This window comes from Felis catus, chromosome C1 (genome assembly GCF_018350175.1).
Source record: "Felis catus isolate Fca126 chromosome C1, F.catus_Fca126_mat1.0, whole genome shotgun sequence".
Classification (NCBI taxonomy): domain Eukaryota; kingdom Metazoa; phylum Chordata; class Mammalia; order Carnivora; family Felidae; genus Felis; species Felis catus.
This window is the reverse complement of record NC_058375.1, coordinates 154057682-154293310: the sequence shown is the minus strand read 5'-3', so window position 1 is coordinate 154293310 and position 235629 is coordinate 154057682. Positions and strand designations below refer to the sequence as shown.

The 235629-nt window shown below is 36.3% G+C and overlaps 2 protein-coding genes, 1 non-coding gene and 1 pseudogene across 6 annotated transcripts; 3 read left to right on the top strand and 1 right to left on the bottom strand.

Annotated features, from left to right (window-relative positions):
• The first annotated feature begins 4453 nt into the window (after positions 1–4453).
• Positions 4454–119158, top strand: SCN3A (sodium voltage-gated channel alpha subunit 3). Of its 4 annotated transcripts, none has more exons than XM_019838191.3 (28): positions 4454–4683; positions 24294–24470; positions 35046–35359; positions 40870–40988; positions 43583–43672; positions 47805–47933; positions 48581–48672; positions 49732–50004; positions 50212–50275; positions 57753–57894; positions 58929–59135; positions 66097–66387; positions 72278–72625; positions 73640–73772; positions 75278–75516; positions 83131–83304; positions 84483–84839; positions 86508–86978; positions 97631–97751; positions 99134–99288; positions 100033–100206; positions 106678–106800; positions 109304–109576; positions 110992–111045; positions 111856–111993; positions 113229–113333; positions 115120–115390; positions 115906–119158. In XM_019838191.3, the coding sequence occupies exons 3-28, from the start codon at positions 35096–35098 to the stop codon at positions 117099–117101; spliced, it is 6003 nt and encodes a 2000-aa protein (XP_019693750.1). In that variant the 5' UTR covers positions 4454–4683; positions 24294–24470; positions 35046–35095; the 3' UTR covers positions 117102–119158. The 4 variants fall into 4 exon arrangements, with proteins under 4 accessions (XP_019693750.1, XP_019693753.1, XP_019693751.1 ...); XM_019838194.3 differs by having other exon boundaries at positions 24294–24488; positions 72278–72478; XM_019838192.3 differs by having other exon boundaries at positions 24294–24488; positions 72278–72574.
• On the top strand, positions 74806–74931 carry LOC111562159. The gene has a single exon (XR_002745203.1).
• A 67963-nt stretch (positions 119159–187121) lies between the features above and the next one.
• Positions 187122–187973, bottom strand: LOC101101656 (small integral membrane protein 15-like). Its single transcript, XM_019838196.3, has one exon. The coding sequence runs from the start codon at positions 187792–187794 to the stop codon at positions 187570–187572; it is 225 nt and encodes a 74-aa protein (XP_019693755.2). The 5' UTR covers positions 187795–187973; the 3' UTR covers positions 187122–187569.
• Positions 187974–191157: 3184 nt separating this feature from the next.
• On the top strand, positions 191158–191458 carry LOC101082333 (annotated as a pseudogene).
• Positions 191459–235629: the final 44171 nt, after the last annotated feature.

Here is a 235629-nt window from a genome sequence, read left to right as displayed (position 1 = left end):
TTCCTTCCTTCCTTCCTTCCTTCCTTCCTTCCTTCCTTCTCCCTTTCCTTTTTTTGGGAGGGAGGGCTGGAGGATATTCTCAAATGACTTTTCGAAAAAGGATATAGAGAAGCTAAAATTTTATTGGTTAGATTATGTGAAATACCTTTATTTGGTTCTCATGCAAGATTTGATATGCCATCTTGGTTGGGAACAAAACTATAAAACAGTGTTCTCTGCAACTTTTGATATCCTTCCTTGTTTCCTACTATCAGTTATTGTTATTGGTAAGTCTGATTGTGATCTTATTCTTGTTTTCTTATTTTTGATATTTTGAAATTTTATACTGCATCTCAATGTGTGTTCCTTTTGATCAAGTGAATGCTTGGTGATCCTTTTCATTTCTGGAAAATTTCCCTATAATGCATCTATTTTTTTTCTTTTTTATTGTGGGAATTGATGCTCTCTCTCTTTTTTTCCTATCATATTTTCATATCCTTGTGTTTAGCTCAACTTTCTAAAAGATGTGTTTGATATTTTTCTTTCAAACTACTGATTTTTTCTTGCTTTATCTATGGTATATACAATTTATGGAAGCTCTTTATTAACCTTTATTATCCCTCCAAGATATCCCATTCCCACTTCATAGATAATATATATTTTTATTTCTCCAGGATATGAATTATAGTATGTATATACTTATCTTAGTTTCATACATTGTCTTGATTCTTCATATTTACATTTATACTATTTTTACATTTGGACTACACCTAGGGAACTAGAAAACCTTTAAAGGGAATTCTAAATTGGGTTTGGATACTCAGAATAATTGTTAATCATTGGCAGATCTAGTGAAGCAATTAAAAATATTAGCAATGAATATATAAATCAGATGAGAGTAATATTACCATAATAACATGTGAATACTATTAAATTATATTTTTAATTTGTATTGGTGTTTATTATAGTTACACAATTCTATTACATTTGTAACAGTTCTATTAAATTTGTTATAATTCTATTAAATTTGTTATAGAGCTGCATTTTCTTTTTCTTCCTCAAAATTCCATCCTATGGTAATTCCATCTCATTGTCCCTGGAATAATTCAATAGATTATGCATGCACACACACACACACACACACACACACACACACACACACACGCATATGCCTACAAGAACCACCAGAAAACACTATCAGGAAAGTCTTGAGTATATGGATATGCTCTTTTGGGTATATGCCCAAAATTGGGCATCAGAATGAACATGCTTTTAAGTATTATAACTAGTAGAGAAATTAGTATAGGGTGCTAGGTACTAGCAGAGTTAATGAGCATTTAGTAAAGTAGTGGTGAACAAGGATAATCTGGCTGTGACTAGAGAAAAAAAGGTACAAGTTCCTAGAATAGAAATATTTCATGACAGAAAACTTATACAACGAAATAGTAAAATATCATGAGTTTCCATTAAATGTGTGAGTAGTAGTGGTCTAAATTAATAAAACTCATTTCCTTTATGCTTCTTCAGGACTTGGTACATATTGGTGTCATATGTGTAGTAATATGATATATGAAGTACTAATTGATGTAGTTTTACTTCCCTCCATATTTGTTTCATCTGTTAAATGTGTATAATATTTCCTATGGGTGAGAGTTAAGTGAATATACTCAAAGTACTTAGAACATATCTGACACATAACACTCAATAAACGTTGGTTTTTGTTTTTGTTGCTATTACTAATGAATTGCTACACAATTACCTGAAGTTCTCCCCCACCCCCTACTACTCCCCCTAAATTCTGGCCAGATATCAAAGCCATTATTTCCTAAGTGGAATTGTCATGGGAAACAGATAAAAGATCATCAAGTTCTTATATTTTAAATTTAAAAGGTTTCAGTCTTAAGTGTTATAAGTTGAATTGTGTCTCTCCATTCTCAAAAAAAAAAAAAGGTATATTGAAATCCTAATCCCCGTACCTTAGCATATACCCTTTTGGAAATGGGATTTAACAGAGATAATCAAGTCAACGTAAAATCATTAGGGTGGACTCTAATCCAAAATGACTGGTGTCCTTATAAAAAGGTGAAATTTGGACACAGAGACAAGCATGCACAGAGGAAAGATTATGGCAAGAGATGCAAGGAGAATGCCATGGAAAGATGGAAATAGAGACTGCAGTTATGCTGCCACAAGCCCAGAAATGTCTGGACTACCAGCAGCTGGAGAGATAACAAAGCATCCTTCCCCTACGGGTTTCAGAAGGAGCATGGGCCTGCTGACACCTTGTTTTAGGACTTCTAACCTCTAGAACTGTGAGACAATGAATTTCCATTGGTGTGAGCCACTCAGTGTGGTATTTTGTTACAGCAGCCCTAGACAGATAATACCTTAGGTAAAAGACATGAAGATTTGAGAGTAAAACTTGTGGATCCAGTTTACTACTGGCACAGAAGCAAAACCCTTTGGAGGCCAGAAAGGAAGTTTGTGAAGAAGCAAAGGAACCCAAATGAAGGGGGTCTCTGATGTGGCCCCTGCATAGCTTGTTCACCCAGAACTAGGTAACATATTAAAGAGATGAGAAGTTGAAATATTCTAATGTAGCAGAGATTGTGCCTCACCTGTCTGAAGCCCACAGAGCACCTCACGCCCCATGAGATGGAACACTAGAACAGAGATGGAGGTGTGGGGTGCCTCAGATGTGGAACTTATATCAACTAATTACAGCCCAGCGTGGCCCTGGAAGCCTGCTACTTGTGTTTCTGCCTTCCTTCCCCAAGGACAGGAACAAAAGTCACATGAGAGGAAGAGCTGACAAACCTAAGGTAAGTAATGTTTACTAAGAGGGGATGTTGCCATGCAAAATTGGATGGATGCATTTCTGGGACCAAAGGGGAATGTGGGCATGTTGGTAGATGTCTGTGTGGAGGGATTTTGGCGTCCAACGATCATCACCTCATTGGTGCCAAGGATTCTACACCTCACTGGATGCCCACATAGAAAAGTGGGAGGCTGGGGATCATACTCTGCTTTCTCCACACATATAAGCATTCTTAGACTTAAATCAACCCCTGTGTGAGAAGATGAAAGAGGAAAAATGTACATTGGCTTAGTATAAACTTGAAAGCATTGGGGAAAGCCTCAAGTGACTCAGTCTACCTCTAACTGACTAAATTTATTTTCTGCCATTAGGCAAAGTGGGGGCTGGAATGAAAAACTAAGTAAATATCACTCCTTGAGCACATGCCTTGAAAATATGGTACCTGCTATATTTGTCTCTCTTCATTATATGTAAGTTCCTTGATGGCAGGCACTGTATGTTTTTATCTTTGTCTTTTCAAAGCTAAGATAGCACTAACATATATTAAGGTGCTCTGTCAATATGAATATATTTTAATTAATGATAAACTTATACAATTATAGTTGTTTGCTCTAAGGTAAATATCAAAAGTCAAATAAAACGAATAGCATTATTGATTAGCAGTTGAGAAATCTCTTTTAATAAACTGTTAAAAGTCATTTTCATTTGGGGGTGCCTGGGTGGCTCAGATGGTTAAGCATCTAGCTCTCAGTTGAGGCTCGGATCATAATCTCACAGTTCCTGGGTGTGAGCCCCATGTTGGGTTCTGCGCCGACAGTGCGGAGCCTGATTGGAATTTTCTCTCTCTCTCTTTCTCTCTCTGTCCCTCCCCCACTGTTTCTCAAAACAAATAAATAAATAAATGAAGTCATTTTCATTTTGCTTATATATTGCGTGCTTCAATGTTCTTATAAACAATGTTTTCTCAAGTACTTTAAAGACATAGATATAATAATACATAACCATTGATTTGAAATATCTCATATAAGATTAATTGTTCCTCACATCATATACACACACAAAAATAATCCACAGATCTAAGTTATCTAGACCTCAATAAAGTTTAGGATACTTTTCCACATTCAGATATTAATTCTTGTAAATGTCTTACCAAGAGCAACACAAAAGTCTATCCGTAAATGTGTATTACACTGTTCTTTAAGGAGTCCGATTACTCACTTGGAAAATAATCCAGCCCGTGAGAAGAAAAAGTTTTCAGAAGACCAGCACAGACCACAAGAGAGATTTTTGCAAAACTCTACATGCAGGGTGTAAGGTAATCTAAAAATCCAAATTTTCAAACAGAAATCTGTAGGTTTTATTTTAATTGTACTAGTTTATGAGTGAATAAAGTTTGTGAATTTAGAAAATTTAGAAAAAATATTGGTGAGGTGCAAATAAATGAGTATGGGAAAGAATCTCTGTACATACTCTTATGCAGGAGAGATGTTCTGTTTTACCTGATGATAAAGAATAATGAGGATGTTTTTCCTTTTGCTCAATTTTGTGTGTCTGCCAGTAGATGGCGGTACCATGTTGAGTGCTGTCAGCCTTTTTTTTTTTTTTTTTTTTTTTTCTTCCCCCCCTCAAAGCTGTTTTCTGATATATGTTGGGTACCATAGAGTGAATCTCAGAACAGGAAGCGGAGGCATAAGCAGAGAGGATTCTGGAAAGGTCTCTTTGTTTTCTTGTCCACAGAGAAAGCAAAGAAAAAAAAACATTGTAATTAATTTGTAGACCTCTGTGGCCAAAAATCTGAACAACTGCAGAGGAAGGCACCTTATACTCTAACCATCTTGGATGCGGGGCTTTGTTATGCTGTGATCTGTGAGGCTCTGTTTTATCAGGTAAGCTGGCAAAACATTTAATTATCTGCACCATAGAATCTAGCCACCAGATCATTTCTCTTTTTTAAAATCATCTTCATGCTGCTATTTTTAACCTAATGCTGTTTTAATGTAAATTACAGCAACCAAAGTCATCATTTGATGTGTAAACTGCTTACTATTCCTTTATCTCTCAAAGGAAATAGAGCCTCTGTCTAGAAATGGTGACTTATGGTAGAGACTAGGCATTACTGATCTCGTGTTTTTGAAACATGCAGATGGTTATGATTCATTGTATTCAAAGAAAATTATTTTTTATTGCACAAAGCTAACCTAATGGTTTTTGTGGCTGTACATCATTTATTTAAATGTCCAGTGTGTTCAGTATTCTAGTGTGTCCAGTATTTCTTAAACATAAATCTATAGTGAAATTGGAACTATCGTCCTTGTGCTGTAGTCTTTTATTTAACAGCTTTGGAGGGGCCATGTGCATAGGGAGCAATAACAATATAGAGGTGTAATAATCTATTTTCAGGGAGGGAAGAAGATAATAAATACTAACCATTAAAAAGAGATTTAACCTTTTAATAATAAAATCACCCCTATATGTTCCATAATATGTTATTTCTTTTATATTTTAATATGTTCATTTTTATATTAAATATTTAATTTTTAATTTATTGACTTAAAAAAGGCTATTATATTTTCTTGATGAATTCTCTTATAAGCTTGATATATTTCTGTTTATTTTTTTCTCTATAGATTTAATAACTGGTTATTATGATTATTAAATATCAGAGAGAGCCACTTGAGCCAAAAGGAATAATTATTTAGTTTATAATATATATATTTATGTAGTTTTCTTTAAAATATTTTATAGCATAACCACAAATACTTCATTTAGTTAGCAATCACATCCTTAGAAGAAGTTATTGGCAGAAAATCTATAGTCATTAATTGAAAGAAGCGTTTTAAATATCATAAAGTTTTTTTTTTAATACAACAGGTGGTGTAATGTAGCATATGAGAACAAAGATAAAGGCATAAGTGCTTGTAGGAATTTGCATGCCAAGATTTCACCGCAACATTCCAAGTAGTGTGTGCCCTATGTGAAATAAAGACCTTTGATTTGAACCTGGGTTTCCAGTTAGTACTGGTCAAAATGGCCTAAAAATAGACATTGAGTATTTAAAAGCAATTGTAATTTCTAATGATATGGGCAAATACTGATTTCTCACTTAACACTTTACACTGAGTAACAAACAATAATACTCCCCCTAAAAACATAAAATAGTGGTTGCCTTAGAGAAAAGCCCTGAGTCTTGTGTATATCAGAAGAACTCCTACCATAGGATATGAAGAAAACTGTTTCTTGGAAAAGGGTTCCCAGAAATGGATGTTAATTGGCTTCGGTGTATTGTATATTCCATGCTTCTCTACAGGTGACTGAATATGAGTAACTTTGTTTTACGTGAACACAGGAGCTGGTCTTGATTGAACTGTTTTACATTTATGAATGGATGCTTATACTTCAGCCCTCAATACAAGCAATTTTTTTTCAGTGTAGTTGTAATAATTTCTTAGTTATTTGTCTATATATGTAGTCACCATGTGAAGAGCAAACGTACATAGAGTTCTTCACAAAATTTGCTCTTTGAAAATTTTTAAAAATAAAACCTGTTTTGATTAAACGATACATCAAATAAGTTTGGGTATCTTATTCTTTAGAAGAATCTAATAGTGACTTCATTTGTAAGGTCAAGAATAATTTATGTAATTTATGTAATTTATCATGTAGTCGAGATAAACAGGTTGAGCACTGAGCTGGAAGTCTTAGTTTTTGATTCAAGTTCTGCTACAAATAATGAGCTTTATCACCTGAGAAAAGACACCATGTATCACTGACGTGCATTTTCCTTGCCTGTAGGGTTATTAGAATCAAAAATATATGAGGACACTTTTTATTTATCTGGATTTTTGCCAATTTATTTCTCAGCTTAACTGTAATATGATACATCCTCAACTCTTACTGAGTTGTATATTACCACTAATGGTGCATTAAACCTGGAGATAGAAAAATAGAGGAATAGAGATGTTTTAAAGGTCCTTGGTCATTTCCTTCTGTGGTGGAAATGACTAGGAAGCAATATGGAGAAGTGGGGAAGAGCAAGGGCTGGCGGAGTGAATCCTAGTTCCACTGTTAAATGACAAAGTATTTAAACTTTATAAGCCTCTCTTACATCATCTATAAAATAGGAATGATGTCTATGCTGCAGGATTGTGTAAATAAATAACATCTGTTCAGTGCTTATTATATATCCTGGGACATGATTGAATGCCTACCCTTCCCTCTTCTCCTGTTCCCCATTAATAGTGATGGTGATATAATATCTTCCACCACAACAGGAAGAACTGAATGAAACCGCCAAGAAATTCTGTAGTTAAAAGTGATAATTCTCATCCTAGAAGAGTGGCCTTGCTGAAACAACAACAACGACAACAACAACAACAACAACAACAACAACAAAAGTGCTCCTTGTAATAATATTGATTAGTGCTAACATCCGGGGCATTTCCTGGGAGTTTAAAGAACTCTCATAATACCTTCTAGAAGACCATTCTTTTGTACAATGATATATTATCATGGACTCTAAAGACTTTCTTCTTTTAAACACAATAGGGCCAAGGGGCTTTATTTCACTTGCGCATTAACAGATATACTTATCAGACAAAAGACCTCTATAAAGATTCACAAAGAAAATTTAGGTTTCACCAAGAACATTTAAATACCAAATAATTTGTACTATAGCCATCAAATTACAAAGCCTAAATCCCAGAAACGACCATAGATATTGGCTTTGTGATCAACTCACAAATCTCTACTGCTTAAATCTTATTAATGATACAATAAAAGGTGGAGAGGCAAATTGTGCCTGATGAAATTGTAGGCATACTGCAAAATCCCTACTTCCCTCCAAAGGTTTTCTCTACGTGCAGTTTTGTGCTCTTGACAGCTCGTCAAGAGCAGCTACTGGGATCTTAGGGAGCTACGGCTGGGATGTGCTTTCAGCACCCCAGGCCTCCTAATCCTGCCCTTCAACCACCCCTGGGCCTCTTTAAACTGACTCAAGTAACTGCACTGTCATTTTCATCTTCATGGCAGCCAAGATGACTTAATGGGCTCATGACTGGGCAGATGTGAGAAGTTCGGGAGGCTTAAAGATACGAGGGGAAGGTTTTTCAGTTACACAGTGCTGTGCTTGGAATTTGTTGGTAGTCCATCTTCCTTGAAACTAGGTAACTCCAGCTTTTGTGATTCCTTATATTTAGGGTTGAAATTAGCTGAAAGCAGTCATAAATAAAAGAATATGAAGATAAATGCTTTCTTTTCCATTAAAGAATGAACATGTGGCTAGACAGTCAAATTTCTTTGCATGAGTGGCTGTACAGATTACTTTTTCTCATTACCATTCATGTATAGGAACATTGTGAACTCACTGAAGGTTGGGAATTAGTATTTTGTTTGTCATCTAAAAACGTATTATTCATTCTATCTTAATATTCATGGTTGATTTACAAGTTTCCAAAACTATGAAGATTAATCACCTACCTGTCCCTGAAGTATAATTTAATATTAACAGTACACTTCTGCACTTTTAGGATCTGTTTTAAATTTTGATTAATTTCAATTCTAAATTATCTTTGCTTCCACTTGAATTTTACCCCATAAGCAACTTTAATGGCAATTCACCATAGAACCTGGTATCTGAACTATTACTTCTTGAGGTAGACTCTTGTTTGAGGTGATTATAAAATTTGGGAAGGATAAAATCCAGTTGTATTGTTGCTTGTGTTGCAAGGTCATATATTTATCTTTGATTAGGAAGCTACTTTTTAGTTCAGTTTTCCCTGATGATAGTTTTCACTCTGTGGTACCTTTTAATGGGATATAACGAGTGTAGATACCTATTTCAGAGCAGACTAGTGTTAATTTTACTTGATAATATGGTAATAAAGAAAATGTGGCTCTCCTATTATGCAAAGACATGCTTTGTTCTATGAACTGCCTGACAAGTATCAACTCTTTGGGTACCTAACACTTGAATCTATATCCAGACATATAATTAGCCACAGTAGAAGAATTCTTCAAAACTTATATGAATGCTTATTGGATACCACAAGCTTTAAGGTGCCTTATTTATTGATTGATTTTTTTATACTCTACCTCTTTTCTTCATAATTTGAAGTGATAAAGGACCTTATAGAAAGAATTTTAAAGATATTTCTTCCCAAGATATATGAATAGAGAAAAACTGCAAAGTAACTTATATACAAGTTTACAATATTTTACATATATATATATATATATGTATATATATATATATATATATATATATATATATATATATATACACACACACACACACAAATACAGTGCATATGCTAGGTGGTGGTTTGTAGAAGATAATTCTCAGAGGTTGTTTCAGTTCAGAGAAATCTTTTAAAAGTCTGGAGTTATTTCTGTAATAATTGAATTAGGTTTTCATCCTTTTGGAGACTGCATATAGGGAGCCCTTCATGTGATTAAGCTCTGTGCTGGCACAAAGTGAAAGAAATGATGGTGCTTAAATTATTAAACAGTGGTTGAATATTGTTTTATTCAATGGGTGAATTCAAAGATGGGAAGTCACTCTTTAAATAACTTTGGCCATTTTCTGCCAAGAAGCTTACTTTGGGGAATTTTAATCTCTTAATATTTAGAATATACTTTATTCTTACTTGGGTTGTACAGAACACTGTGTCCTTTTCCTTTCCCAAGAGATATGACTGAAATAATTCACCAAATCCCAGTTTTTACTCCTAAGTGACATTGTGCTTCTGATCTATAATCCAAAATATTCTTGCATAGGTCTTAACAAAACACATTTTAAGGGCTTATGCCTCTATTTAAGAACCAGTCACCTGTTTGTTAGTTTCTCTGTCTCCTCGGTGTTTTTGCTTGTGGCATTCATTTTCCTCTTTGTAAATTATTTCTATTCTACCTAAACAAAGTATTGAGCATTTTCTTTTCATGGAACTTACATCATGGCTAGAAATAATCTTACAAATAAATTCTTAAGGAAACAAACCCAAACTTCTACATGGGCAAAATGGATAAGAAGAGGAGTGAAGTCAGCCAGGTTAGAAGTAAGGAACTGGACAGCCCATACCCTTTACAAAGAGGGGAAACTCCATCTTAGGGCTAGGAGACTGTTGAATCAGACGATTTCTCCAAAGAAGCTAAAAAATCCAGATTTTTTTTTTTAGAATTATCTCTTTTGTTAAACGTTGGCATCTATTTCAAATTATTTATAATACTAGATAGATTCAACAAAACATACCTACAGGCAGGATATGGCCAAAAGAGTTTGGCTGGGTTTTTTTTTCCTTTTGCCAATCCAACCAGTATTTTTACCAGTGAGGGAAAATAAACCTGATGGAGAGGAAATGGCTTGACTGCATTTCGAGGCACAGCCACAATAACACATTTCTTATCTACTCTTCCAGGCCTCCACCAACTGCCTGTGATTTTCCTACTACATTCATTTCAAATCCTTGAATGTTCTATACATCACCTCCATATATCTGTTTTTCCTACTGATATTTATATCACCAAATTTTAATCATCATAGATCCTTCTTACCCCCTTTTTTGTGGCTATTAGTGCTTTCCTTACTGTCACTATCATGTTACTGATATGATAGTTTATGCCCTGTTCTGAAACTATTAAAATTTGTCTTTACATTACAACTCAAAAATAGATCCTTTAGCTGTGAAATGGTAAAAATATTAATAGGATATTTACATGTCCTTGAGTCCCATATGGCCTCAAAGTTCTAAAATGTCATCAAATTATCTTTAATAATAGTCAATAATGATTACAGCTCAAGTAAATCCATTCTTATAGTATTTTTCAACAATCGTGTTGGGGTCCACTATCAATCTTTATATATGTATACCAAAATTTAAAGTGTATTATTACATCAGCATTGGAAGAACAGACAAAAGTATAATTTACAATCATATCGCATTCTCTTTCATGGACATAAAAATCTGGTAGTATTAGATAAGAATACACCTCAGATACATGCACTTGGAATGGGAACTTCTTGTCCAGTAAATGGGAAATCAGGGGGACAAAAGCGCAAAATGAGAAATGAAAAAAAAATTAGATTTTTAAAAACTCACTAATAAAAATGACAGAGGAAAAGAACACTTGAAGGGAAATAGATACGTAAACATCCTGAGAGAAAACAGAGGTACAACATGATAAGCTTTAGTTGCACACTGGAATCACCTGGGAAGCTTAAAAAAGAGCAATGCCAGCTCCACTTTAGATCAATTCAATTAGACTCTCTGGGGCTGAGTCTGGGTATCAGTGTTTATTTAAAAGCTCTGCAAGTATAGTTCAAATATGTGGCCAGCCTTGAAACCAGCTGACTGAAGGAAGGCAGAGAAAAATAAGAGAAGCTAATGAAAGGTTGGCTAGCGAAGTAAAAGCTGAGAAATGACTTTCAAAATTCTAGTAAGTGGATGTGTGTTTAGTAAAGAGACACACAAATGCTTAGGAAAATAACAACAACGAAAAAAATATATTCCTGTCCATTTCTTCCTTGGTTAAAAAGGCTGGTATTTATTCCATATGTTTAAGCAGTTTTATATTTCAAATTGTTAATTTCCTACCCTTCCCTCTATCTGAAAGTTGACCCAGCTGCTGGCTATGGTATATTGTGCAAACTAACAATACAAACAATTGTGCACACTCAGAAATAAGCATCCACGAGCTGCAATTTGTACAACCAGAGATTTCGCTCTCTTTTTATTCTGTACCTCGCAAATTGCTCCTTTGAAAATTAAGCCCTCAATAATCGAATAAGAGTTTCTGTTGAAAGATACTCTTTGAATGTCCAGGTCATCCAACTGGAAACAAAACATTGATTTCTAATTTCTGAAACTGCAATTGTGGTAGATTCAGAGGGAAGGCAGACCTGTAAACCAACAAATTTCTTAAGGCCAAATGCATTTACAAGTGTATTTTCAGAAAGTGATATTTATGAGAAAGAAATGAATTAATCTAATAGCTAAGCGGAATTAATAATGAATTGCATTTCTTAAAAGGAATTCCATTACCAAGATGAGTCAGCTTTTTCAACTCTTTAAGGAGACATTTACTGGGTTAACACCCCAGTTGCTTTTTATGTCGTTTTCCAGCAGTCCTTTCCACAGCTGGGAGGAGACTGCGGTAGCCATTAATAAAACAATCTTCTATGTGCTTCAGGACAAATTATATCCTCAAGTCTTTCCTCTAGATAAGTATCACTTAATATTACTACTTAAGTATGTTTTCTTCACAACTCCTACCATTCTGTCAATCTGGTCAGTAAAATTACCACCCGATAGGAAAGATCTGTTAAATCTCAGGTTGAGAATATCCGTATTTTGAAGCAGGGGGCTGGTGCTTCCATGGCAAACAGAAGAAATACAAGATTTTGTTTGAGGCTCGATTTATGACGGATGTATGTAAAACCATGCTTGGGTCCTTAAACTTGGATTGGATCATTTAAAAATAATCAACATCCTACCTTTACACACAAAATACTTGGGGTTAGCCAACCATGAAAATGTAAAAAAATAAACCAGTGAAGTGTTGATAGGAATTAAAGCCTGAACCAGAGAAGAAATATTTTGCAAAGAAGGGTCACCTTAAATTATTCAGTGAGTATAGAGAGTGAAAAATTTATTGTTGATATAAACATTCTCTCTACCAACATGGTGACAAGTGTGATAACTAACCTGATTCCTTGGGGAAAACCATTCCAAGTTGTCATTCAAAAGCAATTAGATCAATTGAAAAGGGAAAGGGTAATGCTCAGGAATAAATAAAAAGTGGCACAGCACATCAAATCACGATGCAGATCTCTATGCAAATTAACACAAAAGAGTTAAGCTACACCACCAAAGCCACAAAAGTGAGCTCTTTCTTATACTTTTGTTGGACATGTTGTTTGCCAGGTGTCCTAAAATTATTCTGAGTCATTGTAAGGCACATCTCTTTTAAACATCCATTAGGTGCACAATAGTGGTGCCACGTCTCCAGCACCCCTCTCTGAGACTAATTTAATCATAAAATAATACACACTTTTTCAACAGTCCATATCCCTCAAGAAAGCTAAATTTAGAGACTTTTATGTGTGAGAAAATATTTTCTACTTATTCTCTTAAATTCTTCCGGAATAAGAGGTTTCGGGACTAAATATTTAAAGCTGAAAAAGGCACACTTGATGTGGTAACTCTTCGCATTTTTCCAATCAAAATTTTTTGTTAGCCTGAAAGAATAAAGTCTATTAATTTTTTAAAGGGGGGGGTCACTTGAAGAAGGAGTGCATTCAATGCTCAATATTGCCGAAGCAATTTTATCAGAATCCTCAATTACCCAAATCCTTGAGGAGACATTTCGGATGGCACGCTTGAAACATTGCAGGAATGCCACAGATTCCAGTTCTTTCTAGCATCTTTCTAGCATCTTTTCCCTTTAGCTTTTACATTTCTCCTCACGATCGCCGCCCTCTGTTAGCCAGGGGCTCACTTGCTAGATCGGCCATCCTGGGTAGAGCCAGGATAGACAGGCGACACCAATCTTGGCTCTCGTGAGCAAGCTGGTTGCTGCAAATCCTTTCCTGAAATGAAGTCGTGCATCACATGTAATTTTTTCTTACCTGAGGCATTCTGGTTGTCTTTAGCCTCGAAGGAATTGAGCATTGAGCAGCATCCTTCCTGCCTTTACATGCAGAGACCTTCTACTGTGTGTTCCTGCTATAGTGAGTGGCATCACTGACACCTAAATCAGGGCGGTGCATCCAGGCCCTTGCTCTAATTTTTGGTGCCAATGATGTGCTTAGTGGCTGGAAAGGTGAAAAAAACAAACACTGACTTTTTGGGTCCTGAATTCAGATCCTAGGAGAAATATTTTCAGCTTTTCTGGCTTTAAAAGACCCTATTTTTGTGGCAGGGATGGTGGTAGTGAGGCTGGGGGTGGGGGGAACTTAGCCAAGTGACTTGTCATATTTCACTGAAAATTAGACATAGTTTTGTGAGTTTTTTTTAAACCTGCTATTTGTGTAGAATTCCCCAGATGAGAAGACTTTTCATATTACCATTTCATGAAGAAATCATGTATACAGGATTGAATATGTAGAGTTAGAAAGGATTTGAGGGATCGTTCTTTTCAGCAACCAACCTTCCAGCTGTGCTCTAGTCAAGGCATTCATAGTATTTATTCATCAAAAAAACATTGTTTAAATCTGAGCAAGTCCCAAGTTCACTAAAGTATTCTGAAGATGAAGGTGGCCTCTAGTAAGTATAGCACAGCCTAGCTCAGTTACATGGTTGGTCCAGTATGCAGTGGTCCTTGTTGCTCAGAGTAGAAGACTATTGTTGTACCCATCATTCAATTCTCCCAGAAGTTGTGGATGTTGGAGTGTGTCTGGTACAGAGTCCCAGAGTCTGGATATGGGAACTAGAGCGTTAGAGACAAAAAAGGCACTACAAATGAGCTAGTCAATTTTCCCCTTCTCCCTCTTGTTTACAGATGTGGACAATGAACACCTAAGATGTTGAGTGTTCAATATGTCACAACAACTGATGGCAAACACAAGCCTAAAATACAGGTTACCTGAATGGCAGGCTCCATTTGTCTCCTGTTTTCCTCCCTCTCTTCCTTACCTTTTCATTAAATCTTTTTTTTCTAAAAAGATAGAGCAGGGCAAACTTATCCATTATGTTACACTGTCTTCTGTGGCACTATGTCAGGGTGATCAGAGTGCATGGCATTATAATCATCTATTTGTGGGGCATGCTTAGTAGAGAAGCTCCCTCACGTGGCAGGGTCCTCACTGGTGAAGAATCACGTGACAGCTGAACCTCAGTCCCATCTAAATCAAACACCAATTCCACTAGAACTGATTGGAAGGGAGTGATTACAGCCTCTCTGTTCCAGGCTAGATAAATCTTAAACCTCTTAATTATAAACCTCAAAGGAATTCAGGTTATATTTGAGGAAGAAAGCATTGCCATCTCGAAGTAATGCAAGTTGTTGTTTTTTTGTGGTTTGTTCTTGTTTTGTTTTGTTTCTGTGCCTCTTTGCTTTCTTTAATGCTTGTCCTCTTTTAGCACAGAGGGAAGGGACCATTAATTTTCCTTCCCCCACCTTTTTAAAAACTTTGATTTTAGTTAGTTAACATACAGTGCAATATTGGCTTCAGGAGTAGAATTCAATGATTCATCACTTATATACTATACCTAGTGCTCATCACAAGTGCCCTCTTTAATATACATCACCCATCTAGCCCATCCCCAACACATCTCCCTCCATCTGTCTCAGTTTATTCTCCATCACCAAGAGCCTCTTGTGGTTTGTTTCCCTCTCTTTTCTTTTTCCCTCACTTCCTATATGTTCACCTGTTTTGTTTCTTATATTCCACATATGAGTGAAATCATATGGTATTTGTCTTTCTCTGATTGATTTATTTCACTTGGCATAATACATTATAGCTCTACCCACATCATTGCAAATGGCAAGATTTCATTCTTTTTGATGGTTGAGTAATATTCCATTATATATACACCATATCTTCTTTATCCATCATCAGTTGATAGACCTTTGGGCTCTCTCTGTAGCTTGGCTATTATTGATAATGCTGCTGTAAACATTAGGGTGCATGCACCCCTTTTGAATCTGTATTTTTGTATCCTTTGGGTAAAAACCTAATAGTGCAATTGCTAGATCATAGGATAGTTCTATTTTTAATTTCTTGAGGAACCTACAGAAACAGTAGTTCTCCAGGGTGGCTGCACCAGTTTGCATTCTCATAAACAGTGCAAGAGAGTTCCCCTTTCTCTGCATCCTTGCCAGCACCTGTTGTTTCTTGCGTTGTTAATTTTAGCCATTCTGACAGGTATGGGGTACAATCTCATTGCGGTTTTGGTTTGTATTTTCCTGATGATGAGTAATGTTGAGCATCTTTTCATGTGAGTGTTAGCCATCTAGATGTCTTCTTAGAAAAGTTTCTATTCATGTCTTCTGCCCATTTCTTAACTGGGTTATTTGTTTTTTGGGTGTTGAGTTTGACAATTCTTTATAGATTTTAGATAGAAACTCTTTATCAGATACATCATTTGCAAGTATCTTCTCCCATTTCACAGGTTGCTTTCTAGTTTTGTTGATTGTTTCCCTCACTGTGTAGAAGTTTTTATCTTGAAGATGTTCCAATAGTTCATTTTTGCTTTTGTTTCCCTTTCCTCCGGAAATGTATGTAGTAAGAAGTTGCTATGGCTCATGTCAAAGAAGTTGCTGCCTATGTTCTCCAGGATTTTGATGGTTTCCTGTCTCATATTCAGGTCTTTCATTCTTTTGAATTTATTTTTGTGTGTTGTGTAAGAAAGTGGTCCAGTTTCATTCTTCTGCATGTCGCCATCCAGTCTTCCCAACACTATTTTTTGAAGAGACTTTTTTCCATTGGATATTCTTTCCTGATTTGTTGATGATTAATTGACCATACAGTTGTGGCTCCATTTTTGGATTTTCTATTCTGTTCCATTAATGTATGTGTCTGTTTTTGTGCCAGTACCATACTGTCTTGATGACTACAGCTTTGTAATATAGCGTGAAATCCAGAATCATCATGCCTCCAGTTTTTTTTTTCCTTCCCAGAACTGCTTTGGCTATTCAGGATCTTTTGTGGTTCCATACAAATTTTAGGATGTAGCTCTGCAAAAAAAAGTGCTGGTGGTATTTTCATAGGGATTGCATTAAATGTGTAGATGGCTATGGGTAGTATAGACATTTTAGCAATGTTTGTTCTAATCCATGAGCATGAAATGCTTTTCCATTTTTTTGTGTCCTCTTCAGTTTCCTTCATAAGTGTTCTGTAGTTTTCAGTGTTGATCTTTTACCTCTTTAGTCAGGATTATTTCTAGGTATCTTATTGTTTTGGTGCAATTGCAAATGGGATTGATCCCTTGATTGCTTTTTCTCCTGCTTTGTTTTGTTGTATAGAAATGCAACAGACTTTTGCACATTGATTTTATATCCTGCAGCTTTGCTGAATTCATGTGTTAGTTCTAGCAATTTTTTGGTGGAATCATTTGGGTTTTCTACATGGGAGTATCATGTCATCTTCAAATAGTGAAAATTTGACTTTTTCCTTGCCTATTTGGATGCTTTTTATTTCTTTTTGTTGTCTGATTGCAGAGGCTAAGACTTCCAGTACTATGTTAAGTAGTAATGGTGAGAGTGGACATCTTTGTCTTGTTACTGGCCATAGGGGAAAGGCTCTCAGTTTTCCCCATTGAGGACGATATTAGCTGTGAGTCTTTCATATGTGGCCTTAATGATGTTGAGGTATGCTCCATCTATCCGTACTTTGTTAACGGTTTTTATCAAGAATGGATGTCGTATTTTGTCAAATGGTTTTTCTGCATCTAAGTAACACAAGTTGTACCTCAGGATCCCAGTTCTAAAGTTCCCTCAGGTTGCCAAGTGAAAAAGGCAATCAACTCTCAACACTCGGTTGTGAAAACAGTGTGCTGTCATTTTGATTACAGTCAGTAAACAGTCTGTGGTTGCCTGGAAAGAAACTGCCTAAAGCACACGGCACCAGCAGCAGTAGGAGAAATGTGGCTGAGGGCACTCACAGGGAGGGCTCTCTGTAATGGCTGAAGCAGCACTGAGGTTATAGTAGGAGTATGGATCAAGGATTATATTGCTGTTTGCTTTCTGTTTGCCATGCTGCCAATTTACCTCAAAATAGAAAGCTTTCTATAATTCTGTTGTATTCAGATTTAAATGTGGTTTCCATTCCAGAAACACATGTGCGTGCAGGCACACACCCCCACACACAGAATGTTTGCTTATGGACCAAATAAGTTTTTCACTATATTGTTGCTTGGTCCCAAATCCTGTGACTTAGGACAAAAATAACAATCTGACCAAGTAAAATAGAAAAATTATCCATCCAGAGAGAGCCCCCCACCTCACTTTTTGAGCATCTCATTATAGGGGATTGTCCCCCTTTCTAATTCCTGTGTTTGTTTAGGGGTTTGACCATTTGGAGGAGGGTGAGAGGGTAGGGTAACTGTATATATCAGAGCAGCCCTATTCAATAGAAATATAATGAGACCCCTATATGTACTTTGAAATTTTCTAGATGCTAAAAAAAGGAAAAATGAACAAGTGAAATTAATGTTATTGATGCTATGTTTTTTAAAGCCAACATACTCCAAATATCATCATTTCAAATTTTGGCACTAGCCACATTTTAAATGCTCAACTCCTACATCTGGCTTGTGGCTACCACATCGGACAGGGCATTTATAAAATTTGTTTTAGGTAATTGTATTCAATAATTATCTAATAACTGCCTGCTTACTGTGGTGGCTAGTCAGTAAAATCCCATCCTCCAGGACTTTAGCAGTAAATGTAGAAGCAATAAGGCACAACCTTAAGAAAAACAGATGATAGAATATTATAATTATTATATGAATTTTAAAGACAATATGTGTGTGCTATGGGAGTTTAGAGGAATGCAAAATCACTTCTAACTTTAGAATGTAGGTAGGATCTTAACAAGCAATGATTGGTGGTCAATGATATTTCAGGCATAAGGAATGTTTTTGATGTCCAGAGGCCAGAGACTGGAGACTTTCAGGGAATGGCAAATAGATCAGTTTGACATATATGTAGGTAAGTATGTAAGATGAAACTGCAGAAGCAGATGGCAAAATAGTTTTAGAGAGAGAGTTTGATTACTTTTTCTAAAACAAAAAACAAAAAACAAACAACCACTTGATTTGATGGCACCATTTACTAGCCATGCAATCTTGGCCAAGTTGCTTATCCTCTCTGGACCTTATAGTTCCTTTATCTGAAAAATGGGGACAATAGCCACATTTATCTCACAGGGTTATTGTAAAGATTAAGTGAGCTGATCAGTGCCTATTGCATAGCAAGTGCTTAGTTAATGTTCTATATAATCATTATTATTACGCCTCTACAATATTGATTGTAGGGAACTCTTTGACTAAAGCATTCAGTCTTCATTTTGCTCTGTTTAAAGACAGTCTAGTAAACTTAGCTTATTTATACAATTTAAGGTATACAAGATTTCAATGTGTGTTATTTTAATCTATATTAAATAGGACTACAAAATTAGGAAATATAGTACCCATAGATAATGTGGCTTTTATTGTTTTTTTTTTTAATTTTATCATGTTAATGGCTGTATGATACAAACCCAAGTTACTTTACTTACTTAACCAATCCCCTATTAGTGGACATTTCATTTTTTTCTAGACTTTACTATTATAAAATACGCTGCCATAAATAGAATGCAAGCCTTTTTAAAGAGTACATGTAGGTTGAATTTCTTTTCAGTAAATTAAAATATAAATTATTAGATTTTGTGGGAAAACCAAAATTAAATAATCCGTTTATTCAAAAATGCCTCCTGAGCACCTACTATGTGTCATGTACTGTTCTAAGCACTTGGGATTTGTTGGTGAACAAAATAGACCTAAAAAGCAAATATTCCAGACCCTACAAGGCTTATGTTCTACACAGGAGAGAAAGAAAATGAATAATAAACATTATAAATAAGTAAATTATGTAGTATATAATAAGGTGATGGTGTTTAGACACCAATAAAGTGAGGTAATAAACTGGGGGGGAAGCACAGTAGGTGTCTTTGAGAAGGTGTACATTTGGCCAAGACCTGAGGAAGATGAGGGAGTTAGGCATTCAGCTATCTAGAGAAAGAGCATTCTTGAGAGAGGGAACAGTATATATGTGTCTGGCAGGTGCAGAGGCCAGACAGAAGCCAATCTGGCTAACAAGCAGTGAGGGAGAGGGAGAGCAGGAGGAGATAAGTTCAGCTAGGTTGCTCTAAGGCCATATCGTGAGGCCTTATAGACAATTGAAAGGAGTTTAGCCCTTTCTCTGGGTAACTTCTGAAGGCTTTTGATCAGAGGAATGACATGATTTGATTTCCATTTTTCCCAAACTGATCTGATTGCTGTTGAAAATAGGCTGGGAGCTGGGAGACAGGAAGCTATTGCAGGCTTTTATAGAATACTGCCATAAATCATTCCAAGACTCTGGGTTCAGAGGAATTATATCACAGGACATTAAATGAATGAACAAATGAGCAAATGAACAAATGAGAGCAATATTAATGGCACATATGTTTCTAACTTCAAGATAAATAAAATTGTGGTTTCTATAAGCCAGTCACGTCAAAGTATGATTCCTGGGCCAGAAGCACCAGCATCATCTGTATGCTTGTTAGAAATGCAAAATTTGGGGCCTCACTCATATCTATAGAATTAGCAACTCTAGGGAGGCAACTGGCAAGCCCTTCCAGGTGACTTTGATGCCAATATAAAGAACCACTCCTATAAAACTTAGACGGTGAAAATAGATGGACTGAAAGATTCTTTTCAGTTTTAGGATACTGGGTTTCCAAGTTCAATTTTTTACATTTATTTCATTTTAAAATTAACTATAGTCTTTGAGAATAATTATTTATTTATAAGCAGCATAGACTCATGCTTACGAATAAATAGAAAATTTATAAGTAGCATAGTCTCATGCTTATGAATAAACAGAAAAATTTGACATTAATTATATCCCACTTCTCTATAAAAATACTATGGAAAGTGGTATATTATCTTTTTTAATCCATGTGCAATAGAAAGTCGAAGAAAAGGAAAATGGAGAAAATGGGGATGATAAACCCGCCAAGACTGGGGATTAATGAAGTTCCTCTTTTAGAATGTACATTTAGCTTTGAGCCTCTTGGGCTCAACATTTTTAGAGTGAACTCAGGAATGAATTTTATACAACTCAGAGAAACAAATCCCAGATTTTAGGTTAATGTGAATCACCATGAAGCTTTCTGGTGGTCAAATATGATCCAAGAGAATCTCTGGAGCACCCAAGGGAGTAGATGTACGGTTTGCTTTCCAGACAAACTTCTTGTATTTCACTTCACTGGTGATTTGGTCATTTGGTATTGTCCCCTAGATAAGGGCCTGAAGTCTTAAAACCAAATGAGCAGCTGGTAGGGTAGGATGATTACAGACATCGGAGAGCCAACCAGCATTCCCACCCAGATGGAATGCTGCCCCTTCCCTGTGGGGAAATGCTGCCAGAGACAGGCTGGCAAAGTCTGTGAGTTCCTCAGAAAGAGGCTTTGGATCTGCTTTGGCCCTTGCACAAAGAGCTAAGTCCCCAGAGTTTTACAGCCTAATGCCTGGCAGAAATGGTTTTGATCAGGGTGGGGTCGGGAGAGGAAGGCAGGTATATCATATTATGAGTATAAAGGACAGGATGTATTGAGAGAAAAGAAAATAGCATAAATGGCCAGAAACAGTTACAAGATAAACTAATGAGGAAAAATGATGGTAAAAACAATGCACCTGGAATAAGACAAAAATTTTTAAAAAACAATGGGACTCAGTCTTAAAGAACACATAAATTGTCAGGATAAACTAAAATACCACAAAAGTGAATATAAATGATTGAGCTCACCTCTACAAAATTCAGCTGTTGATGGCACCTGGGTGGCTCAGTCGGTTGAGCGTCTGACTCTTGATTTTGGCTCAGGTCATGATCTTATAGTTGTAAGATCAAGCCTTGCATTGGACTCTGCACTGATACTGTGGAGCCTGCTTAGGATTCGCTCTCTCCCTCCCTCTCTCTCTGCCCTTTTCCTGCTCATGCTCTTTCTCTCTCTCTCAAAATAAATAAATAAACATTAAAATGTTTTAAAAATTCAATTGTTGATATTAGTATTATAACTAATAATGTTAAAATAAATATATTAAGAAAAATAAAATTGAAGCAACTTTGTCCAAGGTTCCTCAGCTGATGACACCTACCTTTTTCAGGGTAAGGCCTTAACATGCTCTTTGAGCTATCACTTCCTCATTTGTGGCATAGAGAACCTCCCCTTCATTTCCAAAATGCTGAAATTCTGTTAACGTAAGTTCAAAATTTGGGGGGATCTCCAGGTCCAATAGATACTAGGTCCAATACTAGATAATCTGAAAGTAAAGTTTCTGAACCATCCTATTTCATCACCTTCTAAATGGAATTCACTGAGTTCAACTAATTTTAGCCATCAGTAGAAGTCTTATTTGATTTAACCTTGTATGGGTCTTTTGGGCAATTAAATTTAGGACATCTGTTAAACATGTTACCTAGTGTCCCTTCTGTTATGTCCTAAGCAAAGTTTCTTTTCTCTATTTAGTTCTTGGAGAAAGTTTGCCTTTTTATACACAGCTTTTAGGAATTTTTATTTCTTCCTAAAACAAAATAAAGCCATGTAATCCAGTGTGCTTCTGCTTTTTCTTACTTATTGGGAACATTAGATCTAAATTCCAGCCTTGATTGTTTAAAGTATCAATCGCCTATTTCTAGTAACATCTATTCATTTCCTTCAGAGCAGCCTTCTCAAACTGTAATCTCTGCGCCACCTGCACCAAATTCATTTAGGGAGCTTGTTTAAAATGCAGATTCCTGGGCTATGCCCCAAATCAACTTTTTCAGAATTTCCAGAGATAGAACCCAGAAATCTGTGTCTTTTACAAGTAGCCAAATGATTCTTATGCTTGCTTTAGTTCAGAGCTACTTTAAGGAATCCCCATTCTCTAAAGAATTCAATTACACCAGTTTTATATTTTAGTTAATCTGTAAGCCATGGTCTGCTTTTAAAGATGACTGAGACAGAACTCTTATTAAGGCACAATGTAACTTGAAGTATGAGGCCTAAATTGGAGCATGAAGCCATATACCGAAATCACTATGACTGGGGATTTGGGATTATTTGTATAGTTGGGATTGGCATGTTTATTTGGGATTGGCAAATCTTTCCCATTTGGAGCCCAGGCCATAGAATATATTTTCTCTGATCCACGAAGCAGTGATTTTTTTTACAACAATAGGAAGAGGAGAGAGAAACCAAGCAAATCAGAACCTTTTGGGATGCTTTCTCAAACTACTCTCTTGCTCCTCCTTAAGTCCTTAGTTTCTCTTGGATATTCACCCTCTGTACCTAATCCCCCTCCATGTTCCCAAAGTAAAGCTGACAAATATTTTAGAAATATACCTAAATTGACATTTTGGTTTTTTAACATATGCTCATTTTATGTCAGGATGTAGATAGATTAAGCTATTTAAACACAGTTACTTATGTCCTGGGGAAGGGAAGTAGTGTTTATTAGGCTTGTGGCTGTAAAGTAGAGGAAACATTTACTGAAGGGCTATACATTTATTTTACAAATTAATCTTTCAAGCTCTGGTGCATGGTGTATCTGATGGGTATTGTTAGTAGCATAATAACAATAAAACTACTATTATAATTATTGCTACTTCTAATACCACTAAAACTTTCAGATTTTATGGAAAACCTACTTTATGCCCGCTATTGTATGAGTGACTTATAGGTGTGTGTGTGTGTGTGTGTGTGTGTGTGTGTGTGTGTGTATGAAATAATATATCTCATTTAGTTCTAACAACAGCCCTGTTTCACTAGGCACTGTAAACCTCATTATCTCATGGGAAACTAAAAACTGAATGGGTTAGGTAGCATGTTCAACATTACATAGTTAGCAAGATCCGTGTTACCACCAAATGAAAGGTAAGTGAGATCATACAGGTCTGAAAGGAAGATCATACAGGTACCTGCATACTTTGCTAAAGTGACTAAGTCACTGAAGGCCACAGACAAATTTTAACAAGGGTGTAGGATATATGTTATATTTTAAAAGTCTATGTATAAAGTTAAAAAGTGAGATTTAATGGTTTTGTTTGTTTATTTGTCATAGTAAATTATAAAAGGAGATCTATTGGTGAGAATCCATTACCAGTTTGGCTTATGAGAGAATTGATGTAAACATTGTTTCAAACATCAATTGCTGATTTAAAAGTTACATATAATGCCCTTTGAAATAATTAATTGGTTTAACTGGGCTAAGTTATTGCTAAAGGTTATGGCTGATGGAACATGACACCAGATTGTTATTCTTAGGTTAATATTATGCCTTGGTTTAACATGCTAGTTTTTCATCTCTTCTTGTCTAAAATTTACCTTAGAAGCCACTGAATAAGGTTTATTGGTCTTATCTTAGCCACTCAAATGGGGTTTTAGGTGGAGAGGAAAAGGAGCTAAAAAGGAACTAGAATGATGACCCATAACACCAATGCAGATCACACGTTCCACTGGTCTACTTCTTTGGTCTTTCTGGTATTTGAAGAAAAGAAACAAAGAGGAAGAAAAGAGGGAGAGGAGGGAAGGAAGTAGGAGGTGAAGAACAGAAAGATGCTCTGGGGCTCTGGCATGCCTTCAGAAAGAGTAATTAAATCAAGGCTGCCAAAGAAAGAAGGGCCCCACCCCCACCCCAGGATCCTGGCAGTGGTTCCCGGCCCCATCTTTCCTTGAGCACACCAGGGCACCCAGACCCAGACCCACACCACCCATTTCACTCCAAATACCAAAGATGCTGGACTAACTTCACCTGTTTCCCTTTCTACACAGATTATGGAGCAAGAAAGCTGACACCAAGCCACATCAGTGTTCATCAGGGATGAGATATCTGTCAAGGATTTGTGGCAGAGTCGCTTACAGGAATAAAAACACAGAATTTCTTCTAGGGATAGTATAAGAACAAATGAGATAATTTCCAGAAGTGGCCTGAAGCTTTTCCAGAGAAAGGTGCTGTAACTATCTAAGGTACCTAAACTACCAGTGGTATAAATTTGTGTTTGTGGAAGGTAAACGAAAATCTCTATTAGCTAACAAGGGAGCTGCATGAGGGGTGGGGGGGAAAGAAGAAGGCAAAAGACTGATTATCTCCTTCCTTGCTAATATGTGTCTCCAAAGAGGCAAACACTTAGAGATGTGGCAGAGATGACCTCAGGGAGTGAAATGATGCCAAAGGCTATTGATGTAAGAAAGAGAGACTAACCCAGCTTTTTAGTTATTTTTCTTTTAAAAGAAACATCCATCCTGTGTGTTTAGTAAATTACCCAGGATTGTATTTACTTGAATTTTATTATATTTATTTGGTAATCGTATCCATAGCTTAACTGTTTGCATGGGGTAAAGGACATCCAAATAAATATATGGTTAGTATTTGGTTGAAAGCTGGCTTCTGAACTGGCCAAGTTTTTGAACCGACCAAGGAATATTTACTTGTTTGGCGTATCTGCTGCAACTAGCTAGAAAAACTGTCTAAAACCATCTTAGTCAAGAAGGATGTTTATTGAATATAACAGGCAGTGCAGAGGTTGTTTGGGTCCAAGAGCTGAGCGATCCATCAAGAGCCCAGGGGGAGATCTGTCTCTGTGATCTGCCACCCTCAGTGTTCCAGCTTTGCCCTCAGAATGACATCCCTTCTGGTTTTAAGTTGACTGAAGTAGTGCCACGTATCATACCCTGATGCAATAAGGTCCAGGGGACAGAGAATTCTGTCTCTTCCATGGTCTCCTTCTTAGGAGTGAACAAACCTTTTATAGACACTCCTTTGGCAGGCTTCCCCTCACCTATTCCTGAGGCCTATTCCTGAACCATTGATTGGCAAGGGGCTTAGAGACGGTGTGTGGAGTGGAATGGATGCTGGGGAGTTGAACACACAGTTTTCTCCAGTTTGCAAACATATAGTACAAAAATTCAGGAGCTAATAAAGCCAACAATTTGTCTATTACAATGTTATTAATTGTTACTAGTTAGCAGTTGTCTCTCTGTGCTTATAGTTGTCTGATAAAGACAAAGTCACTGGGAACATCAACTCCTAGAAACTATTCCAGGATAAAAATTGTTCTGATGACAGAGACGAGCTCACACTTTCATACTCAGCTATTTTTTTCAGAGGTATGCCATTGAGTCCAGGTAAAGACAGAAATAGATCCTCTTATTAAAACAGTTAGCAAATCAATAAATAGCATTTATGTGTGGACAATCATGAGTTTAGCTAACAGGAAGGGAACAGTGGTAGAAAAAGTCTAGATTTCATCTATATTGGCCATATAATAGTGATATCCTTGCTGTAGAGTTACTTTCTCAATAGGTTTAATTCAGACAAGAGTACTGCATCATTCCTTGACATCACAATGAGAGCAAGAGGTAATGATATATAAGAAGCTAGCCTAGGCCTTTAATTTATCTTCAAACAACTCTAAGGTGCTTAAAATATGTCAGTACGTATCCATTAGATGTGAGTTTTATGCTTGTTATTAATTCATTCCTGTTTATCTTCTACATTAAAAACAAAGGTGAGGACTATATTGCTCTATTTCTTAGATTGCACCACTCCATTCCTAACATGGGGCTATATACGTAGTAACCTCCCAGTAAGGTAGCAGACTTATCCTAATTCAATTTCAGAACACGTGGACTAAAAATCCCATATGGGGCCCAGGCTATTTCCTGAACTATATTGATTCAAAACCTGTCTTCTTGACTCACCACTTTTACAGTTTGGGCAGATTATCCAACCTACTTGCACCTAGGTTTTTTGATCTCTAAAATGGGAATAACAAGGTTAAATAAAATTAAACGATTGAACCTCATAAGATTAAGTGAGTTAACGTATATAAATTATAGGACAGAGTACCTGAGACATAGTAACAGTTCAACAGAGTTTTGTCTCTTATTGTTTAATTCTCAAAGCCACCTAGTTAGGTAAGCATACCAACCAGATGTTATTTCAAAGATCTTCTGAAATACAGAAAATAACATTTAATTCTGCCTTGGAGAATGCCCAGTGGTTATTATTATAATGTGCCAAATGCTCTGTATATGCCTTTAAAAAATCATTATTCTCTTTGTCACATACGTGGCTTGAAAATACAGTAAATACCAGATAATCACTATCCCAAACTGAAAAGCCCTTTAGAAAATGTTAATAACTTTATTCAAAGGAAGGGTAGTCAGCTCCATTTTGTCTTTTAGATTATGCCCTTCTATAATAGTTTCTCACTGATAACAAGAAAACACAGCATCTTTTCCTCAGCAGTGGACACAATCTTTCCCCAACAATTTGCTGTCTCATCATCAAGGACATAAAAATACACTGTGGATTTTTTCCCCTCTAATCTTTCAACTTGTATGATACAGCTTTCCATCCTTGAAGATGGCAAATTTACAGCCTCTGACATAATTTTGTCTCCATGGGAACAGACCAGAACTAATTGATTTTGGTCTGTAACATAATCATAAAAATCCCTACAAAGGGAAAGAGAAACTATTGATATTAACAGGTTATAGACCAATGCAATTTTCCAACTGCTATTCTGGAAATTAGTCAAGGTAAGAACTCCCAGGCTATATGAGTAATGGAGAAAAAATACTTTTGTCTTTGCCTCAGTAATGCCACAGCATATCCCAACTGTTTACTATGCCCTTTTCCTCAGATTCTGATTCATTAACAAATAGTAGCTTTGTATTCATATTTTTTGGTTTCTCAGAGTTTCAGAAGCTTATGTTAGTATCACAGCATACAGATATGTGAGCCTGGAAAACTGAATCGAACTACATAAATGTATTTTTATGCAGTTATTTACATATAGCTTAGATCTTTAAAATCAAATCACACAATAGTAAGATTCAAGATAAAAATGTCAACTGTAATAGGAAAAGTCAGTCAAGAATAGAGTGTGTGGAAAATGTTTTGCCTCAGAACAACAATTTGTGTTGTCAGTAGACGTTTCAGTGAAGGTTACTTAGCTTCTCTGTGCCTGTTGTTCATTCATTTTAAATGAACTAGTTGACTAATTGTCAAATCCAATATACGCCTTTTAATTAGCATCTTCAAAATTCCTCTTTTGGCATCTATGTAACTGTTCTGACTTCACTGTCTAATTTTCCTTTCCTTAAAAACTGGTAGTCACAAGAGTCCTACCTTTGATCTTCTGATTTTTTCCTAGACAGTGTAATGCATATTCTTATCTTCAGTTTCAACCAGTGATTCCTTAATCAACATTTTCTCAGCCCAGACGGCTTTCCTGATTCTCAGACCCATATTTTAATTACATACCCAGCTGTCTAACAGGCATATCAACCTAAATAAATCCCAAACAGAATTTATTATCATGCCCTACAAACCCTTTCCGCTTTTCTGTTGGGTTAATGACAACTTGTGGTTTAAACCAATCTGGGATTGAGCTTAACCTCATAACACTTCTTCAATCCTCATATCAAAACATCATAAAATCTCATTGATTTCCTCTCTCCTAATTTTGCATTAAATACAGTCCTCTGGCCATGGTTTGTTTTCTCTCTAGCTTTTTGATGGTCTACTATCTTCCAAGCATGGTGTTCACCCTCTAGGGGCTTTTTCTCATTTAATGTCGCATTAACTCTATGAAATATGTGCTATTATTGCTATCATTATCTTTATTATGCAGACAGGGAAGCTGAAGATTATAAAGGATAAAACAAATTGCCCAAGGTCAAACTGCTAAAAAGTCACAGAGCCAGGGCTTGAATACAGTTCTGACTGTAGGCCCTTAAATAGTACAGCTGTAGTCATATTCTCTTGACCTCTTCTTTAGATTCCTGGTCCCCAACTGTTTCCTTCTAGGGCAGTTCTCAAAGGGTGGTTTGCAGACAACTGGGGGTTCCCCAGTCCCTTTCAGGGGGGCAGTGAGGTCCAACTATGTTCCGAACAGTAATACCAAGATGACCTTTGCCTTTTTCACTGATAGCGCAAAAGTCACGGAGTGAAAGTGCTAATGTCTTAGCAGGAAGCAACGCAGCAGCATCAAACTGTAGGACAAGTTTTGACATTTTCACTCCCACACACTTTCAGTAAGCAAAAACTACCAGTTCACATAAGAACAACTTTGATGAAGCAGGAAATATTATTAATTGTATTAAATCTTGACCTAAGGGACATGTGTTTTTAGTATTCTGTATGATGAAACTGGAAAAAATACATAGAGCATTTCTGCTGCATATTGAAGTGCCATGGTTGTCTCAAGGAAAAGCATTTGTGTGACTGTGTGAATCAGAAGCTGAATAAACCACTTTTTTCTTTTTTTCATGGAGCACCATTTTCACTTGAAAGAAGAAGTGACAAACTATGGTTATTCAGACTCAGATATTTAGCAGATATTTTCTAAAAAATGAACAAAGGAAAAGGCTGTCACTTCAGGAAAAGCAAATGACAGCATATGTTGTCAGTGTTAAAACTGGAGCTTTCAAGTGGAAATTGGAATTGTGGAAAACTTTTACCTGCCACTGCGAACTAGACAGCCTCCCAATACATTATGACTTTTCTCATGAGATCAATGGTGACATTAACGAACGTGACTTTTGAACGTTATTTAATGAAATTTGCCAAATTTTGGGAAATCTGCCTACCAGTGTGCCAATATTTTCCAAATGATCCATACATGGTACAGAATCCATCCAAAAGGCAAGATCAGTAAATAATTCCTGATACAGTTTCAGATTTCACATTGAAACTAATTCAAGCAATTATTATTTGTAGAGTTTTGGTGTGTATCAAAGAATATACAAAACAGCCTGAAAAAAACAATTAAAAAACTCATTTTTCCAGCTACATATATATTTATTATGAGGATTTTCTTCATCTACTTCAATCAAAACAACATATCTCAACAGACTGAACCTAGAAGCAGATAGGAGAATCTGGTTGTATTCCAGACAGTAAAGAGATTTGCCCAAATTTAAAATAAATTCCTGGGGCACCTTGGTGGCTCAGTCGGTTAAGTGTCCGACTTCAGCTCAGGTCATGATCTCATGTTTTGTGGGTTCAAGCCCCATGTTGGACTCTGTGCTGACAGCTCAGAGCCTGGAGCCTGCTTCAGATTCTGTATCTCCTTCTTTCTCTGAATCTCTCTCTCTCTCTCTCAAAAATAAAAATAGACATTAAAAAAATTTTTTAATAAAATAAAAAAATAAATTCCTTTTTCTCACACCATTTTTTTTTCATCTGGGATAGCATAGTTATTTTTATTAAAAATGTGTTTTGTATGTAAACACACAAGGGCTTGTCATTATTAAGTTAATAAAAGTTTTTAAATCTTAATTTTTAATATGATAAATATGAATAGATAAGCCCTCCATAAACAAAAGCTCTTTGATATCATCAGTAATTTTTTTTAATGTTTATTTATTTTTCACAGAGAAAGAGACAGAATGCTAGTGGGGGAGGGGCAGGGAGAGAGGGAGACACAGAATCTGAAGTAGGCTCCAGGCTCCGAGCTATCAGCATAGAGCCCAACGCGGGGCTCAAACTCATCAACCCCAAGATCATGACCTGAGCTGACGTCAGATGCTCAGCCGACTGAGCCACCCAGGTGCCCTGATATCATCAATAATTTTAGGAGTCTAAAAGGGAGCGCCTGCATGGCTCAGTTGGTTAAGCCTCTGACTCTTGATTTTGGCTCAGGTTATCATCTCTTGGTTTGTGAGTTTGAGCCCCTCATCGGGCCGTAAACTTGACAGTGTGGAGCCTCCTTGGGATTCTCTCTCTGTTTCTCTCTCTCTCTTCCTCTCTCTCTTTTCCTCCCCACTTGTGCTCTGTCTCTCTCTCAAAATAAATAAATAAACCTAAAAAAAAAAAAAAAGGATCCTGAAATCAAAATGTTTGAAAACCATTGTTCTAGGATCACCCCCACCTGTCTGTCCTTTATCCTGCCACTATCTTTCTAATCTTCAAATCAATCCCATCACTCCCCATCCATGGTTTACCTCAGCATGCTGTACAAGACCTTTTGTGATTTATATCCTGCCAGCGTTTCAGCCTTGCTCTAACCACTTTATTTTGAGCAGGTTGGTCTCTATGAACTTCTTAGTTCTTAGTAATGAACTTCTTCTTAGTAATGAACTTCTTAGTTCTTCCAAAGCTCTCCCTGCTTTTTCTTATTTCTGGGCCCATGCACATACTATCTCTACTAATTTGTCTTCCTACCAACTTTCCTCCAACTACCACCACCGTGCCAGTTGGTCAAATCACAATTAGTCTATAAAACTTTCTCAGGAAAACTTCTCTGAACCATAAACCTCCTCGCCCTTGCCTGGGCAGAATAAATTGCTCCCATTTATGGAGCTCAGACAATAACCAGTCATATATGTACAATGGTATTATAATTATTTGTGTAAACATCTCTCACACTGGACTGTCAGCTTTTTTTATGTTTATTTATTTTTGAGACAGAGAAACAGAGCATGAGTGGGGGAAGGGCAGACAGAGAGGGAGACACAGAATCTGAAGCAGGCTCCAGGCTCTGAGCTGTCAGCACAGAGCCCAATGCAGGGCTCGAACTCACCAAGGCGAGATCATGATCTGAGCTGAAGTCAGATGCTCAACCGACTGAGCCACCCAGGCTCCCCTGGACTGTCAGCTTCTTAAGAGTAAGAACCATGGGTGCCTAGTCCAAACATAGTGTTGACACATAGTAGTCTCTCAATAAATATTTCTTGCATAAATGATCCTAATCCTTCCAGGCTATAAATTCTGTGGTCCATCCCTAGAATAGGATTTTGGAAACTACAGTATTTTTATTGATTAACAGAGATGCATTTGGTTTACTCACACACATTCACACACACACTTTGGTTTTTAGTCAAAGAGATCATCTCCTCAGATCTTTTTTTTTTTTTAATCTTTTTTGTCCTTGCAAGGACAGTTCTAGAGAAAATTTGGCATATTAAATTTGATATATTTTAATAAATTATAATGCACATATATTCATTAATAATATATATCCCACACCAAGGCATCAGTAGGGATTAATTTTTAAAAGTCTGCTCTAATGGAAATGTGAAATTATGTAAGAGGTCTATATAATTGGCTCACAAAGAACAAGAGGGAAGAGGAAAAAAACTTAAAATCGAACTGCTTTAGAACTATGAGAGGTTTCTAAACAGCAAAGCTGCAGGAGAAGCCATGAGAAGGAATCTCCCCTCGCTATGATTTTTAATGTCTCAACCTATCCAAATATTGGGCAAACCCTACTCAAGGAAAAGCCTTGAGTCTGGAACTGATCTATGTTCCTAGGATTTAGAAACAATAGTGTGGCAGTTTCAAAGAGACTTTGTTACTTTCTTTTGGCCAAGACTCACATTCGTTGTGCTAGTCCTTGCCAACAGGAAGGTAAAGAATGATTTGTTTAAATATGTGGTTACGATTTTGTGATGGTAACCTGTTCCACGTCATCTCAGAGAAATCAAAGTAATCTGTACAGATTATTGAAATATTTCCACATTAGATATTTAAAAAAAATTTAATGTTACTTATTTTTGAGACAGAGAGAGAGCATGAACGGGGAAGGTCAAAGAGAGAGGGAGGCACAAAATCTGAAACAGGCTCCAGGCTCCGAGCTGTCAGCAAAGAGTCCTATGCGGGCTCGAACTCACGGACAGTCAGATCATGACCTGAGCTGAAGTCAGAAGCTCAACCGACTGAGCCACCCAGGCACCCCTCCACATTAGATATTTTTAACCTAATTTCATTTTAAAACCTAGGAACCAGGAAATTTCAATTAAATGAGTATAAGTGGTTATTCCTTTGTGGCAAAGTGTTGCCACATATATGGTAAAGTGTTTCAATGACAGTGAGGTTGAGGAAAGTTAAATGTCATAAACAAATGGTTAGGCTCAGCACAGACCCAGAACTCAGGATTCTGACTGCTGCATGCTTTTCATTCCATTGTTAATAAAGAAACGAAAATTAGTTTAACTAAACTCTCATATACAATAGTAAACTTTCTTCTTCCTTAATAAGCAGCCATGCTTCTTAGAAATGTCTTAAGATATCTTTGTCATGCTGTTTCATTTTCATTTAGCACTTGGTAAAAATCTTATCCATTTAGTTCATGAAAGGTGATGAGAGATAGATGGATTACACATCTCTGGGTATTTAAGGCTTGCAGTTAATGCACAAACTCCTTCCACATTCAAAAGTATTAAGGTGATTATTCTATAACAGCTTAGCACTGGACTGGCCATGTGTAGGTCAAAATGAACATAAAACGGCAAAAAACTTTAGTTCTACTTTGTGCCATGTGTCGTGAAGTTAGAAGGCACAAAATAAACAGGTGATTAATTTTTGACTAAAATAGAATAACTATTCTCAAAATTTCTAATTCATATGCTACTCGATGGCAAACAAAACAAAACAAAAAATCCCAGTCCCACCACAAACCAGAAATTCTTTTTCAGAACTAGTAGGGAAAATGGCACAGGTTTTGACATCTGATATTTTTTTTTAACTTACTTAGAATATACCTTCATAGTAGCAGAAAATATAACAATGTCATATTATAAATACTAGTTAAATGAAAGGACACAGCTATTGGGGTGCCTGAGTGTCCAACTTCGGCTCAGGCCATGATCTCACGGTCTGTGGGTTCAAGCCTTGCATTGTGCTCTGTGCTAATAGCTCAGAGCCTGGAGCCTCCTTCGGATTCTGTCTCTCTCTCTCTCTCTCTCTCTCTCTCTCTCTCTCTCTCAAAAATAAATAAATATTAAAAAAAAAGAAAAAGCTATTAAAAATACTTAACTCATTAGAACAGAACAGGGCACTAGGAATTCAGATATAAACCCCCAAAAACCATATGTAATAATCTATAGTCATTTTTAATCTATATCATTTTTCTTATGTTACTATAAGATCTAGAGTTTCTTATTGTCTGTAAGCTCAGTATATACATGCCACAAACAGCTAAGAATTAGAAGGCCACTTAGGGATAAACGACTATGGAGACTAGAGTAAATGCAGGGGCAGAAATGGGGTAGGTGGTTGGGCTAGAAAAAATGTCAGACGACTCTGATGATTACCCCAATGCCATGGTTGTAGATTGTTTTATAAGATGACTCATGTGCTCATTGAAATTTGTTTATTGTTTCTATTTTCTAGGTTTTTTAAATGTGATTTTTGACATGATGCAAAATAAAATAGCTATTAACTTATGTTTCAAAATATATGTAGCTGATTTCTAGTATTTTTGACCATTCTGTCACACTTCTAGCAGAATTTTTTTTTACCTTCCCTGGAAAATTGATTAGGGTCACTCCACATGTCTGCTTTCTTCTCCTTTCTAATCCTAGCCAGTTGCATGGCATGTGAATATGGCCCTGTACTTCCTGGTCCACTCTTGGAGCTCTGTGGTCAGTTGTGGTTCCACCAAATCAGGACCTCACTTAAGGGAAGTGCCTGAAAGTGTGAGGATGCTTGAAACCACAACAGAGGACACAGCTACAAGGAATGAAAGATAATTAGATTATGATGGTTGACACCAACACAGCGCTGACTAATTCCAGAACAGTCTAGACACTTAATGTAAATTAATTCATTTACTCGTTACCATAATCTGGGAGGTCATTTCTCATAGCTTCCCCATTTTATAAGTGGAGACTGAAGAACTGAGGGCTTACATTTTGCAAAGTCATGTGGCTCATAAAGAGAGTCATGAGCTCTCAAAAGAGCCAGGGTTAAGAACAGAGAGAGTCTAGCTCCATAGTCCATGCTTCCAAGTACTACATCAAATGGAAGATTCAGAAAGAATACGAAAAGTGTCTGGGAATAATTGAATAACAGCAGACTAGAAAATGAAATATATTCCGCCTTGCCTCAGAAGATGCTTCAGAAGGATCCAAGGTGAAAGTTGAGAGAGAAGTTTTGATTTCTCTGTCGCTGCTGATGGTCAAACTTTGGAGAACCCATGGTCAATGATAATGATGCTGATAACCAGAACAGTGGTTGGATTAGGCAAAACTTCTTTTCCTATCCTGAGATTTTGTAAGTCAGGCATATACTACCGTGTTTCTTTATTTGGGATCAGCATGGTGTGATAAAAGGAGCAGGGAAAGAAATGATGGGTCCTTAAGTAGTTTTACTGACAAGCATCAATGACATTATTCTCTTCACCAAATGTATACTATATTTTGGCTCAAAAGTCTCTGACCCGACTTTGACAGACCTATATACTTGGCTTATTGAAACTCAGATTGGATAATGATGCGTCCACGTTAAAATTTGTCGTGCAGCACTAAAAGCACTATTAATGTTTATACTTTTAAAAAGCTACTAGAAGAATCCTCAAAGGGACACTGGAAAATGTTTATGCTGAAGCAACATGCAGAAAAGAGCAACATGCGTATTGAAGAAGAAAAGAGCTTTTCACCAAAAATAATGGTCATTTATTAATATATTACAAAAAAGTTACTGGAAGAAACATTAAATGACATCTTGGTTGATTTTCTCAATCCGTCTCATTCACTGGCTTTCCTCTCATGCATTTTTTTTTTTTTTTGCAGGCAATTCTTATGCAAGAAGCTAAACGTAATTAAATGTGCAGGATGAAAAGATGGCACAGGCACTGCTGGTACCCCCGGGGCCTGAAAGCTTCCGCCTTTTTACTAGAGAATCTCTTGCTGCTATCGAAAAACGTGCTGCAGAAGAGAAAGCCCAAAAGCCCAAGAGAGAACAAGACAATGATGACGAGAACAAACCAAAGCCAAACAGTGACTTGGAAGCTGGAAAGAACCTTCCGTTTATTTATGGAGACATCCCTCCAGAGATGGTGTCAGAGCCTCTGGAGGACCTGGACCCGTACTATATCAGTAAGAAGGTGAGTGTTGATTTTATTGATTTTAAAGTTAAGTGATATTTCCAAAGTTAAGTCTTCAATTAAACACTTAACTTTAATATACTTTTTCCTGGCTCATACACATACTGCATCAGAAGTTTTCTACCTTTAGAGATTTTATATTTTTTATTTCCACTTACTTTTAGGCACCGTATAAGCAGAAAAATATTTACAAGAAATGAAGTCAAGATTTGGCTACAGTGAAGAGATATGAGAGGCGAATGATTTCTACAATTTCGCAGTAACTGAGATAGTCAGAATTAAAACTGATGCCAACAAAGCAAAATATCTGTTATTACTGACATGCTTAAGCACATGGTAAAGAACAGAAGAACAGCCATGCCAAAGAAGAGTTGTGGGCATACGTACTCTTATTTTTTGGTTTTTAATTAGCTTGAGGTTTCCTCACAATAGATTTGTATTCTAGAGGGTATTTTTAAAAATTTTTTTACACTTATTTATTTTTGAGTGACAGAGAGAGACAGAGCACATGTGGGGGAGGGGCAGAGAGAGAATGAGGCACAGAATCCGAAGCAGGCTCCAGGCTCTGAGCTGTCAGAGCAGAGCCCGATGCGGGGCTTGAACTCACAAATGGTGAGACCATGACCTGAGCTGAAGCTGGACGCTTAACCGACTGAGCCACACAAGCACCCCCAGAGGGTAATATTTTTATTTAGCATCCTCCTGTAGGAAGAGAATACATTGACAAGCACAGTCATAATTACTTATTGTTAAAACATCAGTCCATGAAAAAAATGTCAAAAAACAGAAGACAAAAACAAAATACTCGTTTTCTCTATCTACATATGATTTAAATCAAGTTATGACTATGCCTTCCTAAAGCTATAATAACCACAAAATTCTGTCAGAATTAACTAGTTTTTGAAGATAACCAGCTTTGCAGAGTTTATAGTAAATATTTTTTAATAGATTATAGATTCTGCATGATGTAATTGGGTATTTTGGCATTTTATAACCACAATTTATATTTCACATTCATAAGAATAAAAACAGGTATGTGTAGAAAATAAAGATAAATAGATATCACCATGAATTGATGGTTTGTGGATTAAAAAAGGTTTTAAACACCTTTATTAATTAGAGCCAGTCCTTTTAAAAGGAATGGCTAAGGAAATTGCATTCTCTAAGCAGTACACGATTTAAACAGAGAAGATCAGTGATGTTAAAGAGGCTGGCAGTTAACCATCCAATCGTGGAGCTAGCCCTATTGCTCTAAAGAAGGGTTTCTCAAACTTGCATGTTTATACACATTATCTGAGGATCCTGCTAAGATATAGATTCTGACTCCACAGGTCGGAGAGGAGGCTAGAGATCTACATCTCTAATAAGTCCTCGAGTGAGATTCTTGCTGCTAATGCATGGGCCACACTTTGAGTAGCAAGTTTTAAAATGTTTTCTATAAATCATCAAACAAATTTAAATAGCTAAGCATGGCCCGTCTTTTCCCTTTGAAATTAGTCTCATGAAAGGTGGCATTCAATATAGATTCATATGTTTTTAAAAGTAATTTATTCCAGAACTTTACTGCAGAAGCACTAAAGAAAAATTTGAAATTTAGTTACTGTATTATTATACACAATGATAAGTGAGGCATCCCCCAAGAAACTATAATAAAATTATCCTTAAAATTACTGATTCAAAGTATATATTTGAAAAGATATCTTCAAGAGACGGGGGAATGCTTACTCTGACATGGTTAAAAGTATTTGCTACTTAAAGAAAGGAAGTGTTCTTAAGGAAGGAAATTGGTAAGATTAAAGGATAGGGAAAATAACAGAGACAAACACTGGCATTTTTCAAGGGAGACAGATCTGAAAGCATTTTCCTCCTGAAATCAAGTCCATTTCATTGCAGAGGGGCTACACTGGGCTACTGAACAGAGGAGGCATTAAACATTCTGCATTTGATTAACTTGACTTAAGTTGACTCAGCAAAGAACCTTCTTACTAGAATTTGTCTTCCCATAGATCTGCTTGAAAGGAGAGAGTATGCTGGTTATGCCATTACAATTATTTCAGACCACGTGACAGAAATAAATCTTGTTGTAAATAAATAGATTTGCATTCTGATTTTGTATGTCATGCTCTTAAGCTTGGTTAATGTGAGTCTGCTGCCAAGAAACAGAATTGTTCTCTGTGTGCTAACAAAGTCAGTTCTTACTGCCTCCCTGTCTGAGAACCAGATTTGGACCTTGATTTATTCATGGTGGCCATGACCCATCTCAGGAGACATCTATTTACTCTTTACTGTGGGTGTACTGCTTTTCTTTATGAAGTATCTAGAAAAACGAAGACTTAGGTGATGCTATTGAAAAAGATGATAGTTTGTGATTGTTAGGATAAAAGCAGCTAATGTAAAAAGCTAATGGAGAAGTTCTGGAATTTAAGAATATGGTATGAAGTTTATGTTAATTATATGAATAATGCAGGTGAAAGGCATTTTAAAATCATAAAGCATTATGTAACAGTTTGTTGCGATTAATTAATGATATATTTTGCATGCCTAATTTAATCAGATAATCAGATGAGCCACATCACAATGCATTTTAATGGTATTTAAGTTGGCCAGGTAATAACTGAAGAATAGTGACAGTGATAATAATGATAGCTAATAATGTGCTCAGACAAAATAGGTGTGGATTTCAGGCACTGTTTGGGTGTTTAGGTGGCAGAATTCATTTATTATTCAAGAACCAACAAGGCAGGTACCATTGGCCTCATTTTACACATGGGTTAAGTGTTAGTGTTAAGCGTTACACACGGGTTAACCCCAGAGAGGTCACGTAACTTTGCCCAAGTTATACTCCATAAGAGGTCGATTCTGGGATTGAACCCAGCAGTCAGAGCTCTTAAGTACTAAGCAAAGCTATATATGGCATTTATTGATAAAAGGAAAGATAATGTTAAAAACTGTTTGTATAACTTTTTGAATTCTCTGACGGAAGTGGTCCTACTTAGAGATGGAAAGCTTCCTCTTGCCTCAAGCAGTAAAAATTTTAGTGAACCTATATGATGCATATTTGTCTCTGAAAAAGCAAGTAGCATTCCAGAGTGAACAGTAACCGGTTTGACGCGCTTTCAGCTATTACCTTCATCATCTTAGTGGCAATATGCAGTAATTGTTTTTTAGCCACATCATTATTTATCATGATGTGGAGACCAGATTCTGGAGTTGACACTATTTACTCCTCTTCCAATTATCTGCCACTGAAATAATTTTCAGTTTAGCTACATCTCTCAATAACATCAGAGCCCCAAATTTCAAACGTCTTCCTTGTAATTATTTCACTATATAGGATAGTAGTATTTTATTCCTCATTTCTCAGAACTCAGGTTTTATACCAGGTGTTGTTCCCCCAGAAATAAACTGAAATTGTGTCCTTAAGGCCTGCTGTGTTCCAGAACCTGTAAATTCACTGAAGATGCCCTTGGCATGTCATTTTTAATCCCGTTAGTACCACAGAGGCTAATCTTTCAGGGGAGCGGAGGATTCCATGTTTAAAGGGCCAGTTCATTCCTGTCACTCTGTTTTTGGAGATTTTCAAAATAAATTCCCCTCCTAATGTTACAAGTGTTAACTGTTTTTCCATGGCAATTGTTTCACAAAAGCATAAGTAAATGCACTTTAAATTATGGTGAACTTTACATGTCATTGAATGTCTAAATAGATCTAGATTGTTTGAAATGTAAATAACCTAATCCTGTAAAATCAAGAAAATCCTTTAATGCATTTGTGCTTGAAGGGCAGTTTTCTCAATGTCCACTGTCCTGTGTGGATGATCTCAGTGCTAGAAAGAAGTTTCCTTGTCCTTCTTATACAATTGTTCAAATTTATAGATTGCAGTTCATGGAAAATGGTTGGTTAGGTAATGCTTGACTCCATGGTCTTGAATACAAAAGGGCAATGTACACAGAAATTGTTTTCTTTGCCTTTAATACTCACAATATAAATATTTCTCTCTACCTATTCAAACACTACCGTGTTGTCAGTGAACATGATTGTATGGGATACAGCTCTTAAAGAGTAAAAACATGTTATTAAGCAAATGGATATATAGATGTCTTAAAGGTAAATGGCATCTTAAAGGTAAGCCTGCATTTAATTAAAACAAGTATTTATGTACAAACCACACTATTAAATACTGTGGAAAAAAATGGAGAAAAAGTAGATTACAGGCTTTTTATGCTCAATAGTTTATAACAACTTCTAACCTAGTCCTCAGTGGAATGAACCCTACATGTAAACTGCTACTTGACTATAATTACAAGCAACATGCCAATGTGTGCAAATTAATACACTAAGACTTACTGGTAAAGGGAAACAATTAGGGAGCGATCAGAAGGCAGTGATTTATCTGGAAAGACATGATGAAGGAGGTGACTTTGATAGCTGAGGACATTTTCTGAGGGTAGGGCTTTTCAACCCTGGCTGCATATTAGAATTGCCTGAGGAAACTTAAAAAAATCCCATGTCTATGCCCATCCTTTAGAAATTCTGATTCATTTGGTTTTGAGTAGAACTCAAATATTGGCAATTTTAAAATCACCTACGGAGATTCTAATATGCAGACAGGACTAAGAACCTTTGAAATAATAGTGGGTGGGACCTCACTGACAGGCTTGTTACGGACCCCAAATGGGGGGAGTTTGTATTAGATGACCTCACAGGTACCTCCTTCCTCTAGGATTTTATGACACTCATTTCCAGAATCAGAAGGAGAAGCTGACAGGCTGTGAGCAGGATTGACAAGTGGACTGATTTGGTTGGAGCAGAGATGCCTTGGTGGTAAAAAGTAAATGATCTTAGAGAGATGTGGTAGGTAATCACTGGGTAGCATAGCTTAAATGCTAAGTTGATGATTATAGGTTTCAAGTCATAGGATTTTAGCTATGGAATGCCCTTTGGAATGATGTCTTTAAGCCTAATTCTCTATGCAGCTGTCCCTTCTCAGTATTACCAGCAGATCTATAGAATCAGCAAAACCAGGTTATTCAGCCTGTTTAAACATCTTAAAATAGGACAACTACCACAGGGAAAATACAAAGGCTTCATAAGCTTTAGAGTTCAAGACTTGAAATAATTAAAATAAAAGATTATTTTAGTAGCAATATGTACAGAATAATCTGAAAAGTTAACCAAAGCTGGAGACAGATGGTAAGCTTTAAATAAAGTTGGAATCTGTAAAGTTACAACTTGATAAAAAAAAAAATTCTGTGTAGGATCATTAGTTTGTATCAGAAAGTTGAAACCTTAGAGACAAATTAGGTAATAGTAAATCATATGTTTACTTGTAGCTGTATATTAATTTAAGGGAGAAACATCTAATGTGTTTATAGTTATGATATACCAACTTGTTTAAACAAACAGGTTTGAACAAACAAATCAGGTAAAAAGTTCTTCATGTGTGTAAACTCTCCAAATAAACCACATGTCTAATCTAGTGACTTTTTTTTTCATATTTTCTTTTTCAGACTTTTATAGTATTGAATAAAGGGAAGGCAATTTTCCGATTCAGTGCCACCTCTGCCTTGTATATTTTAACTCCGCTAAACCCTGTTAGGAAAATTGCTATTAAGATTTTGGTACATTCATATCCTTTTCATGTGACTGAATACCTACGGTTGATTTTAAAGAAAATGTCATTCATATGTATATGAATATATTTTATATATTTATATTTTATATATATTCCTTTATATGTTATATGTATATAATTATTTTGAGATTAATGGTGACATTGTTATTTAACCTGTTCTCATTGATTTTCTGCTATTTATAAAAAGATTAGCATAGAACTACTACTATGATTCTAGAAGTAAAAAAATGAATGATGATAATAAATGTGTAAATGAAACGCACTGTGTAGAAGGAATAACAGCAAAGCTACTTCACACTTTTATTAACCTCAATTAGACCATACATAACCACTACTAAAGAAACATTATCTGTATTACCAATGTTCGAACTTTTATGCCCTAATTGGTTCTATATCTTCAGCACCTGGGTCTGTCCATCCTCCTTCACTAAATATTTATTCAACTACTATGTGCCTATATATCTGATAGTATATATTTAAATATCACTGAATTTAAGACTACTTACAATGATAGTCAAAAAGTACACAAAAAAGGACAGAATAGCTGTGGACTTCAAAAGTATTCTCAAATAGGTAATGATAAAATAGGTATTCAGAGGCTGTGTTCAAGAATGGGCATTGATTTTTATTTAAATTCCAGTTAGTTAACATACAGTGTAATTTTAGTATCAGGTGTACAATTTAGTGATTCAATGCTTCCATACAACACCTGGTGCTCATCACAAGTGCACTCCTTAATCTCCACCACCTGTTTAACCCATTCCCCTACCCACCTCCTCTCTGGTAACCAATAGTTTTTCTCTGTAGGTTAAGAGTCTGTTTCTTGGTTTTAGTCTCTTTTAGTCTCTTTTAGCCCCATGATAGTTTGTTTTGTTTCTTAAATTCCACACATGAGTGGAATTATATGGTAGTCTTTCTCTGGCTGACTTATTTCACTTAGCATAATATTCTCTAGTTCCATCCACATCATTGCAAATAGCAAGATTTCATTCTTTTTTATGGCTGAGAAATATTCCATTATGTGTGTGTATATGTATATGTACATGTACATGTACATGTGTATGTCTGTGTATATATACACACCACACTTCTATATCCATTCATCAGTTGATGAACATTTGTGCTCTTTCCACAATTTGGCCATTGTAGATAATGCTGCTATAAACACTGGGGTGTATGTATCCCTTCCCATTATATTTTTTGTGTCCTTTGAGTAAATACCTAGCAATGCAATTGCTGGATTATAGGGTAGTTCTACTCTTACTCTAGGAGAGTTCTTTTGCAGAACCTCCATACTGTTTTCCAGAGTGGCTGTACCACTTTGCATTCTTACCAACAGTGTAAGAGGGTTCCCCTTTCTCCACATCCTTGCCAACACCTGTGGCTTCTTGTATTGTTAATTTTAGCCATTCTGACGGTGTGAGGTGATATCTCATTGGAGTTTTGATTTGTATTTCCCTGATGATGAGTGATGTTGAGAGTCTTTTCAAGTGTCTGTTAGCCATCTGGATGTCTTCTTTGGAAAAAATGTCTATTCTTGTCTTCTGCCCATTTTTTTAATTGGATTATTTGTTTTTTGAGTGTTGAGTTTAATAATTTCATTATAGATTTTGGATACTAACCCTTTATCCAATGTGTCATTTGCAAATATAATCTATTCCATAGGTTGCCTTTTAGTTTTGTTGATTATTTCCTTCACCATGCAGAAGTATTTCATTTTGATCAAGTACCAATAGTTTAGTTTTGCTTTTGTTTGCCTTGCCTCACGAGGCATATCTTGCAAGACACTGCTCCAGCGGATGTCAAAGAGATTACTGCCTATGTTTTCCTCTAGGATTTTAATGGTTTCCTGTCTCACATTTAGCTCTTTAATCAAGAATGGGCATTTTATATAGACATTCAAAATGGCCTTCTAAAAACTAAAAGAGAGACAAAAGACTGATTAACCTAGAGACAGGACAGACAGGACTGATAATTTTTTGAGGTTCGTTTGAATTATTTTCATTCTATGGATTCAAATTATTCATTCATTATGAATAAATGATGAATAAATGAATTAAGAGTACCTAATTACAGTAGAATGCTCAATCAGTGTCATTGTTGAATATACTGGGCTATACATTCCTAGGGTTTTTATATTGTACCCATTAACATTTTGTCAGTTAGTGGTGACTTTAAATTATATCCAAAGTACAATCTGAAGTATAACTTCAGATATAATCAAACTCAGACTTTTTATACTTTTATACTGTGAACTTAGTAAAGAACAGTCATTTCCCATTGCAGTTCTATTTCACATAATTGCTTGGGATGTAAAATTTCCATTGCTTCAAATACATTTCTCTATTAAATTCAGTTTTGTGAGAAAAATGAAAAGGAGTAGACTCAGGATGTATGACAGGCTTTACAATTTCTTACTTCTTATTTTATTTTAATACTTTATTACTATTATTTTTGCCATTGCTTTAAAACAAATAAGTAAGACTAATTTCACAGGTAACTTTGTTGATGATTTTTTTTTTTGTTATTTGATCGTTCGTAAATGGCCATGATAATATACTAGCATTTATTCCTTAACTATAATCTACTTTATTCAGCATGCTTATCATGTGCACTATTTTGACCAACTGTGTATTTATGACCTTGAGTAACCCTCCAGACTGGACGAAGAATGTAGAGTAAGTAGGAATGACTTCTTGGAATGAGAAATGCACAATCAAATTCTCTCACAGTCTCCTTATGATTATGGTCTGACTTAAGTTTTCCACTTTTTGGAGTCAGGCTAAAAGCTTCTAAGAAAAAGTTATTTCCATAACATGAAAGAAGATAAGGGAAGTTCTTTAGGGGAGTTTTTCTTCTATAAGGTAAGTATTTTTTCCCAACAAATTCATGACGGTACCTGTTTAAGAAAGGTTATAAATAGTACACATTAGCTGTACTAAACCAGTCATTTAGCATAAAAGTATCATAGTTATGTATTTTAGATAAAAAACAATGACCATCTGAGTAATATGAATAAAATTATTGTATTCTAGTGTATTACTATTATTGCTATATTTTCATAAAACAAATTTAGGTGTTTAGCATTATATATTATATTAGGTATCATGGTTATATATCATTATATTTAGGAAAGTAGCTTAGATGTTTATTTACAGTCAGATATGTAGTTTATTTAGACACAGCATGTGTGCTAAAACACCATAGATGTGTTCCATAAAAGAAACAAAATGTCTCTACAAAATCAGAGCTCAAAAAAAAAATAATAGGGCTTAAGGGGAAAACATGATTAAGAGCAGATCATTCAAACTTATGAGATTTTGTAATTAGAACACTAATAAAAGCAGTAACAATCCCAATAGAAAAAAATACTGGCCTAGTTAAACGTCTATAGATGTTTGTACCAGAAGTCATAGCCAACAACTCCTTGCAGTCTCAGACACCAGGCCTTGTCCTTTTTCTTTTAAGATGAAGACCCTGGGGACATTTCTATCATGTCTTCAAATTAAACATTTGATTCATTATTTTAATACAAAGGGAAAAGTGTAAGCACAATAGTTTTGGAGCATGTTAAACTAGCCTCTGCTTGCACTGAAGAAGGCTCTTAGGTCAATTTTCTGCATTAGTATTAATGTCTTCTTTTAATGCTAAGGATGTTCTATTTCAGTACGACGAAAAAGATGCCACTAATTGATTCAAAACATCAATATGGGGAAAATTTTGCATTAACTAACACAATTTTTGCATCATAACAACAACATTATTCCCTAAGTTATCAGTCACATATGAGATTATTCATGACAAAGCAACATATTAATTAGCGAAACACAAGGTGTTTAGGGTATGTAGGCTATTTATGTATGGTATAATACAATGATCAGGTTTAGTGAAAAGAAGTTTTTAGTATGTTCTTTTTGTTGTCATATTTTTAAAAATAATACCCAATAGGACATAAATTATTATGACAAACATTGCCACTTCTATTTCTGCCTCTGTAGGCTTCTTTGAGGATTTAATGCACTATTCTAAGCCATCATTTGTCAGTGATCTAACACATTAAAGACTTTTTTTCTCCTTGGTAGTAACTTGGAAATGCTCCCTAGAAATCATTTTAGGAAAGAATCCAGTTCTTATGTTGAGCAAGCAATTTAACAGAATTTTTAGTTATTTATCATCTGTGGGTTAACAAATGGACATACCTATATAAAACTATTCTGTATGTATTTTTCCTAGCAGAAATTACTGAAGCATTTAAACCTGTGTAAATCTCATTTATCTGTAAAACATTATTAAAAGATAGGCAAAGAGGACACTTGAATATTATTACTTGACTATGCAGGTCTCTCATTTTATTTTATTTTATTTATTTATTTAATTTTTTTAACGTTTATTTATTTTTGGGAGACTGAGAGACAGAGTGAGGGAGGGGCAGAGACAGAGGGAGACACAGCATCTGAAGCAGGCTCCAGGCTCTGAGCCGGTCAGCACAGAGCCCGACACAAGGCTCAAACCCACAAAGTGTGGGATCATGACCTGGGTTGAAGTTAGACGCTTAACCAACTGAGCCACCCAGGTGCCCCAGGTCTCTCGTTTTAAAGTCATTTTTTAGAGATGACTATATACATTATGAAAATAGTCCTACCCCCACAAAGTTTTTGACTTCATCAGTCAGTGAGAAAACTTTGCACAAGTTTCCTGATCATTTATCCCTACTCGCTTGACAGTAAAGAGGCAGGAAAACAAGCAAAATCAGTGGTTACAGCCAACAAATAAAGCTAACAGAGTCCAAAGCAAAAAGAAGATAACTCAGTTCTGACATGAAAACAGGACATTGGTAGCATAAACAGTCCCTGTACAAAGAGGTGACACACACAGCATAGGCTGAGAACCATATTGTATAGTGAGGGTCATGTTACGAAAGGGAGGCGGGTCTATAGACGTCATAATTATGGGAGAAAACCTCGGTGACATGGACAGAATCAACAGCATGGTTAGAGTCTAGTAGGGGCACAGCCAAGAAAGATCAAGGTACCCTTGATTCTCACTTCCCTGTTCAATCTAGTTTGCTAATAGGTACTTCTGAACACCTGTTCTGTGCAAAGCTCTATCTCAGATGTTAAGCTCTGGGACTCTATTCCTTGAATAGCTATCAACACTCACTATATACTCCAAATGTCACAAATTTTCTTACTTTTCTAAAAAACAGGGATAGGAGTAGGGACTTTCATCTTACCCCTTGTAAATCTGCAGAAAACTTAGAATTGCCTAAGCATAGACCATAGGACATTAACCATTAATGTGATAAATAAAGCACACATTGAGCTGTCTCTGATGGCTTTTTACAAGGCAGCTATCTTCGAACAGAAATGTCATGGTGGTTATGTGTAACGTGCAAAGATCCAAACTAAAACACAAGTGAATATAAGCGTGGCGTTGTAAAGTATACCTTTTCCTAATAAGGTCAGCCACTTCATAAGTAAATATAGCAATTACACTTATTCCTCAAAAAATAAGCTGAATTATTTTAAAAGGGAGGAGGAATATTCTTAGGAAAACCTGACATGAAGATCTCTGCATACATTTTTCTCTTATTTCTTTGTTCCCTTATCTAAGAGAAATTTCTGCAGAAGACAACGCAAAAATAACTCCCCTAACTTTATTCACATACACAATACTAGTAGGCAGGCAAATATAATTGTTTTTAATATAAGTAAGTCAAATCTTTGTGACTTGGGTGAATTAATCTGAAGGGTAATCGTAAATCGTACTTTTTTAAAAGAACACAATATTGAAAAACAAGTATTCTTTCTCAACTATTTTTGGAAGAAACAGAAATAACTTAATATTGTCAACAGTCAAAGGAAAGAGAGCTAAAAATGCACTGTATCAAACAGTAAATGGAAAATCTTTCACCATTTTGGAGGCTGAAATTTGAATTTAAGCATATTTAAATGATTTGTCCCAATTGTATAGAAATAGTAGCTGATGCAAGGTTAGAATCAGAAATTTTGTTTATCTGTGAATTTTGGTAATTGTGTAAATGCACATACATAAAATACTAATAAATTGAAATTTTTCTTATATATATATACACACACATATATACATACATATACACACATATGCACATATATATACATAGAGAGAGACAGTTTTACAAGCCTATGCCTGACTCTTAAAAAGGGGAAGCATATTTTCTAGATTAGACATGTGATATATTCCTAAAAAATAATTCTACTCATTAATAAATTTGAATGAAATATTTTATTATAAATAAACAAATCCAAGAAATTTTACCTCTAGAGCTGTATTGTCTAATGAGGGAAACGCTAGCCACATGTGAAACCTAAAATTTGTCTAGTCTTAATTGTTAGAATAATAGTGTTTCAGATATATTGGTTGAAATAAAATATAATATGAAAATTAAATTCACTTGTTTTTTCTTACTTTTTTATTTGGCTACTAAAAATTTCCAAACAACATATGCAGCTTGTATGATATTTTAGTCAAACAGCATTGCTCTAGAGGGCCAAGCTGGATCATTATGCATAAAACACATGAAACTATTATTCTAAAAATCTAAATAGTTAAACAAGATCAGATTCTTTGGGAGAAGATATTATCTCTTCAATTTAACCCTTCACTCAGGCTTGTAAGATTAATTAAACTAGTCAAGTCTTTGTAAGTGGAAATAAGAAACAAGATTTTAGCAAATTAAAAACCACAAAAGGATAAGATTTGCCATGTTGAAAATATGTATATTTACAGCTCCAATGAAATTGTTAATTTTTGTTTGGATGCTTTTCCTAGGTACACATTCACTGGAATCTACACCTTTGAGTCGCTTATAAAAATCTTGGCAAGAGGGTTTTGCTTAGAAGATTTTACATTCCTTCGTGATCCATGGAACTGGCTGGATTTCAGTGTCATCGTGATGGCGTGAGTATCTTTGAAAGTTGTTAAACTCGAAGGAATGAAAATAGTTGTAGCATCAACCAGATTGTTGTGACATATTTTAATTGTAGAATGTTCTTATTAGCCAAATTAACTACATGCCTCATATGTTTTGAGAATACACATTAGAATACATATTGCAAGGTAAATATATCTGGTAAATGAGCAAATAAACAGAATTACTTTCATGTCATAGAGTCTTCCACATCATCAAAATGAAGTTATTCATTGGCTCTAACACCTTCAACTGTATTTTGATTACTTTTATAAACACACTTGTTCATATTAGTGAAAATTACATTGAAATAAAGCAGCCTACCGCTGAGGCACTCTGAGTTCTGTAGCAATTCCATTTGTTAAAGTCAAGAGGCTCTATATGCCAAACCCAGCTTTCATTCTTTATTTGGAATAAACTTTGCCAAAATTATCAGTAACTCTGATTTAATTCTACAGGTATGTAACAGAGTTTGTAAGCCTAGGCAATGTTTCAGCCCTTCAAACTTTCAGAGTCTTGAAAGCTCTGAAAACTATTTCTGTAATTCCAGGTAAGAAGAAACTGGTGTAAGACGATAGGCTTTTATCTCCAACTTTTCTTGTGTTTTCTTGTGTTGTGTGTGAACTCCCTATTACAGATATGTGACAGAGTTCGTGGACCTGGGCAATGTCTCAGCACTGAGAACATTCAGAGTTCTTCGAGCCCTGAAAACAATTTCAGTCATTCCAGGTGAGAGCTAGGTTAAACACTGGGGTGGACTTTAAATACACTGTAATATTCGGGTTGAAACCACACTTATGACATTAGACTTGTTTATTATTCTTGTTTGTCAACTTCAAGAATGCCAAATGATGTTTGCATGCAGTTTAGTTCCTAAAATTTTAGAAATTACATACTTATTTATAAAGTCAGCAGAGTTTAACGGAGAATTGCATGAGTCTCTATAAAAGTACTAGTCTGCCCTAGTACATGTGTGCACTCTCTGTCTCTCTCTTCCTTTTTGCATTTATGATGTAAAGTTTTCTCTTTTACAATCTGGAAAAAAGCTTTGCTAGCTTGCCTTTACTAATTGATTTGGGTTTTACCATTCACTGCAGGTCTTTTCTGAAAATAGATCTCCTTTTATAAAGGAGAAAAGATTATTACTGAACAGCATGTACCTGGCATGGGATTGTTAGTATTTTCAATTCTTTTTTCCTCTGATTATAGCTACATGGAGGCTGGTATAAAGAATGGGTTGGAGGGAGACAGCCTCATGAAACACAAAATCTGAAATGAAAAGTAACTACAAGTTCATCTTTAGGTGCTCATGGCAACATGTAAAACCACAGGCAAGAAAGCTTCCTGCCTAGGGGTGCCTGGGTGCCTCAGTCAATTAAGCATCCAACTTCGGCCCAGGACATGACCTCACGGTTTGTGGGTTTGAGCCTCACATCGGTCTCTGTGCTGACAGCTCAGAGCCTGCTTCAGATTCTGTGTGTGTTTGTCTTTCTCTCTCTGTCCCTCCCCTGCTCACACTCTCTCTCTCTCAAAAACAAATGAATAAGCAAAAAAAAAGAAAGCTTCTTGCCTATTTACACTTTCATTTTAAAATCCCCAGAAAGCATACTATTCATAAATAAAACCTGCTTTTCATCCATTTCCCAAACCATCTGGCTATCCATTAAGCTCTGGTGTCTAAACAGCCAAGCAACAGTTTATGGGAAATGAGAATGTGTGTGACTAAGAAGATACACATTGTGGCTTATGACACTATTCCTTGGATGACCTATTGTTGTCTCTCCTCAGGTTTAAAGACCATTGTGGGGGCCTTAATCCAGTCCGTGAAGAAGCTTTCTGACGTCATGATCTTGACTGTGTTCTGTCTGAGCGTGTTTGCTCTAATTGGTCTGCAGCTGTTCATGGGCAACCTGCGGAATAAATGCTTGCAATGGCCCCCAAGCGATTCTGCTTTTGAAACCAACACCACATCCTACTTTAATGGCACAATGGATTCAAATGGAATATTTGTTAATGTAACAATGAGTACATTTAACTGGAAGGATTATATTGAAGATGACAGTAAGAAATATTGCTACATTGTTAACCTGAGTGTTGCTGAATGATTTTTCAACTATAAATAGTTGAGGCTGTGGGGTTGAAGCCATCTTTGTAAATCTAGTTTATTGTGTCCACTTTGAAAATAACTGATAGTCAAACTCTAATTTATTCCTAATGTCAGTAGGATTGATATGAAGTGAATTAGCTAATTCTTCTTTATATTAACAGGTCACTTTTATGTTTTGGATGGACAAAAGGACCCTTTACTCTGTGGAAATGGCTCAGATGCAGGGTAAGAAACATCATATAAAAAATGTAGAACACTTTGAGAAAAAGCAGATAGGAAAAAAAAAATACAAGGGTATTCTTACATGTAGATTGTAAAGAGTAGCGCTACCTACCTAGGAAGTACCTTCTCTATGTTACTGGATTGCTATTAATTCTAAATTCACAGCCATTAAAATCACCCCTCTGGGTGAAGACCTTTTTTCCTAGAATTCCATAGTTAAGATGTACCTGATTATTACCCCAAAGTGTGAAGACCCATAGTCTTTTTTTTTTCTGTAAGCCCATCAGAGCTGTTTAATAAATACAGGAAAGAAAACACAATATGGACACATTTTGATTGATAATGGGTATGTGTTGATGTGATGAGCTTTGCTGTGGCTGGAAAACATCCAGAATATAACATGATCTTCAGGGAAAAGCTCATTTGGCAAATTGCTTTTGAGAGAGTTGGTTGCTCTTGAAGGAGCATGTGCAAAAAAGCCAAGGGACAGATATATGTCAAAGCCATGTACAAGTTTGAGTCTGTATACCTTACAGTTCTTTTGGTCACATTCTACAATAAGGGGCACTTTAATATCTTAGTCATCCTGCTGATCTCTCATACTTAACATATTTTCCCAAGAGGATTAAAAAGTGATTTTAGGTCAGGGTATAATTTTTTTTTAGAAGTGAAGGACAGCAACATTAAGTGACTCTTAAGCCACAAAACTTACACAGAACATATTTTGAGTCATCCCAGAAAATGGGAAACTTGTATGGCCATAAATATCTAAGCACATTATTGAAAAAGTGTATCAGTCCCAGAGATGGTGTTGACAGGGGAAGAATTGTTTTCCTGATGTTTTTCCTAACCTTTTTTTTAGGAGAATGTAGTAAATAAGAGCATGAATTCTAGAGTTTACATATACTTGGAATCAAACCCTAATTCTGACATTTATAAACCCTGACTTTGGAAAAATATTCTAAGCTCTCTGTATCTGAGTTTATTTATTTTTAAAATGTGGAAAGTAATATTGTCTCTTAGGGTTGTTATGGTGATTAATTAAGTAGTACACATAAAGCACTTGGATTAGCACCTGGTCTATCATGAGCATTTAGTGCATTTTAGGTATTATTAATTTATATATTATTATTGTTGTTAATATAAAAGCCTAGATAAAACTTTAGAGAAGGTTGGATGATACATAGTTTATCCCTATTAAGCCATAATTATCATTTCTCTTTATTGGGTAGTTAGTATGCATTAGACGATTTATATGGTAAAATTGATGGCTACTATTGTTAATTGCCAAATAAAATTCTGAAGAAATCTACCTAATTTCAAGACTTCCTATAAGGCTACAGTAATCAAGACACTATGGTACCTGGGAAAGAATACATATACAGATCACTGAAACAGAAAAGAGACAGCACCCTGCCCCCCAAAACACAAAAATAGACCTACACAAATGTAGTCAACTAATTTTTGACAAAGAGGAAAATGCAGTGCAATGGAGATAGGAAAGTTTTTTTTTGACAAATGGTGCTGGAACAATTGGAAATCCAAATGCAAAGAAATGAACCTAGGTGTAGATCTCACACCCTACCCAAGAACTAAATCAAAATCAATTATAGACCTAAATGTAAAATACAAAACCATAAAATGTATATAAGAAAGCATAGAATAAAATCTACATGACTTCAGATTTAGTGATAAGTTTTAAACACCAATAACAGAATCCATGAAAGAACAAACTGATTAATTTGGACTTAATTAAAATTAAAAATTTCTGCTCTGCAGAGACACTGTAAAGGGAATGAAAAAACAAGCTATAATTGGAAGAAAATATTTGCAAAACATGTATCTGAAAAAAAGACTCGTATCCAAAATATACAAAGAAAGTACTCTTAAAACTCAACAACAACAAAAAAAAACCCAAATAACTCAATTTAAAAGCAGGCAAAAATCTGGACACCCTATAAAAGAATATATACAGAAGTCTAATAAGGATATATAAAGATGCTAAACAACATTTGTCACTGGGGAATTGAAAATTAAAACAAAAATGAGTTACTACTATATATTATATACCTATTAGAATGGTTAAAAATCCAAAAAAAAAAAAAAAACAAACCTGGCAATACAAATTGCAGAACAACAAGACGGATGCAGAACAATAAGAATTCTCATTCATCGCTGGTGGGAATGCAAAACAGTTCAGCCACTTTGCAAGACAATCTGGCAGTTTCTTACAAAATAAACACAGTCTAACCATATGATCCAGCAATTGCCCTACTAGATATTTAGCCAATTAAATTGAAATTTATGTCTACACAAAAACATTCATGTGAATATTTATAACAGTTGTATTCATAATCACAAGAAACTGGGAAGCCTGGGTGGTTTAGTGGTTAAGCATCCAACTTTTGGTTTCAGCTCAGGTCATGATCTCACAGTTCATGACATTGATCTCCATATCAGGTTCCAGGCTGCATGGAGCTTGCTTGGGATTCTCTCTCGCCCTCTTTTTCTGCCCCGGCCCTGCTCATACACATGCACACATGCTCTCTCTTTCTCTCTCTCTCAAAATAAACTTTAAAAAAAAACCCAAAAAACTGGAAGCAATCAAGATGTCCTTTAACAGGTGAATGGATAACTGTGCTGTATTCATCCGTGAAATATTACTCAGTGATAAAAAGAAAATGAGCTATCAAGCCACAAAAAGACATTGAGAACCTTAAATGCATATTAATACATGAAAAAAGCCATATAAACAAAGCTATATTCGTCTGATTCCAAGTACATGACATTATGGAAAAGATCACAATAGAAATGATTTAAAAAATCAGATTTTCAAAGGTTTGGGGTGGGTTGACTGGGTGATACACGCAGAAATTTTTAGGGTGGAGAAATTTCTTCATGATTCTGTAATGATGAACACAAGCATCTGTCAAAACCCACAGAACTTTACAGTACAATGAGTTAACACTGTATGCAAATAAAAAAAATAATTTGTCAGTTTGGGTATCTCCGGTTGAAATACAGAATGTGACAAAGGGATATAAATATATTTAAAATGTATAAAAAAAAAAAACCAAGGAAGGAGTGGGAGAATAAGTACCTATCTAAGCAACTTTGGAAATGAGTGGAGTCTGTAAGACAAAGGCAAAAACCCTGTACTCTAGTTAATAAAGTTGTTTCCCATGTTAGTATGGATTAACAGTCCTGAAACAACTTTGCATGTGTACTGGTATTGAACAGTTAAGCATATAGATAGCAGATGATGGAAGCAGCCAATTTTTTTTTATCTTTCCATTTATTTAAATTCAAGTTAGTTACCATATAGTGTAGCATTGGTTTCAGGAGTAGAACTCAGTGATTAACCACTTACATATAACACCCAGTGCTCATCCCAACAAGTGTCTTCCTCAATGCCCATCACCCATTTAGTCCATCCCCCCATCTACCTCCCCTCTAGCAATCCCTAGTTTGTTCTCTGTATTTAAGAGTCTCTTATGGTTTGCCTCCCTACCTGTTTTTATCTTATTTTTCCTTCCTTTCCTCTATGTTCATCTGTTGTGTTTCTTAAATTCCACATCAGTGAAATCATATATATTTGTCTTTCTCTGGCTGACTTATTTTGCTTAGCATTATACCCTCTAGTTCCACCCACATTTTTGCAAATGGCAAGATTTCATTCTTTTTGATCACTGAGTATTTCATTGTGTATATGTACCACATCTTTATCCATTTGTCAGTCGATGGACATTTGGGCTCTTTCCATAATTTGGCTATTGTTGATAGTACTGCTATCAACATTGGGGTGCATGTGCCCCTTCCAATCAGCAGTTTTGTATCCTTTGGATAAATACCTAGTAGTGCAATTGCTGTATTTTAGGGTAGTTCTATTTTTAATTGTTTTTGAGGAACCTCCATACTGTTTTCCAGGGTTGCTGTACCAGTTTGCTTCCCCACCAGCAGTGTGAAAGGGATTCCCTTTCTCCACATCCTCGCCAACATCTGTTGTTGCCTGAGTTGTTAACTTTAGCTATTCTGACAGGGGTGAGACGGTATCTCACTGTGGTTTTGATTTGTGTTTCCCTGATGATGAGTGATGTTAAACATCTTTTCATGTGTCTGTTGGCCATCTGGATGTCTTCTTTGGAAAAATATAAATTCATGTCTTCTGCCCATTTCTTCACTGGATTATTTGTTTTTGGTGTGTTGAGTTTGGTAAGTTCTTTATAGATTTTGGGTACTAGCCCTTTATCAGATATGTCATTTGCAAGTATCTTCTCACATTCTGTTGGTTGCCTTTTAGTTTTGTTGATTGTTTCCTTTGCTGTGTGGAAGTTTTTTATTTTGATGAGGTCCCAATAGTTCATTTTTGCTTTTATTTCCTTTGCCTCCAGAGACATGTCTAGTAAGAAGTTGCTGCAACCAAGATCAAAGAGGTTGCTTCCTGCTTTCTCCTGTAGGATTTTGATGGCTTCCTGTGTCACATTTAGGCCTTTCATCCATTTTGAATTTATTTTTGTGTATGGTGTAAGATAGTGGTCCAGTTTCATTCTTGTGCATGTCATTTATCCAGTTTTCCCAGCATCATTTGCTGAAGAGGCTGTCTTTTTTCCATTCGATAATCCTTTCTTGCTCAAAGATTAGTTGGCTATACATTTGTGGATCCACTTCTGGGTTCTCTATTCTGTTCCATTCATCTGTGTCTGTTTTTGTGCCAGCACCATTACTATCTTGATAATTACAGCTTTGTAATACAACTTAAGGTCTGGAATTGTGATGCTTCCAGCTTTGGCTTTCTTTTTAACATTACGTTGTCTATTTGGGGTCTTTTCTGGTTCCAAACAAATTTTAGGGATTGTTTGTTCTAGCTCTGTGAAGAATGCTGGTGTTATTTTGAGAATCTACACGTTTTGAATGTGTAGATTGCTTTGGGTAGTATAGACATTTTAACATCAGTTGTTCTTCCAATCCATGAGCATGAAATGTTTGCTCTGGTTTCTAGTACCATTCTCCAATAAAATACAAGGTCTTCTTGGACAAATGGCCAATGCTAGAGCAGGAAATATGAGTCTGTGGCATCTTGCAGTGCCACAAAGTTAGAAAGTGCTAAAAAAGACAAACAAAAACAAGACACACAGAATTATGAGGTTAAATCAAAGAGAAGTAGTCAATGAAGTTAATGAAAAAGCTTTCAATGACCAAAACTGGAACAATTTAAGCAACAAATTATATAAAACAAATTAGAATTCAAAGTGAAAATTAGTAGTATAAGTAAATACTCATATAAACAAGTGATTGAATGCCCATTCATCAGTCAGTGGACATTGGGCTTTTTATATAATTTGGCTATTGTTGATAATGCTGCTATAAACATTGAGGTGCATGTGCCTCTTTGAATCAGTATTTTTATATCCTTTGGGTAAATACGTAGTAGTGCAATTGCTGGATTATAGGAGAGTTCTTTTTTAACTTTTTGAGTAACTTCCACACTATTTTCCACAGTGGCTGCACCAGTTTGCATTCCCATCAACAGTGTAAGAGGGTTCTTTCTCTGCTTCCTCACCAACACCTGTTGTTTCCCGTGTTGTTAATTTTAGCCATTCTAACAGGTGTGAGGTGATATCTCATTGGAGTTCTGATTTGTATCTCCCTGATGGTGAGCGATGTTGAACAGCTTTTCATGACTGTTAGCCATCTGGACGTCTTTTTTGGAAAAATGTCTATTCATGTCTTCTGCCCATTTCTTAACTGGGTTATTTGTTTTTTGAGTGTTGAGTTTGGAAAGTTCCTTATGGATTTTGGATACTAATGCTTTATCAGATATGTCATTTGCCAGTACCCTCTCCCATTCCGTAGGTTGCCTTTCAGTTTTGTTGATTGTTTCCTTTGCTGTGCAGAAGCTTTTTATCTTGATGAGGTCCCAATAGTACATTTTTGCTCATTTCCCTTGCTCTGGAGATGCATTTAGTAAGAAGTTACTATGGCTGGTGTCAGACAACATGGATGGAGCTAGACTATATTACCCTAAGCAAAATAAGTCAGTCAGAAAAAGACAAATACCACATAATTTCACTTATATGTGGAATTTAAGAAATGAAACAGATGAACATATAGGGAAAAAAGAGAGAGACAAACCATGAAACAGACTCTTAGCTACAGAGAACAAACAGGGTTGTTGATGGGAGGTGGGCAGAGGATGGGTTAAAAGGGTGGTGGGTATTAAGGAGGGCACTGGTGATGAGCACTGAGTGTTGTATGTAAGTGATGAATCACTAAATTCTACTTCTGAAACTAATATTATACTATATGTTAACTAACTAGAATTTAAATAAAAACTTGAAATTAAAAACAGAAATTATTGAATAAATACATAAATGAGAGGTAATAGACAAATCCCCCATGCAGAAGAATTCCAAACAATTTATGTACCTACTCTGCTCTTAAGAAGGTGGATCATAACTCCCTGTTTCTGATGTGTGGGCTGCACATTGTGACTTCATTACAAAGAGCGCACTACGGGGGAAAAAAGAGTAAATTTACAGTGGAGAAACTTGACAAACACTACCTCCAGTCAGGTGATGAAAGTTAGTGTCGACAATGATAAGTCATATCGATAGTATGTACCCTTGATATGATAGGACAATAATAATATTGTTCCTCTGTGGTCTTCTTTCCAAAAATCCATAACCCCAATCTCATCATGAGAACAACAACATCAGACAAATACCAATTGAAAGAAATTCTTCCAAATACCCAAAAGTATTCCTCAAAACTATGAAAGTAATCAGAAACAAGGAAAGTCTTAGGAACTTTCTCAGAGGAGCCTAAAGTGACATGATGACTAAATAGAACATGGGATCCTGAATGGGATCCTGGAATATAGAAAGGATATTGGGAAAAAACCTGAGAAAATCTGAATGAAACATTGGCTTTGGTTAATAATAATGTATCAGTATTAGTTAAAATGTACCATATCAACATAAGATGTTAATAATAGGGGAAACTGGGCATATTTGGGAAGTCACTGTGCCCTCTTTGTAATTGTTCTGTAAATCTCAAGTTATTCTAAAATATAAGTTTTATTTTATAAAATTTTATAGAAGTGGCTAATGAAGCAGCTCATTAAGTGGTTCCCTACTGGCCCTTCTGGCCTTTCATTTTAAATAATTGATTCTTGCTTGACACTTTGTAAAGAGCAGGAGACTAATGATGTTAGAGGCAAAAGTGTGTGGTTGCTGCCTCTTTGCCATTCTAAGTGTCTGTAAATCTGACTCCTTGCATCCAAATTCTCTATTGGTTTTCCTAATAAATTTCATATAATAACAGTATCACTGTATGCAATTACTGAAAGTGCTGTACAAATACAAGCAAGAAAATTCATCATAGACAGCAACTCTGGGTTTTGACAAGTCCTTTATATCAACATCAATTGAAATAACTATAATGGCTATGCTGACCTTAGCTCCAATTCTCTCTCTTATAGCCAGTGTCCAGAAGGATACATCTGTGTGAAGGCTGGTCGAAACCCCAACTATGGATACACAAGCTTTGATACCTTTAGTTGGGCTTTCTTGTCTCTATTTCGACTCATGACTCAAGACTACTGGGAGAATCTTTACCAGTTGGTAAGTGTCTGAGTCCACTGGGGCTGCTGCAACAATATACCACAGACTGGATAGCTTATAAATAACAGAATTTTATTGCTCACCATTCTGGAGACTGGGAAGTTTAAGAACAAGACACCAGCATGGCTCCATTCTGGCAAGAGCCCCTTTCTGGTTCATACGCTGATTCCTTCTCACTGTGTCATCAACTCTCTGGAGGCTCTTTTTTTCAGGCACTAATCCCATTCATGATAGCTCTACCTTCAAAACCTCCCAAAGGCCCCCACCTTCTACTACTATCACCTTGGACATTAGGATTTAAAGTTAGGAATTTTGGGGGGACATAAGCATTCAGGCCGTAGGAGTAAGGTTCAAATCAACATGTGTGGGATTCAATTTTATGAACATATATGAACTGAAAAATATCAATACTTGTTAGTAACACACTAGAATACAGAGGAGGGCCCAGTACAGCAAGTTTGCCTAGAATCCCAATTGTTCATTCAGTCAGTACGTGTACAGTAAGGATTTTTTATATGAAGGACATTTCGCTAGGAACTATAGAAGATGCAAAGAATGTTCAAGGCTTTGAGTTCATAATCTAGTTATAGATATAAAAGGAACACATGAAAATATTTAAAAGCTCAATGCTCACTTTTTCTTTCTTTCCTTATTTAAATTCAAGTTAGTTAACACACAGTGTAGTATTGGTTTCAGGAGAACTGAAACCCCATCCACCCCATCCCCCTCCCCTCCAGCAACCCTTAGTTTGTTCTCTGTATTTAAGAGTCTCTTATGTTTTGCCTCCCCCTCTGTTTTTATCTTATGTTTCCTTCCTTTCCCCTATAGTGAAAGATAAATATCATATGATTTCACTTATATGTGGAATTTAAGAAACACAACAGAATCAATGTTCATTTTAACACCAAACAAATCTTGGTCAAAATACAGGATGATAAAAAGTATTCATCTCCTCACTATCTAATTATGGAAATAAAATCTTTACCTGGGACATTATATAAAATACTGATGAAATTACCCTTTGTTTCCTCTAGACTTTACGTGCTGCTGGAAAAACCTACATGATATTTTTTGTCCTGGTGATTTTCTTGGGATCTTTTTATTTGGTGAATTTGATACTGGCTGTGGTGGCCATGGCCTATGAGGAACAGAATCAGGCCACCTTGGAAGAAGCAGAACAGAAAGAGGCTGAATTTCAGCAAATGCTTGAACAGCTTAAAAAACAACAGGAAGAAGCTCAGGTACTAAGTGATAAAGTTTCATGGTTACTGTTGTTATTTTTTTATTGTAAATTTTAAGTAGGAATATTGTTGTGCACAGAGGTCAAACTGGAACTGGCTTTTCATTTGGTATACAAGCACTGTCATTAGAAAAGGGAAAGCTGGGGCACCTGGGTGGCCCAGTTGGTTAAGCATCGACTTTGGCTCAGGTCATGATCTCATCATGTTCCAGGAGTTTGAGCCCCATGTTGGGCTCTCTGCTGACAGCTCAGAGCTTGGAGAGCTTGCTTTGGAGTCTGTGTCTCCCTCTCTTTCTGCCCCTCCCCTGCTCACACTTTGTCTCTCTCTCTTAAAAATAAATAAACATAATTTAAAAAAAAAGAGAGAGAGAGAGAAAGCTATTCAAACCTAAAATTGTTTCTCAAGTTGGAATCAAAGGAACTTTATCTATAGAAATTAGCTTGGGGTAGAAAACACAGTTGGGATAAGGTTAACTATGAAAGTGTCTCATGAAACCTGAGAGAGGAATCTGATATTCAGTTTAATGTGAAAAGATATATAACTGGTATTTCCAACTATTCATGTTTCACTCCTAATTATAACATTTGAGGGTTTATTCTGAAGTTAACTGAGCTCAAATGTTAACAAGAGAACTTTATGTATACCTACTTTTAACCATTCTTTGGGGTTTCTGTAGCTTAAAAGGTGTTTGCTACAACCCCTATCAGGATATCACGAAAGCATCTGCATTAGATTCCAACTTTAAATTCTCATTAATATTAAAAGGCTATTTGAACACAGGTCATGGTGAATGGGGTATTCATGTCTTGAGGGAACAGACAGAAGAACAGTATTGGCTTAAAAGAAAATCATAGGAAGACAGTAAATTCTGATTCAGGGCAGTGAAACTTACAGTTCCTCCATATTTTTGCCAATATTTGGTATGGTAAATCTCACTAGCCATTCTACTAAGTCCTTCACTGTTTTATTCTGCATTTTCTTAATGATTAATGATGTTGAGCATATTTTCATGTTATTTTCTGTCTATGTATCTTCTATATGAAGTGGATGTTTAAATCATTTGCCCATTTGTTTTTTAAACTGGGTTTTTTGTTTTCTTGAGTTTTTAGTCTTTATATATCCTCAAAATAAGTCCTTTAGTCTTCAATGATATATATACTTTGCAAATATTTTCTCCTAGTCTGTAATTTACTTTTCATTCTTCTAATAATATTTTTGGGATAAAAGTTAAACTTTGATGAAATATACTTTACCAAGCCTTTTTTTGTTTGTTAGGTCATGTTTTGGCATTGTATCTAACACATTTTTGCCAAATTAACATCATAGAGATTTTCCATTTTTTCTTCTAAAAGCTTTATAGTTTCATGTCCTATATTTAGGTCAATGATCCATCTTAAGTTAATTTTTGTGTAAGGTGTAATTTATATGTTGAGATTTTTCTTTTGCATATGTATATCTAATTACTATAGCACCATTTGTTGAACAAAATATCTTTCTCCACTAAACTGCGTTTGAACTTTTGTCAAAAATCAGTTGTCCAGATGTGAATGTGTCTATTTCTGGATTTTGTTCTGTTCAATTGATTTGTTTCTCTTTATACCAATACACATTTTTATTACCACAGCTATTTAATAAGTCTTGAAATTAGACAGTTATAGCTCTCCAACTTTCTTTTTCATAGCTGTTTTAACTATCCTAAGCCCTTTGTAATTTTATATGGGTTTTAGAATCACCTTGTCAATTTCAGTTACATTAATTTCTGTTGCTATGTCTTCAAGTTCATCATCTTTTCTTCTGTAATGTCTGATGTGTCATTAATCCTATCCAGTGCCTTTTTCAACTCAGTTTATGCCATTTTCATCTCTAAAACATTGATCTGCATCTCTTTTATATTTCCCATGTCTTTAACATTTTGAACAGACACAATATAGTTATAATAACTGTTTAAAGTCCTTGTCTGCTAATTCTAAATCTGTGTCAGATCTTAGTTGGTTTTAATTAATTTTTTTTCTTCATTACTGTTCATGTATTACTGATTTTTTTTTTTGCATTCCTAACAATTCTCAATTTAATTCCAGACACTGTTAACTTTACCTTTTTGGGTGCTGGATATTTTTGTATTCCTAAAAAAAATTCTTGATCCTTATTTGGGGACATTACTTAAATTACGTATAAACAGTTTGATTCTTTTGCATCTTGAAACCTTTGAAGAGTTATTAGGTAGAAGTGGTGGAGCATCTAGTGTAAAGCAGACTATTCCCTACCACTGAGCGAAGATCCTTTTAAATAGTATCCAATGCCCCATTAATGCAGTGTCTTCAAAACCACTGTTACATGTATTTTGTCTGTTTTAGTGGTTATTGCAGGAGGGAGAGCAAATCCCTATTACCATATCTTAGCCAGAAGCAGAAGTCCAAATAACTTTTGTACATAGTGACTTTTTGATATATATAGTGCTTTTTTTTTCAGACGGATGGTTCTAGGTATTTAAAGCATTATTTGAATGACAGCAGATCTTTGAATTTGTAGATTCAAAATTTAAGTTCTTTATAATTCTGAGTTACTTTGAAGATGCACAACATATAGCACTAAGTCCTTTTTTTTGAGGCTTTTTTTTTGGTGGGACAGGGATTTGACAATGATTGTTTAGCTGGTTACCCAAACCAACCATTTTCTTAGCATTTGTTGAACATGCTGGCTTTACTATTTTCATCTTACCATTGGGTACAGAATAGTATCATTGTTATATTTATTGATTTTATAAGAAAAGCTAAAAAACAAGTTTGATGATACTTGAAAATCTTATGAAAATATACCTCATGGTTGGCAGAAAGTTCTACTACATTTCAAGTACTTAAGAGTTTACTTCAGATCACTGTAAATAAAACCCATTTATAAGATAATGAAATACATTATCTATTTACAGGGCTAATTATTTATCTCAAGGTTTAAATAAATATTATAGGAGGTAATATTTCTAGATTTTAGGTAAATGTATCTTAAAGAATTGGATTATTATAGTATCATTTATAAAAACAGACAAAGCAATGTGCTTGAAAATACTACACAGATACATAGTACAGGAGTAAGAATGCATTGTGAAATTCTACCATTTTAGGGTACAATATGGCATCAATTAAAAGAGTATAATCTTTTAAAGTTAGAAGTGAAAGTGTATAATGTCTATTAGAAGTTTAAAGAATCTAATTATCTGACCTAATTAGGTCAACTAAAAAATGTCCATTCTTTTCACTTAAGTGTCAGTTATTGGATTCCAGTGAACAAATGATGATTTGATAGCTTCATACATATAAAAATTTAAACTGATTCTAGGGTAACTAATCCCAGTATTTTAATAGGGACTAGGATGGCACAGTACCAATCCAATATTACTTCCTTATTGAGAGTAGAGGTAACAATGCCCAGATAATAGCCAGTGTTGAAACACAGGAAGGGGTTGGAGGCAGACACAGAGGGAGACGTAGTCTACCCATGAGATCATTGGTGCTCCACTGTAAACTTGCATCTTGCTAATCACCAGTGACTCTTCAAATTTACCATTTAGTCAATGACTTCATGAAGCCTAGCATCACTTCTGTTTTCATTTAGTATCTGTTGAAGGACCTCCTAGTGCTAGTCATTGTTTAGACATGAAAAAGTAAGCTCAGTGAACTCACAAATCAAGTATAACTTTAAAAGATCATGAAAGACAAAACCCAACAACAACAAAAAGATTTATCCTAAGTCACCATAACTATTTGGCAGTTAACTTGTGATCTTTAAATGTCTAATTGTGCCCAATATAACACATCCCATAACAATGTATATTGATCTGATAGGAAAAATTTAATAGTAAACTTTGGGGCAAAATTAGAAATAGTGGTATTTAAGAGATCCAAAATAATTAGAGGTAAAATTGAAACGGGTATAGTTAATGTCTTGTAATTTTAATGGGTTTTTAAACCTGGATTTATGTCTTTAAATTTTTTTAAGTTTATTTATCCATTTTGAGAGAGAGAGGTAGGCAGGGAGGGGTAGAGAAAGGATCCCAAGTGCAGAGCCTGATGTAGGGCTCAAACTCACGAACAGCAAGACCATGACCTAAGCTGAAATCAAGAGTTGGACGCTTAACTCACTGAGCCACCCAGACACCCCCAAACTGGATTTATGTTTGTTTTTTTTAAATATATGAAATTTATTGTCAAATTGGTTTCCATACAACACCCAGCGCTCATCCCATCAGGTGCCCTCCTCAATACCCATCACCCACCCTCCCTTCCTTCCCACCCCACATCAGCCCTCAGTTTGTTCTCAGTTTTTAAGAGTCTCTTATGTTGGATTTATGTTTAAAGGGAAGTATAATTACAAGCAGCCATGTGGCTTTATTTTTTAAGGACTGTGTGTATACAGTGAGTTATATATGCTAAATCACACAGAAAGGTTATAAGAAGAACTAAATGTTACTCCTTGAGTAAATATTAAGCATATATTTGTTATTTGTTATAGGAGGAATTCATCAATGCAATACTCTCAGTCTAAGTAAGCAGGACATTGGTCTTGTCACAGAGATGGGTAGAAACAGGTACACAGACATGAGAGGTGACAGGAAACATCTGCCTTTGGGAATCGGCAAATCACTGGCAGTGGAACAAGTGACAGATTTGAGTTGATGAGTGACACAGAAAATGTGTTGTGTCGGGAGGTTACTGTTGTTGCCTTAGAAATGCTTTAGTTTTGAGTTATTTGAACTGTTATCCAGAATAGGTAGGGAAATCATGTCTTACGCAAAACAAATTCCGGAAGTGATTTAAATGAACATGAGTTTCAGGATTATGACAAAGGAATATTACCACCACTTCCTTTATTTCTAACTGCAAACAAGTCAATAAATGATTAACACTGTGTGTTGCACTGTGTTACTGTGTATGCAAAGTGGAAAGGAGAATTAAAGACTTTATTTGGATAAAAATAAATATATGTATATTCATTAGTTCAACAAATGCTGTATATTATGTACCTCCTATGTATCAACTACTAAGCAACTCTAACTTGCTACAAATAAGTGCTTCATTTATTCACTTTATTTTATATATATTTACATTGGACTCATTCATATTTACAAAGGGCCCTTAATATTTCTCATCTTCCATTACTAATGATATTAGAAGTGATACTAAAATCAAGAATCCAATAAAAAAAATCTGGCTCTCTGACACTATGTAATTTTATAAATACCCAAACTCTGAATTACTGTTCCATTAAATTGCTAGACAATGACTTATACTGAGTCTTAGATCTAGGTTTCCATAATGAATATAGTATTCAATATAAACAAAAATCTGTTTTACATTTTACGTACATTTTATATTGCTTAGCCCAACACACATATTTAATTCTATATGGAGTACTATGATTCCTATCCCTGGGATCATGATAATCCTAGAATATTTGTATTATACCACCTTTAATTTTAAGCCTTTCTTTTTCTTTTTAATTATTTGCAGTTGAGATGAGATTTAGAAATAGAAGTTATTTTGGAGGCTTTGCTTCTCTTCAGGAAGGAAAAAACAAAAAGCATGTGTTATCAAACTCATTTTAAATTGTTTTATCTTCTTTCCTAAAATATGTTTCTGTTATACAGACCATCGTGACACATAGTCTTTTAGGAGATCTTCAAAATCCAAGTCTAAATATGATGTGTTGTTTTTTTCCCACCCTCACCCCAGTGTCTAAGACAATTGACAGCTTAATACCTTTTTTGTCTTTATTCACCAAACATTTACTGGACACTTTTTATGTCAGGTGGCATAATAGGCAATGTGCACAAATACATATGACTAAATTCTTATCTAGTATTTATCTAGTAGAGAAGATAGGATAGAACAAAATGGGTGGCTAAATTAGAGTTGTTTGTATTCAGTAATGACATATGTAAAAAGTTGAACCAACATTCTTATAATTTAATCATTTCCACTTCTGTGATTATATTTAAAAACAAGAATATACTTAATGAGAACTCAGCTTTGCTATGCACCATATCGCTGTTTCATATTCTCTCTAGTCATGGCTAAATCATTTCCAGTCTTAAAATACTATTCATATAAATGAAATTACAACACATTTGTCATGTGTCATCTTAGAGCTGGTTGTTTCTTTAGTATATACAGAAATTCAAAACAACTAAGTATACTTAGTGCTGAAACATAAAAAGAAAATATTTGAAGATCTAATAATCCCTTGAATGATCATTTCAGGCATTTACTGATTGCTATGTTAATCACTTATTATTTATAATAACAATAAATAATATATAAATATTAAAAAATTTAAAACTAAAAGTGCTATGTAATAAATTAGTCATGTTAATCTCAGTTCACCCTAGGGATGTGAACTATAGTACTGAATATAATTCAAATGAAGGAAGAGGTCAAACTTGCCAATATATTCCCACTCTTTTTATCTGGTGGTAAAGCAGTAGGCACTTCAAATGATTTGAGTTCATCACCAAAGGAAAAGAAACGATCTTAGTCCTAGATTTAGAAGGAAAAAATATCACTCAGTTGTTCACAGTCACATGTGGGAAGAACAAGTCTGTGGATGGAATTGGAATAGTAATCAGATCAGCAACCACCGCAAAGAGAACATTTGCTTTTAAAATGTAGATATTTTTAAGAGAGCAATTTTGCCTAGAAATTAAGCTAATCTCAACAGGGTTTTTTTTTTCAAAGACTCTCCAAGAGATGTACCAAACCTGACTTTTCTTGCCTTAATGCATAGGTTACCATATTGCTTTGTACTGTTTTAAATCGTCATTATTAAGTAAACTCTCTTGTGGTAAAACACAACGAAATGACCAGAATGTTTCCATATGCTTAATAGTCTTACATGGCAATGTGTGTACCACAGTCAACTGTTTCCAAAATGACTTGTTATAAACAGTGCCTGGCTTTGTCTCAAACAGGCAGTTGCAGCCGCATCAGCTGCTTCAAGAGATTTCAGTGGAATAGGTGGGTTAGGAGAGCTCCTGGAAAGTTCTTCAGAAGCATCGAAGTTAAGTTCCAAAAGCGCTAAGGAGTGGAGGAACCGACGGAAGAAAAGAAGACAGAGGGAACATCTTGAAGGAAACAACAAAGGAGAGGGAGACAGGTTTCCCAAATCAGAATCTGAGGACAGTGTCAAAAGAAGAAGCTTTCTTTTCTCCATGGATGGAAATCGACTGACTAGCGACAAGAAATTCTACTCCCCTCATCAGGTACGGTTTTCTATGAAGTGTTCCATTTGTTTTGTCATTGCTATTGCTCTGTATTTACTGATTTTGGCATATTTTTATAATATCTCATATAAATGAGGGACAGGGAACTAACATTTAATGGTTATTTAATTTGTATCATAAGTTGTCTTTAAAAGAGACGTTTATTAAACCATTGATAACTTTTAAGGTAATCAGCTTTACACATGCACTAATTTGAGACCCTGTTTCTTAATCTCCTCTTTTTGGGGGGTGAGGGTATGAAACCCACCTATCAAATTTTTCTCTCCAGTGAGAGTTTTGCAATCTCTTGTTTACTTTTTTCATTTTGAGACCTCAAATGAACTTACTATCTTTGCATATGGGTGTCTCCTTTTATTTTTTGAGGTTCTCACTGCAACATATGTATGAATTTTGAAAAGAAATGTTACTGGATTTTGCCTTATTCTTTTGATATGAGAACTGTGCTGTCATAAGTCTCCATTATGCTGACATGGTGTTGCTCTATGAAACATTAGAATGAAATGACCTAAGTGCTCTTGGAAGAGACCTAAATTGAAGACAGTATATGTTTGCTCTGATTTAATATGAACTACACAATTCTGCAGCATATCTTCAAGCCAATGAGGGAAAGTAGTTTTAAATCTTTGTTAATACATTTTATGGGTTGCATAATGTAAAGAGTAAATAATTATGAAATCTGTGATAAGTACAGTATGGCTTTGAACATTATTTGGTTCCCCTAGAATTTCATGTGCCATGAATCATTAACTCTTATAATCATATTAATCTGGGTCAGAATTATACCTGAAAAATAATGTTTTAGGGGGCATTATATAATTGAGATAAAGCAAAAAACTGGGTATCAACCAAGAGGTATGACATCTTTCTTATAAAGAACAAAAACTTTTCTAAAAATTAGAAGAATAAGCACAAAATTCAATACAGTGTTTAGTTATTGGCTTACAGGAAAGGGCATATGCAAGTTATCAATGGGTGTTTATTTTATAATTTATATAGAAGATGTAAATAAAATAAAAAATAAATCGATAATAAACTCCATGTTAATAACTTGAATTCTCTTAGTAGAACAAAATAGATGTCCACACACAAAAAGTTAAAAGATAAAAATCATTTCCCTTCAGATAATGTCAGTACCAAGAGATCCAATTACTGTCTTGCATAATACAAATAGAAAGTATGGTTTTATATCAGCACAACGCATTTGGGATTAACTGGAAGCTCTATTTGTCTATTTCTGTGACCAGATTTTTTTTTGCTTAAACTGTCACCCTTGATATTTTAGCATTATTAAGACTATTAGGAGTCATTAGGATTAGGATTATTTGACACTAACATAATGATTGACGTCACAGAAGCTTGTGTTCATATGTCAACTCCAAGTGAGTTCTGTGACCTTTCTAGTCACTTGTACTGTGTTCAATTCCTGTAAAAGAGGGTAATGATGTCTACCTTAAAGAGTTGTGTGAGATTAAGCAACACAGAGAAACCTTATGTGACAAATAGTAAAGCTCTTATTAAGTTGGTGAATTATTCAAAATGAGGGAAATTTTGAGTAGTTTCAATAATCGCAAATGTATATGCATAGTAGCAGTATTTATGTGAGCACATTTATATGTTTTTTTTTGTTTTTTTTTTTTATTTTTTTTTAACGTTTATTTATTTTTGAGACAGAGACAGAGCATGAACAGGGGAGGGGCAGAGAGAGAGGGAGACACAGAATCTGAAACAGGCTCCAGGCTCTGAGCGGTCAGCACAGAGCCCGACGCGGGGCTCGAACTCATGGACCGCGAGATCATGACCTGAGCTGAAGTCAGGCGCTTAGCCAACTGAGCCACCCAGGCGCCCCATGTTTTTAAAAACAGTATTACTTCCACCATTGTTTCATCACCGTGCTCAAAGATAAACTGCGGATTAGTTCATTCAGCCAATCAACAAATATTTTTTGACCACCCGTTAAGTGGCAGAAATAGTTCTAGGTAATGAAAATACTTCAGTGAATGGATACAATTCACTGACTTCATGGAAATTTATACTAAAGAAGAAGACAGACAATATGTGAGATAAGTTATACACTGTGTTAGAAGGTGATAAGTGCTATGGGGAAAAAAAAGTAAATCACGAAAAAGGGATCAGGAGCACTAACTGGATGTAAAAATTGTAAATAGGGTGGTTTGGGATGCTCTCACTGTAAAGGAGATATTTCAGCAAAGATTTTAAAGAGGCAAGAAAAGGGACTATCTCATTGAAGAGCATCCCAGACTCGTGGAAGAGCCAAGTGTAAGGCCCTGGCATGGCAGTATGCCTGGAATGCTCAAGGAGCATCTGTGAGCCTGTGTTGAGTGAACCACGGAGAGGCAATAGCAGAGGGAAGTTGGGGAACAGCCAGAATTTTAATACTCAAAACAGAATCAGTATATACACATGCTATATATAATTTATTTTCCAGTATTTATAGATACAGGGATAGTAGGTAGGTAGATAAATAGGTAGGGAGATAGATAAATGGATAGATAGATGGGAAAGATTTTAAAAGTAAAAGAAAGATCCTATTAACATTTATAATTTACATATTCCAGTAAAGACAGACAGGGAGCAGTAACAAAACTCACAAGCAAAAATATACCAGAAGCAGTTTACAATTTCTGGTTGTATAAACAAAAAAGGACTCTCTGATAGTAAAGAAAATCAGTGAAAGTAGTGGGAATAGGAAGCATAAAATGGACATGGCATACTGTTCAAAACAAATTTATCTTCTGAAAATGTCGAGGCAGAGAAGCCATAAATTATGGATACACTGCCCCATACTAACATAAATTTTAAATGTTTTTTTTTTACATTTAGTCATTATTTTATTTTCAAATAGATAAATCATGTTCAGAGTATAACATGAAAAGGTACTTAAGGATGTACAATGGAAAGTGAATCCCCTCCAAAGATTTTAGCTATGTTGTTTGGACACACAGATGATTTATTTCAACCAGGTTTGTAGTTATAACCAAGTATAGTTGTTGATTTATTGAAAACATTGACAGGTACATATACTGAATTTGAAATGCTATTGAGTATTGCCAACACTCACTTTACATGTTCCCACTAGAACATCTTTAAATTCTCTGCATCATCTTCCATCTTGACTTTTCCCAATTGACTTCAAGTTCAATCCCCCTACATGCAGGATAGTGTTTTACACACCTAATGTCTTCTATTTTCCCAATTGTTATTGAATATTATAAGAGAAAAAGTTCATATTTATCTTCTTGGAACAAGGCAAAAGAAAAATAATGAAGATACCTGGGACTCATGTTGTGCTGTGTCTGAGGCAAAGAAAAATGGCCTTTTGGTCTTCAAAGCATAAAAGCTTGTTTTCTTTGAGAAAGGGCTGCCACAGCTGTGGGTATTCCCTCTACTTTGCTGCATCTTCTAGTGTGTTATTTTTGGTTTATTTTCTCTGAATACTATTTTTGTTATCTTCTTTTTCAGTCTCTGTTGCCTTGAAAGCTCTGCTCATACCCGTTATTATACTTTCCAAAGAGTGAATAGAAATTTCAAATAAACTCAAAATTCTGGAAAGCCTTTGAAACACCCCAACATAAAAACATGCAAATTAAATGAATGTGCCAGATACATTATAATGTACACACATACCACATATCACATACTCCCAACCAATATCCTGTAGACTGATTTTCAGTTCCCAAAGTCAGTTGTGGAATATAGGTACATTAAGATGATCACCTGAGCCATCCTAGGGATTACTGTAAGAAAAAGTTAGCTTTCTTCTAATACTTGCATTAGAATCACCTGGAATATGTGTGGGATAGTAAAAAAAAAAATGGGACCTAAAAATACACACCAAAGTTTCAAAACACAAGTCTGAGAATAACCACTATTATATTGCTAATTAAAATTGAGTCCAAGGAGATTAAAACATTAACATTCTTTATTACTGGGGGCTGAGTTTATGTCCCCATGGTATCTGATTTCTTGATCACTTTGATCGATTAGAAAATCAGTCTAACCACTGTCTGGCACTGGGTAGCCAACTATGTGTGAACTGAGTGTCACAGGGGCACAGTCTCAAGTTGGACAAGCTGGATAGTCAATAGTTCCTGTGGATAGTCTAAGTAAGTCGAAAGCAAGAGCACATTTCTTAATGAAAAATATCTTTCCAGAACATCACTATGACAGAGGGCAACAGCAATTATTCTGGTGCTTTGCAGTCTGGGAAAAGCCATAAAAATAAAGCTAAAAATGGGACCTAAGAAAATCAGCATGACCTAATTAGGCAGAGGAACCAAAAATAAATTTGATGGAGTCTGCCTTTCCTATATTTTTTCCCACTAAAATTATTTTATTTGGCTTTATACTGAAGTTTGGAGGAAGAATGGGAAGGTCCAGGCATGTCTGCTGCAGGCATACGGATATATATGCATGTGTGTGTGTGTGTGTGTGTGTGTGTGTGTGTGTGTGTGTGTGTATACAACCACATACATATAAAACCCTGACAATGAAGATAGATAGGAGAGCTTATGAGAGTCTAAGCAGGGGGAGCAATGGGGAATGCCATTTTTTTTAAGTTTACGTATTTATTTTGAGAGAGAGAGCACGAGCAAGGGAAGGGCAGAAAGAGAGGGAGAGAGAGAATCCCAAGCTGGCTCTACATTGTCAGCACAGAGCCAACACAGGGTTCAACTATGACATCATGACCTGAGCCAAGACAAAGAGTCAGCCGTTTGATGGACAGAGCCACCCAGGCACTCCTGGGAATGTCATTGTTAATGATGAGGAGAATAAACAAAGATTCTACAGACTGAATAGAGATTTTTTTTTAAACTATCGCCAAGTCCAGAATAGAGATATTTGGTGTTGCTAGTTTAAAATTCATTCAAAAGGGTGAAAGAAGGGATTTCATGTTAAATCTTCATTTTCCAGTACCATTTACCCAATTTATTTGAGAACATATGCAATAAAAAAGTTCTGAATCATCCAGTTCCTTTTAATAAAATTGAAGCGAGATCAGAAGGATAAGCTATCTTCTACCTCATCCTCCTTGGTAAAGTCATGTAGATATGTCTTGCCTTTTTAAACTAGTGTTGAATTTTAAGTGATAATAGAATTTATATGGCAGTTTAGGAATTCTCTCTGTTGTGTTTGCTATGACATATATTCTCTCATGGTGAATCACTAGTAGCTATATTTGGGAAACTATTAGCAAATTTGCAAGACAGCATCATAGGTAAGTTTCGTGACTTTTATTCCCACATGGACAGAGACCAACAGATCCATAAAGAAAGTAAACTAATTTCCTTTTAGAATCCAAAAAAAAAGAAAACAGAGAGATAATAGTTTTGTTTTTAAATCATTATCTAGAAGTAACACATTTGGCATACATATTTTAAATTTGAGCCAACAATCTCTCTTGAGCCATAACTTATTTTCCAAGTTGCATGCACTTCAGATCATAGCTTTTCATAGTGAAAGCCACCTACTGTTTGTTTAACCACCACTTCCTCCAAAAAGAATCATTTGTCCTTTCTTGTATCAGTTCTACACCTATAACATTATAATAACAAAATCCACCTCATAGTATTAAAGAACAAATGAAATAAATGGTCATGCACTTAGTAAATTATAAATCGCAATTCTTAATCAGAAAAACACCCTTTATGCCCAAATTTGCATTGTAGTCTTTAATAAAAATATCAAAACATATGTGTTCTCTCTAAACTTGTTTAGAGCAAGTGTTTAAGAGCCTGTGTTTAAGAGCAAGACTATTCTAATCCAAACAGATTCTGCAATATTAAGACTTTTGTTAAGTAACTGTGTTCCCCCCCACTCCCAATTCCTTTCTCCCTTGCTCTCTCCTCAGTCTCTGTTAAGTATCCGTGGCTCCCTGTTTTCCCCACGACGCAATAGCAAAACAAGCATTTTCAGCTTCAGAGGCCGGGCAAAGGATGTCGGTTCTGAAAATGACTTTGCTGATGATGAGCACAGTACATTTGAAGACAGCGAGAGCAGGAGAGACTCACTGTTTGTGCCGCACAGACATGGAGAGCGACGCAACAGTAACGTTAGTCAGGCCAGTATGTCATCCAGGATGGTGCCAGGGCTTCCAGCAAATGGGAAGATGCACAGCACTGTGGATTGCAATGGTGTGGTTTCCTTGGTGGGTGGACCGTCAGCTCTAACCTCACCTACTGGACAACTTCTGCCAGAGGTGATAATAGATAAGTTAGCTACTACTGACATTACACACCAATTTGAAATAATCAAAGTCTGGGCGGTTTAGCCTGTTATACCATCCTGCTTCCCCCAAATGAAATGCCTCAAAAATACTATATGATTTATTGAATGAAAAACAATAGAATCTTTAGAACCAACTGAACTGTAGAAGACCATTAGCTTTCAAATGCATTAGAGTTTTTAGAGTCTGAGAAGAAACATCTGCAAATTCGGTAGACGTACCAACACAAAATAATGGACACTGTGACAACCAAATTGTTATTATAAACGTATGTTCACACAGAATTATACAATAACTTATTAATATAATGGAAATTTCATACACTTAAAATTAAATGTTATAATGACCAATGTATTGATAATAGGCAGTTTCCACACAAATATCAATATTACAGGGAAGTTAAAATGTTTTGATGTCTATTAAGATGACCCTAAAATGTTTTGATTCTTATAGGATGGCATATAGAAATAATCAAAGAAATCTCAGGAAAGCACACACATTTCATTGTACATCTGTGTTTGTGCATGGAAAAAAAAAATTGGCCCATATATGTCAATATAGCTTCAAAGAAAATAACTCTGCCTTGCAACATTATAATCCTACTACTTTTGGGGGGGGGGAAGATTGATCTGATTATTAATCATGGAGATAAGCTGAGAATAATCTGCATTTGAATGAAATGAAACAATATATGACTTTAGCATGCTTATGAAATTTCTCTGAAAATTCTAACAGGTTAATTAAAATATTCCTGCAACAAAATTGCCCTATACAATTGCATCCAACTGGTGAATTCTTGTTAAATGCTATCGCTTGTGATAATTTTTAAAAGGTGTTTTTAACTTAATAATAAATTTAATATTTTATTATTACTTGAAAACTATTAACTGGAAAAATTGCATGTAGCATGATTTTCCAAAGAAATGCTCTGTGGTATTGTATTATTCATTGAAAGGGTGGTTTGAACCATCAGTATTTGGTTTGCAGGGCACCACCACTGAAACAGAAGTCAGAAAGAGAAGGCTAAGTTCTTACCAGATTTCAATGGAGATGCTAGAGGATTCCTCTGGAAGGCAAAGAGCCATGAGCATAGCCAGCATCCTGACCAATACAATGGAGGGTAAGAAGCAAGCCACAAGATAGTCAGCTTTACATGATTATATGCTTTGTGGAACTATCTCTTCTTCCTATAGAATTAATAAAGTCAATTACCTAAGATCAGAACTGTGTAACAGACCTACGTAGATGATATGTAAAATATGGTATTATCACACTGGTTACAAAAACTAATATTGTCCCTTTTTCTTTTTAACACCTTAACTGGTCTGCAGAGTGGTATTACTCCACTGGATTTTATGTCAGTGAGGATTTATCTTTATGTTACATTATCCTTAAACAATTAAACACTTCCCTTGTTAAGTCTTGGTATGTAAAAGAACAAGGAAACACCTCTTTCAAGCTTTAGTCAGTTCTCTGGGCAGGGAGGTAGTGATGTAGTTGGAGGAGGCATATAAATAAATTGGATAAATAAAAACTTGTGTTTAACATTGACCCTAAAAAAAGATCTCTCCTCCATCTTCCACATGTACAGAAACCATTACATTCCTCCAAAGAAGAGCTCACACAAATGCTTGTTAATTTTGATACATGGGAGTGGGCAGCAACTCTTAATCTTCTGTTTATTCATTAAATAAGTCTCCAGTTCATGAAGTCTGGAGGGATATTCCATTAGTTTTGCAATTTTATAAGTCTTTTATATAAGTAGTATTTAACATGTGTTTAGAAAATATCAATTACATTTTGTCTCTTGTCCTGTTGGTGTATGTGATACCTGAACAGTCACATAATAATTATAACAGGTTTCACAAATTAAAATTACTAGCAACTTTTAAAAATATTTTAGGCTAAAGTTCTGAAAAATATGAGTAAATATGAATAACATAAATAGATTTCAGTTTGAATCTATACTAAAAAGGGCACACTACATTCTCGTTAATGCTAATGTGGAGACAATCAGAGGAGAGAGCTGGTCACACATTAATAAGAATCATAGCTTTAGACAGTGGTCTTACAAAGGCACTTTCAAAAGAAATAATACATGTTTGATACACTTAATTATTTCTATAAAGATTATTTAAAAATTGTTTTGATGGTGGACATTTATTTTTATTCAGTTTTTTCTTAAAGTGAAGATAACTCTTTGTAAATGTCCTAGCGAAATACAGTAGCTTTCTGTTCACCCTTTGCAAGTTAAGAGGGTGGATCCACTACTGACATTTAAAAAAAAATGTTTTCATAAAAAGAATAGAGCAATTTAATCAATAATTACCTAGTTATTAGCTAATGAAGTTAGCTTATTTGAAGCAAAACATTAAGTTGAAGGTATTTATTTTCTGTACTTAATTAAAGGAGAAAGAAAAAATGTCTGTATCTTCATATGAAATTTACAATGAATATTTTGTGAACATATTTAATGGGATTGCCTTCTCAGGTTTCTTAAGCTAAGTAATATGAACTTTCATCCCCAGGTAGAAGCACTGATTTTGTCAAATATCGTATAATCTAGAGCAACAATAATTCATTTTTATTGTTATTTACTACTCTTCCTTTTTATTGTTCCCCTAGAACTTGAAGAATCTAGACAGAAATGTCCTCCATGCTGGTACAGATTTGCCAATGTGTTTTTGATCTGGGACTGCTGTGATGCATGGTTAAAAGTAAAGCATCTTGTGAATTTAATTGTCATGGATCCATTTGTTGATCTTGCCATCACTATTTGCATTGTCTTAAATACCCTCTTTATGGCTATGGAGCACTACCCAATGACCGGTCAATTCAGCAGTGTATTAACTGTAGGAAACTTGGTAAGTTCATTTGAAGTTTACTTATTCCCTTTGACAAGGATGGGGGATATAGACCAAAGGAAAAAAAAAATCCCTTTGTGCTGTGTAGGGAATCTCAGTGATAAGATCTAAAAGTCAACTGGTATGAATGCTGATTGGTCAGAACAATGTCCATGCTGATTGACCATGGTGTCTTACCAGTTGTAAACTTTTTAAATCTTTACTGTCATTCTTGCTGAAGTATAGGTCTAGAAAAACCATGATATCTAATTCCAGCTCCACAAAAATGCTGTTTTAATATACACAGCCTCTAAAGAAATCATGTCCATTGAAGGGAATATATAAAGATTGATTTCTGTACGAAAGAAGACATAGTTGTTTCAAATTGAATTACCTAATAAAATGCTTCAGTAGTATTCACATAAGTGAAGAAACAGTAAAAACGCATTTGTAATTTAGTCATACTTTTGGTTCAAAATACTTGAGCAGGCATCTGTGTATGTATGTGTTGACAAGTACATTTCCTCCTTAATCTATATGAGAAAATTGAAATGGATAAACAAGTAACAAAAGGATTATTCAAGAGCTTCCTTTGGGGCACAAGACAGAAATAAACTCAAACTACCTTAAGAGGAAAATAAAAAGAGTGACCCCTAAAATGGAAAGAAAAAGATGAACTACCAAACCATATAAAGGGTAATTCTGCAGTTGGGCTTCAGGAAATGCTTTAACCAAGGACTTAGATGTAGCCCAAGTGTTCACTTTGTCTTTTATCTCTGGGTCAGGGAACATGTTTAGGCATACCTCACTGGTTTTACATCTTGTAATATCTGCACTAGAAAAAGACTGGATCTCTTTTTCAGTTCCAGTTCAAAGACTCTTATGATAGGACTCTTGTTTGGTATAGCTTGAGTCAGATGCTCACCTCTGGCTTAATCAGAGGCACAGGGTGGAGCCATGTGAAAACATGACAGATCTGAGGAATCATACAGGTGGAGGAGCAATTCCCAACAGAAGTTGAAAAGGGAATCCTGGGCAGACGATTTCGTAAAAGTCTACCCAGTAAGTGGCCTCAACTTAACTACATTATTTGACTTAGTAAAACACACATCTGATTCTTGAGATTTTCTTCATCCTTGACACCTGTGATACTGATTTTTCTTAAATGATTGTTCCTTGATCTTTCCGATCACTCTATCTTTGCCTTCTTTTCTGGGCTTCTTATGTCTACTAAGGCTATGTTTTCCATTCAATGTTTTTATGTACTCAACAACGATAGGAATTATCTACTATTGTGATATAAGCTGTATCCCAGTTCTATATTTCCAACTGTTACAGATAGTTGTTCAAGGATAGCTTTAAACACAGTATGTGACAGCTGAAAGATCATCTTTCTCACAGCTTATTGGAAGTCCTAACAATTTCAATGTAGTCTTGTGTTACCTCTAGTAGTAACCTCCCAGCTTCAAAGAGCCTTTCAACTTCAAAGATAGAAATCAGATAGCCATTTTGACTTACTTCTCCTTTATTTCTTATATACAAGTTGACATGAAGACATTATTTCTTCTTTCAAGGTATCTCTTTTTTAATCCTATAACTACTATTAAAATAATATTAACACACTGCACTCAGTATGCTTGCACTTTGCTAAAGTGTTATCTGTATTTGTGGTTCAACAGTCCTATTTGGATTTCAAGACTCCCCATCCTTTCTATACCATCTTATTGTCCACTGTTTCCTAAATCAGCCACTATTGGCCCATCAGAACAGCTATGTCACTATACTACACAAACACCACATCTTACATATGCTTACATGCTTACATCTTATATGCTTACATGTGGAAAAATATTTCACTGTTCTCTACATTCACATCTAGAGTGTTCTAATCAAAATTACCTCATCTCAATTCTTCATATTCTTCAAGGTTATGTCCCATTTTTCTTTTGTATCTCCTACAGTATTTACATGGTTGCCGCTCAATAAATAACTAACTGGTTGTTTCCTAATCAAATGGGCTGCTTCAATTGAGTAGCATGTTTTCAGGAAAGAACATGGGCTCTGGAGTTGGGTGGAAGTGGGTTTGACCTCATTGCCAATGCTTACTAATAATGTAGCATCTGGACAAGTCTGATAAAAAATATGAGTCTTTGTTTTCTATTTTGAAACGGATATACTAATACCCATCTCCTGGAGTTGTTGTGAAGGCTGAATGAGGTAATGTGAAAATAATACTATGCCTGGCATCTAGCATGTGCTCAATAAACAATTTCCTTCCTCTAATATATGCTATTAACCTTTCTCTGTAATACTGATAGAAAACAGTTCTGGTCTAGCTCCTGTATTTTTCCCAAGATACTGGTCAGGGAAGTTGAACAGTTAGGAAGAAATTTTGGAAATTTTCCAGAGTGAAGCAGGAAATTGAGGTTTCATGGAATTCCCATGTTGAAGCACTAGTTTGGAAGCACAGGATAAGAGAGGTTGGATTATAGGATGATTGAATGGAAAAGCACTAGACTAAAGCACCAAATCTGGGTTGAAGTCCACTTGTCCGTGCTAAATAATTGGGTACTCTTGAAAAAGTCATTTAGATCTTTGGGTCTGTTCTCTAATGAGTAGAATATATCGGACTAGATGATTTTTCATGTCCCTTCCAGTTCTAAAATTCTGTAACTCTATGAGTAGCAATGGAAATAATGAGGTATAGAAATGAGGTAGAAGACTGATGCCTGATAGATTGTGGTAGAACCATTGGTAAGCTGAGGTTAACACTGGGGAAACAAGGCTCATCAAGATACAGAGTGCACATGACAGGAAACAGACCTGAGTTAACTATTTCTAATCATAAAAGTAGGAGAATTTGTAAACTGACTATTTGTATTAACCAAAATATCTTTGTTATTATTAATATCATATATAAGCCATTTCATAGCTTCTCATATAGTATCATATTTTATACCCATAACAAGCTTTATAATAAATATTTATATATGAAAATTTATGTTTAATTGTATGTAAATAATATGTAAAAAATCTATATAAGGAGAAAGAGACAGAGACAGAGAGAGGAAGAGAGAGGGAGGGAGAGAAGGACAGAATATATTCTTTATATCTTGGGTACTTAGTTGACTTTGGACTCTATTTTACACCATGCTTGGTTATATTGTGTATTTTGTGGAGTTTATAGTTCACTCATTTAAATAAATTTAGTTTCTATGGAGAGTTATTAGTCCTCAAATGATTATATAATACCTTATAAATAAGGACATTTAGGTTTTGGTTGAATTGTTAGCAAAGGAACATACCAAAAAAGACTTATTTTTATACCATAAAAATAAAGCATACCAGCTTTATTTAGATCAATGTGCCCCATTTGTATCCTGTTTCTGGAGCACATAAAAAGCACATCACTTCTCTACTGATTGGGTTGATCAAACTTGAGTATCGAGAGACTTCAAATATCTGTTGAGTTTCTCTAAGATGCTCTATTTTGTTTTGTTTTAACCATTATAAAACTAATGCACCCACCTTAAGAGATTTTATAAGCAAAAAATCTTCCATCAATCATAGCAGATTAGACAACTTCTTCATCATACAAACATTTCCAACTAACCTGTAACTCTTTCTTCAACGAATACAGATAGAGGTCTGTAGCTCCTATACTGATTACTTTTCTTACTATAACTCTCATTTTAACCAATGATTAAGAGTCCATGATATCCTTTTATTCTGCTGGATGCTGAAGGGAACTTGGAACATGGTACTTGTACTAAGGATTTCACAGGTTATTTGCATATAAAAGCCTAAAGAAACACAATTAGCTAAATTATTTCAATTAAATGGTGTGGAATAGAGTATAAATTTAAAATCTCAGGATAGGGACATGATAACTCTTTGAAGGAAAAAAAAAAACTTTTGCTTATTGAAAGATTAAACACTTGGGAGCCGAATCCTAAAATTTACCTGAGAGGCATTTTGCATCAGTGAAGGTGCTATCTGGCCATTTAGCTCCTTTCCTAATATAATACAAAGCTATCTTGTCTCCAAACTAAAAACTTATCATGAGGCTCTTGTGTAATAATTGTTGTCATCAATTTCTGAATAAAATTTGGTAGGCAATACAATGCTGACAGAAATCCAAGAATTTTAGATACAGACCTGATGAGTCATCTCAATGAATATCCTCATTTGACAGATGAGGGAAAGGAACACCATAAATGTTAAATGATTTCCCATAATTTTTCTTTAAGTATATTTCAATTTCACCTCCCCCACCGATCAACAACAACAAATATTTAAAGATGTGTATCCAAGAGGCATGGGAATAATAAAACTAAAACCATTAAAATAAGAGGCTAATAACAATAGAGCAAAAGTAGGCTACAGTTACATCAAATTCACTACAAAAAAAAAAAAAACGGAGCATCAGTCTGGGCAAGCAGATGTTCTGGAGAGCAAACTGATTGATAGGCAAACTTTAGCTTTTAGGATGAACATTTCTCTTTTTCATGTACATCAACATAACCTTCTTCTCTAAGTAAATACTCAATAAGGAAGCCTTCTCATCCCGAAATAAGACCTTAAACTCTAATATTTGGTCATCCTAAGCACCCTAAGTGTTGTGCCCCACAAAACAACTCAAAATGCTCCAAATTTCTTTATTCTTGGTTTAGACTCCCAGGCTGATTCTCATCTCTATCCTTAGCACTTAGACTTTTACTACTTACCATGTGTCATCACCTACAATGCGTTAGGAACTTTTTATTGAACTTATCTACTCATTAAAGAAGCTGGACTAGGAAGCCTATAAATTCATTGTCCATAAGAAATGTATTAGCCTAGGGGCACCTGGGTGGCTCAGTCTGTTAAGTGTCCAGCTCTTGATTTCAGCTCAGGTTATGATCTCATGGTTCATGAGACAGAACCTCATGTCCAGCTCTGCACTGACAGCATAGAGCCTGCTTGAGATTCTCTCTCTCTCTCTCTCTCTCTCTCTCTCTCTCTCTCTCTCTCTCCTTCCCCTTCTGATTTTCTACCCTGCTCATGCTCTCTCTCTCAAAATAAATAAATAAACATTAAAAAAAAGGAAATGTATCAGCCTAAATGACTTGGTTTATACAGTCTCAGGTTTATATATCCTAATTTCTACTATATTTTCAAAGCCCAGCAAAACGTCTACCGTTTAGTAGGTGTTTAGCAGTTTTTTTCTGAATGAATGAGTGACCACAGAAGCATATAATCTAAAGTTTCAAAGACAAACTTGTTTTCTGCAGAAAACAAGATAGAATTAGGCTAAGGCCAAACAATAAACATTCAGTAAGGTTTTTATTAATTGTTTTTAGTCTTAAAAATTTTTGTGATGTAGAAAATTCAAAGGTGTCTGAATGTATATTTATAAACCATACATTAGTATTGTTTACAAACCATACATGGGCATTATTTACATAATCTAATACAGATTTAGAGGTTGCCAGTTCTTTTTGTCCTTAGAATTTTTTTGATGGAGTTTTAAAATCATGTAAGCATAGGCATTAAATCAGTATGCTAGACTGACCTTTGCTAGAATGAGAAGGAATTTTTAAGAATTCCTAATCACTGACAATGCTAAACTAGACTAAAATGTACCAAAAAACAATACAAATGATTTTTAGGGCTTAAATTGAAAACATTTAAGGATACAAATAGATATAATTTTAAATTGCAAACTATAATTAAAATGAAAGGAGTTTCATGTTGGGGTTACATTAGATGAAAGAATGTATGTTTAAGGTATAGGGATTTTTAAAAATATTTATTTATTTATTTTGAGAGAGAGAGAGAGAAAACGCGTGCGCGCGGGAGAGGGACAGAGAGGAAGAGAGTGAATCCCAAGCAGGTTTCACAATGTCAGTTCAGAGTCTGACATGGAGCTTGATCTCACGAACTCATTGATCAAGAGTTGAGCACTTGGCCAACTGAGCCACCCAGGCACCCCTAAGGTATAAGCTTTTATAATGCAGGAGATTCAGTCATTTCAAAAGAGCTGAAAAGATCGCCTTATGATTTCTCTGTAGAAAGAAATATTTGTAGATGATTTACCTGGATAGTTTCTACCTCAGTTTAATGTATTTCTATACTTAGGCTGCTAATTCAAATAGTTAGCTGCTCCTGAGACTTCGTATAAGAAATAAAATTTCTCTAAATCAAAATTTATTTTACATTCATCAGGGAAAAATATCTTACAGTGAGTCATTCTATAAGATAAAAAAGAAATAATTTTCAGTGTGCATTCCACCATATATCTGGATTTTCATGCATTAAGATTACTTGAAATACATTTTATTTCCACTTGAGTGAATGAAAGATGAACTGAAATTAAGCTATTTTTTCAGGAAGGGGTATTTCCCTTAGATCTTTCTGTGTTTAGGAAAATAACATACTAGCTGCATTTACACATTTCTAAGAGTGAATCAATATTTCTTTTCAATTAACCTGATGTTTTAGGAAACCAAATAATTTTGGATACTGTTATTTTGACAGAGTTCCTTCAAGGTAGAGGCTGATTTACCCTGTAAATGGTAAGCTTGACTTTACAGTCAGAAAATGCAGCTATCACCTATATTTAAGATAATTGCTTTATAAGATTATTTGCAAGAGTAATTTCATAACTCTTCATGCCCCTGGGTCTCTTTGCCTGTGATTTTGAGTTAAATTTTTTTTGAGTTTGTTTCATTTTCTTTCTATTGTCGAACATTCTTCCAACCACTCAAGTAATTTATTAATTTTTACTGTGAGTGTATGCACACTGAGAATGTTCTCCTGCTGCTTTCAATTAAATCTGCAGCTCCTTGCTCTATTAATCCATTAACCTTAAATCTGAGGCATGCATCCAGAGATTATTACTATAAAACATTTGTGGCAACCTCACTCTTATTTCAGGAATATTTTTTAAATTATAGAAAAAAGATGATGTCCCTGAAAAAAAAAGCACACAAAAATCAAGAATAAAATATGCTTTTTACCAAACTTAAAATAAATTTACAGTAACTTCAAATAATATATAGATTTGTTCCTAATGCAAAAATACTAAAAACAAAATTCACTGTGATTATGGGAGAAGTGTGCTGTACCAAAAAGGGCTGGAATTCAGTAGTTACTATTTAGTATCAGATTTAAAATGTGAATGAGGAAATGTTTTCAAACCAGCATTTTCTTGGATAGCTAGCAGTTTTGTTAAACCTAAGCATATTTGTGGGGCGCCTGGGTGGTTGGTGCAGTCGGTTAAGCGTCCGACTTCAGCCAGGTCACGATCTCGCGGTCCGTGAGTTCGAGCCCCGCGTCAGGCTCTGGGCTGATGGCTCAGAGCCTGGAGCCTGTTTCCGATTCTGTGTCTCCCTCTCTCTCTGCCCCTCCCCCGTTCATGCTCTGTCTCTCTCTGTCCCCAAAATAAATAAACATTCAAAAAAAGAAAATTAAAAAAAAAAAATCTAAGCATATTTGTTAAATAAAATAAATAGTCCCCTGGAAAAAAATGCTAAACAGTTTATCACATTTCTCCATTTTAAATATTTTTACTCATGACTATTTAATATTCTTTACAGATTCTTGCAGTGTCAAAAGTTTTTTTCAATGTCTGTGATCTCTATTTTACTTTAGGTCTTCACTGGGATCTTCACAGCAGAAATGGTTCTCAAGATTATTGCCATGGATCCATATTATTATTTCCAAGAGGGCTGGAATATCTTTGATGGAATTATTGTCAGCCTTAGTTTGATGGAGCTTGGCCTGGCCAATGTGGAGGGATTGTCTGTACTGAGATCATTCAGATTGGTATCTACTTAGACTATGTTTATATTCTGTCACTGGCATAAAATTTATTTTGAAAATGAATCAATGTGTATCTTACATTTACTTTAATAATATTTTAAATCTACATCAATATGCATGATACTCTAAGAAAATACATAAATATTCCCTTTAAAACTAAGAATGATAAAAATGGTTGAAGCATTTCATAATGATTAGTTATAGAGGGTAAATTTAAAAACACATGTGCGTCTAAAATTATGTTTTAAATTCATTAACATTTTTTTTGTTTCAACTCTGTAAAGAAATGCAAATAAAAACTTCAGGCCTCAATCTTAGCTTTTTTTTTTAAAGATATGTGAATATTCTTATTTTTTTAATGTTTATTTTGAGAAAGAGATAGAGCATGAATGGGGGAGGGGCAGAGAGAGAGAGAGAATCCCAAATCTGCACTGATAGTGCAGAGCCCAATGCAGGGCTAGATCTCACGAACCGTGAAATCATGACCTGAGCCGAAATCAAGAGTCAGATGCTTAACCAACTGAACCACCTAGGTGCCCATAATCTTAGCTTTTTATCAACCTTACTTATATTAGTGGGAACTACTTTAAAGGAACATGTAGGAAAATATTTGATACCATTAGCATTTAAAACAATGGTGTAACAAACGTTTTTATATTTGTCAAAAAAAATTATTTCAAAATATGTAAAATTTTATTGGAAATTAAGTAAAATGTGTATTTTTTTTCAAATTGAAAGGAAGACTTCATGTAAGTTTTTTAAATCAAATTTGTTTATTTTATTTTTATTTTATAAATATCCATTAAAATATATAACTCAGATTTTTAATATTTCTTTTTCCCCTAAAATGTAGTCTGAGGGTGACATTAGTTTACCCAATCCAATTTAAAACACTGTAATCAAAATATTAATTTGTTTCTAGGGATATATCTGCTGATTAATCAGAATGTTTTATTTATTCTGAAATATTTTCTTTTACTTTTACATTTAAACGATATGACTTGATTTACAATTCTAGTATTGTTAACTCTTTTTTTCTGGGTTTGAATTTTAGTATGGTTTGAGATTTTCATATCCCTCAGAAGTAGGTCTATAATATGGTATACTAATAAAACAATGTCTAACTAACTTCTAAAATTATATTGTAATTATACTGAGAGTATTTTTTCACTTAATTACAGCTTCGAGTTTTCAAGTTGGCAAAATCCTGGCCCACCCTGAATATGCTGATAAAGATCATTGGCAATTCTGTGGGGGCTCTAGGTAATCTCACCTTGGTGTTGGCCATTATTGTCTTCATTTTTGCTGTGGTTGGCATGCAGCTGTTTGGTAAAAGCTACAAAGAATGTGTCTGCAAGATCTCCAGTGACTGTCAACTTCCACGCTGGCACATGAATGACTTCTTTCACTCCTTTCTGATTGTGTTCCGCGTGCTATGTGGAGAGTGGATAGAAACCATGTGGGACTGTATGGAGGTCGCTGGCCAAACCATGTGCCTTATTGTTTTCATGTTGGTCATGGTCATTGGAAACCTTGTGGTACGTATGTATTACAAATGCTCATATTTAAGAACAAGATCAAACTGTAGCAAGGAAGGTGGCCTGATGCAATAGACAGCTCTGGTTTGATCTTCAGTAACTTAGACTCAAATCCCAGGACTAGCACTCTGAGTTTGGGGGAGTTCCTTAGCTTCTCTGAGCCCAAAGTTTCCCAACTCTGACACTGGAATAACAGAGCTGAAATCTTACGGCTGGTGTGAGGATTAACTGAGGTACATTTGTGAAAGTTTGGGAGCAAAAATATTAGTTTTTTTCTTTGTTTTTCTTTTTCAAAGAAATGCTTTTATGAAGAATAATTTAATCCCAATATTACCGTTAAGGCTTGAATTATTTTTTTATCCTATCTTTACTTTGAGAAGAAAATGATCTCCAGTAAATCTAAAAATATAACTGTCTATTTTATATTGAAATTGATCTTTGCACATTCATAGTTCATATTGTTGGCTCACTCAGAGGCATAAGTTGCACATTACCAAATTTTGAAGATAAATTTCAATAAAATAGGCTATTATATTGTAGGTATGTATTGTAATTATTCAAATGCCTTGGAAATGGTCTAAATATATCCTTCCCTGAATTTACTTTATTAAAAGAAAATAAGTTATTGCAGTTTAAGGTTTCATATGTATGGACACTGACAAGATTTTAAAAGCTTGCTTTCAGTTCTGACCTAAAAGCACAAATGTAAAAGCACAATTTGCATATTTATGTGTTTTGATGCATAAGTTTCTCAATTATGTGTGGACAAAGTGTTCTTTATGCCATCATACTGAACCTTTCCTTTGAGAGGTACATTTCCAGTTAGACTGCTTAAAAGAATGCTTGTGGAGGGATGCCTGGGTGGCTCAGTCAGTTAAGCATCTGACTTCAGCTCAGGTCATGATCTCATGGCCTGTAAGCCTGGAGCCTGCTTTGGACTCTGTATCTCCCTTTTTCTCTCCCCCTCCCCTGCTCTCACTCTGTCTCTCTCTCTCAAAAATAAATAAAAATTTAAAAAAATTTAAGAATGTTTATGCAATAACTGTAGACATGCATTTTTTTCAGAATAGTATATTAGGAAGCTCTAGATTATGAACAAAATCTGATACAGAAATAAGGAAACAAACTAGGGTTCTTGCTTTGATGGGAAGTGTGTTAACCTTATATATTTGCATTCAGAAATCTCTGCTGCTATAAATTTGTGGCCATTGGATGAAGGAATTTATATTAAAAGTATACTGTTTTAACACATACCACTAGGCTATCAAATAAATAAATTCATTATTTATACACACAAAGCTAGACACATTCTCTAGACAAACTAATAAAATGAAGTAAAATGACTAAAATGATCTTTTTTTCTCATTGGCCAAAACCATAAATTGGGATTTTTGTCTCTTCACTGGCAACTCTAAGTAGACAACTAAAGTCTTAGAAGTTTTCTTATTGTCCTTCTTCACAAAAGAAAAGGCACTTGTTTTATCGTTTCACCCTTACGGCAGGTAGAAGATTTCAGGTCCTTTAAATAGTGTGTGATTAAGACATGCGTCTGAAATACAGTAAGCATTCGTTGAATTAATTTTAGTAAAGATCTATGAATTCCCGGTTTAAGTTATTAATTTATGAATACTTCATATTAATGTAGCAAATTTTCTTGTTTTCTTTTAGGTTCTGAACCTCTTTCTGGCCTTATTGTTGAGTTCATTTAGCTCAGACAATCTTGCTGCTACTGATGATGATAATGAAATGAACAATCTCCAGATTGCAGTAGGAAGGATGCAAAAGGGAATTGATTATGTGAAAAGTAAGATACGGGAGTGTTTCAGAAAAACCTTTTTTAGAAAGCCAAAAGTTATAGAGGTCCATGAAGGCAACAAAATAGACAGCTGCATCTCCAATAATACTGGAATAGAAATCAGCAAAGAACTTAATTATCTTAAAGATGGGAATGGAACCACCAGTGGTGTAGGTACCGGAAGCAGTGTTGAAAAATATGTAATCGATGAAAATGATTATATGTCATTCATAAACAACCCCAGCCTCACTGTAACAGTGCCAATTGCTGTTGGAGAGTCTGACTTCGAAAACTTAAATACCGAAGAGTTTAGCAGTGAGTCAGAACTAGAAGAAAGCAAAGAGGTAAGAATGCCTTTAAAGTTTTTGTGGCATTTCCTATAATAACCATGCATTATGGTTATTTAGTATTTTCATTATGCTTATATGCATTATTAAAAAGTATACTGAAAGTCATATATATGACAATGTTGGAAAATTATGAGATATTCTTTATTGGGAAATCCATTCATACAAATTCCAACTTTCCACAGGAAATCATCATTCTGTGTAATTAGTATATTCATCTTCTTGACAGTTTGAAAATCTGGCTAAAAATTGTGGCCTGTCTAAACATCAACCTTATTTAACACATTCTATTCTACACTACGTTATTATGCTCTTTAGATGAATCAGTGAACCGTATTTTATTGATCATTGTGAAAGTGTCATCTCCTTACCTTCTATATTAGGTTTTGCTATGATTTTTTTAATGTGAAAGTTTTGTGTAGCTTTTGTTCACCTCTGAAGGTTTATTGACTATGACAGAGTGTTATTCATTTATGAAAGTATTACACATATTAGGACAGTGCAAGAAGCAGTGGTTACATTTTGCCCAAGGGTGAGCAAATCTATAGGGTATTCCAGATTAACTTGAAAAATGCTAAGAGCTACTTAGAGAACCTCCACTTGAGGATTACAGTTAAGAAGTAAAAGTTGAAAATCTGCTCTTATTGTCATATTACTGTTGTTCAAAATAAAACAAAGAAGAAAGGGAATTGTTCCTACTGTGTGATTAGAATTAATAGCCACTTACTGGTATTAATTCTGCAGTTAATAGCCACTTAATGGTATTAATTAATAGCCACTTAATGGTATTAATTCTGCAGTTTTGCGTTGTGAAAAACAACATTAAAATTTTTACTACTATTCATTTTTGGACTTCTAACATCCCAGTAGGAAGTAAGTCCAGTACAGAATTATAAAAGACAGATTTTAGCTTAAGGGTATGATATTTAGCACCACAGGAATCAGACCAATGATGTCTGATTTTGTGAGCATATTTTAAAAACCTCTCTTTTTAAGAATGGTATTCAATAGAATTTGTATAAGTAATAAGTAGTTGACAATGTCATAACTCATAGCTCCTGATCCTTTCTTTCAGGCATTTCAGCACTGCTGAGATATATTATAATACCAAATTCAAAAATATTTTTAAGAGGTACAAATACATGCAAAATGAGGTATAATATTCTTGGAATTCCACTCAAAGTCTGCTTAATGAGCTCAATTCTAATTTACAAATTGCTCATTCTGATAAAATAAGAATTTAATTTTATTTTTCATCCCTAAAATAGACCTATTTAAGAAAAAACACCAATTAATTAATGAGCACTTATTGAGCACTTTCTGTAAATTCAGCACTCTGCTGGGCTACTAAGAGTAAGGAAGAGTTAAAGGAGAACTCTATAATATAACCCCTTTTGGGAAATCTCAACATCTTTGAGGAAGCTAACATTAATTCTTAAAATCATTCAAGACCTATTAAAAAGTTTTATCCTGCAGGACTGAATATAAAAATTAGAGATAGTGAGAAACAGCAAGAACATAGCAAGCTGCTAAACGGAAGAGATAAAATTGAAATAGGCGTCCAAGTTTGGGTCAAATATATGATCAGGAAGCCAAAGCAAAACCCTACCAAAGGAAACTCACAGTTGAGAATGGGCTTAGTATTAAGGTGTAACAGTGGAACAATCAGCATGAATAAAGTACTGGCTGAGAAGATACTGGAAAATATGTTTGGGTGAGTAAGGTGTTTCAGAATGTAAAATCTTTGAAGTGGAAAAGTTTAGAATTGGCGATACAGTCAATAAGGAGCTATTTGTTCTGAAGCAGGGGAAAGTGATGTTTTAGGCAAGTTTGTTTGGTATCAGTGAATTTATCTTGGGGAATGTGGTAACAATCATTTGATAGCAATGAGGTGATGAAATTCTGGGCTAAGGTAATAAGTATGGGCACTGAGACCTGGCAGTTTGACAAACTAGTAAAGAAAGACTCCGGGAAACTGGAAAAACAGTAATGCCACTGAAATGACTTCTTAGAAAGGTTACCAGGTTTAAGTAGGAAGAGGAAGAATTCAATTGGAATATCCTGAATTAGAAGTGATCGTATTGGGAGTAAAACCCTGGAGGAGAAATCAGGGTTTAAAAACAGATTTGATAATGCAGATTCCATAATTACCTGATTCCCTGAAAATAGAGGAACTTACCAAAGAAGTTATAATAAAGAGAAAATAAGGTAATATTAAGGACAAGAGTAGCTTGGGGTCAAGAAGAGGTTAAAAAAAAACCCGAAAAACAAAAAAACAAAAAAACAAAAGACAAAAAAAAAGAGGCAGAGAAACTTTTGCTACATTAATGTCACAAATTTTATCACATTGGATTTATGGAAATTGAATATCTTAATTTCTTTCTACCAAAAGGTTGATTTCCAGAATATTTCAAAAACTCTATAGTGCCCACAGATATTTCAAATGGTTGCTTAGAAGAATATCACCTCATTGTCATATCTTCTTAATTGCTAGAAAATCATACACTTGGTGTGTGGAGACACAATGACTTCATTATTAAGTTCTGGAAAACATTTTATCATCTGAACAAAAATTCCTTTTTGGTGACTCTTTTTATAACCATTCTATCCTCTTCCAAGCTAAATTTTGGATACATGGAAACCAATAATAGAATGTAATGAAATTAAAATTATGTAAAATAGCTGGAAAAATTCATCAAACTAAATAGAAAAACTAAAGACTTTTATAAAGCTAGGATAAAATTTCAGATTATTTCAAAAAGTAGAAATAAATTCAACACATTTTATATGGATGATGTTTTAAATTAGTACTAAAAAAAACCCTGAAAAAGTAATAGGGCAATTCTCATATATGCTCACACAAAGATTAAAAGTACATTGTTCTTAAAAATAAAAGCAAAAAATTAGCATGTTCTAACATAATACAGTGGGTTTAAATTCCAGCAAAGTTCAGTTTTAACCTGAAATTTCTCAAAACTGCTGGCACTGAACATAAGTCACATTTCACATGCATATTTATGTTGGCTGGGTTATTCTTTCTTAATAACTATTGCACACATACACATACACATACACATACACATACACATACACATACACACACACAAATGAAAAGTAACATATCCATGAAGTGACATTTTGGTTCATGCTTCTAAGTTTTTGACCACAAGTAGAAAAAGAACATTGAGCTATGCTTTGAAGAGCACAGAATATCCTTTCTTTTTGCTGACAAAGTAAGAAATCATACAACCTAACCAACAGAGTGATACATTTCTCACTAAAAACAAAACAACAACAACAACAAAAATCCCTGCAACATATTTCTGCTTTAAGAAGAGGCGATAAATTAATCATTAACTTAGATGGTATTTGAAAACTCTAGTCACTCTGCTCCTTACATTCATATTTGTCATATTGTATAATGAGCTAAAGTACAATTGGGAGAAATGATCCCTAAAATACTTGTTAGAGATAAAGATATGAATTGCTGTTATTATATTTGTAACATATATATTTATACATCTATATCTAAATCCATTATATCTATATATATTGGTCACTAACATAAATGAGATGGTATGGAAACAAATAATAAAGCTTTGCATGAAAAAATGTCAGAGAATTAAAGGTATAGATTTCAAAACAGTGATCTTTTTATATTGGAAAAACTTGGAATCATACAAATCTTGTGACAAGATCGTAATGTAGAATTTTGTTTTTATATTTTTAAAGTTCACGTAATCATGATTTCTTGGAATATTTATATAACCGAGTTTTTACAATTTTGTTTATAAAAGGTTTTATTGTCTTCCGAGGTGAGGATATAAATGCTCTTAAGAATCATATTTGAAGTTGAATTCCAAAGCACAATCTAGCAATATCATACTCTGACCTTCACTGCTTACCATTCTTACTTCTCACAGGGGTAAAACCAAGCTGGAGCCATCAAGAATGCAACTCTGGTGTTTTTTAACCAGCCAGAGGCTCGTGCCATCACTTTTACCCGGGTTACCCAAGCAAGTTGTACATGTACAATCACTTTCTAAGTAAATTTTGACTGGCCTGCATGCTACTCAGCTCTGTTCCTTCCCCTGCCATGGCAAGGAAGTACCAGATGTGCCCAGCTGCTCTCTGCTGAATCGTGTGACACATCACAGCATGGTCAGGAGACACGGGCAGTCCCACATCATATTTGATTCTGCTAATGAGTTTTCCAGTATAGCCTTTTAAACTTTTAAAAGCAATGATTGCATGCTCTATAGGATTTATATCTATTTTAAAATATGGTAGGAATGTTTAAAGTTCAATGTAGTCAAGAATTTAAGAGAGCATGCATTTTTTTTATTTCTCTGCTTTTATTTCATTAAAATAAGACCACAACTCTTTGTTGTTGTTGATTCAGCCCTTATAAGTAAATTGTATACTAAAATGAGTCTCACAGGATTTTTTGATAGTGCCATTTTCAGATCATTATATTCAGATTCATGAATATAATTTTCAACCCTTATAATTCATTTGCTCCAGATGGAAATGTTTGCTTTCATGTTGTTTTTAAGGCTCTGTGAAAAACAAAAGCAAGGTGATCATAAGTTTTTGGATATGAAGGGCCATAGTCTGTATGTATTTGGGCACCACATATCTTGGATTTTTATGTAGTTTAGGAAAGTTGTTGAGTCATATGTCTGCAAAACCGTAAGTGTTCATTGGAACATAAAGAAGGAAGCATCGTGATATGGGATAGGAAAAGTTCACTGTATTTTTATCATTAAATAATTGGTCCAGTGTATCCATTTAAAAAAAATTCCTTTATCTACATTAATTTTCCCTAAATATCCTCTCTACCCAAAACTGAGCAGGTAAAAAAGAGACATAGAAAATGTCCTATTTTTTAGTATTAAATATAGTTTTATGAGGAGTAAAGGGCATCTCCCAAGACTGCCATAGGTTTGTACATAACTAAGTCTTTAGTTTATTTTCTTCACTCAACTTTCTCTTGTTGATATCAGTGCTTGCTGGACTCTCAGCCAGAGGGGGGTTCTGGGAGGGAAATTACAAAGCAGAAGTAGAAAGTTCTTGAGTATTGGCAGTTTCAATACTTTTGGTGAAAAAAAAATCTAACTAGAGTATGGAGTTGTCTCTAGGTTTAATTTATACCTGCTCTCTTCTTCCTTAGGGATAACTGAGAATTAGTTGGAGAATGAAATCAATTCAGAAATAAAATTATTAATGAAAAGTAGGGAAAAAATACAGGTCCCTGCTGATTTATACAATTTTTGTTTAACAATGACTATTAACTTTCAATGACCAACATTAGCCAGTGAAAAAAATCTGATTTATTTTTTCTTCACAAGCAGGACAGAATTAAATGGTACTGGAAAATTATCTTTTACATCATGTTTATAACAGTATTCCCTCCATTTCAAAGTCTTCATGGAAACTGTAAATAGATACTTGATGAAGACCTCAAGCACGTGCTCTTCTGGAAAAGGCACTGTGCTCTGTTTTCAGAATCTGGAGAGCAATGAAAGTACCTCTGGGCTTTCTCTGTCTTGCTCTCAGTGTCTTCCAAACACTCTCTTTGTGAAACTGAATGTGAGGCAACTCTTCCAGAGGCACAGATGGGTACGTCAATAGCCATTTTAAACCCATCGTGACCTTTAGAGAACTGTTTTGGTGTGGTAGCGTACTTCTGTTGAAATAAAACCCAATTAAGTCTAGTTTAGATGGAAATTTTTGTACATCTTCTCAAGATAAGCCAGTTTTTTTTATTTTGGTTTCTTGATGCCCTTTTACCTTACTTTTCAACTACCATATAATTATTTCCACTTTCAAATATCATGTTCTTATTAACGCTGTTTTGAAATTAAAGAAGCACCAGGGCTGTTGCACTTTTAAAATATGTTGAGGCAAAGCCACATACACGTGGTTTATATTTTTAGCCATTCAATAAGTGGCCTAGAAAAGAGAACTATTGGTTTTAATCTTGTTCTCCCTGCCTTGGACAAGCAGCCCAATGGCCTCCTGGTGTGTCTACCTACTCTTCAAGTGAAAGATCGTAAGTCAAGATATGGATATGCATATCCAAAAGATCAGACTAAGGCCCTGATAGTATGTGTGATCAAAAAATTTTCCTCTTCTACTTGTAAGACAAAACTCAGAAGTTATGAGAGAAATGGCTAGATTTTAAAGGCAATCTGTAATGGCTGAATCTTTTATTTTTGCCTCTTGAACCATATAGCAGTTTGTGAGAGTCAAGCATTTGATAGCTGACTGAAAATAAATGAAATGTAAGCGCATTTCAGTGGAAGTAGGCCAGTTGCTAACATTCTCTTCTATCTCTGAAAGTTAAATTTCATGTTTTAATTGGATAAAAATCAAGAGCAATATTCATCACAAAGGAGAATTTCTATATGAGTTCATGTTATTAGAGGGAAAAATGGTCTCATGGCCTTTATGGGTGCTGATTCTGTCATTTCTTATGAATGGTATTTGTAGTCAACCTTCTTGAAAACTACATATTCAGGTACCATGTCTTTGAGAACATGGTTCTTGGATCAGCGTGCAGCTTCCACAGTATTGCGCCAGGCTTCTGCTACAGCCAGGCATGTTTTCTGTGGCTGAATTAGGCCTGGAGAATGTTGCATCTTAAAACCTGCTTTCCAGTGTGCATTTGTAGAGCATAAGCCATCATCCCTCTGTAGATTCAGTAGTTTCTACAAGGGATGGAAGAATCGAACTTTTAAGTGCCATAAAATATTGGAGGGGTAAGGAGAAAATAGTACAAGAACACAAGTTTGAACTTGTACTATATGGTTTATATGGAAGTTTTCTACAGTTATGCCTATATACCTAATTATATTTTTCTAACTACTTCTAAAAAAGTATTAATTTTATTATTTAGTATAGTATTGAGTTCCTTAATATGGAAAATTTCATTTCAGGTTTCTTGGCTTATTTTTTTTTAATACCACTGTAGTATCACAGCTATGGCAATATAAAGAAAGTAAGTTATTCTTTGTGTTTATCATCAGTCACTTGCTTTTAAATCAGTTACATGCTTTTAAATAAATTTGGAGGTCATTTTGGTAGGGCTATGATAAAATGTATCACAAACTATGCTCTATCAGAGTATGAGTGCCAAATATTGAAATAACTAGAAAATGTTTAGATTACATAGATGGCATTATATCAACGTACAGGATTTTAAATTTCTAGGATTTAAGTTTCTAGGGTACAAATTAATTCTTTAAAAAGACAGCAGTAAAATCCTTTATGTATACAGTGACTAAAGCATATCAGGCAGTATATCATAATTAGTAAATTGTAACTTAATAAGAGCACATTCTAAGCTTTACTTTATAAGTAAATTCACAACTTTTGAAATTTTATATGGTTGACACAAGATTTTTGTAACTTCATAGAAGAAAATGTATGTATTTCCCTATGACAAAAAAAAATGTGGCCTATGAAGATTACAACAGAACAAGCCTGATACTCCAAGTTAAGAAGAATTAACTTATGTCAACTTCCACAGGGAAAGGAGTTTCCCACAAAACACTTCTTAGTGAAATGAACACTAGCCTACCAACTAACTTTTCAGCTTTGGTGCATGAGGGTCTACAAGACTCTGAATATTCCTTAAGAAACTTTCTAAGGTATAAGTTAAATCAGAAAATCAGGAAAACTTAAAATCAGAAAAACTCCTGAGTAACTGTGAAGCAATTCTCTATGTAAAATGGGTTCTGCTTGTTTGAAAAGAGTAGAATACATGTGGAGTTTTGGAAGGGTGGTTTGTCTGTTTTTAAAACCCATGTTTTAAAATAATAATGCCAGGCAGATAGAGACAAACTAACTCACTACTGACCCTCTATTTTACAATCTTTACAATGTACAACACATAACTTCCATAACTATTTAGAAAATTGAAAGTATTTATATCCAAACATGTTAACCACATTCACAAAAACATTTATAACCTAAAGACAGTACTAATAACAAAACAACATCCAATGGTCAATACTTGGCAATGGTAGATTCAGTTGTCATTCAGATTAGCAGCTACTATTACTTGTGTCATTCAGGTTTAAGTTAGTATAGTGTTTGTATTTAAATATAAGGCCATCTGTAGACTATGTGGCAGACAACTATAATGTGAAAAATTGAACATCTCACAATTATATTAACAGTGGGAAAATGAGAAGAGTATGTTTTCTAGAGTTGTCAAATGGGAAAGTATACATGTATTTGTATATCTATACACATATGCTGATTACTTTCTTCCTTCATTGAATGTCTGCCAATATTTTAGAAGAACATTTCTTTATTGAATGTCTGCCAATATTTTAGAAAAACATTTGGAAATTTCATGGGTTTTTATTGCTAAAATATTATTAATTTTAAATAATTCCTATTCATTAAAAAGGTATTTTCTAATACAATTAAATAGACTTCTATCAAGGCCATTATTGAATTATGTATCAAAGTGGAGAGATGAAATTACCTAAACACTATAATTCTCTCTATAAAAGTAATACAAAATGCATTCAATCATTTATTGGCACTCTCTAAATTTGATATAAATATTTAGTGTTTATTCTGTGCTTGGGTCTTTTGGTATATATATGTGTGTGTGTGTGTTTGGTATATACGTTTATGTATGCATACATAAATATATAATTTGTACCTATGTAAAATTTTATGTACATACATAATTTATATATATTCATGAGAATATCTGATCAAAGCAATCATGTATAATGGCCTAACATTCTATAAAATTTAGCATAAAGAAATCATGCGAGAAAGAAAGGCTTCACGGAAGAGGTGATCCATGACTAGGCTCAGAAGAAACTGGTGAATTTGGTTTGGCCAATAGGAAGAAGAAATATGGAATGTTTTATAACTAACCTCAAAATAATTTGGTTTCTTACTGGTTTTATTTATACAGTGGATATTATCACTGCCACTCATCAAATATAATAGTGTTCAACCCATAAGTCACCAGTGAAATTGGAAGGGAAGAGTTAGTCGCTGAATTCAAGCAATTACCCAGTATTTTCTTTGTTATATCAGAAGCTGTTGCAATTCTATCCAGTAGTAGCTTTTCTGGGATTTTCTTAAAAGAATAAAGATATTCTGGTTATAAGAAGCAGAAAAGTCTTGCGGGAAGAAAATATGTCTCAGTGTTTCAGCTCTCCAAAAAGTAGAGAAATTTAATGATAAAAATTCTTGTACTATAATGATCCTAAGAACCATCAGCTGAATATGATGGCCTAGTTTCTCTCTTTAGCATACGCAAGACAAGGAGGTATTTTATTATAGAATTGTATTTTGATTTAAAGTATTTTTCATAATATATATTCATAATATATTTAATTTTCATAATATATTTAGTTGGGCATGATTAACCTCACCTTCAAAGTAACATCGCAGGAAGTATCATCTGGATAGTACTTTTCAGCTAGTTCACAATATAAAATATTAAACTACATTTGCATTATGATTCCAGTGAATCAAGAATCTTAAGCCAAATTTCCTCCAATATGACCAATGTTTAGGGAGTCATTTGGGGATTTTTTTGGTAACACATTAACTCTTTCAGAAGGCTAGGGCACAGCGACCCCTACCACTTAGCTACGAAAGTTAATGGGGGCTTTGGAACCATTACCATGTCCATGTGCTGTTTTATTCATCCTAAAATCTTTACATTGGCCAGGCTGTGTTGTATGTCATGTCTTTGCATCAGTTTTCATAAAACACTGCAAATCCATAATGTCTTCCCAAGTGATCTCAAAGTATTTATATGTTTATTCTTGTAACATTAAAGTGGCTCTTCCCAGCCATGTGGCATGTCACAATGATTTATTTTCAGGAAAAATTCACAACTTGGTAACATGTTGAATTCAGAATGTGCTCCTAATAAAAGTCTATACAGATTCTGCCCAATGCCATTTATGAAGAAATTTCCATTTGATTTAGGATTCTTTGGCAAGTATTGAAGTCATTTAAGCAGTTCAAAAAGAGAGAGATAGAGAGACAGAGAGAGATCCATCATCTTTCTGCTAGTAAAATAAGAAGATTATGTAAGCCAGAGGAAAAATATAGCCCAAAGTTGAAATATAATGACTGTGACTAATGTCAATGTGCTGCTCTTCCTTTCTAAAATTACAGAAACATGGACAGTAGTTTGAGACAACTGGTAATGTTCTTTGCTCTGAAAAATTCCATCATAAGAGGTGGAAATTATAATCTAATTTGATGCATTTTAACTGATATAATCAGTAGTGGATGTCAACATACCAAAATTTCATCAAACTATTTTTGATTTGGTCTGAGTATTAATGCATTGAGCTATTTTCATATGGCACTCATATACAAATGGAGATCATAAAACAATCAGTATGACCCATCATTTCCAAATCACCCACGCTGAATGCTGGCTTACTTTCTTCTGTCTGAATCAGGTCAGCAGTTCCATTGTTTTAAATAGTAGGTCTTTAATTATGTTAAATTATTAGTACCTAATGTCAGTAACATTAATAGAGTCAGATGTAATCACCATCATTTTTTCACACCATGACAAAGAGTTTCCAGATTAGCTGAATAAAAGGGGAGAAAAATCACAATTTGCAATGGGGTTTTGTTTCCAGAAATTAAATGCAACCAGCTCATCTGAAGGAAGCACAGTGGATGTTGCTCCCCCACGGGAAGGTGAACAAGCTGAAATGGAGCCTGAGGAAGACCTTAAACCAGAAGCTTGTTTTACTGAAGGTAAATAATTTCTAATATGATTCAAATGCAATGCCCCTTCTTTTCTTACAGTGGCTGAAAATACTTCACTTGGGGGAACTATTTTAAAGAAATGGTAAAGACACTTTATCTTTGCTTTTTTCTTTTCTTCTGAAAAGTTAATTTATCTATATTTCCAGATTACAGTGGAATAGCAGTGATTAGACATGCCTTTTGTTTTTCGTTTCATCCTCCAGAATGTGGAGAGGCTAACCCTATGGGATAAATAGCGTTCTGGAATGTCATCTTATTGATACTGACTGCAGTCCCTTCAGACCTCATTGACAATGTTGTGATTTGATTTATAGATGCTACAATAATTATACCCCATCCTTCACAGTTTCAGATGCGGTTAATTTGTGCTGTGACCAGAGCTGTTAGGGGATGTGGATGTTTTGTAGAGTTTTGACAGGGAAAACAGTAGTTGTTCTCACAGAGACCAGTATAGTGTCTTGCACACAGATCAATAAAGATTTGCTGATTCACTGTGACTGGATTTAATCCAATGAGTAGTAGCTCAGAGAGAGCAGAAGAATGGATGAGAATTAGAAATAACATGAAAACTAGGAGGGGGAGGACAAAGGAACAGAGATACTAACTGACAAGATGAGTCATAGTGTAACTAAGAAAAGCACTGAGGCAGAAAATAAATTAGCTTGGGAAAAATGACAGTGGCTGATACCTAGGACAACAGGGGGCTTTTCTGTACATGAAAAGAAGGAAGTAAAAAATTCAGGATCACATCAAGGAATTAATAAACAATTTGAAAGTGCAGTTTTCCCCCAAACCTATTTCCATCAATGGCCTTGAGGCAAAGAGAGATTCTAACTAGTATTAAAACATTTATACTCATGCAACTCTTGATAAAGTAATTCCTTGAATTTTAGGTGGCTGGCTGAATATATAAGTCTGAGAATGATTCATTTTATAGGAAAGATGCTAAAGATAACTAGGGAATGAAGTAGCCAGTTCTCCTGTAAATGATGATCTGAGACTGGCATGGGGAGAAAGCAACAACGTTTAATTTTTTCCTATTTAAGATTAAAATATATTTTCTAGGAATGATGGAGGTGGGTGGGAAAGTGAAGAATGTGGGTAAGGGGACGGGCAAAATAGATGGGCAAAATAGATGGGCAAAATGGGATTAACAGGTATGAACTTCCAGTTATAAAACAAGTAAGTCATGGAGATGAAAAGTATAGCACTGAGAACACAGTCAGTAATATTGTAATAACTATGTATGTGACAGACTGTGACTACACGTATTGTGGTGAACACTCAATAATGTATGGGATTGTTGAATCAATATCCTGTACAAAATATATATACATTTCTAATTTATTGTATTTAATGTTATCTTTTAGGATGTATTAAAAAATTTCCATTTTGTCAAGTAAGTATAGAAGAGGGCAAAGGAAAGGTCTGGTGGAATCTTCGGAAAACCTGCTATAGCATTGTTGAACACAACTGGTTTGAGACTTTCATTGTCTTCATGATTCTTCTCAGCAGTGGTGCTTTGGTAAGTAAAATGCAAAGTGGTAAGAATCAGGTTCTAGTGAAATAGCTAATGCTCTGAAAATACCACAAACATACACTGAGTTTAAGAAGCAAAAAAGGAGGTATACCTATGCCTTGCAGAGCTTGGCACCCAGAGTTTAACTATGCAAAACTCAGCACAGAATAAATCAAAACTATGAACTGCCAGATGGAATTTCTCATCTGGTGTTTATCTAATAGATGTTTTCCTCACTGAGACAACCACTTACAGAGACATTCTGTAACTACGTTAACTTCTATGTCAAATACCATCCAGTTCTCCCTAATAATTATATTAACATTTATGGACTAAAAGTGTATTGTGTTTTCTTTATGTATAATCAGTTTATTCTTTCAAAATAAGACAGATCATTCAGGGAATCAATGAAAGTAATGTTGGAATAGGCCAAGTCGATCCCTCATTAACAGAACTTCTAGTTATTTCCTGAGTTCATATTACTTCTCTAAAAGCATGTCTTTATGGCAGTAATTGAGACAGAGATTTGAGGGTGAGAGACAGGAAAGAAAGAACATTTAAATCAGTAAAGATATTGACATTTCCTTGCCAACATTTTCTGTTAGTTTTAGTCTTCAGAATTTGTTTGTCAGATATTAACCCATATTTATCAAATTACTGCTTTGTGCCCAATATTATACTAAGCAATTTTATCAAGTATTTGAGGGAAGCAAGTAATCCAAGTAAAATAAAAGTATTTTTGACTCACAGGCTTTTGAAGATATATACATCGAACAGCGAAAGACTATCAAAACCATGCTAGAATACGCTGACAAGGTCTTCACTTATATATTCATTCTGGAAATGCTCCTCAAATGGGTAGCTTATGGATTTCAAACATATTTCACCAATGCATGGTGCTGGCTAGATTTCTTGATTGTCGACGTAAGTATCCTGAGTGATTTTTATGAAATTATTTTTTTTAATTTTTTTTTCAATGTTTTTATTTATTTTTGGGACAGAGAGAGACAGAGCATGAACGGGGGAGGGGCAGAGAGAGAGGGAGACGCAGAATCGGAAACAGGCTCCAGGCTCTGAGCCATCAGCCCAGAGCCTGACGCGGGGCTCGAACTCACAGACCGTGAGATCGTGACCTGGCTGAAGTCGGACGCCCAACCGACTGTGCCACCCAGGCGCCCCTGAAATTATTTTTAAAAAGGCAAGTTTGACATTTCACATATTTCTATATTAAAACCTTGACTTTTGAGAACCTACTCTCCCTAATGCTGACACAACTATGCAGTTAAAAAAAAAACCTACAGTAAATGTAAAAGAAAGTGCGTGTTCTGTGCCATAAGCAGACAGCTCTTTTTCTGAAACTTAAGGACCTCAAGGTAAGGAATAGCTAAAAATCTATTAGCTGACAGATCTAAGCTCTTAAATTATTAACAGTTTTAAAAAAATCTCCAGGAGGTAAAATTAAGATAGATTTGGGGCCAGAGATTGTGAGATTGCATTTTAATTCCTTTCTAGACTACCTGTTAGTAAATAATGCTAAAATAACCCATTGATTGTATTCATTCAGCCACATATCCACAGAGACAATAAAATACATTTCCACTCTTAAATCAGTAAGTAGATATCCCAGTAGCTCTTCAGACATACACCATGCAGAGAGTTAGGTATAGGAGCCCTGCTCTGAATCGGACTACCCTGGGGTCAGTAGTCATAAAAACATCACCAGTTATAGAATCTGCTGACTTGCACCCTATTCTCATTCCAAGTGATGAAGAAACACTGGAGCAAGATGACAGTCATCTGGTTCTTTGTAGTCTTTGATATTCCACTGCACAAAGCTTCACAGCCTCCCCCAAAAAACAAGGTACTTCAAGCACCATCTCTAGCTGTTCCCTAGCAATCAGAAAGCACTTTTTAGCCCTAACACTTGCCAATATGAATGAATAATTGCTGTATGTGTGCATTCATTTTATCATTTTGACAAGTGTGGGCCTATCTAAATTCTACTCCCCTTTTTCCCACGCATGCATAACTTATAATACTATAACCAATGTAAGTTTAACCCTTTGAGTTGATAAGAAATCTGCTACCAGACCACTTCAATGGACCAGAAATGATTTCTAATTCCCATGGTTGGCCTTTAATGGACAAAAGAAATGAGTCTCAATGTTACCCTGAGAAGCTATCCATAAGGGAAGTTTAATATTCTTATGATCTGCGGTGGAATGGGCCTCAAAGAATATCTAGGATTTATTCTAGACATTAGGAAACTGAAGCCTCAGTTTAAATAATTTTCCTAAGATAATACAACTACTTAGTAACAAAGCTGAGATTAGTGTCCAAATTTCCTGATTCTCAATTCAGTTCTCCTTTACCTCATGAGTTTCCTATCTGTTATAAATGTAATACTGTATTTTCAGACTGTGGCTTTGGGATTTAGCACTTATTATCATCTCCAGCTTCTCCCTGAAGAACACTTAAATACATTTAAGAATCCTCTCTGGTTCAGAAAGATCTTGTCATGCATGAAGGTCATTTACAAATGTGATAGAACTTATCCAGAGAATTCTGAAATTTACTGAAATATTTACATTTACTAAAAATTTTACATTTACTAAAATACTACATTGTACTTCAAGTATTTCCATATATTTGCCCCATATAGGAAATATAAATAAGATGCTAAAATGTCTCAATAGCAGGGGTTTTGTATCATGTTTGTATCCTTAGAGACACCTAATATAGATACATAAGTATCTATTGAGTAATGTCTAAATGAATAAATTTAATTTCAAAAAATGTTGCCAAAAAAAATTACTTCCCTTTTAGTGAGTCTCAATTAGTAGGCTGGAACTGGGTAATTAAAGCCTTCTACTTTGGGACAAATTATGTTACCATAAATGGGTCTAGGGTCTATCCTTCACAAAGCTAGGACTGAAATATGTGAATTAATATAACCTCAGTTAACTTGTTCTCAGACCACTGGGTCCACTAAGCTAAAGTAAACATAGAGATAAAACTGTTCTTGAAAGTACAAGTAAAACATACTTAAAAGGGCTTCACAGTCCATCAGGTAAATTGCTGTTAAAAAGATAAATAAATAAACAGCCACAGAAAGTTTAAAAAAAAAAATCTGAGGTGTAAGTGAAGTACTTCAAACCAGAAGGAACATGTTTCAAACCTTGAAAAATGTATCTGTGTAAAAATGTGATCTCTTCAATTCCCTACCTAAAAGTGAATGTAGACTGCAGTGGGCTACCTATTCAACCTCCTAACATTCATTCATTTATTTAATAAACGTGCTGAGCACCTAAAAAGGGCCACGTGCCATTTTAAACAAAGGAGGTGTGAACATGAACAGATCAAGCTCTGTTAGAGCTTACACCCTCTGGAAGGAAGGAACAAACAGTAAAGATATAAACAAATAAAATCTAAAAATAAGATCTTTTGGGGCTCCTGGGTGGCTCAGTCGGTTGAGCGTCTGACTTCAGCTCAAGTCATGATCTCATGGTTCGTGAGTTTGAGCCCCGCATCAGGCACTGTGCTGACAGCCCAGAGCTTGGAGTCTGCTTCAGATTCTGTGTCTCCCTCTCTCTCTGCCCCTCTCCTGTTCATACTCTGTCTCTGCCTCTCTCTCTCAAAAATAAAATAAAACATTTAAAGTATATGTAAATAAATAAAAATAAAAATAAGATCTTTTGTCGCATGTGGTATGATTGTTTTGCCTATTTGGGCTTTTGTTCCTTGACTTTGTTTTTTTGTCATGTAGAAATGTTTCATATTGATTTGGTCAAACTTATCAGTCTCATTTTTTCCCCTTCTTGGTTTGTTCATGCTTCTGAAGACCCTGTCATGTCAAGATCATTAAAACACTTTTTCATGTTTTTTCCCCAGTTTTATAGATGGAGTTTTGTTTGTTTCTTCATCCATTTAATTTTTATTTTGGTGTAAGGTGTGAGATTAGGATCCAACACTATTTTTTTCAAAATGATTTCTGCCTGCCTCTCTCTCTCTCTCTCTCTCTCTCTCTTTTTTTAACCTCTCCTTTGAAACGCTACCTTTAACTACATGGTAAATCTCAGCATGTCTTAGGTGTAATTTGGATTTTATTTGTTTCATTCATTTCTTTGTCTATTAACATAACAACTTGAATTACTGCAGATTTATAATTGGTTTTAACATCTGGTGGGGTCAGTGCTCTCTGTTCTTAAAACAATAATAAATTATACTTTCTCATGTTAATATTTTAAAGTTTATATAGTTCCAAAGGCTCCTATACAACTTTTAAAAAAATATATGAAAATATATATTAGCACCTAAAATAATTGTATTTTTCTTATAATAGTTTTTTACTTTATTCCTTTGTTTTGTTGAGGTCAACAATAATATATCAGCAAATAATGAATTCTACTACTTTTCTAATGCATATAGCTCTTATTTCTTTTTCCAGAAAGTGTTAAAAAAAATGTTGGTAGTGGGCATATTCTTTTAGTCCGCTTTAATGAGAATGCTTCTGGATTTTGCCATCAAAAATCATGCAAGTATTTGGAATGAAATGTATCATTGGAATGCATGGAGGTGATTGTGGTTTTTACTTCAACTTGCTCATACTGAACTTAATAAATCATCTTAAGCCATTTTAAAGAGAAATACATTCACATTACTTGGTTCATTAACCACTCACAGAACTCCCAGGGTCTTCTTCAAAATCATCAAATCCCTCCTGCATTAATTCTCTTTCTCAGTCTCGTTGATACAGAAATGTGGAAAGGTATGGAAGACAACTAAACCAACCTCCTGAAACTTGTAACACAAACAGGTTCATAAATTTGCTGTATTGTGAGGCACCTGGATTCATGTAAATTTATACTAAAAATTCAGTTTTTGTCACAGGGCTTCTCTTACACTTTGTACACATTAGCAGGAGTGCCTTTTGTATTTATCACAAAAGAGATGAAACCAAAAATAATATACATTGAAAGGTTGGGGACATATTTGCTGAGGTGGAAAACACATTGGCCTTGAAAACAGAAGGCTTAAATTCCTGCCATGGCTTGCCCCTTGCTACCTTTTCTTGGGCTAGTCATTTGACCACTCTCAGACAGGTAAATAACTAAAAAAAAGACCATTGTAAGTTGTAAAGCATGCTATCAATATAGGATATTATCTTCAAATTTTAAGTGCATGGCAAATCTTTAAAATTATTTTTTCAATATTGCCTTAAAGTATATGAAGTTTTTCACATTAGTTACCTCAATAAATTAGTTTTTATCCTACATAAAATGGGATGAGGCCCATTAAAGGAAGCTCAGTTACTTGTGCCCCACTTCTCTAATAACTCAGAGTCAGGCATGGTGAGGTAGTTATATGCAAGTGGTCCCTCCCAGTCTTTGAACCCAGAATTTCCGATCCATCCAGTACTCTCTGATTTTGGCTATTGCCTTCCTTTTCTTCTCAAAGCATAAGCTTCCTTACTTGAGGTCTTGAGGAATTTCCAGCCACTTCCCTTTAAACTCCCAGTTCTCAAATAAAAAGACTTGGAGAGCATGAGGGAACTCTTCTGAAAGCAGGTCCAGAGGCCTAAAGAAACTGTGAATGCTTCCTGAGGCAAAGAAGCCCAGAATACAGAAGATTGCATGTTCTCTAATAACCTTTCCCATCTTTCCAGTCTTCTGTAGCAGCAAACACTAGACAGAAATGAATAGCTCAATAAATTATCTTGCCACTAGTCATTTATTTTTCTGTTAAACTCTGTGAGATGTATGCTAAATTAAACAACGAGGGAACAGTGGTTCCATTTGCCTTTAAAGGCTCAGTTCTGTTTTTTGTGTCACGCTTTGTACCATGTGTTCTTGGGCAGATGACTGTTTCCATTCTACCTCATAAGACTGTTGGAGGATTCATTCAGATCCATTTTCAACAGCCTTTCTCACAAGAAATTAAGTTCACATGCCTTTAAAGCATCCAGCGGATGTAATGAATTAACTCCTCCCTCCCTACACATTAAGGAAAGCACTTGTACAGTCCTTGAGAATTGAGAAGATGGTCACTCAAACCATTTTCTGTATTTCGTGGCTCAGATGACAAACAAATATCTTCTTGGAGGTCTTAAAGCTCTTCCTGTTACAAAACGAGAAACAAATTTTTGATAAGGTATGCAAAAGGATAAGGTATGGTTTTGACGTCAGGTCACTTGGGTTCAAGTCCCAACTCCACCTCTTATTACCTCTTCATCTCTTTTCTTTTGGGGAGGTGGGGGGCTTAACCTCCTCACCAGTGAAAAGGCAATAGTAATAGTATCTACATCTTGAGATTTATGTGCATAAGGCACTTAGAACAGAACCTTGCAGTGCACCTGGGTGGCTCAGTTGGTTAAGCATCTGACTTCAGCTTAGATCACGATCTCACGGTTTGTGAGTTCAAGCCTTGTGTCGGGCTCTGTGATGACCACTCAGAGCCTGGAGCCTGCTTTGGATTCTGTGTCTCCTTCTCTCTCTGCCCCTCCCCCCCACTTGCACTCTGTCTCTGTCTCTCTCTGCCTCTCTCTCAAAAATAAATAAACATAAAAAAATTAAAAAAAGAACAGAACCTTACATATAGTAAATGTTCAATATATGCTACTATATTAAAAGAAAATCTAAGCAAATAAAGTATCTTCCTCTCAAAAAAGGACATGCCTTCTTTAACCTTTCATACATTTAACTAAAATTTCATTACGTGTAAATATCAGAAGATGTATTTCACTAAATTATAAGTCCAGAAGTTTGGGAAAATATTTCTTCATTATTGTGAAACTACAACACAGTTTGATGAAATTTTTTTTTCAGGTAAAACTATCCCATTATTTATTTATACAAAACATATTCAACCAGATAGCATTAGGCACCGTAAGAGAAGAATGTTTCATGCCAGTCCATGAAAAGTTTATGTGACCTGCCTGGAAGGGGAAAAGAAGATATCTAAGCAACTGACTCTATTAAATGGTAAATGCTTCCAGGACACATAACCAAGACACTATATAAATTCAGGAGAGAAATACAACTTCCAATCAATGATATTAAGATCCACAGATCCACAGAGAATCTGGCTTTTGAATCAAATCCTGAATCATCAGTTATACATACACAGGTTGAAAGGGGTTCCATGGGGTGAAATATCTAACTTGAAGGGTTTACAGATGTTTATAAAAATGAGCAAAGACTCTGTTTCCATTGGTAAGAAAAGCAGTGACATCAGATGAGCCTGGCAATGTAAGATGATCCCACTATGTGGAAGGTGAAGGCTGCCAAGATACGTCTGAATTTTATGTGGTTGGTACTAAAGAAGAGACACCATATCCTATGTCTTTAGTCAACAGTTTATTTCTTGGTGGACTGATTAATATCTTTTGTTTTGTAGGTTTCTTTGGTTAGCTTGGTAGCCAACGCTCTCGGCTACTCAGAACTTGGTGCCATTAAATCCCTACGGACACTAAGAGCTTTAAGACCTCTAAGAGCATTATCCCGGTTTGAAGGCATGAGGGTAAGAAGAAAAAAACTCTGATGATTCATGTCAGAATTAAATGTAGGTGATCATTTAGATACAGAGGGGTACCATACTCTTCTGATATTTAGTTCATAGAGTTACAGAATTTCAGAGCAGGAATCTTAGAGATCACTAAGGCCAGCCTCATGAAACCGAGGTTTAAACAAGCAGGTCCTCAGAAACTGTGGCAGAACAGGACTAGAATTCAAGTCTTCTGATAACAGTTCAAGGATGTTTCTACAACATCCAAAAAATGTGCTGCCATTTATTTCTTTTCATTGCTTATGCATTTTTAAATGATTATTTACTATTGACATTCATCTTAGTAAGGGTGTTTCTTCCTCCCAATGGGCAGTTTGATTCCTCAGAAATCACTGGTAATGAATGAAAAGTAAATAGTTTTTGTGTGCTTTACTTCTTCAATTAACGGAAGTAACAAAAAACACTTGTTGTACAAGAAAACAACACTAAATTGTAGCCTCTGATAAAATCTATACATCCTAAGAAACCAAAATAGGGGGTTGGAATAATAAAGGTGGCATTTCAGGCAACCCCTGGGGTTTGTTTTAAAGATTGCTCTTTTAACAGAGCATTCTGAATGAGGTTCACTTTTTCCATAGCATGTGTATCGTTCTCGCCAGCTCTCTTCTTTAGTGTATATTTTATGCACCTACATGTAAAGTACACACTTATTTAGTTACACAATCTCTTGTCATGCCCCTCAAAATACTATTTAGCAAAGGCCAGCTTTGTTTAACCCAGCATGCAAATGCACATGGCTATTAAATTTCTCCCTGGCCGTAGGGCTTTTATGTTAGAAGGTTTGTTTGCAGCAATAAACATACTTCAGCCTTGACTTTGAGATTTACTCATCAGGGAGAATGAAACCACTCTCCAGACTTTCCAGAAGCACTGTAAGCAAAGAAATATTTGGTTTTACATTCTAATTTCATTTCATTGCTACTTGATAAAAAAGTCACAGGACAAGATAAAATTCATAAAAATTACACAATTTCAAGTTCTTTTCAAACCAATCTGTGCCATTATTGACTTAAGCCCTCATCTTGAATCCACAGCTGCATATTAACAATTCCTCTTTGAGGGGAGATAGCAATTGAACAAAATAAAAAACTTATAAATTTGCTCCAATCTGAAAAAATATTGTTTGGCATTTTAATTCAACCATATGGCAGAATTAATATTCCCACTATAAAATATGGTAAATGTATCATGTATTTATTTGATAAGAAAATTTGTGCAGGTCATTTTACACAAATTTTAGTAACAAAGAAATGTGGCAAGTATAATATATATGACTTAATTTCTAAAAGAAATAAAACAAGTAGCATATGAAATTTTTACAACTTTGAATTTCAGGTTTTGATGTTAATTAAAAAATTTTTGGTGTTGATTTCTAACATAACATTTGCAGTATTTAAAAATTTTTTAACGTTTGTTTTCGAGAGAGAGAGAGAGAGAGAGAGAGCAAGTGGGGAAGGGGCAGAATGAGAGGGAGACCCAGAATCCGAAGCAGGTTCCAGGCTCTGAGCTGTCAGCATGGAGCCTGATGTGGGGCTTGAACCCATGAACAGTGAGATCATGACCTCAGCCAAAGTCAGAAACAACCGAACGAGCCACCCAGATGCCCCACTTTTACAGTATTTTTAAATAAAACAATAGTTTTATTTAATATACATGCCTAACAAAATAGTCCAATATGAATCAGATTAAATTAGACAAGAAAAGATACTGTCAACCTCCCTAGAGATTTCAAAATACAACTTAAGCTCTTTTGAATTTAACAAGAGGAAAGGTAACTTGATTTTTCCTTCATGAAACAGGTCAGTGTAGGTTGATGAAGCAACATGTACCCCAAAGTGAACATTTGAGAGATTTAGAATAATAATGAGGACATATTCAGTACTTTTATGTCCAGAGATAAATTCCATCTCATTTAATATACTTTTTTAAATTGGGATTTACCAGTAGAGAAAAAAAAAGAACCTTGTAAATTCCTAACTCTATTCTTCATGGTCATAAAAAGTTGACTTGATCTGTGGATGCAGATTTAAGGCATTATTAATACTCCATTTGTAAAGGATTTGTTTAACCTTGTTTTCAAATCATCAGTCATTCATTAACACTTTTGAAAATTAAAATGTTTTGCTGAATGACGATTACTTCTTCTGTTGGTATTTAATGCATTTTTTTTCTTTTCTCCCCAGCATACAAACATTTTCTGACTCCATCTTACTATATCAGGTTTTTATTTCTTTTCACACTTTGGCATATTTTGGTTTCCTTAAATCCTTTAGCTCTTTAGCTGTGTCACTGTTTGTTTTCCCTTATCAAACATGTCCTAGAAAACATCCAAGAAACAACTTACTCACCTAGATTTTTAACTCTTTTCACGCCCATTTTAATATTAAATAAGTAAATGAAAGGCATGGTTTCCATTGTAACGATTTGTCGGCTGTCTTACCCTCGTTTCCTCTTCTAGGTTGTTGTGAATGCTCTTGTTGGAGCAATTCCCTCTATCATGAATGTGCTCTTGGTTTGTCTCATCTTCTGGCTGATCTTTAGCATTATGGGTGTGAATTTGTTTGCTGGCAAGTTCTACCACTGTGTTAACACGACAACGGGTAACATGTTTGAAGTTAGTGAAGTCAACAATCTGAGCGACTGTCAGGCTCTTGGCAAGCAAGCTCGATGGAAAAACGTCAAAGTAAACTTCGATAACGTTGGCGCTGGCTATCTTGCGTTGCTTCAAGTGGTAAGTTGCCACTGTATGAGTTCTGAAAACATTTTCAAAATGTTTCACAAAAGATCATTTCTCTGATGGTCTTTGATTGAATAATTAATATCTGACAGTATAAAAGTAGTTGATGATAACACCTATATTATCAACTGAACTTGATTTTAAGATGTTTTGCAGTTAAATTATTATGTATTTACAGCAGTGTTCTGCTTTTAGTATGTTTTAATATGGCCTTGTATTTGTTTCCTAGGTTTTTTCTTTTTTTTTCTTTTTAATTTTTTTAATGTTTATTTATTGAGAGAGAGGGGGGAAAGGGGCAGTGAGAGGGAGACAGAGGAACTGAAGCAGGCTCCACACTGTGAACATAGAGCCTGATGTGGGGCTCGAACTCATGAACCATGAGATCATGACTTGAACCAAAATCAAGAGTTGGTCACTTAACCGACTGAGCCACCCAGGCGCCCTGCTAGGTTTTCTCTTATATATTGAGGACTACTGCACTATACTGTTTTTAGTTTTCTTTAGCAGTCATTGCCAAAGGAGCAATTTTATATGTTAAAATAACAATGTATAGTTTACTGATGAATTAAATATATTTTAGTGCTAAATTAAATTATTAGCCAGGAAATTTATTGTACCAACATCTAAGGAGGATGGTTCTAGTATTTGTGGGAATACAAATCTTATGGGTAGATTTCAAAATGTATAATGTTTGATAATTTTGACTCAGTTGACCACATATTAACTAATCAGTTATTTGCTAATGAAAACCATTGAGTTGTGTTTAAACTCCCCACAGGTTTGAATCGCAGAGCTTATGTTTTTGTATAAAAAGGACTTGAGACTAAGATGGCAATTTTATGAATCAAGCCTCCAGATAAATTTTAGTGTAGAAAAAAAAATACAGTATCTTCCAAGAGAAACAAAGAAAATGAGTTCCAGACTCTAAATAAAATCATATTCTATTTCAATTTAATTTCTTCATTCAATTCATTTCAATCTATTTTTTTTAATTTTTTAAATGTTTATTTATTTTTGAGACAGACAGAGAAAGAGAGAGAGAGAGAGAGAGAGAGAGAGAGAGAGAAAGAGAGAGACAGAGAGAGGAGGCGGGGGAGGGGCAGGGAGAAAGGGAGACACAGAATCCAAAGCAGGCTCCAGGCTCTGAGCTGTCAGCAGAGGCTAATGCAGCACTTGAACCCACGAGCTGTGAGATCATGACCCGAGCTGAAGTTAGACACTTAACCTACCGAGCCACCCAGTCGCCCCTTTAAAAAAATTGTTTTTTCACATTTCAACCTCTTTGTAGAAAATTTTACAATATTATACAAAATGTTACTCATAGTAACACTATCAGATTTTCATATAGTGAAACGTCATATTCTTAGATTAGGTTTTTAATGCAGAATTCAAACATGTATTGTTCACAGGCCACATTTAAAGGCTGGATGGATATTATGTACGCAGCCGTTGACTCACGAGATGTAAGTATCACTCATACTATTTATAGATATAGATTCTTCTATAGTGAACATTTGCAATAATTTAAGTGAATGACCCAGAATTTTACACTAGATGCAATAAGAACATTTATAATTTCATACAGAAATGATCCTCGTAAGCTAAAGTACTTAAATGAAGATGATATTTTCATTAATATATGTCTGATAAATATATCTAATATACATGGATCAGAAGACATCAGATTGGTCCATAAATAAGGCTCAAGATTAGAAATGTTGCTCATGGGAAAGTAACTTGTCTCTCCCTCTCCCTGGAGAGTATGATAAAGCAGAGTTTGTAAAGCAGCTTCCAAAAATATCACGAAAAAAAGCAAGGAAATTTCAGGGAAACTCAATTTTGAAAATAGGAATTAAAAAATTCCTCAGAACGCATCTGTTTATACTGCATTTTCCTCTTAGAAGTTGATGTTCTATTATTAAAGCCATATCTTAAAGAACCAACATCTCCAAACCCAAATTTAAAGTACTGCAAAAAAAATGATATGACTAATAATAGGTTCAAATGTTTCTTGTTTTATCAGTTATTTATTCTAAAAATGTGTATAGGTAAGCCACAATGGAAAGAGAGATTCAGGAACAATCATAAAAATTACAAACTTTCATTATCCTAGATCATACTAGTTTGAAAAAAGAACTTTTTTTTTTGCAGAAGAGTATCTAGCGCAAGGCGAAAATAGCTTTATATTAAGTAACAACACTTACCAAACTGTTAATAATTTAAAGTATTTATTACATTTTTAAATATTATTTAATATTTTCAATACTATTTAGGTAAAACTTCAGCCTGTATATGAAGAAAATCTATATATGTATTTATACTTCGTCATCTTTATCATCTTTGGGTCATTCTTCACTCTGAATCTATTCATTGGTGTAATCATAGATAACTTCAACCAACAGAAAAAGAAGATAAGTATTCCTCAGCTCTCAACTTTCTCCACTCTGAGGTTCTGTTTGTTGTACATCCAAATCATCAGGATACTCATGGTCAGGACAGACTTACATCAGTTTTCTATTCTTCTCAGTTCAATTTACGGTCAGTGCAGCTGCAGGGTTTCCAGCCTCTAGTTGGTGACTGCTCTCCAGGTTCATCCTCTGCAGAGTTGCTGTAGTGTCTTTGTGACAATAAATGTGACCACTGCTTCAGAACATCCAGGGGACCTCCTCGAAAGCTTTACCCTTACTTAGAGATCTTTCAGGAATTATTTCCACCCAGTTTTCCAGCTTTATTTTCTCCCACAACACCACATTTCTACATTTCTGGATCTACTTCCCTACTCCTCAGTCAACACCTACCATCACTACTATCACATGCTACACACATAGCTACATGGATATTCTGCCCTTTCTGAACAAGCCACGCTCTTGTACACGACTTGTACATGACTTTACGTAGGGTATTTTCTTTTCCTGGAATGCTCTGCCTAGTACAACTCTAGTCATCCTTTAAGGCCTAGCTTAATGGCACCTTCATATATAAAGCCTGTTTCTGAGTCTTAAGAGTTTATTTTGATTTCTGTAATACTTTTTTTTTTCATACCCTTATGCATTTTCCACCCATTTTCATTTCCCTACTGCTCCTTATGGCAACAAGACATTGTGTCTCATATATCTATGTAATTCTGATACCAGGCACATTTTCTGGCATACAGAAATGACTTCTAATTATTGAACAAATGAAAACTGTCAACAGTGAAACAGACTAAGAACACATTTTTTCCTTTCATGGAAATTTATTTGAGATCCCTGAGCTTCCTTCTAAACATAATATAATCATATTAGGATCCTGTACTAATCAGAGATTTACGTTATTAGAGGTTTTATATAATAATAAAGTACTCAGAATTTCATTTAAATGAGGAAAGCATATACATATATATATATACACATACACACACACACATATATATATACATGTATGTGTATATATATGTGTGTATGTGTATACATATATACGTATATATATACACACATATATACATATACATATATATATATATATATATATATATATATATATATATATATATATAATTTCCATTTAAAACCTGAGAAAAGACTAAAAGATAGAGTCAGAAATATTTTTATACAAGTGCTGTTATAACACATGTTGGGATTGTAACCAGTTTTATACTTATCTTTACTTTGGAGGTCAAGATATCTTTATGACAGAGGAACAGAAAAAGTATTACAACGCAATGAAGAAACTTGGATCCAAGAAACCACAGAAGCCCATACCTCGGCCAGCAGTAAGAACTACTCATCTTCTTTAATATTCTAAAGCCTTATTTCCATATGATGAAATTGGCAGTGCTCGGGATGAGAACATATTGGGTGATAATCACTAATATGTAATATGCCCTAATTGTAAAGTTCATTGTTTAATACAGTTCACAATCACTACACTTAATAAAAGTTACTAAGTTCTTAAAAAGGAGATAATGTTCTTACAGTTTGTCAATTGAAAACATCCAACTTGGAGGTCTTAATAACTGCTTCCAAAGCAGCCTTCATACTCCTGCTGCCACCCACTGCTGTCAGGAATGCACCCAATTTTGTTATATGGCACTTTTTGCCATTTAAATATGAAGTCTGGAGGGGTGCCTGGGTGGCTCATTTGGTTAAGCATCTGACTTCAGCTCAGGTCATGATCTCCCTAGTGAGTTTGGCCTTGTGTCAGGCTCTGTGCTGGCATCTCAGAGCCTGGAGCCTGCTTCAGATCCTGTATCTCCATCTCTCTCTGCCCCTCCCCCCCTCTCAAAAATAAATAAAAACATTAAAAAATTTACAAAAAAAATATGGAGTCTGGAAAACTGCATCCTGCCCTATCACTTCCCTCTATGTTATTTGTTCTCTCTATTTGTAGGACTAGAAAATATTCTTAACCTTTTTTGAAAGGAAAAGCACGTCATCAAAATAGTTTGTTTCACCGAATACACAAAGGTGAAAAAGACTTATTTAGAATGCATATTCTGTAGAGCTTCATAATAATAATAGTGATGGATTATGTTCAAGAGCTGTACTCTAACTTATCTATCTTCTTAGATGGGTAAGGAATAAGGCAACTGAGGCCCCCCCAAAAGGTAAAATATTGTACCTAAAGTCATAAGCTTGTAATTGCCAGAACTGGGACTTGACAAGGCCTCGTGAATACTATAAATGACTTCACATTACCATATTTTTAAGAGTTTTGGAGTTGAGGTTGGGGACAGTCAAGGGGAGATGTAGGGCAGGATACACAGAAGGGCATAAACCTGCTTTACTGAATATTTTGTTTAAATATTATATTTAAGAAAAGGAAACTTGGTCAACTCATGAAATTGATTTTCAGTAACCTGTGAAATTTTGTATTTTTATTCTAAATTATTAAAAATTTATTTCCCTAATAGAACTATATTTAATGGCCATATAAGTAATCTTTAAAAGTGTGTGACTCCTGAGATGATTGTTAATAATAAGACAAAAAACAAATCATACATTTTTGTTGAAGCATGAAGAGGTGAAGAAAGTGATAGTGAACACACAGACACACATAGTTAGAAGAGGTATAATTAAATAGAAAATGAATATTTTTAAGAAGGGAGAGATGGAAATCAGATATAACCCAAAATTCCTGAAGTACTGATAAATGAATTAGGGTATTCATCCATCTAAAAGTCTGTCTGTATCAGCTCACTTTTTAAATCTTCATTATTAGTTGTCACGATTTTTTTGTAAAAACTATCATAGTTATTTGAAATCAAGCAAAGCCCATACATATTAACAGCCAATTGTCACCAATTTATGTTTTACTGAGTTTTGTTTTTCCATGGAACTTAAATAAACCAAGTATGTTTTTTCTTATCATATGACTTTTTCATTTCCTTCTTGTATTTTAATGTGAAGAGAAATGTAGCATGAAAAATTATTTGGAGTAATGTGAAAAGGGTGTAGATCTCATGGCCATATATGGAAGGACTTCACCTGCAATTTTAATGGATCATTATTTATGAAATATGCATATTAACCCTCTCTCTTCTTCTTCTCTCTTTCTAGAACAAATTCCAAGGAATGGTCTTTGATTTTGTAACCAGGCAAGTCTTTGATATCAGCATCATGATCCTCATCTGCCTCAACATGGTCACCATGATGGTGGAAACTGACGACCAGAGCAAATATATGACTCTAGTTTTGTCCCGGATCAACCTTGTGTTCATTATCCTGTTCACTGGAGAATTTGTGCTGAAGCTCGTCTCTCTCAGATACTACTACTTCACCATAGGCTGGAACATTTTTGATTTTGTGGTAGTGATTCTCTCCATTGTAGGTAAGAGTGGTTTAGTTACAGAGGGGTACAGTTGTAGGTAAAGTTCCCTAAGGTCTGACAGCTGTGTAACATGGAAATTAGATCTGAGAATGATAATGTGTATAATCTAAAGTTTACCACTGCTGTTCATTTTCCTCTAACTGAGGAATGTTGGTATCAAGAGTAAAAAAAACAATATATTTGGAGACTTCAGAAATAACCTTTGTTTGTAATTAGCACATTTCATGTGTGGGATAACTCTTCATAGTAACTGAGTATATAAAACCTTAAATTGCCATGACACTGTCTGAGATTATTTAATTTGTTGGATTTTCCAAAAATCTATATTGGCTTATGACATTATAGAATGATTGAATAAAATTCTGTAATCTTTAATTGCTAATATTAGGGAGTGGGCCCAAATATTTAGTAAAAGTTTATACACAATCTTGCTGTTTTCCCACACCTTGCAAAGATAAAGCATTCATATAAGCATAAGATATTCACTGTTTAGCTCATTTGTATATTTTCCACAGGTATGTTTCTGGCTGAGCTGATAGAAAAATACTTCGTGTCCCCTACCTTGTTCCGAGTGATCCGTCTCGCCAGGATTGGTCGAATCTTGCGTCTGATCAAAGGGGCGAAGGGGATCCGCACGCTGCTCTTTGCTCTGATGATGTCCCTTCCCGCCTTGTTTAACATCGGCCTCCTGCTCTTCCTGGTCATGTTCATCTACGCCATCTTTGGAATGTCCAATTTTGCCTATGTTAAAAAGGAAGCTGGAATTGATGACATGTTCAACTTTGAGACCTTCGGCAACAGCATGATCTGCCTGTTCCAAATTACCACTTCTGCTGGCTGGGATGGATTGCTAGCACCTATTCTTAATAGTGCACCACCTGACTGTGATCCTGACACAATTCATCCTGGAAGCTCTGTTAAGGGAGACTGCGGGAACCCATCTGTGGGGATCTTCTTTTTTGTCAGTTACATCATCATATCGTTTCTAGTTGTGGTGAACATGTACATCGCTGTCATCCTGGAGAACTTCAGTGTCGCTACTGAGGAAAGTGCAGAGCCCCTGAGTGAGGATGACTTTGAGATGTTCTATGAGGTTTGGGAGAAGTTCGATCCTGATGCCACCCAGTTTATAGAGTTCTCCAAGCTCTCTGATTTTGCAGCTGCCCTAGATCCTCCTCTCCTCATAGCAAAACCAAACAAAGTCCAGCTCATTGCCATGGACCTGCCCATGGTCAGTGGCGACCGGATCCATTGTCTTGACATCTTATTTGCCTTCACAAAGCGTGTTTTGGGTGAGAGTGGAGAGATGGATGCCCTTCGAATACAGATGGAGGACCGGTTCATGGCATCGAACCCCTCCAAAGTCTCCTACGAACCCATCACGACCACTCTGAAACGCAAGCAAGAGGAGGTGTCTGCTGCTATCATTCAGCGTAACTTCAGATGTTATCTTTTAAGGCAAAGGTTAAAAAAAGTATCAAGTGAATATAACAAAGAGGCAATTAAAGGAAGGATTGACCTACCCATAAAAGAAGACATGATTATTGACAAATTAAATGGAAACTCCACCCCCGAAAAAACAGATGGAAGCTCCTCTACCACATCTCCTCCTTCCTATGACAGCGTAACAAAGCCAGACAAAGAAAAGTTTGAGAAAGACAAACCAGAAAAAGAAAGCAAAGGGAAAGAGGTCAGGGAAACTCAAAAGTAAAAAAGAAACAAAGAAGTATCCTTGTGATCAATTGTTTACAGCCTACGATGGTAAAGTCTAAGTGTCAACTGGACTCCCAGAGGAGGTCTATGCCAAACTGACTATTTTAACAAATACTCATGGTCAGTGCCTATAACAAGACAGTGACCTCACCATCACTACAACTCTGTGAGTCAGGGTATCAACAAGATTGACAAGAGGTTGCTGTTTTCCTTACCAGCTGACACTGCTGAAGAGAAACTCAATGGCTACCTAGACTGTAGGGATAATTGTGCAAAGTGATCATTGTAACTACACCAAACACCTTTAGTACAGTACTTGCATCCACTCTATTTTTAACTTCCATATCTGCCATATTTTTACAAAATTTGTTCTGGTGGATCTCCTTGCTCCCTAATTCATAGTTTATTCATAATACTATGTCACTATTTTTGTAAATGCAGTTTAAGTTGAGAAAAAAGTATATAAGAGCCCTGTGTTCCTCCTCCATAAATCTCTTAAACAATGAGCAAAAGTGTTTTGAGAGATAAAATTCTTGCTTAAAACCAGAAAAAAAAATATTCTAATGTCAATAAGTTCAGGTACTTCCATTTTCTAGAAGACTTTAATTTTGAAAGTGTTTTGGTCTGTTACATTTATTTACATCTGAAGTTATGTGCCTGTAAAGTCTCCTCTAATTTTTAAAGGATTATTTTTATGCAACAATTGTTTCAGCAAGTGCAAATTTTATTCTAAGTTCCAGAGCTCTATATTTAATTTGGTTAAATGCGTTCCAAAAACAAAACAACAAAAATCTAGAAAAGTGTATCTAAAGTGTCACTTTAGAATAGTTGTCCCACTTTCTGCTGCAGTATTGCTTTGCCATTTTCTACTCTCAGCAAAGCTGATATTTTATGTCAATTCAACACCCCCTGTTATGTAAATAGTTATTTTATCCTGTGGTGCATGTTTGGGTAGAAATATATATGTATATGTATATATAATGTATATATATACATATAGATACACATATCCAGATCAACAACTTCTGTTAAGTCAAATATGTACCACAGTGTATATGTCTTTTGCAATCTTCCAACAGGGATGTATCCTGTACCATTCATTAAACATAAATAGTTTGAAGACTATCACTAATGCATGTTAATATTGCCTATGCTGCTCTATTCTACCCAATTCATTCTTCACAAGCCTTGGTTAGCAGTCACATGTTGGTAGAGTGAATTCAAACAGCTCTATCTAGTATGTCAAGCAGAATAGCTTGCAGTTATTTAAAAGTACCTTTACTTTTGCATTTTTAATTCAACTTGAGTGTCATATGGTGTCTCTCTATATTTCAAGGAAACACACTGCATACTGCCTATTGTCAAAACCTTGTGAACTTTTGCTAAAAATATGTCTAAAACTTGTTTAAATATAAATAATGTAAAAATATGATCAATTTTATTTGTTGCATTTTGTACATAAGAAAATTATTTTCAGGTTGATGACATGGCGATTTATTTTACTTTATGCTTTTGCTTTTTATTTTTAATCACAACTCCAAACTTTTGAATCCATAAGACTTTTCAATGGATAATTTCCTAAAATAAAAGTTAGACAATGGGTTTTGTGGATTTCTTTGTTATAATATATTTTCTACCATTCCAATAGGAGAGACATTGTCAAAAATTCAAACATGGATCATTTTTTACCAACTATGGTTGCCTCAATATTACCCGTTATTCATGGAAGTTTTTTTTTTTACTCAAACTTTTGTAGTATTTGCTTATGCAGACTAGTCTTATTTTTTTAATTCTTGCTACACTATAGCTATTAGAGAAATAACACAGGCTCTGTCCTTTTTAGCCATGAACAAAGTGGCAAAGTTGTGCAATTACCTAATATGATATAAATTTTTGTTTTTTGCACAAACCAAAAGTTTAATGTTAACCTTTTACAAAACTATTTACTTGTAGTGTACTGATGAACTGCATGCAGGGAATTGCTATTACTAAAAAGAATGGTGAGCTACATTATTATTGAGCCAAAAGAATAAATATTTCATTTTTTATATTTAATATCTTGGCCTCTGTTTTTTTTTATTGATGGAAGTTTAAAATATATATAATTAATGAAACCTGTACTTGATCTGACATTTGTATACATAAAAGTTCACATGGATTTTACAACAACCTAATGTATGGTCTACCAAACAGTACTACAGAATAAAAGCTATGAAAAGCAGTTTTTGTGAACTTTTTTGTGTGCAAAAGGATCAAATCCACATGTTCCAACTTATGGTTTCTATAACAATAATAGTCATCATGTATAATAGTTGTCAATTCCAAGTCCTTGCCTTGGCTCAGTTCTTCTCAGTGTTCCCTATACTATCTCCAAACTTCTTGGTAGCTAACAAAGGTTACATACATTGTTATTTAAATGTGTCTTACGAATTCCTATTAAAATATGTAGTATTAATTATAGCATTAATGATTGAGAATTTACGTTAACTATTTTTTTCAGGGCCCTTGGACTTATGTCATGTCAAAACCAAATGTTTAGTCTCAGTGGAAAATCCCAGTTGTAAGGCATATTTATTTGAAGATGAAGTGAATTTAAATATGCATTTCATAATTTCCTCAATACAAATGATATAAGCTGACTTCATTGGAATTCATGGGCTCCTTTCTGCTAAAGTCAATTTTCAGAGCTCGCCAATACCAGAGAGAAGTCAAGTGTTACTTTGCAAAACCCATAGCCTTTTTATGCATCCCATCATATAATCTTAACCAAGTATTCTATTAATTGATATACATTGCATCTAAATGATCATCTTCCAAAATAGTCACAAGAGCCTTCAGTTGAAACAAACAAACAAACAAACAAACACTTTAAAAAATATACTTCTCTAGCTAAAGGATATTCTGAAAATACTGTTCAGAATATAGAGCTGTTAATGTAAGTTGATAGATTTTTTTTAATAACTAATTCCACAAGAAAAATCCTTCTGTTCTGTTATTGAACTTCATGACAGAATTCTGTTTAAAATAATACATTAGAAATAATCCACTTAGACACAGATATTAAACTATGAAATTAAAGAAACTTAAACCCACCAATGGCTGCCCTTTAGTAAGGGAAGAACATATGCATGCAGGAAAAAAAATGGGTATTCCAGTTTAAAAATATTACAGGGAAAAGATAATGGCTATGTAAATTAGGTATTTACAAGTTTTCAAATAACTAGAATACAGTAAAATAACATGAAAATCATTTTTGTGCATTTCAAACCTCTCAGTAGTAATCATAAACAACGTTCTTACTGACCATTTTTGCAAAAATGGAAAATACCAAAAAGACCAGACCAAGTGTTCTAACACTTGTCTTTCAGTATCAGTTCTGGTACCAAATGAGCAATGCAATTCAGGCAGATCAAATTCTGGCCCCTCAGATTCCTCCTCTGTTGAATGGGGCTGTTGTCTCTCATAGTAGGTCTCTAATTTTAAAATTCTGTGTTCAAAATCAAATTGTCTAGTCAAACTGAGTAATTTTTTCTATATGGGTAATAATGAGAAAATATGAATTGCTAATAAACCTTTAAAAGATTACATAACCTTAAATAGACAGAAACACATTTGGCTTTCACTTAAGCCCCATTAAGAAAAAAGTTTTCTTGTCTTCAAAAATTTTATACCACAAAGTGAAGGATTCTTTAAATAACTGAGAGGATGGATATTATTTCCTCTTTACAGTGTTATAGTGTTTTTTTTTTTTTAGTTTATTTATTTTGAGAGAGAGCACAAGCGGGGGTAGGGACAGAATGAGAGGAAGATAATCCCAAGCAGGCTCTGTGCTGTCAGCATGGAGCTGACATGGGGCTTGATCTCATGAACCATGAGATAATGACCTGAGCCGAAATCAAGAGTCAGAAGCTTAACCAACTGAGCCACCCAGGCACCCCAGTGTTACGGATTTCTAAAAGACGACACCTGATATATAACAAAAGTGATTAAAACAAAGTGACTAATACTTTAGAGTTTTACTGTAACATTGTCTAGAGCCACAAGTGTATTTGTTTCTTCTTTGCCATTAATTAACATTTTCCACAAAATTTTAAGTAGGGCTTCAGTCTTATATTATCTAGAGTACTGTTGTTATTACAAAAGAATAAAAGATGCACATAATTTTCTTCTTTTCTTAATTTTTTTTTTTAGTGTTTATTCATTTTTGAGAAAAACAGAGAGAGAGAGACAGAGTGCAAGCGGAGGAGGAGCAGAGAAAGAGGCACAGAATCCAAAGCAGGCTCCGGGTTCTGAGTTGTCAGCACAGAGCCCAACACGGGGCTCAACCCCACGAACTGCGACATCATGACCTGAGCTGAAGTCAGACAATTAACCAACTGAGCCACCCAGCTGCCCCTGTACATCATTTTCCTACAATAACATCTAAAACATTTTATTCTTTTCAAAAACTTTTGTTGTTACTGACGCCTATGGATTCTTTTGTTAGCAATATTTCTTCTCTCTTCTTCTCTCTAGAATCTCTCTGTTCTCCATAATTCAGCCAGTTCACATACTGAAGTACATATCAAAAACCTTCTAAACCTGACAGCACCCCATTGCTCAGAAAAATCAATTTTCCCTTCCAATTATGGAGTAGAAACAAATGAACAGACAAATCCCTGCCTAATCTGCCCCTCACCTATTCCATTGCTATCATCCATCACTGGCCATCACTCCACAACTCATGTCCCTTATCTCAGAATCACACACTCGCCGGTTACATAATGTTTTGACATCTCTCCTGTCTTGCACACCTACTGTCTTTGCCTGAAACACCCTTCCCTCTCCCCCCCCGCCGGCAAATATTTGCTTATCTTTCAATAACTGGTTCAAGAAAAATCATCATTTAGGAAGCTTCCTCAGAGTTCCTCAAGTAGAATTATTTCTCCTCAGATTTCCTAATGTGCATCCATGATGGTGTGGCTCAACTGTGCTGTATTAACTCCTCTGTATTTATCTCTTCTTAATAGATTGTAGTACATCCAATGTACAGGACATGTTTCATTAATTTCATCATCCTTCTTTCCTTAGTGACTAGCAGAGTATGTGACTATCAGCATTCAGTTACATTGCTAGTAGAACTGATTCTTGCAGAAACACACAAATATATTTAAGTGCCAAATAATAATATTAATAAATTTTTTCAGTCCTTGTGGAGGACAATTCACATATTTATTAGCATCTAAATTCAGACAGTCCACCTTTATAATCAGTTGAAATATATACAAACATTTTGGAAATACTATATAGCTAGTAACTATGCCTACAAATAATGTTTTTTACCTAACAAAAACTACTGAAACAAAAAACTTCATTTCATTAACTCTATCAGTGAAACAATTTAATGAGTTGTCTTCAGTAGAAATATTTTGCATAGATAAAAACAGACTTAGGGACTCAGGTTTTATCTCACTATTTTAATCTAGATATTCTTAAACAATTCATGAGTACACTGATAATACACTAATACTACCCTAAAGCCCTCCTATCAAAAATATCTAAAAATGGAGGATAAAATATTGTCAAAAGATCTTTTTAATGTATAACTGGGCTTACAAGAAAGCAAGGGAAAGTCCCTGGGGCTGATGGACAAAGGTAAGTAAGCACTAAGTCAGATGATACTCTGTGGGCCTCTATTGATCCCAGTGACCTAGAGCTTGGTTTAAACTGCCTAGATACAGAATTTTGTGAGATCAAGCCCCATATCCAGCTCTGTGGAAACTGAAAGGACAGCACAGAGGCTGCTTGGAAGTCTCTCTCTCCCTCTTCCTCTGCCCCTCCCCTTCCAAGTTCTCTCTCTCTCTCTTAGAAGAAAAAAACAACAGGCCTAGGTACAAGAAATAGAAGACAAAGATTTGAATCCAATATGAGTCAGAGATCCCGAATAAATTCAAGACACACAAAAATCTATACACTTTTTTTTTCAAAAAACTACACACTTAGTAAGAGCATTTTTGAAAATCAATTATTACAAAAGCAAATAGGAAAGCAACTTAGCAAGCACATTTTCTGTCTTGTCTTAGTTCTGAGTTCATGGAGAAAAGTCTTTCTTGAGACTCATAGCTATTGGCCTAGAATTCACCTGGGTTTATGGCCCAAATTTATACTATTTGTCTAGTACAAAATAGTAGAAGCCAAAAATTCAATTTAAAGTAGACACAAGTTGCTAGTGGTTGTAGGCTTCTATTAGAAATTAACTGAAATCCTTTCTGAAAGACACACCTCAAGCCAGGCCTCAAAGATTTCCCACAAACAAAGTCCAAGAAACATGAACTCACAATAAGAGAAATAACAAAACAAACAATGAGGAAGCAAAGCTGCCAGATGACACAGGGAGAACATATCCATAAATTTTTTGGATATAGGATATAAGTATGTTCAATAACTTTTAAAAAGAGGGATTCAAATATGAATAATGGCAAGAAATAAACATTATGAGACATACTTGAAGAAGCATACTATGCCTTCTCTAGAAATAAAGAATGACTGAAATTAAAACAATGTGCAAGACTTAAATATCAGGTTACTTAGAACTGAAGAGAGAAGTCATGACTGAGAATCTGAAAAACTTACAAGCAAAATAGCAAAGGCAAAAAGCTAAAATGTAAGAAACTCTTAAGAGAATTTTGGTATAGGTGAGAAGGTGTAAAATGCCTGCAATTCCAAAAGGAGAATTAACATATTAGGGGGAAGGCAATATTTGATTACAAAATGACTAAAAATTCTTTATTATTGAAAATGGACACAAATCCTGACATTCAAAAATCATAAAAACCCTAATTAAAAGAAAACCATATCCAGGAATATCTTAATAAAATTTCAGAACAAAAAGTATAAGAAAAAAATCTTAAAAGTATATAGTAAAAATGGACGCCACAAATTATTGTTAAAATTAATATATGCCCAGGAAAAAATATCTTTTTTTATCATTAATTTTTTTTATATTTATTTATTGTTGACAGACAGAGTATGAGCAGGGGAGGGGCAGAGAGAGAGGGAGACACAGAATCTGAAGCAGGCTCCAGGCTTGAGCTGTCAGCACAGAGCCCGACATGGGGCTTGAACCCATGAATCGCAAGATGATAACCTAAGCCAAAGTCAGACGCTTAACTGAGCCACCTGGGTGCCTCCAAAATATCTTTAAGAATAAAAAGAAATGAAAACATTTGTTGTTGAGAGTTCAAGAATTCTAATTTTATTGTTCAGCAGCATGATAAAGATAGTAACTTTTACCTTTGCTTAGAATGCTTACTAAAATTTCAAGGGTATACATAGAAAGACAAGAAATAGAACAAAATGATTAAAACTGTACAGGAGAAAAATGAAATACCTTGACATTTAATAAACTCAAAAGTATAAGAAGGAAGAGAAAAATAGAAAAAATAAGAAAAAAGTACAAAATAACCTGGTGAAAATTAATAACAGTCATTCTGCTATGAGTGCTTATTATGTTCTAATCATTTTTCAAATACCTCACATGATAATCCTCACATCATCCCCATTAAGATAAGAACTATGAAGAAACTGAGACATGGAATACTCTTAACTTGCCCAGAATCCATTGCTAGAAAGAAGAACAATAGGGATATTGATCCAGGAAATCCGGTTCTAGATACAATCTTTTAATCATTGCATCTTAGAACTTGACATCCAGAATGACTATGTTACACAACTCTACGGGAAAAATCGCACTGTATTAGGAAAATGGTACACTCTGGAGAACAACTCCAACATATAATCCAATGTAACACCATGGCATTAGTGATAACTATAAAAACATATCAATAATATCTCAGTAATTACTAGCAAATACATTGAACTGTTCAGTTAAAAGGCAAATACAGTTGATTTTTACATTGCAGCTATCTAAAATAAATAAACCTAAATCAGAAAAGTTAAAAAGTAACAGGATTGGAAAAATACCAGACAAAGACTAACAAAATGAATACTTACATATTTTTATTATTAGAGTCAAAATAGGTTTAAAACACCACGATATAACTATTTTAAACTGGATACACCTATGAAGCTTATCTTTAAAATACACATGAAAAAAATCTATTCAATCACAAGAATAAATAGACAAATCTATCACACAAGAAAGATTTTAACATACTTCCTTGAATAATTGACAGCTCAAATGGATAGAAAAACCTAAAAGAATATGTAAACTTTGATTACAATTAATAGCTTCACCTATTAGACACACAAAAACTCTGCAATTCTGAAAAAGTCGCATGATTTTTTTCAAATGTGCATGTTGCATTTATTAAAATGCATTAAATGAAAGGCCAAAAGGCAAGTGTCAAAAATGTCATAGAATTGGACTCAAGCAGAGAACACTATGTTCTGTGACTGGCATGCAGTGAAATTAGGTATCTAACTTTTGGAATATTTAGGGGCTTAAAAATGTACTTCTAGTTTCCTGTCCTGGAAAATGGTGAGGGAGCTAATATCAGACCAATGCTCTGATAGGTAATAACTATAAATCCTGATCAAAATACAATTATCTTTAGGCACTAGAGAGTAACCCCCAAAAGCCAGAAAACTGGAAAAGAAATGGCACTAGATAAGCTTTCTCTTTATTATGGCTTTTGTCTGAGTTCAGGACCAGTCAGTACAGAGCTGAAATTCATATAAAAAAAATCTGCAGCTATACTTGTTAAGAAATCAGAGGACAGAGTTTAAAACAATCACAGCAGCTGAAGAGTTATAGAACCACAGATGGGAAGCCCCAAATTTAGCATATAAACTGAATTCTTTGGCTGATTCTTGAACTTTGCATGTGTGGGGTACATTTAAAGTAGTCATTGCTAAGGCTTAAGATCCACTGCAAGAATATAGAGTCTGGAGTTAAGTTCAACCAATATTTTTTAGAGGAACAGAAGAGAAGACAGAGAATCTGCAAGATATCTTTAACAATATTCAAAACAAAAGGCAAACAATAGAGCCCCAAATGTTAGATTTAACAGGCAAGAATTCCAAAGTGATTTAGTTATACTCAAGGATTGTAAAAGAATATATGCCCATAATGAAGGAACAGAGGAAATATCAGAAGAAAAAATAGAAACTATAAAATGAATCAAAAGAAAATTTGAGAATTGAAAAATGCAATATCTGATATCATAATCTAACCTAGGATATTAAAAATGTTAGAAGAAAATGACAAGGAACTTGAAGATCAACAGAAATGAACAAAAGAAATAAAATGAGGATTCCTCTTTCCCCACATCTTCACTAACATCTATTGTTGCCTGAGTTGTTAATTTTAGCCATTTTAATAGGTGTGAGGTGATATCTCATTGTAGTTCTGATTTGCATTTCCCTGAGGATTAGTGATATTGAGCATCTTTTCATGTGTCTGTTGGCCATCTGTGTATCTTCTTTGGAGAAATGTCTGTTCATTTCTTCTGCCAATTTTTTAATTGAATTATTTGTTTTTTTGGTGTTGAGTTGTATAAATTCTTTATTTATTTTAGATATTAACCCCTTATTGGATATATCATTTACAAATATATTCTCCTATTCAGTAGGTTGTCTTTTACTTTTGTTGGTTGTTTCCTTTGCTGTGCAAAATCTTTTTATTTGATGTAGTCCCAATAGTTTATTTTTCCTTTTGTTTCCCTTGCCTTAGGAGACATATCTAGAATAATGCTGCTATGGCCAATGTCAGAGAAATTACTGCCTATGCTCTCTTCTAGGATTTTATGGTTTCAGGTCTCATATTTAGGTCTTTAATACATTTTGAGTTTATTTTTGTGTATAGTGTAAAAAGGTGGTCCACTTTCATCCTTTTGCATATAAGTGTCCAATTTTCTCAACATCATTTGTTGAAGAGACTTTTCCCATCACATATTCTTGCCTCGTTCTTTGTTCATTCTATTACATTTTTTTAAATTTCATTAAGTTTTTTAATCTACCTACCACCTACCTACCTACCTATATTTAAATCTCTGGCAGACTGACCAAGAAGGTAAGCAATATGAGGAATATAAATTAAAGGTATTGCTGAGATTAAAAATAATAATAGAATAGAATGCAATAATAGACTGCTTTACGTCAGAAGTTTTTTAAAAACAAGCAAAATAAATACATTCTAAGAAAATTAGCACACCAACATTGAAAATAAAAAAGTAACAAATTTTTTATAAAATTTATAATTTTTAAGAAATTTAATTAATAGTTAAAATCATGCCCCACCGCCCCACCCCCACCCCCCGCAACATACAAGAGACTAGACACATATGGTTCAAATTGTAAATAAATTTCAGGTTAAAGATAATCATATACAAACTCTTCCACAGATTAGAAACCGAAAAAAACATGCCCAAACCCATCCTAGAAGCTAAACCAAACCTTGATACAAAACCTCAACAAGGACAGTAGCAGAAAGAAAAATACAATTGTACACAAATGATAGATAGATAGATAGATAGATAGATAGATAGATAGATAGATAGATATAGATATAGATAGATATGGATAGATATATAAATATATATATGGGTACATATATATATATCCATCCAGCAGTATATTAAATCCAACAGTATATTAAAAGTGCAAAATAGATGCATCTTTTAGAATGGCAAGGTAAGAAACTCAAAGGACCCTCTTACAAGCGCAACTATTTAAGTGGTGAGAATTATTAACAACAATTACATAAGTTCTGGAAATTGTCTTAAGAGTACATAGTGAATAGAGAAACATTTCTTCAAGAAAAACCACTAAATATCAGTGAGAAAAGTGAGGGTCTGTGGCATGTGAGCCACAGTTCCATGTTACAAAAGCTTTATCCTAGGTGCTCCAAGAATGCAGGACTGACTCTGCCCCAGTGCTCAAAGAAGGAATAAGCTGCCTTCATTTCTCATCTTCATCCCCATTCCCATCCCCAGCCACATACGGCAGAAATTCTATCCCAAATAGGCCTGAGAGGACTGAAATAGTTATTCCCTAACCCAGCCCCATCTGCAGAGTAGAAGTGCTACTCCTTGCATGGCAGGCCAAAAATATGGGCATCCCAACAGCCCCCACTACAGCTTATTCATAGGGCAGAGTTTCCTCTCCAGGAGGGGCAAGTCTACACTAGGGGCTGCCACTCACCATAGAGTGTGCACTCCTCAAGCAGAGTGTCACCTTGGGAAAAGCAGGAATCTGCCTCCAATTCAGTTGCAGTAGTGTGGGAATTCTGTCCAGAGGAAAAGGAAGGACATAGGACACAAAGAGCTCTGGAACATTTCTGAGGGGTTTGCTTTATTTGGAACAGAAAGTGCAGAACTCCATGTCTAAGAATGTTATAGAAAACAATAGGTATTTAAAAAAATAGATAACTTGGTGGACATCTATTAAGAGGATGTTAGTAGCTCCATGTTACAAACAGAACAGCCAGAAGTTTAATAGAGTAAACCAAGGAAAGAGAAGGCCAAAAAGAACCCTCTTAAGGTCACGGCCAATTCTGTGGTCAAGAAGGCTATATGCATACACAGGTTTTCAGCCATTCAGGAGAAATCAGAACAAGACATGAGACACACATTAAAGAACTCCCCAAAATGCACACAAACTCATCAACACAGGACAAAAGGTTCACTTGCATAAGGGTTTTTAAACACAACCCCTGGCCAAATACTGAACAATAAGTTATTCGAACCCAAGGGCAACTTATAGGAGGCCAAGACTAAAAATAAATTCAGAATCATTCCTGGCAGTTGAAAGACTGTTTGCATGTCCAAGGTTGTACTCCCTCAGGAGCGGAGAACAACTCCATGCTACGAGTCCCTGTTTGAACATGAGGCCAAACCCCCAAACCCCCTGAACTGGGACAACAGCGTCCAAGCCACATACACATTCAATGGCAAAGAGCAAAACTTGAACCAGATAAGAGGGCTTAATTACAACCTTTGACTAATAAGCAGTTGATGCTGACCCAACAGCAACACCAAGGTATCCAGGCTAAGAGAGAAAAATAAGGGAAGACAATCTGAGCAGGAAAGTCAGAGACCACACACTACAGAGGAAACAGACTTTACAAACCTCATACAGCCAAATAACAAATTTTAAAAATTAAAAAACAAGCAATGAAACAAACAATAACAACAAGTTCAAAAGGTAGGAGGGACCAGAAATTCTAGAGTTGAAAGGCACAAAAACTACACTGAAAAATTTATTTGAGGGGTTCAGCAGTGAATTTGAATTGGTAGAACAAAAAAGTCAGCAAAATTAATGAAAAATCAATAGCAACTGCACAAACTAAAGAACAGAGAGAAAAATGAAGAAAAATGTGAGGCATCATTAAGCACACCAGCATACATGTAATGGCAGGGTGAAAAGGAGAGAGGAAATAGGAAAAGAAAAGAAAACTTATTTGAAGAAACAATGGCTGCAAACTTCCCACATTTGATGAAAAACATTAATCTATACATCCAAGAAGGCAAGTATTGGTGAACAGAGAGACACGGGAACTCCTACACAGTGTTGGTGGGAATGCAAAATGGAGCAGTTGCTATAGAAAACAGTATGAAGATTCCTCAGAATATTAAAAGTAGAATGGCCATATGATCCATCAAGCCCACTTCTGTCAATTTACCCATAGAATTTAAAGCAGGATCTTAAAGATACTAGCACTGCCATTTTCAGTGCAGCACTATTCAATATAGCCAAATTGTGCAAACAACCCAGATGTCCATCAACAGATGAATGGATAGAGAAAATGTGCTACATTCATGCAGTGGTGTTCTATCCAGGCATGAGGTTCTGCAGTGTGAGGCACCATGGGTGAACCTTGAGCACATCATGCTAAATGAAATAAAGCCAGTCACGGAAAGACAAATACTGCATAATTCCACTTATATGAGGTATATAAAAACAATCAAATTCATAGATTCAAAGATTGGAATGGTGGTTGCCAGGGTCTGAGGGTGGAGGGAAATGAGGAGTTACTAATGAACAGGCATGGTTTCAGTTAAACGCTAGCGATCTGCTGTATAACTCTGTACCTATAGACCACCATAATGTATCATACACTTAAAAACTTGTTAAGTATGCAAATTTCATATTAATTATTCTTAACACAATAAAATACAAATTTCTAAATAAGCAAAATGAAGCTTGGTTGAGCCTTGCTTTATAAATGGCATATACAGTTGACCCTTGAACACAGGTTTGAACTGTGTGAGTCCACCTATATGCATTGTTTTCTCCCGAAATACAGCACAGTACTATATACAAAGGCATTTCTCTTCCTTATGATTTTCTTAATACCATTTTTTTCTCTAGCTTAATTATAAGAACACAGTGCATAATACATATAACCCATAAATATGTATTAATGGGGAGTTTATGTTATCAGTAAGGCTTCTAATCAACAGTAGGCTATAGGCAGTTAAGTTTGGGAGGAGTCAAAGTTACACACAGATTGGCTGGGGGTGAGAGGGGTGACCCAAAGCCTTGAGTTGTTGGAAGGCCAACTATAGTCATTTTCAGTAAATGTTCTATATATATTTGAAAACAAGGTCTATTCCGCTATTGTTGATTCTGCTCTTATAAGGTAGTGATCTACATAGTGTTTAATCATCTCTGTTTTTACCGAGTTTTTGATTGCCTATTCTATTAGTTACAGAGAAAATTATTGTAAACTCTCGTATGCAATTATGGATTTGTCTATTTCTCTTTTTAAATTTGGTCAAATTTCTCCTGCACACGCACCTGTCCCAGGATTTGGAGAAGCCAAAAGAGAGGCTGCAGACGGTGGGTGAGGTGTGGGAGACGCAGGCACCCTGCCACACAGAGATGCACAATCGGCCTGGTCCAGGGCCTGGAGAAGGTGAAAAAGGAGACCTGCCAGGGACTGAAGGAGCCAAGGCCCTAGCGCTACTCTACGCCTGCATGATGACCGGCAACAGGTGCAATTTGGCCCCTTGCTCCATGCCACACAGCACCTTCAGAGCAAAGTAATATGGCAGCTTTCTGTTTGGCTCTTGCGCAATGATGAGACAAAGCCATGTGAAAAGGGGCATTCTGGGAAACGTAGTTCCAGCTTATGTAAACTCATTCTGCATAAAGCTACTGCACCCTACTAAAGAAGGGTCCGGGACAATTATGATACAATTATAACTCATTTGATTCAAGATGCTACTTGAAAACCACAAAACTGTAAGACTGTTGAGAGACAAAATATAAAGAACAGAGGAAAGATAATGGTGGTACCAGCTCATTGGTTATACCATTACCAGCTATCACCACGGGGCCAGGGGGCGGGGGTGGAATCTTATTTTCTATGAACAGACCTTTTTTAAGGAATAAATATGTATGTTAAATGTTGCTGAGAATTTATAGGAAATGTAAATCAAATACACACTTCCTAATGAATTTGTTAAATTTAGGTTTGTATAATGTATGACATACATCTGTGTTTTCTCATGTAAAACAGTTTTTTTTTTATGGGGGGCTACAACTTGCAATTATGCTAGTAAGGCTGTTTTTAAAAAAGGTAAAAAAAGAACATTTTTTCCTTTCAAATATTCATAATGTATAAGATCAACAGTATTCCCAAGTTCAGGCAGTGTCTGGCTTTCCAATGATCATTAACATTTAAATCATTTCAGGGAATTGGAGAAAATAGAAACAAAGTTAAAGTTAACACAAAAGGAGTGAGGGGGATGTGAAACTATGTAGCAGATGCTAGAAAAATCCTTGTTATGTGGGCATTTTTGTTTTATAAAATAAGGTTTTGGGTGTGTGGCTTTTGGGTATCAGCATTATGTAGAAACACAATAAAAAAGAGACACAATTAAGCAAATTACTCGGGAAAGAGGGAAAATGAGGTGAGAATTTCCTCAGAAACGGCCCCTCCCCCAGCTCTCAGAAGGTCTTTAGCTACCAGCAGCTTCCCGGAGGACACACGGTTGTCATGGAGACAGAAGAGGCTTCCTCCTCTGCCCGGGAGCACAGGCAGCCAGGCTGGTTGAACGAGAAAGGGAACACAGTGGTGAGCCCTTTTGCTGCCTGCAGTGGACATCAAGGCTATAGCCTAATCCACTGAAAGAGACAAAGAAAAAAGAATACAAATTCCACGCTCCCACCTACCCCAACATACACATCCAACACAATGATATTAGAGACAATAAGGACACTCTTTGATCACCTATTTACTTAGCTAAAATTTAAATAGATCAAAGAGCTGTTTTTAGAAAAGCTTTATTTTTCCTGAGGTTCAATAAAGGCAAACCTATTACTATTCCAGTAACAAAAGTTATTGGAAATAAGAATAAACAAATAATGTTATAATGTCATGTAAATTCTTCAAGAAAGTTATGGACCGGGGCGCCTGGGTGGCTCAGTCAGTTGATCCTCTGACTGGCTCAGGTCATGATCTCACAGTTTATGAGTCCGAGCCCCGTGTCAGGGCTCTGGGCTGACAGCTCAGAGCAGAGCCTGGAGCCTGCTTTGGATTCTGTGTCTCCCTCTCTCTGCCCCTCCCCCACTCACACTCCCTCCCTGTCTCTCAATAATAAATAAACATTAAAAAAATTTTTTTAAGTTAAAAAAAGAAAGTTATGTACCATTTTAGTTACAGAAATCTTTCATTAAATACCAGTAATGTGTATGGAAAGATAAGCACAAGTTAACAAATTTCTTAAAATTAAAAATGCCTAAAACAGGCATAAATAGAATTATGGGATCTATCAATAGTTATAAAGAATCCTTCTATTTTATAAGCTTGTCCTATTTGTATCATAACACAGAGCAAATGATTTCAACTAGAATTCAAAAGATAATTAAAAGTGAACATGAGAGTCAGTGGTATTTAACAGCATTCTTTATGTTTCAATTGTCAGGATGATCATAAATAACATTTCTTCTTTTATTCTGTAGTCTTATTAAACACAAAGCACAGATACTTTGTCTAAAGCAATCTATAGTCACATCTTCAATTTATGTTGACATCCTATATCCTTTCCAGAGAATGAAAACAGGGAAAAGATATGTAATGAAAAAGTTAATAATAAACAAAAACTTTATATGTAAATTATTATTTCAAGCTACTTCTCAGAAAAAATCCAAAAGAAAATTAACATAATCGTATTCCTGGATTTTTAAAGTCCTCATATAAAAATGCTGTGAATGCCTTGGTTTATATATTTTTCATGAAGTATATACAACACTAAAGCTACCAGTGTTTTTGAAAACATTTACATGATGGATAATACAAATGGAATTTCTGACCTTTAAGTAAGGAAACAGATATTTATTCACTGGAGACTTTATGCCTCTGGATTCTGAGAGCACAATCAAGCATATAAATAGAAGAATTTATAACATAATGCCACCCTGATTCTTTCTGGAAAAAAAAAAAACATGGAAAACAAACCAAAAACAAATAATTGTTATGTAAAAATGGATCTTATTCTATATGAAAAGGCAAAATGTGCTTCTTGGGGGAACTCATACTTGCCTAACTTTCTAAAAAATGATGTCATGATCAATATTTAAGTTCTTCGTGACTTTGGTGACATATTATGACAATAATATTAATCCTAACATTAAAAGTTCAAGGTAAATAGAAATGATGATGGTAATTTATCTTCAGCAAATTAGCTGATGTTCCTAAACTCTCATGACTATTCTAACTTTTTACTTTGAAACTTGAAACAATTGAAAAATTTCCTTCTATTTTCTGTTTATTCTCTTTGATCCTCTTTCTTTCTCATAAGGAGTATACGTGTGTATGTATATACCTTTTAAACATACTTAAATAAACATTAAAGAAAAAATACATGTGGGTATGTATGTATATACATACACATGTATATGTATATAATGTGTATAGAGAGAGATTAAACAAAAATATGTATTACACAATAGAGTTAGGCAATGTAACACACACATGCGCGCGCGCACACACACACACACACACACACACACACAAGCTCTTCATGTTTTCGCATGAGGGAAAAATACGGAAAGAGTATTTCCCGGCTCTACCCACCTCTTTACTCTGTCCAAGCGAGGAGTGAGCTACCTAATAGGAATTTAAGAGAAGAAACCATGAAAACATGCTATCTACCTTCTGGGCTCTATTTCTGGATCTTCCTGCAGGGAGAAAGTCAGATTTGCTATGAGCTACAGTAACCCTTGTGGGCTGGCTTGTTCCAGCCACGAAGATCTGCAACTGTCCAGCTGTGTCTGTGACTGAGGAGAGTAAATCTGGCCCCCAAAACTTAAATGTCTGTGTGTGTGGGCGGGGTGTATTTTTCCCTCTCTTTATTTTAAAATTGTACTTTAAGAAGTTAACCCAGCTTCACATATTTAATGATTTTTCAATTTGTAGTTATCATATGGGGCACAAAACAGCAGAACTTAACTCTCCAAGATTTTATTTTTAATTAATTCTGAAACAGAGAATGCCATAGAAATATGAACACTAAAATTGGGCTATGTGTGTGTGTGTGTGTGTGTGTGTGCGTGTGTGTGTATTATACGCAAGATCATTTTGAGGTCTAATTTCCTCATTTACGTGGGGATGTAATGATAAAGCTCAAGAAGTAAGTTTTAAGGAAATTCATCTCCAGCTCAAGGTCTTCATTCCAAATAACATGGTTTCAGAACTGCTTTTTAAAAAATGAAAGTACATATTTTAAAAGACTTCATTTTCAACTCTATCGCATAGCTTTGAAAAGTATATGATTAAAGCAATCCTTTTCTTTAACATCAAATGGCATATCCTACATTCCAGTTTAAAGCATCTGACTCTAACTTAAATAGTCTGCAACTCATTTTGGAACTGGAACATCTTAGTGGCCAGCTGACTGAAAAGAGGCTATTTGCAGAGTTGTATCCTCCTGACATTCTGGTCCAGTCTCCGGATTTCTCCATCTCTGGAAGCTGCAACATAAAACTCATTTGTTTATTGCACATCCTCCTCTGTGCCCAGAATTATAACAACCTGGAGGCTTTTACATGTATTTAATATCTCTTTTTTGTAGAAGAAATACATCAATAAATATGTAGGCATAATATGCGAATGTGAAGAATCTCCTATTTCATACTAATAAAAACTATAAATTGGCCGGAAAGAAAATAGTAAAACAACAATGATAGACCACTGTACTGTGTGCTTCATGTTTGTAAAATTTTATCCTGTTTATTCATCATAAGACCTCAATGAGTGAGTTTTATTGACCTTATTTTAAAGATGGAGAAAACTGAGGCTCAGGATCACAAAGTCAATGGCAGCACCAACATTCAAATTCCAACTGGCTGATGCCAAACTGCCCCCAAACCAAGCTCTACTGAGTATACTGCCCTATTAGACATGTTAAGCTGTTCCACTAATACCTGTAATCAATATTTTCTCTGAAATCACATTTTATGTTGCTTAATATTTATTGAATACACTGTTATGCAGAGAATCGGCAAACGTGAGAGAATATAAAACTATTGTTCTGCCCTTGAGCCCAAAATAATTTAATTTCAAAACAAGTTGTTCTAAGTTAAAAGGCTTGATCACATGACTGTTCTGTTTTGGACATGGGAAAAAATGGATCAAATAGACAATGTCATACTCAATTAGGGTCAGGCAGGATAGACATACACACAAAAGAAATAATTAAACACAGGCACTAGAGAATGAACCAAAAATACGAATAGGAACAGTGGCAAGATCAAAGCAAAATTCAGGCAAGATGATCACTGATTCAGTTAACAGACATATTGCATGTGTCCAGTTAACATATTGCATGACATACATATTGCATGATTCAGTTGACATATATGTTGCTGTACTGTGCCCAGCATGGTGCTAAATGCTGATGAAATGTCAGCCAAGAATGTACAGTCCCTGCTCTCATGGAGTTTACAGACTAGCAGGGGGCACAGAGACAAACAAGCAATGCCAGTGCTGTTGTAAAGGGGGTTGGACAGGGCACTATGTGAACAGAGAAGTGGACGCTTAAGACAGTCTTCACTAGTTTCCTGTATCAAGGGATATGTAAGTGACCCTGAGGGACAAATAGGAGTTAACTGGGTGTAAAGGCTGTAAGCTACATGAGGGAACAAACCATATCATACTACAGGGCCTGGCAGATTCCTGGCCAAAAGTAGACATTTGTGACTTACAAAACTGGCCACACACATGAAGAGGGAGATGATCTTGAATTCAACCAAAGAAGGAATGATAAGCCAGTAAAAGAGCTTATGCTTGAGGAGAGGATCCTAATAGATTATGTTTTAAACCTACTTTTGAAATTTTAAATTCAGAATAATTAGCTATCTTTTCCTATTACAAAAAAATGCCACAACGATTAATCTTGTACATATGCAATGGTGTTCCTTTGCAGGATATCTGTAGGATAAATTCCTGACAGTATATATTATTGAATAAAAAAGCAGGCTATAAAATAACATTACTTTATGATCAGAGTCTAGCAAACAAATGCACAAATAATTTATGGCTTTGTGTATAGAAACATTCGTAAACACAAACATACATGTACGTGAGAATATTTATGGGTAAGGGTTTAAAGGAAACTGATACTATTAGCACCTACAGGTTTACAATGGTTATTTTTTTCATGTTTATTTCATATTTTTGATTAAAAAAAAAATCCTATAATGAGGCTCCTTAAAACACACCTGCATCAGAATATGTATTCAAATATACACACTGATATGGATGAATCATGATGAACAATCTGCTGAAGAAGAAATATATTCAGAGTACTTATGTTTAAGGTTTTAGTTATATTAAATAACATAAATGCCTCCTGTTCTGACAATGATTATTATAATTGTATACAAAAAAAGGAAAACTACCCCTGATAAGTGCATAGAAATAGAGGTATTTCACCTGCAGCTTCAAAATTACCTTAGTGTTTTAATTTTTGTAAGTATGCATAGCTCACACGTAGGTCCCAAGTCCATATACTCGGTGCTCTGCGTGAATTATGTTAGTTAATTCTCACAGCAATCACATGGTAAAGGCAATATTTTTATCCCCACTTCACAGATGTGGAGACTGAGGCTTGAGTTTAGAAACAGAACCAAGATCACATAACCAATAGAGGGCAGGCATTTAAAGCTAAGTGACTCCTGAGCCCATGGCTTTGACCACCAGACTAATCTGCATCTTTCAGCTTTCTCATAATGCTACAAAATTAACTTCACAAGATATAAAATAAAACAAATTGTGCTTCAAATTGCATGGTTTATGCCATCTAAGATAATGTCTGCTTTTATCTCTGCATCTTAATGAATGTATTTTATTTTTTTTTTTAATTTTTTTTTTCAACGTTTATTTATTTTTGGGACAGAGAGAGACAGAGCATGAACGGGGGAGGGGCAGAGAGAGAGGGAGACACAGAATCGGAAACAGGCTCCAGGCTCCGAGCCATCAGCCCAGAGCCCGACGCGGGGCTCGAACCCACGGACCGCGAGATCGTGACCTGGCTGAAGTCGGAGGCTTAACCGACTGCACCACCCAGGCGCCCCTTAATGAATGTATTTTAGATAATGCTAATTAAAAGGGAAAATAAGATAAAATTTAGTATTTCTAAAGACTTAAATCATGATTAAGTCAATTTGATCAGGTTTGCCCTATATGTACAGTGTATAGATGTGAGGTTAGTATGCCAATCAAACAAGATTTTCATTTGATTGCTTGAAAGTACCTAGTCTAGCCTTAGAAACTGTCATCTAAGTTCTGTAATAGTTGAATTTTTTTTAATGTTTATTTATTTTTGAGAGATAGACAGAGTGCGAACAGAGTGGCAGAGAGAGGGAGACACAGAATCTGAAGCAGGTTCCAGGCTCCAAGCTGTCAGCACAGAGCCGGATGCGGGGCTCAAACCCACGAACCCCAAGATCATGACCTGAGCCGAAATTGGACGCTTAACCAACTGAGTGACCCAGGCACCTCAAGTTCTGTTACATTTTAAATTGAAATCAAACCATATTCTTAGAAGATAGTTAAATCCATGCACAAGCTACTAGGGATGTAGAAGCAATCTTCTAAGAGCATTCTTTCATTTGATCAAGTTCCTTACCCCTATTATCCTAATTAGCAACTTCCCAAATGTGAGGGATGGCTTAGTAATACCTAAGTACCCAAGGGTTCGAGATGACGACAAAGATGGAATGCATGCCTACAGATGGTTTCTGACTATTTGTGAATGTTCAAAGGTTGACATCTAAATAGAAAAAAAAAATTATTAGCTGTTCTTCAAATAGCAGAAGACTGCAGTAGCTGGTGAAACTATTAAAAAGGAAACCAAGGGGGCACCTGGGTGGCGCAGTCGGTTAAGCCTCCGACTTCAGCCAGGTCACGATCTCGCGGTCCGTGAGTTCGAGCCCCGCGTCGGGCTCTGGGCTGATGGCTCAGAGCCTGGAGCCTGTTTCCGATTCTGTGTCTCCCTCTCTCTCTGCCCCTCCCCCGTTCATGCTCTGTCTCTCTCTGTCCCAAAAATAAATAAACGTTGAAAAAAAAATTAAAAAAAAAAAAAAAAAGGAAACCAAGATTATACATCCGGGAAACATTTTTAAAAGTTGCTTTAACTGATGGGAAGTTTTCCCAACAATTGTGGCTGTTTTTCACTACCTAAATAAGGGCAAATTTGAAAATGAGAGTTACTACTACTAATACATACAAATGACATTTCCATTAAAATTCTATTCCAGGAAAGGAAATTTGAGAGTAGAGGCTGGGTGCTGTCTTGCCAGTTGGCAAGAAGCCAAACATTTTAGCCTTGGAATTAAGTATTAAATGAGAGCTGTGAGGGATGGTGCTGTTAAGCCACTCCCATCCCTACCATTTAGACCAAGGCTCGTAAAGATACACTGCAGCATACTTTTAAAGGGTAGCAGTATTCTTCTATTCTACACAATTTCTTCATTGCTTATGAATCACAGATTTTGTTTTGAACATTTTACCAACATTTATATCCTGCTTTTGTCTCTTCATGAAAGAAAAAGTACAAACGTAACTGTACTTAGAGATAAAGTACTCAAATACACGAACTAAAATAGTAAAAGTGACTTGTCTAGCAGAGGAAGTGTAAATGGCGGTGTTTCCTATGTTTTCCAGTTTGGGAAAGATGTTTTATCAATTCTGATCTGTCACTCACATATGGCGCAAGACTTTGTCTCACTTGATTTTGGAGCTCATAGTAAAGATTCAAGAGCAGAAAGAGGCTGCTGAGTTGTGGTATGTTAACATCACGTCGTGAAATGGCATGCTAATAAGTAAAAACTAGGATTAAAAAGTGCCAAGGGCATTCTTGGGAGGGTTGTCCAGGAGGGCAAGAGGCATTATATGCAAGCTCTGCCAGTCCACAAATGTAGAACAGAGTTTATGATATGGAACCTGACCCAGGCGGCAGTTTCTTGGACAGAGATCCACTTGCTATATAAATGTTAATACAAGGTCGCCGATAGTGAGTGCAGCCTGGAGAGGAGCCTGTTCTGCATTCCAGCTCTCCTCTAGCTCCACTGGAATAAGTGGTGTAGAAAACTGATGATACAGACTATGAGAGGCAAGCAAAGGAAAAAAAAGAACATTTAATTCTGAGAAGCTCAAGCTGGTGAAGTTTTCAAAGGATAAGCTGAATTGAGACCAAGGAGAATATTGACTAATTTGTGCCTATTGTGAAATAACAGTATAAAAATAGTAACAGCAAAATGATTATAATATCTAACACTCAATGAACTCTACTACTTGGGGACCACCACGTTAAGGGTTGTGTAATTCAGTTATGTAATTTTTGTGGAGACACCGTAAGGTAGGAGCGATTGTGATCTCCATTTTACAGACAAGGAAAATGAGATTTGGAAAATCTAAAAAGTGACTTGTCCAAAATCACACTGTTTCTGGCAAATGAAAGATGGAGACAAATTTCTTTCACTCCTCCCATTGAAAAGTGGGTCTATGCATCTGTATGGGTTCTGTGATTGCTTTGCTCAGTAGATCACAGAAGAAGTGATACTGTGCCAATTTTTGAACTGGAGCCCTCGTTCCTGCCGCTTAGAAAACTCTCTCTGGGGAAAGCCAACCACCATGTAGGAAAACCAACCACCCCAAGCCCAGTTTGCTGTAAGGAAGCCCAAGCTAGCCAAGTGGAAAGGCCACATTGATAGCAATATGCTCAATCGTCTCTTAGCTGTTCTAGTCTAATCCCCTCAAGTAGACATATGAGGAAGTGTGATGGTTAATTTTATGTGTCAACTTGATGGGGCTAAAAGATGACCACATAGCTGGTAAAACATTATTTCTCAATGTGTCTGTGAGAATGTCTCTGGAATGGATTATGATTGGAATCAGCAGACTGAGTAATAAAGGTCTCCTCACTAATTTGAGTGGGTATCATTCAATCCATTCAGGGCTTAAATAGAGCAAAAAGGCAGAGGAAAGGTGAATTCTCTCTCTACTTGAGCTGAGACAGCCATCAATGTTCCTCATTCTCAGACCTTTCAAACTCACAATGGGATTGATCCCATCAGACCCCTGATTTTCACAGATTCCAACTGAATTTCAACACCGGGTTTCCCGGCTCTCCAGCTCACAGGGGGCAGACTGTCTCAGCCTCCATAACATGGGAGCCAATTCCTATAACAAATCTCTTCCTATGTATATCTATACATATCCTACTGGTACCGTTTCTCTGGAGAATCCTGACTAACCCAGAGAGAAAGTCTTTACGTGACTCTGCCCCAGATGATGACCTCAACTATTTTAGAAACCTGAAGTAAAAACCTCCCTTCTGAACTGAATCAATTCGCAGAATTGTGAGAGAAAATGATAAATTGTTGTTTTAAGCCACTAATTTTTAGGTGGTGTCCTACATGGCAACAACTAACAAGAACACTGTTATTAAGTGGTAGATTTAGACAGTAGCACACAAGACCTCTGCAGGGACCCACCATTTTCATAAGAACACTAAGCCACCCAATAATACAAGACGGTATTTGCCTTTTTCACTATGTTGGCATTTGCACTGATGGTACCAAAGCATTGGTAAATAAAACTGGGGGTGTCTTAGCCTGAAACGAGGCGGTGACATCACGCGATATGATAGGCATTATGTTTTTACTCAGCAATACAACTTTTTTAAAATCCAAGTTTACTTTAAAATGTCCTAGATGGGGGCGCCTGGGTGGCTCGGTCGGTTAAGCGTCCAACTTCGGCTCAGGTCATGATCTCATGGTCCGTGAGTTCGAGCCCTGCGTCGGGCTCTGTGCTGACTGCTCAGAGCCTGGAGCCTGTTTCAGATTCTGTGTCTCCCTCTCTCTGACCCTCCCCTGTTCACGCTCTGTCTCTCTCTGTCTCAAAAATAAATGTTAAAAAAATTTTAAAAAAAATAAATAAATAAAAATAAAATGTCCTAGATGAAGCAGTAAAAATTATTAATTTTATAGGATCTTGACCATTGTGTATATGCATCTTGAGTACTGAGTGACAAAACGGGAGTACACAAAAAATCCTCTGCTTTGTACCTGCCATTTTGGTGAAAAGCAATTGGTGATTGAGCATGGAGATACACTAGCTGCATTTTTCATGGAATACCATTTTTACTTGAAAGAACAATTGACAGACAAGCTATAGCTGTTCAGACTTGGGTATTTGACAGCTATTTTCTTGGAAATAAATGAAATAAGCGTGTCACTTCAAGTCAAACGACTGCCGCTATTTTTGCCAGCGATAAAATTCAAACTTCCAAGAAACAAAATTTTTGAAAAACTTGTATCTGTCACGGTGAACTTGACAGGTTCACAATATTTGTAAAGTTTTCTGATGAATTCAGTGATGCTATTAGGAAATGTAATTTTTCTGCATTGAATAATGAAATGTTAACATTGGGAAGATCTGCCTAATTCAGTGAAACAACATTTTCCAACTGGCCAATCCATGACATCAAAAAAAAAAAAAAAAAAAAGGTCACATAAAAGTTAAGATCCATTCAAAGTGCATGATAGTTCAATACATTTTTAAATGTTAGAGAATGTCCAAAATTACTGATTTGTCTTCAGAGTCCATGTAAGAGTCCATAAGAAATATCCACTTGGGGTGTCCGGGTGGCTCAGTTGGTTGAGGGTCTGATTTCGGCTCAGGTCATGATCTCGCGGTCCATGGGTTCCAGCCCCGCATCAGGCCCTGTGCTGACAGCTCAGAGCCTGGAGCCTGTTTCAGATTCTGTGTGTGTGTCTCTCTCTCTGCCCCTTCCCCACTCATGCTATCTGTCTCTCTCTCTCGCAAAAATGAATGAACATTTAAAAACATTAAAAAAGGAAAGAAAAGAAACAGCCACCTGTTGAGTTTTAATGTAATATCAAAGAACAATATCCACAGTTACCTGAAAAGCTATTAAAATGCTCCTTCCTGTTCCAATTTATCTCTGTGAGGCTGCACTCTTCATACACTCCAGCCAAAACAACAGACTGCTATAGATTGAATGTAGAAGCAGATATGGGAATTTAGCTCTCTTCTATTAAGCCAGGCATTAAAAAGATTTACGAGGGGCGCCTGGGTGGCGCAGTCAGTTAAGCGTCCGACTTCAGCCAGGTCACGATCTCGTGGTCCGTGAGTTCGAGCCCCGCGTCGGGCTCTGGGCTGATGGCTCAGAGCCTGGAGCCTGTTTCCGATTCTGTGACTCCCTCTCTCTCTGCCCCTGCCCCGTTCATGCTCTGTCTCTCTCTGTCCCAAAAATAAATAAAAACGTTGGAAAAAAAAATTTTTAAAAGATTTACGAAAGTTTGAAATAGTGCCACTCTTCTCACTGAATATCCTTCATTCTGGAAAATAGAATTGTTTTCTCTCTCTCACACACACACACACACACACACACACACAATTTATGTTACTATGTAACTTAAATTTTTGTTATTTTAAAATAAATACATATTTAAAAAAATTCTTAGTTTTAACTTCCTTTAAGTTTATTATTTTTTTTAATTTTGAGGGGTGGGGGCAGAAAGAGTATGATATCAGTGCAGAGCCCGACATGGGGCTTGATCCCACAAACTGTGAGATCATGACCTGAGCTGAAATCAAGAGTTGGATGCTTAACCAACTGAGCTACCCAGGCGACCCTCTTAATTTTACCTTATAAGCTAGTTAATAGTAATACTTATATAACCCATAAAACTAAAAACACATTGGGGTTTTCAATAATTTTTAAAAGTATAAAGGAGTCCTGAGATTAAAAATAGGAAAGCCACTCCTCTAAAAGAAGACATCATTCCACATGCCACACACATCAAATTTATTATGAGGTAAGAGATCATATGGCTCAGGGAGCAAAGAAATAGGCCAAGATTCAGGAACAGACCTATTCAAAATCATCTGCAGATGGCATATAAGAGAAATTACAAGTGTATTCAATGTAGAATGGTCTGATGGTCATATTTCAGAGGCACACCTGAGTAGTGCTTTTTTAATTATTTACAATGCTATTTATTGCTGATAAGCTTTTTATACTAATTATAGACAAATACTTCACAGTTTATACTCAGAAACATACAATATTATGTCATGGAGTTGTTCTCAGATGCTAACAAAGAAATTTTATCTTTTCTTTTGTCCTATTGTTACTGAGCAAGAAAACTAGATAATAAACCTCTGCCTCACATTTATAGCAATGTCATTCTTGGGTTGACAGCATGTCTCCTGAAAAACGTCACTGTTAGTTCCTGCCTGAAGAGTGGATTTACTATTTATTCCCTGGGTTCAGACACTTAATGCTCTATAACCACATCCTTATGACATTTTTATAATCTTATTATTATGTGAATGGCAAAAGTAAGACTACTACAAGTGATAGGATGTTTGGGGAAAAAAATAAGTAATTAGGGAAAGATATTAAAAAAGGTGCAATCCAAGGGCACCTGGGTGGTTCAGTCGGTTAAGTGTCTGACTACAGCTCAGGTCATGGTCTCACAGTTCGTGGGTTTGAGCCATGTATCAGGCTCTGCTGACAGCTCAGAGCCTGGAGCCTGTTTCAGATTCTGTGTCTCCCTCTCTCTCTGCCCCTCCTGCAATCGTGCTCTGTCTCTCTCTCCCTCAAAAATAAATAAACATTTAAAAAAAAACATTTTTTTAAAAGAAAGGGTGCAATTCTGTGTTATGCTTAGATTCTTCCTTAGAAAAATTTCAAACACAAATTTTCATCTAAAGCTTTTCTGGAGCAGGGCCCTTGGTGAGAATGCTGTTGCTAACTCTGCAATTTATTTTTAGTCTGAATTATAGATAACCCCTTTGTTCTGTTTACAGCCCACACACTCATGAAACATTCCCTCTTTTCCTAACACAAGAATCAGTTGCTGCAGTGCTCTGGGAAGAGAGTCATATTGTCACTACCAGAAGCATGACTCATTTTGATAAGGAGCCTGCAGCATTTCATCAAGATAGTGTTGCCATAGCGAACAGATACAGTATCCAGTTCAAGTGAATCAGGGAGAAGAGAATTAACACTTCAAGTGTGTATGCAGTTATATTAATACAAATGCATGAGTGCACGCCAATTCAAATACTACTGGAGTTATGTCTTTCTTCTCTGAGGAGCTTATAGGAAATGCTATCAAAACATTTTTCTTCTGGTTGTATGAAGAGTGTCAACTGTTTTTCAAATGATAAAATAACAGTATTTTAAATATACATTTTCTTACTCCTTCTGGCAAGTAAAGAATATTTCTCACTAATGGTACATTCACAGATATGGGGAATGACATACGTTTAAATATTTTATGCTCCTTAAAAATTATCATGACTACATCCTCTACTCTGTTTCAAATGTGTACTTACTGAAAGACCCTAAGGCTTTAGGTCAAAAGCTATATGAATTTAAAAAAGAGTTTTCCATTTTTTTTCATGAAAATAAAAATAATGTTTACAAGAAAGCACTAAATTTGTGCTCAAAAGTAACTGTATATTAATTACAAAGAATATAACAAAGTATATGACATTGATATTACAAAGTAATTTTACAAAAGTAAAAGTATACAAAGTATATTACAAAGTATATAACATTGATGTTTCTTTGAGCTCATTGTAAGTATTAGTCCTTTCTCCCTTCATATCTACTTTCCCACAAGTACATACACAGACACTGGCAATTGAATTTGGTTCCCTGGGAATGTTAAATAGATCCAACAGTGACATAGCTCAGATTATCTAAGGAAGTAACACCTGAAATAATAAAATCCCAAAGTGTAACTCTCCTTATTAAAAATATTACTTTTAATGTAAATAAAATTGCTACATTTTAAAATTAAAGTTTGTCTCAAAAAAAAAGTAATAGAGTGAATTCTTGGTTCACTGGGGTAATGGCTATAACAGCGAGGTGGTATAAGAAGATATAAAAAGGGGGGCGCCTGGGTGGCGCAGTCGGTTAAGCGTCCGACTTCAGCTCAGGTCACGATCTCGCGGTCCGTGAGTTCGAGCCCCGCGTCGGGCTCTGGGCTGATGGCTCAGAGCCTGGAGCCTGCTTCAGATTCTGTGTCTCCCTCTCTCTCTGCCCCTCCCCCGTTCATGCTCTGTCTCTCTCTGTCTCAAAAATAAATAAATGTTAAAAAAAAAATTAAAAAAAAAAGAAGATATAAAAAGGTAGATATAAGACTAAATCATCAGAGCTAAAATATGAACAGATTTAACATAAACACATTTAGTTAAAATGACATACAACATTTAAAAATGCATTTACAGCTCTATAAACACTACACCAAAAAATAAAAATAACAAGAAAGTTTAAGTACACTATCACATAAATTATTTCAAAAATGGCCAAAAGTTTACTGTTTTGTCAAAAATATTCTGTCACCATTTTTCACTTTTTATCTTTTTTTTTTCTCTATGGGCCCCACTCTGGTCCCAGGTAAATTATCTTTCCTTAGCCATTTCTCCAGAGCCTAATTCGCCTGCCCTGACTTTGCAGTGTTTGTATCCCCAATAACACAAGCTCTCCTTTGCCTTCACCATGCAGTCAGTCCCAGGGCCTCTCAACGAGACTATTGGCAGAGAGCAGGTGTTACCCAGCTGCTAGTAATCTGACTGGACAGAGAATGACAAGTCTGTGTTGCAGGAGACATAGTATGGCATTTGTTGATCACTGTGCAGTCCCAAGTAATAAATACATCTTAAGTTGTTAATGCTTTGGGGTCTTAATTTTAAATAATGTGTTCCCAGAAAATTGGAATTGAACTCCAAATAGTGCATTCCATTAATTCACTCATTTGTTCATTCAGCAAATATTGAGGGCCTATTACATGCCAATCACCGTCTTCAGTGAATTCATAGGTGAATAAGGGACATGTACATGAAAATCACTCACTTTATGAAATGTGGTTTGAATGTCATATTTAAGGGTTATTTATTTATTTATTTTGAGAGAGAGAGTGTAAACAGGGGAGGGGCAGAGAGAGAGGGGACAGAGGATCCAAAGTGGGCTCTGCGCTGCCTGCCCCATGTGGGGCTCAAACTCACAGAACCATGAGACCATGAACTGAGCCAAAGTCAGTGCTCAACTGACTAAGCCACCAAGGCACCCCTAGGGCTTTTTTCATTTTTGTTTTCAGTTGCAGAAAATAGCAATCAATTTTAGACAGCTTAAGCAAAAAAAAAAAAAAAAAAAAAAAAAAGAGAGAGAGAAAAAGGAAATTGATTTAGAAGCATAATGAAGTAGCTCATAAAATTAAAAAGTGTTGAACAAGCAAGCTTCAGAAAGTAGAGAAACCGTGACATCCCAGTAATGAGCAGAAGCTTGTAGATCTCCCTTTGGGATGGCAGCCTCTGCCTCTCATAGTTCAAAATATTTCATTTCCAGGAAAGACATGCTGATTCTCTTATTCGAGTGGACAAGGTCAGAGAGTGCAAAGCACAGCTATTAAAAGTTCATGTGGAAGACCTAGTTGTATCTAGGCATTATACCTAAATGCAAAATAGCCACTGTAAGTTCAGAACTAGCCCTGGAACAAATCAATACACAGAGAGGAGCCACAAAAACTTAGCCTGGGAGTAGGGGCTGAGGTGGGGGTGGGGGAGCAGGAATAAGTTAGTAAAATGAGTTTAGAAACACCACTGGTTGTGTAGTAGTTTGTTAGGTGGTTCATAACATTACCGAGAAAAAAAAGTGTTGAGGGGCACCAGGGTGGCTCCGTTGGTTAAGCATCCGACTCCTGATTTTGGCTCAGGTCATGATTTCACCATTGTCAGTTTGAGCCCTGTGTTGGGCTCTGCGCTGGGTGTGGAGTCTGCTTGAGTCTGCTCTCCCTCTCCTTCTGCCCCTCCTCCCTCCCCACTCCTCTCTCTCAAAAAAAAAAAGTGTTAAGAAAATGAAAAATATGAGAAAACTTGGTTCATTCTACCTATATGGAAGACTAATTGCTGAATGAGTTGGGAGATCATTAGGCTGGATCATCATTTGGATGGAAGAATTCTGAATGCTCTGAACAAAGTCTAAACTATATTTGCACCTTCTAGTACATTTGCCCAGAATATACTTGAAAGGGTCCCCTGACCTACCCTCTTGGCAAACTCCAGCTAATCTTTGAAACCCAGTTCGAAATCCTCACATTGTATACTGGTTTCACAGATAAGCCACACCCTATCTGTATATATTATTCATGCCTTTTATTACACTTATGTTTCATTATTAGAATTGTTTTATGTCTATCATAGTAAACTACGGGTGTATGAATGGTCCAACATCTAACTTAATATCTGGTAGATGGAGGTACTTGCCTGAAGTTTTCTATAAATGAACTGACAGCAAAGGGGGAAATCCAAGGACTCTGAGCTGGGTCTGACACAATCAGATATGTGGGATGTCCTACGGTCATAGATTGGAGCAGGGTAAGACTAAAAGACAAAAGAAGTGCTTAGTGGAAGGGCCTTCATAAACATGCTGTTAGCTACATTGAATACAGTGGATAAGGGCGAATTGTGAATAAATAGTATTAGAACTTAGGAGGAAAAGAAATGCAGGCCTGGAGATGAGTTTCAGATTTCAGAGTTGGGGAGTAGATAAAAATGGCACTAGCAATGTTTAAGATAGCAAATATAGGTACAGGGGCATGTTGGTGGACGAAAGCAATAGGTTCTGGTTGTGAAATGTTATATGTGGGATATTATTGGGACATACCAGTAGATTCAAACCCAGACCAACTGGCTCCAGAGGGTATGTTTATAATTCCTAAACTGTGCAGTTTAACTCCTAGGGATGTATTGAGGATTAAACGTGTTAACAGTTATAAAGGACTCAGTACAGAGTTAAGGATTGCTTATTGAAAGTTTGCTGTCATTGATCTAAGAGTGGGAGGCTGTAAATCTTCACCCAAAATATCAAGATTATGTTTCGACTGTTCAAAGACAGCTTTTGATGACTTTGATCAACAAAGGATAAGATGGGACTTCTTTAAAATCCAGCCCCAGCATACAGCTCAAAAATGCTTGCTGTTTTACCTTAAGTTAGATCTACCTTCAAGGACAATGAAAAGCTTATCAGGTCAGGAGGTGTGACCAGAAAAAGAAACTCTAGAAATGATGAAGTTATTTTTACAAAACTTTTCTTTACATTATATTTCTATTATTTTCTAGAAATAGGAGTATTAGGTAGTTAAACATAAACATTCAAATATAAGATCTAGGAATGTGACCCAACTAAAATTTTCAAACTTTTATAATCATCAGTTTGTACTGAGCGCCTATTTCACATGTATAAAATTCAACAACTAAAAATAAAATTAATAACTCAATCTTTCTTTGGAAGCAAGGCTTATGTGTTATTCATATGTCACATAGTGGGTACTCAAAAAATTGTTTCATTTAATTGAATTAAATTAACAGTATAAATTAGACACATTTTTGAAGAATCCTTTAAAAAGTATATTTAGCTATCAAATTTATTATGCCCTGCTTCTTATTGAAATTTTTCTTTGAAAATAAGTATAAAAGTTTACAAATTTAAACGCAAATTAACTGATAGTATAACTTTGGCCACCTGCTAAAAATTATTTAGTAAACACAGGACTCAGGCAAATTCCTGTCCTACTGCCACTGCTGTAGCAGTCGCATGAGAATAAATAAAAACAAGCAAAGAAATATTGAAAAAATAATAAATGATAAAAATAATAGGCCACATCCAGTTTGTTCTGACATTGATCACAAAAAGAAGGAAATTTCTTTGACTTTGCTCTCTTCTTGCCCCACAGATATTAATAAAAGAAAAAAATGGTCAGTCAAACTGGGTTGGCTTGAAATAAAGCAGGGAGTTGAAAGCTATAGCCTTCTGCGAGGTCATATAAGGAAATGACTCCAAAGTCTACATTTTCAATTAATAGCTCTAGCAATTATTCATGGAACCTGCATTTTGAACCACCTGAACCAGACACCAAAAAGAAATAATCCATCAAATGTGATAAACAGGATTAATCCATTTTACCTTGCATAATAATTCTCTGAAGTATTTTTATTGACTTGCTAAGCATAGGAGAAAAAACTATTTAAGTCATTTCTCATAAACAGTGATGTACAAAGTCCTAGTGATAGAGTTTGTGCACTACTATGATGACCCAGATTCTCATATCTGCAAATCTTAACTACAGGCTCCTGAGTTTCTTCAAAATGCAATTAAAATTTAAATAAACATGTGGAAATATGCCCTTTTGCTTTGCACTTTCTGCAAAACACTGTGGTAGGAACAGCCTAATATTCAATGCGCATTCATTTCACAATCTAAAATAGCTAAATGCAATTAACGCTAATATGTTTGGTGACGTGTTCTCCCATGAGAAACAAATATCATCCTACAGATTAAAGGATGTGAAATGAACCACTGACCCTACACAGAAATATGCTGATTTGATTTTTTTATGTTTAATGGCATTTTATTGCAATACTAATCCTTGCTCCTTTTATTACCTTTAAATATTTAACTGTCTCCCATCATGATCTCTCCAAGTTCTTTGAGCTTGGCCTCAGCACAGCTGGGCCACTCTAAGGGCTCCCAGTTGTATAACTAATGAGTAAAGACCATGGGAACAATAATCTCAGGAGTATGTTGGGCTGCTGAATAAAAGAAATAGTCTCAGGCTAAGTACTTATTTCCTTCCAATAGTACTTTCTGGACTATTATATAAGGAAGAAATATAGGTTTAGAACATGAAGTTCAGAGCAATCCATGCCAGACCACTGTCTTTAAAAGCCCTGTACCTCATATTGATTTATATATATATATATATATATATATATATATATATATATATATACTTCTATCCTATGTCATCGTCTACCCATAGGACTACTCTATCACCAGAGTTTCCGTATTTGACACATTCTAGGACAATGCCTATTATATAGCAGGTATTAGGTAGATACTAAGGTAAATAAGATAGTCTCTGCCATACATGCCCAGTGTCTAATGTGGGAAACTCATGTAAAAAAAAAGTTGCAATACTTTAGAAGATATAAACATAGCCTTTATTGTGTCCCAAAGATACCCATCTTTCTTCTCATTCTAGAAAACAAAACAAAACAAAAACAAAAAACTAACATCATCTATAAAGTCTTCCTCATAAAAAAAGGAAGTAAAGTTGCCCCTAATCTAATGACCCATCTATGTCTCACCAAGATTTTAATCACTAAATTAAATACATTTATACTCATGGTTTTATTAATTCAGTTCTTGGTTGTTTGGTTCTGTGTATACTTATACTATCTAGGTTTCTTGGCCTTACTTAATCATTGTTCACGGTGCACATGGGAAATATAGCATGGCAGTTAAGAACTGACTCTCTGAAGCCTCCCTATCTGGTTTGAAACCCAGCTTCATCATCTACTAATTGTGTTCCCTTAGGAAAATTACTTAGCCTTTCCATGCCTCCATGCTCATCTACAAGTTTGTATAATAATAATTCCTACCTCATGAGGTTTTGTATTAATTGTGTTTTTAAAAACATTTTCTGTATTTTATAATACTTTGACATCTTGGGACCTTGTGGACCCAGGAAGGGACTGACTCTCCTAGGGCTAGTTAATTCTTAGACATAGCAAACAACTTGCCTGTGAGCACAACTTTGATATGCAAACTAACAAATCACAAATCCATACCTCCACCCACCTCCTTTTATCAGACTCCTGCAGTCTAGGACACTATCTGTCTGCCTTAAATCACCATGGGGCCAGGTACTGAACAACTAGGAATCACTCCTATAGCCTGGACTTACAGAAATTATTCAAACTATCCAGTCCTAAACCTGCTCAATCTGCTTTACCCTGCCTCACCCATTCCTTACTGTGAAAACCATAATAAAGGCTATTGTCTATGCTTTCCCCTCACCCCTCTGCCTCCTGACTGACCTTGACCTGCTGCCTCATATGGTCCTGTGTGGCATGGTATGCCCCCCTCCTCCTGGGAACTGTGAGTAACAAGTTAGCCTATCAATGACCATCATCTAATCTGTTAGCTTCACCATATCTGCATAGTAATAAAACCCACATTTTAAGTTGTTACAAATATTCAATTATGTATTATATTCAATGCATATAAACATCTTAGGACAGTGCCTCACATTATAAACCCTCACATATCAACGATTTTGATTGGTATTATTTCTATGAATGCATATAGTACATGCATATAGACATTAAATAACAAGCAGTTACTTTCATTTATTCATTAATTCAGCATTTCCTGTTTGCCAGAAGCTATGTTAGGCATTGAGGCAATAACAGTGAACACACAGTGTGGTCCTTATCCACATGCTTATGATCTTGTTAACAACTGTGATAATTTACCCTATTTCCTCTTGTTCCTTAGTAGTAATTACAACTGTTGGATTGATATTCCAGGCCTAATAACTTTTTTTTTAATCAAGTCAACATTAAGGATTACATCTTTTTTAAATATTCTTCTTTGCATTATTCTAAGTACAGTTTTCACAGTATTAATTTCTGTTCTTCATCTCTACGTCAGTCTTTTTCTCTTTTACCATTTGATGATAAGGAGAGGGGCCTAGAACTGATGCATTATGGTAAATGACAACCATGGGAAGTAATTACATACTATCCTCCTATTAACATATTTCAGTCATCGAAATTTCAAATGGCAGAAACATACCATTGACTCACAGCTAGTCACTGAATAGAATCCAAATAATTTGGAGCCCTTATTTTCACATGGTCAGTCATTCTCCATCTGTATAGTTTGCTTTTTGTTCTTAAATGTCCACTACATATCTGTGAATTTCTCAGTTCCTCCTATCTGGTTACCAACATGTTAAGTACACTTTAGGGTATCTGCCATGCCATTCCCAATGTCACACTAAATCTTCTGAGTGATTGCCACTCCTGCTGAGTAAGCATCACACCCAGTAATCCTGACACCTCCATACTCAGATAAGAAAACATGATGCAAGAGTAACCCAAATCAGAACTTTTATCTCCTCTCTCCCTCTGTCTCACAAATGCAAAGACTACAGCTAGGTAGTCCTGGGAAACAATGCTGTACAGCCCCTACACTGGTAACCATATTCATGTATTCAAAAATATTTACTAAGCACATAAAGCAATAAACAACACATACACAGTCCAAAAGCTTTACTGGTGAAGGAGGGTGATAATAAGCAAACAACTGCATGAGTAATTATTTCAAAATCTAGACTGGACTCTCCTTTTATGACACCTTGCACAAAAGAGAAGACTAAGAAGGGGTGTAAAAACACTGGAGGTGGTGCATGTTTTGAGCGAAGGAACTACAGAGAAGGGATCCCTCAAAGAAGAAACTCCAAGCTGCAATTTAAAAAAATAATTAGTTGGCCATGCGAAGGGGGAAACAATAAAGAGTTTAGGCAGGAGACACCAGATGTATAAAAGCTCTAAGGTAGGAAGGAGTTTGCAACATGAGTAAAATGAAAGAACAGCAGGCTGGAACCCGGTGAGGAAGGGGAGGAGTCAGTGGACCAAGCCTTGAATGCAGGCAGGGGCCAGGTCATGACCAACCTTGTAAGCCGTCTTAAGGAACTAGAACAATGTATACATAAAAGGAATCCATAGAAAGAGAACAAGAAAGAATGAAGCAAATATAGGAGACTCTGGAGCTCCTGAGCCATGCCCAGCGTCAGTTTTCTGCAGCCTCTCTCTCCTCTTCAATCTACCCTCCATGCTACCACTAATGTTATCTTTTTTTAAAAATTTTTTTAACGTTTATTTATTTTTGAGACAGAGAGAGACAGAGCATGAATGGGGGAGGGACAGAGAGAGAGGGAGACACAGAATCTGAAACAGGCTCCAGGCTCTGAGCCATCAGCACAGAGCCCGATGCGGGGCTGGAACTCACGGACCATGAGATCATGACCTGAGCTGAAGTCGGACGCTCAACCAACTGAGCCACCCAGGCGCCCCTAATGTTATCTTTTAAATAAACATCTTATTATACCACTTCTCTGTTTAAAAAAAGCACGATGACTGTCCATACCTTAAGGATAGAGTCCCAGTGTACAATACACTTTTCTAAATTTTTTTTAATGTTTATTCATTTTTGAAAGAGAGAGACAGAGCACAAGCAGGGGCGGGGCAGAGAGAGAGGGAGACACAGAATCCGAAGCAGGCTCCAGGCTCCGAGCTGCCAGCACAGAGCCCGACATGGGCTCGAACCCATGAACCATGAGATCATGACCTGAGTTGAAGTTGACACTTAACCAACGGAGCCACCCAGGTGCTCCTACAAAACACTTTTCCATAATCATCTTCTGCCACTTCATCCCATATACCCTGCATGTTAGTCACACGAGGCTATTCACTGCTCCTTAAAAATGGCACATAGCATTCTATCTCCTTGCTTTTTCTTGTGCCCCTTCTTTTGTATGCCTTGTCTGCCCTGGAAATTATCTACAAGGTTCAAATGTCACCTCATCCATACGGTCTTCCCACACTATATTTTCTGTACTCTGATAGCATTTTATCCATGTTATTTGTATGAAATATAGCATTTTAAGTTTTAATTGTGTATTTCTATCCTCCGAGTAGGAGTATTTTATGTGTATTTCATGTTAAATTTTTCGCTATACCTAGTAGCTAGCACATAATGCTCAAAACGCTTAACGTATGAATACATATATTATCTTTTGGCTACAGCCAAGACACATTATTGCACTCCCAAAAAGAGCTTTACAAATAATTATGATTTATTTTTTCCACTGAGTCATCCAGTCACTAGACATTGAGATGCAATAAAGAGGGCTCTAAATTATAGATTTCAAATATACAATCTTACTAGTTATAGATTTTTCTTACCTAAAATATATGACCGCATTGAAACTATTTATATACTTAACAAGATGAGGTATTATATGAAAAATGTTAATGAATTCCTTTCTCTGAAATAAGTGGTTCAAGAACATAGTAAAGCCGAAGACAGGTAAGAGATAAAGAAAATTATTTCCCTTTTATATTTAAGTGACAGAAACAACAGAATACCCTAGGGCTCTTTAAAGACAATAAAATGCTACCTGCCCAAAATACTCTCAGGAAGCTTCTACCAGTAGGAAGTAAAATAAAATAAATAACCTGTAAGGGGTCCTAGCGGGCCTTTGATACTCAGATTGTGATCCCTTACATAAATCAAACACTGTCAGAACCAGGAGACTTTATTCTGGACACAGTTCTGATTCGCATCAACTCCTGGATCTTGGAGTTCACCCATCTTCCTCAGACCATTTGTCTATTTGCTAAGTAATGCAGATGGGTTACACAAAATTACTTCTAGTGCTTACAGTCTATGACTGTACGTCTCAAAGATAATCTTCCGGTAAGAAGACCCAAATATAAACTACTCTCCATTAAAATGCCGATAAAATTAATTTTAGAATACTTTGATATTGCTTTACACGTATGTATGATATGGTAAGAGATTTCCACTTCCTAAAATTGACCTTCTTTGGTATCATGATCCCACACTCTGCTAATGCCCACTGGTGTAACATAAACAAACAAGCTGGTGCTTACAGTATGCTCATGCAAGCTGCTTCCCTAGGAATGGCCCCTGTGAGCATTTGTGCCAGGATTATAACTCTTTTTGCAGAATTCCAACAGCAAATTTTCCTTTAGGCTTAGCATCCTGCTGACCCAGTTTTTCACACAATACTGCCTGCAGCTCCAGACGGTCTGCTGAAATAATGATCGCACCTCTATCACCTTTCCCCTACTAGGCGAGGAGCTCCCTCTCTGTGAAGATGGCTGTTAATGAGAGGTAACGATGTGCATATGTGCTCCCACCGCCCTCAACGAAGGCCGACATTTTTAGTCGATCTTTTACAGAGAACTATACCAGACTTCACAGTTCTCCTTAGCAGAACCTTACATACAGCCACTAATAATCAATTAGGGTTGGCATCTGAGATGGAACTTGCCACCCTAGGCCAGATGGTCTCAACATCTACCTCCTACCTTTAATCTAAAATAACTAGAGAATAGATTTTAGAACCTTTTCTGAAACGACTGAGCAAGTCCAGAAATAAGCAGAAAAAAAAAAACAAAACTAAGCCTAATTTGGGCTGGTTCTCTAGGTTTCATTAAATGGGTGTAATTAGAGGTTGTAGGATATTAAGAAATTTAAACAAGAGCTATCTTCTTTTTATTTTATAACCAGAACTCAGCATTGGATGAAGATAATTTCCAACTGCCTTCATTTCCTTCTTTAATGATCCTGCTATTGACTATGTAACATGCAGGGTCTATAAGCCTACGGCAGAATGTCTAAAAGTTAGCAATGGATAAAGAAAAGCTTGACAAGTTTTTGATACCCATTAGGCTCACAAAACAAATATCTCTATGACCTAATCATAGTCATCTGGGGAAGACAACTTAAAACACTCGAAACATTAAACTTTAGTTGCCACCATTTTATATTTCTTGGGATTAATAATCTCTCGAGCAAACACTGTTCTCAGACAAAAAAAAAAAAAGACCAAAGATTCAAGATTGTTCTCTAGCCCAGAAAAATTTGTAAATATAGGCTATGTTTAAACCATTTAACAACAAGTGAGCAATAAAATATGCCACAGGCTCTCCTAGCTCTATGCATTTTGGCTTAGTTTCTCTCAGGATAACGGTTGAATAAAACCTTACATATACACCAAGTTGCTGATCAATGTTGTGGATGATCCCAAATATAAGATAAACTTACATCCTTTTACTCCATCATCTAATACAATGAACTCAAAAATATGGAAATTTTGAATGAGCATGTGGAATAAAAAAGATGAAAAACGATTATTGTCTTCTTGGAAAAGTACCCATCTTGGGAGGTACCCATCTATTCTTTAACTTATTCAGCACTGGTCTACTGGTGCTGTTCAACATGGTAGCCACTAGCCATTTGTGAAGACTGAGTTCTTAAAATGTGGTGAATACAAATTATGTGCTAGAAGTATAAGATGCACACTGGATTTTGAAGACTTATTATGAAAATGAATATAAATAATAGAAAACATTTATTGAACACATAGATTTTAAGATCACATGCTAAGTACTTGTCAGATCTTAACAACCCTGTCGTAGAGTGGCCAGTGGTCCCGGTTTTTCTGCACTGAGGGATTTTTAGGATGTGAAACTTCAGATGCAAAATCTGAAAACATCCAGAGCAAAACAGGATGAGCTGGTCACCCTACCTATATATTAAATATTATTTACCCCATTCTTCAGATAAAAACAATTAAGGCTCAGAGAGATGCAGTTATGTGCAAATTCACACTACTAAAAAGGCAGAGACAGGATTCATATTGTGCCTGGTCTGTATTACACCGTATAAAAGTATATTATATTCTCTTTCTATCAAAGAAGACTGTTAGGTTTTGATTCACTTCTCTAATTTAAACATGTAAAATATATAATATAAAGTTATTTCAAAGTCTGAACGATAACTAATGTCAATGTACGCTGATTTATATACTTCTTATTAAGTCTATGAGATAGGTACTGCTATTACTCCCATCTTACAGATAAGGAAAAAAAGGCACAGATAAGTTAAACAACTTTCTCATATAATCAGATTTTCAGCAACTGGACTGAACCAAGACCGTCTGGCTTCAGTGTTGTTAAACTTTGTTGTAAAGGCAGCCCTTCTTAACTCCTTATTAATGAATATGGAAGGCACTTCAGATGTCCTGGTACCTCAGAGGGATCAGAAGAACTGAGGGACATATGGAGAAGCTACCATGGTAACCTGGACTCCAAAGCCACCTGTAAAAACTAAATTCCATCTCATTAATATGTTTGGGGTCTCAAAAGGTTAAGGGCTGGACCCTAAATTCTTTTCATGTAACATTATCACTTTTGAATTCTTAATTTTGATTTGTCTTTTGGTTCTCTGATGTATATTTTCATGTAAAAATATAAAAACTGTATTGGTAATGTATTTTCTGAGAAATTGCATATGTAAAAATTACCTTTGCTGTCTTTATTCATAAAAGAATTGGTTTTCTATAAAATTTTGAATTAAATCTTTTCCCCCTCTAAATTTTATAGAAAATTAGTACAAGTTAGTTGTTTCATTTTCTCTCTACCAATATATAGCAGAGGAGTCATCTGATGTCATCATGATTTTTATTGTTACAAAGAGACTGCTTTTTATGATGTCAGTGCTTTTGAAATATTTTATAACTCTATTGGAATGTTTTTAAGTATTACCAAGATGTGCCTACCTATAGATTTCTTTGTATTGATTTTTGCCTGGAACATAGAGAACCCTTTTAACCACCATTATCAACACAGGACATTTCTCAACAATTATCTTTGATTGGTGCTTCTGATCCAATTATGCTAGTCTCTTCTTCAGAACACGTATAAGTTTGAGACTGACTTTCCTTTTTTGGCTTTTCAGACCCATTATCGCTCTCATCTTTTTTACTATTTTGCCTTTATCAGTACATTCTTAGAGAGCTACTCATTGTTCACATTACTAATTCAATTTCTGCAGTGTCAAATCTGTCTTTTACTGTCTCCAGTATGAATATTAATACAGATATTGAATTATCATCTCAGCTTGTATATATAGACTTAGATATGGGTATAACTATAGAGGGGTGGATAGATAGATAGACAGATAGATAGATAGAGGTATCTTTTGGCATCATATCAGGGATGGCAATAATTTTTCCAAAATCTAATTCTTAATTCTTTAGACTAATTTTTTTTCCTCCTAGGTCTTTATTTTCCAAGTAATTGTTCATAATCTCTAAGGTAGATTTTCTTTTTCTTTTCAGTTACTCAACACTAATTCATGCCAGTCTAGACTCTCAACATTTATTGACAGAAAACATTTAGTGATGGCAAATGAACAAAATAACCCCTGCCCCCCTCTCAGCTTTATCCTAATACAATCTCTCTCTATGATCTATAATGCTACCACAAGTAAATAAACATGTCCTTAGGCCCACTCTCAATACACTAGCAGCTTTTAATCCAGTGAGGTTCCTCTGCACTGAAGTGGAACCTTCCACTAGCAATCATGTTCACTGGCTCTCCCATCCTCTTCACAGTGGAGTCAGGACACTACAAGTCACAGAAAGGACTGAGACCGTGGCTCCGGGCATCCTCTCTACAGGACTTGACTTATATGGAACATGGTAGCCAGAACACAACATGAAATCGCCAGTAAGTACAGTACACTACCAGCCACAGCCCTCTGACTACCTCTACCATGTGTATGGGACTTGGGAGAGACTAGAAGAGCAGTTTAGTACTGCCTCAGGCTTTTGTTGGTTCGGATCCTCTGAAGTGAGTGCCCCTGGAGGGAAAAAGTGACAAGGTGATCTGAAGAAGAAAAAAAATATCATTTTTCTACCCCTTTCAAGGATATAAAATCAGAGTAAAACATCATAAAATTAGGAGAACATTTCCTAGACTTTAAAATCCCTTTTCAAGACAAGACGCCTGGGTGACTCGGTTGGTTAAGCATCCGACTCTTGATTTCGGCTCAGGTCATGATCTCACGGTTCCTAAGATTGAGCCCCCTGTTGGGCTCTACACAAACATTGCGGAGCCTGCTTGGTATTCTCTCTCTCTCCTCTCTCTCTCTGCCCAGCCCACATGCTCTCCCTCTCTCAAAATAAATAAATAATCTTAAAAAAAATAAAAAATAAAATCTCTTTTCATTGTTCTTCAGTTACGGAACATTCTTCTCAGATTTTGGCAATAGGTTACGTTTTTGTTTTATATTGTGGTTGCATGTTCAGATTCCTCTTCATCTGTACCTCTCACAGGGACTGAGAGTCAGGAGAGTCTCTAGGGAAGACCAACTAGAGAACTTTTAAATAAGAACAGCTTTGGTTCAGCAAAGACTTTACGCCTTCTATTTTGCAAGAGCTCCTGGTATTAAATATAAAATATTTTTCATTTAACTTTCTTCATGATTTTTTATTAGTCTTTGAAGTTCAGTAGAATAACAACTCACGTTGCTTTTGATCTTTGATGTGGATGTATAGTGACTCTTTGAACATGCAGGGCTAGATAATTTACATATCAACCTACATAGCATCAAAGATTTGTGAAGCAGTTCTGAGTGTTGTACAGGCAGTTTATCAGACATAGCAGGACTACTTTTGGTTTTGACACCTCTGCTGAGTCACCTAACATGTATTGGGTTATCTGAAAATTACAATGGTGATACTTTACTCTTCTGCTGTTTTTAATAGGACAGCACATCAGAATAACTACTTTCTACATTAAAATATTTTTTTCCAACATTATTAAACTTGCCCCAACAATGTTAAAGCAGTACTGTATGGACAAAGCCACCATAAGCAGACTTCGGGAGTCTATTTTGCATTGGCAGGAGATGATTTAACAGGACATTTCCATCTCTGCCATCACAAATAAAATATTTGCATTAGCAACATAATGCATGCAGATTCCAAAACAAATTCAGTGTAAAGGGTCATCATAATTGGAGGCACTGTGCTATTAACCACTGTAATTTCCTTCATGTGCTCTACAATTTAGCCTAAATGCGACTTCCAAAATATCGTACTTTTTCCTAATTCAGCTGTACCTATAGCACTGTCATCCTAATGATCCTCTTATGAAATCTCCTCTTCTTGAGAATACGTTTAAACATTTAATTCTGAGAATCAAGGTGCATTACTTAAAGATATTTACTTCGTAATACCATTCTTATGTAGTACCTTCCTCATGAGACCAGACAGCATTTTATCCAACTTTTTGTATCACTAACAAGAGGTTTCCATTAATTGAGATCCCAGTAAACCACATATACAAAATAAATCATGATAATAAATCTATGATAAAGGCTTTAATTCTCTTTCCTTTTAATTTAATTGATTGGTAAATAGATTTTTTTAAAGAAAAGGAGAACAGAGAAAAGCCCATAGGTTAATTGTAGTCAGTAGAGCTATAATATTTCTAACAATAAATAGAACAAAAACTCAAGTGCTTTTTATAATATGCTTACTGATGCATATCTGCTGCCAGCAAAAATATTGTGAACATCATAAATTCAGAATTTTCCTAGCTACACTTCAGAAAATTGACAAATTTTGTATGTGTATCACTACACTAAGCCTAGGATACTGAAGAAATAAATTTTAAACAGCATATACAATGCAAATGTCTGAGTTTAGTTCAAAGACCTACTTATCTGGGTCATTTTTCTGACTATATCTCTATTTGATATGTGGGATGTGTGTACTATTTAGAAAATCTGACAAAATTAAAAATAAAATCACTGCGGGGAGATAATTACAATACATACTCAAACTATGAATTATAATAGGTAAGACTATACAAAGAGTTCCCATTACAATAATGCACTTCTATTAATCACATATATTGTATATATATATATATACACATTGTCTGGATACATAGATATATATATGGATCTGCATAAGGGTTTTAAATCTTCTAAATGTTTCACAATGTTTGAAAGTCCTTTTACGATTAAATTATATGAATACTTTATAAAGAGATGAAATGGGTGACTCCTGTGTGATCATAAGTTGAAGATAAGCTTCCCGTTCCTACCCAGCATGCTCCTTGCTTATCTACCTCTACTGCCCAGCTGGTGGGTACTTTGGAAATAAAAGTTAATTTTAAAACTTACCTAAGCATGTTGGGAAAACTGGACAGTAACTTGCAGAAGAATGAAACTGGACCACTTTCTTACACCATATACAAAAATAAACTCAAAATGGATGAAAGACCTAATGTAAGACAGAAAACCATCAAAATCCTAGAGGAAAACAAGCAACAGCCTCTTTGACCTCAGCCACATCAACTTCTTACTAGACATGTCTCTGGAGGCAAGGGAAACAAAAGCAAAAATGAACTATTGGGACCACATCAAGATAAAAAGCTTCTGCACACTGAAGGAAACAATAAACAAAACTAAAAGGCAATTGATGTATTGGGAGATATACTTGCAAATGACATGTTGCATAAAGGGTTAGTATCCAAAATCTGTTAAGAACTTATCAAACTCAACACCCAAAAAACAAATAATCCACTGAAGAAATGGGTAAAAGACATGAACAGACACTTTTCCAAAGAAGACATCTATATGGCGAACAGACACATAAAAAGATTCTTAACATCACTCATCATCAAGGAAATAACAAATCAAAACTACAGTGAGATACCACCTCACACCTGTCGGAATGGCTAAAATTAATAACTCAGAAAACAGCAGATGTTGGCAAGGATGTAGAGAAAGGGGAGCCCTTTTGCACTGCTGGTGGGAATTCAAAAGGGTGCATCCACTCTGGAAAACAATATGGAGGTTCCTCAAAAGAATAAAAATAGAACTATCCTATGGTCCAGCAATTGCACTAGTAGGTATTTATCCAAAGGATACAAAAATGCTGATTCGAAGGGGAATATTAGTCAACTATCAAAAGGGATGAAATCTTGCCATTTGGAACAATGTAGATGGAACTAGAATGTATTATGCTAAGCAAAATAAATCAGAGAAAGATAAATATGTGATTTCACTCATATGCAGAATTTAAGAAACACAACAGATGAATGCAGTGGAAGGGAAGGGAAGATAAAAGATAAAGATAAAAAGAGAGAGGGAGGCAAACCATAAGAGACTTAAATACAGCGAACAAACAGAGTTGCTGGAGGGGTGTTGGGCAGAGGGATGGGCTAAGTGGTTGAAAGGCATTAAGGAAGGCACTTGTTGGAATGAGAATTAGGTGTTATATGTAAGTGATGAATCACTAAATTCTACTCCTGAAATCATCATTACACTATATGTTAACTAACTTGGATTTAAATAAAATTTAAAAATTAAAATAAAATAAAATAAAATAAAATAAAATAAAAATTTACCTAAGCAGAGCATTATTGGAAAAAGAGAACTGCCCAAAAATTCATAGTATGTCCAAAGTATTTTTGAGTTATTTACTACCATTTCAAATTATATATTTCTCTAAGAATAGGTAAAATGTGTATTTTAAGACAACTGCCAGCTTATGGAGATGTCAAACATTAATTTCATGTAATATTTTGAGTTTAAGTGGCTCATTTTATCAGCAAATGAAGGTTATTTTCACTATTACATAATAAAATAGAAGATATTTTATGATTTGTACAATTTTTATTTTTATTGTGTAAATGCATCTTCTATCAAAATCTTTTTCATACTTTCTTTTAACATCTCTAGAATATGATTAAATTTTAAATTTTTGCCTTCATTCTAAGAAATTTTAGCAAGATGTAAAAATGTAAAAAATGTTGAACATAGTAAAACAGGATTACATTTTTTTAATTTTTTTTAACGTTTATTTATTTTTGAGACAGAGAGAGACAGAGCATGAATGGGGGAGGGTCAGAGAGAGGGAGACACAGAATCAGAAGCAGGCTCCAGGCTCTGAGCTGTCAACACAGAGCCGACGCAGGGCTCGAACTCACAGACTGGGAGATCATGACCTGAGCCGAAGTCGGCCGCTTAACCAACTGAGCCACCCAGGTGCCCCAAGAGTATTACATTTTTGTATTAATCATGGATTTTTGTTTTGTGTATTTCTAATGCTTTGACAGCTTGCTGACACTGAAGGGACTGATTATTTAGGGTTAGCTAATTCCTAGAAAAAGTAAACAACTTGCCTGGGACATGTCTTTCATATGCAAACCAACCAACGCATCCGGAGTCCATACCCCAGCTACCTCCTCTGTTGGCTTTCCCATTGTGGATCACTAACCCTACCAGGCCCAGCACCAGACTACTAGAGATAGCCCCTACACTTCAGAGCCCCCTGAAATTATTCAAACTACCCATCCTAAGCCTGTTCACCCATTCCTTCCCACAGAAACTAAAATAAAGGTTCTTGCCCACATTTTCCCCTACTCCTTCTGCCTCCTGACTGACCCCTAGATTTCGCCGCCATGTGCTCTCTTCTCTTGGAAACTGAGTAACTACCCTTTCAATGACAACTGTCAACTGAATTATTGGCCTGGCCAAACAGGAGTAATAACAAAACATGCACATGTACATGTTAAAACACATTTCACCTACATGTAAGTTTTCCTCCATAAAAATTTCCTGTTAGTTAAGAAGCACATACACCATGTGAAATCCTGGAAGATCTTCAAGGGGCCAAACGTTTCCCATCTTAATCCACTGCCATCAACAATTCTTAACATTAATTGTACTCCCTATCAAAACAAATGATTGCTACTCCACAGATGGCATGTCCTCACTCTAATTCAGATCTCTAACGCTAGAGTCTCTCAATTAGTGTAAAGCAAATGGCTTCTGGTCTGGGAAGGGATGCATCTCTGTACCCCCTCATGAGGAACAGAAGGGGCCCAGAGCAGCCAGGACCCCTGTGCTGGTGACCTCTGGCTATCAACACCCTCCTCAGGCTCTCCCAGACTGCTATAAAAATGTTATTATTTTCTCTGTGTGCAACATCTTGAAAAAATTGAAAACACTACTTTAAACTAATAATCATAAGGAGCTTGAACTATGGGGTCCACTTGCAGGTGATCCCAGGCAGATTTAAAATACAGACTCCAGTGTATTTTCCATTTTCATTTAAAAAAATTGTTATGTTTTTATTTTATTTTATTTTATTTTATTTTATTTTATTTTATTTTATTTTATTTTATTTTATTTTATTTTATTTTTGAGAGAGAGAAACAGACAGACAGACGGAGCACAAGTGGGGAAGGGGCAGAGAGAAAGGGAGACTCAGAATCTGAAGCCGGCTCCAGGCTCTGAGCTGATGCGGGGCTTGAACTCACGGATGGTAAAATCATGACCTCAGCCGAAGTCAGACACCTAACTGACTGACCCACCCAGCGCTCCTCTTTTTAAATATTGATCTACAATAATCTTTACTTACCAACACGAATGCCCAACCAGGTTTTTTATATTAGGCTTCAAATCTCTCAGGGTGCCTTTCCATATACAAGAGAAATTGAAACTCCTTATCGTGGCCCAAAAGAGCCTTCCTAGCACCATTCCTGCTACTCTTTGCAGACATCTCCCAGCCAGTCCCAGCATTTACCCTTTGCTTGGCCGATACCAAACCTCTAACATTTCAAAAACATACCATGCTCTTTTGGTCTTTGCTGTTCCATTTGCCTAAATGTCCTGCTCCTTTAATGACCTGGCATTTTCCTATATATTTTTCAAGATTCCCTGTAAACATAAGTATCACTCCAAAGCCTTCTTGGCAACAACCCTCCCATCCCCCCAGCTACACTTCCTCTCACTTCCTATCTCTCTATTCATAGGATAGCTGGTTCACCTTCTCTAAGATCCCAGATCTTATGTGAAAACTTTAATGGTTGCACAAGTAGTATACTATATTAAAGGTATCAGTTTATAAATTTGCTGTCTCATTAGATGTTGACCTCCTTATGGGCCCAGAGTAAGTCTAACCCATCTTTTTTTCTCAAAGTACACAGCAAATGATGGGGGTAGTAGTTACTTTTAGTTTTATTTGCTTAGCATTCCTCTCCTTGAAATCAACCTCACCACCATTCCCCCACAGTTCCAGAACTGCCTTTCTTTCATTTCTCTCCTTTCAGAGCCACAGGATTTGGTTTTTGAGTAAGTCAGTGGCCTAAGATTACTTTTCCGGGGATATAAATATTAGCAAATTAGAACACTTACCTTTCTGTTTAAATTAGGAAGATGTGGTCTGGGAAGCCCCTGAAAGTCATGGGTACAGACACAGACACAAAGACAGTTTAAGAGGATAAAGCATGATCACAGAAGCAGAAATGAGAAAGGGAGAAAAAAGCACCCTAGGGCACTGCAGACCCTGGTTTGCAGTTATTCATGTCTACAATGAAACCCCCCTTTTTTTCTTAAGCTGGTTCAACTGGAGTTTTATCTTGACCCCAAAACGCTAACTAACAGAGAGAAAAAAATCAAGAAATGGGAGGTAGCTGACAGGTGAAGGAGGGAGGGAGGGAGAGAAAGAAAATTAAAAAGTCAAATGTCACAAGAAATCCTTTCAACCTTACTAAACTCACTCAGTATGCAAGAGTTTTCAAACTTCTCATCAGAATTAGTGTTTGGTAGCAATCAGGTATCAAACCTCTAGGATGAAATATAAAAACCTTGGTAATGAACACAAGAATCTACTATATAAATCATACAAAAAGCAATTAGAAAAGAATTTTAAAATTCCTTGGTTTTAAGTTAAAACTTCCCTATTTATAAATTCAGAAGTCTTCCATAAAAAAAATAAGAGACTAGTTTTATGTGGTGATGCTAATTTGGTCACTAATTTCCAAAAATTTACAACATTATTATGAGAAAAGAATAAAGGCAAATTGCAAGTTTTGCTTTCTAAATTGACCAACAATTTAAAACATTGAAAGGTTAAAACAAAAGGCTCTTAAGGGCACCTGGGTGGCTCAGTAGGTTGAGCGTCCAACTTCGGATCAGGTCATGATCTCAGGGTTCGTGAGTTCGAGCCCCGCATCTAGCTTGCTGCTGTCAGCGCAGAGCCCTCACCAGATCCTCTGTCCCTCTCTCTCCCTGCCCCTCCCCCACTCTCTCTCTCTCAAACATAAATAAACATTTTTGAAAAAAGCATCTCAAAGGCTCTTAGACTCTGATGGATATTTTGCACTTTTGAAAAAGATAATTATTCTATATTGATTTTTAAAATTTTAGAATTTAGCAAACCATGTCAGGATTTTCAGATCTATTCAAATAGCACTGATCTGTCTACACTTCCTTTGAAAAATTATATTATTTAAATATTGGCCCATCAAATTGACAACCCATTATATTTTATCATTATGGAATATGCACTAAGAGCAATATGCAAGGTGCTGGCTAGGAGCTGCTGATCCAAAGTAATTTTTCAGATGGAAATTAATTCAGCAATCTAGGGAAATACTACCACCAAACAATGCCCTACTGAATCTCATTAAATCAATTTGGAAAGGCATATGGGTGGAAAGGTAAAAATAAATCAACAAGATTAAAAAGGAAGTATATTGCTTTGTAACAAAAAGAGAGGAGGTATAGTATCTGGTTGCCAAGTAACAGGATTTTAAGTAGGAATCATTTGTTTTCCTTATAGAATAAGGCAATTTTGAGGATTAGAGCAAAATACTGTTGCATATGGTCCAGTTTATATAAACTGCATTTCTCTCAACCAGACCTACTCCATCTTTCAAGAGGGAGATGAGCTTTCACTGGAGGAGCCATTGCCTAGCAACAAGATGCTAAGAAGGCGAGCTGAGTCCTCTCCAGAAAGAGCTCCCTCTCTCTCCCCACTGCACTGCAATGACCTCTAGTACAGATCAGTGCCCTTGAGAGAACCACCTTAACAACCAGAAAGCTCCTGGAGAAGAGTTTGGTTAAGATCACTATGAGGTCTAAGCTGCTTTTGTCTTAAAGCAGATCACACGGTGTTCATGCTTCTGTGGTTAGCATGACACAAAGCATTTTCACCAAACATGATTTTACTTCAGTTAAGCCCCTGGCTGTCATCAGTACTGAGGCACTTGACTCACTACCTAACTAACCACAGGCCTCAGGTCTGTCTGGGCTTACCTGAGCGCCAAATGTTTGCTGAAAAGAATTGAATGAACTCCATCATCCCTGCTATGACCTCAAGTGTTACACCCACCAGCCCCACCCTATCCTGGGCAGGGTAGCAAACCCTCTTTTAACCTCTTATTCACAGTGTGACTAGTCCTCGGCTCCTTTTACCCTTCACTTCCACCTCCTTGATAAAGATTTTAAATATTATTTTTTTGTTGTCTTAATTGGGCCCTAGTAAGTACACAGTGCTAGGTGCTGGAGATAAAATCAGGAACAAGACATACTTCCTGTGGGAGCTTCTAGGACTCCATGGGAGGAAACAGGTGAAGCCATGGGGCAGGCTGCCTGGAGAGAATGACTCTCCTATGAGGCCTAAAGAGCCTGCAGAAGTTAGTGGGGCAAAAAGGTGGGAGTAGCTAGAAAGTGTGGTGGACTAGAGGTGGGGAAGAAGACATCTTGCAGAGAGAACAAAGGCAACAAGAGAGTGGGATCCTGAAGCCAGGGGAGTATGTTACCCTACCGTCATATCCTTACAGTTCAGTATTTGTAAGTTTTTAGCTACGAGTCAAACTGACTCAGTAACTTTTTACTGCAACCTAGCATACAACCAAAACCATTCACAAATCTATTACAAAAGCTGCTGTATTTCACCAGTCTCTTACTCCAATTACGTTTATTCAAAATGTGTTTCCATATGTTTCCAAACAGGAGACAGGGCTTGGAATACACTCAAAATAATTATTCTTAAGGGCATAGGACAGTGGAATAGAGTACGTACTAGTAAATCTTTTGTCAAATTGCAAATACCCAAGAAAAAAAAATAGGAAATGTTTTCAGAGCAATCCAGATACTACCCTTGCAAATGTCTGTATTCACATGGACTTACTATGCCTAGATGCTGGTCTTAATTTTCTTTCAAAGGAGAAAAATAGGCATGCCATTTGCTTATGATTGTTTCAATAGATAAAACGTTTAATTTTTGAAGGGCTGTTCTGGAAACACTATGCCCAAAATTAGAGCTCCAGGCTTCTCTGATTTGCTCTTCAGAGCTGGGCGGCTACTCTGCCTCTCTGCTGCCCCCATGTGCATTGACAGAACATAGCAGCACAGTAAACCTTGCCTGAGAACAAACCTGCCAAGCCACAGAACTTCAGCAAAGGAGGGACAACGTGACAAGCACAAGCCTTTGTCACAGATTCCAGGAATCTGGATTGGTTGTGACTCAATTGCTGCGCAGATGGGTTTCTATTGACTAATATTTTAAGGATTTGTTTCAAAGAGAGGAGAGTTTTTCCAATATCCAAAGACAGCTCAAAATGTATATTCAAACAATATGAAGAATAAGAAAGCAAGATGTAATCGGCTAATTAAGGTTCCAGTTTGTACAATTACAGAACAATTATTGCCCATCCAAGAACCAAATCTTACTGGTTTTTCTTTCCACCTTAGAAGTGCTATTCTGTTCCTTGCTAGTGGAATGGTATACATCGAGGATTTCATTTAGCTTTCTTATCTTACTAAAGCTAAATACATGCATTTCCTTAAAAAATAACCTGTTTTCGGCAACTTGTATGACATACAAAATGTGAAAGAAAATTCTATTTTTGAGCTAACTTTTATACAGAGCCTTTCAAATATGCCAATCCTTTCTTCTTTATTTCTATTCTGTGCCTTAGAGATTGTAAGTATTCCTACACCTTCATATATCATTCCTCTGCAGATGGTTTGCAAATGGTTCCTCAGCTTTTCTTGTATACTAGAAATTAATCTTTGAATGTTTCACCCCTGGCTCAAATTAAAAGGATAATTCCTTCTTCTCCCAAACCTTCTTTCATACTGATTTTCCTACATTTTGGGTTTTCTTATCATCTTTCCAGGCTTAACACCCAAAAGTTATTTTTGAATCCCTTTCCCCTTTCCTCTATATTCATTTTCCAACCTGTCAATGCTAGGAATTCTGCCATGGGCTTTTGTACCATTGGCCGGAGATTTCTGGTGAAAAGTGGATGCTTAATAAAGATCCACAGATGGATTTTTGATGGATGGATGGATTGTTTGATAGATGGACTGAGAGAAAAAGACATTAGACAATCATAATTTTGAAAAAAAAAAACAACTAAGAGGATAGGTATGCTGTAACAGGGAGATGGAATCCAATTCAAAGTGGGGGTACAACAGGGACAGGCCTTCATGATGTGATTTTTTTAAGCTCATATTTATAAGATAAGAAGTTGTTAATCAAGTAAAAAGAAGGAGAAAAGCATTCCAGGCTGAGGGAATGGACTGTTCTCCTATGAGGTAGGAAGGAGCTAACTGCAACATGGGGAGAGGAGACAAGAGGGAAAGATGATGAAGTGCCAGACTGGAGTGTTAGTTGAAGGCTTTTTGTTTTTTTTTAAATCCCCCTTTGGCATATTTATAGCTTTTTTAGCAGGTGAATCATACGTTCATGCCAACTGCCTATTCCATATTTGAGATTTGAAACTTAAGATTGAAATTGGGTCTTACAGCACATGTGATTAGAGATTTTATCCTAAGAGCAAAGAAAGCTGTGGAAGAGATTTAACCAGGGAAGTGACACATTCTGATTTGAGCTTATAAAATACACTAGAACATTTCCATAACACAGTAAGTGCAGTCCAAAATTTTCACTGCCATAAAATGTATCTTTTTTATGATTAGGTTAATGAAGTGACCTGGATGAGCCTACCAGGACAGTAGAAGGAGTTCAGCCACAGCAGGGCCTGGCTCCCAGCCTCATTCAGCAACCACCTGTGGCAGCTGTCCAGTCTAGATTAAATATTGGTCAGGATGATTCTCGGTGCTGCAGCTTGGATTTCCAACATAGTAGCAGCAATATCAAGAATCTCTTGTTTTGCTGATACCATCTAGAGAAACTGAACTGAAAGAAAACCAGGGGAATGGAAGAAGCTCCTCATCTACTTCCCAAGATACGAGCTCCTGATATTTCCTCGATGAGCATTACCTTCTTCTCTTTGGGCTTCTCCACCAAAAGATGAGAACTTTATTCTTTTTTAAGGTTTATTTGTTTACTTATTTATTTTGAGAAAGAGAGAGAGAGAATAAGTGGGAGAGGGCAAAGAGAGAATCCCAAGCAGACTCCCTGCTATGAGTGCAGATCCCAACACAGGGCTTGATCCCATGAACCATGAGATCAAGACCTGAGCCGAAATCAAGAGTCAGCTGCTCAACCAACTGAGCCACTCGGGTGCCCCCAAATATGAAAACGTTAGCCTGCTGTTTGGGAATGGGGGAAGGATGGAGAATAGCAACCAATCACAAACTGCATTGTATTTAGTTTCTCTTAATTACTAGTGGGATGTCATGTGCTTTTATGGTAACACTCCAACTGTTATGTGGAAATTGGATTACAGGTGGTAGAAAGGTTTTTTAGTTAGCAGATCAGTAGGAGGCAATTGCAATAGCTCAAATGAGAGATGAAAAGGTTTTTTTTTTTTTTTTTTTACCTTTTTCTAAAGTAATCTCTCTACCCAATGTGGAGCTCAAACTCATGACCCCAAGATCAAGCATTGTACACTCTACTTACTGAGCCAGTTAGGCACCCTGAGAGATGAAGTTTTCTTAAACTAAAGTGGCAGCAGCAGAAATGGAGGTAAGCAGGCACATATGAGATATTGAGGAAGCAGAATCAACTGATTCAGTGATTGATTGGATGTCAGGTAGTAGAGGGTAAAGTGTCGAGAAAGACCTGTGATTGCCCAGATTTCTAACATGAAAAGAGAAGCATATGGTAGTTCAGAATACTGACATACTTGGAAGGAGAAAAATTCAGGAAAAGATCACGAGTTCAGTTTTGAACATATGTTTGAAGTCCTACGAGACACTGAAGTAGATTTATTACTTAAGCAAATGGCTGTGCATGTCTAGAGCTCAAATGAATGGTTCTAACTAGAGGTAAAAATTTGGAACCTATTGCCAATGGTAATTGAAGTGGTTAGAGAGAATATGATTGTATAGGGAAACAAGGTTAGATTAAAAAAGAAAAACAAGGGGCACCTGGGTGGCGCAGTCGGTTGAGCGTCCGACTTCAGCCAGGTCACGATCTCGCGGTCCGTGGGTTCGAGCCCCGCGTCGGGCTCTGGGCTGATGGCTCAGAGCCTGGAGCCTGTTTCCAATTCTGTGTCTCCCTCTCTCTCTCTGCCCCTCCCCTGTTCATGCTCTGTCTCTCTCTGTCCCAAAAATAAATAAATGTTGAAAAAAAAATTAAAAAAAAATAAATAAAAAAGAAAAACAAAAGGACTAGCACCCAAGAATGAGAAAAATAGGGAGAATATGGTGGTCGGTCTAGATGCCATAAGAAGAAAGTGTCTCAAAATCGTATAAACACGAAACCATGCTGAAAGCTGTTCAGAGGTCAAGCAAAACAGAACAGAAAATGATCTGACCCATTGATTTGGACAGCAGGGTGACTTTAGCACGTAGAGTTGTGTGGAAGAAGTCAGAGTCAAAACCAGACTGGAGTTATTTGCTAATTTATTGAGAAATTTTAAAATGCAAAGTGACATGTTTAATTTTATATAGTTGTTGGGATGTAAGCAGTAAGCTTAGATACTTCTTTGAAAAAGTTTTGTACTACAGAAAAAAAAGAGGCAAGACTATAGGTGAGAAGAAATTTTGTTTTTTAGATAGGATACATTTGAGACTATTGAGAGAAAAGGGTCAATAATGATGGAAGAAGTAATGACAGAAGATAGAGAAAAGATAGAAAATTTAAGATTCTTGAGGAAGTGGGAATAAGTGGCATTGAGAACACAAGAGAGGTTTGCCTTTGATCAGAGGAGGAAGAGTTCTAGTGTTGCCTAGGAGAGGAGGGGTGCAGATGATGGGGGTCTCAGATTCTGTGCTTGGCAGTTCCCAAAGCCTTTAATACTCTGGGTTTAGACTCTTTTGTTAACCTCCAAACTAGTCACCCTGCACTGGACTCTTTCTACTCTACAACATTCAACACAAATTACGTATCACAAAGAACTACATCAATAATGTCATTTCTCCACTTGAACGTCTTTAGCGACTACAAAGAAGGACACTGAAGAAGATGTGCTGGATGTTAAGAGTTAGAACCAGGTCAAAACAGAGGACCTGGCCTTAGCTCAGCTATATGCTCATCAAAATCCCTTCACTCCTTTGTTCCTGTTTTCCAAACTCCTTTCTTTACACAACCTGGCTTCCCTAAGCCGTTGCCACTTCCATCGTGACACATCATCAATGATCAAGGTTCACTTCTTTACTTTCCTCCACAACTTACACCAATGACTCCCACAGAGAAGCCCTACAACACTCATTTGGTTCTTTACAGGTACTACCCATATTGCAGTTGAATTTCTCATGGTTTTACGCATGCCTTCTCACACAGGCACCATGTTTCCATTGGTAGGTGTATCTAAGAGAAAGTAGCAGAGTACCTTTTGCATTACACACACACACGCACACACACACACACACACACACACACACACAGATACGCAATATTTTGCAACAGTCATACAGAAAGGGAAACAGGAAACAGGGCAAGAGGTCTTTAGGAAGTCACTTCTGCTACATCATCATGCTAAAACTCACAGTCACATTTCCACAAGAATGTTCAAAGAATATTCTCAATGGACATATGCTCAAAAGAAGCCATTTCAGAGAGTCAGAAACATTGAGTCCAGTGTCCTAATTAATTGACTTCGGGCAAGTCACTTTCCCTTTGGGTCGCAGGGTCTTCATTTGTACAAAAAAAGTACATAGACCAAATAATCTCTCATTTTCCTTCTAGTTATAGTATTCTATAAATCTCTTTTTGAGAATGAGGCTGATTATGAGTGAAGAGGCATTTTAGGATTACAGAGATTGCGACCACAGAGTGATCATCTTACAATTTATAGTCCTTTCTTTGCATTTACTAGGGAAGGAAAAAAAGTACTGAGTGATATTTTCATTTTCTGTGAGCCGCATTGTCCTGCCTGGGGAAAGTCTACTATCACCTTTAGAATATGAAGTGATTAAACCATAATACTCTTCAACTGCTTGCAATGTAAGGCAGTGTTTGATGATGAATGGTTACATAGATAGCCTCATAGTACCACCAAATATGAAAAAGTTGCTTTTAGATCAGACTCTAAGCATCAAACTAGTCCCACAAAGAAAAAAAAAATCCAATGCCCTTATTGTTAAATAATGACTCTAGTAACAACTACAATTATTTCACCCTTGCAACTGATAGCAATTTCTGTGGAAAATAATCAGCTAACATTTAACATAATTTCTTGGAAAAAAGCAGCACTCTCAAATAAATACATAAGACTCAGTTTACTAATTACATGAAGGATTAGAATGAATCATGAATCAATAAAAAGAGCTAAACCCTATTCATATATCCAGTAATAAATATTTAAGCACAGACTAGGATTCGTAATCATGTGGTTAAAAATTAAGGCGCTGCAGGACGCCTGAGTGGCTCAGTCAGCTGGGCGTCCGACTTCAGCTCAGGTCATGATCTTGTGGTCTATGAGTTGGAGCCCCGCATCGGGCTCTGTGCTGACAGCTCAGAGCATGGAGCCTGCTTCGGATTCTGTGCCTCCCTCTCCTGCTTGTGCTCTGTCTCTCAAAAATAAACATAAAACTAAAAAAAATAAAAGAAATTAAGGCCCTGGACCAAGGTATCTATGTCCTGGCTCAAAAGGCAATAGGACCTGAAGGAAGAGGTCATTCTTATAGTGTGGTAGGCATAATAATGGCCTTCCAAAGATGCCCACATCCTAGTTCCTGGAAATGCGACTGTGTTACCTTATATGATAAAAGGGGCTTTGCTGATGCGATTAAATTAAACATTTTGAAATAAAGATTATTCTGGTGGTTCCAGTATATTCACAAGGGCCCTTAGAAGAGCAAGGCAGGACAGTCAGAGTCAGGAAGGTGATGTGCCAGTGGAACCAGAGGTCAGAGTGATGTGGGCTCATGAGAGAATTACATTGTTTACCACAAACTGTTTTATTCTCCTTCTCCTGTATCAATTATATACCCAGCTTTTTTTTAAGTCAAAGAGCAAATGTAGAATTACGTAAATATATTCGTCTTACTCTTTAAATGACTCTGATAAGTCTTTTCATGATTTACTTTTAGGTAAACATACTAGTTTCCTCTTGCAGGTATCACAAATGTGCACAGACTCAGTGGATTATAAATACTGCTAAAGATTTTCATGGAAGTGGTATTTTTTTTATTTTTCGTGTGTGTGTGTGCGCCTAAGTTTATTGTATAGAGTACCTAAAGTTCTCACAATGGTGGGTTCCCTCCATCTCAACAAATTCTTTCATCGTTCTTATAATATTGTGAATTAAAGCCTCCTCTAAGTGTTGTTAAATATAGAAACATGAGCTCCTCATATCCACTTATCACCAATAAATAATATGTAATTTTTTTCTGAACAGAAATATTCTATGTGACTTGTTTCAATAATACATGTCCACTTGGAATATATTATTTAGAGACATAATTCAAAAATATATTATATCTTCAAATAAAAAATTATAACTCCTGGGGCACCTGGGTGGCTCAGTCGGTTAAGTGACCGACTTTGGCTCAGGTCATGATCTCGTGGTTTGTGAGTTCGAGCCCCGTGTGGGGCTCTGTGCTGACAGTTCAGAGCCTTGAGCCTGCTTCAGATTCTGTGTCTCCTTCTGTCTCTGCGCCTCCCCCACTTGTGCTCTGTCTCTCTCTGTCTCTCAAAAATAAATAAATGTAAACAATTTTTTTAATAAAAAAATAAAAAATCTCATAACTCCTAATAAAGATATGTAATCTGTATAGAGCATTAATTGCGAAAATGCTTCCTGACAGTGCATGGCTTTCTTGCAGGACTAGATATGGAACTGATGTTAAAGCCTCACTTAGGCTCTAAATATACAGTGGAAATTATTTATTTTACTTTTTTCACTGAAACCACAAAATTAAACATTGTTAAATGTTAGCTGTTGGGAGAGTCTATGTAACAAATCACCCAAAGATAGGAGGCCTCTCTCATTTCCATGGAGCCAAGGGTCTCATGGAGTCCATGAATTAGCAGCAGAAGAGCTGCAAGGAATTTGTTAGCCCCTTGAAAATGCAAGCAACTGTGTGTGTGTGTGTGTGTGTGTGTGTGTGTGTCCCTATGCACACATGTGGACCTGTATTCTTAGGTCCTTACATTCTTATATAGCATAAACAAATGTCATCATTGCTTACAGCAGTCTGTAAAGAGAAATACTATCTCTCCGTAGGCAAGCTTCAGTAGGCAAAAGGTTAGATACTTATAGTTTCCATTCTTACCCCAATTACCCTATCCCAGTTATACCTTGGTCAAATCATGGCATCGTTTATTGCCTCACTTGTTTACTTCTTAAAACAGAGTTAATGCTGATTTTCTTATGCCCCATATTACTCGAGTCTCCACTTGGAGACAGATGGAGGGAATAAATACCCAGGCCTTCTCCCTCTGACCTCATGCCAGACCTCTTAACAGCTGAACCTAACTGTAAGCCAGAGTGCAAAGTTACCTGGTGATATGCTCCACACAGCCTATCCTTGCATAGCAAAAAGAAGGGTGGAGATGGGGAGAGAGTAGATCCTGGGGAATGACGCACGGTGAGTCAGAGCAAGCTATCCTGCACATGTCCTCAGGTATGAAGTTCTTAAAGCTACACGTACTAACACGGGGTCTTTACACTTGCTCTTTACCTCCTTCAGGTTCTTATCAAATGTCACCTCTTTGGTGAGACCTCTTATCACCCTATTTGAAGTAGCAAGCTGCCTTACACCTGCCTTTGACTCGCCCCCCCTGTCCTGCTTGGAGTCTGATGGCAGCACTATCATCCTTACACAGACTGCAAACCTCACTTGCTTATATTTTTTTCATTATTGTCAGCCTCTCCCCACTAGACCATAAGCTCCAAGAGAGCAGGAAATATTCTGGCTCTGAGAACATTGCCTATCTTCAATGCCTGCATCGGCAATATCTGGTACCCAATAGGCACTCAACCTATCCTTAATAAATTAAGAAAATTCTTGTGCTGTGTTTTAAAAATGAAAACAGGCCTATTAGCAACAAAACTGTAGTGTTTTTCTTTTTTCAAAATCACTACAGATTACTACTGGTAGCTTTCACTATCTGAACTTTATCTCCTAAATCTCTCCTTTTTTTGACAAAAGTGATTGCTGTCTCTGCTGAGCTTCAGAGGAGAGTATCTGTATCCCTTAGAGCAGTACACTCTCCCCATGTGTATCAGTTATTTGCATGCATATCTGATCAGCAAAACTGCATTCCACGTTCTTCGAAGGAAGGATCTGTGATTTATGCAACGTCCATGCTCTACAGCGCGGAGCACAATCCACTGCCTGTAATGTGTTGAAGAGCATTAGCCCTGGAATCAGGGCCCTGCATTCAATTCGTGCCTCCATGCTCACCATGAGACCCTGCCATTTAAGGTCACTAAGCTACATTATGGATAGCTACAAGGGTTAAATAAGATGATACATTTAAACCATTAGCCAATAAATGCTCGATAAAGCATATCCATCATTACCTTAGTGAGTGTTCGGTGTCTGTTAAACAAATTAATGGCTATAGTAAGATATGGAAGAATAAAATCCATACAAGATCAAATCTTCCCATGTCCTTGTTTAGTGATATATGGTGGGTCCTTTATGTAAACTAGAAAAGAAATCACTGTCTAGAGTGTAGACTCTTGGTTGCTCAGGATCAAACCCATTCTTACTTACTGTATGACCTTGACCAGGTATTTAACCTTTCTTTTTTCTTTTTATTTATTTTTTAATTGTTTAATATTTATTTATTTTTGAGAGAGAGAGACAGACAGACAGACAGACAGAGCGTGAGGGGAAGAGGGCAGACAGAGAGGGAGACACAGAATCCGAAGCAGGCTCCAGGCTCTGAGCTGACAGCACAGAGCCCAAAGCAGGGCTCGAACCCACGAACGGTGAGATCATGACCTGAGCCAAAGTCAGATGCTTAACTGACTGAGCCACCCAGGCTCCCCTCTTTTTATTTATTTTTGAGACAGAGAGGGACAGGGCATGAGCAGGGGAGGGACAGAGAAAGAGAGGGAGACACAGAATCTGAAGCAGGCTCCGGGCTCTGAGCTATCAGCACAGAGCCCGACACGGGGCTTGAACTCACAGACTGAGATCATGACCTGAGCTGAAGTCAGACACTTAACTGACTGAGCCACCCAGGCGCCCCCGGGTATTTAACTTTTCTACCCTTGAGTTTTCTCACGTAATCCACTGAGAACAGAACCAGGGTGTAGTAAATGATTGATATCACTAATTACTATAGACACTAAAAGAGACACCAAACTGAAAAAAAAAAAAAGTTTTATTTTAATCTGATAGGCTGTTAAACATTCAGAAATTCTAGGAATTTAGTCTGCATGCTAATGATAAATAAAGAGCTATAATTAATTTTTTTGGAGCCTCTTGTTATCACAGTCTTGTCTTTTCAAGATAGGACTAAACCATAGACATTTAGAGAAAATTACTTCAAAACAAGTAGTGTTCCAAAGAGGTAAGATATAACTTCAAAAATTCTTTTATCCATTTGTTAAAAGTAATCCTCAGAGCAGCTGTTATTAAAACTTTCTACATTTTATCATCCAACAGTGTTATTTCACAATCATTAATAATTAATCATAGGCCTCTGATTCATTCCTGTCCACTCTAAAAATAGAATACCATGAATAGGCTTAGAACCTTAGCAACAGAATATTGAGTATTCTATCAACCTAACCCAGGTACCTGCTCACATTCTGCAAACAGATCTGTCTCAGAATTGCTAAACTGGAAGGTATTTCATGGCAAAATCAGACCTATCTGTCCTATGTGCAGTGATTGCAAACTCATCTCCCTAAAAGCCTCAACATTTCTTCTGCTATTTGCCTGCTGGCACAGAATAACAGAGCTTGTGCTACCACTTGAGACTCTCAACATGGAGTCCATCAGACAGGAAGCCTACTATATCAGTACCAACCTGGCCAGCCACCTAATGGAGTTTCCGATGTCCACCATGGGACAGATATTTGAATGAGCTCCGAATGAGAAAATTGAATGAGAAAATGTCATTCATACGGGTAGCATCTAATCTTTACTTAAATTTTAATTTAATTTGTGCAATTTAGAGATAGGAGGGGCCAACATGGTGGAGAAGTAGGGGGATCCATACTTCCCGTGTCTCTCAAGGAAGTGTAGAAGCCAAAGGGCTTTGAACACCAGAGCCTGGGAGGAAATGAGACTGAATCTACTAGGAATAAAATGGGAAAGCTGGAAAAAAGATATGTGGGTAACTGTGAAATGGGGGAGATAAAAACAAAGGCCACGTGGGTATGGAGCGGAGGGACCCCTTCTGCGGAGAGCCAAAGGGGAGAGAAAGAGCAGCTAGGGAAGTGTAGGACCATATCTGGACAGGAGAAAGATCTCGGACTGAGACTGAGAGGGCTCCGATCTCTAACTGCAGAGCTTTCTTCGGACTGGGGCTGGCTCCCTCGGCACCTGGGGAAGAGGGGAGCGAAGCCTGCGTGTGGTGGTAGTTCAGGGGCTCAGTCCGCAGTTGGAAAAAGTGGTTCCCTGCCTGGAGGGCTGCGAGACAGTACAAAGCCTGCCTGTGTCTGCCATCCCTGGGGGCTCCCGGCGAGGTCAGTGGCAGAGTCTACAGTAGGAGAAAGTGGTCCGCTCCCTGGGGTGCTGTGGGAAAAGATAAGGCCTGCCTGTATCTGCTTGTGTCTGTGAGGGCAGTGGCTCAGTCTGCAGTAGGAGAAGCTGGTCCTCCCTGAAGTGCCGCGGCACAGACAAAGCCAGCCGGGACCACGTATAGGGCTGCACTGAGAGGTGCTTCCCCAGCGCAGAGCACACAGAGCAGGACTTTGTTTGTTTGTTTTTTAATTTTTTTTAATGTTTTATTTATTTTTGAGACAGAGAGAGACAGCATGAATGGGGGAGGGTCCAAGAGAGAGGGAGACACAGAATCTGAAGCAAGTTCCAGGCTCTGAGCTGTCAGCATAGAGCCTGACGCGGGGCTCGAACTCACGGACCGTGAGATCATGACCTGAGCTGAAGTCGGATGCTCAACCGAGTGAGCCACCCAGGCGCCCCTAACAGAGCAGGACTTTGAATCCTAGCCAAGTGTAGGGTCAGGGTAGTTGGTGGAGTGAGAAGGACCACCCCATCTGCACCTGCGGCACAGTGAGGATGACTCAAACAGAGGCCACTGGGTCTGGCTCTGTGGAGAACAGACAGGGGGATCCCCATTCCCCACCCCCGCCCCAACCACCACCACTAAGGCGGGGCCTCAGAGATCACTCCCAGGGCTCATAGTGGAGGTGGATCCAGATGACGCCAAACCACGCCCCTTGCACTGGGTAACTGCATATCCACCCGAGCGGCACAGACCCTGCTGACAGCTCCTCCCCACAAGCAATGCAGCATTGCCTGAGTTAACTCTAGGTCGATTCTGGATATATAGATATATTCTCCCTCCCCCCTTTTCTCCTCATCTCTTCCCTCCCCTAGGCTGGTTACTCTGGTTATTGGTCTGTCTAAACAGACATATTTAATCCACTTTCTTGGTACATGTTCTACACCTCCATCTTTACACTCCTTTCTCTCTCTCTCTCTCTGGAATAATCAAGCCATAGAGTTTCTCTGTCTGGGTAACTTTCTCTTCGTTTTGCTTCCCCTGCCTCTTTCTTTCTTTTCTTTTCTCTCTCTCTGGATTAAGCCTTTTAGTCTCTCTGCCTAATCAATGTTTATTTTTTCTCCCCACCAACCCCCCTGTCATTTCTCTCTTTGCATGTGCTCTTCCATCAGCACCACCTTCACCCTCTTCTTTACTTGTAGTTGGTGTTTTGGGGTTTTTTGGTTTTAGTCTTTAGTTTTTTATTTTTATGTATTTGTTTGTGTTATTTGTTTGTGTATTTGCGTGTATTTGTCTCCATTTTGTCTATCTGTTTTCCTTGACAGGGCTACTCCAAGGAACAAAGCAAAGCACACCTGGTGGAGGGCCCAAAATATTACTATGAGTAAGGTAATAAATAACCAAAGTCACAACAACAGAGAGCAGGTAACAATCTCTGCAAAAAATCCTCCTGAAGGGCCAGGCCCTGGACAGTGTATGACCCTCCTTTAATATAGCAGTGCTCTCAGGTGCAGAGCACACAACAAGCTTTTAAAACGCATAAGGGACAGAAAATTAGCCAAAATGACAAAACAGAAGAATTCTCAAAAGAAATTCCAGGAAGTAGGACAGCCAACAAATTGATCAAAACCATTTTAAGCAATATAACTGAACAAGAATTTAGAATAATAGTCATAAAATTAATTGCTGGGCTTGGGAAAAGTATTGAGGACAGCAGAGAATCTATTGCTACAGAGATCAAGGGACTAAAAAATAGTCATGATGAATTAAAAATACTATAATGAGGTGCAAAATAAAATGGAGGCAGCCACAGTGTGGATTGAAGAGGCAGAGGGGAGAATAGGTGAATTAGAAGATAAAATTATGGAAAAAGAGGCAGCTGAGAAAAAGAGAGATAAAAGAGTACAAGGGGAGAATTAGAGAACTAAGTGATGCAATCAAATGGAACAATATCCGTATCATAGGAATTCCAGAAGAAGAAGAGAGAGAAAAAGGGGCTGAAGGTATACTTGAACAAATCATAGCTGAGAACTTCCCCAATCTGGGGAAGGAAACAGGCATTGAAATCCAAGAGGCACAGAGAACTCCCTTCAGGCATAACTTGAATCAATCTTCTGCAGGACATATCATAGTGAAACTGGCAAAAACACAAGGATAAAGAGAGAATTCTGAAAGCAGCTAGGAATAAATGGGCCTTAACATACAAAGGTAGACACATAAGAGTAGTAGCAGACCTATCTACTAAAACTTGGCAGACCAGAAAGGAATGGCAGAAAATCTTCAATGTGATGAATGGAAAAAATATGCAGCCGAGAATCCTTTATCCAGCAAGTCTGTCATTCAGAATAGAAGGAGAGATAAAGGTTTTCCCAAACAAAAACTGAAGGAATTCACCACCACTAAACCAGCCCTACAAGAGACCCTAAGGGGGTCTCTGTGAGTGAAATGTTGCAAGGACCACAAAGTACCAGAGACATCACTATAAACATGAAAACTACAGATATCACAATGACTCTACACCCGTATCTTTCAATAATAACACTGAATGTAAATGGACTAAATGCTCCAATCAAAAGACACAGGGTATCAGAATGGATAAAAAACAAGACCCATCTATTTGCTGTCTACAAGATACTCATTTAAAAAAAAATTTTTACATTTATTTATTTTTTTTTAATTTTTTTTTTCAACGTTTATTTATTTTTTGGGACAGAGAGAGACAGAGCATGAACGGGGGAGGGGCAGAGAGAGGGAGACACAGAATCGGAAACAGGCTCCAGGCTCCGAGCCATCAGCCCAGAGCCTGACGCGGGGCTCGAACTCACGGACCGTGAGATCGTGACCTGGCTGAAGTCGGACGCTTAACCGACTGCGCCACCCAGGCGCCCCTACATTTATTTATTTTTGAGAAACAGAGTGAGACAAAGTGTGAGCAGGGGAGGGGCAGAGAGAAAAGGAGACGCAGAATCTGAAGCAGGCTATAGGCTCTGAGAGGTCAGCACAGAGCCTGATGCGGGGCTCGAACCCACGAACTGTGAGATCATGACCTGAGCCGAAGTCAGACGCTCAACCAACTGAGCCACCCAGTAGCACCAAGAGACTCATTTTAGACCTGAGGACACCTTCAGATTGAAAGTGAGGGGATGGAGAACTATCTATCATGCTACTGGAAGTCAAAAGAAAGCTGGAGGAGGCATACTTTGATATCAGACAAACTAGACTTTAAAGGTTGTAACAAGAAATGGGAAGAAGGGCATTATATAATAATTACAGGGTCTATCCATCAGGAAGAGCTAACAATTATAAATATCTATGCACTGAATTTGGAAGCCCCCAAATATATAAAACAATCACAAACATAAGTAACCTTATTGATAAGAATGTGGTAATTGCAGGAGACTTTAATGCTCTACTTCCAACAATGGATTGATCATCTAGACAGGGAATAAATAAAGAAACAAGGGCCCTAAATGATACAATGGATCAGATGGACTTGACAGATATATTTAGAACTCTACATTCCAAAGCAACAGAATATACTTTCTTCTTGAGTGCACATGGAACATTCTTCAAGATAGATCACATACTGGGTCACAAAACATCCCTTAATAAGTATAAAAGAATTGAAATCATACCATGCACACTTTCAGATCACAATGCTATGAAACTTGAAATCAACCACAGGAAAAAGTCTGGAAAACCTCCAAAAGCATGGAGGTTAAAGAACACCCTACTAAAGAATGAATGGATCAACCAGGCAATTAGAGAAGAAATTAAAAGATACATGGAAACAAGTGAAAATGAAAATATAACAATCCAAACCCTTTGGGATGCAACAAAGGCAGTCCAGAGAGGAAAATACATCGCAATCCAGGCCTATCTCAAGAAACAAGAATAATCCCAAATACAAACTCTAACAGCACACCTAAAGGAACTAGAAGCAGAACAGCAAAGACACCCCAAACCCAGCAGAAGAAGAGAAATAATAAAGATCAGAGCAAAAATAAACAATATAGAATCTAAAAAAAAAACAAAAATCAAACAAAAAAAACCCCAGTAGAACAGATCAATGAAACCAAGAGTTGGTTTTTTGACAAAATAAACAAAATTGATAAACCTCTAGCCAGGCTTCTCAAAAAGAAAAGGGAGAGGACTCAAATAGATAAAATCACGAATTAAAATGGAATTATTACAACCAATCCCTCAGAAATACAAGCAATTGTCATGGAATACTATGAAAAATTATCTGCCAACAAACTGGACAACCTGGAAGAAATGGACAAATTCCTAAACACCCACACAATTCCAAAACTCAAACAGGAAGAAATAGAAAATTTGAACAGACCCATAACCAGTGAAGAAATTGAATCAGTTATGAAAAATCTCCCAACAAATAAGAGTCCAGGACCAGATGGCTTCCCCGGGGAATTCTACCAGACATTTAAAGCAGAGATAATACCTATCCTTCTCAAGCTGTTCCAAAAAATAGAAAGGGAAGGAAAACTTCCAGGCTCATTCTATGAAGCCAGCATTACTTTGATTCCCAAACCAGACAGAGACCCAGAAAAAAAGAGAACTACAGGCCAATATCCCTGATGAATATGGATGCAAAAATTCTCAACAAGATACTAGCAAATTGAATTCAACAGCATATAAGAAGAATTCTTCACCAAGATCAAGTGGGATTCATTCCTGGGCTGCAGGCTGGTTTAATATTCACAAATCAATCAATGTGATACATCACGTTGATAAAAGAAAAGATAAGAACTATATGATCCTGTCGTTCAATGCAGAAAAAGCATCTGACAAAATTCAGCATCTTTTCTTAATAAAAACCCTCGAGAAAGTTGGGATAGAAGGAACATACTTAAACATCATAAAAGCCATTTATGAAAAGCCCGCAGCTAATAGCATCCTCAATGGGGAAAAACTGAGAGCTTTCCCCCTGAGATCAGGAACACGATATGGATGTCCACTCTCACCACTGTTGTTTAGCATAGTGTTGGAAGTTCTAGCATCAGCAATCAGATGTAGTAGCATCAAAATTGGCAAAGATGAAGTCAAGTTTTCACTTTTTGCAGATGACATGATACTGTGCATGGAAAACTCGATAGACTCCACCAAAAGTCTGCTAGAACTGATACATGAATTCAGCAAGGTTGTAGGATACAAATTAATGTACAGAAATCAGTTGCATTCTTATACACTAATAATGAAGCAACAGAAAGACAAAGAAACTGATCCCATTCACAATTGCACCAAGAAGCATAAAATACCTAGGAATAAACCTAACTAAAGATGTAAAAGATCTGTATGCTGAAAACTATAGAAAGCTTATGAAGGAAATTGAAGAAGATATAAAGAAATGGAAAAACATTCTGTGCTCACGGATTGGAAGAATAAATATTGTTAAAATGTCAATACTACCCAAAGCTATCTACACATTCAATGCAATCCCAATCAAAATTGTACCAGCATTCTTCTTGAAGCTAGAACAAGGAATCCTAAAATTTGTATGGAACCACAAAAGACCCCAAATAGCCAAAGTAATTTTGAAGAAGACCAAAGCGGGAGGCATCACAATCCCAGACTTTAGCCTCTACTACAAAGCTGTAATCATCAAGACAGCATGGTGTTGGCACAAAAACAGACACATAGACCAATGGAATAGAATAGAAACCCCAGAACTAGACCCACAAACGTATGGCCAACTAATCTTTGACAAAGCAGGAAAGAATATCCAATGGAAAAAAGACAGTCTCTTTAACAAATGGTGCTGGGAGAACTGGACAGCAACATGCAGAAGGATGAAACTAGACCACTTTCTTACACCAGTCACAAAAACAAACTCAAAATGGATAAAGGACCTGAATATGAGACAGGAAACTATCAAAACCCTAGAGGAGAAAGCAGGAAAAAACCTCTCTGACCTCAGCTGCAGCAATTTTTTACTTGACACATCCCAAGGGCAAGGGAATTAAAAGCAAAAATGAACTATTGGGACCTCATGAAGATAAAAAAAACTTCTGCACAGCAAAGGAAACAATCAACAAAACTAAAAGGCAACCGATGGAATGGGAAAAGATATTTGCAAATGATATATCAGACAAAGGGCTAGTATCCAAAATCGATAAAGAGCTCACCAAACTCTACACCCGAGAAACAAATAACCCAGTGAAGAAATGGGCAGAAAACATGAATAGACACTTCTCTAAAGAAGACATCTAGATGGTCAACAGGCACATGAAAAGATGCTCAACGTCACTCCTCATCAGGGAAATACAAATCAAAACCACACTCAGATATCACCTCACGCCAGTCAGAGTGGCCAAAATGAACAAATCAGGAGACTATAGATGCTGGAGAAGATGTGGAGAAACGGGAACCCTCTTGCACTGTTGGTGGGAATGCAAACTGGTGCAGCCACTCTGGAAAACTATGTGGAGTTTCCTCAAAAAATTAAAAACAGACCTACCCTAAGACCCAGTAATAGCACTGCTAGGAATTTACCCAAGGGATACAGGAGTGCTGATGCATAGGGGCACATAAGACCCAGTAATAGCACTGCTAGGAATTTACCCAAGGGATACAGGAGTGCTGATGCATAGGGGCACTTGTACCCCAATGTTTATAGCAGCACTCTCAACAATAGCTATATTATGGAAAGAGCCAAAATGTCCATCAACTGATGAATGGATAAAGAAGATGTGTTTATGTATACAATGGAATACTCCTTGGAAATGAGAAAGAATGAAATCTGGCCCTTTGTAGCAACGTGGATGGAACTGGAGAGTGTTAGGCTAAGTGAAATAAGTCAGGCAGAGAAAGACAGCTATCATATGTTTTCACTCTTATGTGGACCCTGAGAAACTTAACAGAACACCAGGGGGGAGGGGAAGGGGGGAAAAGTTAAAAGTTACAGAGAGGGAAAGAGGCAAACCATAAGAGACTCTTAAATATTGAGAACTGAGGGTTGATGGGGGGTGGGGGAGAGGGGAAAGTGGGTGATGGGCATTGAGGAGGGCACCTGTCGGGATGAGCACTGGGTGTTGTATGGAAACCAATTTGACAATAAATTATATATAAAAAATAATAATTTGTGCAATTTATAAATAAACAGTGTAAAGTACTATTCTATATAATTTACAACCATGAGTTCATTTAATCTTCATAACAACCCGATGGGGAAACCAATGCAAAAGTTAAGTTTGTTTCTAAGAGTCACATATCTAATAAATGGACAATCCAGAATTGAAACTCAGGCAGCTGAGTCCTGAATCCGAGAAACTAAAGGCTTAAGCAATCCAAAACAAACCAACCAACCAACCAACAAACAAAAAAAAAACAGTAAACCACAGGTCTGGTTAATATATTTCTTTTTTTTTTTTATAAAAAAGTATCAAATTTATTTCAATATCTAGTTCCATTTTTCAACTAAAGCTGGTGGACAATTTTTTGTAATTTAAAATTTATTATCAGAGGGGAGGAAAACATTAATAAGCTATCATATACTGACAGCAAATAAAATTACTGCACTATGCATTTATAAAATCCTGTTTAATAGTAAAAAGTTCCAGTTATCTACTTAACTAAAGGAAAGATCCTTTAGCTCTTTATTTCTAATTTTAACACATATCTCATTTTGACACAATTTACCTTTTTCATCCAATTACTGGTATGATGACGAAAATTTTTCCAAATGTTAAACCTTTCTTTACCACTTATGAGTTACGAGTTAACTATTACTTTTTAAGAATTCCTTAAAAGAAATTTGAAATTTTAATTTTCACCATGAACCTGTTTCATCAGAAAGCAGAATATCACTACTAGGTAAGTTAAAACAAAGAATGGAATAAAAACACAAAAATGGCATCTATATAATGAGCAAATTATCTGATAAGACATTTTAACTACTTCACATTTCTACTTAGCACAAGAAAGAGTAAACTGGTTCCAAGGTTACACAAGGTTTGGCATTTTTACTGCAAGCTTTAAATCATAGTGTTATTCTACTCAACAAGACATCTCTAAGAAAATTGCAGTGTTCGTAAGTACAAAAACTGTTATATCTGGTAGGTGGTATTCTATATAGTCAATAAGAGAATTCTTTATAAAATTAGATTTTAAAAAATGCAGAATGTCTGATAATTATCTCAAAGGTTAAAATGAGAAAATGCAAAACACAAAAAGTCATTAGTTAATATGTGGCTTTGAGAAAGCCAGAAATGATTCTATTCCAAGAAATAAGCAATAATGATAAAAGATATAATTAATATACTATATGCCTTTTAAGCCAAAGCGCACTTTTCACCTCAGGACAGTTTTGATTTTTACATTCTTAACTCCTTTCGTCCAGAAAGGGCCCCATTCTAAGCCATTATTTGAAAAGAATTCATAATGTATAGTCATTTCTCTCCACAGGATGTTTTCGTTTCAGTACATAAGCTGCAAAATGGCAAATGACTAAGTCAGTTATAAAGAATTTATAGAATAAATGCCAATTTACAATAACTGTCAACAGACTTCTACACCAAAGCCTAAAAGTTGCAGTAGTAGAGGTCACAGCTAACATGATCCTTCCATGTGCTCAGACTTCATTGACTACAAATTACTGTCATAAAAATCAGAAAAGAAACCTCAGTGGGTCCTTCCAAAGCTGCTTAATCTTCCAAGTGATTTTTCTCTGGTTATAGAGCCTGTTCATTCCTTCAATCCTTCTTTAGTCCTTTAGCTTTTGCAATATTTTCTTGACGTTTTTGTTTCTTCTTTTGTTCCTTTTCCCTGGCTTCAATCATCTTGGCCAATTTCCAGGACAGTATAGCACTTGCTAGAAACAATGGAGTAAGGGCCAAAATAACCGTTGTAAGGAAGCCATATGGGTCCTTTGCAGCCCATTCCACAACGTACTCAGCCCAAGCCTTTATATCAAACATCTTGGTAGTGTCTTCTGCTTGAGTAGTTATTTCCAACTTTGTCCTGCGATTAATAGTGAGCCAATTACAATTTCAGATGACCCTTGCTTGTCTTCTTCTTCTTTAGCTCTACCATACACTTGTGAGAGAAGATTTAAATTCTATATCCCTAGGTCGGAAGCCCGGTTCATAAATTTCTGTATAGCTCTTGGCTTTACAGCAGGACAAATACGGGCATGGATTTGAGGTGTGATTAATGTGAGTGTATATATGAGTGTTCCTTAACTTAGTTTCAGAATATTCAACTTACCAAGTGATAGTCTATGTATGGATTTCACTAATATGAAAGAGTTCAAAGAGTTAAACACAAAGATGTATAGCATAGTCTGATATAAAGCAGCAGAGGCAACAATTGAGAAGAATCAAAACTTTCATTAAAAAAAAAAAGTTTATTTATTTATTTATTTATTTATTTATTTATTTATTTATTTTTTGAGAGATTGAGAGAGAGACAGAGAGCAAGCAGGGGAGGGGCAGAAAGAGAGGGAGATACAGAATCCAAAGCAGGCTCCAGGCTCCGAGCTGTCAGCACAGAGCCCAATATGGGACTCAAACCCACGAACTGTGAGATCATGACCTGAGATGAAGTCAGACGCTTAACCGACTGAGCCATCCAGGTGCCCCAAGAAGACTCAAAACTTTAAAACAAGTAGTCCCAGGCTCAGCCAAGAGTAGAGAACAGTGTTTCCTTTTTTTACCCCCATGAAAAAGTAGTCACTTGCTCTTTCTCCAACAGACGGATGATAGATAGATGGCCAGGTAGAAGATAAACAGGTAACACACAGATGACCGTTACTTCCTCATGCCACCCAGATTTCTCTTCTGTTCTTTTTCTCTCCCCCAAATGGGATAACTTCAAGCCTGAGTTCATGAATGTCTCTCTGGATACCTGCAGTGTCCGAAATAGCAGCCATGAACCACAAGTGGCCACATAAATTAATTAAAATAAGCAAGTTAAAAATTGAATTCCTCAGTCCATTCACTACATGTGGCTAGTAGCCACTGACAGCACAGATATGGGAGCTGCTCACCACCATAAAAACTTCTGCTCTAGAAAAAGACAGGAGCCACTGTCAGTTCTGTCCCCTGAAAGTGGTACTGACGCATCTTTTCTGATTTACTCTATTTTTGTGTCATCACAGAGCTACACAATTAAGTTTAAGAAACCATCTACTGTAAACATTGAAATTATTTGGCAACATTTACTTTATCAGACATTTCGTTCAGTCTGCCAACATTCCCTGATCAAAATCATTGGCAAGATTCTGTGGATTTTTTTTTTTGCCTTGCATGACATCCTTCCAAGTAGCTAGAAGTAGAGAGTTTAATATATATACTTCTTTTAATCAAAGAAAATACAACGCATAGCTGATTGTTTTCTTTACCTAAAAGTTTCATCTAACGTCATGCATTATTAGGAAAACATCACCTTTACCATTTTGTCTATCCTGATATGTGCTCGCCTCACCTTGTCTCTCAGAATTGTATCCAAATGCATCAAACAATTTCTGTATTTAATTTCCATAATATTATATCCTTAGTAGACTGGCAACAATTAAGCCACTGAGTCAGCAACTAATAAAATTTAGACATGATCATTTTTCCGTAAATATGGGAAGAGTTCCTCCATAATCTCTTTTGCTAAAGTAAAGTGAGTTATAATATCTGTTAATATTTTCCTCCATCAGATACTTACTTATCACTTACTATATGCCTGATAATGTATTAAATGTGCCCTCAAAGTTCTTACAATACAATTAAGCTAAAATTACTAAAATAAAAAAGTGGTATCTGTTGCCCTTTGAGTTCCCATAGGATGAAGATGCCTGCCTAAATTCAAATCTCTGCTCACTTTCTCCAAAAACCACACAGATACAAAAAGGGAGCAAATAAAACCATCCATCATCCATGCTTACAGAATAACTGGGAGACAAAGATTGTGACAAATTGCAACTTATATGTAAGTAGGTAGAAGCATCCAAAGCTGGAGAACCACTCTAAGGCTGGGGCCACAGCAAAAACAAGGAGGCGAGAGTGGGATACAGAAGCAACAGAACCCACCAAGATATAACATCACTTTCAGAAGAAGAAAGTTCCAGCAGGCCTGGAAGAATGCCAGAACAGAGATAATACCTGCTGGATCAGAGCACTGGCTCCGAGAGAACTGAAGACAAGGGGCAGAAAAGTGCACAGGAGCGGATGCAGCAGTCCTGGAAGAGGTATGGCCTCTGGGGGAAGGGAGGACACTTGGCCCCCCGGGGGCATCCCTTGGAGGCCAGGTGGTAAAGAGAAAGTAGCAACAAGTGTTCAAATTAAGGAAAACTAAGAAATCAAAGAGAATCAGGACCAGAAGACACACCAACTTGCTTCTCTGTGGAGAGAAAATTGTACTTTCGGTCCAACAGAATAAGGCATTCTCAAAACAGAAATGTTAGTGAACCGCTCAAATCTCTCACCTCTGCACAGGGAATCAAGGTGATACAACGTAACTTTAAACCTGTAACAGTGCAGAGAACACAGTCCTCATGAACCTTCCCTTAGGAATCTACTAGAGGGTGAGCTTCATCCAGCTAGATATCAGCTGAGAAATTTCAGCAAAAAGACCTTTGGTGAGCACTGAAGATATTCAACATCTATACTTAATTGCAGATTTAGGACTACAATAAAGGTGGGGGAAAAGATTAAAGATAGAATATACCTGTTATATATTCTGCCAGAATTTAAAAATGTAACTAAAGACATGGGAGGAGAAAAAAAGGGGAAAAAAGGGAAAAAAATGAAACACATTTTACTGTGTTTACACAGTTTACACAGTTTTACTATGTTTACATTTACTGAATACTGAATAGTGAAAAGAGCATATTGTTTTAAGCTGACAAATCAGTTAGCAGAAGCCTAAAAAAGGAATTAAAGGGACTAAGGTAATAAACGTAATCATTAGGGAAAAAAAAGAAATGTTCCTAAACCAAATTAAATACTCTTTCTACTCCAGACCCCTGAAAAAAGAAAGGCAAGGAAACAGACCACATGGTGAAACATAGTATCTATAACAATATATACAGTAAATATAAAAAAATAATAAGAGTTGATTATTGATGTGACCAAACATATTAGTCACATTAATATATATAAATAAGCTTGATTAACTTGTTAAAGAGATTTTCAGCTTGACTCACAAAGTAAAGCCCAACTCTGTGCTACATACCATCAACATACTTAAAGAGGTTCAGGAATGTTAAAAATAAAGAGTTGGACAAAGTTTTATCAGGCAAATATAAGTAATAAAAAGGTAGGGTGCCCTGGGATCCTTGCAACCCCGCTGGCATGTCTCAGGCTGACTTTGACAAAGCTGGTGAGGATGCTAAACACCCCAAGACCAAGTCAGCAGATAATGAGATGACGTTCCCCTACAGCCGCTACAAACAAACAACTGCAGATGACACAAACAGCGTGGCCTGGGCTGTCGGATCTCAAAGGCGAGGCCAGGTGGGATGCCTGGAATCAGCTAAAAGGGACTTCCAAGGAAGATGCCATTAAAGCTTACATCAACAAAGTAGAAGATCTAAAGAAAAAAATATGGAATATAAGCCACTGGATTTGGCTGTCAGCAGTGCATTTCATTTAAACTAATACAGGGGCGCCTGGGTGGTGCAGTCGGTTAAGCGTCCGACTTCAGCCAGGTCACGATCTCGCGGTCCGTGAGTTCGAGCCCCGCGTCAGGCTCTGGGCTGATGGCTCGGAGCCTGGAGCCTGTTTCCGATTCTGTGTCTCCCTCTCTCGCTGCCCCTCCCCCATTCATGCTCTGTCTCTCCCTGTCCCCCCCCCCCCAGAAAAATAAATAAACGTTGAAAAAAAAATTTAAAAAATAAACTAACACAATGCCTTGTTTTTCTACTACTGCAGACGACATGAACTAATGAAAATAACCAGTTAACCTAGATCCTGAAGACTGTACAGAATATGGCTCTAACAGAGTAGAGCTGAAATGGTTATTGACCTTTGTTGAGTAGTTTTTATCTGTAGATCTAAGATGCACCTGTTTCAGTAAGCAAAAAAAAAAAAATTTAATAAAAATAAATTAATGCAGGGTTGATATCTTGATATTGGAGGAAGTATAAATCATCACAAAAAGCATTAAATGAAACAAGGAAAGACATGTTAAAATGATAAAGGTCATGCTTCATAACAAAGATAGTATTTTTAAACAGCCATAAACACTACCACCACATTTATAAAACAGAAAGTCCAGGAAATGCCAGGAGAGACAGTTAGAAACAAAATAATAATAGAAGACTTGAATGTATCAATCCCAGACCAAGAAAATCAAGTGAATAAAAATAAAGGAAGGATATAAAACACTTTTCACACCATGAATAAGGGTGATCTTATGAAGCTATATTGAATTTTACCACCAATAACAATTTACATACCTTTTTCTCAAAGGCATATGGAAGATTCACATAAATTAATCATGTTATATCACATAGAAAACCTCATTTTCATAACACAGACATAATTCAAATGACATTCTCTGATTAGAGTATAATATTAATAGAAATTAATAACAACATTTCTAAAGTGTCTTTTCTAGCTGAAAATGTAAAACTTGCTACTGAACAACTCCGGTAAAGGAAAAATGCTAAATTAAGTTTCAGAATTTCTTTTAAAAATAATGATAATAAAAACAGAATGTATGGGATATGATTAAAGCTGCGACTAAAGAGGAATTCATAGCCTTAAACACTTACATCAATAAAAATAAAGAATGAAAAGAAATGAATTAAAATCCCAACCTGAAGTCCTTGGGAAAAACAAAGACACAAACGTTGTAAAGCACAAGAAAGAAAATGGTAAAAATAAAGCAGAAATTAACTATCAGAAAAATATTACAATTAATAAGTCAAAATGCTGTTTCTTAGGAGTGGAAATCACTTGGTAACTTATTTAGGGATAAAAAGCAGAGGCGGGGAGGCGTGCCTGGGTAGCACAGTTGTTTAAGCGGTTAAGCATCCGACTCTTGATCTCGGTCCAGGTCATGATCTCACAGTTTGTGAGTTCAAGCCCTGCATCAGGCTCATGGTGCAGAGCCTGCTTGGGATTCTGCCTCTCCCTCTGTCTGTCTCTCCCCTGCTTGTGCTCTCTCTCTCTCAAAATAAATAAATAAACTTAAAAAAAAATCTTTTTAAAGGGTGGGGGGGAAGCATAATACACACAATAAGAAATAATCACTGAAAGAGAAGTAGTTAAAACACTAAAGAGACTATTTTGTACAGTTCTATGCAAATAATACAGAGATGAAATAGTAATTTCCCAGTAAGTTTAATTGATCAAAATTGATCCCATTAAATATAGGTGGCTTAAGTACACTAACTTCCATGGGGAAAAAAAATTAGAAAAAATTATAAAAACCCCACCTCCTTAAAAAGGCCTCAGGCCCAAATGGCTTCACAGGAGAGTTCTACCAAACCTACAAATACCAGATAATTCTAATTATGCTTAAATTCTTCCAGAACATAGAAAAAGAAAGAATACTTCCAAACTTTTTTTTTTTTTAAATAAAGCAAGTAGAACAGGGCTAATTAAGCCTAATGAAGATACCAGAAAAGCATAGTTGAATTGCTTACCACTACAAACATAAGACATTAGACATTGTTCGTTCCCAGCCCCAAGGCTTGGGATTAGTAATGGAGAGCCCTGAGGTCAGCTGCCCACAAGCACTAGGTATGTACATTGCCCTTGTTTGCCCTGCTGGGGATACCTGAACCAGGTGTCAGTTGCTGCAGGCACAGGGCCAGCCTGGCCTTGCAAATTCCAAAGGAAATGAAGGGAGAAGATTTTTTTTTAAATGTGTTCTTTATTTTTGAGAGAGAGACACACACACACACAGAGTGTGAGTGGAGGAGGGGCAGAGACAGAGAGGGAGACACAGAATCCGAAGCAGGCTCCAGGCTGTGAGCTGTCAGCACAGAGCCCAATGCGGGGCTCAAACCCCTGAACTGTGAGATCATGACCTGAGCTGGAGCCAGACGCTTAACTGACTGAGCCACCCAGACGCCCCAAGGGAGAAGTTTTTACTTTAGCCTCCTACAACCAGGCTGAGCTGCGTCCTGCCCCAGGCCAGTGCTACAGTTCCACTTGGGTTCAAACCACTCTCTCTCCCTCATCCGTCAACTCAGGGGTTTCTCATGGTTTCCTCCATTTTTCCCTCCCTTGTTCCTCTGGGGTGGATTTGAGAAGGGGGAGGGGAAGAGCCAGCAGTCCCACTAGGTCCACCTCTTGGGCGGAACTGAGCTCCAGCAGAGAAAGGACATTTGATGGGTTTGACTAAAACTCAGAATTCTTGAAAGGATGTGCTGGAAGATAAAGCTAGCAAGTAATTTCAAAATTATGAAGGCAGCGAATGATCTGATTTGGGCTCTAAACTAGATTTGGTAGATCCCTGAATGTTTTCCAGCAAAGGAAGACTTATTAAAACAGTGTTATAGAAAGATCAATCCAGTGATAACCATTTAGGGGGATGTTGCAGTATCTAGAGTCCCATCCTAGTCAAAGTACAGGCCCCAAGCCAACAGCATCGGCCTCACCGGCATCACCAGGAACTTGTTACAATGCAGACTCCCAGAACTATGGAGTCAGAGTCTGCGTTTTAATAAAATCTTCAGGAAATTTATGTGTACATTAAAGTATGAGAAGCAGTGTCTTAGGCATCATAAAATACCAGCTGAGAAAAGAAGAGTTGGATGCAGGAAAAATTGTATTTCAAAGATAGGGGTAAGGTTAGAGCAGACAGTAAGGTTTCAAGATTGGGTCGCAGGGAGTGTATGAGACCTGGCCCCAAGAACAAATTCATAATGACGTTGACTATGGTTAACGGCTTACAGCTGCATCACCACCAATTTTCAAAATAATCTAAATTGTTAAATCATAGTAATATTTCAATTTGGAAAAAAATCATTAGAAATCCTGCTATTACTCTTTTGACTCTCGAAGATTTTACATGGCTTATGTTTTTAATGAAACTATCCATCTGATTTTCCATTTTCTTTCTTACAGTGTGGTAGATTTAGAGTCTTTCCCCAAAGTTCCCTTTGTCACTAACCTGGGCATTTTTCCAAGCCCAAAGATAGTAGTGAAAATTATAGGCTCTTCCTACATACTTTTCTTTTTTAAGCAACTAGAACTGGGTTCCATATTAGCAAGCCTCAATCTTTCCCTATTTGTAGAGGTTTTTTTTAAACATCTCCTTTTTTTTTTAAGCACCTTCACAGTCCTGATCAAAACACAGAAGACTTCTTCAAAAGGAGCTAAATTCATTAGTGTGCAATTAAGGGAGTTGGTTTATATGGTTTATATAATTTCTTACTGAACATGCATGCAGCTTTGTAAATATCATGATAGAGAAATTTGAAAGCATCTTAAACAGTCAAGTGTTGAAAGAGCTACTCATTAATACAGAATGTCAATTTAGTTAATATAAATAATATAGAAATAACAATATAGAAATAGAAATCATAATCAAGATAAAATGAGTCCCTCTGTGAAATACAAATGTACCACATCACCCTCAGCATGTTTTACCTCTCTGTTAAAGTTAAAATTAAGAAAATGCAGTTGTCTTCAGTAACAATCTGGCTCATTAAAAGACTAATATGTCTTTTAATAATAAAATAAAAATAAAAGTATTAAAAATAAAAGTACTCTTCATTAATTGGAATATATCACATATACAAATATAAGCAAAGAAGAGTATCACCTTCAGATTAGCAATAATTTAAAAAAAAGTCTCAGTGCTGACAAGGATGCAACAAAATAGGTACTATTTACATCAAAGCTGGGAGTCTAAATTACCACAAACATTTTAGAAAGAAATAAAAAATTATCTGTTAAAATGAAAATGTCACGTACTTTTGACCCAGGAATCCTATTTTACTTTTAATATAGCTAACCAAAAAAAAAAAAAAAAAAAAGCATCATTGTAGTGGTATTTCTATAGTGATGTTTATTGTAGTAGTATTTATAGTGATAAAAATAAAAACTGAACAATCAGCCCTCTGACACCCTCTCAATCTGAATAGATACCAGCCCTCCAGCTGTAAACATCTGTTGGAAACTGATAAATATCAGCTGTTTTTAAAGTTTAAATATGTTGACTCATTATATCTTTAAAAGAGTTCAAATATTTTACGTGAAAATGTTACACTACACGAAATCTAATATCCCACTAATGAATTTACCTTTGACAAACGATTCGGTTGTCCCTAAGAGCCAGCTGCTAATGGATATGGCATCATAATATTTATGTGACAAAAAATAATACTAACAGTAGAATTTAACTGATTTACAAAACAAACTGTTTTCACATACAGAACAAGAAATATATATATCTACAGATATTTATTAAATGCCTCCTACTTCCCAGATACTCCCCTACATTCTGAGCATGCTGCAAAACAGATTTGATGCTGGCTTTCAAGGAGCTCATGATCAGGAGCAAGACAGACATCAATCAAATAAACAAACAGGTATGTACACAATTAGAAATTGTGAACAGGATGCTATGAAAGAAAATAATAAGGAGGGGTTTCATTCTATAGATTAGGAAGTTGGGAATGTACACTCTGGGAAAATGACATTTCATCTATTAGGGTTGAGAAGTCAGCCTTACAAAAGTAGGGAACAAGTCCTCCAGGCAAGTCAAGAAGTCTCTTATTTATTTATGAGACTGGCTTATTTTTTTAAAAATGAATCACAATGTCTAATTGGTACTTAATTAAAGCTCAATATTTACTTATTGAATCCAACCATGGATGCATGCTATTCCGTCTCTCTTAGCAAAGGGCTATGTGTTGAATTTTGGCACAATGGGGCACGTGAGAAAAGCTAAAATATTTTGAAAGTGAGTACCACATATTTATTTGCAACTAACACACCGATTATAAAAGGCCTAAGGCATACACACAAAAATTGACATAATTAAACATATATGCAATTAACCCTTTATAGAGCTGTGTTTTTATGGCTCCTGTCTCTTCTTTCTACGTGTCAACAATAGTCATTGTTCAAAACCTTACTCTTTATATCATCTCTAACTACATGGAATGATTTCCATCTGGGAGAAAGACTTGTGAGGGGTCATAGAGGTCTGAATCAGAATGAATGAGGATCCTGTTGAAAAGTATTCCCCGGTTCTAGGGAGTAGATCCTTTTTCCCTTCCCTATTTAAGAATAAATAAGGTTTTATGATCACTGTCATGGAACTCAGTTCAACAAGTAGAGCATTCATTGTGTACATCCCCATACCATACCCAGCTCTGTAGGGGAATCCAAAAGCATGTTTTGTTTTGTTTTTGTTTTATTTGAGAGAGAGAGAGAGAGAGAGAGAGAGTGTGTGTGTGTGTGTGTGTGTGTGTGTGTGTGTGTGTGTGCGCTTGAGAGCAGGGGAGGGGCAGAAGGAGAGGGAGAGAGAATGTTAAGCAGGCTCCATGCTCAGAGACTGTGAGCTCATATCTTGAGCCAAAACCAAGAGCTGGATGCTTAACCAACTAACCCATCCAGGCGTCCCCCACAGCATGTTTATTCTCAGCTCACTACAAGACATGTTCCATGGATCTTTGGAATCTGGCCTTCTGGTTACATTATTCAAGTGTTACTTTTCCTCTCAGACCTATTGTTAGCTAAGCTCTTTTGACCACAACTTCCTTTTATCTATCTTCTCCCTTGGCATTGGCACAAATGCCATAACCACAGTCCTGGACACTTTGCTTTCCTGGCTCATCTTCTTCTCTTAACCTCTACATAGCTTTCCCCAAAGTTTCATAATTGGCCATTTAATGTGGGGTATCTCATACCCACTTAGAGTCTACCATCAAGCTCAGATGGGTCCTAAATCCTTATCTGTGGCCCAGATCTCTGTCCATACTCCACATTCTGATCTCCTACACTCTCCTCACATGACTTGGATGCCTTACGGACAGCTCATGATAGACCCAGACACTTTCACTTTGCCCTGGTTCTGTTCTTCCTCCTTCATTTCCTGTACTCACAAAGACTCCTTAAACCATTCAGGATTCTAGAAGTGATCCTAGTCTCTTCCCTCCTTTTTACCTTCCATATCCAATTGATCACAAGATCCTGACAGTTTTGCCCTCTTTATATCCCTCCATTCGTCTCCTTCTTTCCTTGGTTAGACTCTTAGGTCTTGCATGGAGAAATTCAACAGTGATTTTTTAAGCTAGTCTCTGCCTTCCCTTTCACTGTCTCCACAAACTACCCAATGTATCCTCCATAATTCCATCAAAGGGGCTGTGTTAGAATATCAAAGTACAGTATTGGGGCACCTGGGTGGCTCAGTCAGTTAAGCCTCTGACTTTGGCTTAGGTCATGATCTCATGGCTCGTGAGTTCAAGCCCCATGTTGGGTTCTGTGCTGACAGCTCAGAGCCTACAGCCTGCTTCAGATTCTGTGTCTCCCTCTCTCTCTGCCCCTCCCCTGCTCACACTGTCTCTCTCTCTCTCAAAAATAAATAAACGTTAAAAAATTTAGAATATCAAAGTATAGCATCAAGTTAAATGTAGTGTTTAATGACAACACTAAAAGGTTAAAAAATTCAGGAAAGAGAAAAATATATCCATTTTCCTCCCCATTAACTCCCTCTGAAAGCATCAGTTTTCTAAGAAACAAGGTCACCTGAAATATCTCCCTTGTGAACTCAACAGAAATTTTAGCCAAAAAATCCTCATCATTAGGATTGGCTATTTATAAGGGCAAAGGAAGTAAATAAAGAGCACAGACAGGTATGTTTCAGGACTAGTCTCCCCACGAGTGCCCTCACTGGGGTCCTGATAAAATGAGACACAAAGCAGGAAAATTGGAATAGTGACATAGAGTGGCAAAAACAGGTTCCGGGAGATCAGGATTCCGCATAACTAGATACAAGGTTTTATCCCAAAGACGCCCTTCAGGTAATTTACCACTAACTCTGTGCTTGTCCTGCTGGTATCATCTCCCACTTCATTTGACTGAGGAAGTTTTTGTTGAACGTCTCTTCTATGCCCTATTGTGAGCACTGGAGGGTATGAAAAGGAATGTAAAACATAGCCCCTGTCCTTACGAGTCTACATTCTAATTGTGGAGTTAACACATTAAGGCAAACATCCATGAAAATATGCTAAATGAGAAGCCACAAAAATAAATGGTAACAGAAGGTAGGCAAGTGCAGTAAGATGGACAGAAAAAGAGGCTGGAATAGGCTGGGTCCACAGGCGGGTCCTGGTGAGAGGGAAATTGGGCCCGTATTGGTGTTGTTGCCCAAAGATTTTGTGATTTACACACATTTGTGTACGGAGCATGTTAGAAGTGTCTCCACCCCAGAAGGTGATAATGTAGGCCAGAAAAAAGTACATCAAAAATTTATTTAAAAAGCAAACCATGAAGGGCTCTGTAAGTGATAAATTTAATTTTTCAATGGTTAAATTCTCTGCCTAAGGACTGGTGAATCAGGCGGAATCATTTCTTCTGCTCTTTGAAGATCAGTCAGGGGATGCTGGGTTTCACTGCACATATCTGAAGATTTTCCACACCCACAAAGCCCTCCAGCTATAGCTCAGCATTGTGTACCACTGGACAGTCAATCTTAAAAGAAGTAAAACACTACCCTCTAGTGTCCAATGAGCAGAACTGTGAAAATTTAGCATGTTTCTTCATATTTTTCAACAGTGGCCAAGGCCTAGGCGGAGAGCAGTATTCAGTATTCAGGTTTTAAATGGGTTTGCAATTAAAAGGACTAGAGCACCTTGATAGGATAAAAGTAAACCCTTCAAGAAATGAAGTTCTGAATCAGAGAAGATTAAATTGTTTCAAAACGGGCCTAAAACTCTAATTACCACCATGACTCTGCATTTATGGAAATTTTTCCTCTAAGGAATTCAAAATTTGACTTAAAATCCAGAAACCTTGACTCCTGGTCCAACCCTTACCATGTAGTGAAAGCACATTCATTTAAACTAACTGTTCACTAGGACATTTATTAGAATCTACCTCTTCTTGGCCCTAGCCACATGTGTTCTTTTCCTGCTCTAAATTCCAATAAGACTTGGGTCTACATTTGTCCAGGTCTTGTTTCCTGGTGGCAAGCAATATTTTTAGTTCCTTTGTGGCCCCTGAGAGGGGCACGGTATGTAAAGTGCGTTTAAAAAATGTTTGAATGAGGGGCGCCTGGGTGGCTCAGTCAGTTGGTCCTCTGACTTCAGCTCAGGTCATGATCTCACGGTTTGTGAGTTCGAGCCCCACGTCGGGCTCTGTGCTGACAGCTCGGAGCCTGGAGCCTGCTTCGCATTCTTGTCTCCCTCTCTCTCTGCCCCTCCCCTGCTCACATGCTGTCTCTATCTCTCAAAAATAAATAAAGATTTTTTTTTTAATTTTCAAAAAAGGAATAGTACCGAGAATTCAGAAAAAAGGTACTTGTTCTTTAAAAAAAAAAAAAGTTTGAATGAATGATGGACAGATGGATATGTGATAGATGGTAAAATAATCACCCTTATTTAAAGAAGAGAAAAAAATAGTATTCATTGTGCAATTACAAACACACCCACAAAGCTCACTGCACTGGCTCCGAGGCCATAGCATACAACTAATAAAGAATATCAGGAAGGCAAGAATGGCTCCAAATCAAGCCTGGGAGCTACTACTGTACTCTGCTGACATGAGGAATGGATGCTCTAGCTCTGTCTGCTCCTTGTGGAGGCCCTCTAAGGATTATACAGACATGTGAGCACAAAAGGAGAGAAGAAATCTTGAGAAAGTTGGAACAGGTACCTCACCCTACTATCCTCAGAAAACACTCTTCAGGGTTTAGTTCAGTTAGAACTAAACACACAAGTCAATGCTTCCTTGGAGCTGGGTAGAAATGTCATAAACAATGGCTCCTGTAGGCACCAATGAATCAGTCAACCCTTGAGTTTCTGGTTCTGGTTCAGTCACGATTTCTGGTTCAGGTGTTCTGTGGGTGGTGGCTGGGAATGGTTGGGTGATGTTGGTGGTTGAAATGCAATAATGCAATAATTTGGACGACTACCTGGTTCAGACTCTTTACATGCTCTTTGCTTTCTCTTGAAGGAGCAAGCTAAAAAAGTGTAAATGTATGCAGTAGGTATGTATACTTGCCCAGAGACTTCTCCAGACAAGCTCCACTTGTCTCCTGCGCAGCAAGTTGCTCAGAGATATCTGCTCTTTGTTCTCATTCCTTTAAACTGTGTACCTCGACTCTGTATTCTAAAGAGCTCTTTTACAGGTAACTTGGCTCAGTCACAACATGATAGACTTCAGGACAATTTTTCATATCTCCCTCTCTCCCAGGACCATAAATATGAAAAGAAATTCACTGTGGTGCTCTCTTTGGGTATGGGGACAACTAGATGACAGGCCTGCCTTTTGGCCAGGGTTCCATTTCCCTAGAGAACAGGAGGTACTGGAAGAGGTAGGAAATAAGAGGCAAAAATGAAGAAACCAAGGGAAAATGGCCTATGTACACAACACATACAGAACACACAGACACATGTGTGGTTCTAACCGCCAAACTCTACTAAAGAATGTTTGAGACCAGTACCATTTTCTTATCATGTACTAATTCTTTGGCCACCTTTTACCCCAATATTTAGACTTTTTCCATAAAGAACTCCACAGGTCTCCTTGGTGAATACCAGGATCTTTTTTAGTGCTCATTCTCTTTGGTCTTTCTTCAACTTCTGACATTTCTGATATTTTTGATGACCCATTCCTAGAACAGTCTCCTTCTGATTTGCTTCCCAAGATTATCATTTGTTAGTTAATGGGAATCCAAAACCCTTCCATTTTTTTAAGAATCCAAATATTTTGGTATGTTTTAAATGTATACTGTTACTAAATTAAAGCTTTAATACATCCTCACAAAATATAGTGACATGATTTCACTTGAAGAGCATGTCAAAAATCTAACCTTGAAGCCATGTGTGACTGTGAGGGTCCACGGCAGCAGGACAGTGATACAGGCTTCTCCTACCTCTCCCCTTGGCTTCTACACCTCTTTCATCAATTCCTATTCCTCTTCTTGCTTGCAAGACTCAATCTTCAGTCCCAACACCCTTCTACTTACTTTCCTTTGGCCTCCTGATCCCGTCTCCTAAGGCCAATTGTCAATTTATACTAATGGCTGCTCAACTGATTTCCCAAACCTAACCCAAGCCTAGTTCCAATACCTCTAGTGTCCTAGAGAACATCTAAATCTTTCTATCTGCAAACTGAACACATCAGCCTCCCTCTGGGTAGCAAATTAGCTTTTCTATTTCTCCTGCCTCAAATCTCATTTCAACAGAAGCTGAGGGTTTCATACAGGGTTAGCTGCAGAGAAGGTGCCCATCCTATTTGAGCTTTCAGAACTGGGTATAGGTCTGAAACAGAGATTAATCTGAAGAAGTTTGGCAGATAAGCAAAGCTAGTTATAATGTGATGGAAAATAAGCTGTTATAACATTCTAGAACAAGAAAAACCTCAGAGTAAAGGGCAGACTCTGAGCTTCACACAGAAACTGGGGTATAGGTTATGGGTAGGCAGGAAGTTTTTAAGACATCTCCTTCATGCCATAGATCCAAGTTTTATGCATTAGTTATGTGCATATCATGGCAATAAGCTGAAAAATACAATTTTTAAATTACATTTAACTTTTGCTTATCCTTCCATAAATTATTTACTTTGTGGATTTTCGTAGGCATTTTTAATCCCCATATTATAATGATCTCTCAGGGATCTCTTTATGTTCTAAGATCATCCATAGCACCATGTATAATCTGTCCTTCTATATATGGAATCAACCAATACTGATCCATGGTATTGATGATATTGATCCAACCAGTGGATAGCTTTTCTTAAGCAAGTTATTACAGCCACCTGAACATCTTCATGAAAGGCATGATATCCACAGAAGGAAGAAAATTATGATGATTTGGCAACTTCCCTGTGAAAAGTCCTCCTTAGTTTAGACATTGTGATTGGTTACATTCTGAGGTTTGTATTTAATAGAAAAATATGCTCCTTTAAGTCCTAATGAGTACCCCAAATGACGTAAGATAATCATGATTATACATCTCCATTGGATCACAATTTATGTCCTAAGAAAGGTAATGAGAAAGGTCAGAACTTCTCTATTTTAGAAGAGTCACTCAGTCTTACTATTAGAAACCCAGCTGTAGGAAATGGACACTCCCAAAGATGGAGTGTACTAAGCCTCTATGAGATAAAAATCCAGACTATTTAGATAATTGGTGACTCCTATCTTCACACAGGAGGCAGAAGTAGTGCACAAAATATCTGAGTATGACACAATGTTGTAGAAGATAAGGGGAAACTGGAACCCTTTGTAAAGTCTCTATCTCTCAGTATACTGGAATTTTTCTTCCATCGTAATAAACCAGATCTGACTCAAAGGAAAAAGGAATCCCACATTTTGGCATTTCCTAGGGCACATGGACTGATGTCCCCCAGCCATCTATTGGGGCTACATCATCATCATCAGTTGTTGTATAATTAAACGCACAACAAACATTAAGTGTGACCAAGATATAATTATGAAGGAGAATTTCCTTTTATGTATGACAAATTAGTAAGTTCTATTTCAACACTAAAGATAATTTATTTTTGACTGTCTGTGTTCTGCATAAATCTTCCTATAGTACAGAATTTTAAAAAAAAGCATTAATTCTATTACCAAGCAAACATACTACTGTATTAAAAATATATATTTAATATGTAGGAACATGAACTATATGAAAATCAAATTTCACTCGTAGACAACAAATATTTCTCCAAGAGACATATTAGGATTACAGAGAGGGTTAAGTGGCTGGATTCTTCCAGAAAATGGTGTCCTAGTCTAACAAAATTTCTATCAAGGAAAATTATTTTTCCTTATTCTAACCTTAGCAAATTTGTAACTCAATTTCCATCACAAATCAGAAGGAAGCTTTGGGGGGTGCTTAGGTGGCTCAGTCGGTTAAGCATCTGACTCTTGGTTTTGGCTCAGTTTGTGATTTCATGGTTCAGTTTGTGGGTTTGAGCGCCCTGTTGGGCTCCATGCTGGCAGTGCAGAGTCTGCTTGGGATTCTCTCTCTGCCCCTTCCCCACTTGTGCATGCACACTCTTTCTCTCAAAATAAACTTAAAAAAAAAAAAAAAGGAATGGGGCACCTGGGTGGCTCAGTCAGTTAAGCATCTGACTTCAGCTCAGGTCATGATCTCAAGGTTAGTGAGGTCAAGCCCTGTATCTGGCTCTGTGCTGACAGTTCAGCCAGATATCTCCTTCAGATTCTGTGTCTCTCTCCCTCTCTGCCTCTCCCCATCTCGTGCTCTGTCTCTCACTGTCTCTCAAAAATAATAAACATTAAAAACAAAAGAAGGAAGTTTTGGTGGATTTACCCTGTAAGAAAAAAAAAATGGTAAAAAGAAAATAGCATTATATAATGCATAATTTAACATTTGTTAGCAAAATTCTGTAAATTCATTCTGATTTATATTATGTATTATCAGTTCTAATATATTTTTCTCTACTCTTCTATTTTTTATTCTTAATATAATCTATTCCTACAAACATGCCCAAGTCTCTAGCAGCCAACTTAAGATGATTTCTTGACACTATCTTAAATTACATTGCCCTCATTGATCTCATCACATGCAAAGATAATGACACTTCACGTGTCCTTCCTCGATTTCTATAGTTCCCTTAATCCCTCATTTCCACTCCTACAATTCATTTGAAAATTGTGCAGAGCCCAACAACTTTTCCTCCATTTTCATCTCAGTTGATTTTAATCAATATTCAACTCTACTAATGTCCTCCTTTTCCTTGAAACTTTTCTTTTTTCTTTTTCTTTCTTTCTTTTTTTTTTTTTTTTTTTTTTTTTTGGCCGTTTTATTCCGGTCAATCTTCTGCATTTCTTTCTGATAGTTTCTTTTCAATTCCCAGCTGCCAACTCACAAGAGTTTTTCTTTGGTTCTCACTTCTCTCATATATAAGCTGTAGTTCACATGGCCACATTTTGTATCTCCTTTCTCTGACATTTCCTAGACTTAAGCACATGGGGAATTTTTTTTCTCACCATGCACCTAAAAATAGGGGTTTATCTACTGGAGAGTTAATGGGCAAATGCTCTCTCCACAAAGGGTTATTGCTGGGCCTCTAAAAATTCAATATTGTTCTCAACTATACTTTCTCCATTTTTATTATCACTGGAGATTAAACCCACAATTCTCCACAATAACAACTCCCCTCACAGAACTGCCTAAGAAAATTAGCCTGATTAGACCCCTAAGATCTAAGGGATGTTCAATAATACAAATATCACTGCATCTCTTTTCTCCTTTAGAATATCAATAGCAACTTTCGTTTGGGGTAGAAGCAGATGTTTAAAAAATTGTAGCAAGACAATCCTTTCACTGCTGAAGTAGATGCAGACGTTGCTCACTTCTGCCTTGAATTCACCCATATAACATTGAATTAATGCCGTGTTAAAGGAAACATGTGAGAGCGTACACCTAGTAACTAAGGTCCCAGCTAAGTCTTGGTGGGATAATTTGAAGGGAAACCTGGGCATTAAATAAGATAAGGGGGAAAAAATCACATTAAACAAAGTCAGCCACGGATCTATTCTTAGTTTCAGTTCTGTGTTATCAACAGTCCTGAAACCCAGGAGCAGAAGTTCCATGATGACCCTACCTGAGAACTTCAGGGTAGCCCAATGTTGATGCAGTCTTGAACTTGGCAGCAGTAGTCTCACTATATACAGGCTATCATTGTCATTGCTATTTCTCCTAAGTCATTGCATTCCCCCATGCTATGCTACATTTGAGAAGTTCCTGCTTGAACCATGAATCACTTTCCTCACTCCCAGTAATTTTTTTTTCAGAAAAATTTTTTTTCAGAACACTTTCAAGTGTTCACTTGGGCCTTGTGTAGCTTCATGTTCAGGATATGTACAATATGAAGGTGACACCTCAACGAAGGACTGATTCCAGAACCCCAAAAATCTGTGGGAGACGTGACCAACGTCTCACTCTTCCAAGTCACGATGATAATACATTTTATAGCTAAACACTTGGTGTTTCTACATCAAAAGTTCATCTTCCTGGTATCTGACACTCTGACAAATAATTATGGGTTATTATTTAATTCCATAAGTTTCTACAACTCATAATTTCAGCTTAGGACCTCAGGTTCTATCTCACTTGTACACATTCATGATTATGCTCTCTTGCAATGGTTAATTTATCTTAACGTATCTCAAGGGAAAAATGCTCAGCACACATTTTTAAATGACTCTATCATAGTAGCATTATTCATAATAGCTAAAAGGTGAAAGCAACCCAAATGTCCATCAAAGGATGAATGGATAAATAAAATACGGTGTATACACACAATGTAATATTACTCAATCTTAAAAAGTAAGGAAATTCTGACACATGATTCAACATGGATGAACCCTGAGGACATTACAAGAAATGAAATAAGCCAATCACAAAAAGACAAATATTATATGATTCCACTTACCGGGGCTACCTACAGTAGTTAAAATTGTAAAGCCAGAAAGTAGAGTGGTAGTTTCTAGAGGCTAGAGGAGAACCGGAGAGTTATTTTTTAAAGGGTATAGAGTTTCAGTTTTGTAAGATGTAAAGAGTTCTGGAGATGGATGGTGGTAATGGTTGTACAATAATATGAATGTACTTAATTCCACTGACCATGTAAATAGTTAAGATGCTAAGTTTTATGTTATGTGTATTTTACCACAATAAAAAAATTAGGGAAAACCATTATTCTGGTGCCATATCAGTCATCCTGGGACAAGGGTGTCTCATTCCTTCCCAATGCAATGTTTTCTCATCATAATACAGAGTACTCATCTTCTCAAACACCCCACTCACACTGCATAATCCTGGTTCTTATTTCAAATATACTCATTCCAGTGGTGGATGACAGTTTCCGTTAATTCCACCTGGTACAGACTGAAGGATGGCTTACCAAACCTTCAGATAACAAAAGAAAAACAGCAGAGTCCTAAATAACCTAGCTGGTGACCACTTGCCCACCTGGTGTTTATATTTACTCACCTCACTGACTAGCCATCTGTCTTTTGTCTAATGAACCTCAGCCTTGTTAATCCACCTAGCAGCAAATATGTTCACAGCCGGCTCTCATCAAAAGGTGCTCCAGTTTTAACATGGCAGTTTGGATTTGTACAGAGCAGCGGGAGTCCAGATCTATGCTTCTAAGCCACTCTACTATATTGTCTCCGTGAAACACAAAAATACTTTTTAAAACATAATTTATATTATCAACAATATATTAATACTTTAATATAATTATTATATTAAAATGATTTGAGAATCACTAAACCTTTTAAAAAGAAAAATCTAAATCACTACGATTAACTTCATAAGGACAAAAACGTGTATATCACATTCAGAAAGCAAACAGAAACAATAACAGTAAATTGACTCCTTTAAATGATAAAGGGTGTGGGTGGGTAATTTATAAAGTCAACTTGAGAAACTCTTTGAGAACTAAAAGGATAGAGGATGTAGTTGAAGATAATATAGAAGTTAAGAGCTTTGCTAAACTGTGGTACATCCATACTTTGGAATACTACTCAGCAATAAAAGGGAATGAGCTGTTAATACTTTCCACAACTCAGATGGCTCTCAAGGGCATTATGATGAGTGAAATAAGCCAATCTCAAAGTCACATACTATTTGACTCCACTTATATAACCTTCTCAAATGACAAAATTATATCAGTTGAGAACGGGTTAGTGGTTGCCGGGGGCTATGGATGGTAAGGGTTCAGGGGCATGACTGTACACAGAGAGGAAGATGTTTGTGTTGGTAGAATAGCTCTGTCTGTATCTTGATGGTGGTGGTGATTACACAAATCTATGCATGGGACAGAATGGCACAGGGCTATGCATACACCCTGGTTTGATACTGTAATACAGTTATATAAGGAATAAACATTGAAGGTATATGGATGAAGCACACAGGACATTTCTCTGTACTATTTTTGCAACACACCGTGAATCTAGAATGATTTCAAACAAAAAGTAAAAAAAAAAAATTACTTTTTTCACTAAATGGAAAAGATCCAAGACACATATAAAAGGAAGAAGGGGAAGAAAGGAATAATCAGGAAGGAATAGAAAAAAATATGCTAAGACAAATATTTGTTCCTATTTTGAAAGAGCCAATCAAGCAAAATCAATATAGGATAGCCCACAGCTACAAATATCTTTGAAATATCTTTGGTTTTCAAGGATAATAAAAAGTGTTACAGGCAGAAACTACAAATAACATACAAAAGGAAAAATAGTTGGGAGTTAAAATTACACGTTCTTTTTATGATACTAAATTTTAGTAGTGCTAAGAGTGATTTCTATGCAAATAGTTCTTAAATTGTGAAGTTACTCAAAAGCTTGTTTAAAATGCATATTCCTGGACCTTATCTCCATAGATTCTGAGGCAGATGGCCCAAGAATCACATTATTTGAGTAAGACTGGTCTACTGAGTTATGCGGAGAAAAAATTTATGGTGATAAAATATTAACCCAGGGTCGTATGGGTGGCTCAGTCAGTTAGGCATCCAACTCTTGATCTCAGTTCAGGTCTTGATCTCAGGGTCATAAGTTCAAGCCTTATGTTGGGTGCTGCACTGGGCGTTATGTTTACTTATAAAAAAAAATCTTAACCTAGCCAAACTTTTGTTACGGTGAGAAGGAATCAGAAAGTGTGAGGCCCCATTGACCCTTTTGGGGGAAAAAAGTACTGATGTCTGAAAAAATACCACAGCTGATCTACAGCTGATGAAAAAAATAAATAAAAATTACAAAATCTCAAGAGGTGATATGGTATTAAAAAATTGGTAATGTGTAATGTACCCATTAAGATTAGCATTAAATTTTAGGGGTGCCTGGGTGGCTCCTTTGGTTAAGTGACCGACTTTGACTCAGGACATGATCTCACAGTTTGTGAGTGCTGACGGCTCAGAGCCTGGAGCCTGCTTCAGATTCTGTGTGTCTCTCTCTGTCCCTTCCCTGCTCTCACTCTGTCTCTCTGTCTCAAAAATAAATAAACATTAGAAAAAAGAAAATATTTAAAAAATAAAATAAAATTAGCATTAAATTTTAATTGGTAGTTTTTAGCACAGCTTTGTTATATAATTAATCTATAAAAAATATTTCTTGGGAAAGAACATATACAATACTAAAACAGAAAGTCTTAATGTCAAAGAATTTAAATAAATCTTAATTAATTAATTAATTAATACATGTTAGGAGGGAGGAGAAAAGGGGAAGGTAAGTATATGAGTCTCATGAGAATCAGTAGAAATCTTGTATTTTCGTCATTGGTTTAAAATTACATATATAGGGGCGCCTGGGTGGCTTGGTCGGTTAGGCGTCCGACTTCGGCTCAGGTCATGATCTCACGGTCCGTGAGTTCGAGCCCCGCGTCAGGCTCTGTGCTGACCGCTCAGAGCCTGGAGCCTGTTTCGGATTCTGTGTCTCCCTCTCTCTCTGACCCTCCCCTGTTCGTGCTCTGTCTCTCTCTGTCTCAAAAATAAATAAACGTCAAAAAAAAATTTTTTTTAATTACATATAAATACATGAAACTAATGCAACATTGTGCATCAATTATACTTCAATAAAAACTACATATTTTGTATATTGATCTATGTATTTATTAAGTTATACATGTATACAATATGTGTAAAATATGTATACATATTATATGTATTTTAATGATGCATATATTAAAGCTAAACACTGTAGAACTTAAATGAGACAAATGTACTGTATAAAAAAATAACTAAAAGGAACAAAGAAAATCTTCAATGATATATAATACATAGGGGAGAAGAAAATGATAAATATAAACCATAAATTATAAAATAAAATGGCAAAATAAGATCATATGTCACTTTTTATGGTATATGTAAATGACTTAAAAGGAAAATACCATCAGATGGCATTGTAAGGGAAGTCAAAGTCACTGCTTATTAAAAGAAGAGTACATATAAACAAAATGACAAAGAAATGTTGGAAATTAAAGGGGTTTTGAAAATTTCTCCAGTCAAAATGAATATTAAAACATCAGAGGAGAAGAGAGGTAGGGAAATTAGAATCAAAGTATCATGTATTGTGGCAAAAACCATGAAATGGGATAGATGTGTAACTATACTATATGTAGTATTTTATAGATGTATAAAAGTTACAATGCACAATGTAAATATAATTATGAACAATCCATATGGTAGAGAAATACATACAATATAAACTATTAAGAAAGAAAGGAAAATTTCACTTAAAATTTAAGGTGGCTCTAATAGATATATCAAGGACATGAAACAGAATTTCAGAAGGATTATAAAAATTGTAAGAAGAATTATAAAATATCAAAGGCACGATTAAGCTTTACATTTATACAGAGAATATACACCTTTCTACAACATCCACAGAACAAGTATTAAAATTGTTATGTTTTGATAAAGTAGTATTTTTACTCAACCAGCCCAAAGGGTACATTCTTTCCAGATCTAATGTGCAACCCAGGAGGTTAAGAAGTAATCACTATTCTCCAATGCTTAAAAGTTCTTTCTTAGCCCTAATGCCAGGAGTTAGCCCTGATTCAGTCATTGTCTCCTAAGGGTCTTAGAGATGTACAAATAAAACCCACATCAGCTCTCTATGCACTTTACCTCACTGTACTAGGTCTCCAAATACACCTCAATCCTAAATCCTGAACCTATAAATATTACCCTACATGGCAAAAGGGACCAGGCAAATATGACAAAAGATCTTGACATGAGGAGTTTATCATGGATTGTCTAGGTGGGCCCTAAACGCAATCACAAGTGCTCTTATGAGGGAAAGGCAGAAGGAAATTTCACCACAGAACAGGAGAAAGCGATGTGACTGTAGAGGCAGAGATTGAAGTGGTGTGGCCACGAGCCAAAAAATACCACAGTCACCAGAAGCCAGAAGAGACCAGGAATAAATTCTATCTTAGAGCCTCCAGAAAGAGCGTGGCCCTGCTGACAACCTGATTTCAGTCCAGTGATGATGATTTCAGACTTTTGGCCTCCAGAACTGTGCGTGAATAAATTTGTGTTGTTTTAAGCTATCGACTGTGTGTTTTAAATCACCTGCCACAGGAACTAGTATGCTGACATGCTCATTACGTCCACCTAGTTCCTCTCTCTGGGACTCTCAACATATCAGCAATGGTACCATTGTTTTCGTTGTCACTCAATCACCATGAATTTCTCTCCCTCTTACATCTATATCCAAAATGGGGGAGAGGGAGGGAGGCAAGAGTCAATTTTTATCTCATCTCCCTTTGGGGGAAATAAATTAAAGAATATCTCCACAAGAGAAGTACAACTGCATACCCTTTTAAAGTAAAATTATCTCAGTTTGTATTCTTGTCCTCTCTCAATGAAACTGCTAAAAATGAAGAACACATCTTAGCAACCTACAGGCAATGGAGATAAAAGAGATGTCAGAAGAACACAATGCCTAAGTATTTAAAAAAGAGTTCTGGGGGCACATGGGTGGCTCATTTGGTTCAGCATCTGACTCTTGATTTCGTCTCAGGTCATGATCTCATGGTTCGGGGGACTGATCCCCATATCAGGTTCTGTGCCCTCTCTCTCTGCCCCTCCCCCACTTGCTTGTGTGGATGCACACATGTGCACACACCCTCAAAATAAATAAACATTAAAAATTTTCAAAAGAGTTCTGTACATCTTGTTCTCTTACCAAAACGTTAAATTGCTAATATATTTTGCACCATAATTTTATTTTTAATTAATACTTTTGGTGGAAAAGCAAAGCATTTGATAGATGTAGAGGCCATAATAAAGCCAACTGCCCTAAGAACAATGCAGTTCTTCACTAAAGATTTCCCCCACCTTGATTTACATGGACCCTGTCAGGAGATTCAACATGGCAGCTTCAATGAAAAAGTGGATCCTGTTATGTCCCTCAGTATTGGACCTGGAGGCATATAAAACAAACATTTCTTTGGATGCCAATGTCCACTGTAGGAACAAGTTTGGGCCAGTTCAGTTAATGTATCCATGCTTATGTTTTTCTTTCTCAATTATTTAAAGTCCTTTCAATGCTCTTGAGCAAATAGGAAGTAAACACTGTGGACTAGTCATAGTCTAGCTAGGAAAACAGAAACCATCTCTAGTATTCACAGAAGGAATGGAAAGCACAGGTGGTCCATGGAGAATGGAGAGGCTGAAAGTTACACAGGGAACTGTATAATAAGCCTGGACATTGGCAATAGCAGGAAGTCTTTACCATCCTTAAGCTGGAGGGACAATGGGAAAGCATGCAATTACTAGAACCAAGAGGCCAGGACAGCCCTATGGAAACTAGGTACATCAGGATCCAGTGAGGCTGGAGCCGCAGAGGAGATAAAGCCACTAGAGAAGCCATCCTAGGCTGAGAGAAAAGAGTGTCTTGATTTCCCCCTCTCCCTTCCTTTGCCCTCCTGTCTCCCAAAATTGACTTAATCCTGTTGCTACTAAGCCAGTTAGGGTCGATCTGCAGGGGATCATCTGTACCCTCCTAGTACAGAGCAGAGCAGGAGAGAGGCGCAAAGGACAGATCTGCCTGGGCAATCAGGCCCAGGATCAGAACGCCCTCTAATAAAATAATTTTATAGTGTTAGATAATGTGAAATATCATTTCATTCAACCTTTCCATTTTACACAGAGGAAATGAGGTCCAGAGAGATTAAACCATTTATCTAAATGTACACACACAGCAAGCTTTTAAGTCCCAGCACACAGCGAGCTTTTATTAGGATCTAGTATTTATTGTGAAACCATTCTTTGTTTAATTTAAGCCACATTATGAAGTGCGTGGTAGCTGGGCCCATTTCACATTCATTCCCAGTGCATGATTCAGTATTTGGTGCCTAGAAAACACTCAAGAAAATATACATTTGACTAATACAAACTGAAAGAGAAAATGTAACCCCTAAGTGATTTAAAGTAGCTTTAAATAATTTCCAATCGAATATGGGTCACTGAACACGTTAAAGAAAGGACACCTTCTAAAACTAGGTCTCTTAAGTGTTTTAAAAGAAAGCACACATTTTCATTGGCTTGTGATGGTTTTCGCTACCATCCAAACAGCGGCAATGATATGGTCTTTCAGCCATCATACCATTCTTTAATTTGAAATAATTGATAAATAAGGCTGTACAGGTTATACAGAACAGAGATATACAAATAAAAAACTAATAACTATTTATATGGTCATGTGTGGGAGGCGTTGCCTAGAGCATTTCCTCCACAGTCATGACTATGGAGCAGAAAAGGAAACACAGGAAAGAATATACCCAAAGAGGGATATTTAAATACTATGGTGGGCAGCTGGGGGAGCGATGACTAATACGGCTGCTAGTAGTGGCTTAGAAACAAAAGATACAAGTTGGCTAGAGACCTTCTGTTTTCTTCTGTTACCATTCCTCTTTAAAGCTAATACTGGAAGGGAGGGAGAGAGGAAAAGAGGGATGGAAGGAGAGAATCAAGGAAGGGTAGGCATTAGAGAGAATGCAAGCCGAAAACCCATGTCTTGCCTTTAGAATATACGTTGTAAGGCTCATCTAGAAGGCAGCATAAGTGGAATTGATGAAGCTTCTACAGTGCTTAAAACTTGACTTACTAGTTTGCTTATCCATAGAAACTTAACATGCATTGAACTAATGTAATAACATGTGATGGAAGTCAAAGAAAATACAGTTCAAAGTTTTAGGGAAAAGAAACTATCAATTAATTTGAACTGAAGAAAACCTGAAAGATAAAGAGAGAAAGGCTAAATAAATTGAAAGGGTTTCTTTAGAAATGTGCAATTATTGGGGAATATTGTTTAGGAAGCTTCCTAGGGATGAGAGAAGCTCTGAGCCCTAGTCATTAGCCATATGACCAATGGCTGCTAGTTTAGGGGTGAGTGGAAAAGAGATCAAATGTATAAGAAGGAAGAAAGAGAAGGAGAAAGAGAGAGAGAAACAACTCTGTTTCAACAACACTACACAAAGCAAAATTCCATTACAACTTGTTGAGAGAAGTCACTTTGGGGAAAGATGTGATGGTAGGTTTGAACCTTCTACAAAGAATCCAAGAAAAACACTGATTTTTTTTTTTAATTTAAGGTTATTTTTCTAGGTGTATAAAATAAAATGAAATTTTAAGTACTTTACATGTTAGGTAAGTTGTTTTCAACAATTTATGTCAATGGATTTGTGTCAGAAGAATATAGATAATGGGATTAAACAGAAGGAAATTATTATTAACACCTCAAAGTGCAGTATAAGAGATGAGTAACTGAAGGCAATTTCAGCTACATCAGAAAGGCTTTCCCTTTTTTTTTTTAATCTTTTTTAATGTTTAGTTATTTTTGAGAGAGAGACAGAGTACAAGCAGGGGAGGGACATAGAGAGAGAGAGGGAGACACAGAATTCGAAGCAGGCTCCAAGCTCTGAGCTGTCACCACAGGGCCTGACGTGGGGCTCAAACTCACAACTGAGAAATCATGACCTGAGCCAAAGTCGGTCACTGAAGTGACTGAACCACCCAGGCACCTCAAGGCTTTCCCTTTCTTTTCTTATGAATAAGAATATAATTTTATTATCCTATATACAGGCAAATAAACTAAAACAAGATCAGAAGAAAACATTCAAAATTTGTACAAATTAGGATAAATTCAAGTTAAAAAAAAAAAAGCATGTTCATATTTCATCTGAGTGCCAGCTGAAAGGTAATGGCATTTCTCAGAAGAGAGGCAATATTAAAATTTTAAACTATATAAGTCTACATTCGAAAGACACATCGGGCACCTGGGTGGCTCAGTCGGTTGGGCATCCGACTTTGGCCAGGTCATGATCTCACAGTTTGTGGGTTTGAGCCCCCCGTTGGGCTCTGTGCTGACAGCTCAGAGGCTGGAGCCAGCTTTGTATTCTGTGTCTCCCTCTCTCTGCCCCTTCCCTACTCACACTCTGTCTCTCTGTGTCTCTCAAAAATAAACATTGAAAAAAATAATTTTAGAAAGATACATCATCATCTATGTAGTATTCTTGCCCCAAATATTTTGTCTAAATGTAATCTTTAAGAAATAATCAGACAAATCCAAATTCAGAATAATCTGTAAAAGGAATAACCTGGATTCTTTGTTAATATAAACACACAAAGTAGAGAAACTGACCCCCTTCCTGCCCCCTTGCATCCATATGGTAGGACTGAATTTCCTCTGCCCTTTGGTTGGGTGGGGCTAGTCCTTGCCAATCAGTGATGAGTAAAAGTAACAAGCCACTTCTCCACTAGAGTATTTCATGGTTGAGAAATCCACCCGTCTTCTGTCTTCCCCACAGTAGACTTGTAATTCTCTAGGTAGTAGCTGCCCCATCACATTAGTTCCCGATTAGTTCCAATATATCAGTTCTGAGCAACTAGAAAAAAGATTTACTACATATGATTAATATATTATATTAATAACATATATATTACTATATATATTATCTCCTCAAAAGAAAAGGAAAAAGTTCTGTTTTGTAGAAGGTATTGGTCTCTTTGTCAATCAAATGAAGATAAATTATTCATCAGAATTTAATCTGAGAAGCACCTGGATGGCTCAGTTGGTGAAGCGTCTGACTCTTTATTTCAGCGCAGGTCATGATTTCCCGGTTCAAGGGCTCAAGCTCCACATCCACTGCACGCTGACAAAGCGGAGCCTGCTTGGGATTCCCTCTCTCTCTCTCTCTCTCTGCCCCTTCCTCATGCCCTTCCTCTCCCTCTCTATCTCGAAATAAAAAATAAATAAATATTTTAAAAATAATTAAAAAAGACTTTAATCTTAAGGAATCTAAGAACTAGAAGCTAATGGACAACATGTAACTAAAGAATAAATTAACTGAGCTTTATTTAGACCAAGAACCATGTAATTTTAACCAGCTCATTCAAATGCTTTGATTTTTTTTTTTTTTTCATGTGTGGATAAGATTACTTTAGGACAACCAGGCCTAAAAGAAAGATCAAACCCTTGACAGTCCTTTTACTTAAAGTGCAAAATTACCATGTTACTTGGATTATTTATTTATACTCCTACCTTATTTCAAAAAAGACTTAAAGTATATTCCATATTATTATTTTATTAACACTTTAAACATCCCTGAGTAAATCCATGAGGATTTTAGAGTTTTCCCATAAAACAGAGTATTTTAAGCATATTGTAGAATTTATTCACTCATGACTTTTATACAAACTGAAGTGAACATCTCTTCTCTAGAATCCCATAATACTTAGAAAGCATAGCAACAAAGAAAGAGGAAGATCATATTTAGAGGAAGTAGGTGTTTTCTGATGCCCTGTCCCAAACATCAAAAAAGTTGCACTTACTCAAATACAAAATCTTCAAACTCTGTGAATTAAGGATTATGATTCGATTATACATTTTACGTTTACAGAATATGTGTAAATGATATCTTTTATTTTACCAACTGGTAGAAAATATTTAACATTTGTTGTGGTTTTAGTCTTCCAATGTATATGTACATGATCTACAACATGAAAACATCACTAACATTATTCTATAAGTAAATATCAAAGGTGATTAACTTTAGCCCAATAAATTTTAACCTAATTTTAACTCTTCAAAAACTGGGTAAATATTTGAGAATTATTCCTTTTACAAAATATAATTTTATAGGGTGTTACAAACTGAAAATCTTTTATACTTATGGATTTGCAGAGGTCTTCATAAACATTAAATCATAAATTCTTATGGATTTCTCAATTGTTGAATGTTTCCTTTCATGAGCTATTTGTAAGTATTTCACACACACACACACAAAATGTATTGGACAGAGCATGGGCTTCAGAATTAGCCAAGCTAATTCTGGTGGGCTTACCAGTGATAGGGTTTAGGACACACTACCCCAAAATATGGCACCTTGGCATACTGAATATCTTAAGCTGAAGGAGTTTGAGAAAATGGCAGAAGCAGGAAGGTCACTTAGATCTCCCCACCACCTCACCCTTCTTCCCTGAAACAGATCATAAAACTCCCAGGTGTAAGGTGTGTAAGGTATCCTCCCTGTACAAGGAGGAAGGAAGGCATTCTTATCACCAGAGATGGATAATTTGGGGCTGAGAAATCTGTACAAACGAACCTTGTTAAACTAACCCTTATCTTCCTAGTTATTTCTTCACCACTTACTACCCTTAACCCAAATCCCTCTGCCTTGTCAATTCCTCACAAATTGTTTCTTTGTCTAAAGGGAATAAAATCTTCCCACTCTGGTCACTTCAGGTCTTCACGTACATGTAAAAATTCAATAAAATACATATGGTTTCCTCCTGTTAGTATGCCCTTGTCACTTTAATTTTCAGACCCAGCCAAGAATCCTCAAGTCCAGGAAAACATTTCTGTCCCCTACACCAGCTTAACTAAGCACATATTGTATTAACCCTGGATAATTTATCTACTTAAATTGAAGAGCTTCATCATCAGCACTTCTAAATTGGGGATAGTATTAACTACCTTTAAAAGACACTGTAAACAATAAATGAGGTTATTCAATTACATCCAGTAAGTTGACACATTGAGAAAAGTGTCCATGATGCAACAATAAAGTTATACAGGTAGAGCACCTACCAGAAATCAAGTATTTGCTAACCAACCCTTACTTAACCTTACCTCAACCCAAATTTCTAATAAATGTACAGGGAGAAAGGAACATTTTAAGAAACTTTCTTCAACGCATATAAAATAGGATATTTGAGGATGCGCTCATCTATCTTAGTCTACAGCTTGTTCCACAACTATTTTTGTGACTAAGGATACCAAAACCAGACATTGCTTTTATCTCTAAATTTCAAGTCAGTTGTTAAAAGTTGTGATTAAACTACTCAAGTAAAGAATTCTAGAGGAATAATGAACACTGACTACAAATTAAACTGATGATCACATATTCTATCTAGTGATTTGAGAGTCCACTTCTCATTGTACACTATAATTCATGAAAAGAGAGTACACAAACCAAGTACTTAGGAATAAGAAAAATTCAGACTTAAAATGAGCTGTCAATGTAATGTGCTGTGTTAGAGATGAATAATAATTAAAATGTGCCTCAAGGGCTCTTCCCTCCCTTTTTTTTTTCTGTTACAAATATTAAAGAGGAGGGTTTTAGGGGTTTTTCTGATAAACAATTTAATCAAAATGGCCAAATCAGTGATGCTTACAAGAGTTTCCTGTTCTTGACATCTAAGCCTTATTATAATGCTCTATTTCCTGTATCTCCTTGCTTAAATAGAATCTCGCTTCAGGCAACTTTTTTATCTGAACTTTTGAGTGTAAAAAACCAGAGACTTTTATTGAATTGTTTCTCACTGGCTACTTGATCTTAACAAAGCACTGAGATGGTACGGATGGCCTGTGCAACGGGGTGTCCCAGCCTACCAGTTAGTTGAACACCACACATCCAGCTCATTTGTGTCAGGGCTAAATGCAATTACAGGATTCAAAACGAACACGCAGAACACTTCTCTTTTAAGCAATTCATCTCTGAATTGGTTAACCCTTCACTGTCTATAAAATAATAACAACATAGGAAACAAGGATACTCCCTAATATGCAAGTGTCCCAGAATAGATAACTTGTTTCAAGGTTCATTTTTTCAGTAAGTTATCTGGAACTTTCTCATGAAGGGAAATAAATTTTGAAAGATGATTATTTTCATCACAGAGCTAAAGTTTGCAATGATAAACAGGAAGAAATAATTGTGACAAAACAGTAACTGAATAAAACATAAATTCAATAAAATGATATAGAAAAATCAGTGTTTTACATTTATCCAGATTTAAATGTAAAGAGAATTAAATTGAAATTGAGAATGTGTGGTTTCTAATCTTTGTTCTGCCACTACTACTAATGTCTTGAGCAAACTGCCTGGAATCATATTTGGAAAACATGAGAAAAAGCAATTTTTTTAAATTCTTGAGAATTAATTTTTAGCTCTCCCCTTTGACAACTTGATCAGTAACTGAGAAATATGAGATAATTATTTAAATTTAACTCAAATTCTTTATGAGTTATATTTTCTATATCTAATTTGTATGAGTTCAGCAAATATTTATTGACATTTATTGACATAAATCATAAATTCTTGTGGATATTGCAATTGTTAAATATCTCTTTTCATGAGGTATTATGTAAATTTTTGCATGGTGTTTTGGACAGAGAATGAACTTCCAAATTAGCCAAATCTGGGTCTATCAGCTTAACCAAATATATATTGTATAATCTTGGTTGGTTTACTTAAACTGAAATAGTCTTTTTAATTACTTTTTCTTTAAATTCTGGGTCTTTTATATTGTGAATACTGTAGCTGGGAAAAATATTTTAAGATACTTGATAAAAGAAGATATATGATGTTCAGTACCATAAATCATCAGTAAAATACAAATTAAGGGGCACCTGGGCTGCTTAGTCAGTTAAGCATCGGACTCTTGATTTTGGCTCAGGTCATGATCTAACAGTTGATGAGTTCAAGCCCTGTAGTGGGCTTTGCTCTGACAGTGTGAAGCCTGCTTGGGATTCTCTCTCCCCCTTTTCTCTCTGCCCCTACCTGGCTCATGCTCTCTCTCAAAAATAAATAAATAACCCTAAAGAATTTCTTTAAATATAAGTTAAAATCAAAATGGGATATCACTGTATAGATAAACTAATATTTAAAAATCTGACAATATCAAATATTGGAAAGGATGTAGAGCACCTGAAACACTCACACAATGCTGATGGGAGAGTAAAATGTTGCAGCATTTTATAAGGTTAAACATACATTTACCATATTACCTAAAATTACCAAGTATTTACTAAGAATAAACAATTGTCCACACAAAGACTTGTCCGTGAACGTTCACAGCTTTTCATAATAGCTGAAAACTGAATAAAGCTCCAATATAAAAGCAAATCAATAAGCAAATTGCACCATATCAATTGAATGGAATACTCTTCAATAACAAAAATTAATGAACTAATAATACACTCATTGATATCAGTGTATTTTAAAATCATTATCCTAAGTTAATGAAGCCAGACACAAATAATCACATACTATATGATTTCATTTGCATGAAATTTTATAACAGGAAAACCCATCTCATCCATAACAACAGAAAGAAGATTAATGTTTGCCTGGACTTAGGGATGCAGGAAAACTGACCGTAAAGGTGCACAAGGGAATTCATTGGGGGTGATGGGAATATTCTATATCTTAATTGGCAAGAGGTTATAGGATGTATATCTTTTTCAAAACTCATAGAGCATGCACTTCAAAAGTGGACTGCCAGCCAGTTTGCCAGGAGCCTCTGAGGGAGTAAACAGCAAATAGAAACTGTGCACATGAGTTAGGCTGTAGGTAGCAACTAATAGTGTTAAGAAGAGTTAACCTTTTTCTTACTCTACTGTATTTAAAGTACAATGAGAAGGACCTAAGTTCTCCTGCTGAGAAATAGTTAAGACTTGATACAAGTCCCGCCAGAATGGAATCTAGTCTCTGGGAAAAGATGAGGAAGGAAGAAAAGATTAAGGAAATTGGTGGAGAGAAGAAGGAAAGAAAAGAAAAGAAAAGAAAAGAAAAGAGAAGAGAAGAGAAGAGAAGAGAAGAGAAGAGAAGAGAAGAGAAGAAAAAGAAAGAAAAAAGGAGGAAAGCAGGAAAAAAGGGAATTAACAGATTCTTATCTAAGGTAAACTTTATTTGGGCTGGCTAGTGACATGATGAGAAAAATTTTTTAATGTTTGCACCATATTCTGGACCTCAAACACATCTCTCCAGAAATACTGTGTAGCCAAAGGGACCACCTAGAAGGTCTGAGCTCCCCACAGCATCAATCCCAGGACCTGAGCTTTCTACTTCTTTAAGGACCATGGGTCTTGCAAAATGAATTGTGAATCATTTAACTACTAACAACCATGCTTCTCTGACTGTGAATATTTTTATAATCACTGAAACCACTGAAGCAGTTAAATTGCTGCTTTTGAATCTTATCAGCTGACACATCACACACAAAAGGATTTCAGTTAGTAGCATACCAGAAAAGTGACCAAAGATAACCTGAACCAACACAGAATCTTACCAGGATTGTGGGATATTAATGATTTCAGTCTGTTATGTTTTCCATTTCATTTTAACATTATTTTAAAATATATCTTTCCCCATAATATTTGGGGAGTAAATAACGAGAGACATATAAAACAAGTATGTACAGTCACATGATACTTAAAGTAGAAAATTTTTCTGAAAGGAATTTCCAACAAGGAAATATTTCTTCTAACCAGAGCACAGAAAATATACAAATTTAAAAATGTACTTGTTTTCCCCTGTAGCCAAATCAGTGGACTTATGGTACTCTGCTAAACACTGGCTATTTAAGTTAAAAGGAAAAAGTGCATGTGATTTATTTTCATTCTCTGACCGCATGTAGTTTGGGATGTGTGTGTGTGTTTGTGTGTGTGCGTGTGCGCGTGCATGAGGGGCAGTATGTATTTTAAAATTATTAGATTGTTCTTATTTTTTGCTCTTATTTTTTACCAACATTACCCAGGCGGAAATTCTATAGGCTTTTGCATGAGATATACTTCATACCAAAAAGTTCTCAGATTGTTATGATTAAATTTTAAAACACACACACACACACACACACACACACAGAGCAATGCACACAGTGTATTTACTCTAGTTGTTGCTACTATTCTACATTTCCAATCCTTAGGTCCGTGGCTTCTTCCTTTCAGATAATTTACATTTTAATTGCAATATGTTTTATATTATTTAATTACCATTTTTTCTGCCTTTTATACTGGAGACATTTAAGGTCAAGCCAACATCACGTAGGCAAAGACTCTGTATGGGCTTTACTGCACTGTGCTTCCCGCCACATCTGGGTTGAGTCCCTGCAAAGCAAGGTCATGAGAATGTGGCTGTTGTCCACCCTGCTCCTTCCTAGTCCTTAGGGAAATGCAGGTCATTTTGGACATGAGGCTGAAGAAGGTAGTAGTATTTAGAACAAACACACATGGATTCTTATCATTCTTGCTCATACTATTCAGAAACTACTTTTTATAATAAGGTTGAGTTCCTCACCGCCTGTGTGGCAAGAGGCTACTTTGTTCACACTGATATTTTTCTAGAAAACCTCTTACATAAAGAGTCTTGCGCTGAGAACAAGAGAGGTTCAAAAAGTTGTGAGAAAAGAACATAGTTGAGGAAGGGAAAATGAAAGCAAAATGAAATGAAATTAAAAACAAGTGTCTTTTAAAAAAAGAAAAAGAATTCAAGTAAAAAAAAATGCTTGCTTCATTCTTGTTTTCACTTCATATTCCCATGTGGCTTTCTGTAGAGAGAATCAGCCACCGATAAGAATGAAACTGCTTATTGCAATATATCATTTTTAATTTCATGAAACACTCTCAGTGCTTTATATTTAAAAAAAACATTTTATATCTTTGAAAATTTACACTATTTCTACTTTCTGTCTAGTAATACATGGTATTGTATGGTACATGTAGGTACCTTCATAGTTAACAGGAAGAAAGCATGTAGGAGAAGGCAATATTACAAACCAAAAAGTAGTAAGAAATAATAATAAAACTAACTGGAAAGAATGAAATATGGCCTTTTGTAGCAATATGGATGGAACTGGAGAGTGTGATGCTAAGTGAAATAAGTCATACAGAGAAAGACAGATACCATATGTTTTCACTCTTATGTGGATCCTGAGAAACTTAACCAAAGACTATGGCAGAGGGGAAGGAAAAAAAAAAAAAAGGTTAGAGAGGGAGGGAGCCAAAACATGAGACTCTTAAAAACTGAGAACGAACTGAGGGCTGATGGGGGGTGGGAGGGCAGGGAGGGTGGGTGATGGGTACTGAGGAGGGCACCTGTTGGGATGAGCACTGGGTGGTGTGTAGAAACCAATTTGACAATAAATTTCATATTAAAAAAATTAAAATAAAATAAATAAATTTTAAAACAAAAAAACTAACTGGAATCTATCTTATCTATTTCTAAACAACCCTTTCTCTCTCTCTCTCTCTCTCTCTCTCTCTCTCTCTCTCTCTCTCTCTTTAATGTTTATTTATTTTTGGGAAAAAGAGAGAACAGGGCAGAGAGAGAGAGGAGGACAGAGGATCCTAAACCGGCTGTGTGCTGACAGAGCCTGATGCGGGGTTTGAACTCACCAACTGTGAGATCACGACCTGGGCCAAAGTTGGATGCTTAACTAACTGAGCCACCCAGTGCCTCTCTTTCTTATTTTATTTTGCTCAATAATACATGTTTCTGCTTTATTTCCAATATTAGAAATTGCCATAACCTCCCCTTATCTTACTTTCAATCATCAAGGTCCAACTCAAATCCTACGTAGCATCATGGAATTGGGGGGTTACAAATTTCAGAAGAAACTTAAAATTACTTAGTGTTTCCATATATACTGGTCATGGTTTAGGCCACTGCCCAGGCCCACCTTTAGCTCAAACCACTTTCCTCAACCCTATTCCCCAATGCTTGGCAGAGAAGCCACAGTACCTGATTCAATGATCAGGCTATTGACTGGACGAGGGACTGGAACCTAACTCAAGAAGAGCACATCCCTCTGCTGGCAGCATCCCAGGAGGTGGTGTGGTTCAAAGGACTGTGAGCAAAGAGCACCTGGGTGGCTCAGTTGGTTAAGTGTCCAACTTTGGACTTTGGCTCAGGTCATGATCTTATGGTTCGTGGGATCGAGCCCTGTGTTGGGTTCTGGGATGGCAGTAAGGAGCCTGCTTCAGATTCTCTCTCTCTCTCCCCCTCCCCCTCTCTCTCTGCCCCTCCCCTGCTTGTGCTCACTCACTCTCTCTCAAAATAAATAAATAAACATGGGGAAAAAAAAGTCTGTGCGCAAGAACTGAAAGCATTAAGTTGAGCATGTCAGACTCACTTCCTCCAGAAATTACCTAGGAGAATTAAGTGTCTAGCTGGTCAGTTGCAAGAGAAGAATGGATAAAGCCACAGAGAGAAGCCAGAATTCCATGAGATAAAGATAAGCTAGCCATGATAGAGAAAGCAAACATCCAGGGCTATCTGGAACCCTGCCAGGTTTCTAGTCCTGAATCCAGTATACAAATTCTTCTAACAACTATCCCTCCCCATTCCTAGGGAACACAAGTTTCTGTTACTTACAAGCAAAATATACCCAGCACCCTTCCTATCCTTCACCATCCCCTACAACACTCATATACATTCCTGCCCCTTGGTCATTTAAAGGTTTCTAGTAGAAATTATCACTAAAGTTATCCCAATATATTTCTAGGTGATTAGATTATAACGCTATTTCTTATATTGAGTAAACCCTTAATCCACCAATCTTGTATTCTCCAGTTGTTTGAGCTTCATGAAAGCTCTCATCATTATGATTCCTCCCTTCTGAAAATGTCATCATTTATCTGTAAATTTTCCAACTGTGGTTTCTGCAGCTGAAAATAATACTCCTCCATGCGTGATGTAACCAATATAGATGGTATGAACTACCACCTTCCTTGTTCTGTGTCATACATTTCAAGTACCGTTGCCTAAAACTGAAGCAGACTTTTTTCAATGACACTGTTGAATCACTTTAAACTTATTGTTAATTGTAAGCACTAACTTGTTTTGAAATGAGCTTCAAATAACCCACATATTCCCACCTTACATGCATGTAGTTCATTTTTTAGATCCCAGGTCAGGATTTAGGTTGACAATTTCAATTTAAATCTTTGCTAGGCTAAACTTTTGCGTTTCCAGTCTCCCATTAAATGCCCCTCACCACCAACCACAGTCTTTGTGATCATTCGATCCTCTGAAATGCTCTAGCAAATAGATCCGTTTCACTCACCTGGTGTACCACTTATATTACCTAGTCAAGTTATTCTTCTTTTTAACGAAGGTTGTCTCCAAAGTAAAGAGCTGATATACCTCACTCTCACAACCTATACAGTGCTATACACAAAGACTTTACTTATGGTAAAGCAATAGCCAAACAATAAAAAAAAAAAGTATATTCAGTGGGTCATACACTGTTTTCTAGTCAGTACCTGTGAGCTTCCTTGTATATGACTAGAGTGGGACTATGCAGTACAGCCTAGTACATTCTTTCCCCTCTTCATACAGGATGAGTGGACCATCCTCTCGAAACATGACTAGATAATATGTACCTTCAACTTTTAGTATTTGGGATGTTTTGACACTTTTTTAGATATTTCTTTTTTTTTAATGTTTATTTATTTATTCCTAAGAGAGAGAGAGCGTTCACAGGCAGAGGAAGGGCAGAGGGAGAGGGGGAGACACAGAATCCAAAGCAGGCTCCAGGCTCCAGGCTGTCAGCACAGAGCCCGACGCGGGGCTTGAACTCATGAACCACGAGATCATGACCTGAGCTGAAGCCAGACGCTTAACTGACTGAGCCACCCAGGTGCTCCTAGATATTTCTACTAAACATTTGTAAGACAGACAGTGCCTGTCACGGGTTGACAAGGTCATTTGGCTTGAGTCTTCAATTTGGCTTAAAGAGTCTCAGATTTAGGGGCGCCTGGGTGGTGCAGTCGGCTAAGCATCCGACTTCAGCCAGGTCACGATCTCGTGGTCTGTGAGTTCGAGCCCCGCGTCAGGCTCTGGGCTGATGGCTCAGAGCCTGGAGCCTGTTTCTGATTCTGTGTCTCCCTCTCTCTCTGCCCCTCCCCCATTCATGCTCTGTCTCTCTCTGTCCCAAAAATAAATAAACGTTGAAAAAAAAATTAAAAAAAAAAAAAAAGAGTCTCAGATTTAGACTTAACTCTAACTGAAGTTATACATACAGTTTCACTAAAGAGATTAAATCATCTGTCACTCAAACAATTTTAAACTCATGTCCCATTAAAACACCACCCCAATGTTACACATTATGGATAAATATATTTTAATATATCCTATAATTACCATATGAACAGCAGAATGGTATCACACTATACTTGGGGATTAAAATCAAAGCATTAATTTGTTAAATGAAAACATTTAAAACCATGTGAAAACTGTGTATCACCAGTTTTTATAATTTCAATATATAACACTGAATATCAATATTATTTTTAAATATTCTGACTGCATTAATAAATCGAGATGAGGCAGGCCTTTCTCAGTTTCTCAGAAGCCCTAAAGGCAAATGAGCATCATAATCTCATTACTGAAATGTTCTCCTGACAGCCCTTATTTCCAGCCACATTAAACTTATTCTCACTTAACAAGGCTTTTTACTAGCTGATTCCTCTTGAGATTATTTCTTCTATTTGGCACATTTTTAATGAGCAGCAGTAATTGTACGAATCTTTATGCTAGGCTCAGTGAAGAAAAAATAACATCAACAATAAGGACACTATAAATGTGATCCTTCCCCTCAAGTAGCTTACCATTCCCACAGACAGTCCACAGTTATATACAACACAAAGTTAAGGAATAGAAATTGCATTTTAGGAACAAACAAAATTACCCAGGACCAGAAAGAAAAAGACATAGGTTAGGAGATGTGGAAAAAGTTTGCCAGCCCCATATTTCTACACTGCGGGCAATTCTGGCTCTACTCACCAAGTTCTTTTTGGTCCCTTTACTCCCATTTCCTAATTTTAACCCCACTAGCCATTTTTCATGACAAAGTGTATTTCTGGCACACATCACACAGGAGAAGGCAGTGATCCAGCTAGAAGAGGACACGCAGCCACAGCTGTCCCTAACGCTTCACCTGCCATGGTCCCACCCTACTCTGCTCCAGTCCTGGAGCTGATAGTCAAGAGTGTGATCTTGCCAAATCTCTGATCTTCCTAGCCAGCCTATCCGAGGCATACACAGTATCCTTACTCACAATTTATTTCAACTGATACAGGCATAAAATATGGCAAATGGAACTTTATTAAAACAAAAGAAAAAGAAAGATCAAAATAGGTAAATGAGCTCTTATTCTAGGGTAACCATCATAGATTACTTTGACTAAAATGACTAAAGAGTACACAGCAGCCATTTCATTTCTTCACCTCCGTCACTTGAGGGGTGCTTGGGAATATTTATTAATGGGTGATAAAAACTGGCACTATCTGAGGGTCAATCACAGCTTGCCCACCTATTGTTTCATATCATGTTCACAATACAGTGGGCATGAAGTGACCAACCTGTAAGAGCCTCTATAACCTCCAGCTTCTGGAGCTTGGGAAATGGTTCTGATCTTACAAAGTAAATATTCTCAGCTGCAAGCACGAAGGGTCAAACTTGAGTTTTTATTCCCAGTACAAATATTTTCTCCGTGGAGACTTAAAATTACATTGTGTGTCACATATGTAGAGAACGTCAGCACTAGGGCAGAAGATACCAAAAGTGCCCTCAAGGCAGAGTCAGAGATGCACTTTTTCTGGGTCAGTCCTCAGGTTAATAATCAAAGACCAATGACTCTCTGTGGTAAGAGAAGCAGACCCTGAAGCAAGACATGGGCAACCAGAGCTGAGCAGACACCTACGTACCTAAAAATAAGACCAACATGGGACACAGAGGGAACCTACGACATGTTGACAGAGAGAGTATATATTAGCCAAGGTTCTTATCAGTTTGTAGTGAGGCAAAACTAAAAATATCAGGATCTAACGGCTGCTAGTTTATTACATATGAATAAATAGTAAACTGCCTACATTTATTAATATAGAGTTTAAGCACAGTGAACCCTCTTATTATTCCACAAGGGCCTCCATTAAAAAACCTCTTTAGGGGCTGTTATACATAAATATCTGAATTGGATGAATCTTATTTGACAACTGCAATCACAGTTTTGGTACCCAGAGGAGGTGTGATAATTAATAAGGATTAGATTTGTCTATAAATGACAGAAACAAGACTGAAGTTTATTTCCTTCTCACATTACCTGAATAATCCAGATTGACATATCCAGCAGGGGCTCAGGCCCCTTTGTCTTGTCACCCAGCCATCTTCACTACATCCAACAGGTGGTTGTTCCAGGATAAAGCTCCAGCTTCAATCATCATGTCTCTGCACTCCATCCAATATGAAGAAACAAAAGAGAGTTAAAAAATAGTAACCTCCTCTTTCAACGTTTATTTATTTTTGGGATAGAGAGAGACAGAGCATGAACGGGGGAGGGGCAGAGAGAGAGGGAGACACAGAATCGGAAACAGGCTCCAGGCTCTGAGCCATCAGCCCAGAGCCTGACGCGGGGCTCGAACTCCCGGACCGCGAGATCGTGACCTGGCTGAAGTCGGACGCTTAACCGACTGCACCACCCAGGCGCCCCAGTAACCTCCTCTTTAAGGACATTCATTCCAACGATATCCTCCTGGTCAGAACTTAGCCACAACCAGCTGTAAGTGAAGATGTGAATTTCATTCCTCTTTCTAGGAGGAATGGTGGCCATGGCCCAGACAAAAATAAGAGGCTCTATCATGGTGGAAGTAGAGACAACAGCTGTTTATAGCCAAATGGCAGTTTCTGATATAGTAACCCAAACCCCCTCCACATTATGCAATTTTGCACTAACAAAGTACTTTAAAATGTCATTATGGATTGAATTGTGTCCCCGAATAAGATATGTTGAGTCTTAACCTCAATACGGACTCAGAATGTGACTGGACGCAGTACCTCAGAATATAACTTTATTTGAAAATAGGATCTCTGCTGGTGTAGTCAAGTTAAGATGAGGTCATTAGGGTGGGACCCAATCATATGACTGAGGTCCTTATAAAAAGGAAAACTTGGGGGGCACCTGGGTGACTCAGTCAGTTGAGTGTTCGACTCGATTTCAGCTCAGGTCATGATCCCTGGATGATCACCAAGCATGAGGCCTGCTTGAGATTCTCTCTCTCTCCCTCTGTCCCTCTCCCCTGCTCGTGTTTGCTCTCTCTCTCTCTCTCTCTCTCTCTCTCTCTCTCTCTCTCTCTCAAATTAAAAAAAAAATGTTTTTAAAGGGGAACTTGGACAAAGACATAGACATGCATGGACGGAAGAGTCTGTGAAGGCACACAGAGAGAATGTTATGTGAAGATGAAATGTTGGAGTGATGCATGTACAAGCCAAAAAACATCAAAGATTGTTGGCAAACTACCTGGGGTTAGGAAGAGGCAAGAAAGGATTCTCCCCTAAAAAAAAAAAAAAAAAAAGAAAGGATTCTCCCCTATGGGTTTCAGAGGGAGTATAGCCCTGTTGATACTTTGATTTCAGACTGTAAGCTCATAGAACTGCAGGAATAAATTTATGCTGTTTTTTAAGTTACCCAGTTTATGGTACTTTGTTACAGCAGCCATAGGAAACTAATACACATAGGTTATCTCATTTAATTCCCACAACTACTGCTATGAAAGAGGTACTGTTTTCTTTCCCCTTTGTACAAATAAAGAAATTAAGGCTCAAAAAATTAAGCAACTTGCCAAGATCCCTTGAGCTTTGGTTCAAACCTAGGTTCTTCTGATTCCACAGCCAAAACTCCTGATCTGCTACACTAACTAAAGAATTAAGAAAAAAAATGTGTTTTGGGATCTTCCATTCCATGTCAGCTTGGACATCACTAGAGAAAACTGTGAAGTGCTATGCAGATATTAGGTGGTTTTACTATCCCCCAAGTGCATTTGTAGCATGATATTGTAGCCTATCTTCCAAACTGGGACACATTTGAGAATGAAAAAGATGCTATTCATAAGTACATTGGAACAAGAAGGTGAAGCAAGCACTGCCTTGGGAAAACCAGGTCTTACAGTCACACTATTTTTAACTCATTCCTCAGTGTGACCTCCCCCTACTCCAAACCAGAAATGACAACATAGTAACTTTACCAAATTCTAATAATTACAGTTAGAAAACATCAAAAATACCTTAACTATGAAATAATAATAACATGGCACCACAAAAATATTTCTTGATAAGGAGCAATATACAGGTCATAAAAGATAGTTATTAGAATGATTTTGTAAGATGATTAATCCATAAAAAGAAAGAATGCATCTTGACTATTTAGCCAAAAGTATCTGAGAAGTCCTTCCAGACCTCTAAAGACTGAAGACCTCCATCTCTGGAAAGCTGAACAAGAAAGAAAGCAGTCTACCTTGTTTGAGACTCTGCATATTAAGGTGCTGTTAATAGTGACTAAGCCAGTAACCTAATAAGATGGAGAGTATCAAGCATACATTTTTACAAAAAGATGAAATTGCCTCTCTCCTAGACTCCTTTCCAAGGTTGAGGAAAAAGGAACTTCCCCAAGGATGTGGATTGAAAATTGTTACCTCTAGTCTCACACAAACTTGAGCTGTAACAATGTCAGAAAGGAGTCAGGTTAGTCGACAGAAAAGAACTCTGTAAATTCGGAATTCTGCTAAGATACAGGCTTCTCCGATTATTTCTGAGAGAGCTAGGTGCTCTTGGAGGTCATCTAGTTTGACTATAACCAAATAATAAAGAAAAGTAATAATTCTCCACAAGCACAGTATACTATTACATAATTATATAATCTGATAAAAAAGCTCGAATTAAGCTCTCTACATTCCTGGAAGTTTGGCTCCCATGGGTTTTGTCTGGGGCTAAGACAGACACAATAGAACTGTCTCTGTGCAGGTGAATATGCACTTACCCTGCACATCAAACATTGTACAATCTGAGTAAACTGCAGGGTCCTAAAACACTAATTGTGCTTACCTCTACATGAGAGGATTTCCAGTCATTCTGTGTTCTACTTTCTTCATGTCTTCTCATTGAGAACATAGTACTTTTGAAATTATAATAAAAAATAATACTTTTGAAATTAGAAAAAAAAAGATATTTAAGAAAGATCATTAAAATATGAATAGGGGTACCTGGGTGGCTCAGTCGGTTAAGTGTCTGATTTCTGCTCAGGTCATGATCTCATGATTCATGAGTTTGAGACCCTGGTCAGGCTCTGTGCTAACAGCTCGGAGCCTGGAGCCTGCTTTGGATTCTGTGCCTTCCTCTCTCTCTGCCCCTCCCCCACTCATTCTCTCTCTCTCTCTCTCTCTCTCTCTCTCTCTCTCTCTCTCTCTTTCTCTTTCTCTCTCTCACACACACACAAAAATGAATAAACATTAAAATATGGATAAAGAACTTCCAGTTTCTTTAGAAAACTAGTCTAGCATATTAAAAGCTGGAAAAAGTCAATCCATCTTAAAAACAAGTAAAAGCCTTACCAAACTGAAAAATCAACAACTCTTTTAGATCCTTCAGGAAAGTGAGGTCATAGGGCAAACTGATGTCTCCCAAAATTAGACAGACCAACAGACAAATACAGAGAATCACTAACCCCCATGGGAACCAGTGCCAAGGTAGGGAAACCTAAACTATAATTGATGAATTGCTGGAGGCTTAGCATTACATACCTGAGAGATAAAAAGTCCAGGGAGACCCAGTCATCAGGGGTCCCCATACTTTTGTGAATTTTACCTCCAGGAGCTCAATCAGGTTCTCACAATAAATACTGAAGAAAAATCTCCTCTTGTTTATTGCAGGAGGAGGGGAAAGGAATCATTTTTAAATATTTAGAGCATTCTGTTCTTAGCAAGGTCTGCCCTCAGGAAAAGCTATTTAACCAGAGCCTAGCCTGCTATTGTTTTATCTGAGCCTAATTGACCTGGGAGAAAGAAAATAAATAACTCTACCTCCTCTAACCATCCTATCCCACCTAAGGGGGGAGGGAGTACTGAGAAACACATGTGGAGTTCACAATCCAGAGGTACAGGCTCACTAAAGACATAGACCTACTCATAGAATTATAGAATGCTTCCCCTCCCGCCTCTTCACCATCACATCACTAAAGGCCTATTTATAGCAGTTCCTTTTACCCAGGAAATCATGTCCAGCTATCAAGCCAAAAATTATAAGACCTACCAAAAGGCAAAAAACACAGTCTGAAGAGACAGAGAAAGCATCAAGATCAGACTCTGATACAAAAAGAATGTTAAGATTCTCAGATAAGGAATTTAAAACAACTATAATTAAAATGCTAACTGTTCTAGTGGATAAAGTAGACAACATGCAAGAATCAATGGGCAATATCAGCAGAGAATTGGGACCAAATGAAATGCTAGTGATAAAAAAGAAAACCCTCTGTAACAGAAATGAATACCTTTAATGGGCTTATTAGTAGACCAGATGTTACTGAGGAAATAATCTCTGACCTTGAGGCTATGTAAATAGAAACTTCCAAAATTGAAAAGCCAACAGAAAAAAGATGAGAAGAACCCAGAACAGAATATCTAAGAACTGTGAACAACTATGAAAGGTGTAACATACACATAACAGTAATACCAGAAGGAAAAGAAAGAGAGGAACAGAAGAAATACTGAAACAAGAATGACTGAGAATTTCCCCAAATTAATATCAGACATTAAACCACAGATCCAGCAAGCAGAGAGAACACCAAGGAGGATAAAATGCAAAAACTGCAACTAGGAATATCATTTTCAAACTATAGAAAATCAAAGATAAAGTTCTGAAAAAAGCCAGGGGGACAGAACACCTGACCTATAGAGCAACAAACATAAGAACTATATAAAACTTCTCCTTAGAAACTATACAAGCAAGAAGAGAGTGGAGTGAAATCTTCAAAGTATTGAGATAAAAAAAAACCCTCACCAACCTAGAATTCTGTACCCTGAAAAAATATGCTTCAAAAGTGAAAGAAAAATACAAAATTCAAAGAATTTGCTACCAGTAGACCTGCCTTGCAAGAAATGTTAAAATAGGTTATTTAGAGAGAAGAAAATGATATGTCAGAAACTTGGATCTACATAAACAAGAGAAGAATATCAGAAAAGAAGTAAGTGGAGGTAAAATAAAAACTTATTTTTCTGGGCACCTGGGTGGTTCAGTTGGTTAAGCATCTGACTCTTGATTTCAGCTCAGGTCATGATCTCATGGGTTCATGGGTTTGAGCCCTACATCAGACTCCACACTGACAGCACATAGCTGGGATTCTCTCTCTCTCTCCCTCTCTCTCTGCTCTCCCTCTCTCTCTCTTCCCCTCCCACTCTCTCTCTCTCAATATAAATAAACTTTAAAAAGTATTTTTCTTATTCTTAATTGATCTAACAGATACTAATTTGTTCAAATAAGAGCAACAATGTATCCAATCATATATGCTTATAGGTGTAATAAATGTATGTATCCTAATGTATAAGTGAATGAATGACAGAAATGATACAAAGGATGGGAGAGAGAAATTAGGATTTTAAGTTATTACAAGGTACTTGCACAACCTATAAATCAATATAGTGTTTCTTAAAGTGGACTTGGATTGGGTGTAAGTGTATTTTGTAAATTCTATGGCAACCACTTAAAAAAGTAAAAAATTAAGTACAACTCATATGCTAAAAAAGAAGATAAAAGGGAATTATACAAAATTCTCAAATAAACCATAAAAGACAGAAAAAGTGTGGAAGACAAAAATAAGAACAAAGAACAGGAGCAACAAACAGAAAAAAGCAAATAAATGTGGTAGATATTAAAACAACGATACCACTAATCACTTTGAAAGTCAGTGAAAAGACAGAGATTGTCAGAGTGAATAAAAAAAAAGACTTTGTATACAAGAAACCTATTTCATATATAAATACATGTATAGATCAAAAGTAAATGAATGGCTTGGGCTCCTGGGTGGCTCAGTCAGTTAAGTGCCCAACTTGGGCTCAGATCATGATCTCGTGGTTCACAAGTTCAATCCCCATGGTGGACTCTGTGCTGACAGCTCAGAGCCTGAAGCCTGCTTCAGGTTCTGTGTCTCCTTTTCTCTCTGCCCCTCTCTCCTCATGCTCTGTCTCTCTCTGTCTCAAAAATAAAAATAAATAAATAAAAATAAATGTTAGAAAAATAAATTTAAAAAACTAAATGAATGGTAATATACTATACTAATATTAATCAAAAGAAAGCAGGAGAAGCTATACTAATTTACAACAGGGTAGACTTCAGAACAAGGAAAGTTATCGGGGATAGAAGAGAATTGCATAATGATAAAGGGGTCTCTTCTCCAAGACTCATAACAATCTTTAACATGTATTTGCCTAATATGGAGCATGAGAATATGTGAGGCAAAATAGAACTACAAAAAAAGACAGATAAATATACTATTATAGTTGAAGATTTTAGCTATATCAGAAATTGATACAACCATCAGGCAAAAAACCAGTAAGTACATAGTTGTATTCAAAAAATACAATCAATCAACTGAATATCATTGATGTCTATAAACTACACCCAACAACAGCAGAATACATATTTATCTCAAGCACACATGGAACATTCATCAAGATAGATGACCTTCTGGGCTATAAAACACACCTTAACAACTTTAAAAGAATAGAAATCATAAAAGGTCTGCTAACAGACCCAAACAGAATTAAACTAGAAATTAATGACAGACGAACAGCCAGAACATCCCGAATATTTGCAGATTAAACAACACACTTCTAAATAACACATGGGTCAACAAAAAATTTCAAGAGAAAGTTCAAAATGTTTTAAACTATATTAAAAATTAAAATATAATTTATGAAAATTTGTGAGATGTAGTAAAAACAGTGATTACAGGGAAATTTATAGCACTCAATGCATATATTAGAAAAGAGAAAAAGCTAAAATCAAACATCTAAGTTTCTACCTTAGAAAACTAGAAAACCAAGTGCAAATTAAATCCAAAGTTGGCAAAAAATAGTTAAAAAATTAAAAAAGAAATGAATGAAATTGAAAATAGGAAATCAATAGAGAAAATCAATGAAACCAAAAGCTGGTTCTTAAAAACACTGACAAAATAAATAAGCCTATAGGTTGGTTAACTAAGAAAAGAGAGAGGGCACAAATTTGTAATTTCAGAAATCAAATTAGCAATTTCAGACATCACTATAAATCCCATGGACATTAAAATGATAATAAAGGAACACTATGAACAACTCAATGCCCACAAATTTAATAACCTAAATGAGATGGACCAATTCCTTAAAAAATACAATCTGCCAAAACTTACAGATGAAATAGACAATGTGCATAGGCCTGTATCTATTAAATAAATTGAATCAATAATTAATAAGTTTCCCAAACAGAAACTATCAGGCCCAGATGGATTCACTGGCGAATTCTACAAAGGATTTAAGGTGGAAATTATACCTGCTCTCTACAATTGCTTTCAAAAAATAGAATCAAAAGAACTACTTTCTAACTCATTCAAAGCCAGCACTGACCTACTACCAAACCAAAGACATAACAAGGAAAGAAAACTACAGACCAATATCTCTCAGGAACATAGATTCAAAAATCCTCAACAAAATAATGAATCATTTCAATATTGTTCAATTAAATATTATTCAATTTCAATTAAGTTGAATCCAACAGTGTACAAAAAGAATTATACACCATGGCCAAGTGGGATTTATCCCAGGTATGCCAGGCTATTTCAAAATTCAGATTTCAATTAATGTAATCCATCACATCAACAGGGTAAAGAGGAAAAAAAAATCACATAATGATATGTAAAATAATTACATGGTTTTCTCTTATAATCTATTAATGTGCAAAATTACATTTATAGATTTTTTTTAGTTAAGCCATCCTTTCATACTTGGGGTATACCCAACTTGGTCATGATATTGTTAATTTTTCATACACTGTTAGCATCAATTTGCTAATA

What these genes read in the sequence shown, in the direction of transcription:
- SCN3A (XM_019838191.3), top strand. Translation starts at nt 35,096, where the DNA reads ATGGCACAGGCACTGCTGGTACCCCCGGGGCCTGAAAGCTTCCGCCTT. An exon ending in TTCAGTGTCATCGTGATGGC is followed by an intron (nt 47,934 to 48,580) that starts GTGAGTATCTTT and finishes TCCCTATTACAG; the next exon opens with ATATGTGACAGAGTTCGTGG. An exon ending in GGGAGAATCTTTACCAGTTG is followed by an intron (nt 57,895 to 58,928) that starts GTAAGTGTCTGA and finishes TGTTTCCTCTAG; the next exon opens with ACTTTACGTGCTGCTGGAAA.
- LOC101101656 (XM_019838196.3), bottom strand. Translation starts at nt 187,794, where the DNA reads ATGTTTGATATAAAGGCTTGGGCTGAGTACGTTGTGGAATGGGCTGCA.